The following is a 288,358-nucleotide window of genomic DNA, read 5'->3' as shown; positions in this document are numbered from 1 at the left end:
GCTACAGCAGACACAGGGACCTACGCATAAGTAATTCTGGCCACTGAGTCGTGTGGGTGAATTCATAAGATGGATTTGTGTGAACTTCAGGAGAAAATATGAGCACACAAATTGATAATTTATAGTGGGAGTTTAGCAGATGTTTTCAGAGACATCTAAGGCAGAAAAACAGCAGGGGACAAAAGTCCCCTGGTTCTTACACAAAGCCATCTCTGAGTCTGAGGGTCTGAGACATTTTAACCCTGCACTTCCCCCCTTCTCTGTGGTCAAACTGAGGAGCAATAATCTGGGAAATTAACTGGAGCCAAAGACTTCTCTGCTTGTCCAGCATCTCACCCTTCTTAAGGGAAGAATACTCACCCCACCCTTGTCTTCCAGAGAAATTCCTTCCCCCAATGGCTCAAGTTCCCAGAGGAGCTGCTCATCCTAAAACCACACCTCTGGCCACAGAGACAGCATGTGCCCAACATGAGCCAACCAGATTTTCAAAGCAGAGAGAAAGGAAGGAGGACAGTATCTGAGGAAGGTTTCAGGTGCCCCCATATCTCATCTGCTGAGCACAACAGTGGGGTGCAACTCAGCTCATCAACCATGAATTCACTGAAGGCCCATTTGCCAGAAATCAATGTGTGCTTTACCAAATGAATCAATTTACCAAAATGTTGTTTCCTGAAACTGTTTATAAGGTTGACCATCAACTAGTATTAGATGGTATGCTTTAAGAGCCTCTGAAGATTTCCACCAGGTTTTCAATGAAATTTGTTTGAAATGTGTTGTTCTGTTTGTTTATTCAGAGCAGCAGTTTGGAAACATTGGTTTTTAACCCAGCAGCTCTTACCCCCACCCAGTCACACACCATCAGCCACAGCCTCAGGAAATGCCACGAAGGCAACCCCAAAATGGAGACTCCCACACAGACCCACCATGACTTACATTTTATACCCTTTCTTAAACCAGTTACTAAGAGGCACCCAAGCAGCCTTCGTTTCAACCCCAGAAGGTCAGCACATCCCTAATCTGGTCCAATCTCCAACTTCCAAATCTCCCATAGGGCCTCTGGAGTTCATGATCTGTCATCAGGAAAACAATCAAACAAAAAATCCTTGACCATTTGACCTCTTCCCTGAATGTCCTCTTCTTCTGGCTCTAACTAAAGCTTGACTCTAAGTCCTCATGACTTTCCCTGCACACCTATGCCCACCAGACCTGCAAGTGAGGTACACGTATACCCTTCTGACTCCTCAAGCCCTCTCAAAACCATTTCTCCATCTCTTTGTTTTTTGTTTATTTGTTTTTTAGTTTAGAGAGAGAGTGTGTGTGTAAGCAAAGAAAAGGTACAAAGGGAGAGAGAGAGAATCTTAAGCAGTCTCCACATTCAGCGCACAGCCCAATGCAGGGCTTGATCCCACGACCCCAGGATCATGACCTGAGCTGAAGAGTTGGATGCTCAACCAACAGAGCCACCAAGGCACCCCATCACCTTCTGCTTTGAAGTGTAGGCCATCTAACTGATGACACCTCATAGTGGTCCTTGTTGCCATCTCCTGGAAATGTATGACCACTCCTCATTACTCAGTGGACGTTGTGGCCTCTAGTTTGCATCTTAATTTCCTCCATCGATTCCCTTGACACCTTCAACAAATACCTAGGCGTTCTATACCACCCACTTGCCTTCCCATCCAATGACCTGAATGCACATGAGACACAGCAGTGTCTCTGCCCCCCGCCCCCTTCAGTCATGCATGGTATAGTCACATGCTTAACTTTGTATCACCAACAACTGCACCATCTTGAAAATAATCTTAATCCCCTGGGCCCCATTTTCTGACCATCTCCACCAGTCTTTCCAGCCCTGTTTCTCTAGTACTGCCACTACAACAATTCCCCAACCTACTGGGACGTCAGCCCACCCACTCTGTCACTTTTTCATCATCCACCTTCACGTTCTCACTTCTCTCTTTGTCTAGGTGAGCTTCAACTGCCCCTCCCATGGCCTGTGGTCACTCACTTACCACTTGCCAGACAAAGCCATACACAGGTTGGGATCCGCTCTGCACCTGAACCTGATCATTTAAGCAGGGCCACCACTCTGTGCCTCTCTCTCCTCACTCTGCACTCTGGCCGCCCCCATCCCTGGTCCTCTGAGAGTCACTCAAGTATCCCACGCTTGTCCAGATAAGAATCTTCACTCTTTCTGTTCCCTCTGCCTGGAGCATTCCAGCGTCCCAGCGGTCGTCCTCCTTTCCCTGGCTCAGCTTTGCATCCTTCAGGTCTCTGCTTTAACATCCTCCCTCTCTTTTAGTTCAACTTTATTGAGATGAAATTCACATAACATAAAACTAACCATTTTAAAGTGAATAATTCAGTGACACTTAGTTGACTGCATTCATAATGCTGTGCAACCACCACCTCTATGTAGTTGAAAAACATTTCCATCACTTCAAAAGGAAACCTTAATGTGCCCATTAAGCATTCCCTCCTCATTTCTCCCAACCCCCTAGTCCCTGGCAAACCACCAATCTGTTCTCTGTCTCTGTGGGTTTGCCTATTCTGGAACACCTTTCCTTCTGATAGACTTTCTCTAAAGATCTTTAGAAAACCACCCTCATACTTCTAGTCTCTGACATTCACTGTTTATCCTCAATAGAATATATCATTGTACAAAACTCTATTATTTACATACATGGCTGTCGTCCTCTCTAGGATGTGAGTTTCATGAAACAAACATTCTGCTTTGTTTACTTCTCTGTTCTCAATGCCTGTAACAGTGCTTAGCACATAGTAGGCTCTCAATAAATATTTGTCAAGTGAATAAAGACAATCCTATGAGGTAGTCTAGTAGTAACATTCTTTAGGCAGCAAATGGCAAAATTAAATTCAAACTAATTCAGGCCAAAAATAATTAAATAAATGAGTTAGTTATTGGCTCATTTACCAATTGTGAGAGTGTCTCATATAGGAGCAGATCATCCAGCAGAATAAAAGACTGAATACCCCCAGGAGTTTATCAGTGTCTCTGTTTCTCTGTCTCTGTCTCTGCCTCTCTCACTTATCATCTCATCATCTCAGACAACTCTCTTCCCATGGATGGCATCCCAATGAATAGGGTATGCATTACCATTTACCATTATTATCCATCCATCCATCCATCCATCCATCCATCCATCCATCCATCCAACTATTCACCCATTTATCATCCCATCAACTTATCCATCCACCCATCCATCCATCCATCCATCCATCATCCATCCATCTTTCTATCCACTCAACAATTTGTCAAAACCCACATCTATCTTTCAACACTATTTTAAGTAATGTATGTGAAGCAATGACCAAGACTAAATCAGATGAGATGTTTTTCCTCCTATCACTAACATAAAATATGACAAACAAGGGGGTGTGTGTGTGGGGGGAGTGGATTCTGGGAAGGGGAGATAATGAAAACAAAGGACCCAGGGAAAAGCTTTTTTGTGTGTTTAAGGAACAGTGAGAAGGCAAGTGTGCCTAAAGTAACATCAGTAAGAGGGAGCCGGGTAGAGCATGTAGCCAGAGAAAAGGCATGGCGTAAGGTCACATAGGGCCATATTGGCTACTGTAAATATGCTGGATTTTATTTGGACTGAAATAAGAAGCCGGGGTAGGGTTTTAAGCAGAATTATGACATTACCGGATTCACGTGTCAGGAGTTTTGTTTCAGCTGCTTTGATGAGAATGACACCACAGGTGGGCAAGAGTAGAAGTGAGAAGATCCACTAGGGGATGAAGGGAATGGTCCAGGGCAGATACAATGCCGCCTGGATGGATGCAGTACAAGCCACTAGTTGTGGATTTTTAACTCATTCAGACTGTACGGCCCATGAGATAGGTTGATGGACTGTCTACAAGGAATGGGATGGGGTCTGGGGCTAGAATAAAGAATTCCCTCAAGGTTTGTGCCTATGCAATGGAAAGCAGAAAAAATGTCACTTACTAAGAAGGGGTATCTGGGGAAGGAGGCTATTTGGTGGGGAATCCAGAGTTTAGATTCAGCCCCATTAAGTCTGAGATGCCTGATAATATCTAGAAGGCAGCTGAGGTCTAAATCTGGAACTCTGAGGACAGGCCAGGCCCTGGGACAGAAATTGGCTTTTTCAATAAAATGAAACAATATGTAGGGTAATTTTATACATGTAGGTCAGATCCTCTCATGTTTCAGCTCAACTTTGCAGTAGTTTCCCCTCTGACAGGGAATCCTGAGTCCTTAGAATGGCCTCCAGAGCCTGGCCCTTCTGAGACCCCATCTCCTCCACTCTCCCTCCACCCGAGCACCCAGACCTTCTGGATGTGTCAGAACCCCGCCAGCCATGTTCCTGGCTCAGGCCTTCCCCTGGCCTCTTCCACCTGCCAAGTTCTCTCCTAGATAGCCTCTTGTTTCACCTCAGCAACACCTTTAAGTCTTTACCCTTTTCAGTGAGGTCTATCAAGATCATTCTACCCCAGTTTGCAAACCACCCACTCCACCCACTCCAAAGCACTTACCATACCCTTCGTTGCTAGCCTCCATCATTATTTATCAACCACCTATCTCTCCCCTTATATATTTCTTAACTCCACCCAGACAGAGACTTAGTTGGTTATTCCACTGACCACTGTGTTGCCAATGCCTAGAATCAGGAACACTGGATGAATGTTTGGTGAATGAATGAGTGAAAGCACTGCTCTCTGAGTGTGACCTAGTTTGGCAAGGGCCTCATTTCCCTAAAGTTTTGGCCTCTTTCTAACTTGAGACGTCAGACTAAATAGTCCCTCCCAACTTGGACTTCCAAACTTAAGATTCAGAAGAGCAATAGGGGAAAGGGAGTTTGGTGCTGGAGGCAAACCACCTTAGTTCAAACATGGTCTCCATCCATTAGCTATGTCTCCCTTTCTGAGCATGCATCTTTACCTGAAAGGTGGGGGAAATAATAATACCCAATTACATCAGGCAGGAACCAGTCAGAAAGACAGAAGCCATTCCAGGTACTTCCGTTGTGGGGATTTATCACAGGGAGTTGGTTATACTCTGGATCCACTAGGTCTTTTTGATGATAACACAATTGTCAAGGTCCCGACACATAGTCAGCACTCAAAAAACATAAGCTATGAATGCAAAAGTAAAAATAACACATTGTCCCTTTCAGTTGGGGGGGTCTTTTGGTCATTTCTATTGTTGGATGCCTAAAAGAGCGTTCTTTATAAAGTAAGGAAAGGGGAATAATAAGAATCCAATTAGAAATTGAAAGGACTTATATTTGTAAGAAGAAAGTTGAGGTGTGGAGTGGGGTAACAGTTGGTTGACTCATCCATTCTTTGTTTCCAAAAGAACACTAGTGAGAATTTCTACTTAAGACAGAAGAAAAAGAAAAGCCAATTTATGCTGTCAGAGTTAGCCATTATTTTAGTCCCACAGCCCCCCGGTGAGCATACGGTATTTTTATTGCTGGAGTTCATCACTAGTGCTTACTCAATAATTAGATAATCCCTATAGCAATCTATTGTAGTCATGTCTGAAAAGGGTTCCTTATTGCATCTCCACATATGTCAATAGCTTTCATAACCCATAAATCAGTAAGATATTGCTGGCATTAGAATTTTAAGCAATTAATGTTAATCAATATGAAAGCCCGAAAGATGGATGTGGTTGGGTTTTTTCTTTCTCCATACAATGAAGATGCTGAAACTCTATTTATTTGAATTAGTTCATCAGCCTTTGAGATTTGTCATTAGCTGAAATGACAATTACTATCAAATCATCATCATCATTATCTGATCATTTTTCTACAAACCTAACTTTGCATAGCACTGTGAGAGACTCTGAGCATACCTGACATTAGAGTTCATGTTCATGTTAAATGCTAGTACAGAATGAAGTCTCAAGGGTGGGGATGGTTCCAAAACACCTTTTGGTATGCCAGTGTGGGAGACATTTGAAAGCACAGTGATTAAAGAGGCACCTGGGTGGCTCCGTTGGTTAAGCATCTGACTTCAGATCAGGTCATGATCTCACAGTTGGTAGGTTCGAGCCCCACATTGGTCTCCACGCTGATGGTGCAGAGCCTGCAAGGGGATTCTCTCTTCCTCTCTCTCTCTGCTCCTTCCCTACGTACACTCATGCTCTCTCCCTCTCAAAATAAATAAATAAACTTAAAAAAAATAAAAGCACAGTAGTTAGCATTACTGCTTTGCACAGTCCTTTGTATTAAAATATAGATAAGAGTATAGAGAGACACCTTAGGCAGCGACTTGGTCCTGATCATGGAGGTGGGGAAAAGAAAATATAACCTGCTACCGTTAAGTGATCTTGCAGATGGCAGTACCCTCTTACACAGATCTTCTGGAACAGGCATTGTGGTTTGCCTCCTGAGCATCTCCTGCATATTCTCCCTTCCTGTTAGGATCCTGACTTTGTTCAGATGTCCACCTCTCCTCCACGCAGGCCCTGTGCTCTGGGGCCAGATGATAACACTCAGCCTTCCAGGTGGACTTGATTGGTATAAGAGTTCCTCACTGGGGACTGGCTTAGATATTGGCATGTGACCCAAATCTGGCCAATAAGACATGGAGTAGCATCTCTTGAGAGGCTTCTGTGTAGGGTTTTCTTGTTCCTAAGAAGTCGTCAGAAGGGAGGAGAAAAGGTTCTCCTCTCCTAGATACTGTTTGTCTGGATGTAATGCCTAAAGTTTGTGCAGCCACTTGCTGACAGTCTGCGCATAAATTCAGAAGGGAAGATGGCGAAAATGGAGCAATGGCAAGAAATGAGTTAACAAGCCATTTCTTTATTGTTTAAGCTGATTGGAGTTGGAGTTTATTTGCAACCAGAGTGTCATTAGCCAAACTCTAAACTTCAGGGACAACTGTCACTTTATTAACCAGCATACCTTCTTGCTTTGTTTCTCCTATACTCGTTTTAGCCTCCCAATGAGAGCATGACTTGATTTATTCAACTGAAAATATTAAAGCCAATGCAAACTTCGGGTCTTCCTTGAAAATGTCTTCAGATCTGCAAAACAATTGGCTTCTTCTGTGTTTTTAGAATAATAGTGCCCACTTCAACCATAGCATAGTACGAATCACTATGTACTGAAATTATCCATCACCTGCCCCCAATACCAAAATACATTATATTTTGACATTTTTTGGAGGTCAGACATTGTCTCCCAGTCTCTGTTAGGCTATCAGGTATTCTCACGGTCCCCATCACTTAGAAGGTTTTCAATAATCATTCATTAATGAGTAAATGAATGACAAACTTCTCACAGATATCTATAACTCTCTACAGACTCTCCCTCATCCTTGCTTTTCTTCTTACTTTACCTAGCACAACACCTACTATTTCTAATTATGCTTCCCTTCTCTACATAAAAAAGAGTTATTTTTACTTACATTTATTTAAATTTCCCTAAAACATCATGAAATGACACCCAAAATGTATGTGCTTCATTAAGTAAGCATCATTAGACCTCAAAAAACCCAGCGAAGGCCACCAATGTGCCCCCCAAAATTAAAACTGAGATGACTTAGGTCAGCATTTCTAATATTGCATCCCTCAGAAGTATTATCCTTTACGATGTGAACAGGAGCTTACAGAGCTCTGTGGTCAGGTAATTTAGAAAATACTGTTTAAAAAATGTAAATAGTTTCTTAAATGCAGAATTGCTCAGAGCTTCCTGTTTGCCAACATGCTCTGTGAATCTCTAAGACAGAGCTACGGTATGAGACTTCCCCAAAATGTATTTGAATACAGAATCAATGTTCCAAGCTACAGTTATTAAGATATCACCATGATTGTTAAAAACACACTTTGACATACATTGTTCTAGATTGAGTGAGCCTTGAATATGACATTCAGTCATTTTGTTATTTGAAGGAAGGTGAAAAATAAAAAAGAAATTGGAGGTAAGGTATATCTTTACACACAAAAACATCTTATATATTTTACATAGCTTCTTACTGTTATATTATTAAGCTTTAGTTGCACCTTTGAGAGAATCACAGAATCTTAGATCTGGGAGGGCATCTTAACGATTGAACAGAAGACCGACTATGACTATGTTGCATTCATGAACCCCTTTGAGAATCTAATGAAAACAGCAAGCTTCATCCCAGAGAGATGTATCTACACACAAATAGTCACATAGAGTTCACAAACCTCTCGTGGACCCAAGTACTGAACACCCTACCACCTAATCTACCATGACCACTGTACATATTGAAGAAACTATGGCCCCAAAGTCATATAGCTTTTGAGGTCAAAGCCAAAGTAAGAATTTAGGAATTCCAACAACCTCTTTGCCCGTTTTTTAATTCTATCAGGCCCCAAGTCATTTTTATATCATCATTGTTAGACTCTATCAGGCATACCTGATCTTCAAAACCTACTAATGGAGTTGACTAAATCTAGGTCAGGCGACACTGAAAACAGTGGGGCCGACTAGTGTTTTCCAAATATTTTGGACAGTTGCTCCCAGACTAATGTTCTATGAGTGCCATACTATGATTATGCCACCATTGCCATAATTCAAGTATTTTATACTCATTTCCAGCTAGCAAAGTAAATTAACAAGCATGTTCTGGACCTCCTATGGAATGCAAAGTACAAATGCATAAGGATTCAGAAACCTGACTTGGCTCGTAAATTCCAGAAAAGAAAAAACAGAAAATGTTCTTAGCATGCTTCTTTTTAAACAACTTCGATGACTTTCACTGAAAAGAAATGCCTAATAAGCAGAAAATATTGCTGGTGATAACTACTACCAAAACTTTATTTATGTATATATAAAATAAATATATTTATATATATATTTATATATTTATATAATTATCATGTGTAGACATTAAGTGCTTTGATGTTTTGAAATGTTAGAGCTATGGACAATGTTATGAATGCAAATGAATGAAAATTGCATGCATTTACTCAAAATTTAGACCACAAAATTAATTTATTGAGCAGAACATAAGATGGCATTTTCCCATCATGGGCCAATATTCTGGTATTATCCTGGAATCCCAGCGCAGGGGGGAACTTCCCATGTAAATGCAATACCCTTTAAATGGAACTCAGTCCTGAGCTCACCTTGGCTGTGGCAACCTACATTTGCCTGTATACTGTGAACATCTATTAATGACTAACCATATGCCAGGCACCCAACTAACCACTGTACATTGAACCTTTCCACTGAATCTTCCAAACACCCAAAGGAAGTAGATATTTACCCGTCTGCTCTTACAGATATGAAAATGGAGATTCAGAAGGGTTCAACAACTTGCTTATGGCCACATGGCTCGTAAGTGTTGGAGCTGGGATTTGAACCCTTAGATGGCTCTAGATCCTAAGCTCCCAGCCATTATATACCTTGCTCTTTGGTAACCACTGGCAGTTCTATAACCAATGTTGCTAGGGCCAAATGCAAACCTTTGCTTCACATTTTTATTCCTCCTATCTTTGTTAGTATAATCAGGCATTTTAGCTGAAAGATTCTTTTCAAAAGCCAGCTATTACTGAATCTCCACTTTATTCAAATTCTTCATCCAATATTCATCAACCTCCGGGTTTTCTTCTATCATCCTCCCCTTCACCATACATTCGCATATATTATGAAGGACACCAAGCAAAGCAAAGTTGAGTAACATATGGCCCCTGCCCTCTAGAAACTTGGAATTCAGAGGAGAAAAAACAATTAGACTAATTAGGACAGCACAGCCTAAGATATCAGCACGTGGGCGCCGGATCACAGACGAGACTTAGCCACATCACACTGGTCTGTAGGACTGGGATCCTGGAGAGAGCGCTGCTGCCTGAGCAGAACTCTGAAAGATTCTGGGGATTTTCTGGATCAAGAACGGGTTGGGCTTGGGGGGGGGGGGGGACAGGCACTGTAGGCAGAGGGACCAGTATATGTGGAGTTTAAACTAGCATGATGATTTCTCAAATTTTCAATAGTTCAGAATCTAGAGCAAACTGTTCTGTGACGCTTGGGGACCCTGGAAGTGTGGCTTGTATGCATGAATAAGCCATCACCAAAGCCCTAAGGTGCTGCCCAGAAGTTCATGCTGAGTTCCAGCTTCCTTGGGAATGTCCTCTCTTTCTCTCTCTGTCTGTCTCTCTCTCTCTGTCTCTCTGACTTCTCTTTGTGTGTATGTGTGTGTGTGTTGTGAGTGTGTGTGTGTGTGTGTGTGTGTGTGTGTGTGTGTTGTATGGGCTGGGAGGGAGGCGGTATATGTGTTGCTAAAAACTCTCCTGACCTTGTATCTTGCAGAGGACTCTGCACCATCCCATAAACTTCTGACATTTTCCTCCTTGTTAAGGAAAACCCAGGAAACCACCTTCATGGCACTCCACCCTTTCAGCCATCACCTGTTCTCTTCTCCCTTCTGAAGAGAAACAGAAGGGATGAATGGAGCTTGACTATTACCAAATAAAGTATCCTAGGATCCAGAGGTCCCTTCCCGGACAGTACACGGAAAAGATTTCTCTAACATCCCTGTTCAAAATCCCTCTTTGTTGAGAAAGTATCTTCCCTTCTTTAATTTCAAATTTCTCCCAAAGGTCAGATGGAAGCTGGTTCTTCAATGTCCCCAGTGAGACAAATGACTTGAAATTAGAAGTCACTTGAAATTAGAAGGTGTGCTACCAAAATAACACGAGCAGGTACAACACTCTGCCCACCCCCGTCCCCTTGGCTCCAACAGTTGTGACCCATCCCCAGGAATTTGGACACGCACGTTGGGTCCACTCCCATGGACAAGCCGGCCACCCGCCCTGTGGGCAAGATCCAACAGACCACTGAAGAAACTCACACTCTGAAGGGCATTGTGGCACGTGTGTGTAACTTGCATGTATGAAAATGTACATGTGGCACCTTCCATGTTCTGTCTCCATGTAGTCGACAATTTCTCTCTGTAGCTCTAACAAGATTGAGTTGGGCAAGCCCTAACCGGTCTGTCCCTCTTCCTACACATTCAGCCTTCTGGAAATGAAGCCTTCTATGGGGATAGAACAAAACACAGTTGCCTGCTTGAATGATTAAAAAAAAAAAAAAGTCAGGGCGCCTGAGTGGCTCCTTCAGTTAAGTGTTGGGCTCTTGGTTTCAGCTCAGGTCATGATCACACATTTTGTAAGTTCAAGCCCCACATAGGGCTCTATGCTGACAGCACGGAGCCTGCTTGAAATTCTTTCTCTCCCTCTCTCTCTGTCCCACCCTCAAAAATAAATAAATAAACTTAAAAAAAAAAAAAAGGCCAAAAGGAAGGGAGGGTAGTCAAAATCTCATTCAGTCACACATGCCTATGGAAATTCTTCCGAGCATGGGCTCCCACTTTTCATGAGAATCTCAAAGGATTTGGTGTTCTCTAAAAGGTTTAGAATCCCTGATTAAGAGATCTCTTTAGAGATGGGGAAAAAAAATTCTGCTACTTCAGAATAAAGTGGATGTGCATATGTCCTCTCCCCTCAGACAGGCTCGTTGCTAATTGCTCATTCAGGTATGAATCCCTTCCATCTGACACCACCGCTGCTTTCTGATGTACCTGCAACTTTTGTGATTTTACTACCCATGCAAAGTGGCACTTGCTGCCTCCAGCAAAAGACACGAGCTATTTATTGCCTCATTTTACAGATGCTTCTGGAGATCACATTTACCAATACAAATATCACAGAATTGTCTTTGGGTGTCACAAGCTGCCAAAGTGTAGCTCAAGCCAGAGCCTGATAACTCCATGCTAATGATGTGACACGCATTCTGGGCTTAATTAGATGGGCCGAAGTGGAAGCTTGCTTGTAGCGGCCACGCCCTTATTGTCAATCTCTAAACAGGAATGTTTTAACTCCTGGTTTGCGATTTACGTCGTAGTGTAGATAAGTGCAGCATTTTATTGCTGGAAACAAACTTCAACATCTACCCCTACAGTATGCAAAAAATAGCATAAGCAATTCTCTTTGGGATGGTGATGCACCCCAGAATAAACGTAATTTAGTCTTACCTGGGCATTCATCTCTCATTCCTTGGCAAAACGCGCGCGCGTGCGCACACACACACGCACACACACACGCACACACTTCTAACTCTTGCTTTGTGCTGAGTTAGCTCTAGAAATACCTAACACTTTCCAGGGTTGCATGGCGCAGTCTGCCAGATGGGAGAATTAATGTAGATTAAAGCAGATATGCCGGGACCAGGCTACCTGGGAAATTGTGGCAAGCTACCTCACCTCTCTGTGCCTCAGTGTCCTCAGCTTTAAAATGGGGTAATCATGACTTCAGAGCGTTACATGAGGATTAAATTGAATTAATAGGTGTAGCTTCCTCAGACCAGAGCTTGCCACTTTTATGGCTGTTTACAGGAAATCTCATAATTCTCTCTAAAATGAACAAAGACCAGTACATACGTGACAGAGTGGCTGTGCAGGTAGGTGAGTTACTACAAGCACAGCATCTAGAAGGCTGTCCACACATGGGGAACACTGTGCAGCTCTGTGCTTTTACCATTGCACCTCCCCCAGGAGAGACACTGCTGTAAAACCCGTGTTGAGGGGCGCCTGGGTGGCTCAGGATGTTGAGCGTCCGACCCTTGATTTTGGCTCAGGTCGTGATCTCACAGCTCATGAGACTGAGCCCTGCACCGGGCTCTGCGCTGACAGTAAAAAGCCCGCTTGGGATTCTCTCTCTGCCCTCCTCTCTCTTTCTCTCCCTGAAAATAAATAAGTAAACTTAAAAAACAGTGTTGAAACTCATGTGTCGTATGCACTCATCTTAGATGCTGATGTTGTGGACTTATGTGCATTTTGGACTTTCATTTGCAGGGCGAAATATTATGCAGAGTGAAGGGGGAAAAGACGAAAGCTACGGAAAAGGGGTGAGAAAGAGGAAATATCAATAGAAGGGATGCTTTCTGAACTATCTTATGACTCATTAGTAAAAGTACTTTTTTCTGCTTTTCTGTTTTCTCCCTTCAGGGAGCTTTCTGTCCCTTAAGGCTGGTTTAAACTGTGCCCATAACCAAGCTTAATAACTATAACCAAGCTTAATAAAGAGATAGGAGATTCTCTTTTTATTATTTCTGGCCAGTGATGCCCAGGTTTAAACTAATTACCAGGAGGCCCAAGGTGCTCGTTCACTCACTTTTAAATAAAACTGCAACACTTCTATGTTCAGTTGGGAAGAAGTTTAAGGCATCTGGATTTGAAGAAGTCCTTCTAGCTAGGACCTGTCTTCGTCCATAATTGTGCCAAAGTCTTATAATAATGATGATGGCAACAGCAACAGTGCAGCCAAGAGTCACTTGGAGTCCCCATCCCTCCAGGCTTAGGCAGGATTGTCAGATCCCAATCACAGCACAGGGAAGCCCTAGGGAGCCTTGGTCTCCCCGATATGACTGCTAATGCCCATGGGATTTTGCTGTCCCGACCAGACTCCTGAGTCCATATGAGCCACCTCTAGTGAACCCAGTAGTCTATGAAGCATGTGGCCTCCACCACCGGGCTCCTCCCTCTTCCTCAACCCTCCCAGACTCATACTCTCCTCTCTCTCTTTCAGGACCTCATGTTTTCCATATCTCCTGCTAAGTGATATTGACCCCTTCTTAGCAGATTTGGTACTAGCTAAAACCCACCTTGAGCCGATGGCTACAACTTAGAGAATAAAAATACCCCTGATTTATTACAACACTGATAGATCTTATTCTTACTACTCAGGTTTTCAGGTCTTTGTCTAACCATCTGGTTTAAAGCTTCCAACGAACCCACGGAATAGGTATTATTACTATTATCATCCCCACTAACCTTTAGACCAACGGTTCTCAAGTGGGGGCAATTTTGCCCCTGACCAGGGGACATTTGGCAATGTCTGGATACATTTTTAGTTGTCACAAATGGGGGAGGGTGTTACTGGCATCGAATGGGTAGAGACCAGGGAATCTTGAACATTCTACAGTGCATACAATGGCCTCCCAGCTCCAAATGTCAAGTGCGAAGGCTGAGAAACCTTGCTTTATTCCAGCTACAAAACCAAGCCTTAGGTTAGCTAATTTGCCCAAAGACACGAGCATCAAAGGGCAAAGGCGGGGCTCTACCAGTCCAAAAGGTGTGTCAAAACTAGGCTTTCGTCTATGACACAAGCTTCCTCTTTTAGTTATCTATTGCTAAGTAACAATATCAGCAGAAACCTAACAGCTTAAAACAACACACATTTATTATTTCACAGTTTCTGTGGGCCAAGGGTGTGTACACAGCTTAGCTGGGTCCTCTGCTTTGGGTCTCAAGACTGTAATTCAGGTATCACCTAGGGCTGTGGTCCCATCTGAGGCTCGCCTGGGGAAAGATCAGCCTCCACAGTCACTCAGTTTCTTATCAAAATTTATTTCCTTGCAGTTGTAGGACTGAAGGCTACAGTTTATTGCCAGCCTTCAGGTGGAAGCCACCTTCAGTGTCCAGAGGCCACCTAAGTTCCTTGTCACATAGGGTCCCCCAACATGACCTCTTACTTTCTCAAAGCTAGCAAGGGAGAGACCCCAGCATGACAAACACTATAACCTTATATAATAGAATCGTGAGCATTTCCAACCATGAACCACCTTTGCTGCTCTCTGTTAGCTAGAAGCAACTCACAGGTCCCACACATACTAAAGGGGAGGAGCAGGAGGTGAGTATAGACCATATTAAGAGTCTGACATTCATACCACTAATGGAATCATTACCTGGAAGGTAGTTTCTTTCAAGGGTAGTAATTTCATGGGCCATATCCCTGCAAATATCTCTATATCCATCTCATCCTTACATATGTGAACAAATATTTACACAGGCCTACTATGAGTGTGAGGGTCCAGCACTGGGGGCAGTGAGCATTCCTGATATCAGGTTAAGGCAAACACTACAAAGGTATTTCTGAAAGTCAACCTGATATGGCTTTTGGAGCACATCACTGAAATCCATACCCCCCCCCCCCCACATTATGAAGGAGGTCAATAGACTCTACTCTAAAAGGTGGCGGGGAGGCGGGGAGGAGAATTCAGACTATTCCATGATAGAAAAACTAATTGTGGTATCTCCTTAACTTTGAATGGCACTCAACTGTTCTCTCCTTTCAACCCTATTCTTCTGTCTTTCCTCCAAAACTTATCCCTCCATTCTACCTCTGACTTTTCCCACCCAGACCCTTGCTGCACACCTATGCTGGGTTTCAGATACAGAGAGATCAGAAAATTCAAAACTAAAATTATTCCAATATTTGTCATATATATTAGAGCGTTTGGTTGCCAGCAGGAGAAATGCATTCTGGAAAAGCTTAACAAATAAGGAACGAAGGAAAAGAAGGCATCATCCCCAGCTCTGAGCAATACAGCAATATAAGAAAAAAATCCTAGCACAATATAGGGTTTCGAAAGCTTCCCTTAGCCAATGTGGGGTAGGGTGGCAGTGAAGGGTTATCCAAGATCTATCTCAGACTACCGTTTAACATGTTGGATTAACAACAAATCTTCACATCCCTTTGCTAGAGAGGTTACAGGCAAAATGTGTTTTGGTTCATTGTTTGTTTTATACCATACGGTTTTGTTTTGTTTCCCAATTTAGTTCTGGCTTTCTTATTAATGCTACTTGATCAAGACCTGTGGTAATTAACCTACCCTTTGGATCGGGTTTAATTTTAATTAAACAATCCTCTAACTCTCAACAGGCTAAATGTTTGTTTCTTCTGCAATTCTTATCACAAGGCAATTTTGTAGAACTTTATAGATTTTCTGAGAAATTGCTTTATCAATTTTTCCCTGCAGCCGTACACCCAAGCTGACTTGTATTGCTAGCTGTTGCTTTAAATTAATTTTCTGTTTTTTTCCACTTCTTTCTGTTGGGCTACTTAATCCCTACATTAATTTCTTCACCTTCTGATTAACAATTAACAATGGTTATGGTCGCTTCCACAACTATAAAATTGGCCTTGTTGGAGTCCGCATTTATCTTGCCTTAATGATCACATGGGTTCTGTGTAAGATGTCTTATGATTTTTTTTCTACACATCAGCTTTTCTATATTCAACCTGGGATCTAAAACTCAAGCTGTGCTCTCTTGCCTCTTACATCATCACCAGTAATAAAGATTTTACTGTCAGAACTTGGCTGACAAATTTGCAGGCTCTTTATTACTAGCAATGATGGACTATAAGAAGCAGAAAAAACACAGCTTGAATTTCATTCCCAGCTCAAATCTGCAAGGCTGGCATTTAGAAAAATTATCCTGTGATTTCATAAACCAAGAAAATTTGTGGGTGAAAGAGAATTAATATAAAACTTCCCCCCTAATCTCCTTCCTAGATGGCTCTGGTAAAGTCATTGCACAGTGTGGATTTGGTCAAGCCTGCACTGAGAAAATAATACGTAGATAATGTGTGTGACTCCCTTTTATTTCAGTTACCTAGATAATTTAAGCTAGAGGAATTGGAAGGACAGAGCTATTGTCCTCTATGACAAGAATCGGTGCTGTTGTGTTCTAAGAGTACACATTACAGTGGAACATTGGTGCTTCAGTGTAAACCCTTGCATTCTCTAGGCTAGAGGGTTCTATAGGAGTCATTTTCCATCTCTTTAAATTATAGGTAACTAATAGCAAAGCAGAACAACGCTTGTCTATATACATCACAATTCTGCCCTGTCCAGTAGAAGTTCGATTGACTTCCCTCCATTATGGAAGAAGCTCGTTTTGCCTCCCTTTACACATTCATTTCAACATTACTTTATTCCATTTGAATGCGTGCCTTTTAGACTACTCCACTGTGCCAATGATAAGATCCACCTGGTTTCCTCATTGATTGAGTTAAAAAGTTGCTAACGCATGTTCATCTTATATCTGACAATTGTGGTTTACTTTAATAGCTTTTTTTTAATGTTTATTTTTGAGAGAGAGAGTACATGCAGGGGAGGGCCAGAGAGGGGGGACAGAGGATCTGAAGCAGGCTCTGTGCTGATAACAGCACACCCAAAATAGGGCTCGAACTCATGAGCCCCAAGGTCATTACCCAAGCCAAATTCAGACGCTCACCTGACTGAGCCATCCAGGTGCCCCGTTTTTTAACCTCATTGAATCTCCATTGATAAACTCCCAAATTAGGGTGTATTCAAGTGGTAGGGTGAAGTACTTCTGTGAAATACTGTTGTAAAATAACATTGTGAAGGACTACTGTGAAATACTGTAAAACCTTGGATTGAGAATAACTTGTTCTGTAAGTGTCCCACAAGACAAGCAAACATTTCTAATAAATTTTAACTTGATAAATGAGCCATGTCTCACAATACGCATAGTACAGGACACCAAAGGTCACATGATCCCAACTGAGCCAATGGTTCTTCTCTCTCTCGCTCGCTGCAGGATTGTGGGTGACCATCAATGCCAGGTCACATTTCCATGAAATCTTCAAAAGGAGGCAAAAGCAAGGGTCATCAGATAGGTTCCTTGTCAAAGTTGCACGAAAAGAGAAAGATTCCATTGAGCCAACAGATCGCCGCGATTGGGTTAGTGATCGTGAAAGTCGTCCCACACAATAGCCCTCCTCTCTCTCGTCTCCTTCACACCAGCAGCAAAGATTTTCAAAGGTAAGTGCAGGTTAATTTGTTTATTTTTTTCGCTATGGTTTATATTTTCTTTATTATCTTGCAGGATTCTGAAGTAGCACCATGAAGTGGTCCCTTGAGATAGTACTGTGATCTAATGCTATCAAGTAGTACCATTATGTAGCCCCGTAAAGTAGTCTTGTGAAGTAAGGCCAGATGTGAGAGTCACATACACATGGTTTCTAATTCCAGATTTGTTCTTTGCTCTTTGCATAGTTTCTTAGGTGGATTATTTCCATTCTTCTAGTTTCATTACCTTGTGTGGAAAACGTGACTAATAATGATACCCACTTTGTGGGTTCTCCTGGAGAATGATACAAATTATTACATATTTTGAGTGGTATTATTTATTGTGTTTATAATATCGATTATTCCCATATAGGCTTTCAAATATATTGACGTATTGCTTACACATAATCCCCAAAAATTGGCACATTGCTTGAAAGTTCCAGTTGGACTTCTTGGACCCCATTCTTGAGTTTCTAATTTAGGGCATCTGTCCCTTCAAAATAGTAACAACAACCTCCAGGAGTGATTTTTTTTTCATGAATGTGATGTCATAAAGACATAAATTTGTTGGCCTGTTTTAATTGTTTACCTACATAAAATAAAATGTGTATATATGTAAAATTCTAGAATCAGACCAAGTTTTCTTCATCCTGTTTCTGAGAAAGTAACAAGAACCCAAATATATTTTGTCAGCAAACTTAGAAGATATGACTGGAATCTTCACAGGAGGGAAAAACACAGAGGAAGGCTGCTCCAACGACACTTACTCAGCTCCCCCCTGGGGTAACACTTTCTGACGATGCAGCATAACCCACATCAAAAAGGCAAAAGAAAAGGGGGGTACCAAAATATACCCCACAGTGTGGACATTGTTGCATTCTGGCAATCCATATCTAGAGCCTCAAGGTTGTTTCTATGCTTTGAAGTTGGCATTCCTCTTTCAGGAAAATATCCTTAAAAAAAAATAGTCGGATACACAGACTTAGGTATAAGGGTATTTACCACAGAACAGTTTCTGGATGAAAAATCAGAGACAACCTTAATACCCAATATTATCCAGCTACCATAAGCCATTTTTTTCAAGAACTCTTTTTAATTTGGAAAATGCTCACAATATAATACTACATTTAAAAAGAATATCAACTCCTATGTGCTCTATGCTGCCAATTCGGTAACATTTCACACGGATACACACCCCGAGCGTATGCACACGCATGTGTACATAAGCAGACAGAATGAAAAACTGGAAGAAACTGTCCAAAATATTTTTATAACGCTTATCTCTCAGTGGTGAGATCATGGGTGACGCTTCCATTTTTCCTTAAGCTATGACAGACTTCCCAAATTTTCAACGATGAGAATGTGCTACGATTACAGTCGGTAAAATAAACGTTACAACAACAACAACAAGCTGCGGATGGTACCCGCAGTTATACTTCTAAATTGCAGAAGTTTCCGTTGATAGCTGAGGACATCAGCTAAAAAGAGCAAGGAGAAGGTGGTCGCTATCATTATTGTGGCCGCTGGCATCACTGGGAGAGCCCCCATGGGCCATGGCACCAATGAGAGTTCACTTTTTGACTTTCGTTGGCCCGGGACTGACTTCAGGCAGGAGATTGGAATTAGGTAAAAACCGATTGTGACCCACTATTATTTTATTTGAATAGCCAGTACTCTGCCTTGTTCCCGCCATGACGATACTGCTCTTTCAACCTTGAGCCACCTTTAAAGGTGTACAGGTGCAAAACAGTCATTCTGCAACCATCAAAATGGTGTTAGAGGGGCGCCTGGGTGGCTCAGTCGGTTGAGCGTCCGACTTCGGCTCAGGTCATGATCTCACGGTCCATGAGTTCGAGCCCCACGTCGGGCTCTGTGCTGTCAGCTCAGACCCTGGAGCCTGCTTCAGATTTTGTGTCTCCCTCTCTCTGCCCCTTCCCTGCTCATGCTCTGTCTCTCTCTATCTCTCAAAAATGAATACACGTTAAAAAAATTTTTTTAATGGTATTAGATTTTTGCATTCATATTTTCGTCTTACTTCTGATTTCTGACAAGACTGATGTTGACAGCTTTTAGGAGTTCATGTGCCTTGTCTCTCTCTCTCTCTCTCTCTCTCTCTCTCCACACACACACACACACACACACACACACACACTACTACTACTACTACTACCAAGAATCCATTCTCAGAAAGCTAAAGTTTGCACATTTTAGGGGATTAATACAGTAAACTTGAAATTTTTATTAAACATCCTTCCTGCTAAAATGTACATTTATGTACAAAATAATTTTAATTGAGAAACTAATATTTTTTGCTGTGATAATAAAAATCATTTGGAAATAGAGATTTTCTTATGCCTATCACCACTACCAAGTAGAGCTATTATGTGTTCAGAAAGAAACAGAGCTTATTTGAAATATATACATATATATTCATAGACATGTGTATATATATGTGTATATATATATATTCATAAACACATGTATATGTGTGTATATATATATATATACATATATATTTCCTTTTAGAAAGTCATTACTTTATTTACATAAATGAAAATATCCTTGTCATTGATAACTGTGATTAAGGATCCTTTCTCGCTAGCTTTCAGAGAAATAGTCTAACTCTTCCCACAAAGTGGTTCATCCAGTTCGACACACCTAATTGAACCTGACGTTTCCCACGTTCTGCAAGATGATGTTAATCTAGTAGCTTCCTTCATCTCCTAGCTTGGTTTAAGGCAAAGAGTTTATTGACAGAGGCTGTGATTGGCATGCCTTTTGCTGACCAATTGCAATTTCCTCTCCTTGTAAACTCCATTTAGTGTTACAAAAACAATTCGAAGGCAGATTGTAGGTGCCAGCCTTTTCCTCTGACCTTTAAATCAAATTTAGAATTTCACAGGGTAGTATGCCTTCAAGAAAAATCTGTCAGCTTAATAAAGTGGAAATTTTCTGCAATGAATCTGCAATAAATTTCCACCACTCACAAAGAAAGGCAAGCTTTACTTACTGTTCTACAGTTCTGAACCACGTTAGGACAACTCTGAATAATGCAAGAAAGAAGGGGAGTGGCAGAAATCTAATGAGGGAAGAAAGACACACAGAGGGGAATAAGCGATAAAAGAAAAAAGAAGTATAAAGAGGCAAGACCAAAGAATGAATGAAAAGGGGGGGGGAAAGGGGGGTGTAAGGAAAAGCATTATTACTGTTTGTCTAGCTCTACCAAGGAGTACGAAATCATTAAAATCCTAAGACCTCCTGCTGGACATATGGAGAATTACAACTGCTCTAATCCCGGCTGAGTCTCTTTGTGTGTTTGTTACAGCACACAATGACCTGATGGCTTATTCCACTTTCCAAACAAGTAAAGTTTCAAGCATTTGCTAAGCAAATCGAGACTATATAGTGTCTCTGTTATCAGAGGAAATCCTGGTGATTCCCATCAAAGAGGGTAATTACTTCTGGAGACATAAAGGCACTAAGAAGTATTCCCTGATGTCAAAGTCTGGCTCATTCCGTTTTACCAAACCAATTGTCCCCTAGAACATGTTTCAACAAAGTGTTTTCTTCAGACTGAAGCATTCTTCCACTCTGAGAACAAGTTTCTAGACCAAATCATTTACCTAACTATTAATGGAAGACGCATGAAAATCATGCCTGATACCCCTTCTCTTTTTCATTTTCCACCACTGTTAATGATCATAATAATTAACCTTTTAGTGGACACTGATGATGACTTAAGTGCTGTCCACTTGACAGGAAGCATCTCATCTAATCTTCCAAGATGGGAGTTTCATTTACAGATGAAAGGCCCCCAAACTATTAATGGACTTGCCCAGACTCACACAGTAATTAAACTCATCTGTGGCTTGACCTGAGCTACTCTTTGCCACCCATTTATAACATCTGATTTATGATACCAACTTCTCATGTTTTGATCAACTACCCTAATATTTTCATTTGAAAATGTCTGTACTGGATACAAAAGTTAAATGAAAAATTAAGAGAAGGAACGAGAATTTCTTAAATTGTTCACAAAAAATAGTAAAACCGTAAAATCAACTTCCTCCTAACTACTTGGACAATAACCTGAGAGTGCTGCTTTGGAAAAAGGAAATAGCTTGAGTATAGGGCTTTGGAGAAAGGGGAGACATATATTTCACTTAAGGCAGGACTTTAAATCAAATCCATTTGAGGTTATGAAGGAGAATGAATTAAAGAACGTGACAGTGAGATGTTTATAGTGCTGGTCGGTGACAGGTGAAAGGTGATTCCTTGATATACTTTTGCCAGTCTGTTTGCATTTTCCTTGACCATATTCTCTCCATGACCTTGAGCCGGCCACGTGGCCTCCAGTGTTGATGTTTTTGGTTATGCATCTGTCAAATAAAAATTATTGCTCTATCCCTCTTTGCCCTATGTGGGGGCTAGAGTAATAATCTGAAAATAGCTCATAAATGAAAATCTTGATCTAAGAAAGCATTTGGAAAATCATTCCAAGTATATCTCTGCTCCTCGCCTACATCACCACCTCCTTAATCAAACCTGTCATCACCTCTCACTTGCTCTGTGCTGTAGCCTCCCAAATGCTCTTGGTGACTCCATTCTTGTCCCCACCAAATGTGCTCTCCGTACTGTCACCGTGGTAATCTTTTTAAAGCACACCCACTGGACCCTCCAACTTAAAACACTCCTAGTAGCAGGGCGCCTGGGTTGCTCAGTCAGTTGAGCATCCGACTTCAGCTCAGGTCATGATCTCGCAGTTCGTGAGTTCGAGCCCCGCGTTGGGCTCTGTGCTGACAGCTCGGAGCCTGGAGCCTGCTTTGGATTTTTGTCTCCCTCTCTCTCTGCCCCCCACCCCTGCCCTGCTCACACTCAGTCTATCTCTCTCAAAAATAAATAAACATTTTAAAAAAAAGAGCCAGAGTAACAGAACACACAGGTTGATCCAGCCCCTCCTTGCCCCCTCTGATTTCTCTCCTGCTATCTTGGGGGCCTCCTGGGTTTCTTTCCTTCTCCAACCTTCTCAGAGGCATTTGTCTCGGGGATGCTCTTCATCAGCCTTAGCACCTGGACAAACTGCCACTCATTCTTCAATACTGGGATGTTCACACATGAGGCTTAAAAAGAAATCCTGGCAGCGCACCGGGGTGGCTCAGTTAAGCATCTGACTTCAGATCATGTCGTGATCTCACGGTTCATGAATCCGAGCCCCACATTGGGTTCCATGAGGACAGCTTAGAACCTGGAGCCTGCTTCAGATTCTATGTCTTCCTCTCTCTCTGCCCCTCCCCTGCTCATTCTCTCTCTCTCTCTCTCTCAAAAGTAAATAAACATTTTTTAAAAATCATTAAAATAAAAAAGAAATCCTGACAAAGAAACATCACCTTAGGCTTTCTACACTAGCCCAATACTTAACCTTCCACAGCACTTGGCAAATAACCCTTAGTCATTTCCATTTATCCAACCTCGAACTCTGGACCATGAATGTATTTATGTAAATGAAAGAGTCTCAACCTTGGGTGCAATCACTTGGGGGACATTATTAAAAACCAACAATAACCAAAAGCTCTACTCCCAAGGATTCTGATCCAATTAGCCTAGGATGGTGTCTAGATGTTTGCCTGAAGTTCACAGGTGAATGTACTGTGAAATCAGGACTGAGATCTCCTGACCAATAAGGAGAAAAAAAATCCAGGAAGAAACTGAATAGTTACACAAGTTGTTCTCTCCGAGAGGTCATCATTTCATGAGGTTGAGTTATCAGCAAACATGGGATATATATATATTTGGTTCTACTGGGTACTTAGTCATATAATGGTCTACACTTAATTGTATACCTTGTCTTATAAGATGAACTTAGAATAGATGAAGGAGTACAGTCCAGACCAAACCGTAATCATCGGGTATCTCAGCCCACACAATTATAAGTTCATAGACACTGTAATTACAGTACTCCTGGAGAGCCAGGTTGATGAAGGAGTCCTGCTTAAAGGCAGTAGAGCAGGTGGGTGAGGCAAGCACAATGCTACAAATAGTAAAAAGTTCACTTATGCCCCAGGAAGATGGTGGTAAGACCACCTTGCCCTGCAGGGTCAACTAAAAGGCTCTGTATCCCATTTCTCTGACAAAGACAGCTCTGCTCTGTTTTAAGTAATGCTCTTCGTGAAAATGCCAGCTTGTATATTTACATGGAAAGCCATCCTTTTGAAGGCAGAAAAATTAGAAATATAGACAAATAGGAAGTTGGTAAAAGAAAGTATTGGTGCAACGTGGCTACTGCAGTTAATTCCCTTCTATGTGTAAATGCACGCTGTATGAATTTGAGTTAACACAGTACATAAAGCTTTATACCCTTTTGGAAAAATAAATCTAAATTGTATCAGGAGTATCTTCTTATCTCATCATATATTTTAAGTAATATGGTTCTGTTAGATATATAATATCTGTTACATACACCTACACTTTTTATTGAACTATACTGATCATTGCCCATTTTGGTGGATTTCAATTTTTCACTTTTATAAGAATATAAAAATATAAAAATGTATGTAATTATTATTACACAGAATGACTGGGTTTGGGGAAACTAGTCATTCCAACATGATTTTCTGTAAACTTCATTTTTGTGTTCTCGATGTACCTACAAACGACAGATCCACCTGTCACTCCAGGTGTTTTAATACATTAGGTCTGAGGTGGGGCCAGATAATCCGTATTTTTTTGGTTAAGCACCACAGGCAATTCTTATGCAGGTGACTCATAGCTTCTACTTGAGAAACATGTATCAGCCTTTTTAAAATTCTCACACATGTTGGCAAACGGTCTGTCAGAAAGATAACAACTTTTATTTCCTTGAGCAACGTATAATCTTTTAAAATTTCTGTGCTGATTTGATAAGCAATAAATGTATGTGTTACTCTTTAATTTCCAGTGTCTTTGAATGCTAGCGAAGATAAAGGTTTTTATTTATTTTCTGGTCATTGTGTATATTCTTTTGTGAAATTCTATTTCTTTTCATCACCTTTGCCCGTTTTTTTCATTAAGATTTTCTTTACTTGTTTGTAAGAACTCTTTCCATATTAAAACCACTCCTTGGCTGAAAATATATTTTCTAGTTTCTCGTCTGAGCTTTAACTTTATGGTGTTTATTTCTTGCCCTACAGAAGTTCCAGGAGTCTACATAGGTATACTTCTGTACCTTTTGCTAAGCATTCATCAAATCTTCCTTCTGGTTTTCAATGTCATTGTTTTCACATGTTTTTATGTTGCTTTTTTGTTTTCACTGTTATTATTGTTTGGGTTTTTTTTACTTAAAAAATTTTTTTTTATTTTAAAGAGAGAGAGAGCGTGCATGCATGAGCAGGGGAGAGGGACAGGGGAGACAGAGAGAGATCATCTTAAGCAGTCTCCACCCTCAATGCAGGGCTCAATCCCCTGACCCTGGGAGCATGACCTGAGCTGAAGTCAAGAGTTGGACACTCAAGTGACTGAGCCACCCAGGCACCCCTTACTTTAACTTTTTACATCATCTGGAATTTATTTTCATATAGAATATAAGGAAATAAACTTATTTTTCAAGAGTTTCTGTTTTTTGCTAAGTATCCTTTTCATTTCTTGACATTGTAGGAGCCAAGGACAGGCCACCTCAAAATGTGCCACTCTGGAAGACTGATTATTCGAAATAAAAGTTACAGCCTGTGTCATAAAAGAGACACCCTATGCAAGTAGAACACTCAGACTCTCCTCTGTCCCCCTGAAAGCAGGAAATAAATGTCCCATATGAAAAGTACCCTCCCCGTACCAGTAGGTAAGGAGATATCCTTATCACCAAAAATAGGAAATTTAGAGCCAGGAAGGCTATCTAAACCATCTTTGTTACTTTTTACTAATTTACTATCCCCAGCCCAAGTTCAATCTGGAATTTCTTACTAATTGAAGCTCCCAAGTAGAAAAGTAGAAAAGCTGCCTGCCTGGGTCATTTCTGTAGGTCTCAGTTTCATTATTGGGCCACAGGGCACATGGAATGAAACTTGCTGACTTTTATTCCTGTTAATCTGTCTCCTGTCAATTTAACTCTTAGTCCAGCTGGAAGAGTCTGAAGGGTGGAGGAAGAATTTTTCCTTCCCCGCACTAGCATATGGCACAGTCTTCTCTAACCAATACACCTTGTCATGTTCTTAGATGGGATGCAGTCAAAAGTAATCATACGATATTCAGAGGGAAGTCATGCTAATTCTCTTATCACAATTTTCCCCATCAGCACTAGGAAGGGATGACTCTTTACCTAATTCTGTCTCATGTCCCGTTAACATTCATGAAAATACATCTTTAATTTTAGAAGAACAACACATTTTCTTAGGGGAAAAAAAAGCCTTCTTCCCAAATATGTGTCTGACAGCAGAAAACCGAAACTTGCCAAATTAAAAGGAACTCACTACTGTCTGATGTAAAACATAGTCACTCTCTTGACACAGCACTGACTGCACAAGGAGGAAGCCACTCTCTTGACACAGCACTGACTGCACACGGAGGAAGCCAGTGGTGGACCCAGTGGTGACAAGCCACAATGTGGAAGCTCAGCAGGCTGAGGAGAGTCCTGACAGAGACCACATGCCCCTCCCCAATGGCCAGGGTGGCACATAACTAAACACTGATGTCCCCTCTACACACCCAGAGCTCAGGTCATCCAAGAGAGAAGGTGTGGATCACACACATGCTGACAGTGACTAAGCTTTACATCACACAGAGAAATAAGAAATTAAGAGTTGAGAAAGCATCGTTTACGAAAAAATTAAGGAAGTTACATGTTTCAACACCTGAATTGTATGATAGGTGAACATTCCCAACAACCAGAGATATATGCTTCAGGTTGTTTTTCTACTTTCAAGCAAAAATAACTTAAAAAAAAATCCCACTTGTAAGAGCACTTGAAATGGCCCCTTCATCACATATCTAATAATTGAGTCTATTTCTCTGATTTCCTTTCTTATCCATTGATCTCTGTGTATCTTCTTGGTTCACAATCGCACTGTGTTAATTGCTATCATTTTATAAACACTTAAATAACTGGTAATGAATCTCCACCTAATTATGCTTCTTTTTTTAAGAAAATTTTTAAAATTTATTTATTTTGAGAGAGAATGAGTGGGGGAAGGGCAGAGAGAGAGAGAATCCCAAGTAGGCTCCGTGCTGTCAGCTTAGAGTCCAATTCAGGGCTCAAACTCATGAACCATGAGATCATGACCTGAGCCGAAACTAAGAGTCAGAAACTTAACTGACTGAGCCACCCACGCACCCCTAACTTTGTTTATTTTTAAAAATCTCATCAATCTTCTGTATCACTTATTTTTTCAAGTGAACATTAGATTCTACTTTGTCAACTACAGAGGAAAAAGAGACATGAATTCCTCTGAGACTTTGATTAAAATTCTTTTAAAGCTACAAATTAATTTGGGAAGACTTCACATCTTTAGAAGACCGATATTTACCATCAAAAATATGGTTTGTTATGTGATAGTTAACTATATATGTCTCCATAAGGTTTTTCTTTATCTTTATTTTAAAAGTACACATTTCTTTGAGGTGCTTTTTTTGGGGGGGGAGGGGAGTTGTAGTTTATTGCTAATGCAATTTAGTAAATTTTATTCTACATTTTACTGTTATATACAAAGATATTGACTTACATGTAATTACTTTATATTTAATCCTTTTTACTAAACACTCCTAATTCTTCTAATAATTTTTACATAGTTCTCAGAAGTTGTTTCTGTAGGCAAACAATAATACTTCATTTTCTTGTTGTTGTACTAAGAGTCAAAAGTACATAGTTCATTGAAAAGAATGCAAACGACCATTAAACAGATGAGGAATAAAAGGTTAACTTTGCTCGTGATAATGAGCTTACGTGTTAGGCTACCATCCGCTCTTCACCTATCAGATAGGCAGAAAGTCAACCACTGACAACACAGGCTGTTGGTGAGGCTGTGGGAAGGAGGCTCTTTGAAAGGTAGATAGTGAGATTATAAATGATTCGATCCCTCCAGCAAGGAATGTGGCAATATCTAGGAAGGGTGTGATTTTATCCTATAACACAGAAATCCCACTTCTTAGAATCTATCTCAATTCATTGCCAAAACTGTGAAAAGAGTATGCAAAACTATATATCTAGATAGATAGATAGACACATACATACATATGCACACACAAGACTATTCATTACTTTTGTTCTTAGAAGCTTTCTAAAAATTACTTTTCAATTTGGTCAACAATTTCTTTTCTTCTCTCTTAATAATAAAAGCATGTAGAGAAAGAGATTGTTCTTGAAGAACAGCATTAGTTGTATCCCCCTAAATGTTTATCTCTTGTTTTATTGTTATTTTGTTCAGAGTCTTCAATTTCTTTACAGGATCTTTCTTCATTTTTGCTAACCTGTGTATTTGAAATTCTTCACATGTGAAATGTTATTTCTTCATTTTTGAAATTCACATATTTTATTACCATTTGTCTAAATGACTTCATTTGATTTGGCATAATTGTAGATCCTTTTTTGATTTGGAAATTTTATAATTTTTTAGCTTAGTGAAGTTTCTGTCTTTTGTGTCTGACATTTATATGCACCATGTTTGCGCTCTCTCTTCCCATGGGGGGCTCAGGGCAGGCTGCCCCAGAATGTGCCATTTTGCCACTCAGATTATGTCTAAGCTGAAGATAATCAAGGTCCAACAGACTCAAGAAGAGATTTTTATCTCCCCCTTAACTGCCTAAAAAAAATTTAGATACAGAGTCTATACCAGGAGGAGAGCTATTACCAAACATAACCATTTTTTACATAAGAAAATAACTTTTTTTACATGGTGTGGCAAACACTGGTTCACCAAGCACTTCCTTTTTCCAACTTCCTATGATTTGTCTTCATCTCTCTGAGACCCAGATCACTCCCTCCTTCTTCTTAGCTCCGACGACAGCTTCTCAGCTTCAATTCCTGGCTGTGGGGAGCCTCTCGTGAATTTGCAGGGCTCCCCGTTGGTATGTAATTAACTTCATTTTTTCCCCTGCTAATCTGTCTTATGTCAATTTAATTAGAAGGCCAGCCAAAGAATCTGAAAGGGAAGAAGGAAAAGTTTCCGTCTCCTCTACCTACAACTCTTGGTTCACAAATTTCCCCAAACTACCCTCCATACCTTGTTGTTTTGCTCACCCTTTTTAAGTCTTGTTCTTTCTATTCAGAATGATGGGTGGATTTCTTGATTTGCTTTCTATGGGACAAATTCTCCTTTTGCAGTACACTGTCTCCATCTGAGTGCAATCTTTTTTTTTTTTTTTTTTTTTTAATTTTAGAGAGCAAGAGAGTGCACACAAGCAGGGGAGAAGAGCAGAGACAGAGAGAGAGAATCTTAAGCAGGCTCCACACTCAGCACAGAGCCCACTGCGGGGCTCGATCCCATGACCTAGAGATTATAACCCGAGCCAAAATCCAGAGTTGGACTCTCTCAACTGACTGAGCCACCCAGACGCCCAAACCTCGGTCATTATTTAAATGTCCAGGCAGACTTTTCCGGGGCAGATCAGTCCTTCTACCTGCTTATTATAACAGTGTAAATGTACTATTCTAGTGAATCTTCTTGAGAATGCAGCATTTTTCCCCAAAACTTCCTCCATTCTTATAGCCAATCTAGGTCTTAAAGGGGCTTTTCCTCTGATGCTTCAGGGCTGTTCGTTGCTTAAAACTGGGAGATCTCATGTCCTTTTGAAAGACAAAGCTGTACCAGCTCTTAGTTTCCCCTAAAGGCCTTTTTCTGGCTCACCTACACCTTCTGAAGCATAAGCCTGTAGTTCTGTGTGACTGTCAGCTATTTATTTCCTGGAAACTGTATGAGAGTTCTCTCAAGTATTTAAGTTCATTTCACCTGCACACTGTGCGGCTAAACGTATTCAAAATGTCTGACACACGTAGGGCCCTTTTCCAAGTTACCACACTGTTCCTATTTCTATCTTCAGTCAGTCAGATCCAGGGGACTCTAGAAGGACTGGAATTAAATTTCTTTTGTCATATGCTACCCAGAAGTTGACGGATGATGGATAGTAATTTTGTATTTCAGAATCCACCACTGTATGTATATCCAATAAACGTATCAGCAATCACAAATTAAGAAAGAAGCAAACCCTTTGGGGACACAAGGACTGAGGAAGGAAGAGCACCCCGGCAGTCTCAGAACACACACCATCACAGAATTTTTAGGGTGATTTTAAAAGGAAGACTTTAGGCGCACAGGTGGCTCAGTCAGTTAAGCACTCGACTCTTGGTTTCAGCTTGGGTCATGATCTCACAGCTTGTGAGTCTGAGCCCCACATTAGGCTCTGTGCTGATAGCTCGGAGCCTGCTTCAAATTCTCTGTATCTCTCTTGTGCTGCCCCTGCCCCCCCCCCTTAAAATAAATAAAATAAAACATTTTTTAACTTAAAATAAAAGGAAGTTTCTATCATGGAGGTGGACTTTTCCCAATATGGAGCTTATTAAAATTTTTTCTTGCTACAGTCCATGAGAAAGAGGGAGAGAGAGAAGAGAAAAAGGAGAGGAAAGGAAAAGTCTGAAGAGGGTCTTTTTCAGAGCAGGTGCAGAAGCAAGCCTCATCCTGTAAAGTGCTACAATTGTATGGATCCTAACAGCAGCCTGTGTTCATGGTAAAATTAACACAGTGGTATCATAATGATCGTTAACATTGCTAAGTTAGCCTCACCATGTGCCAACACCTGCTTTTAGATATCATAAAATGCCTATAAGAATTTGTGTTCTTTGGGGCACCTGGGTGGCTCATCTGGTTAAGCCTGCCAACTCTTTCGGCTCAGGTCATGATCTTGTGGTCTGTAGGACTGACCCCTGAGTCAGGCTCTGCACTGTCAGCACAGAGCCTGCTTGGGATTCTCTCTCTCCCTCTCTCTCTGCCCCTCCCCTGCGCTCTCTCTCTCAAAATAAATGAATAAACTTAAAAAAAAATAATTTGTGTTCTTTGTCAATCCTTGAAATTCTCAGCTATCATCACTACTCTTCACATCCTCCCTTTGCTTTATAGTCTATGCATTTTTTCAAAATCCTGTGTCTTAAACCCTCTCTCTCCTTTTTCTCTCCCTCCTTACTATCATTATCAACGTCATCACCTGATCTTCTTTTTCTGGTCATCTTGTTTTTACCTCAGGTTTTTAAAATTTTTTTCTTTAATGTCTTTAAATATTTTAAGTGCTGTTTCCTCATCTTTTTCCAATAATTCCATTATCTGAATGTATCAAGGCTATCATTTTGCTGATTCCTGCTGATGATGGCTTATTTCCTCATATATATTATAATTTTGGATTGTGAGGTAATGTGTGGTAGGACTTTATCTAGGGTAGTGACTCTCAGCTGGGAACTTCTGCCCCCCACCCAGGGCATTTGGCATTTCTAGAGACATTCTTGCTTATCAAAACTGGGTGCTAACAGGGGTGCCTAAGTGGCTCAGTCAGTTAACCATCCAACTTCGGCTCAGGTCATGATTTCATGGTTCGTGGGTTCGAGTCCCACATTGGGCTTTGTGCTGACAGCTCAGAACCTGGAGCCTGCTTTGGATTCTGTGTCTCCCTCTCTCTGCCCCTCCCCTCCCCTGTTCTCTCTCTCCCTCTCTCTCAAAAATAAAAAAAAAATATTTAAAAAATGAGTGCTAATAGCATCTAGTAGGGGTAAAGACCAAGAATGCTGCTAAACACACTGTTTACCTAAGTCATGGAAGAGGAGGAGAGACAAACAGGGGAAACAATCCAGAGGTTTTCAACAGCAGGAAGTTGCTGGCACACAAAGGATAGACCCTTGGAGGAGGTAGTGTTACCACAACCCAGAAGCTAGAACCATTAGGTAAAGTCCAGAACCACAAGAGGCACTGTTCTGGGGGAACTCAGGCAACAGAGAGAGGGCTTCCCAGCCAGAAGCTGAAGTCATGGAAAATGGGAAAACTATCGTCTGAAAATGCCCCCTTGAGCAGGAGAGGGAGAGAAACACACTGGTTTCTCCTTTCTGCCCTCCAATTTTCTTTTAACTTTAAAAAAAAAAAATTAATGCTTTTTTAACTTATGTTTGAGGGAGAGAAAGACAGAGTGGGAGCAGGGGAGGGGCAGAAATAGAGGGAGACACAGAATCCAAAGCAGGCTCCAGGCTCTGAGCTGTCAGCACAGAGCCCAACGCGGGGCTTGAACTCATAAACTGCAAGATCATGACCTACCGGAAGTCAGATGCTTAACTGACTGAGCCACCCAGGCACCCCATCTGCCCTCCAATTTTCTATAGATGCCTCTCATTGGTCAGACTAGCCACAAACCAGCTTTTAAGGGATCCCAAAGAAATGATTTTGAAGAGAAGCTCGGAGGAAATAGAGCCCAGAGCAACAGGTGATACCTACACAGTTGCCATAGCAACAGGGCCTGTGTCCATCTCTGTGGGGAACCCGCCTCTGGTTTTCAGATCCCTCTTTAGGGATTTCCTTTCTTCTTTTTTTTTTTTCTAGTTCAGCCCAACATTAATAAGATGCTTGTTGCATATGTTTATCTACCTTTTCCAGTTGTCTCATAATAGGAGATTTTTTAAAATATCTTTTCTGCACTATTGTTAGAAGTTAAAATATTTTTTTTTGACCTTTTAAGGGCAAAAGGTTTGCTAATATCTTAGGGAAAGACAGCTGATAGTTTAGAACAAAACTAAACTCTAGTCATTCCGGTATATAGTCAACAAATATTTATGTTATGCCTACCAGGTACCAGTCACTTTTCTAAGTTCTACTGAAATAATGAGGAACAAGATCCAATGTCTGACATCTATATGATAGATATAGATAGATAGATCCACAGATACGTGTATTTTTAGAATTGAATCAGTGTGCACTATCTCCTTACTTAGATGCAGCTAGGTATACAATATTCATTAACATACAGATATTCTAGTTGTTACATGTTGAAATGAATGTGTGAATCTGTATGTGGGTCTATATATGTGTGTATGTGGAAGTAAATAAGCAACTTGGTAGTAAATCGGAAGTATACGGGTAGTAAATGATATAGAGCACATTGCCTATGGCAACACATCCTTTGTTTCTTCTCAAAACATTTTTTTATCATTTCATAAAGTCCTAGGTTTAATAAAAATTAGATATCATTAAGGGAATAGAGCTGAATTTCAGGAGTCGAGCGTTGGTTTACCAAACATCAGCTCTTACAAGACAAAAGCAAGTTTACATTTGTACGAAAATAAAAAGTAGCAACAAGCACATCAACAAACAACAAGACTAGGTTCTCTAGAGTTTTCCATGACTTCTGCCTGTTGACTGCCTTCCTGCCTTTCTACAATGGGTAACATTTCAGATTTCAAGTGACAAAGAAGTGATGGTTCAGGCCCTGGAGAATTTTAGGTTTAAAAAAAAGTCTAGGTTATTCACATTTGTATCTGTGTTTTTGTTTTTTTTTGGGGGGGGGTGTCTATTTTTAATCTCCTAACCAATCTCTAGAGAAAGGAGAAATGTCCAGAGATGAGGCTTCAAGGAGCAAGAAAAACAAAGTGAGAAAACACCAAGGTAATTACCAATTGTGATTATCCAAATCTAAGCTTAGAACCTTATTTCAAGTCATTTTTATCTTTAGCCATTACAGTAAATGTGTTGTTGATATCAAAATAGCCTTTGAACCTCTAGCTAAGGTGTCCTAAGATGAGTAAGAACTCATCTCAAAGAAAAGGCATTGGTTCTCTCTTCATGGAAAGGGGAGGGCAGCTCAGGCTTCAGGCTTTAATCAAGACCCATTATATTTATATTGAAGTCAATTTATTTCCTAACTAAGATGCAGACACACAAATAAACTCCCACTATTCTCATTCTTACGAACTTGGATTATGTTAAAGTTTTGCCAATGGGAGTGCGTGACCTACTTTGCAATTCAGTTACATACTTTTTATTCTCTCATAATGGGTATAGTTTTGGGGGGCTCAATTTAGGTGAAATGCAGTAACTCATCCTTCAATTGTAAGACACAGGTAAAAATACACACAAAGCATTTTTAGATATCATTATGGATATTAGACAAAGTAACAAGTTAAAAGTGGAATTATTTTATGGTGGTGTTTGGATGAGGTCTTGACAAGTATTCAATAGCTCAGATATCTTCAAAATCTTCCCTACATACTAAACAAATGTGAAGTCTTTGGTTATTTAATAGCTCACCATGGGATATTTTTTTCTTGTTATTTACCAGGTCTGGGGGAGACAGATAGTGACGGCAGAGATTTTGTCTTCATCTAAAACATTATCCATCAAAGACCAACATACTCTCTGAGAAAAGATGGAATTTCACACTGGCCCTGTATTTTAATAGAAAATGAGCTGGCATTTGCTCCTGTCAGCTAATGAAACAACTGGGGGCTTTTGGAGAATGAAAAATGGGTGATTAACAACTTCATCTGGAGACAAAGAAGATCTGCTCATCTCTTAAAGACGAGTTGACAATTCCTTATTTGGGAACTTTGTTCTGAATGCTCTGGGAGGAGCAGCGAGGAGAACTGCAAGTTTGTATGTCAGGGTGTTGTTATTGCTACTAGTAATTTTACTTCGATAGATGGGAAAGACTAATGCCAGAGTCATGGAGAAATCGCTTTCATTCTCTTTCATATCATCATAAGAGTATTTCTATAAAATTCTTAGGGAGGGGAAAAAAAAAAAAAGAAAGTTTAAAGCCTGGCAATTCTGAAATGAAGCAGAGGAATTGGACTCGAAGGGGTAGACCAGTCGTCTTTCTGGATGGTATCCTGTCTCCAGAGTTAGATAATTGAATGTGATAAAGATTTTACCAGCCATGCTAAATAAATTATGAGACATAACACAACAGATTGTAAACCAGTCTTTAAAAATCATCACATAGACAGTAAAATATAATGTTTAAGGTCACAGACAATGGTATCAGATAAACCAGGGTTCAAGTCCCCATCCTACTATTTAGCAGCTGCATTACCTTGAACAAGTTCACCTCTCCAGAAGTAATCATCTCAGAGTTGTTGTAGAAATTACATGAGATAATGCACTTAAAAAGCTTGTCATAAGCCTGATAGTTGCTCAAAAATATTTATCACATGAATGAATGAATACTTAATAGATGTTTGTTCTTTTCATAATATTTTGAGCTAGAAATATATCCATGATATTGCTGAATTTTGTTTAAAAAATCATTTGCAGAACCACATATAATCTATAATTTCATATACACGAGTTCCCTGCATGTTTCTCTACATGTCTGTGTGCACATGAGCTAAATGGAAGGATGTTAATGAAAACAACTGTTATTTTCATGCAATGATATTTCCAGTGCTTATCACTCACCACTTTGTATTTTTCTCCATATGCCATCTTATAGAAACTATTAAGCTGTATGTAAAAAATCAATATGCACCAGACAGGTTTAAACATTTATCTAAATATTCAGTAGATGAGGCTGAAGTCTTACTGGAGAAAGAGATTAGGAAGAAAAGAACATCGGGAGCAATTTATCTTTAGAGACCTCTTCCAAAGGTGAAAGATACAAAGGAGTGATCTCCCTGCTCATTGGGGCACAAAAGAAATTGTTTCACCACTCCTTTGCTGCCATACAACTGTCTTTTGAAGAGTGTCTCAGAGACTCCCATGTAATAAAGAAACATTTATTACCCATTTCAAATGACCTCTTAGAAAATCTCTGCTACTAGATAGCTGGGAAAATTTAAACAAGAAAAATGAAGAGAGATCAGTTCCTCTTTGGCTTCTTATCAAACTGCGCCCTATCACTAACCAGCTTACTCACAAAGGCAATTCACAAGGGATAACCTGACATGCAATTCTGTGATGTAGGAAAAATCCACTGCCTGGACTGACATCCAGGTGAAACGGCTGTATGTTATATTCATGCATGTGAAGTCATTCGTTGCCATTCACGTGATGATGAAACGTCCCCAGAGAGCCTTTCTGCTTTGAATTTTGTTGAATAAATTTCTTGGGATAAATCCAGGAAGGCATTAGAGGGAAAAGACTGACCAAGGAGGCTGGCATTTCCTGGTCTGGGACAGTGAGGGAGTTGGCCACCACCCAGGAATCCATGTCCCTTACTGTGTGTCCATGATTCTCTACAAGCCTAAGTTTGTGGGCTCAATCAGAGAGGCAGGATCCTCCCCAGCAGACCCATATTGACTTAGCTTCCATGCATCAGGATCACACCATGGGGGGGGAGGGCAAAGAAAAACAATTTTCATAAAATAAGCATACATGTGTACAAGCGTGTAGAGTACCCATGCAAGAATATATAAAACCTGGAAACAGAACTAGCTTGGCAAATGAAAGTCTTAACGGCAAGAATTTTGTCCAATATTACAGCTACAGGAAGTTTTAAAATTAAAATTAATTAAAATTAAGAATTCAGTTCTTTAGTTGTACTAGCCACATTCCGAGTGTTCAGTTGTCTCATGTGGCTAGTGGTGACTGTATTAAACAGCACCGAAATAGAACATTTCCATCACTCTGGAAAGTTCTATTAAACAGTACTGGGCAAGAGCCTACAGCATACTCTTTGACCTTTTAAATTATGTACTATGTGCATGTATTACTTATTCAAAAATTAAAATTATTACATATTTCAAAATTTTGAAGTAATAATGTTTTAATTGTTTTACATAATTTGTATTGAAAAGTTCAGAAGGACTTCTCCATTTTTCATTAGGGGCTACTAGGATTGCAAACACATAACACCCTTAAATGGCCAAATTCAAAAATCCTATTATAGGTTGTTTTCCCTAGAGCAAATATAACAACTAAAAAAGAATTTAAGGCAAGAGTTAATTAAAATCATGAAGTACAAAGCCCTAGTTTTATTTCCAAGACTAATAATAAGTTGCTCTTTTAAAATTGATTTTTTTTTTCTCCCAGGTACAGGAATCATATCACAGATGGAGGGTATAATGAGACAAGTGTCAGATGGTCTATGTTGAAGCTTCAGGTCCAACTGCGCACAGCATGGCTGCGGCAGTGACACTCACAGGTATGTGACACCCAGCTCTCTCCTCCCTGTTGTCTATATTAAGCAGAAAAGCCAAGTATTGGGTGAATAATGGCATTTGAAGTTTTGGTCTTTGTCAGCATTTACAGAAGCCCCAAATAGAAACCCTGTGAAATCATCTTTGATGCTGCTTATGTTTGGGGGGGATGACATACTGATGAACAAAATTACTTTAAAAAAATATATTGAATGCTTAATACCTGGGAGCTTCTGTTCCAGGCCCCAGAGATCTAGCAGATAAAATCCCAGGCCTCAAGTTGCTTACTTTCTAAGCTACTCGACAGTCGATAAGCAAATAAGTAAAATAATAATAATAAACAAAAAAGAAAAGCATGACAGATGGAAGGGACTGAGTGTGTTCTCAGAAGCATGCTAATTTACATAGGGTGGCTGTGGTGGGCAGAATACTGGTCTCCCAGAAACGGCTCACATCCTAATCCCAGAAATCTGTGAGTATGTGACCTGATACAGTAAAAGAAACTTTGCAGGTGTGATTCAGTTAAGGATCTTGCGGCTGAGGAGATTATCCTGGATGATCTGGGCTGACCTAATGTAATCACAGATGTCCAAAGAAGACGTGGAGAGACAGGATGTTGAGCTGATGTGATCGCGGGAAGGAACCATGACAAAGGAATGTGAACAGTCTCTAGAAGCTGGAAAAAGGCAAGGCAACTAATTCTCCACCAGAGCCTCCTGAGGAAACAAAGGACTCTGCTGACACTTTGACTTGAGCCCAGTGAAAACCATTCTGCACTTTGACCTCCAGAAAGGGAAGATAATACACTTGTGTAGTTTTAGGTCACAAAACACTAATTTAGTGGCGATTTTCTAGGGCAGAAGAGGAAAGTAACACGGTGGCCATGGATGGCCTCACTGAAAAGTTGACCTTTGGAAGAAGATCTAAGGAGGGTAGGGAGAGTCACGCAGAGGTCTGAGCACAAAGCATTCCAGGCAGAGGGTCAGGAAGTGAAAATTCCCTGAGGCAAGGGCACATCTGGCATGTTGGAGGAGACTGGACTGTAGGGGGCAAGGGCAGAAGCAAGTTGGCCAGTTAGGGGGCTGCTTTAATAGTGCAAATGAGAGATGATGATGGCTTGGACAGGGGCAATGCAGAGTGGTGGGTCTCTAGGTGTGTTTTACAAAGATCATTCCATTTATAAGGTTGAGAAGAGATTGTAAAGGGGACAAGTGAAGGGACCATGAGACAGTCAGGAAATTACTGCAATAATTTAGGCAAGACGTTAGAGTCCCTTGGACTTCCATCCAAGAGTTGATGGTTGACACTGGAATCTATTTTCGAGGGGCGGGGGGGGGGGGGGACAGAGTTTTCTGACACCTGTTAAGAATGAAAGTTATCCAGAGAGAAGTCTCACTCACAGTTTTGCCTTTTTCTTTATCACTTTCTGTAATCCTACACCCCAGGCAGCCTAAATATTCTCTCTGGGAGACTCACTTTCAGGATCCATGTAAACAATCTACTAGATTACTTACAAAAAGGAAAGAGAAAGCTTGGATCAGTAAAATCAAGTCAGGTCCTCACGTGGTATCCACAACCTCCTTTTCTTGTCACCTTTTGTCAGAACAATGGAAGAATAGAATTACAAGAGCCTGGGGGGTCAGCAGCTACAACAGAAAGGCCCCAAAACATACAAGTTATCTAGACCAGGCATGTCAAGCATGGGTTCCAGATACCTAAGAGATCATTGGGTTACAGGAACTGCCTTCAATATTTTAAAAATTCTTTTAGGAACTTTAAATAGAAGTCACATCTTGCACTGGTTGTCTGGTTTAGGTGATGTTATAGCCACTCTGTGTGGTCCAAATTATACGAGTCAGTAAACAATTAACAAAAATAGGAAAATCAACTATTACTTAAGAAATTCAATGTGTTTTGAAAATTTTCTTTAAAACCATTGGGACTATAGGGAAATTAATACAGAGGGTACCCAGAGGGAATCTTTGGGACGTACAGAGTTAGTTATTTTTGGCCCAGGTGATTATCCTGGCCCCCCACCCCCATAGCTTTTTTTCAGATGATAATTTCATACCCTTATCTCCTACCCACTGATCTAGCATAGTGGGCAATTGTGATTTGCCTTACCAGAATTCTCTCTAATTTTTTGAGGCTCCTCCATACTGTTTCTCACAGGGGCTGTAGATATACACAATGAAATATTATGCAGCCATAAAAAGGATGAGATCTTATCATTTGCAACAACATGGATGGATCAAGAGGGTGTTATACTAAGTGAAATGCATAGACTGAGAAAGGTAAACACCATATGATTTCACTCATGTGTAAAATCTAAAGATCAAAAACAGTGAATAAATAAACAACGAAAAGCAGAATCAGATAAATACAGAGAACAAAATGATGGTTGCCCGAGAAAAGGGGGTCGGGGATGAGCAAAACAGGTGAAGCAGAGTGGGAGACACAGGCCTCCAATTATAGAATAAACAAGTCACAGGAATAAGAGGCACAGCATAGGGAACACCATCAACGATATTGTAATAGCGTTGTACAATGACAGATGGAGGCTACACTTATGGTGAGTAGAGCATAAGTAAATAGAAGTTGAATAACTGCTGCACACGTGAAACTAATGTAACATTGTCAACTATGCTCAAATAAAAGTTTGAGTATATAAAATACATACCTTATATAGACTAGTATATATAAAAATACTAGTATGAACTAGTACTAGGAATTACATGACCAGTTTTGGGTCCTTTTTCTTTAACTTACTTGCTGTGGAGTAAGCCACTTAGTGTTGGCAATTACATAAAAACTAATTTACTATCAAGGCTGTTAAGAGAAACAATTATATAAAGTCTCTGAGAACAATTTGAAATGTATAATCACACTATACAGAAACAAAGGAGCAAACTGAAATTATTATTGTTGGCTATTTTCCTGGTCCACTCTCTAATGAAAGCAAGTAGTGAAATTGAGTGCAAGAATCAGCAAGGCAAGGTCCTTAAATAATTGAGAATTGTTGACTATAAATAATTATTTTGCTATTAAACCTTTAGACTATGATTGGTGCATATACTCTAAGAGATGTGTGTCTTCCACCAACACCTTTTACCTCTGTGTACTGTGACCAACCCCAAAGAAATTCTGGGTGTGTGTGTGTATGTGTGTTTCTCCTCCATTAAATTTGAACAGGACACAAGTCATTATAGACTCTCATCCATTATAGGACTATGTGAGCCTTTCAACATTTGCATATGAATAACTAAAAGAGATTTATGGCTTTATCTTTGAACATAAAAAAGGTTTTGTTGCATAAATTACACTATTTCTAAGCCCATTCGGCTTTCTGTACTGCCTATCCATCTGGTATGCATGACTTGGTCCTGTGTTCCCATTGGGAAGGTGTTAAGTGAGTTACGTGCTTTTTGGGGTGTTTGAATTACTGTATTCCTCAACTGGAGTTTGCTGACACAGTATGAACAGGCAGGGCTCCCAAGAGAGCAAGAGGAGCCTTGCTGAGTTCAGCATAACTTGGTTCCTTAAAAGCTGTAACCCAGGCCAATGATCCCCAACCACATAGTTGTAGTTCAAATGAAACGCAAATCACAAACATGCTTCCTGAACAACATGGGATATTATGTATCACAGAGAGCTAGAGTAAAGTGTTATACTACATAAGGAGTTATGGTTATTATCTCCATTTGTAAAAGTCACACCGAGTCCAACATACCAATCTAGTTGTATGTGCCTCCAAAGCCCACACGTTAAGCCATGTTGTATGTTGCAAACTGCCCAAACTCTGAGACCTAATATTTGAAATAATTCTGTCCACAAGTACCCATCTTTCCCCCTATCTCATTCATTCATATCTATTGGCACTGTTCTTTTTTTTTTAATGTTGATTTAAATGTTTATCTTTTGAGAGAGACAGAGAGAGAGAGACAGACAGACAGAATGTGAGCAAGGCAGGGGCAGAAAGAGAGGGAAGACACTGAATCTGAAGCAGGCTCCAGGCTCTGCGCTGTCAGCACAGAGCCCGATGTGGGGCTTGAACTTGTGAACACAAAACCATAACCTGAACTGAAGTTGGATGCTTAACCAACTGAGTCATGCAGCTGCCCTAATGTTGATTTATTTATTTTAAGAGGGGGTGGGGGGAGAGAGAGAATCCCAAGCAGGTTCCATGTTATCAATGCAGAGCTCCTGGCTTGATCTCACAAACCATGAGATCATGATCTGAGCCGAAATCAAGAGTCAGACGCTCAGCTAACTGAGCGATCCAGGAGCCCCTGACACTGTTCCTTAAACACATCTTGATATCTAGAACCTTGAAAACTTGCCAGGTGTTCTGGTCCCTCTCCCTGTTATGACTTACCTGCTTCTTCCCTAAGCCTGGATCCAATGGTCCTGGTGAACTGCTTCCAATGCAGATACCACTCTATAGCTCTCCAGGTCCTTGAACCCCTGCCAATCCTCCTGAGTCCAGCCCCAGCTGTGAGTAACATCATGTATGTGCTTGCGTCTCATTTCTGAGCTAGCAAATATGGGCAAAGAATATGAAAAAATTGGGCTGAGCAGGTCCCCTACAAATCTGTTTTCTCAGCAAGACCCACACAGGGCCACGGAAGTGGTGAAATACAATCCAGGTAATGACTAGAATGACCAGTCATTTTCAAACAAAATGACATCGTCTGAAACAAATGGCAAGTGTCATGGGACACTAGAACTGGCCTGGGCAAACAAACTATATGGTCACTGTAATTCTAACACCCTCAGCCATAGAGATTGGAGGTTGAAAACAAAGATTTTGGACTCTGATCTCAGGTTAGATCCCAGCAAAGCCATAGTATAAGTATGTGACCTTGACCATCTTGCTTACCCATTCTAAGACTCAATTTCCTTAACCATAAACTCTGGATAAAACAATACCAAGTCCTAGTATTGCAGTAAGGATTTTAAAAATTAAAGAATATTTTATCATCCTATTTTATTTAACTGGCCTCCCTAACATTGTTCAGGATAGTAACAAGTGAATCTATGTGCTGTTTCTTACCCTGGACATACACAGAGTTCCACATGGTCTTATGTAAAGTGTCTCTGTTATAAACCAAACCTTGCATTGTTCTGAAGGGTAACTGCCCTTGTCCTGGTCTTATCTCCCAGAGTCCTGTGAAAGTGATCCCCCATCCCATGACACACAGCCTATAAGAAAAGTACAACCGGGGCGCCTGAGTGGCGCAGTCGGTTAGGCGTCCGACTTCAGCCAGGTCACGATCTCCCGGTCCATGATTTCGAGCCCCGCATCAGGCTCTGGGCTGATGGCTCAGAGCCTGGAGCCTGTTTCCGATTCTGTGTCTCCCTCTCTCTCTGCCCCTCCCCCATTCATGCTCTGTCTCTCTCTGTCCCAAAAATGAATAAACGTTGAAAAAAAAAAATTAAAAAAAAAAAAAAAAAAGTACAACCATCCCTAAGACACTTCCAAATTTCTTTTTTTTTAAGTTAAAGTATAGTGTTATATCAGCTAACATATAGTGTTATATCAGTTTCAGGCGTACAATATAATGATTCAACAATTCTATTATTACTCAGGGCTCATCAAGGTAAGTGTATTCTTAATGTTCTTTATCTATTTCACCCATCCCCCCACTTCCCTCCCCTCTAACAACACCGGTTTGTCCTCTGTATTTAAGAATGTTTTGTTTCGGGGCACCTGGGCTTCTCAGTCGGTTAAGTGTCCAACTTCAACTCAGATCTCACGGTTCATGGGTTTGAGCCCCGCGTCGGGCTCTGTGCTGATAGCTCAGAGCCTGGAGCCTGTGTCTGATTCTGTGTCTCCCTCTCTCTCTACTCCTCCCCTGCTCACGCTGTCTCTCTCTGTCTCTCAAAAATAAATAAATGCAAAAAAAAATTTAAGTGTTTTTGTTTCTTTTTATCTTTGCTCATTTGCTTTGATTCTTAAATTCCCTCTGTGAGTGAAATCATATAGTATTTGTCTTTCTCTGACTGACTTCTTTCATTTAGCATAATACCCTCTAGATCCACCCATGTTATTGCAAATGGCAAGATCTCATCCTTTTTATGGCTGAGTAATATTTCGCTGTGTGTGTGTGTGTGTGTGTGTGTGTGTGTGTGTGTATGTGTCACACCTTCCTCATCCATTCACCTATCAATGAACATTTGGGTTGCTTCCATATCTTGGTTATTATAAATAATTCTGCAATAAACATAGGGATGCATACTATATATCTTTTTGAATTAGTGTTTGTTTTCTTTGAGTAAATACCCAGTACCAGAATTGCTGGATCATATGGTAATTGTATTTTTAATTTTTTGAGGAAACTCCAAACTGTTTTGCCCAGTTGCTGCGCCAATTTGCATTCCCACCAACAGTGTACAAGAATTCCTTTTTCTCCACATCGTCACCAACACTTGTTACTTCTAGTCTGTTTGATTCTAGCCGTTCTGACTGCCAAATCTTAGGCAAATTCATCCAGTCATTGTTATATAATACTGTAAAAGATAACAGGGATAAGAAACTGTATATTAATGGAATAACTTATGAAGAAAAGCTAACATGACTCTCAGCATACCATAAACGCTTAATACATAGTCACTTATCCAAGCATCACTCTGGTCACCTAACTTACAGAATGCACCAAGCTAAGAACTCGAGCTAAATATCTCTCTAAGATTTGGAAATATTGGCCACACCAAAAAGGGTCAAGTTTACTAGAAATAAATGTAAATTCCTTGAATAGTGTTCAAAAATTATCTATACCAGTATAAGATCTAGAGATTCAGCTTAGCAATGATACACGGGAAGAAATCTTAAGCATCCTTATAGACCAACAGGGGAGGCAGGAAGCATGGTTGAATACAATGCATCACTGGTACGTTCCTGCACATCTGTAGATTTCAACAGAGCAAAAAAAGTAGTGTGGTCCATGAGCCATCAAAGCATACGGAATTTCATTCACTAGGTACAACACACCTTTGCAACAATTGAAGGTTTATTCATGCAACTACAAAGAAATCTATGACATAGAAACACATTTGGTGGGTCATCTGGATGGTGTAGAGTAAGGTATAGTTTGCTGAAAGTAGAGAAGTAAGAGAGACACTACCTTAATGTCATGCACAAATAAAAAATAAAAGATCATCTGGAAATGCAAAAAGCACTCCGCTTCTCAATTATGTAAGAGTATTTTTAGATTAGCAACAATTTCTATTCAGTCTGAGAAACAAAGAATAGGTCCCCTACAAATCTTTCCATGTGCAAGACCCATGTAGTAGAGTGGCTGCTGATGGTATGAGGCATCTTTCTGGGGTGATGAAATGTTCTGGAATCAGTTAGTGGTGGTGATTGCACAACCTTGTAAATACCATAAAAACCACTGAACCGTCCATGTCAAAGGGTGAGTTTCATGGTGTGTGGATTATATGTCAATAAAATGATAATAATAATAATAATTAGTGGACAAAGAATGATCAGGAGCAGGATACTTACAGGAGACTTCATAGGATCTCACCACAAGATGACCATTTGCAAAAGAAAATTAGTAACAACAGTGGAGAAACCTACAGGAAACTATCTTAACTAAGTAATCAAAGTGCATATGACCAGTAATGGGAAGAAGTGATGCCATGTACCTCCGATTCAAAGCTCTTGAGCCATAAGATGATTTATGTTGTTTTTCCAAACACGCATAACCTGAGCCATCATGAGGAAATGTCAGAATGTCCCAAGTTGAGGGACATTCTACAAATAGCTTGTCAGCACACTTCAAAAACATCAAGATCAGGGTGCCTAGTGGCTCAGTCAGTTGAGCTTCTGACTCTTGGTTTTGGCTCAGGTCATGATCTCACGGTTCGTGAGTTCAAGCCCCACATTGGATTCTGTGCTGACAGTAGGGGGCCTGCTTGGGATTCTCTTTCTCTCCCTCACTCTGCACCTCCCTGGCCCGCTCTCTCTCTCTCTCTCTCTCTTTCGCTCCCTCCATTTGCCACCTCCCATTTGCACGTGTGCACACTCTCTCTCTCTCAAAATAATAAATAAACTGAAAAAAAAAAAGAAGTTAAAAATAATTGAAATTGTACAGCCAACCCCAAATATAAGAATTACTACTATGGGGTTAAGTTCTGAGAGAATCCTGGGCACACTGTATTTTTTTAAGCAGATTCTGGACAACTAAATTTTGTTGCGATGACTCAAAGTAGAAGGATCCGAGGTCACATGAGATCCCTATTTACTTATATATGTGTTCTTGAACACATTTCTTAATCTTTATTGGTCTCAGTGTCTTCATGTATAAATTGGGAATGAGCAGACTATTTACCACTTAGAGTCGTTTTGAGGGTAATTTAGGTAACCTATACAGAATGCTTAGCACAACAATAAGAGTTTGTAACCATTAGCTACCTCTACTATATCGATCAGTGAATACATCCAGCCTTATGCTAGTCACACAGAATTAAGAAAAAAATAATGCGGCTTTCTCTTTTAAGAAACACTCATGTATTGAGGCATTCATAAAACCCAGTAGAGGGGATGGGTAGTGCCAGACCCATGAGGGAAGTACTCATTGGCGTGCAGTTTCTTCTCCAGAAGATTATGGTCCTGGCTGCAAGTCAGGGGAAACCCCTACAGGGGAAAAGAGTATTTGCAAGAAAGAGAAGCTCAGTGAACGTTGCTGAACACAACCGGTGACCGGCTCACAACTGGACGTGGTGTCGCAAAGACTAAGCTTGGGATCAGTAAAAGTACTCAAGCCACGGGTACTGTGCTCTTAGGGTTACAAACTGGGAATTCCTGCAGTAAGCAGGAGATCTGAAAATAGGACTGCTGAAAGTCTGTGTCTTGGGCAGCTTGAACAAAATATCTCAGACTGGGTGGCTTGTAAATAACAGAAATTTATTTCTCACGGTTGTGAAGGCTGGAGTCCCAGATCAGGGTACCAGCCAGGGTCCAGTGAAGGTCCTCTTCTCAGCTTACAGCCAATGCCTTCTCACGGTGTCCTGGCGTGGTGGAAGGACCCAGGGAGCTCCAAGCCTGTGCACGAGGGCTCCACTCTCATGACCTAAGCACCTCCCAGAGGCTCCACCCGCAAATACCCTCAGACTGGGGGTTAGGATTTCAACATAAGAACTGGGGGATGCAGACATTCAGACAGTCGCAGTCTGGAAGTGTACATCCTCTGTTCTTCTTCCGTCCTCGTGGCCCCTCCCCATGTCTTTCCATTCCTCCCTCCGCGTGGGCTGGAAAGACATACTCATCTCTAAGAATGAAATCTGATTAAATGTTCGTTGGGATCATCAGTGGAAACCAAGCAACATGGCCAAGACTGAGGCCCTACGTCCTCTCTCTGTTCTTGCCAACTTCATCCAGAGACCATCACTGTCTCTTTCAAGTGACTTTGGGCCCTGCAGGGGCTGGGTACATTACCCTATTCCCTGCCAGCTCTGCAGAGGGCCGGCGCTGTGCCTCCCTTCCGCCAACCATGCAGTTTGCCAGCAAATCCCCAAGCTGGCAAACAGCAAACACATCAAAAGACCCGCTGGGAGGTTTAGGAGCCAGACACAGACCAGAGGCACGATTGTAATTCAAGTCAAGACCACCAGCTCTATGCAAAGCTTTTGTGAGTGGCAACTGGCACACTCCTCAGGAGCATTTTGTGGTCTCTCCAAATGACACAGCCGCCAAGAGGTACCAAAGGCACTTCTGTGGACTTTCCCTTCACAGCAACCAGGAGGAGGGAACGTATTTCACTTACCCCCAAACCCAAACAGGTTTCCCCTCATTCTACACTTCCTTTAGGGTTTCCTCCTACCCTAAGAAGCAGCAGGAGAATCCTGTCTGCTGGCATCTCCCCAAGGAGGGCACACACAATTAACAGTCTTGAGAAAACCCTCACTTCAAAGGCCTCATCCTCAAAAGGACCAGAGATGGAATTGCTTATTAGCAGAAACTGGAACCGGGTGCCAGGGGCACTTGTTCCACAAATGGTTCCTTCTCCTGCAAGCGTGCCACCTGACTCCAAGGAGCCCATGGAGAGGACAGGCTGCAAAGAAAATTAACCCCTGAGTTCCCGGCTCCCCACCTAACTCCCCCCAACAAAGAGAGAGGATTCCGTGGACAAAGAGGAAACTACTTCAATGCCTTTTAGCTTCTTTAAAGGTTTTGTTTGCTTCTTTGTTTTTTAGTCAAGGAACCAGCTGGCCTCCAATTTGTGGAGATTTTATTTGCCATTTTGGCATGTAATTTCTCCATTTATACTGATCTTTTGCCTATCCAAAAGGCAGGAACAGCTCAAGACACTCACTGGACCATTCTGGGTTATTCCTTTACAAGAAGAAGTGGCTTCACTAGAATGTGGATGATCTGCCAGCACGATACTGCGTGGGGCACTTGAGTTACAGCAGATAGTACCTTTTTTCTCTCATTCTTGGGCAGGATGAGTTAGTATTTGTTCATATAAACTAGGTAGCCTCCCTTACATACAAGACATAAATCTTGGGTGAAGTATAATGCTATCCTTAAGCAGTTGGGAGGGTAGGAAAATACACATGTCATAAATCAATAATAACTCACTTAATTCTAATAACTCATTAAGTGAGTCATCATCTCTCTTATACTGCAGAAACTCTGTAAGGTGCCTATTATTCCCAAATGATGGGTGAAGAAGCTGGGGTTAAAAGATATTAAGCAAGCTACCTACAAGGTGACACCAAGAATATGCAAAGAAAGCAGTCATCTAATTTTTTTAAAAAAAATTTTAAATGTCTATTTACTTTTGAAAGAGAGACAGAGCACAAGTGGGAGAGGGGCAGAGAAAGAGGGAGACACAGAATCCGAAGCAGGCCGCAGGCTCTGAGCTGTCAGCACAGAGCCTGACGTGGGGCTCAAACTCACAGACTGCAAGATCACGACCTGAGCCGATCGGACACTTAACCAACTGAGCCACCTAGGTGCCCCAAGGTCCTCTAATTTTTAAGCCAAAGAGAAAATACTCCCCAGATTAATACAGTTGACCCTTAAACAACATGGGTTTGAACTGCACAGATCCACTTATATGTGGATTTTTTTGCATAGATACAGTGTAGTACTGAAATGTTTTTTCTCCTTATTTTCTTAGTAATATTTTATTTTCTCTACCTTGCCTTATCATAAGAAATATTAATACACATAGCATACAAAATATGTGTCAATTGACTATTTATGTTATCGGTAAGACTTCCAGTCAACACTAGGCTATTAGTAGTAAAGTTTTGGGGGAGTCAAAAGTTTTACTTGGGTTTTCAACGGCATGGGGGGTTGGCATTGTTCAAGGGTCATTGTTGCATTGTTCAAGGGTCAAGTGTAAAGTACAGTAAGAACCACAAAGAATAGAACCCAGAAACATGACTTTTCTAAAGTTTACAAGAGACCATTCTAGCCACTGAGACGTGGGAGATTTGCTGCACAACATCATCCCATCGTTTCCACACCCACACTCAGTGTCCTAAGCTTCACAGAACCTGGTGTCAATTCACATTTTCTTTTCAAACATCCAAACGCTTTTTCTCCCCCCTCTTAGACCGTGAACCTCGGCCACAAAGGTTATCCTTCGACCCTGGAGGCGATCATCAAAGTCCACATCGACGAATGTGACGATGATTGTGCCACCTCTGTTATCTCTTTAAATGGACTTCCCAGCTTTCCTAAAAATAAGTATTTGTGCAAATGCCTAGCAAATATATGTATTTGGCCATGGTGATTATTTCCAAGACGGTGTGATTTGGAGAAGAGAGAGACACAGGATGGTGAAGAACAAGGAGGTAAAGAGAGATTTTAACATTTTACTCTGAACACTTTTTTTTTGAGCCTCCTTTCTCATAAAAAATATTCCTATGATTTTGGGGTGCCCAGGTGGCTCAGTCGGTTGAGCACCCAACTTTTGATTTCGGCTCAGGTCATGATCTCACGGTTCATGGGATCAGACGCCACATCGGGCTCTGTGCTGTCAGCTTGAAGCCTGCTTGAGATTCTCTCTCCCCCCCCCCACCCCCGCTTCTCTGCCTCTCCCAGTTCTCTTGCTCTCTCCCTCTCTCAAAATAAATAAATAAACATTTAAAACATATTCCTATGTTTTAATGTCACTTTTCAAATAAAGTAGAATAATTAATGGTAATCAGCAGTATAGAGAATAAGAATTTGTTGGGAGGGATTTGATTGAATATGCTCCAAATTCTGTCATAGGAAAAACTGTCTTCAGGAAGACAATGAATCTCAGTAGTCCAGGTGTCAAAGGGTTTTTACCCCTGCAGTCGGTGTCACTGATCCAGAGTCCCTCCACTAGGCCTGGACACCTAACCTCCAGAGGCTTAGAGTGTTGGCTGCTAAATTATAGTTATTCCCTTTTCCGGAGAATTGCTCCCTGCCCAGTGGGAGCCTCTTGCCTTTCCAAGGAGGTTATTTTTAGACCCACGTCCCAGTCCCTGAAAGAGTAGGAGCTGCTTAAAGCAGCAGAGAGCAGCCAATGCTTGAGTGACATGGGGGTTTGAATGTCCAGCTGCCTAGTCTCAAGAAGACTAAGCCTGTGATGTGGTTCATCCTCCAAGCTGGGATCAGGTCGAGGCTCCAGTCCAGTTGTGACCAGCAGGGGAAATCCTTCCCCTGCTCCATCCTGCTTCCCTTGTTCCCCTTCTCCTTTGAGCACTCCCTCAAAAAGCCTTTCATGAGAATCCTTGTCTCAGGCTCTGCTTCTAAGGAATACAACCCAAGATGTCCCCATTCCCCCCACCAAATGGGGCCACACAGGCCAGAGACTTTCACAAATGAATTCAATACACCTCAATGAACAGATAACTCCAAACCTACTTAAATTGTTCTAGAATGTACAGAAGGGGAAAAAACTACACCTTCAAATCATTTTGTGAGGCCTTGACATCATTGATACCTACCTTTGACAAAGCACAATAAAACAACCAATTGTTCTGACATATCAATATTAATGCCAAAGTTTTAAATGTAATTTTAACTACAAAGACAAAATTACCTATTGAAAGAATGTCTCACTATGCTCAAGTGGGATCATAACCTATTTCATTACCCCATTAGGTGGTCGGTGGCCACAAAACCTATGATATTCTAAACATTATAAAAAGATATTTGAGGAGCACCTGGGTGCCTCAGTGGTTAAGCAACCAACTCTTGGTTTTGGCTCAGGTCATGATCTCATGGTCTGAGACTGAGCCCCACATGGGGCTCTGTGCTGACAGCACGGAGCCTGCTTGGGATTCTCTCTCAATCCCTCTCTCTCTGCCCCTCCCCTACTTGCTCTCTCTTTCAAAATAAATAAATAAACATTAAAAAAAAGATACGTGAGTTCCATATTTATTCATTGTTTTAGGAATAGTGGACACTTAATAGAGATATGTAATGTAGATATAATAAAAACATCTAGAAAATATAAAGGAAAAATAGACTTCATTTTAAAAGCCAAAAAAAAAAAAAAGAAAGAAAAGATTTTTAAATACCAGCAAATAAATTTAATAAGAAATATATAGGATCTTTATAGAATATAGAAGGCATTAACTAATATAGAAGGTACTAATAAATAGAAAGATATTTGCTACTCTTTTCTAAAATAGTTCAATCTTATTTTAAAAAGTGAAATCTCCCTAAATTAAAGTATGAAAGTAATGTGGTCTCTATTAGAATCCCAAGAAGTCTATTTCACTGGCTGTTTGAGGTTTTTTTAGGAAGGGAACAAGGTCTCAGGGAAAAATAATGATACAAAAATAACCAGAAAAGCCCTGAAAAGCAGAGAAAGTAGGTTGGCAGTATAAGACTCAAAAGACGAAACATTATAAAGTTAGAGTAGTTTAATGAGATAATGAATGCAAATTGCTTAACACAATGCCTGACACAAGAATGGAGAGAAAGATTAATGGAACAAAATTGAATAAAAAAAAAAAGAAACAAATACAGATGGAGATTTGGTTTACCATAAAGTTTGCATTTTAAATCAGTGGGAGAAGATGAATTATTCGATGAACAGATTTAGGATTCTTGCAAAGTTTTCTAAATATAAAATAAAATAAAACTGAATCTCTACATCATTTCTTTTATCAAAAGTCATCTCAGGGATATGAATAGTAAGAAATGAAATCTTAAAAGCGCTAGAAGAAAACACAGGAGTTTAAGAAATGAATTTTAGTTTCTAAGCAAGATCTTTCTAGTCTTGAAATAAGGACGCTCTCCCTAATAAGTGGGTTTAGATGTGACTATTTAATTTCTTTCCTGTATTATCAAAAAGCAAATGACCAACAGAGTAGAAGTGTTTAAAATCCATATGACAAAATATTAGTTTCCCTACTATAAAAAGAACGCAACTTAATTCATCATCCCAATGTACAAAAAGGGAGACAAAGTGGTAAACTGTTGTTTATGTGGGGGACAATATGACTTTTGAACACATATAAAGATACCCACATTCGTAATTTTAAAGATAATAGAAAGGACCAATACATGCTGCCTGGGGAGCATACCAAATTAACAGACATTTTCAAAGCCTACTGTGCGAGTGAAGATCAGGGCAATCTCTCTGGAGGGAAACTTTTGGCAACATTGATAAAAATATCGAATGCATTTACTGATGGTTCCAGAAATCCTACTGCTGCGTATTTATCCTATAGACACAGCCCCTTTTTTGGCCAAAACACTTATGTACAAGGATGCTTGTTTGTGGCACTGATTATAAAAGACTGTGAATGATCTAAATGCCTCCTGGTAAGAAAACAGTTAAAACAACAACAATCCATGTAAAGTTTACTTATTTAATCCACGCAGACAAAGGTTAAATAATTAAATAAATAAACCATACACCATATAAGGGTTGTCAAAAAAGTTGCTGCAAAAGGTCCGGGAGTAAATATTTTAGGCTTTTCATGCAACATAGGCTCTGTCACAACTACTCCACTCTGCCATCACGTGAACAAATAGATGTGTCTGTGTGCGAATAAAACTTTATTCACAAAACTAGGTAGGAGACTGAATTTGGCCCTGGGGCCATAGTTTTCCTATTCCTGACTTAATGGATTTGTAGGTAAATACATTATCTGTATTTTATGGATTTATTTATAAATCAATAAATCATCTATATTTGTTTATGGATATATGGATACAAATATATAGATTACGTGTACATTTATTTCTGAAAAGATATTCTGGAATTGTTTAAGTATACAAAATATATTATGTTGTATAGAGATGTTATGTATATATGCCACATCACATATTTATTATATAATATACATATATGATTAAATAAGTAAATTATCCGTGCACGATAACACTTCGTAGCTGTGGGAAAGAATGAGGAAATCTATGTACTGTGGTATAGAAAATCGCAAACATCAATTAAGGAGAAAAGGCAAGTGGCAGACTCATGAGAATAGTACGGTCCCATTTGTATTTAACGATTTATTTGTTTCATGCGATGTTCTGCAAATGATACAGAAGAAGCTGTGATTGTCTCTAGGGAGGGGACTGAGGGACTGGCTTTCTGGGGAAATAGAGAAAAACTCACTTCCCTTTTATATTCTTTCACACTGTTGATTTTTTTTCACCATATGTATATACAATTTTTGAACATAGAAAGGTATTTTTAAAAAAGAAAATACAATTTATGGAGTGAGGCAGCAGAGTTTAGTAACATCACCTGGTTTGAAAGTTGGGCAGCTGGTATCCTTGCCAGGATGGCCAGGACAGTTATTTAAGTGTTGAAATATATCTAGGGGCGCCTGGGTGGCTCAGTCAGTTGAGCATCAACTCTTGATTTTGGCTCGTCATGACCTCACAGTTTGTGAAATGGAGCCCTGTATCAGGCTCTGTGCTGATAGCAAAGAGCCTGCTTGACATTCTCTCTCCCCCCTCTCTCTGCCCCTCCTCAGCTCACACTCTCTTGCTCTTTCAAAATAAACAAATAAACTTCCAAAGGAGTGGGGGGTGGGGGGGTGGGATATATCTAGACCAGTTGATAAGTAACCATTGCTCTGAACACAAAGTTTCCCCTGCCAGCCAGGCCATCCTGGCCCTTCCTCAGGAACCACTCCTCCTAAACTCCCCATGATTCAGCAACTGTAAGTTCTTAGCAAAACTCATAACTTCCCCACATTTCTTTTCATTCATCAGTGAAATGTCTCCAGTAATACTTGGCCTACCGGGCCCTGGAGTATGAAATGAAGTAACATATCTAAAAGCACAGTACAAAATACAGAGCTCTAAGCTAACATAAGATAACTAACATCATTTTTTTGCACTTAGAGCCTGTCGGCAAAGATAATGTAAAGTATTTGTTCTAGGGACACAATCATTTTCTGCCATCCTGGCTCAAAACATCACCTTTCATTCATGCCTCTATTACAACGAGAATAATACCATTGTCTAGTTTTTTGAATATGTGTCAATTTCTTTTGCTATCTAGAATTCTGTGAGGACAGAAAATATGGCTCCTTTATTTGCACATGCTCAGGACCCAATACAATGGCTGATGTAGACTCAAGGTATGTTTGATGAATAAATACATAGAACGGGAGCAAAGGAGCAAAATGAGAGAAACCTACAAAAAAGAAATTTGGTTTAGGTGTTAGGACTCTACTTCCCAATTGGTTCCTGAGTAACTCAGTGACTTCATTCATAACAGCACTCTCAGGGTAAGAACGTGATGGGTGAAGCATTGTCTGAATCCATTGATGGGATTCTAACGCATTTTTTTTTATTTGACAAATAATTTAGTGGCTACAGGAATCGAGGTGGGTACCAGGAATTCGATATGAGCAAAGCAGGCATTTCCCCATCGATGTTTTGGAACTTGTGGTCTACGGGGTAAGTAGAATTTATGAAAACTATGGCACACGTGAGGGCATTTTTTTTTAATGGAAATAAGTGGTGTAAAGGAAATGAACACGTTTCTGTAAATGCATATAACAAAGAAGAGTCTTGTCAATGGCAGTGTATCTGGGGGGATTGTCAGGGAAGTCTCCCCTGGGGAAATCACACATGGGCTGAAGGCTGAAAAGAAGTAGTAACTAGGTCAGGAGAGGGTACCATCTCTCTGTCCACAGGAAGTCCATGCAAAGGCCCTGTGGAGAAATAACAGTGCCTTTAAAGATACAGTGGGGCAGCATGGCCATAGCACATAGAGAGAAGATAAAGTAATGATGGGTTGATTTAGTAAGACACACCAAAGTCCACATCTTCCTGTTCTGGAGGCACACAGCCAGACTACATTCTCCAGCTTCCCTTGCAGTTGGGTGTGGCCAATGGGATGTGAAGGAAATGAGGTATCCCTAACCCTAAAGGAGCTGCTGTCCTTCTTCCACATTTTTTCTCTCAACTGACCTGAGGGATGAAGATGATGAAGAAGCCCCACAGGAACAAGGAGCCTACCTTGGGTCCTCTAGGAAAACCATGAACCACCCTGTAATGTTTGCTTGGGCTTCTGTGTGGGTGAGAAACACACTTCTTTTGTGTTTGAACCATTATATATTTTTGAATCGATTTATTTCTTCAGCCCAGCCTACACTGCAAGAGAGAAGGCTATGGACAAGATCATGCAGGGCTTTGTGGGTCACATTTAAGATGTCAGATCCCCCAAGAAATGAGGAGTCACTGAAGAGTTTTATCCAAGATGGCGAGCCTTGATGAAATGTATGTTTGAAAAAGATGGTTCTGGTCACGCTATGAAGTGATGCATTTCTCCAGTTTTCCATTTTACTTTGCCTGGCCAGCCCTGTGGTATATTGGGCATGGAGGTGGAAAATAATCAGATACTTCAGAGCAAGACAGCATGTTGGAAATAATGGAATAAAAGTCATGAGTATGAGAAGACAGGTAGTATTGACAAAGGTCAGAACTGGCAAAAAAAAAAAAAAAAAAAAAAAAAAAAAAAACCCTGGCATTTTCCAAGACAAAAAATTGAAACAAGAATGGTCACAACAGGCAAACAAGGCATAAAGTACTGAGAGTAGGCTGTGGGGTTTGGAGGCAGGACACAGCTGGAACGTTCACGGCTTTATGATCTCAGGCATATTACCTCTACTGGGCCTTCAAGTTCCCCCATCTATGGAACAGGATGACAGAATTTGTGTTGCAGAATCGCCATGACAACACAATGAGGCAGTGATGTGGGTCGTTCTGTCCAGGTCCTGGCGTGGGGTTAGTGCTCATTCCTGCTGGCTGTCAGCAACATCCAGAGCCAGGTTGGGAGTGAAAGAGTTAAAGGCCCAAACATTCAGATGGATTCCGAAGATTGAAATTGGAGGCAGATGATTAAATATTTTAGAAAACTGTCATCAAGAAGTTGGTATCCATGGAAACGAGAAGGATCATGATAGGGAAGTAGGAGAAAAGTCCATCCCACTCAGAAGTAAAGATCCTCTAACTTAGAAGCTCTTCACTTCAGCACTACTGACTTTTTCCACCAGATAATCCTTGGCTGTGTGTGTTGAGAGGGTGGGTGTACTGTGCATTGTGGGGTGTTCAGCAGCATCCCTGGCCTCTACCTGCCAGACACGAGGAGCACCTCCCTCCGATGTGGCAACCAAAAGTGGCTCCAGACATTGACATGCACCCCCCCACCCTTTTGCTCATTCATTCGGTGAACGCTTTTCACTGAGGATATAAGAGGAATTACATGGATACATCCCACCGTCGTAGAACTCACATCCAAGAGTTTACATTTTCTTTTCCCCGCAACTCAGCCACTGAGCTCGTAGATATAGTGTCACTGAAATATTTAGAGATAGGTGAGACAGTCTACTTGAACAGAGTACTATTAGGTTTTGATTTTTCTTTCACCTCCTCATTGAAAAAAATACATTTTAAAAACTATTGCTGCACAAGTACCCAGACATATGTGATGTCAATTGCATTCCGGTTTTGTGTACATTTAAGACTGATCTCAAAATCAGAGATCTATGTCTGAGTCTTGGTGTCCAATTACTTCTGTGTGGCCTGATGTATCTGTCTTTTAAACTCCTGAATTTGTTTTCTATCCTGTATAACAAATTGCCACAAACTCAGCTGATTAAAACAACACCCACTTATTATCTTGTGGCTTTGTAGGTGCATGAGTCAGAAGTCTGGGCAAGTTCTACTGGGTTCTCTGCTTAGGGTCTTACCAGGGTGAGTTCCAGGTATTGACTGCCTGGGTTGTGCTCCCAGCTGGAGGCTCTGGGGGAGAATGTGCTTTTGGCTCATTCAGGTGGTTGGTGGAACTCAGTTCCTTGTGGTTTAAGGACCTGAGATTCCATCAAACAGTTAGTAAGGGCTAAGTGTTGGCCAGGAGCTGTTCTCAGCTTCCAGCTGGTGCTTTCTGGTCATTACATGTGGTCCCTCCATCTCCAAAACAGGGTTGTGGTGGTGCCTTGAATCCTCTTGGAGACTCTTGAGTATCTCTGACTTCCGCCATCAGCCAATGAAAACACTCTTAATTTTAGAGAACACACCTGATTGGCCAGACCTACCTGAACAATCTCATTATCTGCAGGGCAGCTGACTTGGGACCTTAATTCCGTCTGCAAAATCTCTTCACAGCAGCATCTAGATTCATATTTGACCAGAGAACCTGGACATCGACTCCGGAAGCATCTTTGGAATTCTGCCTTCCACAGCCCTCTATAAAGTGGAGAGCGGGGCCCAGAAGAAGGCCCTGGGATTTCATAGTTTTCTTTTATGCCATCCCTTGCTTGAGGCTGGGGACCTGCCTGTTTCACTTCTGTGGGGACCTGCAGGCCACAAGAAGGGAGTGAGTGCTGTGCCAGGTAAAGACAACGTATTTTTTTTATTTTTTATTTCAGAGAGAAACAGAGTGCCCAAGCGGAGGGGAGGGACAGAGGGAGAGAGAGAGAATCCCAAGCAGGCTCCACACTCAGCACAGGGCCCAACCCAGGGCTCAATCTCGTGACCATAAGATCATGACCTGAGCCGAAATCAAGAGTTGGGATACTCAACCCACTGAGCCACCCAGGCGCCCTGGTAAAGAAAATTTAATCCTGACACCCATTTGTCCGGGAATCCTGAAAAGACTAAAGGTGTTGAATGGGGAGGGGAATTTACATATAATCAAATTTCATCATTCTTGTTACATGATTTAATATTCGTTTCCTCTTACTGGGGTTTGAATTTAGTTGCAACAGATAGTGAAGTCTCCATGCTCTGCATTTGATTGTGACATCCCAGTTGTCACCAGGAGTTGGATTACAGGCTTCACAAAAGTGAGGGGGCAGAGATATTCTAATTTCATTTTTAATTATACAATAACAAAAGCTATTATGAACCAGGAAAGAATACCTTAAAATTAATTATCAGCCAAAATAAGATCCTCAGGAAGGCCTTTCAAAGCTTAATCAAGATAAAATGAAACGAACATAAAATTAAATTAAAAAAAAAAAATCCTCTAAAAGATGAAGGAATTCAGAGAAGAACACGAAAAAAATAATTTATGGGAGACTAAGGGCTCTAAATTAGATACCTCTCTTGAAACATTGTCAAGGACATGTCTTACTTGAATTATGATCAAAAACCCATATCAATCTCCCTCCACTAGAAAAATAGGAAAGAATGACTCGAGTTCTCATCTACCTTCCAGGTATGACTCAATTCCCAATTCTATGACAATTTTCATGCTGTTTTTATAGAACACCAGAACAAACGAATGTCAACTTAGAAACAGAGAGCATAGCTCTCTTCACTCCAATCTTAGGAAGAGTCAAACATTTGAAGATTCTCTAGCTTTTAGGAAACACCACCAATCTCAAGGATAAAAATGCAGATGGGTTGTTCCATACAGAAGAGTCCCTTCGTGTCTTTAAAATGAAACTGGCATATGTCCCAAGGTGACATCACAACTCGTTTCTTTTGAATCAAGAGGGCATCTCTTAAGATGAAGGGACTTCTCCCAGGCTCACCAAATTACTCATTTTAGCACATGATATAGTAAACATGTGTATTATTTGTTTGGTAATTCAGCTTTTAAGTGTATGTTTTGTCTTCTTCTCATAACAGCATTCTCCTTTCCAGTGGAGAAAATTTCCTCCTTTCTCTCAATCGTTTGGCTTGGGGGAGGGGACAGTGGACCCATCCCCAGCTAAAAAAAAAAAAAAAAAGGAAAAAGAAAAAAATACATATATAAAATCCACAATCAGAGCATTGGATGTCCTGGCCTCAGTGATTGGTTCAAGGATGAGTATGTGACATCAGTTAGGCCAATAAGACAGATATCTCCAACCTTTGCTAAAACTGTTTGTTCTACCATCTAGGTTTCTAATTGGCAGGTAAGTCTAGATCAGCTGGTATCATCCTTCCTCCAGGAAGAAGCATTTTTGGGAATGAAATCAATAAAAAAAAAAAAAAAGGCAGAGTCAAGAGCTAGAAGGAGAAAAGGTCTTGGCACTATTATTTGGGCACCTGGATCCGGCTTTACCTGAAGCTATTCACACGTGTAATTTTCATTTACATCAGCAAGTAAATTTACTTTTTGCATTGGGCCAGTTTGAGCTGGTTTTCTGCCATGAAATCAAGAGTCATGACTAATCACTTTGTCTGGAAAGACTATCACAGCTGCTGTGTACTCTCAGCATTTTTTTGTTGTTATTTTGCCGCCTCTGCTTCCTCTATACTATGCAAATTCCCTTCCCGATGACTTTGTTTACTTTCTCCCACCAATCTGAAATGTCCTGTGCATTTCTCCTTTCTTACCTCTTTCATGGCCCAAATGAAGTCCCAACCTCAACAAGCCATCCTGATCTGCTCCTAACTCCTATTTCAAAAGTCTTCTACATTCTGTTGAAACCATCTTCTGTTGTTTACATGCCAATTTGTCTGTTCTGTCCCCAGCTACCTTACAGGATCCTAGAATAAAACATTTCTCCATCAATCTTCACAGTTTTAACACAATGTTCACTGCAAGCCCGCAGCATCTTTCATTTGGGTTGCTGATAAAGCCTCTGGACTGAAGTCTCCATACCCTCTCCATATTGCCCCTTTACCCTGTGCTCCCCCACAGCTGACAGACGCCCCCACTGAAAACCTTTTGGTGTATTTTGAATGCTCTGAGAGTCATATCCAAAGTCCTGAAAGTGATCTGCAAAGCTCTACAGGGTCTGGCCTCTGCCTAGCTCTCCACTTGCCCTCCCCACCTCCTCCTACCTTCTCTCTGCTCCAGTCATACTCAAAGTGTTCAGTGTCACCTCCCCACCATTGCTCCCCCATCACAGGGCAGTGCACGCTGTCCCCTTTTCCCTGAACACACACACCTCCCTTCTTTCCTAATTAACTCTTACTTATTCTTTAGACCTCAGCGCAATCTCCATTCCCTTGGGAAGAATGTCTATGACCCTGCTGATTAAATTACCTTTCACCATTACCATTATAAGCTCTCGTGACTCCGTGGCCTTTCCTTCACTGCATTTATCAAATTTGTCATTATCACATTAATATGTATATTCACATATATGACCACTTTGTCTGTGTCTTTCTCCTGCTCAAACATGAGCCCTATGAGATTAGGAACAATCTCACCATTATATCGTCAGCACCTGGCAAATACAACATCCTAACAGGCGCTTAATAAACACTGGCTTAATGAATGGAAGAATCACATGGTTGAGGCACAATAAATATTGCTGGCTGGATGGAAGGATAGACGGAAGGACACAGGAGGGGTGGACGCATGAAATTACTGTTAAAAGCACTTTTCTCCTCCAACTGTGACTGTTGTTTACATTTGGAAAGCTTAATAAAAATAAATAAAGCTCTTAAGAAATGATTGCTGACTTGTCTGGAAATACGAGCTCTTGGATGAGGCATGGCAGTCACAGAGCCCTAAACTGAGAGCAGGCCAACCTCTAAGACAATAGAAAACGTGCGAACCATGGAGAAGCTTTGAACCGTTGATAATTTTGCCCTGTGAGTGGCAGGCACCAAACGTGTAATTTCGATGCCTTAGCACCCCGATTCTGTAATTGAGGTCCATGTTTGCTTAGCGCCAAAAGAACAGCTAGGCGGAGACTATTTATATAATCACAGAGCCTTTTTTTGATGTAGATTTCTAAGGCACTAGAGTCATATTTTATTAATACAGGTTTCCTTTGTGTGAAGACTGGGAGAGTTTCACAGACCCAAGGTATTTAAAAACTTTTTTATCATGCCTGTCTCTACCCAGGTGAGTCGGGCTATTGAAAAAAATAAAAGAAATAAGTAAAAGTAAAGCAAATTTCATTCTTAATGTCATATCACCTGCTGACGGGTTTATGTGTATTAAAACATGCATCGATGATACCGATTTTGATGTCTTCAAATAAGTTTTTAGTTTCCCAGACAAAATGAAATGTAAGAAGGATGATAAGGAAAATAATTTAGCCGTTAAGAACTGTGGCAGGTACTTTCTGAGAGCTTTGTATGTATGGCTATATCATGGAATCTGCAAAACACCCCCAGAAGCCAGGTATTATGTTCTCAATTTAAGAGATAAGGGAAAAAAAAAAAGGGTTAGAGAGGTTTAGAGATCTGTTCAAGGGCATTCAATAAGCAAGATGCAGAACCGGTATTTGAACCCATTTTTGTGTGTTTGAGCAAATCTCTGAGTATCTTGCCCTACTACATTGCCTCTCCGTCAAAGAGAGCCCCAGGGGATCTCTGCCTGCCCTATCTAGGAGTCTAGAGTTTTATGGTTTCTGGAGAAATATTCACCAAACTAAAGGAAGCTATGAATTGCTGTTTCCCTGATGATAATAACCAGCTCTATGCTAACTGCTGTGGATAAATATATAGGACAAATCTTTGCCTTTGAGAAGCTCATAATCTAGAAGGTTCTGTTCCTAATGCAAGAGGAAGAATAACTTTGGGTTCATCGGATGGGGAGGGGGTGAAGGGGTAATCTAGAAGGTGACATAGGGCAGGCAGTATTGGGAAGTCTTGGGGACCCCTCAGGAAATGGTGGTCCCAACACAAAACACTCTGAGAGCCACAGGGAGAAAATGCACCCTCCAAGTGAAAATTAACTGTGTGCATCCACTTTCCAGATGAGGTTACCATGCACAAGGTCTGTTGTAAAAACCATATCCTAGGTCACTGCAAGCTTTCCCTGCCCATAAACATACAACCACTATGGTTCCCACCTATGGACTACACCAGAATCAACCAGGCACAACATCAAAAATAGATTCCTGGGGCTCCTCCCCCATAGGATTTTGTTGGTTAGATCTGAAGTGAAATCCTCGAACCTACACTTTTAACAAATATTCCCAAAAGGTGGCCATACTAATGGACTGAATTTGGAATAAACGTTAAATTGGTAGAAGCTGACCATTATAAACCATCGTAATATTTTGATTTAATTTTAAAAATCTCTTTGATTCTGGTCTTCCTAGCTTTCATTGATTTCATGTTATAGGTGTTATGTGGCTTCATGGAAGATTCTGGTCTCAAACAAACTGGACTGCACCACTTACTATCACAACTTTAGGGCAGGATACTTATCCTCTGGTTCTTTGTTTCATAGAAAGTGAGGGTAATAATGCCAGCCTCAAAGGGTTGCTTTGGAGTATTTAGTAAAACAAAGTTTATAAAGTGCCTAGAGCCCAGAAAATGTTCAATGAGAGCTTGCCAGATTTCAGACACTGTGCTTGGCATTGGGAAAACGGGAACAATAAGACATGGCCTTCATCTCAAAATATGCTCACAAGTCTACAGTGTGGATTCTTGGGATGTAATCCTCATAAATCCACTGTGGGTGACAAGCAAGAGAAAGATTCTATTAGGAGGATAAAGCAGGAGCTAAACGAAAGCAAAAGCTTAACAACCAGACCTCAGACAGGAGGGAAAACAGAGAAACCTTGGGACTCTGAGAGCAGGAACCAATGGCCACTCATTTGGAGGATGCCAAACTCAACTTCTGTCCCGGTCCTTGCTTAAGGACTTGCTTAAGATTCAAGTTTCAGAGAGACACTGATTGGCTGGGTTTGGGTAACCTGCATGTTAAGCGACAGTACCACCAAGAACGCGTCGGTGGCAGAGAAAGACAGAGAGGCAGTTACCAGGAGAACGAGATCTAGCTTCCAGGCAGACAAACCCACGTGTCCACCACAGACAGAGAGGGGGAGCATGTACCCGTTGTTTTTGAATGAATTCTTTTCTCCAAACCCAGTGAAATCTTTTCTTTCAGCCACGTGCGTGCAAAGCATGGAGGATTCACCTCATCAAAGAAGATCTACAGATGGCAAATAAACATATGAAAAACCACTCCACATCAGATGCCATCGGAATTGCATATGAAATCAACGAGATACCACCACATACCTATTAGAACAGCCAAAATCCAAAGCAGTGACACCACTAAAGGCTGGCGAGGCTGAGCAAACAGGAACTCTTGGTGGGCTGGTGGGAATGCAAAATGGCAGCCGCTTTGGAAGACAGTTGGCAGTTTGTTACGGAGCTCACCACAGTCTCATCACGGGGTGTGGCAGTTGTGTTCCTTGGTACTTACCCAGATGAGCTGAAAAGCTATCTCCCTACAAAATTCTGCACATAAATGTTTACTGCAACTTTATCCATCATGGTCAAAACTTGGAAGCAACCAAGAAGTCCTTCAGTAGGCGAATGGAGGCACAAACCGTGATATAGTCGCACAATGCGGTATTATTCAGACACAAAAAAAGGAATGAGGTAAAGCCATGGAAGGAAGCTTAAATGCATATTTCTAGGTAAGGAAGTCAGAGTGCTATATGATTCCAAGTCTATGACATTTGAGAAAAGCAAAACTGTAGAGCCAGTGCAAAGATCGGTGGTTGCCAGTGGTTAGAGGAGAAGGGAAAAAGAGAGGGATAATGAGCACAGCTCAGAGGATTTTTAGGGCAGTGAAACTATTCTGTGATACTGTAATGGTGGATAGATGTCATTATACATTTGTCAAAATAGAATGTACAACTCTAAAAGTGAATCCTAACGTAAGCTATGGACTTGAGTTAATAGTGATGTATCGATATTGGCTCATTGGTTTTAACAAATGCACCACATTAATGCAAGAGGATAATAATAAAAGGGAAACTGAGGCAGGGAGAGGCAATCTATGGAACTCACTTTCTGCTCAATTTTTTTTGTAACCCTAAAACTGCCTTACAAAATTCATTAATGTTTTAAAGAAGAGTAATACTTAAAATCTGTTCCATCAGGGTCTGGGTGGCTCAGTCAGTTGGGCGTCGGACTTTGGCTTAGATCATGATCTCATGATCTCATGAGCCCACGATCATGATCTCATGATCTCATGAGCCCACGTCGGGCTCTGTGCTGACAGCTCAGGTCCTGGAGCCTGCTTCAGATTCTGTGTCTCCCTTTCCCTCTGCCCTTTCCCTGCTCGTGCTCTGTCTCTCTCTCTCTCTTTCAAAAATAAAACATTAAACATTAAAAAAATAAAATAAAATAAACTCTGTTATAGCAGACTATATGCTACATAAAACAAAATATGCATCACTGTTGTAGTGCTGTGGCCTAGAACACTACTCGGCTCACAGTAGGTGTTCAATGACTAAATGCATGGCATATAAATGAATACATGAGTCGAGGAATACATTCACTCATTTGGCATTTCTGATAAGACCATTCTCAAAACTATAGATCCCCAATTCCTTAATATCCAGGAACAGGTTACAAAATTGCACAATAGAAATACAGAAACTCAGCAAACTGTGAAAAAGTTGCCTCAAAACAAAACATGTCAAGCGAATATAGTGATGAGTTTTAACTACATTTGAAAATTATGCACAAATAAATATCTATGATCTAATTCTATTAAACTGTATCTATAGAGATTGTATAGAAAATTGGAAATATGTGTAAATTATTTTCTGAAATTCCTTTTCTCTTTGGCACACTTTATAGCAATACATTTAATATACGTTGAGTAAATAGAGAAACCACAAACAGATTTTTGCCACTATAGCAGGTTAATATTATGTTAGAAAGCAGCTAATATAATATTAACTTGCATAGAGGCAAACATCTTTATTTTTGCTGAGCACTTAGTATGAGAGATACAAAAGTGACAAAGACCAAGTCCTTTGTAGTGGGCAAGACTGGCCAGTGACATGGGTGGCTCAGATTCAGGGAGAAGAGAGACTCCAGGATAGGTTCTAGAAAATTCTTCAAGTGGTGACCATGGGTTTTGCTGATGGTCTGGCTGACAGCAGTGAGGGGAAGTGTTTTAGTTCCCTACTTGGACCAAGAGAACTCTTTTTGAACAGGTGCAGTTCACCTGGGGACATCGGACTGTGGCTCACAGAAAATTATCATCATACAACTTTTACCTACCATAATATTTTCAACTCCTGAAAACTACTGTCTCCTAAAAACAGGGATGTGCATCTATTGAGCACCTACTATACGCCAGGCACTCAGCTGAACACGTTACATGTGAAACCAAACAAAAGGCTTCTGAAGGAGCTCCCAACTGGACAATGGTCAGCAAAAATGTAACAGTTATAAAGTAAACCAACCTAGTTCAAGTGTGAGCTGCCTATGCGATGGTATACCTTGGAGCCATTTTGAAAATAATGTGAAAGCTGTATGTAGGTTGATGTGCACAGAAGCTGCCACAGTGGCTGAATAAAAAAAGATGACAATATGTAATGATTTCACTTTTGTTAGACGTTTTACACAATATAAATATATGCGTATATACGTACTCCTTGCATGTGTAGAAAAGCACTGGGAAGCGGGGTGTGACAATACAAGTGGGGTATTAACGGCAGCTATCTCTAGAGAGGCTTTTTATTCTTTAATTTTTTGCTTGACGACAGTTTCTGAGTTTTAGATAATGAGCATGATGGTGTTATAATAAGGGGGTAAGTAAATGTGAAGAAACCCCTTACGGGAGAAATCAGTCAATCCAATCAAACTGTTAGCCAATTCATCATGGGGGAAAATTAAAGCAGCCAAATCAATGGGCATCATTTAGAGATAATGGGCCGCTCACCGATTTGACCAAATATTTTAAAGGTATTCCTTTGACATTTCATTCCAGTTGTGATGGATTATTTTTGTCACATTTTAACAAGCGCATATTTATTTATTTTTTTTTTTAATTTTTTTTTCAACGTTTATTTATTTTTGGGACAGAGAGAGACAGAGCATGAACGGGGGAGGGGCAGAGAGAGAGGGAGACACAGAATCGGAAACAGGCTCCAGGCTCTGAGCCATCAGCCCAGAGCCTGATGCGGGGCTCGAACTCCCGGACCGCGAGATCGTGACCTGGCTGAAGTCGGACGCTTAACCGACTGCGCCACCCAGGCGCCCCAAGCGCATATTTATTTATTCAGCTTGTGTGCCAAGTACCATGCTAGAAAACAAGGGGACATGGCCTCCAGAATTCACGTGCTAGAGCGGACGAGTGCGTGTGTCCCCTCCCACTACTCGAATAGATAGGCAAACAGACCCATCTCCCACAGATGGCAACCAAATCACATATGAGAAATGAATGATGTGTTTAACATGCCTACATTTTCGTGAATGTGTCAGCAGAGATTCCTTTTTAATGAAAATGTTTTTTCTCAAATGTAAAATTATTTAATAAAATGCAAATAATACTTCAAAAATCCTAACAAAATCCGTAACAAAGAAAGTTGAGCTGACTTGAAATCTACCATCCCGAGGCAACTCTTGTTAATTAACTTTTTGGTGACAGTCTTGTTAGCTGGTTTTCGATATGGATTTGTTAACAACCAACCATCTGTATTCACCTGGGACTGAGAGGTTTCCCTGGACGCGACAGGGCTTTCGGTACAAAAACAGGGACTATCCCAGGTAAAGTGGGACAGTCAGTCACCCTAGATGAGTGGGTGGATTTATAGTGTCATCTCCACGTCAGCATAATAAAGCGTTTCATCTCATGGATTTGCCATGACTCATCTAAACAGTGCGTCACTAATGGAGATTTAGATTGTTTCTAATTATAAGCCATTGTTTCTATTATAAACCATCTGTGATGAACATCCTTACACATCTATCTTTGCATCCTTGACAATGATCTGTTTGGGATTAATTTCTGGAAATGAAGTTGGTGAGTCAAAGAGGATATACCTTTCCAAAGTGATCCATACTACTAAACCCTTCTATTGAACATTTTACTAACTCCTACTTTTAACAGTTGAACATGAGACTATTTCCCCCATATCCTTGTCAAATGTTGTTTTGCCCATCTTAAATCCTTTCCAATTTGATGGGCGACTTAGTTCAAATTCTTTTTTTTTTATGTTTATTTATTGATTTTTGAGAAAGAGGGGGAGAGAGCACAAGCAGGGGAGGGGCAGAGAGAGAGGGAGACACAGAATCTGAAGCAGGCTCCGGGCTCTGAGCTGTCAGCACAGAGTCTGAAGCGGGGCTCGAACCCACACACCGTGAGATCATGACCTGAGCCGAAGTTGGAAGCTTAACCCACTGAGCCAGCCTGGCGCCCCTCCGCTCAAATTTTTCATGCACGCATTCATCATATGACGAAAGTATATTTTTCCATCAAAATAATCAAATGCTTTATTATGAAATATAATTTCACATTTGGTTTAAAAAAGGTCTATGGTGATATAATTTACATAGCACAAAAGTCACCTGTTTCACGAGTCCAAGTTGGTGAATTTTAGTACACTTAGAGTTGTCAGCCATCACCACGACCTCCTTTTAGGGCATTTCCATCACCCTAAAAAGAAACCGTGTGCCGGTTTAACAGTCACTCCCCATTCCCTGTGTAACCAGAATCAGTCTCCGACTGCCTGTCTCAGAATTAGAATTGCCTAGTATAGCGTAGGGTGACCTGCCCTGGTTTACCCAGGACTGATGGATTCCCAGGGTCACAGGCTGTGCAGCTAAAGCCAGGACAGTCCCACCCAAACCTGAAGTCGGTCACCCAACCACAGTGTTTTCCATAAACCCAATGTTCTGGCCTCCCTTCTCCTTCCCACGTTTCATCTGACCTCTGCCAACTGGAGTGGCATGATTTGGTGAGTCAGGGCAAAAACATCACCCAAAGGGAGAACCCAGGGAAATCAAGTTCTCTGAAACACTCCGAGCCGAAGGGAATACAGCAACGAAGCACTCCGCGAAGAGCTCCTTCTGACTCAGAAACAACCGGCCGTCCCGGTGAAATCACTAGGACACAATGGTGATGCTTGTTACTGGATGCCCCTCACACGCAACCCATTCGATCGATGCAGCCATAATGTTGGGAAAGACATTATGGTTGCAGCCGTACCAAGAACCGTGGAGAGGCGAGACGGGTATTGCAGGACTCTGGGACAAGTAACTGCTGCATAAGAGGTGCCACAGGACTGCCCCACATCCTCTCGTCTCCTCCTTTACCACCCCCAGCGGGTGGGTACCATTACTCCCATTTTACCAATAAGGAAACTCAGACCCGGGCAGATGAAATCCCCTGTCCAGGGCACAAAGCTGGGATCAGAGGCAGGATTCCACCCAAGTCCCCGCCCAACACCAAAGCCTAGCTTCCCACCGTTACCCCACGGTCTCCCGGAAGCAGGGAGGACTAAAAAACCTAATTCGGAATGTAGGTAGGAGTAACTCTCTCTGAATTTACATCCGTTTCTCAACAAAGACAGAAACATAAAACCACGGTGATTTTTTTACCCCCAAATGTCTTCCCTCCATGAAAGAGTATTAAGTTGAAGTGGGGGACGTGGGGGTGGGGGCTCAGGGATTTGCAAGTAATAGGGACGCCGATATAATTCAAAGTACAACTGATTTAAAATTTTGCTAACATTTTTTATGTTTGCATATTTCACACTTACAGCATACCTTTAGTCTTATTTACAGTTTTGATTAAACCTATACTTTGGTACTTTACATAGTATATAAAAATATAGTTTTATGTAAATATTTCTCAGGGAGATCTGTAAAAGTGTCTCCTATAATTGTATGACATTTCAAAATACAGTCGGTGTTCCAGAATCAGATACATTTCCTGGGCCTAATGCTAGAAGGCACCTCACATTTATATTTACTAGTTTTTAATTACCTCATTATCCATAGTTGTGAGTATCTCTGATTTACCCAGACAAGAGATCTGGGGAGTAATATATTTGAAGTTACTGGATAATTTCCATTTATCTTTGCCTAAAACTTTTCTCCTTCTTAGAATAATGGGAGGGGAGAGAGAGAAAATCTCAGCCTTGTTCTGGTACCTCCTCCAGTGGAGACAGATCCCTGTGAAACCTACAAAACCTGGCTTGGCTGCAAAGTTGAAAACTATAGTTAATGTTAGGACTTACGGATTTAAAACCTACACCACTGAAAATAAATGCAAAGACATCCAATGTGTCCAATGTAGCATTAGTAGATTTCACTGGTAACTATCACCATTTAAATGGTGGTGTGGGAGAACCACTTGAACATGGCTTACGTCTACTTTACCAGTGTCTGAGAATGAGGAGGTGAGTCTCCTGGCCATAAACAATCTGTGTTTCCTGGCATCGTATGTTGTTGTCTTCTGAATGCTCTGGATTGCGGGCGGATAACTAGCAAATCATACGTTTCCGTTTTTTAAAGCCACGAAGTTTGTAGTGAGCTGTTACAGCAGATGATCAGATTTGTGAAAGCAGAGAGACTGCTCGGGGACTACTGAAGTGGCTTGGCTGGAGATGCGATTAGTTTGGGCCAGGAAGTTGGTAGTGGGTTTACAGTAGGGCTTCTCAACCTTGGCACGTTGACATTTTGAGCCAGAATGCTGTTGTTGTAGGGAACTAACTGTCCTGTATCCTGCCAATCTTAAATCTTTTCCAATATGAGGGGCAGTTTGGCTCAAATTCTCAATGCATGCACTCATCTTGTGGACAACGGATTCTTTTTCCTGGTTCCCACCTATTATAGCACCTCCCCACGGGGGTGAGAACCTAAAATGTCTCTAGACATTGCTCAATATCCTCTGGTGGGCAAAACTGCCCTGGTTGAAGACTTCTGAGTTAGAACTGGATGGAACACAGAAGGATAGAATGGTGGAATTAACAGGATGCGTTTTGTTTAACGCCATGTTTTCAAAAATAAACAAATTGTAGGGGCACCTGAGTGGCTCAGTGGGTTGAGCTCTGGACCTCAACTCAGGGCACGATCTCAGGGTTTGTGAGTTTGAGCCCCACATCCTCTCGCTGTCAGCACAGAGCCTGCTTCGGATCTTCTGTCCCCCTCTGTTTGGCCCTCCCCCACTTGTGTTCTCCCCAAAATAAATAAATATCAAAAATAAACAAAAGCAACTCTGTAATCAAGTTCTATTTTTTTTAAGTTCTAGAATCATTCTCCAAGACATAATCAAGAGCCGTCTTCCTCTAACCTGCCCCATTCCTCATCTGCCCTTTCCCTCAGTCATAGCAACCGTTCTCGCTGTCAGTTCTGCAACTACAGGGCAGCTTGTGTCCAGGGCACGCATGTCTTCACAGAGCACTTGCATGGGTCTCTCTAGGACCGAGAATGAAGAGTCCCGGAATGTGGGAAACAAAAAGAAAATTTCACAGGCTCAGATCAACTGTGATCTTCCCTTTGGTTCTCCTTTTATTTTTTCCTAAATAAGAGCTTTATTGAGATGTAATTCACATATCATAAAATTCATCCTTTTAAAATATACAGCTGAGCAGTTTTTAGTACATCCACAAGGCCGTGCATCTATCACCACGATCTAATTCCAGAACATTTTTATCACCCCACAAAGAAATCTCATACGCGTTAGCAATCATATCCCCGTGCTCCTCTCCCTCCAGCCCTTGGAAGCCACAAGTCTATTTTCTGTCTCTATAGATTTTCCAGTTCTGGACATTTCACATAAATGGAAACATACAATAGGCAGTGTTCTGTGTGCGGCTTCTTTCATTTAGCATAAGGTGTTCAAGGTTCACCCACGTGGTAGCAAGTATCAGTACCTCATTCCCCTTTTGCAGCTGAATTGTTCTCTGCTGTCTGGACAGACCATATTGCTTATCCATTCATCAGTTGATGGACATCTGGGTCGTATCCATTTCCCTTTGGTTCTTATTGGTGAGTTTGTCCCCTGACGTGATCGCGTGGACTGAGCCCTTTCGAGGTATAAACAAATTAAAACTTCCCAGCCTGACCTCTGTCTGAAGTAAAGGAAACATTGATTCTTTGATTCAACATGTATTATTAAGCACCTAATGTATGCCAGCTTTAGCGCTCTGCATTAGATCCTGGAAATACGATGCTAAAAAAGCAAAACCTAGCCTTTGCTCTCAGATGTTCCATCCTAGCAGGAGGAAACATGCCTGAGCAAACAGGGCAAGATGGAAACTCATTGATTCAACCTGCTGTTGAAGACCTTCCACCTGCAGGCACCTCGCCCAGGCTGTGTAAATGTGAACGGAGAAGAAACAGAACGTGCATTTCCTACACTCACGTTTCCCCGGGGGAAGCTCACACACAATTATGGGAGTGGAGAGGCTTAGGGCAGGCCACCGCAAGCTATGACAAAGTAGCATATTGGTTATTGTAAATTCTTTTTCTTTTTTAAGTAGGCTTCAGCATGGACCCTAACCCACAGCCTGAACCAACGACCCTGAGATCAAAATCCCATGCTCGAGGTACCTGGGAGGCTCAGTTGTTTAAGCATCTTACTCTTGATTTCGGCTCAGGTCATGATCTCACGGTTTGTGAGTTTGAGCCCCGCGTCGGGCTCTCTGCTGTCAGCACAGAGCCCAATTTCGATCCTCTGTCTGCCCCCCACCCCAAAATAAATAAACATTTAAAAAAGAAGAAGAAAGAATTTGACATTCATCCAACTGAGACACTCAGATACCCTGCACATTGATTATTTTAAATTAAGGTTACTTGAGAAACAGCTGGTGGAAGAAGAACACGCTGACCCTCCTCTCTGTCCCCCTAAAAACAGGAAATAAATCTCCCATGTGAGAGGGACCCTCCCTGCACCAGGGGGTAAAGGGACATCCTTATTGCCAGAGGTAGAGAATTCAGGGCCAAGAAGGCTATCTAAAGAAACCCTGCTCAGTTTCTGCACTAATTAGTACCCAAGCCTAAGTGTCTCTGTCTTGTCAGTTCTTCACAAACTTATTATTTCTATGTCTAAAACAGCCTGCTTTGGTTACTTCTTAGGCTCCATATCTATGAGCCTTCCATGCGTGCAAAATTAAATTTGTGTTACTTTTTCTCCTGTGAATCTTTGTGCGAATTTAATCACTAGCCCAGCCAAAAGAACCATGAGAGCAGAGAAGACTTTTCTCCTCCCAGACAGCAGGTTGTGCTGAGGGCTATAATAAGCGTCTGAGCTGCAATCTTTGGGAGAAGGCAGTAGGGAGAATAAAGAAAGGGAGAAAAGCCTTCAGAGAGGAGGAGCACTTTGAATTGGCCCCTGCAGAGCACTCACATCTGTGGAAGGAAGAGGGTCGGAGCCCTTGTGTTGAAGAGCACAGGCCTCACCTCAACCCCACCAGCCTTAGTCTGGATCTAGGACTCCTTCCACATGGCTCATAGTCTTGCTTCTGTCCTGTGTCCCCTTTGGTGTCTGTCCCCTCCTACCCGTCACCACCAAGTCTTCTGGCTCTCACGACTTGTCTCCTCTTCGATCTATCTGGACGTAGAAGGCTGCCATGCTCACCAGACCTTAACCCTTCTCTTGTAACTGTCCCAGAATTGAACAGCCCGGGTGTTCCTTTGTTTGGGCGTAGCCTCACCTGGGTCCTTGGTGGACAAGAAGGAGGCAGCCCTCACATCTCAGAGAGGAGGGGACCCAGGGGGCCACCCTAATCAAAGCCCTCGCACCCTCCACTTCTCCAGTACTGCCTAGGAAGCATGCTCTGGAGGCAGACATCCTGGGCCAGGATCCCAGCTCCATCAATGAGTTGGGCAAGTTAGTTAAGGCTCAGTGTTCTCACATGAAAAATGGAAATAAAATTTAATCCCTGGATACGTGTTCTAAATCAGATCATCTTAGGTAAACACCCCTCATGAGGCTGGCATACAGCAGGCACTTGATAAATGTTAGTGCTTAGTTCCTATTAAGCTTCCATAGCTTTTATGGGGTTATCTTTTTCAGTGTTTTTTGTTTGTTTGTTTGTTTGTATTTGCTTTTTTGTTTTTGAGAGAGAGAGAAAGAGACAGAGCATGCACAGGGGAGGGGCAGAAAGAGACAGACAGAGTCTGAAGCAGGCTCCAGGCTCTGAGCTGTCAGCACAGAGCCTGACATAGGGCCCAAAACCACGAACCGTGAGATCGTGACCTGAGCCCATCGGACACTTAGCCAACTGAGCCACCCAGGTGCCTCTGTTCCCATGGCTTTGAAACCCAGCACCAAGAAGCTACAGAGACGACATGGGCCTGAACATACTGAAAATAGTATCCCTTTCTTTTAGAACTCAAGACACAATCACTATTTACAGGATAATATTTAGATGTTGTGGCAGCATTTAATCTTAATGATCTGTGGACACGAATAAATGAAGCTTAATAATCAAAGCAAGTTGAGCCCCAGTGTGTATTCTATACTTGGGCATACTGTCGATTCAGAAAAGCAGTGCATACAAACGCGGCCAGCACCAACACCATTGCCCCCCACGTTCTCCTACAGCATTTCGGGTTTACAAAACACAGCCCGCCTCCTGCCTGATTTCCCAGGAGAGGAGACCCAGGACCCCAGGGCCTGGATATTCTTTAACATTCTCCTCCCCTGCCTGACCACAGTCCCTTTTGGAATATAGGTAACTAAAGAGCCATCCACGTGCCAAGGTGGAGCACTTCTCTAAGACACTCAGTGCCTTCTGCTCCCCTGCCGTGGCCCCTGTGGTGACCCTTTGGCCAATGAAGTACAGCTGGGCAGATGTGTGGTCCCTGAAGTCACACTGCATAGGTCCAGATTCTGGTTTGGCTTCGCCCAGCCAGGCAACTTTGTACAAGCTACCAACCTCTCTGTGCCTCAATTTCCTTACCTGCAAAATGGGGCAGTTTCAGAATATACTTTGTTTTAAGTTTATTCATTTTGAGAGAGATAAAAAGCACAAGCTGGGGTGGGGCAGAGAAAGAGGAAAAAGCAAGAATCCCAAGCAGGCTCTGCACTGACCACACAGAGCCCAATGCAGGGCTTGAACTTGCAAACTGTGAGGTTATGACCCGAACCAATAACAATAAACAGCAATAACCACAGCGCATAACCAATAAACAGCACACCACAATAGACTTTGTTATTACATTCCTTCAGCGTTGACAGGGGGGTCGAACTAGACAACAGTGTGTAAGGACAGTGCTCAAATGTTAGCACTTCCTCTTTTCCCCACCCAAATTCCATCAGAGCCTAGAATAAGCCTTACAATGACACAGTCGACTCTCAATCACATATTCACAGCCTCTCTTTCCCTGATGATGAAGGGTCTGGGGCACTATCTGAAGCAGGATTTTCATATCTCTCTAGAAATGTCTCAAGAGGAGCAATAAAGAAAGAAATGAATTCTTAGGAAGGAAGGAAGGAAGGAAGGAAGGAAGGAAGGAAGGAAGGAAGGAAGGAAGAAAAAATGAAGGAAAGAAAGAAAGAAGGAAAGAAAGAAAGAAAGAAAGAAAGAAAGAAAGAAAGAAAGAAAGAAAGAAAGAAAAAGAAAGAAAGAAAGAACATCTTTTGGGTTTCTGGAAATAATCTTCACCAATATTAGCAAAACAAGGCAGAGTTCATCCACACTCCATTCTTTAGGATGGTCAGGTTCCAAGCGGCTATGCAGTAATGGGGGGGAGCCCTAAATGCCATTCAAATTATCTGTCTTATTTTATTTCAAGTCATACTGAAGTGAAAAATATTTTTACACAAAGCACAGTAATTTATGCAGCAACCGCCACATAATGATCAGGTTCAATAACAGATAATTATATAGAAAGTACTTAAGTGCTAACTATGTACTTTTAAAATGTTGCAAAAGTAGGTTCATAATTAAATTATAATTACAAGTAAAAATCAAGACAATGATTATTCCCTGAGAAATTTGCACATTTTTATTTCCAGGATTGCAGGCAGCTTCTCTCACACTCTGATTCATTTCTTTTGTTGGTAGTTCCTCTCCGATCCAACTCGTTTTGCATGATGGATTTCAAATTTAAAATTAACTAAAATTATCTTGCAGATTACTAATTACCATATACAGTGATTTCAATAGAATAGCTGGGTTGCCATTAAAAAGCAGTTTGTGAACATATGAGTTTGAAATTGTCTAAGATTTATAGTGAGGAGAGGGAGATTACTGGCTGATCATCTAATAGAAATTTAGCCACTGGCGGAAATTGAGAAAGTCCTAATACAAGTTATGAACTACTTATGGGGGTTGGGGGCACATAGCCGTGAAAATGGCAAAGCTACAAACTTTCTAGAATTGTGTATCACTGAGAACTCGCCCATTTGCAAGTGAAAGAAACATACCCAATTGGCCAAAGGAAAGAGAGAGTGTGAGAGACAGAGAAACAGAGATAGAGACAGAAAGGAGGAGGGGGAAGGCAAGGAGGAGATGACCTACAGTAAGGGAGGGAGAGGGGAAGAGATTCATTGATTCATAAGTTCAAAAAGTTTAACTATAACTTCACCCTAGGACTGCCTAGATCCAGAGTCTGAAATAATATCATTAGGGTTTAGCTTCTTGCTCCGTGCAGCCCTCAACCCAGCATCCCTCTGCAGTCACTTTTCTCTCAGCCACACACTCTCCACATGGTGGAAAACGGCTGCCAGCAGCACTAGACTCACATCCTCAAAGCAGAAGAAGCCCATTGGAAGATGAAGGCTTCTTTCCCAAGAGTTTCAGCAAAAGTCTCAGGTCTTAATCTCATTGGTTCAAAGGAAGTAAGTCCCTTCCCTGGACCAATCTCTGCAGTAATCAGGGCAATGCTGTACTCTGATTGGCCAAATCTGGAGCTAAGGGGGAGTCATGCATTTATATGGTCATGAACTTACTAATATTTAGGGGGTGAGATTCCTGAAGGAAAACTGAGCTGTTGCTTCCAGAGGTAACAGGAAGAGATGACTGGATGCCTAATGCTCTCTGGATGAACAACCAACTGACCAGACTTTGTCCCCCTTCTCTACTCTGGCCCTGCATCTTAATTAGATAAAGCAACTTCCATCTCTGCTCATCTATTCCTTGCCCTAGAATGAGGACTCCCGTCATTCAGTCAAATCTAGGCATTTGATTTGACTCCTGTCAATCAGCCAACATATGCTTTACAACATGGGCCAGAGAAATTCGATCTGATCATGGTAGCATCTCTCCATCACCACCTCTAACCCTAACTTTTTACTATTTGAACATATGAAAAGTAGAAGAAATAAAACAGTGAGTTTCCATAAATCATTACTTAGCTTCAGAAATTATAGCTATTTGCCAACTTGGTCTATAACCTCCATCCTCTGCATTTATTTATTTATTTTTTAACCAGAGAATTTTAAAGCAAATTCCCAGTATTCCCATTCTAGGTTCTGTGGCTGGCCTAATAGTTAAATTGACACACAATAGATTAACAGGGAAAAAAAACATATTTAATTTTGTATGTAGGGAAGCCCCACGAAGACATGAGAGGTTCCCTGAAGGTCAGGTAATTGAGGCTTATACACTATCCTGAACTAAGGAGGAGGGGGCAGGGGTCTGGAGGCTCAGGGGGAAGGGAAGACATTTCACAAGAAGATGAGAAGAGCAGATATTTGGTAAACAAATGTTTGCCAGGCCATGCAGATAAGCCTTCCTGATATAAAAAGTTAGTTTTGGTGATAGCTCTCTTCGTGATACAGGTCCCCTGTGTCAATTCTTTGAGGCAGTAAGGGGGAAGTCTGAGTCGGCCTGGCCTTGATTGTCTTGAGCTCTGAGTAATCCACATGCCAAAGTGGGACATTCTGGGCCTGTGTAGCCTGAACCGCCTCCAAAGCTTCTCTAAAACGTGAGCTCTTGACCAGCACGCTGATTAGGCATTGAATCTTTTGTTCCGGAGAAGAAATACAAAGAGGGGGGTGGTGGTGGTGATTTTTCCTAAGTTTTCACTTTGAACTTAAAAAGATTTTGGTATTTCTTTTCAACAGACGACGATCTCCTTTCGTGTGATTCTCAGCCCCCCTTCTTCGGGGCCAGTGGCACGACACTCTGTTGTGTTCTCGTTAGACAGCAAATATTGCCAATGTAGATTAGTCACAATAAATTACCAAACTGAAATGTAATTAAATATATGCGGGGCACCCAGTCACCCTCAACTGCTTCCCCACATGTTGATGTGGTGTAAAATGACTCTAGAGCAAGTTTTCTTGTAACAATTAACTAATCTGTTCATTTGTTTCCAGTTTATCCTAATTACAAAGCAGCATTACATGCCTTAGCCCAAACAGCAAACAACAGTATTAATGAGAGGATAATTCCTACAATTTGGGGAAGATTGTACAAACAAGTTGGAATGCCTGCTAAATCTCTACTCGTGTTCAAACACACTTCATCAGACTTATCAAAACAGCAAATCAAGCTACCACTTAAAAATAGTTCAGTTCAAGCAGCCATACTCATCAGAATATTCATTCGCTTTGAAGAATAACGCTCAGTGCAATAGCTTTTAATCAGTTCTAGGACACTCTAACCTCGGGGGTTCGGGGCAAGCAATGTCTTTATTATGCTTCCATGAGATCACTGGGCTTCCCAATTGAATTTGAAATCCATTTGCTGCACAAAGATGTGTAAAGATCAAATGCCAGGTAATGTCCTCGGCCAAGAACAATTAGCAAACTCAGTTCTTCGCCACTTCTTTTATCAAGGGGAATCATTGGTCTGCTTTAAGGGATATGTTCAGTCTCTATGAAGATCGCTTGAACGCTTTGGTGGGCACGAGCAGATTCTACATGTTCAGAAATCCCTAAGAATGAGTGACCTACACAGAGTTCATGACAAGGAATCAAACCCAACCACCATTTCCGTGAGCAGATATATTAAATAGGTTCATAAAGAATAATTTCAGGGATCATAGCAAAATTGATTTACATTTATTAAACATCAAAATTAAGGAAATAGAAAAAAAAAAACAAAGCTATCTTCCAAGCAACGAACTAAGTTGTTTTACCTGTGTGTTCTCACTCTACCTTTAAACCAACGGAGATCGGTACTATTGTTATCTACACTTAACAAATCAGACCAGGGGTCAGAAAACCACAGCCCATGGTCTGAATCTGGCCCACCAACTATTTTTCTTTATATTTTAAATAAAACTTTATTGTAATACAGCCACGTTCATTCCCTTACGTATTGCCCAGGACAGCTTTCTCCGTCTGAGGGCAGACCTGAATAGCCGAGGGAGAGCCCATCTGGCTCACAAAGCCTAAGATATTTATTACCTGGCCCTTTACAGAAAAGTGTGCCAAATCCTAGACTATGCGTAGGAGGCTCAGAAGAGAAGACATAAATTACAAACTGGCTTCAGGTCTACAGAGACATGATGCGCGGTAATTTTGTTTGCTTAATGCAGAGATCTGTGTTTTTAAGGCCAGGGAGGGCAGGGAGACTTCAGATTCCCAAAAGCTATTTTGAAATCTCTGACTCTTCTCTCCCCACTGCACTGGGGAGCTTCATCCACACGAATTTGTCCGAACCCCCCGGCACCTTTCCCAACTTCTTGCCAGGCTTTCTCACCAAACTCTGGAGCTGGTGATTTGATGATTTGCTCTCTGACTCTTATTTCCTCACTTGGCTTCTTCAACTTGGCGTCTTTTCTGCTACTGACTCAGTCTCTCATCTCCCAGCGGGACTGTGACTGCAGTTTCAGTCTGCGCACCAGATTTTGGCCACCAGCCAGCCTGAGAACGCTCTCGTTACTGCCCTTGGCCTGCCCTTGGCTTCTTCCTCCCCATCTTGGTGCTGACGGCTCAGATGGCTACCACCGCACCACGAGAGTCCACGTCAAATACCAATTACATAGACATGTTTTTCAGTGTATTTTTTAAAAAGAAGCTTAAATTTTATAAGTGCCTTCCCTGGCTGACCATGTCCTGATGGCAATCACATCGATTTTGTCCCACCTAGATGCTTGCACACCATGCCCTTCTGCATGGTACTCAACAACCACATAATACTCAAAAGGAGATGGGAGTTGGCTAAGGGACAGAGACCAGCCATGTGTAGTAACCTTGAAACTCACTGCTTAAACATGACTCAATGACAAATCCTCCTGTTCGAGACCTGCTGTGACTTTATAGACATTATGCTGTTGTTGTCCCAACTTCCTCTTTTAGCCAGCCCTCCACTTACAACTCTCAGAACCTTTAGTCTGGGGATTACATCCTCCTCCCTTGCCCTAACACTTCCACATCTTGGTGTTCTCTCGAAGTGTAAATTGTTGACCTCCTAAATCATCTACTCACAGAAGCCCTAACTTCCTCACCATACATCTTGAGAGAACAGGTCTTCTCTTTTCAGCCACTGGTATATTAGGAAAGGAGAAAATCATGGGTTCAAATCCTTCTGGAATAAAAAGGCCATGTCTCCCTTCATCTTTTATCACAGAGGACCGCATACAGAAACCTTGAACAACTCCACTTTACGAACAACGCAAGAAATTTTCAAGGACGAGTCTGATATTACGTGATTTTTTGCCACTTATGCTTAATGGCTTCACAACCCACCCAGTGGAAGGGGAAACACCACTAGTCCTGTCCTGGGACAGGACACTTGCTCCCTGAATCCGTTGCCCATGAGAGTGATGAGTTGGTGATAGCAGGGTGGTAGTCTGCCCCCAACAGCTACCATAGTGCCTGGCACCTAACAGGTGTTCAAAAACTACATATACAACAAATGAGTGAATGTAGTAGGAATCCAAATGGAAGCTTTGGCTTCAGAGCTAAGACACAGAAAGAACATGGATCAACTCTAATGCCCATTGCTACGGCAATGACTACAGAAACTGCGGCATTGCTCACAGTCTAGAATGTGGAGCTGTTTAAAGAAATGGGAGATATATAATAGGTCTACATAATAATAGACCATACAGAAGAGGTAACTCACATATACACATATATTATTACTTTTCCTAGGTCTATAATTGAGTGGGGGAATAGAACATAAGTTCTAGGACATGAACGGCATGATGACATATATATAAACACAAAATTTTTAATTCTATATAATTTTCTAGGTAACGTATATGTACACAGATAACATCTAGAGGTGTATTCCTAACAACAGTTACCTCTTAAGGAGGGGGAGAGTGGGTCAAAGGAGACAAGCTTTATATGCCATGTTTTATTTGTTATATAGAGAACATTTGTCTTCCTTAGGCAATTAAAATCACTTTTTAAAGAGCAGTAAATGGCGGGCACCTGGGTGGCTCAGTAGGTTAAGCGTCCAACTCTTGGTTCCAGCTCAGGTCTTGATCTCACGTTTCGTGAGCCTGAGCCCTACATCTGGCTCCGCACTGTCAGTGCTTGGGATTCTCTGCCTCCCTCCCCCCCCCAAACAAACAAACAAACAAACAAACAAACAAACTTTAAAAAGCAGTCAATGGGAGATGATCACACAGGCCTCTCTGGTTCAGCTCCATTATCAGAAGCCCTGCTATCAATAGGCAAAGACAGGGCTGCCCCATACAAAGCCCCTATCTGTGCTCAGCCTTCCCAGAGCCTCTCTGATCTTTCCCTCCAGCTTACTCACTCCTCCCAAGCCTCTTGCTCTGTCGAGTGTCTCTCATTTCTATCCCACCGACTCATGCCAGCTCCCACTCGCCCTCTCTGCCCACCCCTGTCTGTCTACACACACCCCCAGGATCCCAGTACCCAACCCCGCAAAGCTTCCGGAAGCCATTAATCCAAGGGGAGGGTATGTGGTTCTAACAACACCATGCACATGGCGAGACCAAAATGTGAGCAACGGTGATTTGCTAAAACATAAAAAGCACTGAGTTCCTTTTCTAGGTATTTATTTTCATGCATTATCCCACTTAATCTTGACGACGACCTCTTGAGTCATTCCTATTAGCACCACCGCTTTGTAGAGGAGGAAATTGATCACAACGTGACAGGATCTGTAACTAGCAAAGTAGGCTTTCAAATCCACGCAATCTCACTCCAGCGTCTTTGCCCTTAACCGTCACCATTTCGCACTGTGCCGGTCCCAAGAAGAAGCAGAAGCTAAGGCAGGAACCCGCAGGACAGGTGTGCGGGGCAGAGGTCAGATGCGTCACGTTGAGCCACAGTAAAAGAGACGATTTGGAAGCTAGATTGAGAAAGAGCAAAAAAAAAAAAAAAAAAAAAAAAAAAAAAAAAAAAAAAAAAAAAAAAAAAAAAGAGCTACACTAAGGTGTTTGGATGATGTTTATTAGCAAGGTGAAGCCACGAAAGGCTTATGAATCAGGTGGTATTATAAATCCTGTGCTTCAGGAAGATTAACCTCGTACAACGGATTGGAGAAGAGACACAGAAAGAGACCATTTGGAAGTCCTCTATTAAAGTAGCCCAAGCATGACGTGATAAAGGCTTAAACTTGCTGGCAGAAAGAAAAGATGAGTTTGAGATTACTTAAAAAGAGCACCTTTCCTCGGTATTTTGTCCATTCAGTCTTTATGTTGCAAGTTTGTATTTTTCCTCCAACGGTACACAAAACTACCCACCTACCCCCTCCCCCCGCCCCCCTCCTCCACTGCTTTTGGAATTTGCTCCAATCCTAAATCCCTTCCACTATATTCAAACTTTGCTGTGCTTAACATTAAGCTGTGGTGCAGTCATATATTACGATGCCTGAGAAATATTCTCAAGGGCTCCAGTGCAAAAGGAAGTTGGTGATTCAGAGCAGGGAGCATTAAGGTTAATTACCTAATAATTTACTACAGTGAGTGCATCTGGAGACATTTTGATTTTCACTAATTGTGGTGTTAAACAAAGCAAACAACACTTTGTTCATCTTCCAGCTGTGGAAATGTGTCAAGGGGAACCTTTCCTGTGATTTATAACCCCTTGGTTTACCCTTGAGCACAGGCCACTTGATGGGAAGTTGGAAAGACCAATGGTTTTGCAGGCTCCATGGATTGGTTTAGTAAAGATTTCCCTTAATGTGACTGTAAGCTGACCAGCCTTTTCTCCACCGCTGGCTGTGACATTCAGAGAAACCAGGCACGAGCAATGCTAATGTGATTTGATGAGACTTGGAGCAGCTGTTGTTAGTACATCACCCTCTGTGCATGGGGGAAGGGTTAAGAAGGAGGGTGGGATGGGAACGCTAGAACAGGAACAGTTAGAATAAAATGGTCCAAGCGTCCTCCTCTCCATCTAACAAGAGATGATCAGTACTACTCTAGGAATTATTGTGTGACTTAAATGTGATACCTCATTTCTATGAGGGCATCTGAGAGTTTTGCAAACCCGACATCCTTCCTACTTCCCTCGATTTTCTCTTACTAAATTCACTTTTCTTCTTCTCTCAGCCTGAATAATTTGAATGGGGACTGACTCCCCATCTCTGGCTTCAAAGACAGACATTTGACCTCAGCTTGGCCACAATGAGTCAGTTTAAGGGTGCACACGTCACCCGATCCAGACAAATTGAGCCAAATAAGGCCCAACTTAAGTTACCTTATTTTACTTTTCAGCAAAAGAGGAATGTTCAGTCTAAATTACTAAAAGAATTGGACACCAGATCAGAACAGACAGCAGCCACATCACCACCACAAGAGGAAACCCCAGTTAAGGAAGTCAACCAGACGAACGCCCGATTAAGGAGGCCAACCGGAGGAACCCAGACCGAGGCCCTGAAAGGAGGAAGATTGGGTTCTTACGACAGAGTTTCTGGATCCAACCATACCTGAATAGACTGAAACTCTGTGTTTCATAAACCAATAAATTACCTTCTGTGCTCATGAAAGTCAAAGCAAGGCTTTTGGAACTCGTAGCCTGCAGAGTTCTGGTACTTTAAGCAAAGCTTTGACGTAGTTTGTGATACATTAGATGGCACATAAAACTACTTCTTACCACTGAAGGCTCCAATACTCAGCCCAATTCTGAAGCCATGTTTATTTTCCAGATTAAAATAGCAGAGGTCCATGGAAAGGGGATCCATTTCCTAGTTTCTGATGTGGTTCAAAATCAAACAAATGCTCCTAATTTAGATCACCTCTTTGAAATAATAGAAAGGCCCAGAGGTGTTTAAAGTAGCAGTAATCTGGGGAGAGAGGAGTAGATTAAAAGCAACAAAGGATCTTGGCCTTTGGTCAGATGCCTGGTGATCTAGAGGCCATTCTGTCCTGGCAATGTCAGCCTAGCCATTGCTAGTACAGAATTTAATCTCCTCGAGGATGGGTACTTTGTTCATTTATGCCGTCATAGTGTAAAGTTTCACACGTTCCATTTCTTACCTTTCAGAGCTCATTCCTGTCGTCAGCTCTGTACAATAACCCATAAGACACACATCCTCTGACCACGGTAGTATTTGGAGCTCCACTTTCCAGATGAGGAAGCCAAAGCCGTAAGAGATGAAGTGAACAACAAAGTTTCATGCCATGCCCCAATCATTTGCTCAACCATTTGCTTACTTACCACCACCCGGGACAACTATTTAGCCTTTTGGAATCTCTCGTCCCTCATCCCTGATATTACCATGACAACATTCCCCACCTCACTAGCTCCTGCAGTTTTAAAGATGATGATGGATATAAGCACATCTAACACCAAGTCCAGATACAAAGGAAGAGTCTAGCAATGCTTGTTAACTTGGAATCTGTGGGCATGAATCAAACACCTGAGATGAAAAAAGTGTTGACTGGAAAGTTCTTCCTGGAAGACCTCATGTGATACACACTAGAAGTGTGTCAAGAATATTTTAGGTGGCCTGTTGGCATCAGCAAAAAATCAGAAGTGATCAAAAGATCTGCCCATAGACAGACACAGCAAAGTAAGCACACCCCCACGCTATAGAATTCTACCAAGCAACTAAATAAAAAGTTAGGCAATGCAGGGGTGCCTGGGTGGCTCAGTTGGTTAAGCATCTGACTTTGGCTCGGGTCGTGATATTGGGGTTATAAGCTCGAGCCCCACATCAGGCTCTGTGCTGGCAGCTCAGAGCCTGGAGCCTGCTTCAGATTCTGTGTCTCCCTCTCTCTCTCTCTCTCTCTCCCTCTCTCTCTGCCCCTCCCTTGCTCATGCTCTGTCTCTCCCTCTCTCTCAAAAATGAATAAATTAAAACAAAATTTAAAAAACGTTAGGCAATGCAGTACACCCTGATACAGCAAGATCTAGAAGACATATTTTTGAGCAAGAAAAAAACAGTGACAATTATATGCATAAAAGAATAAGCAACACAGATTTGCAAAAGACATGCCTGTCTCCTTCCAAAGAATATACATGGAAATGCACTTGAAGAAAGGTTTGCAAGAACACACACAACACCAATGTTTCAAGTACTAAATTGAGTGCAAGGGTCAAAAAAAAGAAGCCAGTGCTATCTACTATATTTTAATTCTTAACAAAGAAAATCTGACCGTGAATTACTGATGCAACTAAAAATTAACAACAAGGAAACACTTGAGGCGGTGGAAAGTAACCTCAGGTTGTTTCTAGCTAAAGATCACCTCCTTGATCTACACGTCGCTAAAATAACTAAGAATAAATAGGAAAAAGACACATCCAACCACTTGCTGAGATCAAAAACAAAAGGGTGAGAAACAAGCTGATTGACTGAATTCTTTTTGCTTTAAAATTTTCATTTTATTTTATTATTATTATTGTTGTTGCTTTGAGCTGGCTGTGTCCCATATACACAGTGCAATTATCTTTCCTCAAAATATCATCACTCAGTGGAATGATCTCACCACGTGAAAAACAGGTTTGGCACAATCGTTGCATATTGTTGGGAAATTATCATCAACTTTCTTTTCTCTCGAAAAAAATTTTTTCACAATGACACTGATGAGTTCTGTTGTTTTCCATATAATACTTTAACCCAGTTTAAATCCATAGTCTGTATGAAGTCCTTGAAGAGTGACATTAATGGAGGAAATATCCTTGTAAGACAGAGCGCTGAATCCAAAATACGATTCTGCAGGACTTACCCCACGTAAACAAGTGCAGATTCCCCCAGCGCACCCCAAGCAACTTGCTCTTAGCTGCCCCGCACATACCCCTGCTGTGCGGTATATGAGTTTCTACTCTCATAAACCCTGCTTCTGGAGCCCCAAATCACATGGGCCACTTTGCAGAAGGGGCTCCAAACCCACATGGCAGTTTATTCTCTCCCCTTGCCTGACTCTGCCCATTCTACTGGCTTTGGATACCATGTTTTGGCTACACAAATGTATTTCTTTAGTCCAAATCCCCTTTCCTGAGTCTTCCGTTCATATGCCCATGGCTTCTTTGGCATCTTTACCTGGATGACACGTGTGTATCTCAAACTTAACATGTTCAGAATGTAAACTGTGATTTTTTTCTCTCCTAAATCTCTCCTTGTTTCCCTTATATTAGTAAGTGGCCCCAATATCCAAAAGGTGAGAGTCATCTCTGACTCCACGGTGTCCCCTATGTATTGCCCATATTCACAGGCCCTACTGGGTTGACCTCCAAAGTGTCTCTCAACTCCATCTGCTTTCCTTCTTCTGCACTATCACCAGGAGGGAGTGAGCCACCACTGCCTCTCACCTGGTCTAGGGCCATCCCTCCCCACCTTCTTCCCATTCATCCTTGCCCCCCTCTTTCATACGATGTCACTCCTCAGGAGCTCCCCTCTACTTGCTAGATGGGATGCTACCTGATTCATGAATCATTTAATACAGCCAATTAGATCTTCAAGCGAAAAGAAAAAACAGAACAAAACACAGTATCACTCCTCTGCTTCTAATCTCCTCGAAGACTTTCCACTACACCTACCTTAAAACCCCAGCTCCTCACTGGAGGCAGCAGGACGAGAGCCTGTATAAATCCCAGACCGCAACATACATCCTGGTCCCTGACGTCAGCACACTGTAATCTATAATGTTCTCGAAACAATCTCTTTCCCCTGGATTTTTACATCCCTGGTTCTTTTTTGCCCTTCCCCATCACCTCCACACAGAGCCTTCCACAATGCCCTTTAAAATTTTTTTTTAATTTTGTTAATCTTTATTTTTGAGAGAGAGAGACAGCGTGTGAGCGGGGGGAGGAACAGAGAGAGAGGGAGACTCAGAATCCGAAGCAGGCTCCAGGCTCTGAGCTGTCAGCACAGAGCCCGACGCGGGGCTTGAACCCACGGACTGCGAGATCATGACCTGAGCCAAAGTCAGACACGCAACTGACTGAGCCCCCCAGGTGCCCCACAACCACACCCTTTACACTAGGCTCCACCTGTTGGAAAAACCACTTTGTTTCCTTAGTACCACCAGTCACAAACTTTATTTACACTACCCTCGTGTTTATTTCCTCATTATCCATCGCTCCCACAAGAGCAGGAATCTTCTCTAGTTTATTTATGGCCGTAGACCCACGGCCAACCTGACCCAGAGTTAAGATGCAAATAATAGTTTGTGGAATAAATGACTCAGAAACCCATTTATGGAGTCCGGGGGCTATGTGTTCTACACTTTGATGGGGGGCGGGGGGGGGGGGAGGAAGTACTTTAGAAAAAGCGTAGAGTTAAAAGCCTCATCTCTGCCCTTAAGTATGGTGTATTCTATTGACGAGACAGACTCTACACAGTGAAAAGGTGAAGCCAACAACATAAGCCAGCAAATGCTTGAATATTCAATATAAGTCTTAAATTTTATGCTTTTACTCATGTGGAGTTGGCCAGAGGAACTTCTGGCAGAGGAGGACATACAAACACTATACTTACAAATAAAAGGGGTAAAGTCACAAAAGTTGGAGAGGTGAGAAATAATGAGCTCTGGGGTACTGAGGAACAGTTTTATGGAGGAGGCTGAATTTATACCAACCTAAGACATGTCAGAATTAGTGGGAACTACTCAAAACCACCTAGAGCTATAGCCTGATGGTCCTGGAGTAATGTAAAAAATAAAGAGCCCCTTCGCCTACCAAATAGCAAGACATTTTATTCTCTCTCCGGTATCTCCCGTACCGCGGAGTTCTGGCAACTTCCCAAATCAACTCAGAACTGGAATGCTGTCTAAGACTTCTTTAGCTCTCCCAAACTCCCCAAGTCCCTCCCCGCCACCCACCATGCCTGCATGGTCCCCTGCTCCCCAACCCAGTGGCTGACTCACTTGTACTATTTTCTTTTCTTTTTTTTAATTTTTTTGCATTTATTTATTTTTGAGATAGAGACAGAGCACAAGCAGGGGAGGGGCAGAGAGAGAGAGAGAGAGAGAGAGAGAGAGAGAGAGAGACAGAATCCAAAGCAGGTTCCAGGCTCTGAGGTGTCAGCACAGAGCCCGACACAGGGCTTGAACCCACAAACTGTGAGATCATGTCCTGAACTGAAGTCGGACACTCAACCAAACTGAGCTGCCCAGGCGCCCCTATTTTCTTGAGGCTGAAGAGAGGGAAGGAAACCCTCTCCTGAGAAACAGTCGGCTGCCATGTCTGCCTTTTGTCTGGAGGGTTCTCCTCTCTCATCTTGCCCCTGCCAGCTCTAGCCAGTTTTGGATCATTGGCCTCTTTCCATAAGCAGTGACGAGTTGGGACTTGGCAAGACAGCGAGGGCCCTACACTAAACCTCAGGAATCTTCCCAGCTAGAGGCAAACACATGTTCTCCATCTTCCCCACCTCGTTCACCTCGGGCTGTGACTGGTCCAAGATCCAAGGTCTTGCCTAACAGATGGATCCTGATGCAAAGTAACTTGGAAGGAATGGGAAAACATAAACAAATAAGAAATGCACATGTTTCACCACTCAACTATTTCTCTTAATAATAATTCCAGGAACCAATGGGGGAGGGAGCAAAGTTCAAACGTCCTCTATCTCTTCTGAGTCCACAGCTAAAATTCTTTCCATACTAGACCCTCATGTGATTAATAAGAATACAGATCAAGAAATCAAGGCGTATTCCAAATGAAGAGAGGGAGAAAGCTTGGATTGAGGGAGAAAGCTCTACATTTGGTGTGCTCAAAAGACAGTAAGGGGCAAAGCCGGCTCCAAAATGTCCATCCAGGAAAAGTGCAAGAGTGGCAATTTGGTTGGAAGGGTGTACAAGGGGAACGGACGTCAGCCGTATCTGCATGGAAAGCACACGGCTGTGACGCAGACCACTTGCTTCTTTAGGCTGGCGGGACTGTGGGAAATTACAGAAGGGACTGAATTTCCCTCCAGCCACCTCATGGCACTACCACTGACGAAGAGACAAGAGACAGGTGTAACCAAACTGAGGATGCCCACTGGAGTAGTGCGAAGGGAGGGCTGGAGACCCCAGGCAGAGGACAAGACAAGAACAGGTGAAGGCCTGGAATATGGTGGGAACAGTGGGAAGGAGAGGGAAGATCCAGGATGCCTTCCAGGGGGCAATTCAATAAGATGCAGTGACTGGATGCATTTTGGAGATGACGGAGATGAGCGAGTCAGAAATTCTCCAAGGCTGCGGGCTTGGCAGGCTGAGTGTATGTCAGGGAAGTCAAGAGGAGATACGAGGTTTGGGGAGCAGACTGGTGAATTTGTTTCTCCACCTGCTAAATTTGAGGTAACAGCAGGATATACAGGTGAAAATGTCCAGTATATTATTGGAGATATAGGAGCCAGGTCCAAACAGAGTGCCTGGGATTTGTTAAAACAACACAGGCTGAAAAACACCCCCTAAAACACACAGACACTGCAGTGCTTGGCTGAAGCCTCTGAAGCTTGCAAATTGTTCTCGGTTCTTTGCGATGCCCTGAATTATAGATATATAGCCCCCAAGGCTTGTGACACCCAGGTCTTTCTAAACAAATAGCTATGAGTGCAAAGATTCAAAGGGTCAAGAAGGGTCCAGTTCAGTCTGAGTTTGGGGCATCTGCCTCCTACCTATATGATTCTTACCATATCTGGCTACTGCTATATATCTATCCATAGCAACACAGCACCTGTTTACTGTTATTAATTTTTCATCTTTTTGTAAATCAGTAGTGGATTTTTTTTTACCTAAATAAATTTAATTTACAAAGCAGTACTACTGTGAGTGAAAAAAATTGCATCATTTTTTTATTAATAGAATACAATTGTAAAAATAGAACTAATGGGAAGGAAGACATTTGATTTAGCTGCTTGCTAACTGTTGTGGTGGGCATTTGCCATTTTTTGCATACATGGCCTCTGAAAGTTCTTCCTTTATGGGGAAGTCCAAACTATAGGGCCTTGACTTCCAAAATGGGTGAAGAAGCTCATAGCGTCCTCTCCCCATCCCCAGGCAAGTGACTTAGACTTAGCCAGTCAGATGCTCTCGCTCATGACCTTGAAACTTAAAAGGAAGGAATCAAGGACGAAGGGATAGTCATAATGAATTCACACTGAGGGATCCAAACAAGGGTGCAAGGTTCAGTGCAAATATCACCCACATGCCCATGTAGCACATTTCCATTGTGTTTTCTTCCTTAATTTCTCAGATTTCTTAGACTTCTTTTGGTTGCAGATACGGTGAGTTGGAAAGCGTCACCCCCAAAAAATCACGTCCACTCAGAACCTCAGAATGTTTTGTTATTTGCGAACATGACCTTGCAGGTGAATTTGCCTAAAGGTCATTAGAGGAAATCCTGGGTTTGGGGTGGGCTCTAAATCCAGTGCTTGTCATCTCTATAAGAGAGAGGACACCCAGAGACACGCAGAGAAGACAACGGGAAGGTAGTGGCAAAGACTGATGTGTTGACAAAGCTAAGGAATGTCAGAAGCCACTAGAAGCTGGACGAGGCAAGAAATGGTTCTCCCTAAGAGGCTTTGGAGGGAGTGTGACCCTGCTGTCACCTTGATTTCAGATTTCTGGCATCCAGAACTCTAAGAGAATAAATCTCTGCTGTTTTAAGCCACCAAGTTTACGGCAGGCCTGGGAAACTAATCGACTGGGTTTGGGGATGTCTCTTCTGATTATATGGATTTCCATATATCTGAACTATGCCTTGGATGAAAACATACATTCATCCTGTTGGTAATTAGCATTTTTCTGCCCTTTGGGCCCTCACCTTCTGGGAGCCACCCAATTTATTTGTGGAAGTGGCTTCTGTTGTCTGCAACCAAGGACCAGGTTGAAATGCCTTCCAAAGTGAATAAGCCTGGGATCCATTTCTTGCTAAAATGAAAGAAGCAACAGTTAAAGGGTAGTTGTAGTATAACAGCACCAAATTTGACTTTCTCCTTGGGGCAACTGGAAAGACTGAAAGAATTTGAAAAGCAAATCTGTGATTTGGTATTATTTGGTGCCCCATCTCTTTTCTGCTCCAAGTCACCTAATACAACATTGGTGATCCGTCTCACAACTTGGGAAATGCCAATTGAGTAAATGCCCCAACTTCACAAATAGCGTGAATCTTGGCAAGGCAAAATAAAAGGACTTGTCTATAATCCTACCGATAAGCCAGGAGGAGAGCCAAGCCCTTGACCCTGTCCTATATTTTCTCATTCAACACCCCACCCCACACTTTTACTACACTACGCATATCTTCTTAGGGTTTCTATTAACTATATTTTCAGCTTTGGTAAACTTCATGCTCTTCATGCATCTGCCCTTCGTGCAAATAGAGTGAGGATACACCTTGCTCTAGAAAACTCTAGAATATGTCCGAGCTACCTTGCCTTGGCCTCCAGCTGCCCTCCATCAACTAGGGTGCTTTTCAAATGCAAGCCAACCAACCTAGAGTCTCTTACCTCCGTGCTCATTAGGCTCTCATACTCCGGACCAGTATCCACCTGCCCTGATCATCCCAGGGCCAGTACCAAACAACCCCATTCCGCAGGGCCCACCAAGATCATTCAGACCAGCCAGTCCTAACACATTTATCCTGCCCGGCCTGTTCGTTCCCTCAGAAACCACAGGAAAGGCTCTTGCCACCCTTCCCCCTTTTTCCTTCCGCGTCTGACCAGCCTCAGTGTTTTCCAGTGTGGCTCCCTCCTCCTGGGGACTGCGAGTAACAAACTATCTTTTCAAGGGTAGTCATGTCCCCATCTGTTGGTGTCGACTCCATCTCAAATTTTCTATTAGTACACTATATTTTAAGACAAGACTCTCAAGAAGGAAGTGTATGCCTTCAGCTGCCATTAACTGGGACAATTCTGATAACCTTGAACAGCATCAGGGTCGAGCACGATGACATTTACTGCTTTTACTATTGCCCCATTCTCACAGGAGATAAAGAATATCCGGTGCATTCTTCAACACCACGCATTAGTGCTAAAGTAAAAGCTTGTGAGGGAGGCAGCATAGCTCTGGAGGTGGCCTGCATGGTTTCAATCCAACCTTCACAAACAACTGGTTGTGGCAACTTGATCAACAGTTAACCCCTCTAGTTCTGATTTTTCCCCTCTGTAAAATATCAGTACCACCCTCACAGGGTTCTTATGAGGATTGTAGGACCCCATGAAATTAAAGTGCATAGGACACGTCAGGGAAAGAGTAAAGAAGGGCTCGCTAGAAACTCCTAACTAGACCAATCAGTAACTTCAACTAATGCACATCAGAAAAGATGTCCCCAAATCCCACAATTATGGTGGCTTGCACTTGGTGGGAACTGAAAAGCTATTTGTCTATTGCCCAAAAAGAACTCATCTACTGCATTGACCATTTATTGAGTACCTTCAATATACCTTCCGATATACCTATGCCTGGCATAGACAATGAACATATAAAAATAATTAAGTTCATTCTACGCCTTCTAAAGTATTCCAAACCTAGCCTACTTCCAATGTAGGAGCCAAGAAAAGAATTCCCTTGACTGGAAGAGAATCTCACCTTTTGAAAAGGAAAAAAAAATAACTGATTTCATTGAGTTTTATCTTTTGTACTCACCCAGAAATCATGATTTGTTAATGGCTCATGAGAAAGCACTCCAGCCCATGTCACCGGACCATAGAAATCACGGTGACCTAGCAACAGCACAACTACCTTATGTCCAGTCAAAGGTTCCAATAACTCATGATAACTCTGTAATGGCTTAACATCCAGGTCTGAAAAGAAAGGCTATTTTCCTGGAACCATTTACAGAAGCATTCTTCAAAAGTGATTCATTCTTGGTTGGAACTCTTTGGCATGTTTGGGGATCATTTATCAAGTGTGTTTACAACAAAGGTCTCTCTCCACACTTACGATGTGGGGAAACAGCCCCTAACACAATAAAAATAATTCTAACCACCAAAGCAAGCAGACAGAGACTCTGGACAGTCAGCTATAGGTCAAAGCAGACAAAGTGAACATGAAGCGGGGCTTACGCCGGGGCTCCAGGGATGATCTTGTTCTTCAAAGAAGCACATTGCCTAGTTGCTCACTGCTGCTGAAAATCCCACCATTACAGCCCCATGAGAGTTCTGTTAGCTCTCTGCTTTGATCCTAATTAAAATGCAAAATCTGAAGGCTGCTGTTGAGAGACAACGCCCCATGAGTCTCTTGCATTTATTCATGTCTTGTGACTGTTGTTGTAACAGGCTATTCTTTCAAGAATTGTGTACAGCCAACAGCCTTGGAAGAGAGGGATGGTGTCTCCTTGTAGAGCAATAGGCAAGTGTGCTGTTCAAAATAATAAAGCTAATGGATCTCTCTGGGGCAAAGATTTGGGTTTCCTAAACTTAAGATTTCTCCCTTGTAACCCAGCCCATAATCCGTGGCACGTGCAGGCATCACCTGGCCCTCTTTGTGGTACCCTGTGGGAACTTACACTCGGAGAGCAAGCACAAATCCTGAGACTCTGGCTACTGCTATTGCTGTGAGTAGTAAATGGTCCTTTGTCTCTGACCCAGGACTCTTGCGTCTTCAACAACATCTGTAAACTGTAAAGTCCTTAACACCTGCTGTATCATTCATGTTTCTTTATCAGTTGGAAGCTGGCTTTCAGGGGCATCTCTGTCAGCCTCTCCTCACATTTATAATATAAATAAAATGATATGCTTGCTATCTAGATAAGGTTCAGGACAAGTTACCTCAAGTCCTTTTTCAGGCAAGCTTCCTAAGTCCCTCTCACATAGAAACTCATAGGGCCACCATTTCACGTAACTCAGCTACCCCAAACTGGGAGAAAGTTGAGACTGCTAAAGACCTAGCGATCAGGAGAGAAGGAGCAGAGAATGAGAAGTGACAGAAATTCTTCCAATTCTTGGCAGTTTTGTCAAAAGCCAACCCTGCCAAATATTTTTATTTAATTCAAAGTCGTGATCGGTTCCAACACTCAGTTTATGAATGCATCTTTAGTAAGAGTGAAGAATAAAGAAAAACTCAAAATCTTTTGTATCCTGTATGTGTTTATTTCAGACCAATCTAATTATCATAATTAATTATCATGCTTAAATATTCTACTGGGATGCCAGGGGCTGCCAAACTACAGTGCACTGGTGAGATCCAGCCCACTGCCAGTTTTCATAAAGATTTATTGGGACGCAGCACACTCACTCATTTATCATCGGCTATGGCTGCTTTCGTGCTACAATGGCAGAAGCGAGTAGTCGAAGCAGGAACCAGATGGCCCGCAAAGCCTAAAGTATTTGCTGTCTGATCCTTTATAAAAGAAGTTTACTGACCCCTGGTAAACCCAAACTTTCTTCAGGTGCCCCTTCTAGCTGAGTTACTTTCACAAATAACAAAGCTGGCCCCCAACACCCCAATCTTTCCCCCTCTCCTGGAGTATTCCAGGTCCTCCCCCAGCTCTGTACGTTTGCAGATAATATTCCTTCTGCCTAGAATTTTCCTTTAGTTTTAAATGTTTATTTATTTTGAGAGAGAAAGAGAGCACAGGAGGGGCCGAGAGAGAATTCCAAGCAGGCTCCACACTGACAGTGCAGAGTCCAACATGGGACTCAATCCCACAAACTGTGAGACCATGATCTGAGCAGAAATCAAGAGTAGGATGCTTAATTGACTGGGCCACTCAGGCGCCCCACTGCCTAGAATTTTCTTTATCAGAGCAGACTTCTCACCCCACTCCCTTTTCACCATCTACAGAAGCCCACCCTCCTCAGGACTCAGGCAGAGTGTGGTGCTGGGTCCTGTGTCCCACTAGCATCTCTGCTCTGCAGGAGCCCCAGGGTGGCATCCAGGCTGAGCGCAGGCCTCTCCCTGCCACCGTGAGGTCAGGCCAGAGCTCGCCTCCAGCATCGCCGCCTCCTCGTGCGCAGCCCCGACTCACTCCAGTTCTCCAGCTGTCCCTCGTGTCCCGCCTCATGGCGACTGCACACGCCTCCTGCTTTCCTGCTTGTACACACCGCCCCTCCAGAAAGGCCTTTTCTCACCACCTTTCTGACCTCCCCCACTGCCCAACTGCATTCCATCAAAAGACTCTATTTCCTTCTCGGGAACGATCATCAGGCCCAATTGTCTTGTTCCTCTTTTCATCTGCCTGATTTTGCTGTCTCTTTTCACTAAAATATAAGATCTGCAGGAGGCAAGAGCCCTACCTGTGTGTGGACATTTTCCCGGTGCCTAGAACACCGTCTGGACTCAATACACAGTAAAACTTTGGATTGCAAGTAACTCGTTCTGTGAGGCTTCTGCAAGACGAGCGAACAGTTGTAATAAATTTCACCTTGATAAACGAGTGATGTCTGGCAATACGAGTAGTACGTGATGCTGAATGTCACATGATCACAACTGAGCCAATGGTTCCTCCCTCTCCCTCCCTCCCTCCCTCCCCCCCCCCCCCCCCACTCTCCCTCTCTCACTGCGGGATTGTGGGTGACCATCTCCCATGCTCGGATGTTCAGTCTCAGGTCATGGTGTTTGGCAGAAATCAGTGATTTTTCAGAACTTTGGAAGGTGCCCACAACTGGCACTAAGGTATTTTTTGTCACTTCCAAGCACCTGTGAACTGTCCTCTGCTTTTCCAGACAAGAGTCAGCCCAGGAATGCTTTGCTTCATTCTAGGTCAGGCTGCCTGCAGACCTAGACCCTTTCCTCTGCTGCCTTACTGCCAGTCACATTGCATACAGTACATGACAAGAGTTTATTAATAATACTGTACTATAGTCAACATCCGTGTGAGTGTATACAGTGGCCCCCATGCAGAAAAAGGTTCCATCGAGCCGATGGACAGCAGTGACTCCATTAGTGATCGTGAAAATCGTCCTACACAATAACCCTCCTCTCTCGTCTCCCTCGCACCAGCCATGAAGGTTTTCAAGGGAGGCGCAGGTTAATTTGTTTATTTTTCTTTATATTTTGTATTTGTTAAATTATTTTGCATTATATTACAGCATTGTAATCATTTTTATATGAATAGTTGTGGGCTGTGGAACGAATCATCTGAGTTTCCATTATCCCTTTACGGGGAAATTCGTTTTGAGATACAAAGGCTTTGGATTACAAGCGTGTTTCCGGAACGAATTATGCTCGCAAACCAAGGTTTTACTGTGTATCTGTTGGTGGAGTAGGCAAATGTCTCTCAGTGCGTGGATCCAAGTTTGAAGGGAGGCCCAGAGCTGCTGGTCAGGGAGGCAGGACCTAATCTATGGCGCTGACAAGATTCACTTTCACGCCTGGATGGCATCGAGCTGGCATAATGCTGTGCCTCCCAACCTTGGCTGCACATTGTAATCAAATGAGCAACTAATAAATAAACAAACAAACAAGACCTGAGCCCCTCCCTCTCCCCCTAGAGATCAGAATTAAATTGACATTGAATTTTAGCAAGGGTTCCTGCAATTATAATGCACTGCAGAGGGTCAGCACCACTCGACCTCACTTGGTACGCAGGAAGGAGAACAGACCCCCCAACGCGGGGATTAGAGAGGCTTGTGTTACACAAATGAGAAAATGAGCAAGGCAGGAGGGAGGGAGGAAAAACAAGGACATGTGTGGCCCCGTGATGACGGTGTACCTGGAGTCAAAGGCCTGTGACTAGCCCATCTCGGGGCACCTGTAGCCAGAGACAGGCAGAAAGACCCACGGGCACAGAGGTCGGCAAACACACCAACGTATGCTCAACATCACAGCGATCACAAAGTCAGCCGCCAGATGCCTTCTTTTTTTTCCTATCAAGTTGGAAATTTAACAGACAATTAAATTTTTTTAATTGTAAAATCTTGAACATTGCCGCATAATACTGGCAGTACCCAGGGCTGGTGGAGAGGTAAAGAGATAGACACCCGCAATCCGTGACCTTCCTGAGGGAGGTTTAGAGGGCGGCCTCCGAGACCCCAGGTCACAGTGACAGGGCGTAACCCCCAAGGTCCCTTCATGGCACAAATTCCATGGCTCCAGCCACACCGGCTGCCGTGCTGTTTTGCGAAGCGTCAAGGTCCTTGGGGCTCACACCTTGGGTCTCTGTATCAGCTGTTCCCTCCACCTGCAATATCCCACAAAGAATGGCATAACGGTCCTGCTAAAATGCCCTTCCTTTAGAGAGGCGTCCCTGACCAGGCCACCTAAAGGGAGCCACTCCCATCGCTGGCCCTTGACTGGCCCTTATTTTGCTTTGCCCCACTTATCACCATTCCTGTTAAGTCCCACCTACTGTCCACCCACATAATATTTGCAGCCTCGTAGATGGAGGCTGGGGGCAGGGCTCACCCGGTAGGTATGCTGAAGGCTCAGAACGCAGCTTCCAACTTCACAGGGAGTCAGACGGTCAGATGAATGAGGGACTGTTTTGTTCAGAGCTGCATCCCTAATATTGAGAAAACTGTGTGGCACAAAATAGAAACTCCCTAAATACATTTGGAAGGAAGGAGGGAAAAGGGGAAGGAAGAAAGGGAGGGAAGGAAATAGACTCGGGACACTTCTCTGAGCGTGACACTCAGCAGGAGGGAAAACGAAAAGGCATCTGTGCAAGATGAAACGGGGAAAGAAGCACCAGGAGAGAAACACACGACACAGGGCAGGGGCGCGGGGGGCGACGTGACATCATGGCCACCGTTCCATCAGGGTCCCTCATCTCTGGGCGCGAGCCTTTGACCACCAGCCACGTACAGCTGACCCTACTCAGGGTCACTCAGTGAGTGAACAAACATCCGTGTGAGGACCTCCAAAGGGCCCCGTGCCTCAAGGTCTCCCTTATGAGTAGAACGCATAGGACTGACGGAGCAAGGCTCCCCAGTCACCATGTTTAACTGACGACTGCCACCCGGAAACTGCCAGCCCAAATACCAGCGATCCCAGCAGGGCGTTTCATAGCAGAGCGGTAAAAAGCATGAACGCCAAGGTTCCCTCTCACCAGGCGTGACAGCTTGGGCGGGTCTCTACATTCAGAGCCTCAGTTTCCTCATCTATAAAATGGGATGATAATAATTATTATTGTATCTCCCTCGTGGGAGTGATAACAGGGGTGAATGAGTGCTTATTTGTAAAACACATAGAATCGTGCCTGAGACACAGGAACCACCAAGCATGGCGACTTGGGGATGGAACCGCCACAGGTCACCTGTCCCCTCTCCCATGACACCGTGTAATAATTATAGCTAATCTCTAGTATGTCCTCCCTATTAGCCAGACATGGCCCTAAGCCCTTTACATGCATTATTTTAGTTAAGCCTGATAAGCCTCAGCGGGTAGTTATTGCCATTTCGAACTAATAAGTGAGGAATAACAAAGAAAGACTTGTCTAAGATCACACGGCGGACAAGTCTCAAAGCCAGTGTTTAAACTCACTCGGTTCTGGCTTTAGATCCATGTACCAGTAAGTCAGTGAATGAACAGACCCAAATAAAGCAGCGCATCGGGAAACTGCCAGGCCAACCCTGAGCGGGGAGGGAAACATTGATGGCCCCGGTGCACCCCTCCCTTAGGACAGCTGGTTTTATGTAACAACCTCGAACATGGTTACACACTTTTAAAAAATTGAAATTATTCCCCAGGGCACTTCAGCTGAACCTTCTCTTCAACTCCTTTATTAAGACATAATAAAACACCCAACCTAGATATTAAAGCCTCGCAGAAACGCCTCCCTCAGTCCGCCACTTGGGTGCACGCTGTCCCTGGCAGGCTCTCGGATTTCTGTGCCCGATGTTACGGGGGAGATGCTAACAAAGGCAGGCCCAACCCAGCCGATGTTCATCAATGAAAGGTGATTTATTAGAAAAAAAAAAAAAAAGAGAGAGAGAGAGAGAGAGAGACAACAACCAGCTTCCAAGAGATGGCCCTGGCAACCGAATTTGCAATCAAAGCTGAACTGTGCAATCTTTGCATTTAAAGGGAAATCGATAGCATTGATTGAGTCCAATAAGGCAGCCACATATGAACGCATTACAGATCTGCCGGCTGCGAAACCTGGTTTTGAAATAAAACATATAAAAACCGCTGTGAGCATTTTATGGCCAAACATGATAACTGGGTTACCCGATGGGGAAGCTAAAAAGTGCTCATTTTATCAGGGGAATGGGGTGCAAACACTTTGAATGCGGCCTTTGCTGGTGTTCTTTGCTCTGTAGTCGCCTCTGCTGCCAGTAATTTGCTGGAGGGTTTATTTAACAGGGAGGATTTGAATGGATTCTCACTCCCTTTCCTGGGGTTGCACGCAGCGGTGGATTAAGTTAGTGCCAAAACCTTAAAAGACTCCAACCAAGGTAATCAGTTTAGGGGGATTTAGGCCACATGGGCTCCAGATCTGGTTTTGCAAGGCAATTGTAAGTCTCCAGTCAGCTGGGTTTGAGAATTACACCTCTTTTCACTGGGAGGAAATTTAGTAGTGACAGGAAGGCTGGCAGACTGGGGAATTATCTTCCAACGTTAGCAGCATCGTTGCGGGCGGCACTGAATTTCAGTCTTAATAGTTTTATCAGTCTTCGGGAGGTGGAATCTCAGTAATTAAAGGGCCATCCAGCTCCCCAGCCCCAGCATACACGGGGATATTTACACGTGTCAGTTGCTATAAATTATGCAGAAAGAAAGTGCTGAGGCCACGTTGAATATGTTGCAAGAACATCTATTCAAAGAAACTGGTTTTTTACAAGTAATGCGTCAACCCAGACACCAGCAAAAAGCTGCTTGGAAAATAGTTATTCTCGACCGGCACAGGTTTTTTTTTTGTTTGTTTTTTTGTTTTTTGGGGTTTTTTTGTTGGTTTTTTTAAGGGAGCCCCTGGAAAGCCTCAGAGAAGAAGGGATTTTCCATGCGACACACCAGGATGGGATTTCAGGTTTAACTTAGTCACGTGAGGCTGTGGGGCTTTTATGTTGCTTATGGCTTCATAATATACCTGGCGATATTTTCATCCCATTACTAAGGTTTCCATTAAATCTGATGCAGGGAAAAAGAGAAGCCTCAAAAGAACTGAAGAAAACACAGGTAATTTTCATATCTCTAAGCGAAAGTGATGTGGGATGAAAACCATAAGCTGCAAATAATTCCCAGGGATCCTGGTGAATTGATCTCTAGAGTTGAGCCAAACTACAAATACGAACTAAACTAAATAATGAGAAAGACGTCTATAAACCCAGGAGCTAAAGCTTCGCTTTGATTTCGTTGCTTTTTAAAACACGGAAGCCCATTTATTCATTCCACAAATATTTGGGGGGCGCCTACTATGTGTCAGATACAACCCATAATACTGAGGGTAGAGCAGTGGACAAAACGGACACAAATCTCTGATATCCTGAAGCTTACGCGCTGCAGGAAAAGCTGATATGCAACTAACAGGGATGGCATGTCAGTATTTAGATAAGCCACAGGCCGCAGCCAGCACAGATCTGTGAATTACACGAAGGTGCCCCGTTCTGGGTGAAGCAATTAGAAAAAGATGTCCCTCCCTCCCCCGCCAGACACCAGAAGTGCACGAAAGGCAGAGTGCAGGCTGGATTCCAACCTCCCTCAGGCGTCCTCTTTTATGGAGCACATAGCTAGTACCTGGCATCACAGCGGTTACAGGTGGTCAGGAAAAGCTTTTGAAATGATATCTGACATGGATGAGGAAGCAAGTCATTCTGATATCTGAGGGAAGAGTGTTATAGGCAGAAGGAACAGCAGGTGCAAAGGTCCTGAGGCAGCATGCCCCACGGGTTCATGGTAGAACAAAGAGGCAGAGGGGCTAAGTGGACCAGTCATATTTCCTTCATCAAGAACTCTAAATAAGACCCAGGTACTTTCCTTTTAGGAGGTAGGAGACCTAGCTGGCTGCTGCAGACCGGCTTTGAAGAGACGTCTTGTTCTTTGATGATCGGATATTAAGTAAAAAAAAAAAAAAAAAAATTTTTAAACTTGTGTGGTCTTGTTTCTACACGACACACCAGGAATCCTGACCTGATCTTGAACATTCATTCGACAAACACATACTGAATATTTACTACGAACAAAGTTCTCTGCCAGGCGATGAGTAAAAACCTGAACACTGCTCTCATGACACCTGTAGGCCAGCACGTGGGGGAAATGTAAACAAGCAGAAATTGTAAACTATAGACACTGTTAAAGGCTAGAAGAGAAGCAGCATGTGTGGGTTGCAGAAAGCAGTGAGGCACGGAGGGGGGCACCCACTTGATACAGGAAAGGCTACACTGATGACGCATTCTTGAGAAAGTGGGGTGAGGGAGGCGATCCCGGACATACAGAGGAGCAAAGGTGCTGAAGTGGGAAAAACCTTGATCTGTTGGAAGAACAGAGAGAAATCCAGCAGGGCCAGAAATACGCATGCAGAGGAGAGACCCTGGAACAGAGGCAGATCTCGGTGGCCCTTGCAACTTCTGGGAAGGATCCTGTAGCACTGTGCTGTGTGCAGTGGGTCATAGGAAGCCACGGGGGGTAGTAAGCAAGGGAGGAGGGCAATCTGATCTTTTCATGCTGCCACACTGGATCCTCCCTGGGGAAGAGCTTCCCAAGTACTTTAGCCCGTTCAGGCTGCTATAACAACAACAACAAAAACCCCACAAAGTGGCTTAAACGAGACACTGATTTCTCCTAATCCTGAGAGAAAGTCCCTGAGCAATGTGCCCGCAGATTCGGCCCTTAGCCAAGACCCTCTTCTAGTAGTAGACAATCATCTTCTCATTGTGTCTTCACATGGCAGGGGGCAGAGAGAGAAGCCCCAGTCTGACTGGGACCGTCCAACTTCATGCCTTTTGCCCCTACCTAATCATGTAAAGTATCCTCTTTCCCTGCCCAGAGTTTGGACACAGAAAATAACATGGTTCCCCACATACAAAGGACAGGTCTCATCAAGTCCAATGCAGAGTTTCCCTCCAGCCTTGGAATAAGTTACTGTTTCTTTAGTTGAGCCCCGGATAACGTAGCGGCTCACATTCAGTGGCCAGGCTGTATGAAATACATAGAGTATTAAGTTCTAGAATGATTGTATGAGATACTTGAAGATGATAAAACAGACTGGGAGTAAAGGAGATGAAGTTCTTCCATTGCATGCTGATTCCAGGCAGAAATGCATTCGTTAGAATTTCTGGCTATATCAGCTGCGCGATTTAAATCGTTTCTCTCTCTCTCTCTCTCTCTCTCTCTCTCTCTCTCTCTCTCTCTCTTGCTGTGTCTATCTCTCTCTCCCCTCCTCTCACCACCCGCCCCCAAGGAGAGCTCATAGTTGAATTCTGGAAGGCTAACTGTTAATACGAGGAGACCAAACCACAGCTGTCTCATGAGGCTGTGAGATTATTCATGAGAAACGCTTGGTACAGTTTCTGGCATATAGGAAGATTTCGGGGGAAACTATTGTTTTTGTCATCATTGTAGGTTTGAATTATTTTCCTGGCTTAAATAGGAACCAATTTCTCATCACAGTTGGCACCTCTCACTCTATTTAGATATGGGTATATGTAATTTTTTTCCAAACAGGATTCTTTTGGGTAAGAGCAGAGTAAAGATAGAATGACTGAGACTAATCTCAAAAGAATGATAATTTACAAGGATAGGGGTTTGGGGGTTGTTGTTTGGTTTTTTTGTTGGTTTTAGTTTGTTTTGGTTGGAAATGGCATTCCAAGCAAAAGAAACAGCAAGAGCAGAGAGAGAAGAATGAAAGTTTGTGCACTGCAGGAAATGGCTGGTATTTCTAGCGTGGCAAGGGCATGTGAATCATGGAGAAGGCTGGCTGGAGACAGGATCAGAAAGAGTGACAGGGGGGCGCCTGGGTGGCGCAGTCGGTTGGGCGTCCGACTTCAGCCAGGTCACGATCTCGCGGTCCGTGAGTTCGAGCCCCGCGTCGGGCTCTGGGCTGATGGCTCAGAGCCTGGAGCCTGTTTCCGATTCTGTGTCTCCCTCTCTCTCCGCCCCTCCCCCGTTCATGCTCTGTCTCTCTCTGTCCCAAAAATAAATAAACGTTGAAAAAAAAAATTAAAAAAAAAAAAAGAAAGAGTGACAGGGAGCATCTTGCAAAGATCATTGAATGCCAGGCGACAGAGTTTGAATTTCAACCAATGGGCACTGGGGAAACTTCGAAGGTTTTCAATGCAATGGAGCAACATAGTTGCATTGTTCGATAAATCAAGTTATAAGAGAAAGTTAAGAGATGTCGGCAGAGGGTAAGACTGGAAGCGGGGAGACTTGGCCGGGTGGCCACTGCCATACGCTGGGAGAGAGGTAACTGGCCAAACCATAAAGGTAGAGACCCGGAAAGAGAGAAACTCACTCATTTCTCATGCACATAATGTTCGCCTGTGCCTTCCATTCGCTCCTGCCTCAATTTGACCCCCTTTCCCAACTCATCTTGCATTTGAAGAGATGGCCAAGTCTGATCCAAAGTGAAAAGTGGCAAAGTCTAAACGCGTTTCCTCTTATCACATGTATTGATATGATAATAACGGCCATTATGCAATAGTGTTCTCTGTGTGTCTAGTGCTATTGTGAGTGCTTTTTTTTTTTTTTTTTTTTACATCTTGATGATCACATTTGTTGAAACAGTCGGGGAAAAAATGAAAATGCCCTTTAGCTTAAGAATTGTTGAGTTATCTGCGAATCAACTCATTTCAGGAGTGGAAGAATCCTGGATCATTTCTTAATGTCAAAATGTATGCAGGGTTCTCTTCTGTGTCTTCTGCATTTGAAGAGGCAACCACAGTCTCCTACCTTCCATCCACGATAAACTCTTTGTTTCAGCCAACTCTTCATGGGGGCGGCTAGTATGACACCATCTCCCCAGAGAGCATTGGAATATTCCATTTTGTTGATTTGTATATCTCTTCATATGTTTCCTCATCAATTTCTCTAGTAGTCACAATTTCTTCCACGTCTCCCAGTATCATATTTAAACACTGATCATAAGCATGGAATCTGCCTCGAAACGCTCTGTCATTTCTCGTTTTCACATAAATTCGCTCATCCCGGCTGGGCCTGATGAGATCCAAGGGCTCTCCTACGGTGTCGGTGGTTTGTTACTGGTCCACTCCATGTTTCAAACCCCATAAGTGCTTTATTTTTATTATCTGATTCAATCCTTATGATGATTCTATGACATATGCATTATTACTATTCCCGTTTTGCAGATAAGAGCACTGAGGCACAAGATCATGCACTGAGTAAGAGGGGGAGCAGGGTTCAACTCTAACTCCAGAACCTGCCCTCTTAATGTTCCCCCTCCCACTTTCTGATGTAAAGAGCTCAGTCTGGACAGCTTATTGTTGAGCACATACACGGTAGTGGTGAGGGACAGGCATGATACGGTATTCCACATCTCCAAGCAGGAAAAAAAGCTACTTTTAAGACAATGTTATTTTCAAGGGCACAAATCAGTCTCTGCAATTTCTTTTTAAGGAATTATCTCTAGTAAATCCATTTAAAAGTGGTTTGTCTTCTGCCTTGAAACTGGTTTATTCTATCGAGAACACAACAAGGAGCAAAGACGGGGAGAAGGTATCAATGCTTTGTTGTCATTTTTTTATTTGGGGGATGATCGGTCCAGGTCCTCTGATGGAGACGTCTCTCTCAACATCCCTTGGACAAGAACTCAGATTTTCCCACACCAAAATCTTTCCCGTGCCAAGAGCAGACTTTTCCTCCAAACCCCAGCTCTTTTCGCCACCTTTCCTTCTCCATGCCCTTGAGCCCATCAGGTCTCCAGGACTACACTGACAGTCCAGCTTTTGTGCTGTTAACAATGGCTGCCCCCCTTCCCAAAACGTATAGTATGTGCACATCACAGTGGACATAGTAAACGAGAGTCAGGCTGGGTCGCCTGGCTGGCTCGGTCGGGATCTCAGGGTTGTGAGTTCAAACCCCACATGGGGTGTAGAGATTACTTAAATGAATAAAAAACTCAAAAACAAACAAAACAAAAAACAAGACCAGGCTGAAAGGAACAGATGAAAAACTAACTCTGTTTTTTGCCCCCAGGTGGTTCTACAAAAAGCCTCCACACCACTCATGTCTTCTTGGGCATAGCTGAGCGTGTGTATGCATAGATCCACGAATCCCAGTGGTTTCAGGACATACATTTTGCATGTCTTGGGACCTGTCATGCCGGGGTGCCTGGGTGACTCAGTTGGTTAAGCATCCGATTCTTATTTTTGGCTCAAGCCATGGTGAGGTCAAGCCCCTCATCGGGCTCCTCACTGACAGTGGGTAGCTTGCTTGGGATTCTCTGTCTCTCCCTCTCTCTCTCTCTCTCTCTCTCTCTCTGCCCCTCCCCACTCGTGTGCACTCTGTCTCTCAAAAGAAATAAATAAACTTAAAAAAAAAAGCTGTAATACCAAGATGAAGACAGAGGTGTACTTTCTGCCAAAGCTAAAAGATTCTTGAATGGCCATATATAAACCTCATCCTAGTATAGTGCTCTAACCTTTATCATCATAAACATAATTTTCTCCTTGCTTGCCATTCAGAACCTGAGTTAACTCACTGAGTTTAACTATGTTCTACCTTAGTTTTGTCCCAACAGTCTAGAAGCTTCATTTAGTCATTCAAGAAATGTTTATTTGTCTCCTAGTATGTCCCAGCTGGTATAGGACTCCAGAAACCTAGAGGTGAGCAAAACAGGTGCACGTTCTGCCCTTCCTGGAGCCTGTGGTCTATTGGGGGGGGGGGGAGGGGACAATTATAACAAAGGGAAACACGTAAGTTGTTACACAATTAATCTGCAATGTTCTGCTCTATGGATTTCCGTTGGTTTTGCATCTCTAGTGGCCATTCTCTCTTTGCTAAAGCAGCACTTCCTCTTTTGTCCACCCCCTCATAGGTGACGTGGTGTGGTAGGCTGAGCCCACCCTGCCCAGGCTCTTGGGTGACACACACATTCTAGGCGTTGCCATGAGCCCCTGTGGTCAGCTCCCAAATGAGCAGGTGGCACATGTCTGTCCAGTGACAAGACTATTGTGGGGACCACTGGAGCAGAGCTGCTCCACTCAAGGCCTCCCTGAAATTTGGACCAGGCTGAGGCTGATAAACATCTAGAAGAAGGAAGCTGGGACACTGGACACAGATGGAGTCTTTGCGACACCTGAATCCAGCTGTGCCTGTCATGCTCCCTTATCTCCTCAGTTGGGTGGGTCAAGAAGACATCTTTCTTTTCTTTTCTTTCTCTTCTTTCTTTTTCCTTTCCTTTCTTCCTTCCTTCCTTTCTTTCTTTTGTTCTTTCCTTCTTTCTTTCCTTCCTTTCTTTTCTTCCCTTCTTTCTTTTTCTTTCTTCCCTTCTTTCTTTCTGTTTTCTTTCTTTCCTTCATTCCTTCACTCCTTCCTTCCTTCCTTCCTTCCTTTCCTTCCTTTCCTTCTTTCTTTCCTTCTTTTTGCTGAAGTCAATTTGATTGGGTTTCCTGCACTTGCAATAAAAACACACCCTGATTGGGGAGCCTGGGTGGCTCAGCTGGTTGAGCATCCCACACTTGATTTCAGCTCAGGTCCTGATCTCAAGGTCATGAGATCAAGCCCCACATGGGGCTCCACACTGAGCATGGAACCTGCTTGAGATTCTCTCTCTCTCTCTCTCTCTCTCTCTCTCTCTCTCAGCCCCCTACTAGAGCTCTCTCTCTACAAAAAAAAAAAAATAAAAAAAATAAAAAATAAAACAGCAACAACAACAAAAACCCACCCTGATTAAACACAGCCACAGGAGATGGTGCAGGATAACAATGAGATCATATAACACAAAACTGGGTCTCATCCACAGCTGTGTGAAACTCTTCCATGTGAGTGGCAGCGAGCCAGCTGCGGAGGGGACAGACCGGAGGTTTGGGGACCACGACTTGACTAATTCACGACTCTCTCCCCAGTGCCTTCCACAGAGCATGTATTTAATACCTATCAGTGGAGTGAACAGGAGAATAAAGTATGAAATATCAGTTAGTCTCTTATTCCCACTTAGACCAGTTTACTACAGCCACAGCAATTCTGCATAACAAACCCCTGACCATTTATTCTCACAGGGTTGTGGGTCAGGGCTCTGCAAGGTGACTCTGCCAACTGCTGACCTCAGCTGAGCTCACTCACACATGTACAACCAGCAGAACAAAACTGGAATCGGTGAATTGGAATCGACGACCAGCTTGGCTCCCTTCTAATGCCCCTCCTCCTCCACCTGGACCAGCAGGCCAGCCCGGGGACATCAAGTTCATGCTGATGGCTGAGGCACAAAATGGCCAGTCAAGCATTTCTTAGGACTTTGATCACACCGTGACCACTATTAGCCAAAGCAGATAACACAAACCAACCCAAGGTCCAGGGACAGAGAAATGTATTTTATCCCTTTTAGAGAAAAGGATGGCGAGGTTGTTGCAAAATGCATGAATACAGGGGTGAAATGAAGCATTGGAGCCCTTCGTGCAATTGACCACAGCAGCTTAACCTTCTCAGTTCTCTCCACTTGACTCCAAGCTCAGACAAGTTAGACGTATAATCCAGATATTAACATTTTAGAGTTTACTGTCAAGGAAATAGTGCCTCCAAAAACAATCGGAGAAGCTCCCGGGTGAGAGGTTGCTCAACAGCAATCTTCCGGCAAGAAAAACGAGATGTGAGACTGAGTAGGCAGTGGTTTCCAGCCAGTTTTCCGGGACGTCTATAGTATGATCATTTGCTGGTAGCTCCACATAACTTTACAGCAAATCGCATGCCTGAAATCCAACCACAGAAAACAGAGCGTCTGTTATCTTTCTGCTGTTGCCAGAAAGCAACAAGTCTGAGTTATCAGGATTCTGGCAGAGAACAGCCCATTCAAAGGAGTAATGGAAGACAGAACAGGAGGGAGACTATTTACAAAACCGTGGGCAGAGTTTTCAGAAACGACAAAAGATAGTGATCGCACGCAGGCACTGGCCCGGGGGGTGGGGCTGTACCACCTTACGGTGCAAATAAAGGAAGCTGTCAGCAGACCCACCAAAACCTTTAGTTGTGAGGGGAAAGGCCACCTGACAGAAGCTGGAAGAAAAAGATGAAAAGATGGAAGAGAAAGAAAACAAAGAAACAGTCCCATTTTTCTTTTCTTTTTGACCCCCCAATCTCCTACAAGCACATCTTTTAGCTGTACCCACCCAGACGCCAGAGCTTAAAGGGAGTCCAGGTGATGGATTCTGTGGAGGTTATCATCCTGGGGCACAGGGCCAAAGGAGAAGGGGGGGATTAATCTGGAATGTCAGAGAATATCCAAGCCGCTTATGTATAGTTCTAATAGAACCATTGTTCTTTGATTTATCTGTACGTTATTCATCTGAAGTGGTCAATAGCAACAGTTACCAAATATCCCTGGCTTTCTGCCTCCTAAGTGCATGACATGAGTGCACTGTTTTGTCTCCTGATATGAGTGGGCCCAAGGGATTATTCTTTGGCCACAGAACAGAGATGGAAGTAATGTGAGGCCCTTTGGAACCAATTACTTATTTACTAGGTGAAGACCCTTCAAAACTCTCCTTTTCCTTTGCTATAGTTACCAACATTCCAGATAATGGCTGTTGCACAGGAGGGAGTCCCCAGGAAAGACGATAATCCAGTCACACATCAATGGATACGTAGAATAAATAAGAAAGAGACCAGTACAGGGGTGCCTGGGTGGCTCAGTCGGTTGAGCATCCAACTCTTGATTTTGGCTCAGGTCATGATCCCAGGGTGGTGGGATCAAGCTCTGCACTGACACCACCCTGAGCGTGGGACCTGCTTACGATTCTCTCTCTCTCTCTTTCCCTCTGCTCCTCTCCCCTGCTCACACTCCTTCTCTCTCAGATAAAATTTTTAAATTTTTTAAAAAAGAAGCAATAAGCTGGTATGATTTAAGCCACTGAGATTTGGGGGTTGTTTTGTTAATACGGCGTGATGTGGCCCCATCTGACTGCTATGACCCCATCTAGAACCACACAACCCTAGTTGTTGGGTGAAGAAAGCATTCTGGGAAATTTACATTTGACATTTAGGCAGATAGTAGTTAATGAGAAGCCCCCGTATGCAAAGCACTGTGCTTTGAGGTGCAAAGATAAAATGAGTTAGCTCCTATCTTGCAGATGCTTTCTGATTGCCAGATTCATTTCTTAAAGTAAGAACGTACAAGGCATTTATTATGCATGTGGTGGTAAGACTCTATGGTGGCTGCCATAAGCCAGACCTGCCGTCCACATCCTTATGTGATCCTTGTCTTAGCATGCAGGCAAGACCTGTGAATTGCTTTTCACCAAGAGAATGTGACAATAGTGACAAGATGGTGTGATGACATGGACAAAATTACATTGTTGAAGATTGCAATGCCCATTCTGGGAAGAGACCATCTCCTCTGCTGACGTCCATGAAGCGTACGTTCATTTCTAGGGGTGTCCGTGTGTCAAGGCACTACGTAAGGGTGGCCTCCGGTCAACAACTAGCCGGGAGCTGAGGTTAGTGTCCAGCTGATGGCCAGAAAGAAGCTGAATTCTGCTAACAACCAGAAACCTAAATTTGTAGGTGTATCCTTCCCCGGTCAAACCTTCAGATGAAAATGCAGTCCTGCCTGATACCTTGACTGCAGCCTTGCAGAGGACCTAGCTAGGCAGTACCTACAGAAACTGTGAGATGAGAACTGTGAGCTGTTTTAAGCGACAACGTTTGAGGTGATTTGTGACACAGCAGTAGATAGCTAACAGTCTCACCACAGACCATGTAGACACTTCACATGCATCATCTCATTAGTCCTCACATGCAGACTATGGAGTGTGTGCTATTATCACTGTATTCGTTGTATAGATAAGGAAGGGACCTGAGGACTACAGAATTTATTCTACTCAGCCAAGGTCGCAAGGCCAGTGAGTGGAAGTCAGGATCCAAACAGGATCCAAACAAGATCCAAACAGATCCAAACAGGATCTGCAACGATGCAGAGCCCATACTCTTGATCTGCTCTGTGCTGCTTGCCCATTCTGTACTTTTGATCTTGCCATCGTCCTGCTCAAAATCCCTCCGCTGAGAGCAATGGTTTCCGCCACCCGCGAGGTGTCAGGGACTCACAAGATGTAATAGCCAACACTTTCATAGCACTCACTGTATGCCCTGCATGTCATGTGCCATACTTCACTTAATCCTCTCTGCAACCTTGTGATGAAGGTAATGTCCCCCCCCCCCCCCCCGCCACATTTGTCAGATAAGGACAGAGAGGTTCAGAGGAACTAAGTGATATACCGAGCATCACCAGGTGGTAAACAGAAGAGTTGGGAACCAAACCCAAGCAACCTGGCCCCTGAGACCATCTCTCAACCACTATGTATAATCTACTACCTCTAAGTTGTAATTAGAATCCCAAAGTTAGGGAATGATTAATTTGTTCAAAAGAAATCAGATGGGTCCATCCCTATGAAAAGTCATCCTCACTCACTCGCCTTCCGATATGCTCCCTTGAATGGAAGAGAAAGGTGTGCAGTTACATCAGATCATGCAAAAGCCTGGCTCTTCCCATAGGGAAGAGTTGCATAGATGAATACCATCCATCAACTATGTCAGGACAGAAGAAGTTTATGAACCACTGATCCAGAAATCCCGTATCTTTCAGCCTTGCATTCAAGGCGCTCCGTGGCTCAGCCATGGTCAGTAACCCCCACTTTAATGCTTACAATTCCCTCTTCATGGAATCCACACTCCCACTAAGCCACACTTGTGACACAGGCCCCATGAAACCCCTGTTCATACTTGGTTCTTCCTCCCTCCTCTTGTCATCACATGTTCAAAACTTCCCAGCATTCAAGGGCCATCTGAAATTCCCATCCTCTTGGAATCATTTTTAATGTCCTTGCCTCAAAGCCTTTGCCGTCCATGTTCAATTTGGAAGGAAATCTTTTCTTCTCTAAATTCCCATCCCATCTTGTTTGTACTTTCATGCTATGCTTGCTGTCCTCTGCCTTGTGTTATAGTTATCTATACACAAGCCATGATGACAATGACAATTACAACAACTAATTCTTTCTGCATGAGTAGTCCACATTAAGCACAGTGCTGAGTGCTTTCACACATCTTTTTACTTAAAGACACTCCTCTAATGAGTAATGTTATTACCCCCCAATTGCCAAGCAACCCTCACACTTGGACATAAAAGGGATGATGCTTGAAGAAAGAAAAAGAAACTTTTCCCTCAAGTTTACTGTTCAATAGATTTCTAGAACTTTCAGCCCTGATGGCATCACTCCATCCTTTGCACAACAAAGGCACAGAATGAGGCTCTTCCATTTACTGCCTGAGCTGACCCTTCCCCCTGAAGGAAAGGGGAGCCTGTTAGGATGCTGTGGGAGTGGGGCTGACCCTCTCCTCTCTCATATCACTATGAGTTCAAGCACAGATTTCAGTCAAGAGTGAACAAGTGGGTCCTGATTTTTCAGTCTGACAGTACTATTTGTGGGAATTGAACCTCAACATCTTTGGGGAACTTAATGATCTTTCATCCCGAACTAGGGGGCATCTGTGCTTTCTGGATACAACACGGTTATATATTAAGTATATGGTAATACTTATAGCTACCATATTTTGAGTTGAACATATTATAGGTACCTTTTAACCCCTTAAAAAAATGACACAGCTAGTGCACAGAGATAGGGGCTCCAGAATCCAAAACGCGCAACCAGAACGTTACAGGACAACCAGTTATAAAGTAAAGTAAACCTCCATAGAGCGTGTATGTTGTCTCACCACCAGGATAAAGATTGATATCCTTCCCTGCAAAATCCATTTGATTTTCACATGAGTTGGATGCTCATTCTGTTCATTTTACAGGAAGGAAGAAGGTACAAATCAAAGAAGTTAAAGATTTTGCCCAAGGTCAGACAATCAAGACCAAGTGGGAGAGGTATTTGAACCCAGCATCATCTAACACCAAATCCCGTGTTCTTAACCGCAGTATTGAGGGCAGTGGGATACATGCAGGTGGGCGGCTGGATCACTGCATTTGATGCCTTAGTAAATTGCTTTCGGAAAAAAGAACCAAAGAAACAACAAGCACTCCGTGTCCCTTTTAAAACAATTAAATATTTTTAAAAAGTTTTTTAGGGGCGCCTGGGTGGCGCAGTCGGTTAAGCGTCCGACTTCAGCCAGGTCACGATCTCGCGGTCTGGGAGTTCGAGCCCCGCGTCAGGCTCTGGGCTGATGGCTCAGAGCCTGGAGCCTGTTTCCGATTCTGTGTCTCCCTCTCTCTTTGCCCCTCCCCCGTTCATGCTCTGTCTCTCTCTGTCCCAAAAAAATAAATAAACGTTGAAAAAAAAAATTTTTTTTTAAAAAAAAAGTTTTTTAATTCCAGCAAAATTAATATACACTGTTATTTTAGTTTCAAGTGTACAATACAGTGATTCGTCAATTCTGTACATGGCTCAGTGCTCATCATGGTAAAAAAAAGTTTTAAGCAAATAGTAGAACGACATACATATATGATAAAAAGTAAAATGATTAACTGTACTATTGTCACACTGAAAAGATTACATTTTGCAAACAAATCCTTACCTTACAGAAAGCCATCCCAGAATATGTATAAACAAAATGGAATTTGCTTCAGAAGATTATGGGCGGGGGAGATTTAGCGGGAACAGAGATGAGACGAGATTGGTAATGAACGAATATTGCCGAGGCAGAGCAATTGCTACATTGGGATTCATTACATGGTCCTTTTTGCATGTGTTTAATATTTTTCCATACTAAACAATTCTCCTGAAATAAAATAAAGAGACCTATAGAAGAAGAAGGTAAACTTTCCTCCTCTGACCCCAAATCAGATCCCTAGCTCCTTTTCCCAAAACAATCCCTGTTGTTTCTGGTCTATTCATCCAGAAATTTCCGTTTGTATACAAATGAATATATCCATTTGCAAATGGAACCAGCTAACTCTCAGTTCTTCCTTTGCTTTTCTCCCTGACCAGGCATCTCCCTGAAACCGGGCACCCCAATTTCAGTAGGCTCCCTGCTTCCCCATCCTTCTTGCCACACTGTCTTCTTCTGTCTTCTTCATTTCCTTCATGGCAAACAACATCTACACTTGAGGGCACAATGATTTACTTAGATTTTTTTTTTTTAATTGCGGTCAACTTCACATAACATATAATTTGCCATTTTAAAGCGTACAAGTTCCATTTAGGGCATTCAGTGCTGTGAATGTAGCTCTGTCTAGTTCCGAAACATTTTCATCACCCCAAAAGGAAGCCCTGTACCCATTAAGCAGATGCTGCCCATTCTCCCCTCCACCCCCTGGCAACCCCCAGTCTCCTTTATGTGCCTGCGGATTTACCTATTCTGGATACGAATGGGGTCACACAACATGTGCCCTTTTGTGTCTGGCTTCTTTCACGCAGCATCACGTTTTCAACGTTCACCCACGTGGTAGCGTGGTATTCCATGGTGTGGACAGACCATGCTTTATTTAGCCATTCATCAACTGATGGGCTGGGTTGCTCCCACCTTTTGGCTATTGCGAATACTGCTGCTAGGAACATTCACGTACGAGTTTTTGTATGAATCCCGTTTTCAGCTATTTGGGGGGCATATACCAAGGAAAGGAATTCTCTCGTTTATCTGCTTTTATAGCCTACTTATCTTATATGTGGTTCCCCTACCAGACTGTAAGCCCCAGGAGATCAGGGCTTTCATGGGCTTCGGTGACCTTGTCCCCCTCAGCGAGCAGCACAAGCTCTTATTCACAGGGCAGCACACAAATATTTGCTCAAAGAAACGAATGAATCGGTCCAGGAAGCCAACCAGAGCACGATACACAAATCTACCATATTTACTCCAGAGCTGCATGGTGTGCTCCCTTGCACAGACTCGCCATGATTCCTTCCAGTGTGGACTTGATCGGGTGTCTGCAGGGCCCCACATCCTTCAGTGGGTCCCCCCGCCTTACTCAGAGTTAGAGCCACATCCCTAACAACGGCCTGCACGGGGGTTATGTGGCCGGTCCCCTCCACACCCTCCCCCGCCAATACTGCGGGCCCATCTCCTGCCCTTCTCCACTCTGGCCATACTGATATCATTACTGGTCTTCAATGCTAAGCGTGTTCCTACCTCGGGGCCTTCCCTCTGTCTGGAGAGCCCTGCTACCAGAACCCACGGTTCCCTCTGTGACCCCCTTCAAGCATTCGCTCATGCTTTATCTTCTGAGACAGCCACACTCACTACGACTGTCCACACACACACACACACACACACACACACACACAGGCACTCAGTTCCCCTCCTCACTGTTTCCATAGCACTTAGCCTCAGGAAACCATCGTTTTGGTTTAATGTCCGTATCAACCCACCTGAACAGAAGCCGCGTGACGGCACAAACTTTTGTCTGTTTTGACCATTTCCGCCTTGCACGTAGTAGGTCCTTGGCACGTACCCGTTGCGTGAACAAAGAAACAAATGAACAATGCCCTTCTGACAGCACCCCATATTCGAACCGGTGTGGAGGATTCCTCTCACCTGCACTGACCTGGGCATCCGACCTAAGGCCAATTCGCCTTCTGAATTCCAGACCAGGCTGTCACCTAGCGGGGCCCAGCACAGACTAACTCCCCTGTCTGTGAGATGCTGAAATTAACCTTGGACCTTTGATGGCCCTCTGGCTTGTCTGCCCCAGCCCGTGCAGCCTTCTCCACCATCAGTGGGGCAATTTCCAAAACGTTCCTCCTAGGCAGAGTTAAGGGTAGGTCACTGACAGACCCACATGAAAGCTGGGGAGTGACTGTGGCTGGAGTGTTCTACACACACACACACACACACACACACACACACACACACACATTCCATGCGTGTAGACAGCAGCAACATAAAATGCACGGATAATGCCTCTCTCCATAGTGATCTGAGCTCTCAGACAACTTAAATTACAACGTTAACCACAGGGCTTTCTGTTAAGTGTTCTCTGGGTCCTGGAGTCAGAAGCGCATGGTTCAAATCCAAATCGGGTGGCCACAAATACATCATTAACCTCGCTAAGCCTCACTTGCCACATCTACAACACAGGGATGATAACTGTATCCACCTCACAGGGATAAAATGGGGCTCGAGTGAGATAATTCATGTGAGATACACAGCCCTGACCCTGGCTCACATCTGGGGCTCATTCACCGCCCTCGTATTTATTAAGCACCACACATGTACCAAGCAGTGTGCTGTTTTATCCGCTCAGTGTCGTGGCACATGTAGACGGTCCCAACGTTCCTGGAGCATCCCCTTACTGGGGGAGACAGTCTTAATTTTACAAGTATTTGTGTGACCATGAGATTAAAAAGTCAAATAAATACTTTGAAGAGAAGCACTCACGTTCTGGCAGACTGCATATTCTAATCGAGTGCAAGTGATCAGAGAAGGCTTCCTGGAGGAGGTGACTAGTTAGTTAACTGAGCAGAGAGGGATGGGAAAGCAGCGGGAAGCATGGTGCACTTGTCCTACTTTCCCCAGGGCTTTCCTGCTTTTAGCACTGAGGGTCCCAGAGCCTGGGAAACCCTTCGGTCCCAGAAAACTGAGACATCTGGTGGCTCCGGGTCAGCAGAATGGCAGGTGGAAAGCCCCTGAGTCAGAACGGAGTGTGTCCCATTTCAGGAACTAATTGAGAGCAAGCGTGGCTGGAACACAGGGATACGTGAAGGTGACACAGGAAAGTTGTCTTCAGATGCTCTTGTGCCATGTTGAGGAATTTATTCTTGATCCAGTGAAGCGACTGGGAACTTTGACAAGTTTTAAGCAGGGAGACGATGTGAGCCAAGGTGGGATTTTGTAAAGCTGACCCCGCTGCTGTGTGGAGAATGCATTGGAAGATACTGGAGGCAAGAGAGCGGGTTATCGACTCCATAGACTCTGGTTCTTGTTCAAGCCATTATTGTTATTTCAGAGTGGGGAGAGCCACCCCTCACAAATGCAGTTGTCCAGTTTGGATTTTGGGTGTTTGGAGGCTGATGGGTGTATCTGAGGAGTAGCCACGGCAGCCACGGAAGTAAGGCTCTGTGTTTCCACCACGTGAACTTCCGAAGAATGAGGAGCAAAGACTGAATTATGCTTAGAGTCAGGTCAGCAATAATAGAGTTCCCCGTTGTGAAGGACTGAATTCAGTCGAAAATTTAATTTTTTAAATAAATAGAACAGAAAGGTCAAAATACTGCTAGCAGAAATGGGGATCTGAAATTGGAAATTGCTCAGAAATGTCTTTTACTTCCTCCCTGCTCTATTAATGACTTTTCCAAACTCTCTCCCAAAGGAATTTCTTAGATATGCTAATGTCATTCCATTTCTCTAAAACATCAGGTCAAATAGTGCTATTGAAAAGGCCCTGGTAGAAGATACACTTGGAAATCACCTGTGATTAGCAGTTTTATTTAAAGTAAAATGAAAATGAACCGTCCCTCTGTCCCCACAGATTCCAGTGGCAAAAAACAAGACTGTTTGCCACCTAGGTTCTGATCTAGCTTGTCCCTTCTGCCTGGACCGTCCCCGCCTCCTGCCTCTCCCCTCCCAAGTCCCTACTCCTGGCTGGCTGACCTACGCTTCCTTTAGGAAGCAGATTAAACACCACTTCCTCCAGGAAGCTGTCCCCAACCCCCCAGGCCAGATTGGGGACCCTTCCTAGACCACCTGGACATCCACATTTCCCCTCACAGAACACGTCTCCAGCTCGAGTCTCGTTAGCTTCATCCTCCCTCTTCCCCCATCAGACTAGAGGCGGGGACTATGTGCACATTTGCACCAACTATGAAGCAAGAGCACGGAACAAAGCCTGCCGTGGAAGGACACACAGCGAGTATGTGCTGTGTGTTGAACGACCATCCGTTGGTGCCTTGTCCTCAAGGTACTGTAGTATCTGACATGCTCTATGAACACCACCGAATTCCATCTGATCCCCTCGACAGCTCCACGAGGTGGATATATAACCAGTTAACGGACCGAGAAACTGAGAGTCAGGAGGTCAACACATTTATGCGAGCGGCGCTGCTAATGAATGGCTGGGCTGGGATTCAAATCGAGCGTGCGACTCCAAATCCTGCGTGTTCAACCATTTCACCAGCGACTCACAGCACGAGAACAGGAGGATATAAATGCACAACATGTTTTGATTTAAGGAAAACTTTTTTGTTGTTGTTTCCTCTTTTTTTTTTTTTTTTTAATTTTTTTTTTTCAACGTTTATTTATTTTTGGGACAGAGAGAGACAGAGCGTGAACGGGGGAGGGGCAGAGAGAGAGGGAGACACAGAATCGGAAACAGGCTCCAGGCTCTGAGCCATCAGCCCAGAGCCTGACGCGGGGCTCGAACTCATGGACCGCGAGATCGTGACCTGGCCGAAGTCGGACGCTCAACCGACTGCGCCACCCAGGCGCCCCAGTTGTTTCCTCTTTTTAACCGCATTGAACTCTTCCAGCCTATGGTGCCGTCCTCCCCCCCGCCCCCTGTCCCGGGGGGGGGGGGGGACGACCCAGGACAGAACCAAACCTGAAAGGGAAGCCAGAGATCAAGCCGTGCTGTTTTCTTAAGACCGGGCTCTACCTGCCCTCACAGAAAAAGCTATTTGTAGTTACGGATTTGAAACCCAGGTTACAATCGCGGATAACCGATGCCCTCCCTGATCGGCTGCGCAGAACAATGATGGGAGAAGGGAAGACACCGTGTGGGTCTGGGGGGAAGTGAGGCGAGTCAGGCACCTGGGTGCAGCCGGAAGGTAAGACTTGCCCTCGGGGCTCTCGGCGAGGGCAGGGGGGCAGCTCTGGGAGTCAAAGCACCTTCACGTGCGCGCCCCAGGCACCTGGCTGCTTGTTGCACACTCCCTCCAGTCCTCGCAGAGAGCTGGGATCCTTGATGTGGATCTTAAAAAGGGTGGCGCCAGCAGAGAGAGGCCGAGAGAGGATGCGGAGGAAACCAGCACACCTGTCCAAGGGGGGAGCCGCCACCAGGAAACGCTGGAGAGGCCGGCGATGGACAGAAGTGATGGGAGCTGGCGGGCCGGCCGGCCCAGGCAGCTAGCTTCTCACCACCTCGTGGCGGGCGGGCGGGGCCCAGCTGACCATCCAGCCTGCAACCAGGAGACGTGAACGCGTTCTCAGCAGCCGGGCACTCCCAGACAGCACTGCCCTCCCTCGTGCCACAGTGCCACACCCCAGCAACGCCTCACCCACAGCACTGAGACCAAAGGAAATCCCGGACCGCTAGCGGGATGGGGGGGGGGGGGGCGTCAGGCACCGGGAGGAGGAGGCCAGGTTTCAATGGTACCCTCTAGCGCCTGACACTGGGGCCACCGACAGGCACCGCTCCACACGACCCTAGTCCCATAGGACGCTGAAGACGTACAGTGGGGCCCGTGGTTTAAATGTTTAGTAGGAGATGCAAAGTTACATCAGACTAAAGGTGAGTCTCCAGGTCATTTCACAGGCGAGCGAATTTTGTCAATCTGCCGAGGGTGGGGGGAGGAATATGTTGTGTCCCTAATTTATGTGGCTGCAGAACGCTAAGACGTTTCTGGTCCAGAAATCTCATAACGGCAGCTGCACGCAATGTGTTAAATCTGTCCACAGGAGCTTTGAACACTTGTGAACGGGGTACCGGTATTTACAAATCAAGAGGCTTCATCAAACAATAAATCCAGGGGCGCCTGGGTGGCTCAGTTGGTTGAGTGTCCAACTTCAGCTCAGGTCGCCTCACTACTTGTGGGTTCGAGCCCCATATTCCGGCTCTGTGCTGACAGCTCAGAGCCTGGAGCCTGCTTCGGATTCTGTGTCTCCCTCTCTCTCTCTCTGCCCCTCCCCTGCTTGTGCAGTCATTCTCTCAAAAATAAACGTTTTAAATAAAATAAAGTTAAATAAATAAATCCAGATGTCTAACACTTCTTGAAAAAAATCAGAGGATCTGAACAGAAATTCAACATTCCTAGAAGGCAGCCTCTCCCTTCGATGGCACGAAGGCCCAGGTAGCCCGGCCACCGCGGTCCTAACGCTCCCCATCGCTAACCACAGTCAAAGGTCCTCTTCCCTTTGTCACTGTGCGTGTTCTGCTGCTTTTATTATAGTGAGAGATTTTTCTCTGCAGCCGTGCTTCTAGCAGGGGGCAGAAAATGAAAGAGGCTGAGTGAGCCCTATTTTTCTTATGTCCAGGCTTTGCCTTCCATATTTGTGTCACCTGCCTGGCCCCAGGACCCCAGATTGGCCTTGGTCTGTTCTGCTGGGATTGGCACTCCGTGGGCCACACTTTGGAAGGGATGGACTGCTCACTGCTGTAACATCAAGGCTGCATAATGTGACGGTGACATCTTAACCTAACCCCACTGAAGCCGGTCAAGGGGTTCTCCACCCAGCATGCTCTGTGTTATAGACTGAATTAGGTCCCTCCCCCGGAAATTCATATCCCCAGGGTGCCTGTATTTGGATACATGGCCTTTAAAGTGGTAGTTAAGATCAAATGAGGTCAGAGCGTGGGGCTCTAATCCAAAAAAGACTGGTGTCCTTATAAGACTAGGAAGGGGCTGGGGGAGGGGGGGGTGGCACATGCACAGAGAAATGGCCGGGAGGAGAGGCGCGTGTGCAGAGAAAAGGCCCTGCGAGGGCACAGCAAGATGGGAGCCATCTGCAAGGTAAGGAGAGAGCCCTCAGGCACCCACATCTTCAGCATCCAGCCTCCGGACTGTGAGAACATCAATGGTTTAAGCCACCCAGTGTGTGCTACTTTGTTGTGACAGCCCCAGACGACGCGGGCAGCATCCTTTCTCAGGAACATGCTATGTCACCAAGTCTCTCAGACGACCTCTGGCTTCTCGGTAACCTCTTCACACTCCTAGGATCTGACCCCGGCAACCCCCCTCCTTTCCAGAAGTCACACCGTTCAGGGTCCTCCACTCCGCCTGGGCCGTACAGCCCCAGAGCTGGGCTCCAGGGAGCCAAGGTCGTTGCAAACCACTTGCGGGATCCCTGCTCCAAGGCAATGCTGGGAAAAACCGCTCCCTCAGATGAAATCTCTAAGAACGACCTCCTTTCCTTGGCTTACTGCGGGCCCAACGTTTCACGAAGACGAGTCTGTCACTCCCTGGGGCCGTCTTTCTCCAGGGGAGGGTGCTGGGTCTCCTCCCACCCTCGATCTTGAACTGCTCTGCCCTGCTCCGGGGACCCCAAGTGGCTGGTTCGGTGCTTACACACAAGCAGTGGCCAATAAGTAGACAAGACCATGCCCCTCGTTTTCACCGCCGCGTCCCTGTGCCCAGCAGATTTTGGTATCTGGTGCAATGTAACACATGTATGTTGAACTCACAAATGTTGCTCATTCAGCAAGAATTATTGAAGCAGAACAACAAAAAGCTGCTTGAATGATAGTAGAGTGGCTTTTAAGAGTAGTCGTATCCAGGGCTCTATGACTTCCCAGCTGGGGAAATCTGGGCGTCACTTATGCTCCGCGAGCCTCAGCCTCCTCATCTGAGAAATGGGCGTAGTAACAGTGGACATTTCACAGGGCCGCATGATGATTAAGATAGCACACACAAGCGCTTAGCACAGGTCTGGTTTGTAATAAGCATGCAAATGGCATTTATTACATAATCCCTGTTTTCTTCCCCGGGGGCCAAATTTGGGTGATTCTTTCCCCTCCTTCTTCTCTTCCTTCCTGCCTGATCCTGGGCTCAGCCCAAAAGGTGATTACTGGACATGTGGGTGCAGAGCCCATACTCTCTAAACGTGTATTCAGTTAGCAAATAACTGAGGGAGTAAAAACATCCGCTTCAAAAGTAGTGTGTTATATTTCTAGTGTGGACATGGGAACTTTCAGATAGTCACTGAATAAATAAACAAATTCCATTCCCAGAATTTACTGCTGCCACTGAAATTGACCTCTGTTGTCTTTGTCCCTCTTTTGGGGGTAATCACACCCCTTCGCCCTGGGGAGCCACCCCTACCGCACTCCCAGCCCATGGAGTCGGGCAGGGCTGACCCCTCCCCTCCACAGCTGGGAGAAGGGTGGCTCGTGCCAGTCAGAATAATCCCATCCCACTGGCCATAATGATTAGCTCACTGTATTTCTGAGCTCAGCTAATCCAAAGGAAGTGAATCCCTAAAGCCTAAGGATGTCCTTTAAAAGAGAAACTCTCTTTCCCTGCTGGAGATGAGCCATAGGTGGCAGACAGGTGGAGGATGGAACCTAACACTGGGGCCACCATAAGAGAGCCTTACACTAAAAGCAAGAATATGCAGCTAGAACCAAGAGGTGGAGAAAAGAGTCCTGGATCCAGCCTCACCTGAGGCTATCGCCCCATAAGCTTTTTAGCTTCTCTTTTTAAGCTTTTTAAATTTTTTAAAGTTTTTTTGAGCTGGCTTTTCTTTAAATGTTTATTGGCTTAGTTTTGAGAGAGCACAAGTGGAAGAGGGACAGAGAGAGAGAGAGAGAGAGAGAGAGAGAGAGAGAGAGGAGGGGGGAAACAGAGAATTCAAAGCAGGCTCCGAGCTCTCAGTGCAGAGCCCGATGTGAGGCTCAGACTCACAAACCTGGAGATCACGACCTGAGCCAAAGTCGGACGCTCAACCGGCTGAGCCACACAGGGCCCCAATGTAGCTTTTTTCCCCCTTTTTTTTTTCTTTTTTAAATTAAACCAGTTTGATTAGGATTTCTATCGCCAGGAATTCAAATGGTCCTAATAGGGCAGTCTTAAGTTACCTTTGGTTCAGGCAGTCTACAAAACAAAATAAAAGTCAAAACATTGATGTAAACGCTTAGTCACACAAAACGGCTACCATTTTGAACACCTACTATGTGACAACCTCTAAGCCAGGCCCTTCACACACCTTGGCATCATTTCCTGAAACAGCTCTGTAATACCCGTACCATAAAAACCTTTAGCTCTCTGATAAACCCTACGATCCTTCTTTTTTTAAGTCAGATAAATAAAACACCCAAATTCCCAATATCCAACTCTTTCCCTTGGTCTCTTAAAATGAATCTTGTGTCTCAGTTACCGTTTTTTTGTGTCAGGAGGGAAGAAAAACACACATACAAGAGAACCTCCACACAAATCAATCTTTATTCCATTTCACAGCCTGCAAGATTTTCCAGATATTCCAAAGGTCTCCTTCCCTGAGTGAAATATTACATTTATTTAATAAAGCAGGTAGAATTTACTATCTGGGCACGGGTAAGCACTTTTTACTTTTCACAAAATAGATGACAGCTGCTGGCAGGCTTTTTTCTCCTTCCATTTTTGCTCCCCCCCCCCCCTCACTTTTGCTACGGCTGCACCACTTTACCGATCACAACTGAATTACCAAACTGAGCCAGAGAAAGATTGTCCCTATGGGGGTACTGTGTAGGTTGCAGGCTTTATTTTCTTTTAAAGACGACTTTGAAGAATTAGAAATAAATGTTAGCAACTGTGGTTTTCAGTGACGCTGACTTATTGCTTTGGGGAGGCTTAACAACCCCCCCACACACAACACACACACACACACCCCACCACCACCACACTTGTAAGCTGAATCTGCCAGGGACAGGAGGTGGGAAACGGGGTGGGGCCAGAGGGGCGGGGAGCACAAGGTAAGTACTCTAAGCATTGCCAGCCAAAATTGGCCACAGAAAAACAAAGGCTAAGCCGGTAGATTTCTATCCCTTGGCTTAAAACTGGGAAAGAGTCAGCGCTTTAAATAGAGTTTGCCTGTGGAGGAGAGAAAGCAGCTGGGAAAGAGAGAAAAGTGGTTTGTTTTCATTTGCTGCCAACAGGACAGAAGGTGAGGGTTTCTCTCTCGACATTTTCACCCACAAGTTGGGCAGCCGCCAGTTTACTCTTTGGCTGAAAAACTCCAATTAAAAATGCATGACTTTGGTCTTCTGGAGAGGAGGGGCAAAAAGTCAATGCTCGGTTGTACAAACACTCCAGGCAGCAGGAGTGAACTGAGGAATCTCATTACCTCCCCTACCAACCATGGCTTGGGAACGAACACCCACAAATGCTGGCAGGGAATGGGGCAGATCAGAGTGGACTTCCACAGCCCTTACACCTCGTATGATTTCATCGTGGGCCCCCAAACGACGATTTCAGAAGAGGCCACTTCAGGTGCCTGATAAGCCATTTTCCAGCCCAAATAATTCTCCTGGGTACTCATCTGCACACACACATGTACGCAAACATGCGCACGCATCTTGCCCCTGGTCATGGCTGAGAATATCTGGAGGCATTTGCTTCATCTCAAATCTATTCACGCTTTTATCAACCCTGGGCAACAGCGGTATTGGTCTTTGTTCATCTCTGTATCCCCAGGGCTCAGTGGTTTGGTGAATATTTTATTTGTTGGGTTAAAGGGTAGATGAGTAAAGAAGCAGCAAAACACTCAATTTCCTCTACTTTCCATCTTACGAGTATCTAACGTTCCTCAGAAGCAACCTCCTTGTCCTCCTCTTTACATCCCCCATAAGATTCCTTCCGCAAAGCTGTAGCGATCAGTGGAGACTGCTTGCTGATTTTATAAAAGGAACAGATATTGGAAATAAATCTCCCCAGACCCCTTTTGCACAGCACAGCCCTCCTGAGATGGCTGCCCCCTCCAGAAAGCAATCACGCTGACCCCCCCCCCATGTTCTTATCCTGAACAATTCCACTCTGCACCCAAACTTGCATTTCTGCTTTCATCCAAAGTAACCTGGACCCAGAGGCTATGAACCATTGACTACCCTGTGAGTCTAACCCCTCATGCCAGTGGCGTATCAAAATATTTCTTCTGTCCATCCAGAATTCTGTTCCTGGGTGATGATTTCGTAAATGAAATTTCACTTTAAGTTTTAAGTTTTAATGCTCAAACTCAAACTCAATGCCCACAAAGTGTAAGGATGCTTCGGATTACCTTTGTTGACCTGGAGTCTCAGATCAGCTTTATTATGCCAGTTACCACTACCCTGGAATCCATCAGAATTCCCTTTTGCTGGTGTACCTTGGATGCGGACAGTTTCCTAAAATCTCTGATTGTTATTTATTTTCTTTGTGAATCAATTATTTTTCTTTATTAGTATCTCCCAATAACCCCCCACCTGCTGGCATTCTCTCATGTCATCCCATCTTTTGAGGGAGGGCCAGATCAATCACTTGCCTTTGATGAATGGCAAAAATGATGGGATGTCACTCCTGAGATCAGATTTCAAAACCTGTGACTCTCCTCTTCTGGACAGTCTGTCTGCTCCCATCTCAGATTGTACACTTTGATGACGCTGCCTCGTCGGCAGGCCCACACAACAGAGAATGGAAGGCAGCCTTCTGCCAACCGCCTGCAAGGAACTGAGGCTTGTAGCCCGCCAGTCCTCGAGGAAAGGAATCCTTCCAACAAGCACATGAATGAGTTCAGACAGGGGTTCTTCCACAGTGGAGCCTTCAGATGTGACCATGGACTCAGGTGACACCCGCGGGCAGCCAGCTGAGCTACTCTGAGCCAGAGGCACCTAGTGAGGCTGTGTTCACCCTCCTGACCTGCAGAAACTGTCAGATAAAGTATGTGTGTCGTTCTAAGCCACTGGTGGAGAGTCTGAACCACTGACAGGTGGAGGTTGAGTCCCATGAGACAAATCACAGGTAACTGCTCACCAGGCCTAGACTACCTTACTGAAACTCTAAGAAACCCTAAACACCCGGGTGGCTCAGTCGATTAAGCGTCCAACTTCAGATCAGATCATCATCTCCTGGTTCACGGGTTCCGGCCTCGCGTCGGGCGCTGTGCCGACGGCTCGGAGCCTGGAGGCTGCTTCGGATTCCGAGTCTCCCTCTCTCTCTGCCCCTCCTTTGTTCATGCTCTTAAAAATGAATAAACGTTAAACAAAAAGAAAAAGAAACCCTAAGCAACCAAGATGACAATCTCTGGATTATCTTTCTGTGACTGCCTTAGGTACACCCTGATTTTTCTGGATTTTATTTAAGCCGCTAGCCTTTCGTAGCTGTGGAGCTGCAGCCATGACAATGGCCACTGCTCCCCCTGCCAGATGGACCCTCACCTCCAAGTGGCCGAGCTGCCTGGGTCACTTCGCCACTTCCTACAAATAAGCGGAAGCCTTCATCCTCCAAGAGTTCTGCACAACTAATGTTCTGAGTGGCCGCGTCTTGTGGGAAAACCCCATTTGGGAAATTCACTTGTCAGTCACTATACCCACCAGCTCCAAAGCAGCCGTACAAAGCTAGCCCCTAAATATTTCAGTTTCTCATCATGAGAGAGGAGGTCTGCCTGAACTCTTCGGAAAGCAGCATTCAGACCCCTCCTGCGGGGAAGGGTTTGCTTCAGGAGATGCACAGGCAACAGACTTCCGCTCTCAACCCCTTCAGGCCCTGCCTCAACTGCAGAGAGTAGCCTTGCTGAGGCCACGCGCATCCTCCCCTCCGAGCAAGGACATGTGGGTGTGTGGAGGGCCTGGCCGTTTGGCCCAGTGCGGGACTCCGATGGGCAGTGTTTGCTCCGACGCTGCCCCCTGGCCTGCCCAAAGCTTTGTTAGTCCGCACCTCAGTTTGACTTCTCCCTCTGCTCGTTCCTGCTTCCTCTCCCTTCCTTTCCATATGTTGACCTCTCTATAGCATTTTCTGTCTCAGCACCCACTTCCTGTGAACCCCAGGGGTGACATCACTGTGAGAGACCCTGCTGGAAACCTGGCCCTCAGGATAGTGTGTAAACAAGCCCAGCATCGCATCTCCGTCCATCTCTGTGTCCACGTGTGTGGTTCTCTCCCCTATTTTCTGGCTTCCCTTTGTCTTCTCGAGATGGTGACCTCCACCAGAGCAGGAACTGTCTCCCCGCCATGCCTTGTACTCCAAGTGTCGCCCAAGGACCAGCGACATCAACCGTCAATTAGCAGATCTTACCCGCAGGGTGAAACCTCAGACTCCACCCTAGACCCACGGGGTAGGAGATGACACATGAAGACGACCCGAAGGTGACGAGCGCTGTTCTCTTAACAGAGAACCTACCCACAGCTGCTAGCACCTGCCTGAGCTCATGGGACGCGTGCAGACCTAGTCCTGCTGACTGAGTTTGCCTGAGGTGTGGGGTGAGAAAGGCTGAGGAGGGGAATGGGGGTCTCCGGGTTCTGACGCTATTGGTGAGGAAATGGGAATCTTTCATTTTGGAGAAAAGGCACGGGGTCCTCAAAGGATGAAGGTGACGGAACCACCCAGCTGTGAGGGAGTGTTCCTGGAGCACTTTCTCCCTCAGCTGCAACCTTGCCGCCCTCACACCTACACGGAGCATTTCTACCGTCACACAGGCCTTGTCGCATTCATCCGTACTCCCCCCACCCCCATCCCCGCCCCGTCCAGGCCCTTGAAACGTCAGATACGTAAATAAGCGAATCAATCAAAGAAACCTGAGAAGATTCAAAGCCAGAGAGGTGGCCCAACAGGCCACTTGCATGAGGTGTGGCCACGTGGCCTGTGACCCAAGGCAGGTGAAGGATGACCTAGGAAGTCCTCACTTGGACACAGCATGGAGACAGAGATGTGTGGGGAGCTGCGGGTCAGCCTTCCAACAGGGATTTTAGTGAGCCGGCTGTACTCTGCCATTTTGATAATCACAGAAATTCGGGGAGGAAATGAGAGGCTTGGTCATCCAGCCCATCGCCTGCCTGTTCTGAACGCGTCTCTGGTGCATGTTCGGGACACTTCGGTGGCACTGCCGGTTGACGTGCTCGTTTCACGGCTACAGAAAAGTGGGGGTCAGTTCACGCTTGCTCCTTTGCTCCCCTCTCCTCCAAAGGTCATAATCCACATTCTGCTCTGCTCGTTTGCGAACTATTTCTTGCAAGCGGAGAGTGTTATTACGAAGAAAAACGTCGTGGGTTTTTCTTCTTGTTGTTGTTTAAACACTGCTTCGCTGGGATCGTCTAGGGCACGCAACAGCAACAAAACAGGAATCTCAAACGAGTACACATCAGGTGTTCCCTGCTGCTCATGCTCCATGCCCAACACAGGTCAGTAGGGGGGACTGTGTTTATCACGACTGAAGTCCTGGACTGAGGAAGACAGTTCCACATGTTCTTCTCACGGCCACCAGAGGAAAGAGACAGGAACAAAGCACATTGCACGTGGGCTTTGAAAGCGTCGTCGTGGAAGTGACACCATCACTTCTGCTCCCATTTCACTGGCAGGTCGCCTGGCCGTATACTCACCATGTGGTCTCCCCATGTGCCTGGAAGGGGGGCGAACCAGAAATATTTTGTGCAGCAAGAGTGATTGCCACAGGGAAGAAATCTACTGCAAATGCCAAATGGCCAACCTCATTCTCAAAGGCCACCTGACAATTAGAACCTGACCCCATGAAAGTGGACAAATACCTCTAGCATTTGATAACGTCAAGCAATGATAGAGAGTCCCTACTACGCCAAGACTTGAAGTGACAAAAGAAACAAAGTCAATGATGGTAGTTACATTGAAAACAGGGAGACAGGCAAAGAAAAAGCACATAAATAAACCATATGGCAACAGTGTTGCAAAACAAATATACAAGACAGGTTGTAGGCGTGCTTGTGTGTGTGTGTGTGTGTGTGTGTGTGTGTGTGTGTGTGTGTGTGATGGGCCAGGGCATTACTGATCCCCAAGCAGAGTGGAAAAGACATCCACATGGACGGGTGACCTGCTTTGGGATGTTGTACGCCCAAGTGGATGAGGAGAGAATTCACACAGGGGAAGCAACCCTATGGCAGGTGTGCAGGTGGGGTGAGGAAGGTTTCCACACTGGTGCCAGGAGGGGAGGCAGGAGATGCTGGATCCCCCAGGGAGGAAACAACAGCATCCACCCAGGGGAAGGGACAATGGTAGAAAACGGAGATCAGTTACATTCAGAGGGATGGATCAGCAAGTAAATTAAGAACCACCTGAGCCGGGTTCTTCGCTTTCAGAGAAGTGATGTTCAAATGTGGAACCTCCAATTTCTGAATGAAACCCGTGTGTTGGACAGGAATCGGAGATTCTTGGGATACACTCACATCTTTGACGGATGGACAGATGATGGATGGATGGATAGATTTGTGTTTGTGTGTGTGTTCCACACATATTCCCTAGCTTGTCCGTTGAGAATGTGTGGGAACACAGGCACCAGCGGTAAGCACACCCAGCTCCCAGATCTTGGCTTCTAAGTACCAATATCCACCAAAAGGAACCAGAGCCTTGGAGAAAGTGCTGGGGAAGAAAAAGTACAAGAGTCTGCAACATCTTTTTGTGCAAGAACGTGCTCAAAGATTGATAGAAACATGTTCTAAAAGAAAAGAATCTGAAACCAAACTGAAGGAGCTCCCTCTGACCAAACTGAAGATGATTTGAGCATCTAAGTAACTAATGGTAGTAATGGATTATAACCCAATGAATAAAGTAGGAAACCAGGAGTCCACCCAAGTAGAGACTAACAGTTCGGTGCTAAGCGGGATACTTACACAGTCTCAAAGCTCCTCCCCATCAAATCCCTCTTACTTCCAAAGCGGAAAAGAGCAACTACAGTGGACAAGTCTGGCAGACAGCACCGTAATGTGACAATCAGAACGACATTATCAATGAGAAGAAGAAATTCAATTGTGTGATGCAGGGCAGAAACGCTTCTGGAATAACCCTGGTGAAGATGTGTAACCTGAATCCAATCGTGAGGAGGCATCAGACAAACCCAAAGTGAGGGACACGCGACAAAATAAAGCATTGGCCGGTCGACCTCAAAAGCGTGCAGGCTGCAAAGAGCCAGCCACAGACTCAAGAGACATTCTGGACCAACGGCGTCTGAAGGGACATGGTGACAGAATGCAACACAGGCTTTTGACCTGGAACCTCTTGCTATGGAGGACATTATGGGGACCGCTGGTGACACTTGAACAGGATCTGAGGATGGCAGTAATGCATCAGTATTAATTTCCTGACTTTTACGGTAGTATGATAGCCACACAGAAGAATTTCCTCATTTGTAAGAAATAAACACTAACGTGTTTGGGGATAAGGGGGCATACTCTCAAATGACTCAGGAAAAAGAATTCAGCACCGTATGTACAACTTGTTAACATTTTTATTGCTTCAACAGAACAAAAAAAAAATTCGAGGTGATACTAAAAAGAAAAGATATTAACGATATATATATTAAGAGAACAAGAAAGTTGCAGAGCTGAATGGTACGGCCCTATTTTTTTTTTTTTTTTTTTTTTGAAATGAATGCATACACAAATGTCTGCGATGTTAACAGTGATCATCTCTGGGCAGTAAGATTAGGTCTAGAATTCTTGTTGCTTCTCTGAACCACCTGAAATTCGCTACCACGAGGAGGTGTTCCCTCTGTGCAGAGCTAGTGCTGCAGGAAGTGATGGGCTTAGTTGTTCTCGGTGCTTGTCTGGGTTCTCCCAGCACCTCGATTCTTCAGCAACCGCCTCGCAGAGCTCGTGGCTTTGCACAGACAGCAGGAGGAGGCCAGAGGGGGACTCTCCACATCTGGCAGTGCTCCAGGTACCCCCCCAGGGGAAGCCCCTGAACGCGGAACCTCACAATTAATAAAATGCTGCGGGCACCACCAGCATTAGTCCCCGGCAGCCCAGAGCGACATTCTTGGCTCCCCTCAGAGCAATTGAGAGCTTGTACACACTGAACAAGAATCTCCAGGGCCTGGGGAGCCAGGAGGTTGGGTGCTCTCTTGGGGCCTCCCTTCAGCCCGTTCCCCACGGCTGAAGGCGGAGAACTGCTAACGAGCTTCCTTCCCCTCCCCTCCTACCGCTCGCCCTGAGAGGCCTGGGGAGAAAGGCATTGGGCTGCTGTCCCCAGACTGCAGCCCCAGCCTTGCACCCTGCTGCCCACACATCACACTCCACCAGCACCAAGAGGCTTCGGCAAGTTTGTAACGATTCTGACCCAAAATGTGGAGCAGATATATTTATGATTTTTATTTTTTTTAATTTAATATTTTTGAGAGAGAGAGAGAGAGAGAGAGCAAGCGCGCATGAGGGGGGGAGGGGCAGAGAGAGAGGGAGACACGGAATCCGAAGCAGGCTCCAGGCCCCGAGCTGTCAGCACAGAGCCCGACCCGGGGCTCGAACCCACAGACCGTGAGAACGTGACCTGAGCGGAGGTTGGATGCTTAACCGAGTGAGCCACCCAGGCGCCCCTATTTTTATGAATTTTAAATAAAAAGATGGGTGAAAGCAGAGTTCTTGTTTGGCACTGAATGATGGCAATATTCGAAAAGTCGCTCCAGGGCATCTCTAAAAGCTAGCGGGTCGCTGGAGTCACCTGGAGAAACTGATAAACGGGACAGATTTGTGGGCTCCAACCCCTATCCCACGGGCCCCAATAAATCAGAGATGCTAGTGGGGTCAGCAGGAAGCCCTAGAATAGTTTGCTGGGGGTCTTAGGGGTTTGTTTGGCTGGTTTTGGTTTTTTGTTTTTTCAGGAGGCTCCACGCCCAGCACGGAGCCCAACACGGGGCTCGAACTCACGACACTAATGTCAAGACCTGAACGAGACCAAGAGGCAGATGCTCAACCGACTGAGCCATCCAGGTGCCCTGACCTTTCTGTTTTTACCCATCACCTGCAGCATCGTCTGAAAATTTGTTAAGCAAACAGGCATTAATTGGATAATTGAGGGAACACGAGGGAAAATGAAGCTGCCATTAAAATTACGGAGAGCAGACTCTTCAGGTTGGGAATTTAAAAAGCAACTTCTCACTTTGAGACTCCCCCATTTGGGGCAAACTTAGCGGCTGCATCTAAAACACAACGCTTATGTGGATCCTGAGAAACTTAACAGAAACCCATGGGGGAGGGGAAGGAAAAAAAAAAAAAAGAGGTTAGAGTGGGAGAGAGCCAAAGCATAAGAGACTCTTAAAAACTGAAAACAGGGGCGCCTGGGTGGCGCAGTCGGTTAAGCGTCCGACTTCAGCCAGGTCATGATCTTGCGGTCCGTGAGTTCGAGCCCCATGTCAGGCTCTGTGCTGACGGCTCAGAGCCTGGAGCCTGCGTCTGATTCTGTGTCTCCCTTTCTCTCTGCCCCTCCCCCATGCACACTCTATCTCTCTCTCGAAAAATAAACATTCTTTTAAGAATTTTAATTAAAAAAAAAAAAAAACAAATAGACCATAAGACTCTGGGCCACCTCAGCCAAATCAACACGGCCCTCGGGCCAAGTAGGCCTCTCCCCACCCACAATCCATAAGGCCCTGAACTATTACCCAAATCCACGGCCAATGAGTTGAGCAAGAAAAAAATGAGAAATTTTCTACTAGCCACTCTAAACTGGGGGGGAGGGGAGTTCTTGGAGGCAGAAATAAAGTTGAGTTATAGAAGATTTTCAAAGATTTTTGTTTTCCTTGCAAACCTAAATTTATAGATTCGTATTTAACCTGCGACACTTTCAAGGAAGCTGGGCTTATTGGCTCCCAAGAGGAAGGCTGGTTCTGGGTGTCAGTGGGGATTTCCCATGGGCTGCAGTGGACCAGAGCCTGAGTTCCAAACTGACAGGTAAGCAGGGACAGGTACCGGGTCATCTAACCCAGACGCTGTGGTTTGGAGGCCTGATGCCCTGACTTCTCAGAACCAAAGACAGTCTTTAGAAATAAGTTACGATGGACAGATTTAGGAAAGAAAGCCGCTTCCTTCTCTCCAGGCTACCACTAACCAGGTACTTTCATGCAAATTCAGTAAAGGACCTCCTCGTTAAAGATATTTTCATGTGTCAGAAGATTGTTGTAATGTGCTTATTTTGTTAGAATAACAGGATAGAAGTGACACACGCCTGAGATAGTGCAGTGTACAACTCCCACAACTGTACAGGGCACCTCTGTATCATTCTTCATTTTAAGCAAGGTCTGACTCTGAAAGTACATTAGGGTGAAAGCAGTAATGAGGTCACCCAGATCATTTCAAAACACACATCGTTAGTGTTTATGGAGCCTAGCACCACGTTCTGATTTCCAGATTGCAGGATTTCCACCCTGAAAGTGAAGAACCATTTAGAAAGAGGTTTGGAACTTGTAGGATTCTAAGTTTACAGAATGTGGGGCACACAGTAGGTACCCAATGTGTATGTGATTGTTTAATCAACTTAAAAAAAAATGGAGGGGCACTTGGGTGGCTCAGTTGGCTAAGCATCCGACTTCAGCTTAGGTCATGATCTCTCGGCCCGGGAGTTTGAGCCCCACGTTGGCCTCTGTGCTAACAGCTCAGAGCCTGGAACCTGCTTTGGATTCTGTGTCTCCCTCTCTCTCTGCCCCTCCCCCACTCGCTCTGCCCCTCCCCCTCTCGCGCGCGCTCTCTCTCTCCCAAAAATGAATAAATGTTAAAAAAAAAATTTTTTTTTTTTAAATGGAGGTGTCCAAACTCTGAGAGAAGGTTCTTGCCTTATTTCCTTTCTAACAGACGGGGCCTCTCACTCTCAGAAAGTCACGGATGACTTTGTGATTCTTGCCAACTTCAACTCATGACATTGTGCCAATCTCTGACAGTAAAGGAGGACCTGATATTTTTGCCTTTAATCTTTAACAACCAAGTCAGCCAAAGAAAAGAAAATCTTGCAAAACAGGACTTTTTAAATGGCTTTTGGGCTCCACGGTTCCCTGTACAGATGCCTGTAAAATATTGTCTTGTCTTCTTGGGAGAGGGGACACGGGCAAAGTCCTACATCCCCAGAGACAGACCCCAGGCGCTTCTGGTGCTGAGGCTAAATCTTGAAGCCTCCCGTCCTGAGACTCTGTCCTCAGGCAGGGAGATGGACGTGGCTTCCTTCCAAGCTCAGAAACAGCTTCCCTGAATTACTGAAATGTGGGGCGTTCCTCTCCCTGGAGAGAAGTTACCAGACTCCTTCGACAGCACTTTTTCCTTCCAATCAGGCTGGCCAAGAAATGGAAGGGCAGAATCTAGTACTTTCGGAGCCCGCGGATCACAATGTCACCCTAATGAAGAGAAGCGGGTATCTTTGCCGGTGAGACAGCATCCTTTTACCTGCCGAGAACTGACCTCAGCACTCGGAGAGAAAAAGCAAGAAAAAGAAACAAAACAAAACTTGAACAGAAACCGGAACCAACGTTACTCCTTTTTACTCAGCTGTCATTCATGTTAGATATCAATGAAATTTTAGCATTCTTTTTTCCTAGCTTTTTATTGAATTGGTTTTTATCCCAGTGTATTAGTTCTTTGATGGAATGCTTCTTATGTCAGCAGTTGTTCCATTTTTTTTTTTTTTTTAGGTGGGGGGGAGGCATGACACTTTTTCCACTGTGATGTTAACAACGCTAACACTCAAAGGAAAAGCCAAGCTATTTGAGAAGAAACACTCGTGACTGTTTATTTCTAAATAGCTAAGGAGCTTGGAAGGAAAACAGCTTACAAAGGGAGCTGGGTCCATTTGTGTAGACATAGAAAAGGCTCAAAGCCCCCCCCCCCCCCCCCAGCCCCATCCTGAACGCTGAATTGTGCAGACTGGCCACCGTTCTTGGCCAAATGGGATAACTGCCCGGTCAAAACAGTGGGCTACAGGCTATATATACCACGACGAAACAAAACAAACCACAACACGACAGCAGTGGGGCGTTCCTCTATCACCTCTAATCTGCCAGCACAGAGCCCTTCTTTGGGAGTCCCTCAACCTTCCCCAGGAACAGGCACACCGATGCCCTCTAGGGCTTCCTGGAAAGTCACAGGGTCAAACTTTATGTTCTCCAGGAAACCCCAGGGGGAAATAAAGACTTCCTTAGTTCGTATAATGTGTTTCTCATCGTAAATACCACCAATTGGTCCTAAAAATTGTTAAGGGAGACTTCTGCCCTTGGATGCATTTTCAGTGTACTGAATGGCCTACTAGAAATTACTGTTGTCGTTGAGGCTTCTGAGCACATTCTCCCTCTCTCTCTCTCTCTCTCCCTCTCTCTCTGACACACACACACACACACACACACACACACACACACACATCCTTTACTCAACTGAGCAGTGTCCTCTGAAGTCAAATGCCAACTGTACTCAGATAAAGGCATTGCAATCCTGGAGAAGGCTCACTTCAATTACAACGAAAAGCACGATGTAACTACATCTTTATTTCAGGACAAATGCTCACAAAATGAGGAATGTCACTAAGGATTTTCCGTCTTCACGAGACAGCCACTCTCTGTGGGCGACTTACCTTCGTTTGCACGCGAGGGTCTCCCACATCTTGGCTCCAGGTAAAGTCTTCCTGTAGGTCCTTCCTCTGCGCAAACGGGCAGCAATCCTGGGAGCCTTTGCCCCACCCCAGAACGAGAGTCCCATGTTCACCCGCATGAAAGCGTCTGGCGAGCTGCCTTCAGCTCACTGCGTTGTAAGTAGGAGGATGACAGGAGCGTTTGTACTTCCGGGTCACTGCAAGGAACTACCCTGCACCCAGGACGCACCGAGGTTAGGGAATCACCTGAGGACTTCGTTCAGCTGCAGCTGCCTGAGGCCCAGCCCACGAGAATCTGGTGCAGGTGGCCCTGGGGTTTCCTCCAAGAACGAGCTTCATAAACTCTACTGCGCCTAAAAGCCACGGGGCAGGGCAAGAAGGACCTTTTTAAAAATGCACATTCCAACTCGGGAGGTCTGGGGTGAGTCTAAACCCCACCTGGGGCTTCTAACAAGCCCCCAGGTGATGTGGATGCCACTGGGCCACAGACCACACTTTGAGTAACAAGGCTTTAAGAAACAGCCGTGGAAGGTCTCACCATTCGGCGTCTGGTACCCGAGCCGGGACCATCAGCATCATCTGAGAGCTTGCTGGAAAGGCAGTTTCAGGCCCCACCCCAGACCCACTGTGTCGGAATCGACATTTCTATCAACATTCCCAGATGATTCTTATGTACATTAGTTTGAAAAGCTGACTGAAAAGAACTTCAAGATCAAATTCACAAAGGAGTTGTCTGTGGAGAGGTCAGGGTGGGGAGGGGCAAAAAAAAAAAAACAAAACACATCTTTTTTATTCTAAGGCATGTGAAACCCACATTAAAGGTAGGCCTGCAATAGACAGGACAGTGAAACCTATTTAATTTTTTTAATGTTTTTAAAATTTTTTTTCTTTTTTTTTAATGTTTATTTACCTTTGAGATATATAGAGAGGGAGACACACACAGAGTGTGAGTGCGGGAGGGGCAGAGAGGGAGGGAGACACAGAATCCAAAGCAGGTTCCAGACTCGGCACGGGCAGCACAGAGCTTGACGCGGGGCTCGAACCCACAAGCCGCGAGATCGTGACCTGAGCTGAAGTCGGACGCTTAACCAACTGAGCCACCCAAGTGCCCCCAAGAAACCTATTTTAGAAAGCAACTTCTTAAATCCCGCGCCCCCCCCCCCAAAGAAAACCACTTAGCCCAAGAATTCCACTTAAGCTCCACCTCTCTGAACGTGAACTGTTATCAGATGCTGTCACCTTTCTCTTCTGCTCATCACTTTGCCATGGTCATTAGGTCAACCAACTTGAGGACCTTGCTATAACCAGTGGATTACCATTGTTCTGGGGACAGGTGGTTTAAACAGGAAAGGTGGGTTGACAAAGCCAAGTCCCCTCAGTCAGAAGGTGAGATGGAACCATGTTGACACCACTGTGGCTCCTTGTGGGGATTCTGTATCTGATGTTTAGGGAGCTCTGAAAAGGACAGGTGCCATCACTTCTACAAATCCAGCACCTACCAAAGCGTGTGACGCATTAGAAGGATAACTTTGGGGCACTTGGGTGCCTCAGTCCGTTAAGCGTCCGACTTTGGCTCAGGTTATGATCTCGCGATTCGTAAGTTTGAGCCCCACGTCGGGCTCTGAGCTGACAGCTCAGAGCCTGGAGCCTGCTTCCGATTCTGTGTCTCCCACTCTCTGTCTCTGCCCCTGCCCCGTTCGCACTGTCTCTTTCTCTCTCTCAAAAGTAAATACACATTAAAATAATTTTTTTAAATAAAAAAAAGAGGGATAAGCTCAACATTAGTTGAAGAGATGTATTTCAAGATACAAAGCAGGAACTTGCTAAAAGGGAGAGGCCAAAAGAAAAAACACAGCTATGTTGATTTCCAGAAACCAAAGGAAAGGGGAAAACAGACTTACTTCAAAAACAGAGAAAGAAAGGAAGAAAGAAAGATTTTAATTACATAATCATGTCCCAACAGAATCTGTGGTCACGGGGAGTACCCTAAAAGAAGCTGGAATCAGTGAGATCCCACACACTAGCTCCTTATTTCCTCCAGTTTTGTTTTCTTGGGATTCTGTTAGGGAGAAAACGCTGGCTGCAGACAATTGCTTGCGTTTGTCGATCAATAGATCAAGGAACAGTCAAAGGAGATCGGGAGGAACAGTGCTGGCATTGATGAATGTGGACAGGGCCAATGCAAATCCTGTGTTCAATTAGCATTTTTGTGGACCGAGCAATTTCTGAAAACTGTTTTCAAGTCACAGGATATGCAGGGAAGCATCTGGTGCCATTTCTGGAAGTACTTCTGACGCCTTCAACCCATCCCACTCGTGCTCAATCTTTGACCCTTCACCATGCCAACGGTAACATCCGCCTTCTGGCCTACTTGCTTCTTGGCTGTGTTAGGGCTTAAAGCGTTAGTAGTAACAGTCAGCCCTTACTTGAGCTTCCTTACAGAGTACCAGGCACTGCACAAGTCTCAGTAAATTCCCACAACAATGTGTTGTTTACAAATGAAATAACGAAAGCTCAGAGAGGTGAGGAAACTTGCCCAAGGTCACACAGCTGGTAAGTGCAAGTTTAGAATTCCATCCAATGTCTGTCCAAAATCTAAATCATTCTGTCCCTTCTGTTCCCTCACTTCAATCTTACCTTTCCAGCCATGATGTCTGGGTAGCTCTAATTAGCTCGACCCACTTTGGAATAAGAACCTAAGGCTTTCATTCTGACCACGTTAATCAGATGTCTGATCTCCCCACTGGGGCTCCTGCCTGTTACAGGTGCCTTCCCACATTTGATGGCCACAGCTTCAGTGCCTTTTTTTTTTTTTTTTTAATGTTTACTTATTTGTGAGAGAGAGAAAGACTGTGAAAAGCGGGGGAGGGGTGGAGAGAGAGAGAGAGAGAGAGAGAGAGAGAGAGCAAACTCCAAAGCAGACTCCAGGCTCTGAGCTGTTAGCACACAGCCCAATGTGGGGCTCGAACCCATGAACCGCAAGATCATGACCTCAGCTGAAGTGGGATGCTTAACCAACTGAGCCACCCAGGTGCCCCTGTGTGCCTTTTTATATTAATTTTTTTCTGGGAGGTTTTGAATGGATTTTGCATTCCAAAATATCTACACTGGAGCTTAGGAATTACAGTCAAGCCCTTTGCCGATGTTCTTTTCTGTTCAGAAAACTCAAGAAAAATCAGAGCAAGCCCCAAAGGATGGCCACAAGCATGTTTATAAAGACACTTACACGTTGGTCTATTTTGTTTAAGCACCACCTTTTCTCTGGTCCATCACAGGCGTCTATTACTAATGCAAATACCCTTGAGCCATTTTGCCAAAACAATGACTAATAGCATATTTATTCAAGTATAAACCAGTCCGTTGCAAGGTATGGACGCGAGCCCTGAATACAGAGAGCCAGGGGGAAGGTTATGTTAGAGCAGGTGTATTTCAGAGGATGCCACACGTCCCCAGATGGAAGTCCCCTGTGCAGTATTGTTTCCTTACACAGCACAGTCACAAAGGAGGAAAGCTTCTGACTGGAAGCCAGCTGAAGAGTAACTTGCCAAGCAAAACACTGAGGATCCAATTCCAACATCTCCAGTTAATGCTTCTTGAGGAAGGAGGAGAGTCTCCCTGGGATGAATGAATATTTTGACTTGGTGATTAATCACAATTATGCTGGAAAACCTGCCCGTGTGTTTTCTCTCACAGGGTCCTCGAACACCTTCCTCGCTGCCACCGTCTACAAAAGGGGCCCTTTTAATTGCTTTAATTGAGAAAAGACCAGGAAATGGAGCCAGATCTCCAGATGAGACATCTATAATAATCGTCCCTCCGCAAAAGACACCGTAATATTCCATCTGTCTCTTAGTGTTGTGAAAGGGGCGGAACTTTCCCCCAAGTCTTCCCGTTGAGTGGTCTTCAGCCTCCTCACCACGCACTCACTCACTGAGCACTCTGACGAGATTTTAGCAAATGTTCTCAACTTGACCACCTAACGGTAAGTCCATTCCGAAAGAAGAGTTTACTAAGTCCATCGACTCTCTTTTGGCAGGCTGACAACTCCTGGATTTGAATGGATTAAACCCAGGAAAGATTTCCTGTGCCAATTCAGAGGACACTCCCCCCAGATTCAGAAAGCTTTTCTTAAAAACGCCCAGAAAAGGGGCGCCTGGGGGGCTCAGTCGGTTAAGCGTCCGACTTCGGCTCAGGTCATGATCTCGTGGTCTGTGAGTTCGAGCCCCACGTCGGGCTCTGTGCTGACAGCTCGGAGCCTGGAGCCTGCTTCGGATTCTGTGTCTCCCTCTCTCTCTGCCCCTCCCCTCCTCATGCTTTGGGTCTCTCTGTCTCTCAATAATAAATAAACGTTAAAAAAAAAAAACTCCCAGGAAAAGAAATGATAGGGGGGAAGGAAACAAGGGTTGGTGAGAAAGAGGAAGCAAACCACATAGAATACATATTTCCCGAGCCAAAAGGACAAAACAATTCGGCTAACGTGTATTAACCTTTATTCTATGACAGAGACATAAGTAATTTTGTGAGTTCATATAACCTGTACAAAAGACAAAATAAGATATTGCACTAAGTTTAGATATGGGATATTTGGATGTGATATTAGCTAAACAGATAAATATATACAATTTAAGGAATTAAGGCAAAACCAGATGATACTTCCAAACACAACAGAAGGCTTGAAAAATAGGTATAATTAAAAACAGGGGCATCCCATCTCCAGTTAATAAAGCGGTCAGGTCTAAGGGAAAAAAAATCCCTCAGGTTTTTAATAAAGTGGTTATTATCAATCATGGTAATTCAAGCTGAGCAAGAAAGTATACGATTTCCCAGGGAGGAGGGCGATCTGGTGGAGGTTCTGGGGGCTGAGCAACTTAGAACTCGGGGAAGCAACTTTTTTCCTTGTCAGATTTATGATCTATTCTTCCTATTAGAAAATATAATTTGGAAAATATGACTCTTTCACATATATAATTAAAATACAACTATGAAGCATTCTTTTTTGTTAAGGGAAGTCATGTTGGTGATCTCACAGGGTAAATTTGCGGGCAAGCCATTCGTTACCCTATTGGTAGAGAAGACACAAAGCCAGTCACTGAAAAAAGCAATTCCCAGTTACCTTAAGAGAACAACAGAGACGAGTTCCAAAGGAATAAAAACAAGTGTAATCAATATATCAACACAGCATACAATTCTTTGGCAGTATCATACTAACCGTTGATTGCAGTCAGAACTTGAGAGTTTTCTAATTCTTAAGACCCGGTCGCCAGTCTTTTAGAAACAAAGAAAGAAAACGCCACATCTGCAACGAATTCAGTGATTCCAGGAAATGAAATTCAGAATGAACCTTGCAGACAGCTTTTAAACTGTTAACACTTGAGCACAGATAGGTATTGTCTGCTGTGAGTCCCCATCCAAGTATACTGAAACACACACACACACAAATCATCTGCGAGACTGTGTATCAGTTCGGACAGGCCTAGGATCCTTAAAGAGAATCCATATTCACCCATGAGAAACCAATAAAAGACGTCAATCCGATGATGAGGAAATGATCTTCCAACAACTCAGGGGTGGGCCTCCCCTCCCCTGGATCAACATCGCAGAGAGATCAAATCCTATAGGGGAAACACCAGAAAGCCAGAGAACGTGGAATACTGCCAGCCTCCAACCAAGTTACCTTTCTCCAGTTTTAGGTAAACTTTATCCTCCTTATCCAGGTAGAGGAGCACCCCATTAGTGGCAGCTTCGCGGGTAACATCTTTGTCCCCAGCAAAGGCAGATATTACCGGCTTTCCATTTAACATCAGGTTAACCTACGAGAAGAAAAAAAAAAAAAACCAAATCACTGAAAACATCTGCTGGGGGCTAATGAAAAATGCCTAAGATGAAAGACCTGGTAAAATAGCTGATGTTCAGTAAATTCATCCTGGCCGTGGCGGCTACGCACTTAGTAGGTCCACTGAGCTGATTTTTTTTTTTTAATTAAAATAACTTTTGACTTCTCCCATAGAAATTTCCTGAGATGCCTACAAAAGGATACCACCCATGGAGAGCAGCCTAGCCTCGCGGAAACTGGTCTCCCTTCAACACATAACTTAAGCTTGTGGTCTTATTTACTTGTCATGTTCGATAAGAACCTTCCGGTAACGAAGCAAGCCTGAGGCTTCCCAGTATATTAGTAAAAAGAAGCCCAGTGTCCTTGGCTCTGATGAATCCAGATACAGCAAGATTCTACCAGCCACAGTTCATTTAAAATTATGGAATGTGTGTGTGTGTGTGTGGGGGGGGGGGGGGCTCTTTTTCTGTTTGCCCTGATAATATGTATTAAAAAATCGTGATCGGGGAGCCCGAGTGGCTCAGCTGGCTAAGCGTCTGACTCTTGATTTCGGCTCAGGTCATGATCTCACAGTTCTTGAGTTCAAGCCCACGTTGGGCTCTGTTTTGACAACAGCGAGCCTGCTTGGGATTCTCTCCCTCCCTCTCTCTGCCCCTCTCCTGCTCACTCTCACTCTCTCTCTCAAAATAAATAAATAAACGTAAAAACGATAGTGATCACCACTACCACTGAAGATTTTAATGATGGGTAATTAGCAAAGAATCAATAATTCATAAACTCATAATTATTATCAAATAATAAACTCAAAATGTGTTCACTTTTCTCCCCACTACAATTTTTATTATGCTGTGTTAAATATTACATACATTTCTAAATATTGGGGCTTGGGAAAAGCTTTTCCACGCTAGTAAATTTGTTTACTAAATATTCGTTCCTTTTGTGTTAAAAAAAAAAAAGCACTTTAATTAAATCTGTGGATGATAAATCCACTCACTAGGATATGTAAAAGTGGGAGAAGAATTTGTAATCTATCATTCACCTGGTGACAGTATACAACACAAACATTGAGTGTATGATAAAAAGAATACTAGAATTCCACAGACATGCATCGGTGCCATTGAGTGTTAGTATATTTGGGTATCATAGGCTAGGCTTTGCGTGTAAGGTCAAGCCTATATCCCGAGAAAGCACAACACAAAATATGTTGCTCACTGTGGAAGTGAAATCTGTAACAATTTCCTAGCATCAGAGTAAGTGAGGATAACCTCTAAAACATACGCAGAGAACACCCTTTGTAAAAAGTATATTGAGTAGTTTGCTGCTTCACAGATTTGTTTTCAATGGTTAACTGTATCTCACGCAGTTTAACAATAAAAGCGAATTTGTTTCCTGTAATAGATACTTGTAAAGCTCTGCTAGTCTTACAACTTTCTTCAGATTCATTTTTGCATATGGGTTAACTGAAGTCGGGATCTCAGAAAGTGATCTGTGTCACTGAGTTTTTACTAAGCCACGTTTTTTAAATGGTTGGTTGTTAGGACGGTAATAAATTCAATTGTTTATTTTTCTATATGTTTCTTGTCATAGCCTTAATGGATGCTATAAAGAAGAAAACTGGAAATTAACTGTTTTGAAAATAAACTATAAAGATGGTTGTTTATTTTTACAATGAAAACACATCTTGAGATAAACGCTTAAATACATAACCACTGCCAATAAACACTGTTGCTTGGGGGGAAGAGAGGGAACAGGTCAAAACACATACCTGGATTGTTTGGCTCTGGTAGACTTTAATTACATGAAAGCTGAAACTGTAAATTCCTTTTCTTGGTGCTACAAAGACAGACTCCAGGGTGAAAAAGTTACCCACATTTACTAGGATCTACAAATAAAAAATAATAACAGTAAATTATTACAATATTCTCTTCCGTAACTAAGACAAGCTTCCTTCCTTCCTTCCTCCCTCCCTTTCTCTCTCCCTCTTCCTCTCTCTCTCTCTCTCTCTCCTTTTTTTCTTTCACAAGTAGCTTAAGAAACCATATAGAATAAAACACTGTCTTCTACTTCTTTCCTCTTTAGTGACTTGGAAAATAGATTTGTGTAATGGAAAGTTCTTCTGTCTTTTAAATGGCAGAGGAAAAAATAAATAAATAAAGTAACTGCTTTGCATTCATGCCTCAATTTCCAGCGAGGCCTGATGGCTCTGGAAACATCTAGATAACATGTGAGGGCTTATAAATATTAGCTTTACCTTGAGAGTCAGAGAAAAGGCATCTGCCCTGTATTTATATTCCCATCCTCTACAAGCCTTTGCAATGTCCAGAGATGACGTTTTCAAGACAGCCAATCGGCATCCATGGGCTCTCTGCAGTCATTCCTGGACACATCACACAGAGGCCTGGGCACTCCCTCCACCATGTGACATAATCCATGATACTGAGTAGTGCACAGACTGATCTGAATGCCTGGCCCTCCCCTGAGCCTCTGCCAAACCTCTCCCAAGATCCATGGCCATTTTTTCATTGCTGTGCCATCTAGGCCTTAATTACAATATTTTGGCAATGACTCAGCCTTTGCAGGCTGCCAAAAAGTGGAGCAGGAATAAAGACAGGCTGTGAAATAGGCGGCCTTCTTCTGTTCCTGCCAGTGTTATCCATTATCCTCTTATCAATCACCTGGTCTCTGCTTAAACTTCAAGGGTCAAAAATGAAAAGTAACATAAGGCGCTGTTTCCTAAGAAAGCAACGATGCACTTTGTATTCCAAGACATGCAGCCTGTTTCCACTGGTTATGAAATTAACTCTGAATCTCAAGAAGTGACCTCTTTACACCAAATTTGCAAATGTCACATAAGGAAGTCCCTTCCTATGGGAAAGCGAGTGGGAATGTTTGGGGCTGGGAAGTCGTATAATACCTGGAGTTTAATCTAATTCTCTCCAAGAAATAAATCTATAACTGGCATCCCCAAAATCAGACGTCCCTACAAAGAGACACTTCTACTGTATCAGTGGCCACCAGCAATGCTATATTCCTGCCAATATTAAGCCTTCTGCATAACTCCCTAAAAATATACTATCCCCTCTAAGCAATGCACCAGAATGTAGTAACAGGTCAAGCAGATGCGCCAGGCTCAACCCTTGGCTTAAAACACATGTATGTGTGTAATTTTATTCTGAGATTTCACTTTCTTCCAAGTAACCATCAGATTTCTTCCTCTGACCTGACGATCAATGAGCTTTCAATAACCAATCGCCACTGTGCCACACTCCCCAACAGAGATGTTGCAAAGACTTTTTTCAAGCACATTGAAAATAATTTGAGGTACTTAGTGGGGACTTCCTGAATCAGATACAAGTAGCATAATTCATTAGCAGTAATGGAAATGGCTGATTAGTGTTGACTACACATAAGGCTGGATGTTGACTCTACGTTGTAATTAGAGCATCCAGGCACATAGAGATCCATAACTAAATGTGTCTTGTGGTCTCTACGATGCATGGCTCTCCAAAAAGAAGAACAAACCATTCTCCTCTTCTAATTGACGGAAAGGTCACGGAAAAGAATGCACCGTTCAGTGTATTATACGGTGCCCTGTCCGCAATCGTCCAACATTTAATTAAATGCATTGAAATATAACCCAGGGCTGTGCTAGACTTTATTTCCATCAAGATGGAAAATACTGCACCAAAACCCCAAAGGGACTGCTTAATTCTTTAAAAATTATAGCTATCTGAGAGTAAGCCCCAGAGAAGCATTCTCTGTCTGGCCAGCTGGAGAGTGCATTACTTAGGAACAATTAAGTAAGGAATGGAAATGTCACCTCATCCCTTCCCAGACGCATGTTGCAGCATCATTTAACCTGTGCTCCTACACATGTGACTTCGCTTACAACTGTGAACTACACAAGTGCCTCTGGAACTAAAAAGACTCTGGGTGCTGTTAGGGTTGAAACTACAACCCCGGAGTCAGTTTTCAGTTTTAGGATTCCTTGCGGAACCTAGGCTGATGTCCGGTGGGGGAGGGGGGGGGTTCTCATCAGCCAAACCCCAGAGCTCCCGGTGGCTAAACAGAGGCCACAGATTTCATCAGTTCCTCCCCACCTCCTGCCCTCAACCCCACAGTCTGTCTTTCCCTGGGAATTTGCAATTCTCAGAAAGGACAGGAGCAGAGGCAGGAGCAGCGGTTTCCCAGCGCTTCCCAATGGGAGCTCCCCGCAGCCGCCCTTCCTTCCTCTCCTTCCCTCCACAACTTTTCTCCAAGTACCACAGGAAGGCTTTCGGCTGCAGAGGCGCCTGCAACGTGTGTGTGTGTGTGGTGGTGGGGGGGGGGGGGGGGAATCCTGCCCGCAGAAAGGTGGGTGAGATCTGACCCACGCCAGCGCTGCCCACCCTCTCCGGCCACGTGCGAGATCCCTGCAGAGAATGTGGACCCGCGAAGCTCTCTTTGGGGAGAAGCTTCTTCAGCTGCGGGGAAACCAATCATTCATCCGGAGACCGCGAGGGTACCGCGGGAACCGCCTCGGCGGCACCTGCAGAGGAGTCTGAGCGGGGGTCGGGGGGTGGGGGTGGGGGGGCGGCAGGCTCTGGCCAAGAGATTGCGAGGTCCGCGGACCAGGCTCCCGCCGGCTCCTATGGACCTGTTGCTGTGAAAACTCGTCCTGAGCTCTGTCTCTCCTTGCTGGGCTCAGCGCTCCCAGCCTCTCTCCCGCTGTCCCAGCCGCCTCCTCCAGAGGCCAGGAGGGAATGCGGGGCGGGGGCGGTGGTGGGAGAGACAGAAGTTTCAGACCCAGGCGCATTTGGAGAGCCGGGTGCCGAAATGATCTCCCACATCCCGGTCAGATCGACTTGAGCCTGAGCAGGCAGCCCCCGGTCCGGGCTGCCGGGAGCTCGCCCCCCGCCCCGCCCCGCCCCGTCCTCCGCCACCATGCAAACACACACCCGGCACCCTGCCTCCCTCGGGGTCTGACCTGATCGAAGTAAATGATGCGCGTCTTGTTGCTCATCTCGGACGGCTCATGGTTGGTGCTCCGCACCGCCGAGAAGGCGACCTTGGAGTTGGCCGCCCGGACCGAGATCCCCAGAGGCGAGGAAGAGGAGCCCTTGGAGTCCGTGGCCGGGTTCGAGTCGCACACCACCAGACACTTGCCCTCCAGCACGATAGGCTCCGTGTCGTTCTGCGCCCAGACGGGCAGCCCCGGCAGGGTGAGGGCAAGCAGCACGGCCGGTACCACGGACAGCGCCCGGCGCCCGGAGCCCATGGTGAGCCGCTTGAGCCGGCCGCAGCCCGCCGGCGCCTCTGCTCGCCCGCTTCGCCTCCTACCCCGGGACCCCGGCGCTCGGGAAGACGCCCGCGGCTAGACCGACAGCGCTGCAGGGACGGCGGCGGCGGCGGCGCGCACACTTCCCCCAATTCTGTGGTTTGAAGTCAAAGTCTCCGCTCGCGCTCTCTCGCTGGCTCTGTTACCTTTGTCCTTTAAGGAGCTCATGCAGAACCCCCTACCCCACCCTCCTCCGCCCAAGAATCAGCCCTACCTGGGGCCCCCGCACCCACCCTGGCTCCTGGACATCTAAAAGTCACCGGCCCCCCACACTCACACCTCAAGGAGGAAAACGGTAATAAATTCTCACCCCAAACCTGGGGAGAATAAATTCTCACCCCAAACCACCCCACCGGGGGGTGGACGACGGAGCAGGAAAAACAAAGGAGGCTCCAAAACAACGCAAAACAAAACAAAAGCCTCGGGGGTTGGTGGGCGCCGAGCGATGCGGATGTCGGTCCTGGACGCGTCGGGCTTGCGGCACGGACGAATTACACAGGCAGAAGGTGTTTCCCGGACTGAGAAGAACGCGAGGCTGCGATCATGACCAGGACCCTAGCGACTCCCACTTTCGCCTGCACAAAAATTCCCCGCACCTCGGCGCCTCTCGGACGTCGGCAGGTAGGCGGCAGCCAGCGGGGTCCCGGGCACGGAGAGCACAAATTCGCGGGATCAGCTCCAGGGCGCAGGGCGGCTCGGCGGCGGGGTGCTCTCCCAGCCGCTGCCGCGCGCCCGGAGTCCCTGCGCACAACTTTGTCTGTCCTCGCGCAGCCGGGAGGGCGCCAGGCGGGCACACGCGCGCTATTTATAGGAGCGCGGCGTCCGGCCGGGTCGGCCTCCAGCTCACCCCGCGGGCTCCCGGGAAAGGGGGAGAAGGGGGCGGGTGACCCCGGCGAACGGCTGTCGCCCGGCGCTGAACGCGGAGCACGCCGCCGCTGTCTGCCAAGGTCCGAGGCCGCCCAGCCGGGGGAGCGCGCGGCGCGGAGAGTGTGTGCCCGGAGAGAGGCGCGCACAGCCCCGCGCTCGCCCGGCTCCGCGCCTGCTCGCCCCTCCTCGGTCTGGGCGGGCGGAGGGGGCTGCGGCTCTCCTCGCCCCTCCCCGGCGCGGCACTCCGCCGCCGAGCGCTCTCCGAGCCGAGCGCGGGGCTGCCAGCCCGGGGTGTGGAGCCGGGTGCGCGGCGGCGCGCTGCCGGGGACCCGGGGACCCGCCGGCGTCCCGACCGCGGCTGGCCCAGAGCCGGCCCCAATGCGCCCTGGCGCCGGGCGAGCCCTGGGGAGCCTCGGGGCGGACGCAAGCCGGGGGGGCGGGGAGCGGGGGGGGAAGACTGGGGGCGCCAGGAGGAGGTGCTGGATGCCTTCGGCTCCGGGAAGAGGAGCCTTGGAAGCTGTAGGGGCGCGCGCCTTCCCGCCCACCCCGCGAATCCACCCCAGGCCAGGCCAGAGAAAGAGTGTGAGAGAGTTAACAAGGGAAGAGTAAGTCCTCCGAAACCGGATCCCCACAAAAAGGCCAACTCCACTGCTGAGAACACAGCACCTTTCTCCCCTCCAGATGCGCCGCCCTCCCTCCTGGGCCACCCCACTGCCATCTTGGCCTCTGATTGGCAAGATTTATCTTTCCGCAGCCACCACTGGGAAGGAAGGGCTTGTCTTGGTCTGGCTGTGAGAACTTGGCCAAGTCACTTACCCTATCTGAGAGGGCAGGACTCCACTAGGCAAGGTCCTGTGCTGTTTGTTAGTATTAATCTAAGCTCCAACCTAAAAGGCCTTCTGAAGAATGGCACCACTTCCCCAAGCACTGATGTCCACCCTAAGCCTGGCATGGCTTTCCACATAAACCCTTGCTACACTGGGTGAATCTCTTCAGGCTCTTAGCACAGTGGGCTGGGGTAGCAGCTGCAATGTCCTCTCATTTGATGCTGTCTTTTGAGAGCAGAGGCAGGATCCAATTTCTGGCTCCTCTTTCTCTCCTGTAGGGATAGGCACCGCGCCTTCCTTTTCCAGGATATCTGCTTAGGAACTGGGACTTGGGTTGTTCAATTCCAGGCTGGAAAGGGTTTGAGAAGAAAAGGTCCGCTGGCGACGGAATTGTTAAATCCTCAATAAGCTATGTTCCCCACCAACCCCAATATCCTCTCTGTGTCTTTTGCTTCTCTGGGCATCTTCCTTCCTGCAAGAACTCAGATTGAAAGAAACTTTTTCCCTCCTACCTCTTTTCCTCGCCGGGAGTATTTATTCAGATGTAGCAGATTGACCATAGCAGGGACTCAGTTGATTACGGAATGACTAGATGCTTCCAAATAGAATGTAATTCTTCTTCATTCACCTGATAGTATAAAGGAATCTCTCTCGGTAAGATTCAAAGTCAAAGCCTCCTAGGTAACTGGAGATGAAAATCTTGGTTCCCTATAAAAGACATCCCACCATTCAGGATGTTGTAAAGATGAGGAACACTGCATTTTCTGTTGACTCCTACTAAGAGAAGTGAAATGATCTGACCGGGATGTGGGAGATCATTTCCCACCACAGCGGACTGAACAGGGGTAGCCTGTGGGTTCTACTGCTGTGGATCCATTTTATACCAGAAGCCCATGACTTGTACATCCTGACTGAGCACATGAGTTGGGGCTACCAAACTTTCTCTTTTTGGGATCTGAATGACATGCTGAGATGGCTTCCAGTAAGCACTGGGTCCTGCAGAGGAGAGGTCTGTAATCTCCTGAACTGGCCACGGAAGAGCCACATTCAGGTTGACACAGAGGAGCGTGTTGGAAGAAACAGGACTGACCACACTTCTAGACAGAAGCCAGTTCTGGAGACCATGCACTTCTGAGAGATGGCGGGGGGGGGGGGGGGGGGGGGGGGGGGGAATGAATAGTGAATCTCCAGTCCTGATTCCTGCTCACAAGAAGTCCAGCAACACTCTCGTCTAACTTTGCGTTCCTGGAAAACCTCCTGTGTCCTTGCAGTAAAACCCATTTCATGCGAGCTCATTTTAGTAACCTACTCCTGTTCCTTGCTGGCCCGAAGCCTCATTAGAACAAAATCCCAGAAATCAGACCACATATGGACACACATCACCTGCCAGAAGACATGAACAATCCAACCCCCTGCCCATGGGAAATGTTGTCCTCGCATTTGGGGAAGGGAAGCATCACCTGCTCCCCACCCTCGCCTCCAGCCCCAGCATCCCCAGGAGAAAAGAAGCAGGATCAAGCCCAAGTTCAGCCACTGCACAGATCTGTTTCTTTCTTTTCCTTTTTTTTTTTTTTTTTTTTCATTTGAAAGTGTTAGAAAACCTCCTATTAGAAAACCTCCTTCTGACTCAAATGTTTCCCTGCTCTGAGATTCCCAGATTATAACTGATGCCCAGGAATTTTGTTCTTAGACCTTTAATGATTTCATTTCTCTGCAGTTGGGCTAAACTTGAAGTATATTAGTAAAGTATGTTAGAATATGAACTGGTCTTGCCTAGGAAAGACTACTCCTGATGTCAGTAAATTCCATGACTCATTGTGTGACAATCCCTTAGAGGAACCAAGTTCCAAACAAGCCCAGGATAATAAGGATCATGAGCGATTTTCTGTTTCCGAAGAAAATGTCTTGAAGAAGGCAAAGATGGACACGTGGTATTGACCTCAAAGGACCTCACCTGAAAAATAACCCCATGGTTGAATGCAAGAAGAGTCTGTGCATCAGCACCCCAGGTCAGTCATGCCAAAGGTGGAAAGTTGAGAGAGAGGGAGACAGGGAGGGAGGGAGGGAGGGAGGGAGAGAGCGAGCGAGTGCAGTGGGAGAAAGTCACATCACCAGACTACAGTCCACTGGGACACTGAATTACCCTTTGCCCTCTTCGGTGATACTGACCAGCCCATGCAAACGCTCTTCTTCAAGGGAGAATAAGGAGCTTGTGGATAAAAAGGCTCTGTGAACAACCTATACTACGTGACCCCTGAAAGTTTCAGAGCGGTGCCGAGTAAATCCCCAGGACCCCCTCTGGAGACACCGACTTGCTTTGCATGAAGAGGGTATTCTGGGGAAAAGTAGATGGATGAGTTAAAACCCATTTCTAACCGATGTTATGATTTAAAAATTGCTTGAGACACTTCACCTCTACAGTCCCTTCCAAGTGTCACGTTGGACAAGGTCCGTGTCTAAGGTGCCAGCAAGCCAGTAGGCTTCTGGGTTACAGGTGCAGACAGATTCCAATGCCTCTCTTTGGCCTTCCCATGATACCCCACACTCCTGTCATTCATTGTATCTTTCACAGTTTTCTGAAGTTGCTGATTTATTTGTTGTGTTTTCCATGCATGGTCAACTCCTCAGGAGCCCAGGCTTTAGCAGAGAGCCCGTAAACGGGGAAAAAATTAAAAAGTTTATTGAAAACAGCAACGTATCATTGCACGTATTTCTCATAGAAGAAATAATATGCCACTTATTCCCTGTGATACAAGTATGAGAGGAAAAGTAAAATTCTTTCCAAAATTGGGGGGGGAGGGGGGCGGGCTTGAAATGTTTAGTCTACCTGTAACTACCAAGAATGGAAGGCCAATGAAGCTCAAAAGGGATTTATTGGAAGGACCCCGTGTCAGAGTCCAAGGGCAGAAGTGAGCCTTGAGAATGAAAGGAAGCCTCGTAGATTACCCAAAACATTGCCTGCCTCTCTCTCTTCCTTCCTCTCCCTCTCCCTCTCCTCCACCCCCTCCCCGTCCACCTCCCTCTCCCCCTCTCCTCCTCCTCTTCCTCCTCCTCCTCCTCCTCCTCCTCCTCTCTCTCCCCACTCCCTCTCCATCTCTCCATCCTCATCTTTCCCTCCCCCGCCTCCGCACATTTGTGTTGCTCTTTCGCTCACTGCCATCTAGCTTCCTCTGGAGCCTACCTGATGCACAATGGCAACAGACACTCCCAACTTTACACACCGCAGATCCATCCACCCAGAGGACACCCCAGGATCCCCGGGAAGAGACCCACTGCCCCATCTGATACCAAATGCCCACCCCCTTGGCCAGGGAAGCAGAATTTGAGTGCACACAACTGATTCCCAGCAAGCAGGTATTGCCAGAGCAGGGGTCAAGGGGCGATTCCTACAAGAGTGACACAAGTAGCAGGTGGTGGCATGGGAAGGAAAAGATACGGATTCACCTATATTGTGCGATTCCACGTTAATGGTCTGGAAGTCCCTACACATACAGATATGTTTGAGTAAGCAGAGAGGAAAAAAAAACATGAAAAGTTAGACAGCAAACTGTCAGCATTGGAGGAATGACAAAGGAAAGAAACCCCCTATCCACGGGGCTCAGACGTTTATTACTGGAATGGCCACAGCAAACATACAGGATATTGTGGTTCACGTTTAAAATATTTTTTTTTTTTTACTTTTTAAAATTTAATTAAAGTTTGGAGACAAAAGGAACTGACAGTCTTTCTCATATGCAGCATTGGTTGAACTGCAATTTTCTTTATTTTGTTATATTGATCCAACTCTAAGGAATCATTCACTCAATGTCTAGGCAGATGCCCATACATAGAAGGCCTCGCAGCATATGTTTCAGAAATAAAATTACACCGCAACTAGTAAAGCTCTGATCAGATTTTAGAGTCAACCGGGCTCTTTATGTAACATGTAGGGAAAGCCCCAGCTCAACGCATGATTTGTACATGGCCACCGTCGGTTTCTGCTGCGTACATAAGGAGGGTCTGAATGTACAGTCCAAACCAAGGGGCCCCAGTTGTAAGAATCTGCTGGAAGGCTTATCATCAAGGCAGACTCTCTGTCCCTGTGCCGAGATGATGGTTTTGCCCATGAACTGGGGAATACGTTTATTAACTAGCACCCGGGTGACTGTGAAGCAGATGGTGCTTTGACTCTGTAGATGCTGCTGGTGGGGTACAACCACCAAGGGTCCATCTGCAGTCAGGCTGATTAGCCTTTTGGTTGAAAACAGGGTATTTAGAATCATCTTTGTCTCCTATTAGCTTCATGTCCATGGGGAAAGTTAGAAACCTTCCTTTAGCCAGGAAAATGGCAATCATAAAAACAATGCCTAGCCCATAGCTCCCCATGGGGACTGAACAGGGAAATGTACGCAGGGCACCTAGCACAGTATCAGGAACCCAGGAGGCATTTAATTACATGTAGTGATTATTACCATGAATTTCCGGAATCTATTAATGACTAAAGGGGAGAGGTACACGGCAGCACTCTGGACCAAGGCCCATCAGTGGTTGGCGAGCACTGGCCAGAAGTCAACCCCACAGACGTTATAAGGGGGAAGAATACAGCATGCCCAACATGTGACAGAGACTCAAGGTTCAGACACCCTGTGCAGAGAGAGGAATCACAGCCACATGTTCAGAGCAGGCCCTGCCATAGGATAAGTGCCCGAGTGCTACAGCTATGAGACCACAATGCATGCCTAAAGCTCTTATGTGACACTAAGGCACTAGGCAGGTTTGTGAGTTCCCTGCCAGGGACAAAAAGCTCGATTTTCCTTTTATTTCTTTCTGCCTCGCTCTCTTAATCATCGGGTCTCAAAACTCGAAGTATCTGCGAGAAGCATTTAGCAGAAACAGATGCTCCAAAGGGAAAACTGTACAGGAAGTCAAGAACAGCTGGCCTGAAACGGTCATCACAGCGAGGAAGGAATCAGAAAGACACTGCAGTTGTCAAATACCCTGGTGTCCTTAGAGCCAGACAGGGGGATCTCATGGAGCTGGCAGTCCAAGTATTTATCTAGCAGTGGGAGGGTCAAGTTGGACTTGATCTGTCCTGAGTTTGAGAGTGTGAGTTTCTCTTAAGGGGGTACGAGCAACAGTTTCACTCCAAAAGGTGACTGTCTTCACCATAAGCACCTGCCAGAGCGAGTATGAGGCGAGACACGCGTCTCTGGAGGCGGCCGCCTCTGATATGAACACCTTGCACCACAGAGAGTGATTCTAGGGTCTATGGAGAAGTATTTTCCCACAATATGGCCACGAAAAGCCAGCCAACCCCGTTATCCGATGCTCAGCTCAAGGAACAGCAACCCGTTTCCACTTTGAAGGAAAAGCTGGAGTGTCCGCTCCCTCGGAGCTGGTGCGCAGACACCACGGGGAGAATTCCGAGGGTCCTCAAGGGGAAGCTGGACTCCAAGCAGTCTCTCTCTTGTGCACTAACTTTAGAATCTACTCGAATATAATGCGACTCCACTGTTTGTTTGTTTGTTTTTTTTTTCCTTTTGTTTGGAGAAACTTCAACTGCTGATAATGTCTCCCAATTAACTGAAAGATAGATCTAATTACCCCCAGTTCACAGATGGAGAAATAGAGGGTCTTGCCAGCAGGTGCTTTGCAAGAGTAAATGATCGGGCTGGATTTGATCACAGGACACCTGCCTTCACGCCCAAAGCTCCTTCCCCTACATCACAGGAGAGAGGTGGAATCAAAAATACAAGGGGGGGATGGAGTGCCTGGGTGGCTCAGTTGGTGAGCAGCCCACTTCGGCTCAGGTCGTGATCTCATGGTGTGTGAGTTTGAGCCCCGGCATCAGGCTCTCTGCTCTCAGCACAGAGCCTGCTTCGGATCCTCTGCCCCTCCCCTCCTTGCACTTTCTCCCTCTCTCTCTCTTAAAAATAAATCAACGTTTTTTAAAAATGCAAGGGGATTCCAGTAGGTTCAGAACCATTTTTTTGTCAGTTGCATGACACCAAATTCAGAAGAGAAATTGCTTGTGTTCCTAGAATTATTAATATCAGTAGAGGGCATGTGGGAGTGAAACTTACAGCAGAGGAAGAAGATAGGCTGTAAATCACAGAATGTTTAATAAAAGCTGCTGACCATAAACCCAAGGTGGGGGGTGGTATGTATGTATATGTACACACACACACACACACACACACACACACTAAATATGTACTGAATATAATTGATTAGATCATCTTATGACCTTCTCATAGCTTTCCATACTTCCCGTTTAAAGTACTTACTGGAATGGCAGTTTTACATTCACTGGTCTTGTTATGTGGCTCCGAGTATCATATACTTCCCCTACTACACCAGAGGCACCACGAGAGCGAGGTGGGCTGCCTTTTCTCATCATCGATGCCCCCAGAGCAGTCCCTGGCACACGGCACAGGTGTGTTAGATGTTCGCTGCAGTTCCCGGATAAAGATTGTAACTTCAGCTACCTTCCCTGAGTGGACTGCCAATTATAACCCTAGAGGGCTGCAAAAACAACTTCTGTTTCCCCTCTGATTCTCACTAATTATCAGTGATGTGTAAGGGAGCCCTCCTTCCATACTTGGAATGGAATATGTGTCTGGAGAGAGTGTTATGAAGTTGCCCTTCCTTTCCTGGACGCCCGTTCCCACGGCTGTTCCTTGATTCCCACTCCCCCAGCTGGGCTAGGAGTCCCTTCCTTCTGGCCGCACTCCCAGCTCAGCCTCTTTCTTATCTATGACAGGGGTTGTGAGGATGCCTCCTTTGCTAGGTCGTGGGCGCAGTGAAGCAAACTCTCCCCTGCTCTGTCCTTTGCCTGCTAATTGGGTACCTGCAAGGTTCCAGGAACACGCCCAAGGCGTCGGGCCACGGCTTCTGAATCCGCTGGCTTCTGCCTATTTCAGCTGGCTGCGAGCGTCCCACATGACAAACAGTACACCAAGTAACTTGACTTTCTTGGCCATCTGTCTGTTGGCTAAATAACCACCTCTTGGATAGACCAACTCATCACTTAGGCAGCTGGTGTTTTGGTGATTGACTGAGCTGGGTCCAATATTTCCTGACCACACACACACCCAAAATGAATTTCACAGAGCTTTACATGGGCTTTGTAGAGTCTTTATAAAGCAAAACTAGATAAGAAAAGCCAAATGAGTGAGGAAATAGATGGGCTGTGCTTTAGAGCAAAGCTTTCTAAGGCATGAGTCACTTTAAATTTCTCCCCTTTTGTGGCTGTGTCTTATTCTCTCCTCCTTTGCCTTTCCACACTTCCTCTGCTTTTCTATAACCATCTTTCTATAATTTTTCCCCCTGAAGTTCCTAATCTTATACTCGCTTCAACCAACATTTAATTAGGGCTTGGTGTGTACAAGGCGAGGGTCGCAGACCTGCTTTCTGGGGCTGCGGTGCATACACACTGTTCTTCTGGGTTGTTCAGTGTCAGAAACCCTCTCCCCACGTCTAGAGATTCTTCCTTCTTGACGAAGCAGAGCCCCTCGCCCAGCACAGAACCTGAAAATGCCAGGTCCTCGTTTTCCAGCTTCCCCTGCAGTGAGTGTGCAAGTTGTGACCCACACACTGCAAATCAGACACACATACCCCCAGACATTGAATTTGAAGTCTGTGGGAGGGAGCAGGGACCTCATGGAACCCCTTCCGGGGAAAGTGGCAGCAGAGGCAGTGGTGCTGGGACGGTCATCAGCATCACTATCCAGGGCAGGTGGTAACGTGGAGCAGACTAGGGGGTCTACAGTCAGGGGTCTCCACCCTGTCTGGGCGTTCACAGTTCTGCAGCAGGAGCCAGGCCAAGGTGTCATTCCTGCCCGTGTCGCCTCCAACCCGCCTCTCTAATCCTCTACTGAAAGAACCACTCAATGTATTTTACTAAATTCCCTTCCTACTGAAATTGGTCAACGAGTCAGCATTGGTTGTTTGAAAAGCTAGATGCTGGATACTGAAGCTAACCAGGGACCGTACATGGGCGACCCCGGCAGGAGATAACCGGAAAAGGCTGGGGCACCCGTGCCTCATCTCCAGCAGGCAGCCACTAGTAAACCCTATACAAGATGAACCTAGTAATGCTTTTTCAACAGAAAGATAAATTCAGATATCCTGGTGAAACCCTCACTTTTGGATGTGAGCAACCGGTTCAAAAATGTTTGTCAGTTACCCAAAGCATGGCTGTGGGCTATACACAGAGCTCTGGGATTGCCAGTTTGTAACTTCTTTACTTTCACTTTCAACTTTTTGCTTCTATAAAGCATTCAGAATACCCGTAATGGAGAGGCTCCCTATTTCCCCTCTGAGCTCTATATTTTACAGGAACTCAGTTAAGTCGCAGAACACTGTCCAGGACTAGGATGGTGAGAATGCGAACAGCATATGCTAATGTCAAAGTACCACAATGGCTCACACCATCACAGTCAAAGCCACCAGCCAATCAAAATGTTTGAACCTTGGGAAATGTGCAGCCTCAGATAGTGCCTTCTGTCTCAGAGAGGCACCCATGTTACCTCCTGACATCCCTGCTTCCATAACTTGGTGCCTTGGTCTCAGCTTAACAACAAGGTCTGTTTACTGTCCCAACCCCACAAGCTGAGGTCTTAGGGTGGTGCAATGGTGGGACCTACATCTAAGCATAGCTGCAAGGGAGGCAGACATGTATGTTCCAGGCATTTTCAGCTCCAAAAATGGCGGGCGGGGCGGGGGGGTGGTAATCCTTCCTTTTGCCAAGATTCGTAAGATGTGCAATTTCCCAGACACATGGGTTCAGATGCTGGTGGCCAAAAATACCCACAAGCCTGACTCCCCTCCTGCAACTTCTATGAGCACAGGAAGAATCAGACAAGGGCTAAAAATGGAATATGGTTTCTGAAGAATTACAGTGAAATTATATATTGGATTCTGTAAGTACTCTTGGCTAAATTTACGCTTTCTTTTAGGATTCCATACTTTGTCATTGTGCTGTGGTTATACTCACTAACTTTCCCCAAAGTAGGATCTTTATCAGGATAATCAAGAAAGCATTAAAGATGTTATAGATTCAGGGGCACCTGTCTGCCTGGCTCAGTCAGTAGAGCACGTGATTCTTGATCTCGGGGTCATGAGTTCAAGCCCCATGTTGGGTGTAGAGATTACTTAAAAATAAAATCTTTTAAAAAATGTTATAGATTCAAAGGGTAAGTCTAGACCCACTGTATCAAATACTCTAAGGATGGGGTCCTGGAAATCTATATTTTAAAACTTCCTTTTTGGAAATCTTAATGTGACAATTAGTGATTAATGTGTAATGATTTTAATGTTTAATGTTGAATTCACCTGGTGCAGATATCTTTCAATTCTGAAGATGGGGGAGGTAACCTGGATTAAATTGAGGTCACTCAGCATGGTGGGCATCTTATTTTTACATGCAAGCAGATGTCTTTCCATGGGAAATCTGCTCCCACTCCACGTCAATGCTGCAATTGACAGGGGTAATGCTGATCGTTGCCAGGAATGTTCCCAGGAATGGATCTGTGACCCTGGCCTAGCCCATCATCCTACCCCATGTTCTTGGCCGGCGTGCTTGACCCAGAGATGACCACGTGACCCAAGCACAACCAAGCAGTTACCCCGTGAGCATTTTACATGTGGAAGGAGAAGAGAAGGGACCCTGCCTTTGCCTCCAGAGTTGGGCACCTGGGCGGCCAGGAGTCATGGCCAACTAGTGGCAGCTTTCTTTCACAGCAGGGTTAGAGCATGATGCCAAGATGAGGAAGCTTGGACAAGAAACAGAGAGATGGAGATGATAATGTTCTTACGACGTCTCTGCCCGCTGAGCCCCTCCATACCACTCATACACGAGGACGTGGCCAAAGGGAGCCCGTTGCGAAAGGCACGGTCTCATTAGTGCAGTCTTTGGACCTCTCAACCTCACAAGGACCAGCCAAGGGTCCAAAACACCTCCTTCCCAAGACACAAGAGTCCTCACAGCCTGTGCTGGGCTCATCTCCTTGAGCAGGAATATCTTCCTGTTTCAGACTCAGTGAGCATCCTTTGTTCTGCTGGCGTGCGTCACATGGCGTGCGGCCCACCCCACTGCTCTGTCCCCTGCAGGGAGAAGACAGGGTCCTTCTGCTGAACACCAGAGGGCTGTGCACAGGCCAACAGCCCTGTGTCGCCCTCTGGCAGGGACTTGCCCGACGCTGATCTTGCTGTCTCTTCTCTATGCAAGGAAAGCGTGCTCCATCCAGTCCTTGACTGCACTGTGGTTCTCCTTAGCCACTCTGATCGCAAGGTGCAGGGCGCCTCTCCCCCTGGTGACAGGGAACAGATGCCACTCGCTTCACATCCCATTAATATTTCAAGTGGGTCAAGTTGGGTTTCTGCTCCCGGCAACCCAAATCCCTGGAGTAACAGGGTTGTAGTTGGCTTTCAATAGGAAACAGCAAAAGGACGGAGGGGCAAATAAATTACCATGAAATGAACATCTGCCTACTAGCGTTTTCGTATTCTTAGCTCCAACCAAGAAGCTGGTGTGATTAAGTCTACAAGAAAAGTGTTACTAAGGAAGCCAGTCTGACTGGATGCAGTGACAAGACAGGACTGTGAGGGTCATAAAGTGAGGACTTCAGCCCCAGTGAGCCGGTGGGGGAGGAGGGGAATGTCCTTAAGAAGGACAATTAACATGATGAAACGTAATCAGTAACAGGTCCAGCAAGAACCTTTGCTTCTCAGATCTCGGACTAAAGAAGCCAATACGTGCCATGTGTGCCTCCAGTCGTCCCGTGGCCTGGCATGGACAGGCATATAGCGTCCCGTGGACGCCACACAGCGAAGGAAAAGATGAGTGTTGTTCCCCTCACAGATGGACGTGGCACCTAAAGATGTCCAGTCTCTCCGGAGCTTCCTTAATAACAAGCTGCTGCCAAAAAAGAGCAATTAATGATTTTACATGGTTTGCCAAAGCTCCATCAGAACAGCCTCTCGACAACTCTGAGTTCACATTGCTATGGAAACACCGTCATGCCAGACAGAAAACACACACACGCATCACACACAGGAGTTATTCTCAAGTTCTGTACGAACTCTTGCGTGTGCGTGCGTGAGCGTGCGTGTGCGCATGTGTGCACACGCGGTGACACGCACGGACCACGTATGTTCTAGAAAAAGCCCGCATACGCTCGGCCCCTGGACTGCAGATTTATGTAGCTTTTTTTTCAAAAGGAAACGGTTGACGACACCTTCACAAAGGGGATCGACAGAAGTCATTTTGCTTTGGTCAGGTGTCGAGGGGGTCCTGTTCGACGGATGAAACGTGGACGAGAAAAGGCTCACGAAGCGTCCATCACTCTTGCAGACGCCCCTCCTCGTTCCCTTCCCCGGTTTTCAGTACTCGCTTCACTACCTTGCGTAATACCCCCTCCTTCTCAAGTGCTTGCAGCCCCCTTTTCTCTAGGTCTCTTCCAGTCAGAAGGTTCTGAAATTGTAACTTTCTTGAGAATAAATAAGGCATCGGTTATTATTGTTCTATAATTCTTAGATGAAGAGTCAGCAGGAACCGAGATCAGGTGCTTGGAAGTGGAAATGGGCACTTCCCTAATGGTCCCCTAGAACTTCTTCTGGAAGATGAGCCTCCACTCCCACTGCACTGTCCCCATCATTACTTGACGTTTGCCACCACCATCTCCTACCTGAGGCACAAAGGGCTTTCCAACTGGGCACCCTGATCCCAGGGAGATTCTCCCCTTCCATTCTCACTGAGGCCAGAGGGATTTTAAAAACTCAACTCTGGGGGCGCCTGGGTGGCGCAGTCGGTTAAGCATCCGACTTCAGCCAGGTCACGATCTCACGGTCCATGAGTTCGAGCCCCGCGTCAGGCTCTGGGCTGATGGCTCAGAGCCTGGAGCCTGTTTCCGATTCTGTGTCTCCCTCTCTCTCTGCCCCTCCCCCGTTCATGCTCTGTCTCTCTCTGTCCCAAAAATAAATAAACGTTGAAAAAAAAATTAAAAAAAAAAAAAAAAAAAACTCAACTCTGACCGTATCTGTCCCCTGACAAAAATGTTCCATCAGTTTCCCATTACCTGCAGATAAAACCCAAGTCCTCACCTCTCCCACCACGTCCGCTGACCCCCACCTGCCTCGGCACATTCTCTCGACTCTGCTCGCCACCCTCCAAGGGCAGCCACGGAAGTTGAGCGTGGCCCTTCACAGCCTACTTTGACCCCTCCTGTCTCCTACGTGCGCACAGGTCCCTCTGCCTGAGACGATTCTCCCCGTGCCTCTGCCCTTTTACTGAGTCACTCCTGCCTTTTCTCAAGGCTGCCTAAATGCTACCTCCTCGTGGAGCCCCACTCCCGTCTCGGACACCCTCACCTCCTATAACCACCCGGTTGGGTTTTCTTGCTGATTGTCACAATTACCATTAGTCAGTATGTTTTCTTTTCTGATAGTTTATAAACTCTACAAGACCTGTCACCTCTGTCTTGTTCCGAATCATTAATTCCTACACCCCACGTGGTGCCTAGTGCACAGTTGGAATTCAGTAAGTTTTTGTTAAGTGAATGGGTGAATTAATCGATTCTGAAAACTGGCACCTGTGCCATAAAACCCTTAAGGGATAACGGCTCAGTTTCAGCCTGCCGTGTTGTATAGCACAGTGTGCCTGACAATAAAGGACCCAGAGCCTGACCTCTACTTGCCCAAAACACATCTGTTAAGTCCCAACGTAAAGACTGTCCAGACCTCTGCCCTCAAGATGAAGGCAGGGAATAGCGGGCACAGGAATAAACAAGGAGCATAAGTTATCTTTGCAGATGGACTTAGGAGCCGAGAGTAAACGATTCCAGAAGCCACATCAAGACAAGAAGAAGCCCACTGGAGTTAGACAGCAGACTCGACCTTGGCAAAGGCAATCCAGGTCATAGCAGAAGGACCACAGGGCAGAACTCCAACCCGAGGTCAGGGATGCTTAGGGAGAACGGATGGCACATTGAGTCCCGCGGAGAATGGAAAAGAGCTTGCGATCAGCGATTCAGAACTGAATCCAGCAATGAAGAAGATTCAGACTGAGGCAGTGTTCACTTAATCCCCAAAATATGCTTTGAGGCCATGCAGGCGTTGGGGGCGCACCCACCCACATCTGGCTGGACTTCATTCCCTGTGGTTTTCTTGATTCCTTCATCTCTCCTCCAAAGACCAAGAGCAGCCTGCATGCACCTGTTCATTGCACTCAGCACACGCTCGCTCAGGTCAGAGCCACCCCTTGGGTGTTCCAGCTGGCGGAGAGCTCTGAGGCCATCCTGCTCCCGTCTGCTTTTCCTCCCGATCACAAGGAGGAGCATAGTGTTTGACGTGTGGAAAGTGAAATCCCCATCTCTTCCATTTTAGAGCACTGTGGGGTTCACTTCATGTGTCAACTTGACTGGGCTTTGGGATGCCCAGATAGCTGGTAAAACATTATTCCTATTGATTTGGTTTCTCAGGAGAACACGGACTAGAAGAGCTTTTCATACCAGGAGTCGTTCTAGAGGAATGGAATTTTGAAGATGAGTTTCCTGGGCTGCCTGGGTGGCGCACTTGGCTCAGCATCCAACTTCAGCTCAGGTCACGATCTCATGGTTCGTGGGTTCAAGCCCCACATCGGGTGAGCTAGAGTCCCACTCCAGGCTCTGAATTCTCTCTCTGCACCTTGTGGGACTGTCTCTCTCTCTCTGTCTCTCTCTCTCTCTCCCCACCCCCCCCCCCGCCACCACTCACTCATGCACTCTCTCAAAAATAAATTAAAATAAATTATAAATAAATTAGTTAAAAAAAAAAAAAAAGATGAGTATGCACCTGGGTGGCTCAGTTGGTTAAGCATCGTCCCACTTTGGTTCAGGTCATGATCTCACCCTCCATGAGTTTGAGCCCCGCATCAGGCTCTGTGCTGACAGCTCAAAGCCTGGATGGAGCCTACTTCAGATTCTGTGTCTCCCTCTCTCTCTGCCCCTCCCCTGCTCATGCTCTGTCTGTCTGTCTGTCTCTCTCTCTCTCTCTCAAAAATAAATGAACATTAAATAAAAGAATTTCTTTCCTTTAAAAAAAAAAGATGAGTTTTCTGAGTTGGTGTCAGGGTTTCTGGAATTGGCTTTCTATTATGATTAGATCTAAATACTCTATCTCCAATAGCAAGGAGAGAAAGATAGACCGTGGCATGAACTGTTTATAGAGACATGCAAAATATCTGCCCTGAATATGCTCAATCATCTCCCACAGAGGAAGCAAGGGGCTAAGTGATTCTGTATATGACACTTTTTTTTTTTTAATTTTTTTTTTCAACGTTTATTTATTTTTGGGACAGAGAGAGACAGAGCATGAACGGGGGAGGGGCAGAGAGAGAGGGAGACACAGAATCGGAAACAGGCTCCAGGCTCTGAGCCATCAGCCCAGAGCCCGACGCGGGGCTCGAACTCACGGACCGCGAGATCGTGACCTGGCTGAAGTCGGACACTTAACCGACTGCGCCACCCAGGCGCCCCGACACTTTTTTTTTTTTTAAAGAGAGAGACCATGCATGCAAGTGGGGAAGGGGGCAAAGGGAGAGAATCTCAAGCAGGCTCCACACTCAGCGCAAAGCCCAACAAGGGGCTCAAACCCACGACACTGGGATCGTGACTTGAGCAGAAATCAAGAGTCAGCCACTCAACCTGACTGAGTCACCTAGGCGCCCCTGGCACTTTCTAACATTCCCAGAAAACTAAGGAGTATAATGGCATTGGTTGGTTGCTCCTAATGTTTCTGGACAAAGTACTGAAAGAAAACAGTGAGTTCTGGGATTCAGTAATTGAATTCGACTGATTATTCTGATCATAATTACCTAACTGTTGTAATTAATACTGATCATAATTAAATCTGATTGATAGTGCTGATTAAAACAGCACTGTGAATGGTTTGGGTATGACATAATTCATTTTAGATCAGCTATTCATTCAATGACAGTCAACATTCACCCTATAATTTACTCTCAGCTATCAGGTACCATTCCTGCTGCACACTCTTGCTCCCTCCAATCCATTCTCTTTGCTGCACACAAAGTGATTGTTTAAAAAACCAAATACGCCCATGTCTAGAATAAGAAAGATCAAGCCTTGACCCCACTATGGCAAAGTTTTGCAGATTCCATCACCCGCCTTCCATCCTTGTGCTGAAATATCACAGCCTTCCCTCAGGTCCCCAAGTGGACCACACTCCTCACCTCTGGAACCACACACGAAAGTTCACTTGTCTAAATCACATTCATTTTGAAGCACCACTGTCCAACAAAATGTTCTGTGATAATGGGAATGTTCTAGATCTGCAATGTCCAATATGGCAGCTGACAGCAACCAGTAGCCATTAGCTCTTGAAATATGTGTAATGCAATGGAGGAACTGAATTTTATATTTTATTTCATTTAATTAATTTAAATGTAAATGGCCACACGTGTCTGGCTAGTGGCTGGACACTGCAGCTCTAGAATTCAGTTCAAATTGCCTTTCCTCACCCTCCAATTTTAGGAAGGTATATGTGTTAACTCTGTGCTTTTTATCCATAGGATTTACCACGGAAATTCCATATGTTTACGTGTGTGTGTGTGTGTGTGTGTGTGTGTGTGTGTGTGTATATATATATATATATATATATATATATATTTTAATGTTTCATTTTTTGAGAGAGGGAGAGACAGAGCACACATGGGGGAAGGGCAGAGAGGGAGGGAGACACAGAATATGAAGCAGGCTCCAGGCTCGGAGCTGTAAGCACAAAGCTTGACACAGAGCTTGAACCCACAAACAATGAGATCATGACCTGAGCTGAAGTCAGACGCTTAACTGACTTGAGCCACCCAGGTGCCCTAGAAATTCCATATGTTATTAGCATGATTCTTTGTTTATCTTCAATTTCCCCTGCTATTCAACAATTTCCATGAAGTCAAGGGTCTGGTCCATCTTATTCCATATTGATCCCTAAGGTCTACTACAAGTGCCTGGTACAGAGTGGACAATAGTATCTGTGAGTTAATGAATGAATAACTGAATCAATCAATCAATCAGTCAATCAATAAGATTCTGTGATGACATGATACTCTACATGGAAAACCTGAAAGACTCCACCAAAAGACTGCTAGAACTGATACACGAATTCAGCAAAGTCGCAGGGTACAAAATCAATGTACAACAATAGGTTGCATTTTTATATGACAATAATGAAGCAATGGAAAGAGAATTAAAGAAACTGATCCCATTTACAATTGCACCAAGAACCACAAAACACTGGCAATAAACCTAACCAAAGATGTAAAGGATCTGTATTCTGAAAACTATAGAAAGCTTATGAAGTTAAATTGAAGAAGACACAAAGAAATGAAAAAACATTCCATGCTCATGGACTGGAAGAATAAATATTGTTAAAATGTCAGTATTACCTAAAGCAATCTACACATTCAATGCAATCCCAATCAAAATTTCACTAGCATTCTTCTCAAAGCTAGAACAAACAATCCTAAAATTTGTATGGAACCACAAAAGACCCCCAGTAGCCAAAGTAATGTTGAAAAAGGAAACCAGGGGCGCCTGAGTGGCGCAGTCGGTTAAGCGTCCGACTTCAGCCAGGTCACGATCTCGCAGTCCGGGAGTTCGAGCCCCGCGTCAGGCTCTGGGCTGATGGCTCAGAGCCTGGAGCCTGTTTCCGATTCTGTGTCTCCCTCTCTCTCTGCCCCTCCCCCGTTCATGCTCTGTCTCTCTCTGTCCCAAAAATAAATAAACGTTGAAAAAAAAAAAAAAGAAAAAGGAAACCAAAGTGGGAGGCATCACAATTCCGGCCTTTGTCTCTACTACAAAGCTGTAATCATCAAGACAGTACGGTATTGGCCCAAAAACAGACACATAGACCAATGGAATTGAATACAGAACCCAGAATTGGACCCACAAATGTATGACCAACTAATCTTTAACAAAGCAGGAAAGAGTATCCAATGGAAAAAAGACAGTCTCTTTAGCAAATGGTGATGGGAGAACTGGACAGCAACATGCAGAAGAATGAAACTGGACCACTTTCTTACACCAGACACAAAAATAAACTCAAAATGGATGAAAGACCTAAATGTGAGACAGGAAGCCATCAAAACCCCTGAAGAGAAAGCAGGCAACAACCTCTTTGACCTCGGTCACAGCAACTTCTTACTCGACACATCTCCAAAGGAAAGGGAATTAAAAGCAAAAATGAACTATTGGGACTTTATCAAGATAAAAATTCTGCACTGCAAAGGAAACAACCAACAAAATTAAAAGGCAACCAATGGAATGGGAAAATATATTTGCAAATGACATATCAGATAAAGGGCTAGTATCTAAAATCTATAAAGAACTCACCAAACTCCACACTCAAAAAACAAATAATCCAGTAAAGAAATGGGCAGAAGATATGAATAGACAATTTTTCAAAGAAGATATCCAGATGGCCAACAGACACATGAAAAGATGCTCAACGTCACTCATCATCCTGGAGATACAAATCAAAACCACCAAGAGATACCATCTCACACTGCTCGGAGTGGCTAAAATGAACACATCAAGAAACTATAGATGCTGGCGAGGATGTGGTGAAATGGGAACCCTCTTGCACTGCTGGTGGGAAGGCAAACTGGTGCGGCCACTCTGGAAAACAGTGTGGAGGTTCCTCAGAAAATTAAAAATAGATCTACCCTCTGACCCAGCAATAGCACTGCTAGGAATTGACCCAAGGGATACAGGAGTGCTGATGCATAGGGGCACTTTACCCCAATGTTTATAGCAGCACTTTCAACAATAGCTAAATTATGGAAAGAGTCTAAATGTCCATCAACTGATGAATGGATAAAGAAGATTCGGTTTATATATACAATGGAATACTACTTGGCAGTGAGAAAGAGTGAAATCATGCCATTTGCAGCAACATGGATGGAATTGGAGGGTATTATGCTGAGTGAAATAAGTCAATCAGAGAAAGACACATATCATATGTTTTCACTCATATGTGGATCTTGAGAAACTTAACAGAAGACCAAGTGGGAAGGGAAGGGGGAAAAATAGTTACAAACAGAGAGGGAAGTTGGCAAACCATAAGAGACTCTTAAATACAGAGAACAAACTGAGGGTTGATGGGGGGGGGGGTGGGGAAGGGGAAAGTGGGTGATGGGCATTAAGGAGGGCACTTGTTAGGATGAGCACTGGGTGTTGTATGTAAGCCAATTGGACAATAAATTATATTAAAAAATTTTTAAAAATAAGATTCTGTGACTACGTGACTTCAGAAAATCAATGCACATTTCTAAGCCTTGATTCCTTCACCTACAAAGTCTGTGGGTCCCTTGAAGCTTCCGCACTGTGTTGGAATTATAGAAACGTGGCACTTGGTAGAAAGTTCTAGACATTACTTAACACCATTTTGTCACCAGAATGACTTTCCTTAAAGTATCTCAAAAAACGGCCTAAATGTTGAATTTACGGTTCAAAACCCGAATATGCTCTAAAACTTTATCAGAGCACATTTCTGCCACTTCATTAAGGCACGTACTATCTATACAACCCATCTTTGACCCCTGAAACAATTCACAGGGGTGACAGTTTATATTTTTCCAGGACTGGAAAGCTTTTCAGACTGTAAGTTAAAATGTTGGGCCTCAAAATGGCAGAGACGCTCCTGGTAATCACTTCCCCTCTGATTTATGCAACCTGACAACTAATAAAATATGGATCAGAGAGATTTAATATCAATTTATAATTACCTTTTACTTCTTATTACTTTTGGTAATAACTTTCATGGCTTTAGTATCGCACACTCTTCTTTCAGAACAAAATAAACCACCCAAAAGTGCACAAGGGTTCATTTGGCCGGGCTGTTAAATAAATTGTATAAAGGGTAGAATGATGGAGGGTCTACACTGAGGCTGAAAAGGTTATAATGAATTTAAACTTGGCAAGGGTCTTGTATACAATACTAAGCTAATTGCCTGTTGTTAAGATACAGAATTTAGATAAATCATAGTCATCCTCTAGAACTAGTTTAAAATCCATCCTTTTTCCAGATTGCCTTAGCGATGCTAAGGGGTCCTCTGTTCTCTTTGTCTGAGGCAAATGCCTAATAAATGATAATGGGGACATCACAGACAGCATAACACAATGGTCAAGTGCATAGGCAAGGAGGAAGACCGCTTTTGTGTTAACCTTGACCTCAGTTTCCTCATCTGCAAAACGGAGATAAATCAGAGTACCTACCTTTAGAATTGGCAGAGGGTTTAATGAGGTAACACACGTGAAGCTTGACACACCTTATATATGTCAAAGAATGTCAACTATCATGACAATAGTGACAGAGGAACAGCAGTGGATCTGGGTGTGAAGGTGTTGTATGCAGCAACGTTGTAAAATAGACAGTGTGGTCAATAAGCCTAATGTGCTGCCCTTTCTGGTGGCCTTTATGTTTAATTTAGTAACTACCATTTACCAAGCATGCACTGAATACCAGGCCTACATAATCTTATCAAATCGTCCCAGTCACCCTGAGAAGTAACAGTACTTGTACCAGTAGTAGTAATAATAATTGTTGTAGTGGTAAAATCAAGATGAAATTATACCTGCCAGTTTCTGAGTATTACTGTGCCTGGCACTGTGATAAGCTTGCTACCTACATGACCTCATGTAACCTGCTCATGTAATTCTGCATGTGGGAAAGCTGAGACTGGAACCAGGTTCCACGAATGCAGGTTCCACGACAGCTCAGGTCTACTGTCTTGGGAATTAGAACTTGAAAACAGAGTATGTTTTCATAGTAACATACTGTTACTTTTCACTAACAGTAAAAATATGAACTGGGTGATTACCTAAATGAGGGCTGGGGGTGGGATGAGGAAAACAAGGTGCCTAGGATACAAAATCCAATATGGCGCTGTCTCAGGAAGAACCCAGAAGAGCTGGGATGGAGGTGGAATCTCCTATGTGTGTCACCGGGAATCGCGGCGAATGGGGTCACCCATCCTTCTACCCTTGGCTTTCAAAACCTATGTTTTCTGCCCACTGGGGACACAACATCAAATAGTAGATCTGATTTAGGGTGTATGTTGAACCCTGGATGATGGCATCCCATCCTCTCAGGTTATCATCTCGAGCAGATCCTTCAGTTGCATCTTTAAAAGTCCATTCTTGGGGTGCCTGGGTGGCGCAGTCGGTTAAGCGTCCGACTTCAGCTCAGGTCACGATCTCGCGGTCCGGGAGTTCGAGCCCCGCGTCGGGCTCTGGGCTGATGGCTCGGAGCCTGGAGCCTGTTTCCGATTCTGTGTCTCCCTCTCTCTCTGCCCCTCCCCCGTTCATGCTCTGTCTCTCTCTGTCCCCAAAAAAATAAATAAACGTTGAAAAAAAAAAAAAGTCCGTTCTTTCCTCTATCAGTCTGGCAGCTTTAGTGGCTGCAGAAAGCAATGTGTCCACAGTCACACCTCTATTACTGGAAAGTGGTCCACCACCACGTCATGCAAGATTCTGTGCTCATGGATCAAATATTGTAAAGCCTTGGGACATGCTTCTGGCAGAGACCCTGTGAGCAAAGACAGGAAAAGCTATCCTGAAGTAGATACTGAAACCAATCGAGATGAAATGTTGTGCCTTCCATGTAGGAAGGGGACTAATGTAATCATTTTACCACCACGTGGCTGATTGGACTCCTCGTGGTATGGTACTCTATCAGGGGCTCAGCGTGCACGGATGCTGGAAGATATGACATCCAGTGGTAGCAAGAGCTGGTTCAGCCTTGTTGATCAAAGAGTCCTGGTTGTTGGGCCCATGCATACTTTCCATCCCTGCCACCATAGCTTCTACATCACACACTTGTGCCAGCACGGAAGGCCAGTGACAGATACTGGCTGACATCAACTAGCCGAGTCATTCTGTCTCCTTGATTATTTAGTGCTCCTCCCTGGTGGCTGCTCCTTGATGGGCATTAACATGCAATACAAGGATTTTTATACTTTGCACCTACTCCCATAATTGATCCACATGCCATTTTCCCAAATCATCTCAATCCCATTGTTCTAATCTTTCTCCTTCCAGTCCCCCAACCAACCATCCAAACCATCCAAACCAATCTTCACAATCCAAGAGTCTCTATTATATCCTTTCAACACAAAGTGCATAATGGAGTGCACTGTCCAAAGCTCTGCCATTAGGAGGATTTCTCTTCACTACTGTTTTCTGGAACACCCCAAAGCATGCAACAGCTTGCTCCCAAAAAATGGGCCAACTCATCCATGAAACAAATCTGTTCCCTTTTATTCTTTATCAGCTGGTCATAGGAGAACCTCCAAGTAGCCACAGGTGTGAGCTGATGGATGAGCAACGGTATAACCCTGGCGAATGACACGGGGGACTGGGCCACCTACTCATGGAGTTTACTTGCTTTGCCTCTGGCCTTGCTCCTCCCCAATCCCAGATATTCGATGCATAATCTTACAGTGCATTTCTGCTGAGCCTTATAGATCTTAGATCATTATGGGTAGCCTTGGCCACATGGTCCCTTCATATCCCAGGATCAGGAACCTCATCTCTACCAAGGTCAGTAGCATGCCAGGAGCTATTTTTTAATTGGTTAATAATGCTCTGCTGAAGATAGCCTGGCTGTCCTCCAGAAACCTAGGGCCCTGCATTATTATTTTCCTACTGGAGTTTTCCATAAACTCCATTTTGCATCCTTCCTCACAGCAAATACTTCCATTGCCATATGGGCTGTCAGATCATCTGACCCAAACAGTGGGACAACTACACTGAAGTCTGGATCTCTGCAGGGCCTTTTTCTGCTCTGGGCCCTACTCACGGCTGGAAGCTCTGAAATTATGATGCCCATTCAGCTTCCCATCTTGAGAAAAGGGAGCCAAGCCTTTATCCCTCCTTGACAACAGTCATTGGATACAGGCTCCCCCCCCCCCCCCCGGGACAAAGAAGCTCTCTTCAGCTAAAGGAAACCCAGAGAGCAACTCAACTGAGAGCCATCCACCACCAACACTTCCAGTTACTAAAGAAGAAAATGGTTCAGTCTTGAAAGGGGGACCTTGGTGACAAACCACCTCAGCCACTACAGGATCTGTTTGAAATGCCTAAAGGAAGTTGGCACAGACAGAAGAACTGGGCAGAGCATGGCAAAGGTAGAAGCCCATATACTCAAGTGAGAGAGAGAATCAGAGAGATAGACACACTGCCTGTTTTCTGAGTTCTTGACTAGAATTGGCTTCTGCAAGTATCCCCTGCCTTTAAAATACTCATTTTTTCACAAACTAACCTCATTGGGTTTCTATTCCTTTCCACTAAACATTCTATGAGCATCTGTAGAATTTTATACCTATTGGCTGTAAGTAATTTGGATGAAATAGTAGGAATTCAAACTTCATGGTTTGGGAATGCAGTTCAAATATGGGCACAGTACATTCATTGTTCTTTTAAAGGGTCCTTTTAGTTTTAGTTCGGTATAACATGAGATAGGAACTGAAAAGGGCACATGAAACCAAGAGTCTGACTAAATATTAAGACAACCTCAAAATTAACTCAAGTAACTTAAGGGTTTTATTTCATCAAAAACATGGCTCTAATAACATACATACAATATTTCCTAAAGACCACATAATACAAGATTTGAGGGGCACATGGGTGGTGCAGTTGGTTACATGCCCAACTCTTGATTTCAGCTCAGGTCATGATCTCATGGTTCGTGAGTTCGAGCCCCACATCAGGCTCTGTACTGACAATTCAGAGCCTGCTTGGGATTCTCTCTCTTTCCCTCTCTCCCCCTCCTCTGCTCTCTCTCTCTCTCTCAAAATAAACAAAATAAACTTGAAAAAAATACAAGATTTGTGTATTGTCAAAAAACTTTTTAGAGCACAAATCAGAGATATGGTCACTATAAGACCATCTACCTGTGATGATTTATGAAATTATCTTAAAAAACAAGATTTGTTTTACCTTTAGTCCCCATTAATTGATAACACTATTATTATTGGTATTGGTATTGTTGTATCAGTTAGCTATTGCTGTGTAACAAACCACTCCAAACCTCAGCTTAACAGAACAAGCATTTATTATTGCTCATGCATCTAAGGGTCAGCTGAACATTAAGTGGGTGGTGCTGCTTGGTCGGGCTCTCTCACACATTTCTAATCAAGGATGACTTCCACTGGAACCACTGGACTCTTCTATATTGATATTTATCTTCTAGGAGGCTAGGCTGGGCTTATTTTCATGGCAGAGGCATGGATCCAAGAGACTGGGTTGGAAGTATTTAATCCCTCCTGAAACCTAAGCTTGAGCTGGCATAGAGTCACGTCCATCACATTCCACTAGCCAAAACAAGGGGCAAAGCAAGCCCTTATTTAGACTGGAAAGTCACAATTCAAGGGGCATGAATACAGAAAGGAGAATTTTTGTAGAGTCATTCTTATCATCTATCACAGCTATAAAGCCTATCTCCTATTTAACCACTTGCTAACTGTGTGACTGTAAATAATTTAATTACCCTGCCTGCTCCTTATTTTCTCAGGTATAAAATAGATAATAATATAAACCCTACCTCAATGTTGTAAGTACTAAATGAGGCAACACATAAAGTGCACATCACAACGTCTGGAACATATTCAAGAGATACTAGCTATTATTTCTTCTTGATATTATTTATAAACTCCCTCATGCCTAAATTAACACTTTCTTTGTAGATCCATGAGTGGGGATGGGCATGGATGAAGGGGAGATGACAGTGTGCTCAGAACTGGGGAATAAATGCCTTGACAATATAAGCCAAATTCTCTCTGGCCTAAGCTATTTCTTGGTGAGCAGATAATTCTATCAATTATTTCATGCCAAAATAAAAACTCCACAAATGGTTATGTAAGATGGGAAGACAGAGTTCAAAGTGCAGCTACAAAGATGTCAAAAACAAAAGCTGGATGGATTTGAAAATAAGTGCACTGCTTTTGCACTTGGCTTTATTTGCATATTTCATTGGTATTCTGTATTAGTACAGAACAGTAGCTAACCTAATCTAAATTTACAGCTTGTAGAACAACTAGGTTACTAACAGGGCACAGGCACTTTAAAAAATATTCTAAATGAAGGGAAACTCTTCGGGCCACTTGGTGGCTCAGTCAGTTAAGCATCGGACTTCAGCTCAGGTCATGATCTCACAGTTCCTGCATTCAAGCCCCACGTTGGGCTCTGTGCTGATGGCTTGGAGCCTGGATCCTGCTTCAGATTCTGTGTCTCCCTCTCTCTCTGCCCCTCCCCTGCTCATCCTCTCTGTCTCAAAAATAAATTAAAAAAAAAAAAAACTGTTAAAAAAATTCTAAATGAAGGGAAACTCTTCTATCCTAATTGAGAACAGAGTCAGAGAAGGTTATGGGCAAAAACAGACTAATTTCCAAATACAGCATTTTATCCTCACAGAGAGTCCCTTTAGCAAGCTCACATCACTTTGGACTTTGAATTCTTTGCTCAGTAGTTTCTTTCACCTCCACTAGTAGATCAGCATTTATTCTTCAAGTTCTCTTCCTTTTCATGATGACTAATTGAACTAATATTTTAAAAACAAAAGGTATGCATGTATACTAGAAAATGTGTTTGAACATCAACATAAAGTTAAATCTAGTAAAAATATGATTTCCTATTATGAACAACTAGTTGCCCACCAATTTGCTAACATAGATAAAATGGACCAAATCCTTGAAAGGTAGAAACCGTAAACTTCAGAAGGAGACATTCATAAACTGGAAACACCTACATCTATTAACTGAATCAAAAACTAATAACCTTCCAAGAAAGAAAGCACCAAGCCCAGATGGTTTCACTGGTGAATTGTACCAAAGACTGAAGAAAGAAATGACACCAAGCTTGCACAATCTACTCAAGAAAAGAGAAGCAGAAAGAACACTAACTCATTCCATGAAAACAGAATTTCCCTAATACAAAAACTAGGTGAAGAAATTATAGGAAAGGAAAACTACAGACCAACATCTCTCATGCACAGAGATGCAAAAATCCTCAACAAATATTAGCAAATCAAATGCAAATATAAAAAGAATGCCACAACTGAGTGAGATTTATTCCAGATACAGAAGTCTGGTTAATATTTGAAAATCAATCAGTGTAATTCACTACATCAGTAGCTAAAGAAGAAAACTCACATAATCACATCAACTGATATAGATAAAGCACTTGACAAAGTCCAACACCCATTCACGATAAAAACTCTCAGCAAAGAAAGGATAGAGAGGAAATTTCTCAATTTCTCAATCAAATTAAAGCATAACTATAATATATATATATATATATATATATATATATATATATACTGCTAACATCATACTTAATGATGAAAAAGTAGATATTCCCCCCTAATACTGAGAATAAAGCAATTTGTCCTCCCTTGCTACTCCCATTCAACACCATACTACAAGTCCTTGCAATACGACAAGAAAAGGAAATAAACTGTATATAGATGGAAAGAAAGAAATAAAACTGTCTTTATTCACAAATGACAGGATTATCTATGTAGAAAATCTGAAAGGACTGACAAAACAAAAAAACGACACTGAAACTAATAAGCAAGTATAGAAAAAGAAAGATTTCAGGATACCAGATTAATAGACAATGGCCACTTTCAGTCTTATATAACAGCAATTGGAATTTAAAACTATGAAACAATATCATTTACAAAAGTACCCAAAATAAGTGAAATACTTGAGGATAAATGTAACCATATATAAGCAGGATCCATATGTAAAGAACAAAAACTCTGATGAAAGAAATCAAGGAAAAGCTACATAAATGGAGACATATTCCATATTCCTGAATTGGAAGATTCAGTATTCTTAAGATGTTAATTCTCTACAATCTGATCTATAGACTCAGTGTAATTCTAACCAATATCACAGCAAGCTATTCTATAAATAAAAACAAAGTGATTCTAAAGTTTATATGGAAAGATCAAAGTAAGACCATCACACTACTGAAGATGAAGAACAAATTTGGAAGAAACTCTACCCAGTTTCAAGACTTACTATAAAGCTACAGTAATCAAGACAGCGTAGTATTGGTGGAAGAACAGATACATAGATCAATGCAACAGAACAGACTACCCAGAAATAGACCCACATAAACAGACTCAACCAATGTTTAATAAAAACAAACTCAATTCTTAGTGTGACTAAGAAGGTTGTGGTCAGCCTTACTACAGAACTCACGGTATGTCCTTAGACACAACCCATGGCCTGAAACACAGTATTTAGCCACAGCCCTCAGTAAATCAAACACAGAAACAAGACTTGAGAGAACCTCTTGAGGTGCTAACTGACCTGACATGCCTTTTCTACAATCAGTCTACTGAGGTGAGGCTTCCTTGACTATGAGACTCATTCCAGTCAAATAAAAATAATACATTCACTCTCTTTTGATAAGGGAACTCTAGCAATGGAAAGTTTCAGAATAATCAGAGATCTTTCATTTGTTGTCTTTTTTTTCTTGTGGCCATTTGAGTTTTTACGTTCAAGTGGCCAAATAAGAAATCAAGCTATATCCAAATCATAATGCTACCAGGTATCTAAGAGAATATTAAAAGAGATGCATCAGAGCCCAAGAATCGTTGGGACCAATGGCATGAACACAGACGTGGTCGCTTGGGAGAACCTTAAGATGACCCTGTTCTCTGACAAAGTTAATGGGGCCAATGTAGAACTGGAGATATCTGCTTTGGTTTTAGCCTTCTTTTGTCCTTTTTTGGAAGCCATGACACAACCTGCTTACGCCATCATTACGTTGGCATCGATGATGTGTCATTCCAAGAGCAGAAGAAAGAACGTCTGAAAGAGAAGACTCAAAGGATGTTTATAATGAGAAAATTATATATTGAAGAGGAAGGCAGCACTTCTTGACAATATTACAAGAAAACTCAGAATAGCAGCAATTTTTCTTGTTAACAGCACTGGAAATAAGAGAGCAGCAGCATTTTGGTGAGCCTGATATTTTTGTTTAGGAAGAAGTTGCCAAGAAGGTAACAGGAAAATTTCAGACTTCAGGAATTAGGCTCATCGGTCACGTGTAACATCCTCCCCAGGAAGAGAGACAGAGAGTTGTCTGAACTTTTCAAAAGAGCGAAAGGAACTGACCTAATCCATGCTTTTTATTTGTTCAGATTCTGAAACCTAACTGATGCAAATGTCTTTATAGGAAGTGAAGTCTCCTTGGGGACTTCCGGTCTCATTCTGGCTTCACCCCTTCCAAGCGCTGGGTCCTGAGACCAAGTCCAAAAGGTCTCCGAGCCTCAACGTCCTCATTTATAAAACAGAGAAAACACTAATTCTTACTTCGCAGGGGTGGTGGAAAGATCAGGAAGAGCACCTAATACAGTGCCCACCACACAGCCAGCATTTTACCCTCATGGCAGCTGCCGTTCGCCAGGCCTCATAGACCCTCTTCTGTGCCACCACACGGGTCCCATCTCAGGTTTCCCGTTTTACATCCCTTTTCAAACGATGAGTGTCGAGGAGCACCTGGGTGGCTCAGTCGGTTAAGCGTCCGACTTCGGCTCAGGTCACGATAGTGCAGTTTGTGAGTTCGAGCCCCACACCGGGCTCTGTGTTGACAGCTCAGATTCTGTGTCTCCCTCTCTCTCTGCCCCTTCCCCATTTGCGCTCTCTCTCTCTCTCTCTCTCTCTCTCTCAAAAAGTGAAAAAACATTAAAAAAATTTATCAAACAGGGGTGCCTGGGTGGCTCAGTCGGTTGAGCGTCTAACTTTGGCTCAGGTCATGATCTCGTGGTTCATGGGTTCAAGCCCCACATCGGGCTCTGTGCTGACAGCTGGGAGCCGGGAGCCTGCTTTGGATTCTGTGTCTCCTTCTCTCTCTGCCCCTCCCCTGCTCATGCTCTGTCTCTCTGTCTCTCAATAATAAATAAATGTTAAAAAAAATTTTTTTAATTAATCAAACGATGAATGTTGGGATTTCCACAGAGACATGGAAATGGGTTTTTAACACACACCAAAACCCGTCTCCCCACTAGCATGTCTGTTGGATTATTTTCTTCTTCCACGCAGTCACATGGGTAGGCTGTGCCCTTCCTCCAAATGGCAGAACCATTTGTCAGATCATTCTTGAAACTTTACTCGAGGGGTCGCCTTCAGTTCAAACTTTCACCCAGACGAACCTCTCATTGTGTTATAGGAACCCCCTGTTTTTGACCAATATGGCCACATGCAGTTTGTTAAATCCCTTCTTTACTCAATATTTAACTGAACACTTCCTAGGTGTGGAGAGCTAAGCTCCACTGAGTATTTATTCAAATAAAACAGATAAGGTCCCAGCATCTTGGCGCTTACAGCATAGTAGAGAGACAAACACGAAATAAGTATCAAGTGAATAAAATAAATATATATAGCAGTCCTCTCTTATCCACAGGGGAGATGTTCCAAGACCCCCACTGGATGCCTAAAACTGCAGATAATACCAAACCCTACACATGTTATGTCTTCTCCTGTACACACATATGGTAAAGTTTAATTTATAAATTAGGCACAGTAAGGGATGAACAAAAATAACGAATAATAAACTAGAACAATTACAACAATCTACTGTAACACAAGTCATGTGAATGTGATCTCTTTCTCTCAAAATATTTTATTGCCCTGCACTCACTCCTCTGATGCCGGGAGATGATACGGAGCCTACGTGATGAGGTGAAGGGAGGTGAACGATGTAGGTGTTGTGACAGAGCGTTAGGCTGCCACTGATGTATCTGACACGTCATCAGAAGGAGGGTCATCTGCTTCCAGATGGCGGTTGACTGCACATAGCCGAAACCATGGAAAGAAAAACCACAGCTAAGAGGCGGGAGTGGGGGCAACTACTGTAATTCTACATGGTGACAAATGCTATAAAGAAAATGAATATAAGGAGCACCCGGGTGGCTCAGTCGGTTAAGCGTCTGACTTCCGTTCAGGTCATGATTTCAAAGTTCGCGAGTTCGAGCCCCACATCAGGCTCTGTGCTGAGAGCGCACAGCCTGCTTCGGATCCTCTGTCTCCGTCTCTCTCTGCCCCTCTCCCCTGCTCACTCACTCTCAAAATTAAACATTAAAAAAAAAGAGAAAGAAAATGAATAGGACACAGTAGTAGAGAATAATTATAGAGGAAGCTCCTATTTAGATCACAGTGAATGGAAATCTCTTTTTTTGTTTGTTTGTTTTTAATGTTTATTTATTTTTGAGAGAGAGGGAGACAGAGTGTGAGCAGGGGAGGGGCAGAGAAAGAGGGAGACACAGAATCTGAAGCAGGCTCCAGGCTCTGAGCTGTCGGCACACAGCCCAGCATGGGGCTCAAAACTCACGAACCATATGATTTGACCTGAGCCAAAGTCAGACACTTAACCGACTGAGCCACCCAGGCGCCCCGGGAATCTCTTAAATGCAGGGGGGAAATGACTTCAGTGTTTTAAGCTGGGGACTGACAAACCTGGATTTACATTTTCCAACAGGCACTCAGGCTGCTCTGTGGACCAATGAACAATGTGCCAATGTGTGTGTGGACATCAGGAAGGAACCTCTTACAGACAGCCAGGCAAGAAACCATCTGAACTCGAACGAGGGAATCCCACTAGGAGCTATAGAGAGAAGTATATGCATTTGAGAGGTATTTTTGAAATAAAAAAGGCAGAATGAGATGTTGAAAGGGGGGAGTAGAAAAGAGAGAATCCAGGATAACTCCCGGCACAGGTGGATCTGTCTTAAGGGAGCTTAAACTTCAGGTTCCTTAGGACCCCACCCAAGGCTTCGGCGAGGGTCCTAGCAGAAAGTTCATATGGCCATATTGTTGTCAACATTTGCCTAAGTAAGATACCTGTGCTCACTTTTTGAGATGAAATGTCTTCCGGTTACATAAGCCTTAAAACCTCTATCCATCTGTTTCCAGCTTTGAGCTTTAACCACCAGGTGGATAGGGCTCCCCCTTTTCGGAGATAAGGTGCAACTCGGCTGGGAGGGCTACAGCCCCGTCTGCACATGGGAGAGGGCGTGTCCACCAGGCATGCAGGTCAGCAGACCCCTAAATGGCTTCCGGATCTTTCCAAACATCGAATCCACTTTCAAAGAAAAAAAAAAAATACTCCACCATGGACAATATTCAGCTTCTAAATTAGTGATTCTTGCTATTTTAAAAGTATCCTTAATGATTTAGAAAACCTACAGCCTTATCCTCTCAGAAAATGCACTTACACCTGACAGTTTAATTCACCGTGAGCCGAGAGCCCATCTATTTTCCAAACGCAGTCACCGCTCCACGGGGGAGGCAGAGGGTAGATACTCCATTTTCTCAAGACTATCCTGACGGGCACAACTTTCTTTCAAGTGTGAGTTTTGGAATGTTTGCTCACAAGCAGCCACACTGCCCCACAGTTCCATCTTAGTCCTGAGACAGCTGTACATTTGAAGGCACTTGGAAGTGACACGGTTTCGCTGCGTCAACCTTCTGAGAGTGTTTACTTTCAAAGCACATTTCTCATCTCTGGCGTGTTCCCGGGCAGTGCTATTTTCAAGAATTGGATGTATTTCCTACCCTCAATAGCATGTGCTGTGTTTCAAGAGCAGCAGCCGGTCACTGGATGAAATTCCTGAATACTAAATACTGCTGTGCAGAACCTCGTTTGCTGGCTCCCTCCCCGGGTACCACTCACGCATCCCGTTGTTTATTCACTGGGAGGAGTACAATGCCTCTGCCTTTTTTGCCCGATTCCAGGATGAACCTGGGAACGGGAAGGCCTGGTAGATGCTCCTCCCCCACCCTGCTGGGAGGAAAAGGAAAGTGCCATTTATCAAATCATCAAACGAACCATCAATGCAAATCCCGTGAGGACCTAACTTCAGCTGCCTTTGACGACAGCAGTATCTGCAAGATTTGCCTGTGGGACTCCATCGTGATTTCCTGGGCAAGCCCCCCGTCCCTCCATCACCCCCACTGGACAGAACGCTTCTGGAGGACAACGGCGTCCATGAGCCTACGTTTGTGACATGCACTCTGCACACGGTAAATATGGAACAGACACAAAGGGACTGAATGATGAAATTGATTTGGCTATTCGACCTAAATACCTAAATGCTAAATCTGTGGTTTATCAATTTTGTTTTGTTTCTCCGCTACCATTTTTTTTAGGCACCGGCTACCCGCAGGAACTTTACCAGGCATGTTCCACAAACGGTCTTGCTGACTGATTGTGAGAATTATGCTGGTGACACTGTCCCCATTTGGCTGATGAAAAGACAGAGGTTTTGAGGAATTCTGTAACTTGCCCCACTTACTGAGCATCCAAGAAGGCTTGACCCCTGCCAAACTCATGCTCTTTCCACTGTCCACACTCACTCCTTCGCTCTCTCTGCTGCTGCTAACCTGACCTCTTGAATGTCTGCTAGACGCTCCAAGCTTCATCCTACCTCAGGGCCTTTGCATTTGTTCTCATGCCCAGAAGGCTATTCTCCCCACAGTGGTCTATACACTTACCTCTTCATCCACTTCTCTATGATTTCTTCATAGAGGCCATTCCTGACCACTCTATCCAAACTGCTTTTTCCCCTGGCCATTTCCCATTCCTCTGCCCTGTTTTGTATTTAGTTACAGCACTTCGCACTACCTGCCAGTATGTTACATTATGCAATACGTCTTGAGTTCAACTATTTCCTAAAATTTTAGAGTTTAAGACACTGGTTAACTGGCTTCAGATGACTTAATTTTGTAGCTATTGGGGTTTTTTTCTCCATTTGTTTTGTGTTTGTAAGTGACATCTTCCCATTTACCAGTTGATATGGTTTAAGTAGCTAATAGAAGATGCCAGAATGAAGGCGTGTGAACAGCATCACCACCCTTGTGGAACCCTTTACTGCATTCTTTTTGATTGGTGGACATTTATTATTTTCTGCTTCTTCTTTCATTGCTATCTGCACCACGTTCCACCTCAACGTTAACTAAAAACTAATCCACAAAAATATTAAAATGCGGTATGTTCCCTAAGCCTTGTTTTCATTTATCATCTTTATGTCCTTGCCAGTAAATTTTTTTGGCACTTGTGTTGACTTTGCATTCAATGAGAATTGATGGAGGGAAGGAGCACGAATCTGGCTGCAATCAAAATTTCACAAAGGGGTGTAATTAATACCAAAAACAGCAATCAGGGCGCTAGCTGGCATTTAATGGGTCTGTGCTACGTGCAAGGCAGGGTCACACGTGCTTTATGGGTGTTTGCAAACCATCCTTACAGCAGGCCTATCCTGTAAGTGCTGTTATTCCCCACACAGATGAAGACGTTGAGGCCCAAAAGTTGGAAAAACGTGGTACACGGCGGTGGCAGAATTTGAATCCTGGCACTCTGGCCTCACGTGTTCGTAGCCGTTCTGTAACCACACTGCTGCTTCTGGGGCCGCTACTGGTTTTCTGTCCCCTTGGAGTCATCCTTTAGGAACTCATAAACACGGGTACAGAGTTGAGCAGACAGACCCAGAGGCCCGATGCACAGCGAATCAGTGTTAGTTAGGTGAGTCCTGAGAGTTCCTACTTATCTGGTGCATCTCTAAATGTTTACACGTTTCATAAAGTCTTGTGACGTTCCCATCAACGCTGAGAGACAGGTGCCATTATTATGCTCATTTTCGTTTAAAAAAATTTTTTTTTAAAGTTTAGTTATTTATTTTGAGAGAGAGCAAGGGAAGGACAGAGAGAGGGGAAGAGAGAGGGAATCCCAAGCAAGCTCCACACTGTCAGCACAGAGCCCAATATGAGGCTCAATCCCACGAACCGTGAAATCAGGACCTGAGCCGAAACCAAGAGCCGGATGCTTAACTGACTGAGCCACTCAGGTGCCCTCCCCCCCATTTTAATGTTTATTTATTTTTGAGAGAGAGAGAGAGAGAGAGAGAGAGAGAGAGAGCCCGAGCTGGGGAGGGGCAGAGAGAGGGAGACTCAGAATCCAAAGCAGGCTCCAGGCTCCAAGCAGTCAGCACAGAGCCCGACGTGGGGCTCGAACCCACGGACCATGAGATCATGACCTGAGCTGAAGTGGGATGCCCAACCGACTGAGCCACCCAGGTGCCCTCCTATTTTAATTTTAAAGAGACAGAGGCAAGGAAAGAATAAATCATGTGTCCACATTTGCCCAGTCGGTAGAAGGGGAGTGAGGCATCAAACCCTGGATATTCGCTCCTAACCCCCTGCCTCCTCTTGGTCCTTCACAGACGGAAGCATCTTGTTAAGATGCAACACTTCATGGTGACTTTTTATTTATCTTTTTCCTTTTTTCATCTAGGAAGCTCGAGGGACAGACTGTGCAAGGAGCCTTTAAGCCATGAATGCTCTTTAAGACTTCCAACAGTAAAAAATAATAGGAGAGTAAGGAAAGAGAAACAGTTCTCATAAATCACGGTGGGTTTTTTTCCCCCTTTGTCTGAGCATTTCCAATTGGCGTGGAGTTTCAAGAACAACAAGTTTTTAAATTTGTGGGGGATTTAGATTCAATCAGTAGCCTCAATTTTCACATTATTAAAGTAATTCTGAACCTGTCAAGAATTCTGACCCATAAACCTTGTCTATGTGTTGGAGCGGGACCGGCCACAAAACAGTCAAAACTCTCGCTTTTCAATCCACTTCCATCAACCGGATAGGAATGGCCACCTGCCTCTGCCAGAGTAACTCAGCTCATTTGTGACAAGAATTAGAAGAGAAGCCTTTTGGGGATCAAGACCTGTTGGCCACAGAGGATGAACCATCACAGCCATGTCTTTAAATGTGTTTTTCAGCGCAGTCCTGTCGCCATGACAAAATAACTGGAACTTGGCGACAAACTCCCATGTCATGGTGAAAAAGAAAACTAAAATACTCCACAGTTTGTAGGCATTTTGACACAGAATTGAAAGGTCAGGTAGCAAAGCGCTTCACAAAATTAATGTGCGCAGGGAAGGTGGGGGGGGGGGGCTTGTTAAAATGCAAATTCTAATTCAGTAGGTCTGGGATGGAGAGATTTTATGTCCCTAATAATCTCCGAGGTGATGGGTCACATTTTGAATACAAAGCTCACATCGTGGGAAATGACAGGCTCTGAAATCAGACAGGTGAGGGTTTGAACCCCATCGCTGCCGACGCGGCTCGCACGACCTTGAGCGAACCTTCTGCCTCTCTGAGCCTCCACCTCCTCACTGATCGAATTTACCTGACAAGACAGAAGCTACAATTATTGTGCCGTGTCTGGGAAAGAGCAGGAATTCAATAAATACGAGCCGTCCCCATAATGATGCATATTATTAGGTTCATATTGATAATTATTATTATCTAAAAAGACTGAGGCAAAATGGGAGAAGATGTTCGAAATGAGGATATAAATGAGATCCCCAAATCCATCAGATAAAGTTCTTCTGTTCGTTTATTAAGCATTCTTCCGTGCCAGTCACAGCTTGAGAACTTTCCACGCATCATGCTTATGACCGAAAGGGTAAATCATTTCATTTCATTATCACCAGGACCCACGAAGTAGGTGCTTAATGCCATCTGCATTTTGCAGAGAGGGAAACTGAGGCTCAGAGCCTCTAAGTAACGTACCCAGGGTTTTATGGCCCATGAGTAACAAAAGGGGGACTTGAATTTGGTTCTTACAGCTCCCAAGCTCTTGCTCTTAAACACTGATGAAGGGTCTTGAGTATACAGCTGGTGCCAAGCGGAGCAAGGTGGACTCCCGACCTTAGAGGAGGCCCTACCCTGGCCCCCCGTGTGAGGCTAGCTGAGTACAAATTGAGACGTATTTCCAATCAACAAAACCATTCAATTACTCTGAAAGAATCGGAAAGCCCCCCAGTGAAGCATCCACTTACACAGATTGGCAATGAAAGTCCCTGCATTCGGGTGTCTTTGGGAAGAATCTGGGTATATGCCCAGCTCCCCAGTTGTTCTATAGAATCCTAGTTGCTCTGGAAGTAAGCAATTCACAGCACTCTGCCGGCATTCCCTTACCTATTAAATGGAGCCAGTTTCATGGAATTATTCCACTCCTTTTGTGTTAAATTGCTTTTCACATTTCCTCTAGTTCCTGCCTACGTAATCCTGAGTATTTCGTTCCCTGACTTACTGATGCTGCACACAGGTGAGAGACCCTAGCAAATAAAGCTCGGTTCTCTGATTGTTTGTATAACTCAGGGCTCTTTTTGCCACAAGTGACAGAAATTCAATTCAGACTAGTTTAAGAAAAAAACAAAAAAAAGCTATTTATTGACTCGCCTACCTGAGGAATCTATGGTGATGGCCTGGCTTCAGGAACAGCTAGACCCAGGGGCACAAACAATGTCACGAAGACCTAGTTTCTCCATCTGTCAGTTCGGCTTTCCTTTGCCTTGGCTTAGTTGTCACGGGTCTTCTGATGATGGCAAAATGACACACAGGAACTCTGCGCTTATGGTCCTATCACAGTGTGTGTTTTCCTTCCCAGTGGTTTCCGGAGACATCTGGACTTACTCCAATGGACTAACGTGGAACGTGACCTTGGGTCTCTCCTTGAACGGATCACCATGGCCAAGGGAATGAAATATGCTGACTGGCCAGGACTTGAGCATGTGACCGCCCCTAATGAGCAGGGCTGGGTCATCCAGTGGCTGTGCAGATTGGGCGTGGGAAGAGGAGGTCTACAAAAATGCTGTTGTCAAAACAAGCGAAAACAAATGCTAGGCAGATGAAACCATCAGAAAGCGGCCATGGTGCTTATGGACAGGGTCTCACGAGACACCAGGAAATCGTAAGAGGATTGGAAGGAGCCTCAGCATCACACTGTCAGAGACGCACCGGTAAGAGGAATTATCCCGTCTTCCACTGATGGCTGCTTCCGATCACCTAATACGGATGTGACCGTGGTGTGTGTGAAGGAGACTTACGATGGTAGAGGATGCAGGCTTGTGCTGGAGGACAGGGTTGTGTTGTTGTTGTTGCTGCTGCTGTTGCTTTTAGGAGCGCTGTAACTCCTGGTCTAGAAAAGTACAGCTTATGTGACCGATGCTGGGTGTGGTCCCACCCACCTTCCCTATGGCCCACTGAGTGCCGGAAGAGGACAAAATTTCCTAAATCAGTACAAAAGTGACTCACCTTGGGGCGCCTGGGAGGAGCAGTCAGTTGAGCGTCCGACTCTTGGTTTCTGCTCAGGTCAGGATGCCAGGGTATGGGATCGAGCCCAGAGTTGGGCTCCACACTGAGCGTGGAGCCTGCTTAAGATTCTCTCCCTTTCTCTCTTTCTGCCCCTCGCACTCTTTCTCTCTCTCTCTCTCTCTCAAAAGAAAAAGGCAATTCGTCTTTATCATCTATCTTTTCAGGTTTCTCCAAGACCCCAAACAGAGGTGATTTCTGTAAATGAGGTACCTCCTTGAGCAAGCTAGTGGAGTATCAGTGCAGACTCTGGTGCTGACAGCTCTTGGTGACAGAACCCTTTCTGACTGCCACCAAGTCAGTCTGAAATGGAACCAAAAAAAAAAAGGGAACACAAAGTATTTGGGTGTTTGCATGCGCATACACACATAGTTTCATAGAAATCATTAAGTTAAATGCAGTAGACCACCCAATGCTAAAGAGTTAAGCCAAAGGTAGAAACAGAAAAATTATTATGACCAGCACAAATTCTGCTTGGGGCCTCAGGGACCTGGGTACCATGGAAATAGTAATTGTATTCAAGGCTATTTTACATGATCCACATATCAATGAAGAAGTTTCATATTTGGGGAATTTAATGATCCACAGAAAATTGCCAGCAAGTTAAAATACTATATGGTGTTGATTACTGTATTAGATTTCCACCTCTTTTTCAGTTGGATCTCTTCACGAGGGACACCGAAGGACTGATGAACTTAACAAAAATTCTCTGGAAACCCCGCAGAGAGGGCAAGCCGAAGGTGAATGGCCCTGGAATGACTTTCCAGGACCATGACTTCTACCCAGTTAGCCCTCTTTGCTTAAGAACTCAGCACTGCTATTAATTGTCAGGGGTGAAAACCCCAGTCTGCTTGCTCAAGGAAAAAAGACAGTTTACTGCGTAACTGAAGAAGCCAGGGAAGGCTCTGGCTGTGTCAGGGACCCACGTCATGTCATCAGGAGACGGCGTCTCTCTCCCTTTCGGCTCAGCCTTCTACTGCACTCGTTTCATCCTTGGGTACATACGGCAGTCCCCAGAGGCTCCAGACTTACATCACTCCCGGCAAAGGACAGTAGGAAATAGATTCCATTGCTGGTAGTTCCCTCACAAGTCCTGTGAGACCCTCTGAACAGGCCAACGTGGATCATGGGTCTCTCCTGGACCAATCACTACGGCCAGAGGATCTTGAGTCCCTGATTGGCCAGTTCTGCTTCACCGGATCCACCCTTGGACGAAAGAACACAGCTCCTTTTAATGGAGGAAGGGCTGTTTCCTCAAAGGAAATGCAGGATACTATCAGCAGAAGAAAAGAAAACGCTTTCTTCATAGCCAAAGAAAAATCATGTCTATTAAAAAGAGTTTGGGGGCAATGAAATCTTCCATCAAGGTCAAGAACAAACGGCTACCCAGAGACAGACAAGGAGAGCAACTTTCTTACTTTTCCAGACTCCCGTCCTCTCCCTGTCGTTTTACTGCTTGCGACCCGGCCCGCTTCTCACCTGTCTGAAAATCAAACCGCAGAGCCCCCCATTAGATGGACCTCTTTACTTCAGAAAAAAAAATGACCCTGAATTTTGTAAATGATTTCTCCTCTCTGTCTTAGGCAACTAAACCAACCCCTCTGAGGCCATTTCAAGGAACTAGAAATCATACAGGTATTCGATGTTAGATCCAACGATAAGACTTCTGGAAGGCACAGTGAAGACAGCACGAATGGCGAATGCCCAGCACACAGAGCTGTAGGCTTCATGAGGAGCGTCGGAAAGGAACACAAGAAGAATGCTATAAATCAGAGTCGCTGTCCTTCTCACACAGAATGGAGAAAGTAATTTTTCTTCAGTAGGACACAGGCTACCATATTGTCTTCAATAGACATTCCCGTTCCTTAATCAAATTATCAGTGAGCAAGTGAACCATTAGTACAACTCACAGCAAAATTCAAAGACCTTTCATATCTTTTAGAAATCACGGCTTTTTGTTTAATGTTTATTTTTGAGAGAGAGAGAGAACAGTGTGAGCAGGGAGGGGCAGAGAGAGAGACACAGAATCTGAAGCGGGCTCCAGGCTCTGAGCTGTCAGCACAGAGCCAGACCCAAGGCTCAAACTCACGAACCATGAAATCATGACCAGAGCCAAGGTCGGAGGCTTAACCGTCTGAGCCACCCAGACACCCCATAGACTCTGACTCTTGATTTCAGCTCCAATCGTGATATCCTGGTTCATGGTTCAGCCCCACATCAGGCTCTGTGCTGATAGTGTGGAGCCTGCTTTGGATTCTCTCTCTCTCTCTCTCTCTCTCTCTCTCTCTCTCTCTCTTTCTCTGTCTCTGCCCCTCCCCCACTTGCTCTCTCTCTCTCAAAAATAAAAATAAACTTGAAAAAACTAAAGAAGAAGAATCGGTTTGTACTGTGAGTAACCACTCCCAAACCCAGGGATAACAAATAGGTATGTGCCAACTCTCCTTGATTCCGTGATCACCTAGACCAGGGGTCAGCAAACTCGTTCTGTGAACACCTGGATGGTATGCATTTTGGCTTTGTGGGCTACACAGTCTGTCACAACCACTCAACCTTGCCTTTGCAGCACAAAAGCAGCCGTAGACAATATGCAGCCTAATGAACGGGGCTGTGTTCCAATAAAACTTTGTCCATATAAAAATAGACGATGGGCCGGATTTCGCCCCACGGGGCATAATTTGCTGACCCCTGATCTAGAACGCCGTGTGGAGAAGGATTCTGAGGGTCTGTCTGAACTCAGGAGGAAGGACTGCCAAATCGGTCAGTGATGCCTGCCAAAGGCTTAGTAGAGAAAGGGCCGCGGCATATAACCACACGTCTGCTCTCCCTGCAAGGGCACGACGAGTTCCTTACTTCATCTACATGCCCGACATGTCCCCCGTGTCGGGAACTGTGAACCCGCAGCCCAGGGTGGAAGGTGTAGTGTGGGTTTTCTGTTGAGGTTAACTAACTGCCCCAGATAGGGATCAAGCCCATGACCTTGGCCTCATTAGCACCAGCCTTCACCGGCTGAAATAATCTTGCTACCGATCGGGCTACTGGAAAAGCAGGAAAAAATAATGCCCTTGTTCTTTTTAAAACGGTAGCGACTCACACTGGGAAAACGATCATTAGGGGAACCGAGAGTTAGCGTCTGTCCCGATTTAACTTCGTGTCATTAGCTATCCTTGGCTCTCTTAGTTCAGGGGCTGTGGACTAATGAAACTTATAATAAGCGTGATACACCTTCCATAAACACAGGCTGCCGTTACCTCCTCTGTGAGGCATGTAATGCACTATTTAGTAAGAAAACCAGAAATGATTTCCAAACTATATAATATGGGGAAGATGAAAAGCACAGGAATTCATAACGCTGTGGATTTTTTTTTTCTCTTCCAACCATGTCATCGACGGAGATTTAAAAAAAAAAAAAAACAACAACTTTTTTGGGGCGAAGAGATCTAAAATGAAAACGGAGAGCCAGGCATTTCAAATATTTTAATTATACCTGTTGCTTTGGAGGGGGTCTTTATACAGGTTACAAAGGAGTGTAGGAAGCATCCACAGAGTGGATGAACCAATGACTAGAAGTACAGGAAACGTAAGCAGGCCTGGCTTCTTCACGGGCATGTGGCCCACACATCACCCAGGGCACAGTGCATATTAGGACCCCTGCGTTCACAAGGGCCCCGTGCTTGGCTCAATGCTCACCGGTGGTCATCTGGAAATTCTTAATAATTTTTGAACACGGGCTCCACATTTTCATTTTGTACTGGGCCCCACAATTACGTAGCCAATACTGATGCATGAGTTACTAAATATAATCTCGTTCCAGTCTCTTCAATACCATTTGGTGAAAGGGATCCAGGGATCATGTCATTCTTGCATTCATTCCTTATTTCTTTCATTTTTTTTTTTTTATCATTTATTCACTCAATAGTGAATCTTTGAAGGCTTCCTCTGTGTCCCCCACTGCTGCAAGTTCTGTCTAATCTGATCATTGACACAACTCCGTACAAAGGAGAAACAGAGACTCAGGACATACGTACGGCCACATGGCTGCAAATGTCAGATCTGGCCCATAGCCTCTAGCCTGTGGAATTCTGGAGGCTGTTGTTTTGTTTTTTTTAATGACTTTTCAAACCTCACCCTAGAAAAGTCTCACATGTGGTTATATGCTTTCTCCACATTCTGTGTTCCCTAGATTCCTCAAAGTACTGCCCAAAGAGGGACCCTCAGCCTCTGTGGGGGCACCTCTCCAATTGAAGTTAGGTGAGAACAGCATCACAGGACGATCACCTACGTCACTTCAAAAGTCCACTTCAAGGAAGCTGTGTAACAAACACACAAGTTAATGGTACACTTAAAGTGCCAAGCCCCAGGAACCAGAGGCGATTGGAAAACAGCATTGCCTGCCTGGACCACCCTACTCACAGATAAAAGCTGAAATCCGGCTAAAGAGCCCTTGGGACTCCCCGTCACACTGTTCCCAAATTGTCCCTAAGAATGGGAAAAACAAAACCCCTCATTTTACTGTTTTACTGAGGTAGATATTTTCAAGCTTATAAATTGAAAAAAAATTTAATGTTTATTTATTTTTGAGAGAGAGAGAGAGAGAGACAGAGTGTGAGCAGGGTAGGAGCAGAGAGGGAGACACAAATCTGAAGCAGGTTCCAGGCTCTGAGCTGTCAGCACAGAGCCCGACGTGGGGCTCGAACCCACGAACCGTGAGGTCATGACCTGAGCCGAAGTCAGACACTTAACCAACTGAGCCACCCAGGAGCCCCTCAAGCTAATAGATTTTTGAAGCATGAGGTATGTCCTGTTCAGAATTTTAGACCCTTACGCTATTAACATAAACAACAAAGTAAAATGGCCTCTTCAGAAATCTCTACTGAAAAACCTGAGGAGCTGGGGCAAGCCTGCCCCCCGCCAGCACGACCATTAGACTCAATGCCTTCTGGCAGGGGCCAGACATTTTAACAGGGCCGCGTTTCCAAGAACATTTCTTTTTTTTTTTTTTTTTTTAATTGTTTATTTATTTTTGAAAGACAGAGTGTGAATGGGGGAGGAGCAGAGAGCGAGGGAGACACAGAATCTGAAGCAGGCTCCAGGCTCCGAGCTGTCAGCACAGAGCCCAATGCGGGGCTCGAACCCATGGACCGTGAGATCGTGACCTGAGCTGAAGTCGGACGCTCAACCGACTGAGCCACCCAGGCGCCCCAAGACAATTTCTTCCAACAGGGCGAGAGAAATAGGATTGGGCTCTCCCACACTAGTTTCCTCACAGCTTTTACCCTCGAAGAGTTAACACTGAACATACTTCCTGCCGGCACTGTGCCACCCGTGTGTTTCCTTGGTGGGGCAGGAGGTTTCCTGAATCTGGTCAAAAGAGAACTTCGGGGTCAATTAGAGATATTCTGAATAACTCAAAGCGTCCCCTGGCCCTAAATGGCCTGGAAGTGAGTCACCTAGGGCTGTCCGGAGTCCCCACACCCGACCCCAGCAACAGATCACTATGCATTTGGCCAAAGGAGTCGGAGCTGGCAACACTTCCCCAAAACAGAGCGTCTTGGTGTCGTTTGTGCAAGACGCTTTGCTTTCCTACCGTAGCCTCAGGACACAGCAGAGCGTCCAGTATATAAGGTGCTCAATAAATACGGAGTGGATCAATGGCTGAATATATTAATTAACTAGTTAATTAGTTAATTAACTAATTAAAGCACTTTTTGTTTTCTTAGCTAAAAGTGATCATGTCCCGAATTGCTGGAAGGTCTTCCTAGTAACTCGGCCAAGCTTGGCAGATGGGAGGAAGCGGTCTCACAACACGGTGAACAAATAGTGAAAATGACCATTCCTTGAACGCCTACTCTCTCCTCCATGCTTTCCAGGTACCATCTTATTTCATGCTTATGGCAATCTGTGACATAGGTCTGATTTTTACCCCTATTTTACAGCAGAGGCAAATGAGACCGGACACACCAATTAGGAAAAACCAGACTCCCGGAGAGGAGACAAATTTTGTGGGAAATATATTCGGCTGGGGACTCTTTTTATCAAAAAGAAGACATTATTGCCAATACAAAATTGGAGTATTTAATGTTGCTTGAGAAAAATAATCACAATGATTTGCTGGAGACTTAGAGAGTCACGACCCTTTCTTCTAAGATCTCTTCAGCAGTATCAGGACTGCAGCACAGAAATACTTCCTGATTGCACCACGACTTCCCCTTCTCCCTAGAACATTCCACAAACTCCTAGAAACACAGTGGCCCATGCAAGAGAGGAGCCTTGATGCCTGAGCTTCAGTAGCCTCAGGGTAAATACGTCTCTGCCTAGATCTAATCGCTCTGAACTCTTGTTTCCTCATCCATAAAATGGGGTTACAACAGTGCCTATCTCACAGGGTTGTTGGGAGAAGTAAGATTTTAGTACACATAAAAGTACTTAGAATAGTGTTGGACCCTAGAGAGCATTCAGAAAGGAAGAAAGAAAGAAAAGAAAGAAAGAGAGAGAGAGAGAGAGAGAGAAAGAAAGAATAAAGAAAGGATGGAAGGAAGGAAGGAAGGAAGGAAGGAAGGAAGAGGTGGGGGGACAGACGCAGGGACAAACAGTCTTGGCAAATGTGTGATGCTTTGATAAGTCCTTCAAACCTGTTTCCAGAGTACCTGGTTGACAGTGTTCAGTGAAAGACCCAAGTAAGAAACGGGAATCTGTGCAGAAGAGCCTGAGCCTGAATCTCGCAACATGTCAGTGACACAGGGGTGACGACGACGATGAATGATTGCCATCTGTTGACCGTTTACAATGTCCACTTATAGATCAGCTCTGTAACCCTTGCCCTGGTTCACCCACAGATGTCTGGGCTGGTTAACACATCGTTAGAAAAAATTACGAGGCAGATGCTCTGCCTCGCTTCTCAACTTCAGACTTTTGAAACAACTCCACCACTGGCTCATGAGGGAAGATGAGGGAGTGGCTCTTAGAAGCAGAGGCTGGTGGGAAACTGAGTTAAGCGCACGGACACCAGCCCTTGTGAACCTCCACGTAGGTCCCTCTTCCGCGTACAGATCATGACTACGGGACAATTACTCCCCCTCCCCCACATCTGTCAAGTAAGGGTGACTTTACCTGTCTTCCAAGTTTGTTGTGAAGATTATACGAGATGTTGCGTGCAAAGTACCTGCTGGGGTCTGCACGGAGTAATGCTTAATTATTAACACTTCTGCAAAGGCAAAGAAATATACCTTCCCTCTTGCCCAGTAATTGAACTCTAGAGAATTTTTCCTAAGAAAAATTAACCAAAGAATAAAACTATAGGAACAAAGATATTCCTTGTGGGATAATCTGCATTTATGCTATTTTTTAGAAAAGGATTAAAGATGCTTGTTATCTATAATAGCAAATAACTGGAGACAACCTAATTACTCAATAGCAAGGTAATATTGAAGGTAATTATGGCACATCGATATGATAGAATATTATGAGGACATTAAAAATGATAATTATGACAACAGCATAGTGACATGGAAACATGTTATGTTTGCATAACATACATGTTTGTTATGCATAACAATGTTATGCAAGAGAAATGGAAAATGACACATCTGTTCCGAACTAACTGGGACGACATTGGTCTCGTTCACCAAAGTGCAGCTGGTACGTAGTACGGGGTTAGGCACTAGGCAAACGTACTGACCGTGGACCCGGACTTGGAAAGTCAGGTGCCACAAAATTAAAACGGTAACGGGGCGCCTGGGTGGCACAGTCGGTTAAGCGTCCGACTTCAGCCAGGTCACGATCTCGCGGTCCGTGAGTTCGAGCCCCGCGTCAGGCTCTGGGCTGATGGCTCAGAGCCTGGAGCCTGTTTCCGATTCTGTGTCTCCCTCTCTCTCCGCCCCTCCCCCGTTCATGCTCTGTCTCTCTCTGTCCCAAAAATAAATTAAAAAACGTTGAAAAAAAAAATTTTTTTAAATTAAAACGGTAACATGGTAGTAAAGGGTGTTTTCATTATTTCTACAGTCAAAAAGAAAGAAGTAAAGAAGAAAGGTACGGAGGAAGCAGAGAAAGGAAAGAAGGGAGGGAGAACGGGCTTCAGCCTCTCTGTGACACTGAAAGCCACTAGGACATGATGTTAGGAGCTGAGACCTTGGGGTCACACGGACTTACATGTGAATCTCAGCCCCCACCCCTGGCGTCTGCCTGCCTGAACAAGTTGGACAAGTTATACAATTTCTTTTAAATCAAGCACACACAGGTGTAAAATAGGTCAACAAAAGCACCATCTCTTGGGAATACCATGAAGATTAGATAATTCATTAGATAAGCCCCGACGATGGTACATATTAGACGCCAATAATGGTAACCGCTTTTGATATGACCACTGGCATCATTTTACCAACTTACGAAAGAAATCTTCTAAGCCTCTAACATACAGCAAAGGAAACAAATAATGCTAAAACTCCCCAGGCAGACCCCAGGAAGGACCCATCCAACACCACTAAGGGACCCATCCAACACCACTAAGGGACACTAAGGGACTACCCACCTGTCTGGAACCCCTTTGTGGTATCAGAGAGGGAGGGACAGAGAAATCTTCCAGTTTAAGGAAGTGTCTTCTCACAGATTCACTAAACCCACGTATTTTCTCATCAAACACTTACTTTCACAGACCAGCTGCAATGGCTCCATCCACAGAAATAATTAACATGCCCCTGGCAGCCTTTATTGATATTCGGTTTATAAAGCAGTGACCTAGAGACAGGGCATCTCTTGCAGATTAATGGCTCACAAGGGTCATTACTGGTGCAAAGGCACTTCCAGGGACCACGGATTCCTTTCGACTGGTTGTTAGCCCACAGTTTCAACTACCAAATGCTTCGTGCACACAAGGGTCTCCATTAGCAGTTGGAATGTGCATGCGGTAACAGGATTTGCTTTCATACGCTCCACTTTGCATTTTTCAAAGCAAGGAGAGAGGGGCTTCGTATTGGAATCAAATATTTATTCATGCTGGAAATCTTTGCACGAAACAACCCCGTTCTGCTTATACCCAGTACAACGTCTCCATCCCCACAGTTGAGATGGCTTATGCTTGGCCCAAATCCATTCTCCTTTCTTCTTTGCTAACAGAACACCGATTATATTCTGAGTGAAACTGCTCAGCCAAATGACCACATTTCCCAGCCCTCCCGGCACCTGGGCTAGGTACTGTGATATAAGCAGAAGTCACTTTGTGGGACATCTGGGAAAACTCTGGTGCTGTCTTTTTCCAGATTCCTACCCGGAGCACCAGCAGGCAGCTCGTGGCCTTAGGAGATGTTAAAGACAGCGGAGCCAAAAGCTGAAGGAGCCAGGGCACCTGCTGACTTTCTGCAGCTGCTACCCAACAACCCTCATCGGCCTACCTGCGGCCTTCTTTTATGTGTGGGAGGAAAAAAAAAAAAGTCAAGAAATGTGAAGGGTCCAATATTTCACCCTTCTCACAAGACAACCAGTGAGCCTGCCCGTTTCAAGGATCCTGGCAGAAGAAATGAGACTCCTAGGTCAGAGACAAAGGAATTTACTGCTCACAGTGAGGCTCATGGTCACCTCTGTTTCCCTGCCCCGCCCCCAAGTCCACAGACGGGGAACGGCCCCGGCGGATTTCATGCAGGCAGTGGCTTTGCATCACAGCTGGGGAACCCCAGACTCAGGAAACCTGATTATTTTTTTATTACTGGCTGTAAACAAATCTGTCCAACCTTTACCTTATAAAGGGACATTATCTTTATTCTACTGCACAGCAAAACACATCTTCCCCTTGCCCCAGAAGGAGACACTATCTTTCAAAGCTGTTTGCAGCAAATATTCTGGAGAAGACACTCCAGAACAAAAGCGGTCAGTGCCCCTGCTCACAAAACACAAGAAAGACCCGTGGAGAACCACCTCCCACAGTCAGCATCTATTTGTTCAAGCCATCATTATTTCCAGTCTGTGTTACCAGCCACTGAATGGAAACCCTCACCAATTCTTTAGTGGCTGCACGGTCTTGTCGTTTTCCCTTGCACATAATAGAATGCTGGTCACATGAATCTCTTCTAGATCCAGAGGCCACGTAAGGCAGAAGAACGCATATGGGCTAACTCTGGAACCAGACCGCCTGGGTTCGGATCCCAGTGACACTGTTCATTAGCTGTGTGGCTTAGGCAAGTTACTTAACCCCTCCGTGCTCGGTTTGCTCATCTAAACAGCAGGGATAATAAGAGCGGGTGCCTCACAGTCTTTCTGAGAATTAAGTATTAACATAAATAAAGCACTAGATAGCGCCTGGCAGCGTGAAGTGTGGGCTGTGAATGGAGAACATAGCAGGCGCAAACAACAGTTTGGGAATCACACACACAGGAGAGTGGTGTTGTGTTGGCGTCTCAAGCAGTTCAAAATGGCTTTATCCTGCAAAGTAGCAGGCTTGCCTCCGGAGGGCTCCCGGGACACAGAAGGAGAAGGCTTGCGAATTGCACAGCACAATGCCTGGGACTGGTGAACGCTCCTAACAAAACAGCTGTTGTTGCTATTACCGTGCATTTTGTGTTAGACTTCAGATCTACCCTTTAATCATTTAGCGACATCAGAAGACCTTTGTACTTCTTACTTTATCACATGAATATTTTTAGTCGAACATTATTAAATTTCTCTGATTGCAGACCCTTTTAATCATCCAGCTTCGTTCTGACAGAGGTCACCTGGGGTCGCCCCAAACTCATCAAATTCTCCCATCAATTCAATTGCATCATAGAAAGACACAGGTTCTCAGAGCTAACCATTTTCATGCTTCCGAATCGGTGAAAAAGATTTGGTCTTTCTTTTTAAAAGGTCTCTGAACTCCATTTGTTCTACATAATACTTTATGAGAAGGATCCAAGTGCTAATTGAAAGCATTTCATTCCCCATATATTAAATAAAAATGAGCTCTGAACCGCTCATCTACACTAAAATCCTCCAATGCTACTCACATTTTAATATGAATCTAACATACTGAAACAATTCCAAAAATTTGAAAGTTGAAAGATTTTTATAGATTTTCTTAAAGTAAGATTGATTCGAATTATTTTCTAAATACAACATTTACTAGAATGTCACTGTAGAATTTCTTCATTTCATCACACCTTTCTGACAGCCGAGAAAGGTCTCCTTCATACCTCTAAAATCTGTAATAAATGTGCAGTCTTGACTTGAGCCACCTTATTACATGACCAAACCCCAACCCCCCCCCCCTCCCCCAGCAGCAAGCTCATCATTAAGCGGTGATATGAGTAGACGGTGAGCTTGGGCATGTGTTTCAATAATATGCAAAGATTTGAAAAGAGCTAGATGTGGGGCAATCGAAGGATTTTTCCATTTATTAAAGTGTTAGGGATAATATTTCATCCTAGCAAGTTCCTACAGGTGCATCTGTATCCTTCATCATTTTTTTTTCCTGACATCACCCAGCTGAATTCTCAAATTCACCAAAATAAATCCTGGGTTCCTTCTGCTAATATATTTTTCAGCTACAGGGCTGTAAAAAAAAACAAACACTCTGAAAAATAGTCTCAAGAATTTTGGGGGTTGCCATTAGTGAGCCAGGAAGTCCAAATAACAAAAATCACCAGAGTCAGACACAATTCAACAAGTATTTATTGAGGAACTATGATGTATAACACATGAGGGGTTCTCCCTTAATCGACTGGCAAACTCCTATTCATCCTCCTTGGAAGTCTAGATGTCCTCCCCTCTAGGAAGCCCTAGAGGGAATACGCATAGGTATCCCTCCTGTGTCATCTCAAAGTGCCCTAAGCACATCTCAATCATTGCATGTATCCCATTAGGTATAATTTTTTTTAATGTTTTTGTATCATTCACTTGTATCCTAGGTATTAACATCTGGCTTAGAGCACAGCAGGTGCTCTTGTAGGTGTTATTACAGACATGAAAAATCTTCAAAAAGTTTAGTGTGACTAGAAGCCAAAACAAGTTTGAGGTAAGGCAGGGGGGAAACTGCAGCTCTAGAGGTGAGGCTGGAGTAGGTAATGAACGTGCTGCACGCCACACGATGGACCAGAATGCAAAGAGCAGTCAAATGTCTGCAAGACACAAAAGGGCAACATAAAAGAGGAGAGTGGGCCGGGCGGCACTCCCCGGACTAGTGGGGGCTTTGGCAAAATGAACAGCAAAAAATGCCAGAAGGCAAAACGTTCTAATTTCCAAACAAAGCCCATCTTCAAACACAACGGATCTGGCCACCTGTTTGAAACCTCTGAGAAAGTTCAGTTCCCAGTCCTAGTTACCAAGCGCGGCCTCTCCACTTACATGCTAGCAACAAAAGAAAACGATCGCTCATAAGCCTGTAGGCCAAAAGAGCAGGCATTTCTTCTTTCTATTTAAGAAAAGAAAAATGATAATAAGGACTTCTGTCTCCAGCCGAGAGGGAATCAGAGGGACCATATTTCCCTCCGACATGAAAGATCTAGAAAGCCAGCCAAAATATATGAAAAATTCATTTACAGACCTTGGACAACAGGCAGCAGAGGACTAAGGAGAGAAACAGACAAAGCAACAAAAAAGAAGAAGAGAAAAAACAAGCTGAGCCCCACGCGGCACCAGCTGACTACCTGAAAGTGGCTTCCAGGCAGGATGAGGAGAGCAAGCCCAAACAAATGCCGGTCGATCCCACAGAAATGAGGAAGGAAAAGCAAAGTCGCAGAGGTCAGGGCGGCTAGAATTTAGGTATCCCACTATCACAATATGCACAGAAAGACAGCTGCAGAGATCTGCAGAAGCGTCTTCGGCCAAACACGGAGACGCAATGTACATGAGAGGAACCTATGTAAGGCCAAAGAAAGAGCCACTGGAAAGATGAAGAAAGACTGTTTCCGGAGTTTACACAGGGCTATGAGGAGTTTGCGTTCCCAAAAACCAGAGAGAAAAGATTTCATAGTACAGAGGGTACTGGGTAGAATCTTCAGAAAAGTATCACATTAGTAATTACACTTAAGTTAGCCTGAGACTAACAGACACTCTGGTCCTGACTTAACAAAGCCTGAAAGCAGATCTCCAAAGAATTCAGCTGGTTGCAAGTCATGTAATAGCATTCTGGAACAAAAATCCAATGCTATCTAAAGAAATATAATAAAATCAACTCCAGCAACCAACAAGAGAAACTTTGCAATGTCCAGCATCCAACAGATAATTACAAGGCAGGAACAGAAGCAGGTAACTAAGACATAAAGATATAAAAAAATATCAATTAACAGAAATAGAAGAGACGATAGAACCAGCAGAAAATGAAGTGAAAGCAGCTATCATAAACAATGTCCCATATGTTCAAGAAAGTGAAGTAAAGCATGATCGCAAAATAAATAAAAGAGATGTAAAATATCTAAAAGATGCAAATGGAATATCGAGAGATAAAAATTACAATACCTGAAATGAAATATACGCCAGATGGAATTAACCTTTTGAACACACAAGAGAAACAATCCAAAATGAAGGATAGAAAGAAAAGAATATACAGAAAACACAAAGGATATATAGGAAAAAAAAAGAAGGGAAAATGAATAGTAGGACAATATTTAGCAGATATGTATATATATATATATATGTATATATATATATATCATATACATAAATACATATATGCATACATATATATGATATATATATATGAAAAAATATTCCGCAGAGTTTCAAAATATGTGAAGCAAAAAACTTTCAAATCTGCAAAGATAAATAGACATATACACAATTACAGGTAGATACTTCAATAGTCATGTTTCAGTAGTTGGTAAAACAGACAGAAAATCAATAAACATACAGAAGAGTTGAACAAGTTGTCATAATTTACATTTATTGAACACTCTTCCTCACAAAAGAGAAAAACAAGGACTTGGAAAACAAGAACTTAAATCCCCCCAGAAAATATTTGGTAATTGAACCACACACTACTGGGGCCCCTGAGTGGCTCAGTCAGTTAAGCATCCGACTCTCAATTTCAGCTCGGGTCATAAATTGAGTCTGTTAAGCACTGAGCCTGCTTGGGATTCTGTCTCTCTGCCCCTCGCCTGCTTGTGAGCATGCATGCACACTCTCTGTCTCTCTCTCTCAAAATAAATAAATTAATTAAAAAAAATTTTTAATCAACCACACACTTCTAAATACCCCATATGTTTAGGGAAAAAAATCACAAAGGAAACTGGGAAATCTTTTAAGTTGAATATGAATGAAAGCAGAATACATGAAAAAATTGTGGGATGCAGCTAAAGCAGCAAGTACAGAGAAATTTATAGCATTAAGTTGCCAATATCGGAAAAGAAGGTCTGAAATTCATCATGTAAATTTCCTCCTTTAAAATATTTGAAGAACAATATTAACTCCAAAAAAGGCAGAAGGAAAAAAGAATAAAGGGCAGAAAGCCCTTTAAATGGAAAAGGGCAGAAATCTCATGAAATGGAAAAGAGAAAAAGAGAAAATCAATGGAACAAAATGTGGTTCTTTGGGAAGATTTTTCAAAATTGAAAGTTTTCTGACTCAACTTAGCAAGAAAAAGAGAGAAAACACAAATCCCTGAGACCAGGAATGCAACAGGTGGCATCTCTACAGTTCCTAAAGAGAAGGATAATAAGGGAATATTATGAGCAACATTATGCCATTAAATTTGACAACTTAGATGAAATGGAAAAACACTTGCAAGATACAAACACAAAATATTACTCAAGAAGACACTCATAATCCAAATATCCCTACATCTACTAATGGAGTTGAATTCATACTTTAAAACCTCTCCACAAGGAAAACTCCAGGCCAGGCTGCTTCACTGGTGAATTCTATACAGTCTTAAAAAAAAAAAAAAATATATATATATATATATATATGAATGAGGCGGTCACACATCCTAAGTCATTCCAGGAAACCAGCATTAGCCCATTAACAAAGCCAATAAAGACACTATTTTAAAAAGAAAACTACCACGCACACGCATACCTTGTGTATGGATGCCAAAAATCCTTAACGAAATCTTAGAACATTGAATCTAATATGTGAGCCAAATGAGATTCATCTCAATAATATAAGGTTGTTATAACTTTTGAAAAGCAATCAATGTAGTTGATTTAGCCGACTGAAGATGAAAAACCTGGTCATGTCAAAAGATACAGAAAAACATTTCACAAAATTCCACAGCTAATTCATAATACAAAAAATAACACAAACACAAAACTCTCAGCAACCTGGGAATCAAAAGGAATCTCTTCAACCTGATAAAAGGCACGTGTGGAAAACCCAGAGCCAACAACACACTGAAATGGCAAAAAACTAAACCTTTACCCTTAATATCAGGAACAAAACAAAGGGGCCTGTCCTCATATATTATAATTGGAGGTTCTCCCCACTGTAATGTAACATAAACAAGTAGTATGTATATGGATTGCAAAAGAAGAAAAGGTTTACTGATAGACAACATGGTAGAAAATCCCAAAGAATCTACTAAAAATAACCAACAGAACGAATAATTGAGCTTAGAAAGGTTTCAAGATTCAGGGTCAATGTATAAAAATCACTTATATTTCTAAATACTAGAAGTGAACAACTGGAAATTGAAATCTTAAAAATACTAATTAGAGGGGCGCCTGTATGGCTCAGTCAGTTAAGCATCCAACTTCGGCTGAGGTCATAATCTCACCTTTTGTGAGTTCGAGCCCCACGTCAGGCTCTGTGCTGACAGCTCAGAGCCTGGAGCCTGCTTCGCATTCTACGTCTTCCTCTCTCTCTCTCCCCCTCCCCCACTCGCACTCTGTCTCTCTCTCGTTCAAAAATAAATAAACATTTAAAAAATGCTAATTAGAATAACACCAAAATTATAAAATGCTTTGGAATAAACTTTAAAATGAAATAGTGCTAAGATAAAGAATGCCTAAATAAACAGAAGGATATACCACGGTCAAGGATTAGAAGATTCTCTACCTTCAAGATGTCAGTTATCACCAAACTGATCTATACATTCAGCATTCCCAATCACACTCCTTGAAGGAATTTTTATATAAATGAACCGAACGATTCTAAAATTCATATGGAAATGCAAAGGACCTAGACTAGCCAAAATATTTTTTAAAGAACAATATTAGAGGATTTATAGAAATTATTATAAATCTACAGTCATCAAAACAGTGTAATATGGGTTTCATAGCAGACATATAGATCACTGAAGGAAAAAAGATATTCCAGGAGTATACTAACACAGATGTTATCATTGATTATCAGCAAATGTTCATTTCAGTGGAGAAAACACATTCCTTTCAACAAATGGTGCAGGAACAATCAGATATCCATATTTAAAAAAAAAAAAAAAAAACACTTCATCCATTATCCCACAACACACACAAAAATTAACTCAAAATGGATCACAGACCTAAAGAGAAGAGAATATTATAAAAACTACGAGTAGGAAATATAGAAACAATCTTTTTGACATTGACTTGGACGACAATGTCTTAATTGGAACACAGAAGTATCAACTAGAAAAGAAAAACACTGATAAACTGGACTTTATCAAAATTTAAAACTTGTGTTCTGCATGTGATATTATTAATAAAATGAAAAGCCAAGCCACAAATTAAGAGCAAATACTAATAAATACATATCTGATGAAGGATTTATGTCTGGAATATATAAAGAATATATATTTATTATTATATCCATAATATATAAACAGCTCAATTTAAGACCAATAATAATATTAATAATAATAAAAGGGCGGGGTGCCTGGGTGGCTCAGTCAGTTAAGCACCAGACTTCAGCTCAGGTCATGATCTCACGGTTCATGGGTTTGAGCCCCACGTCAGGCTCTGGGCTGACAGCTCGGAGCCTGGAGCCTGCTTCAGATTTTGTGTCTCTCTCTCTCTCTTTCTGCCCCTCCCCCACTCACGCTCTGTCTCTCTCAAATAAATAAATGTTAAAAAAAAATTTTTTTTAAGAAAATGTATGAATGAAAAATGTGAACCTAAAAAGATGTTAAATATCATTACTCATTAAGGAAATGTGTTAAAATTCTTCAAATTGGACACTGGAAAAAGTTAATACTACTAAAAAAATGTAATACTCCCATACATACATTAAAAATAAAGAATTACAATGAGATATTACCATACACCAGTTAAGATTTGGGGCTATAATCAATAAGACTAACAATACCGAGGCACCGGGGTGGCTCAGTCAGTTAAACGTCTAACTATTGATTTCGGCTCAGGTCACGATCTCACAGTTTGGGGGATTAAGCCCCGCATTGGGCTCTGTGCTGACAGTGCAGAGCCTGCTTGGGATTCTCTCTCCCTCTCTCTGCCCCACCCCAGCACTTGTGCACGCGCTCACTCTCTCTCCCTCTCTCTCTCTCTCTCTCTCCCAAAATAAATATAAATAAACATTAAGGAAAAAGACAGACTAACAATACCAAGCGCTAATATAATAAGGATACGGAGCAACTAAAATTCTCACATAGCAGTCATAGGTATGTAAACCATTACAGACGCCTTGATAAACAGCATGATGGTATTTCATAAACAAACTACCCATGTGACTCAGCAATCTGTTGGCATTTACCCAAGGTAAATAGAAACACACATTCACATAGAGAAATGTACCCAAATGTTTACAGCAGCCTTATTAATAATCACTAGAAACTGAAAACAACTCAAGTGTCTGTCCGTCAGTGGGCAAATGGATAAACAAATTAGGAGCCAACCATTCAAAAGAATATTGCCGAGTAACAGAAATCTTGCATGCTGACACCCACACCCCCAGGTCAGCCCCAGAAGCACAAAGCCAAGTCAGAGCAGCCAGATGCCAAAGGCTGCAGTCTGCACGATTTTCTTGATACCAAATTCTAGAAAAGACAAGACTAGGGTGACAGAAAGCAAATCAGGGATCGCCTGGGCTGGGGCTGAGGGAGGGGAACTTTGAGTTAAGAGTATTTTCTCATAACTGGGGAAGGCCTCATGACTCCGTCCGTTTGCAATCTTGCGAACCCTTTTTTAGTGTATGTCCTTCTCATGTCTCTTCTTTTTTCTAAACTTCCTGAATTTTGTCCTAAAGAAATATTTTTTTTCAAAATATTAATTTGTTGAAAGGATTTAACCAACAAAATGAGAAACAACCAAAATAGCCAACAATGCAGAAATAAACAAATGATGGCCCCTCCCTTTAAGGGACTATTATGAATGTAGCCAATAAAAATCACATTTTCATAGGGGCGCCTGGGTGGCTCAGTCAGTTCAGTGTCGGACTTCGGCTCAGGTCATGATCTCACGGTCAGTGAGTCTGAGCCCCGGGTCGGGCTCTGTGCCGACAGCTCAGAGCCTGGAGCCTGCTTTGGATTCTGGGTCTCCCTCTCTCTCTGTCCCTCCCTAGCTCATGCTCTGTTCTCTCTCTCAAAAATGAATAAACGTTAAAAAAAAATTTTAATCACGTTTTAATACACTATTTAATGACATATGGAAATATTCATGACACAACCGGAAATACAAAAGCAGCAGAGAATACTTTGTAGTCATATAATCTTAACTTGGCTCACATACACAATATACGTATGGATACATGCATACAATTGTCTGATTTCTTTGTTCTACGACAGGGCGATGCTACCTGAACAATGTAAAAAAAAAAAAAAAAAAAATGCCAAAGATCTCCCCAGAACCAGCACTTGAAAGGAAATCATCACCTGAACCAAGGTCGTACATAGTAAACTGTCATCCAGGAGTGGGGATGTCGCTTCAACGGTTGTTACACATTGTTGTTACAGATGCAGGATAAGCCACACCTGTCAGCACTATTTACATTGCACTCAGATGCAATACAACAAAACGTGCACGACAACAACTTGACAGTAAATTGAAACTAGACAAAATGCAAACATGCCTGAAGAAACCAGAAAGCATACCGGGAGGTGGTGTAGTTTCACCAGAAGGAGCGTGTCTGATTTACAGCTGCTTGAGCAAGACATGTAACCTGAGCTCATCCTCCTCTTCTGGAGAATGGGGAACACTACCCCCCATTATTCATGCCTCTCAAGGTTATGGCGAAAATCAAATGAATTGATATATGCAAGACGAAGTTTTAAACTGCAAACTGCAAATCCAACGTGAGGTAGTCTTGTCCCTGGGATTTGGGGGCTAGGAACGATTAGCAACCATTAACAAGTAGCAGCCTCTTGATTATACCTTTCATTTAAATTTAAATGCACTTAAATGCTCTGATGGGAAAGATAAAGGGAATCTTTGGAGCTCCAAGAGCAAACTAGCTACCAGTAGTGGCCATCCCCTGGAAACGGTCAAGAGAATTATAGCTACCGAAGTGGATGGACCGATTCCAGAACCCCTATTCCAAAACCTTGACCCCCATCAGGGCTGGCATACTGGAAAAGCCACATGGTATAGAACCAGACAGACAGAAGTTTCATTTCCAGCTATGTGGCAGATGATGCAGGATTCAATTTCCCCGAGCCCCGCCCAGTTTCAGCCAATGTGGAATTGGCTAAGAACTCCTCCCAGGGCGCTGCAATGAGGTACAAGATAAAATATATTGTATCCTTGACATGGCTTGATTGTATCTCCCTCTTGACGGTGACTTAGAGTTCCATAAACTTCTCTAATTAATGACACCCAGTGACAACCTTTTACACACACAGGCATCAGCACAGGACTGGGGACAGGAGACAGAGGGGCATGCCTCCGAATGTCCAGACCAAAAAAAAAAAAAAAAAAAAAAAAAAAAAAAATCCATTATCTGTCAGAAAGAGAACGTCCACAAGTTCATAGGTATGATGTATACCATTGTGAAATACGTTATGATCCTATTTGTTCCAAAGTTTTATTTAATAAATCAAAATTAAGTACTCAAAAAGAAAAAAAAACACCCCTAGTAACTTTCTCTGGGGATAAATTGTTTGGGGCTTCCTGGCGTCTGACACTAAGAGCAGCTTCCTGCTCTTGGTTCCGAGAAAACGTGGCTAACTCTGGCTGGTGCAAGAGACTTTGTTGAACTAGAGCGCAAATCAAGGTGAAGCTCTTCTCCTTTCCTTGAAGCAGAGATAACCACAAATAGAATACAGCAATAATAGGCAGGCGGGACTATTATATTCTTTTAAAAATTGGGAACAGCAGGAAGTTGATAGCTCCGAGGTAAATGGTAAATGTGACAAGAACTAGAAGCACAATGGGATCTAAATCCATCCGGCTGCCAAACTCGGTAATATCCCGATGAAATTATTTTTTTTTATAAAAGAATACATTTTCTCACCGCCTCCTCGACCCTCCTAACTCTTCTCTGGAAGAGTCTCATCAACAACACCTTAATTGATGGCGACTGACTGAGATTTTAGTGGCTCCGATGGCCACACTTGGGCCCCGCCCCTGAGGGCCATTCTAAAGCAATGTATTTCAGCAACATTCGGTGTTCACGTAGATAGCAAGTTCTTAATAGAATCGGGGAAGATGTTCTTTGGCAGAAAATGATTTCGTAGACATTTTTCATTATGATAGATGTGGTATTACAGCCGTTATAAAAAATTTCAAGCTGTGTGCTGCTTTGTCACCAGCGTTATAAATCACTCACTCGTATATTAAAGTCTGTGGAAGGCAACTGAAGAGAAGGGGAAAAAAAAAGCCCTCATCTCCTATTTACAGACTGGGTATAATTTGGTATTATTCTTAAAGGTTCAAGGCAGCTTAGAGAATCTGTATTCGGTGCTTACCTTAGGATCAGGAGATCACATTCCATTACTGCTGAAGCCAGGGAAGGAACGGCCACGCAGTTGAGTTAACATTTTCTGCCGTAAATCCTGATGTGAAAGGTAAAGGCTGTGCTTCCAAGAGATGGAGGGAGAAGCCCACTGCCATTTGCAAGATAAGCTAGTAATGGAATTAATTAGGAATTAATAAATTACATGCATTAGAAGCAACTCCGTGCCACTGATGCAATTTATTTTAGACACGTGGAAGTCTATGTGTATGTTGGTCTATGTTTGTCTGCCTTTATAGGCGACTGGGATATCTGAGTGCTTGGATTTCAGTTGGACTGAGAAGGTCCTAACATCCTAAAATTTAAGGATGCCCTCTTTCTTGAAACCTTATTGATTCTGGACGTTTTAAACACAATACCATAGGAATGGCAGGGAAAGGCAAAGACCAACGATGGACTTAACGACCACCCTTTTTTCTGGATCAAAAGCACATGTCTAAATTCAATGCACGCTGCTTTTAGCTCTCCTCACAAATTTAGCTTTATGATCACAATGGTCCGACCCCCAGTTTGGCTCACTGTTGGTGGGGAGGTGGGGGTAATAACTGAGGAAATGTCCCCTACAACCTGTGGCCGAGCTTCTCAACTAGTGGTTCTCGGCCAGGTATGATTCTGCCCCCGCCCCCCTCTAGGAGGCACGTGGCTGTCTGGAGACATTTTTGGTTGTCATACTGGGGCAGGGTATATTACTGGTTTCCGGTGGATACAGACCAGGGGCACTGCTGAACGCCCTTCAGGGCACGTGGCGGTTCCCACCAGAGAGAATGACCAAGCCCACAGTGTCAACAGTGCCGAGTTGGAGCCATCCTGGTCTAGGGGTAACCAGGCCAATCCTCCAACCAAAAAAGCAATGATCTGATCTTTTTTAATTACCACATGGAGAGAAGAATTATGAGCCCTGGGTGAATTCTGATACTGGCTTCATTTTCATTACTTGGGACTCGCCTATTATTTACAGAGACTGAAGATCTTTGCATCTCTAAAAAAGAGGGCTCTCATCAGAGGAATGTGGGCATCCCCTATCTTTCTCAATGAGGCCCTTCAGATATCCCATAGGAAACTCCAGTGACTAATGCGAGCTTCAGGACAGCGGTCATAATCTATTCCAAGATGGTCCCTCCCATCTTCTAATAAGGAAAGCCAGCAGCCAGAGGGTTCTCTATAACTGTGTTACCAACACAATTACTAAAGGGAAAAGACTGGAAAGGGAATACAGGGGAGGGAGGAACGAAGAACAGCGAGCACTAAAACCCTCAACCCCGTTAATTTTCACACTTCTGAAATGGGTTGTGTTTTGTGTGATTTGTACCACGAAAAACATGAGGCTCAACGCTGTCGGGTAACTTGACTCAAGCTCTACTCCTAGTAAGTAAAAAGGCAAGATGTGAACCCAGGAGGTGTGACTGCAAACTTCATTATTTTTCCAATGCTTTGTCATACCATGGAATACCCATTAGAGATTCATTCCTATGCGTAAGCCACTCTTGATTGCAGGAGCCAGCATGGGAAAGTGGTGACGGACTGATTCACGGGTTTGAAATACAAATTTGGTAGGATGCAAACCTGGTTATGAAACCCAAAGGGACTTGTTGATTATTAGGAAATCTTCATTAATTCTGGATTGCACTTGAATTAAACGCCCAACAGGGAGAACATAAAGCCAGTGAGGGAACAATGGCTCCTCCTGACTCCTCCCCAACTAGCTCCTCCTGCCAGTGTTTCCACTGAACACAGAGGCTGATCTGCACCAAGTGGGATATTTTCTTTGTGATTTTGCCCCCAGAAGGAAGACTTGGTGGTTGTTTACAACTTACCATCCTGCTCCCCAGCTAGAGTAGGAAAACGTACAATTTGAACCTCTCCTACGCTGCTTAAATCACAGCCCCACCGACAATTTCCTAGGAGTATTCTGACACATTAGATCAGGAGTTCTAAATCCTGAATATGCATTGCATCTAAGTTGTGAGGCGCCTTCTAAAACATTGCTGCCAGGGGCTCCTCACATCATTTAAAAGAATAAAGTCTTTCACTCAAAGACCACTACTGTCTGATCTCAAACCACACGCCTCACCCCAAACTTCCCTTCCATCGTCCAACTAAACTACTAGCTGTCCTTCAAATCCACCCACACATGCTCCCCTCCTCACCTGGCTGCCTCCATTTATCCTGTTTAGGATGGGTGCCTCCCCCGCCCCCAGCACTTAACCCGAAACCCACCTTCCCATGGAAGCCCACCCCAGTGGAGCCAATCACTGAATCCGCGTAACATTGATTTGGCCCATTCATGGAGCCATCGTTCACTCAACGGACACTGATGAAGTTCCCTCTGTGATGGTGATCTTTTTGCACACATATAATGTGTCCGCCCCAGTATCTCCCTCCAGGGCAAACGTCAGGCAGGCTTATGGCCATTAGAAAATACTCAAATTCCCTAAGTTGAGGGTTCCTATCCTGTAACCGATCCATGGCACATGCAGCTGTCCCCTGGGCCTTCGGTGCGTTACCCTGTGGGAACTGAGGCTCAGGGGACCCACACACGTGCTGATACCCTGGCTACTACTACTGCACTGAGTAATCATCGGTTCTCTTGCTGCTGACCCGAGAGTCTCTCACATTCTGCCAGCACCTATGAAACCACGGCCGGCCATTCATTCGCTCGCACAAAGGGTGAAATGTTAGGTCCTTCACAGATCTTAAGAGGGCGTGATATCAGCCCTCCCTTAAATCCATCCTATGAGATCTTCAGTGAAGTCTGGGTTATTTACCAAGGTTTCTTCACAAATAGATTGTTCGGGGGGAACACAGAGAAGTTCCCGAGTCAGTGCCTACACTGGTAGAGGATGAAAACAGGAACATCGCCATGAGGACAGCAGACCTCAAGAAGACATTTAAATATACCTCGGTCTTCCTTATTCTGAGCTTCTCGAAGGAAGGCATCATGGTCTAGTCACTGCAATAGCCCGGTGCCAGCCAACATCTGACTTGAAGTATCGTTACACTCAGTAAATGCTGAAAGGCTGGGTGACCTGACGGCATATGAGACTATGCTTATGATGTACTGTTGAGAATCGGTGCCCCAAGTTTCCTTCTAAAATGTGAACCTGATCAGGGCATCTGGGTGGCTCAGTCTAAGCATCCAACTCTTGATTTCGGCTCAGGCCATGATCTCACCGTTTATGAGTTTGAGCCCCGCAGCAGTGCAGAGCCTCCTTGGGATTCTCTCTCTCTCTCTCTCTCTCTCTCTCTCTCTCTCCCTCTCCCCCTCTTTCTCTCTGCCCCTCTATCCTCACGCTCTTTCTTTCTAAAATAAAATAGACTAAAAGAAAATAGTAAAAGAACCTGATCATTTCACGCCTTTCACTTCTTCCACAACTCTCCATCATGCGGAGAATAGAATCCAAAGTTCTTACTAAGGTCGACAAGGACCCGGGTGACCTGAGTGCTGGCTCCTCCTGGACCCGTCTCGTACCACTGAGGCTTCCCCTCACCCCACAGCCCCACACACCTCCTCGCCCTTCCCAGACCTTCCCCTCAGCCCGCAGCCCCCACACCTCCTCGCCCTTCCCAGACCTTCCCAGACGCCCCATCTCAGGCCTTTGGCATTCACGTCTCATCCTCCTAAATACTCTTCCCTAAGACATCGAGATGGATCACTCCCTTCATTTTACCCAAATTTCACCTCCTCAGGGATGCCTTCTCCAAGTGCCAGTAGAAAACAGCATCTCTTTATCGAGCTTTTTAAAAAAATAACACCTTCACTCTTGTGTCCCGGAAACCACAGGTGTCCCGGAAGAAGTCTGAGTCAGCCTCCCCAGTCTGGAGTTTCTGGAACCTCCGCAGGCTCTCAGGGCCGCTGACCCAGCGCACACCAGGTGCATGTGCTCCGAGAGTCCCCGCAGCCTCCCTCCCCGCCGCCCCCCCCCACCCCAGTGCAAGGCAGGGTGGCCCAGCTCGCTCTGCAAAGGGGAGATAATGGGAATCCTTTGCTGTTCCCTTTCCTCTGCTTCGCATTTAAGGAGCTACTGATGGCCACAAGATAGTCTAAAACCAGCACAGATGCCCAGCCGGGCTTTGGCTGTTTGCATGCTTGAAATTTTCCGCTTTAATGGCTGGAACACAGAAATCTTAGTGAAGTTTCAGTCATAAGCCGCGAATAAAATGAATCCTTTAATCATGGAGAAAATTCCCCAGCTGAAGTAAACAAGCAGGTTTTAAACAGTTCTATATATCTGGGGTTTCACAATATTCTCGAAGGAGATGTTTATAGAAATTCTAAATATCAAAAATAACCCTGCATCTTTGGGGCTTAGAGAGCCTCAACTCTAGTAAATGAAAGTCAAGTGTAAAAAGAAATGAGCCTTAATTGCATTAGAACAGATGCATGGTTTCGACACGACAGTGGCTGAAATCGGGATGGCGGAGGCTGTCGAACCGCCTTGTGGCAAACAGGGTGAAGCTGTTTGGGTCAGATCCAGCCAGACGGGTATTTCTGCCCATTTTCCTGTTTGCTTGGCTTTTGGTTGGGCGGCTGCTCTATCTGTAGGCTTTCTGCCTCCTCCTTGTGGCTGACAGCTTCACAGTGAATCTCATTTAGGAGAGTTGCAAGGCAGGTTGGGGTACCCAGTACTTCTGCTTGGCGGTAACAGAAAGGGAGGGAAGGTGGCAATACTCCCAGACGCCCCTAACTGAGGTCCTGTGTGATAAGAATACACAAGTTCCACCTCAGGGCAAATTCTGAATCCAGGAGCAGAGAAGACAGGCATTTTCCAATCAGTCCATCTCTAAGTTAGTTTCAGCTACTTAGGATTCCCTTGGCTTTAAGAACTGTAAGCCAGAGATCAAAACCCTTTTGTAAACTGCCTCTGAATAATGTAGCAAATGGCATCTTGAAGCTAAGGCTGGATCATTACAGTCCGAAAAAGCAATATTGAAGTTGGAGCCTTCCCCTCACCCCCCACCCTGCAGGGAAAAGCTCATTTCCTATAGAGAATTTTTACAATATGCATTGGGCTCCTTAATTGTATCTAATTGATGGATTTCAATTACAAAGGAACAAAAAAAGTAAGTGTGGCCGCTACTTACAGGATGGAAATCATTCTTCTATCTTGGAAATCTTATCATTACAGGAGGTCCAACCTTTGGCCCAAGTGAGGAATTTTACTCATCTACCCAGAACATGATTAAAAAGAAACCCAGAATATAATGAGCGAATTACTGCCGGGGCCAGCATGCCCAGAGTGGGTTTTAAATAAAGCATGAATTATTCTCAGCTATAGAGCCCCTATTCAGGAGAAGCAGAGAGCCAGGGGGACAGTACAAGAAGAGTTAAAACCTCTACCCGAAGACCCCACGTCTGCTCTGAACCCCAACCCTTCTATTGTGAGTGTTCATCAATATTTAATTTCCTTTTTCTCTTATCTTTCCGTTCCTGCAGCCCTGTGCTCTATTCAACTGAATGATGCTGGTATCATATTTTAGATGCCAATAAACACTGCCAGGCTCACACTAATAAGCGCCTTATTACTCTGGGTATTCCGCCCAGCTCAACAAGTATTCAATGGGTGGCTACTATGTGCCACGTTCTGAGAATACGAAGATGGGAGAGGACACAATTCCCCGCGATTATTAGGAACCCCATTCTGGAGCCAGACGGTCAAGGTCTTGCCTGCTATCCTACTTTGTGACATCACGTAACTTTTTCTCATTTGCAAAATACAGACGAGGACCCTCCACCTCACACAGAATCAGGCAAACACTCTGAGTGTTAGCATACATAAGCAGTGGCTGACACATGCAGTCAGCACTCTATAATGGTAGCTGTACTACTATTTTTCTGGGAGGCCTCAGACGATGAAAAGAAGCAACAATGATTATTCCAACGCCATGTGATAAATGTGATATTGATCAGCACGGGAGCTTTGGCAGCGCAGAGGATGGCCTGGGTGGGAGGGAGAGAAATTGGGCTGCGATAAGGACAGATTTTCAATAAGAGATGAAACCCAATTGAAATTTTTTAAAAAGAAAGAAAGAAAAAACCCAACCAGTAGCCTATACCTCTCTACAAATTTCCACTTCTTCCTGAAAAATGAGGGTTTTCTCTACTGCCCAATCCTTTTCTCAAGACAAAATGCCTGATATTTGCTAAGAGAGCTGATCTTAACTGATCTTAAGTGTCCTTATCCACCCCCCCCCCACCCCGCCCCACCACACACACAAAATGATAACCTTGGGAGGTGAGGGCTGTGCTGATTAACCTGACAAACATCTCATGATGTATACGTACATTAAGTCATCACATCACCTTTAAAAGATGACACTGTGCAACGTAATCATATACAATTTTGGTCAATCATCCTCAGTAAAGCTAAAAAAAAAAAAAAAAAAAAAAAGAACGAGGCTTACAATCATATTTACGAGATAAGCATATGACGTGTCTTCAGGTCTCCGCCCTAGTTCGGCCCCAGCTAAAACCCCCAGTGGTTAAGGGCATGGAAGTGGAGGCCAGATATTCAAGTCCAATTGTGCCACTTACTGGTTCTGAAACCTTGGTTAAGTTACTTAACCTTGTGGGGGCCCGGTTTCCTCATGGGTGAAACAGGGGCCATAACAGTGCCTACCTACAGGGTGGTTGCAGGGGGCATTTCGAGCAGTGTCGCACAGAGTATAAACCCCATATAAACAGTGATGGGAAAAATAACAGTGTCCCCAGGATCAGAAGTGGAAGTTTGGTTTCTAGAGTCCTGTGGACCATCCCAACTAATTTTTTTTTAACAGTTTCAGGAGTTGCAAGTGACATACGATCAATTCCGTATGTTTAAGGTGTAAATTTTATTTAAGTGTAAAATCATAAAAACTTGACATATATGTACCCATAAATCCATCGCCACCATGAAAATGAGAGTTGCTTTTGAAAACTCTCTCCAAGTCACTCCCTTCCCTCCCCATCCCCAACCCTGCCTTGTCACTACATATTCATTTGTATTTTAGAGAATTAGATAAAAGTGGAACCGTACTCTTTTTAAGCATCTTTCACTCGGCATAACTATTTTGAGATTCATCCATGTGTTACAGGTGATTCGTTCCTTTTTATTAATGAGGAATATTTCACAGATGTCTGTCCATTTACCTACTGATAGACATTTGGTGTTGTTTCCCGCTTGGGGCTATTACAAATAAAGCTGCTATAAACAGTCATTTACATGTTTTCTCACGGACCATACTTTCGCTTGAGTAAATAACTTCATATGGCTCAATTACATAGTATGTATATTTTTAAATTTTAAGAAACTCCCGGGGTGCCTGGGTGGCTCCGTCAGTTACGCGTCCGACTTCAGCCCGGGTCATGATCTCACGGTTCATGGGTTCAAGTCCCACGTCAGGCTCTGTGCTGACAGCTCGGAGCGTGGAGCCTGCTTCAGATTCTGTGTCTCCTCTCTCTCTGTGCCTCCCCAACTCACGCTCTGTCTCTGTCTCTGTCTCTGTCTCTGTCGCTCAAAAATAAACATTAAAAAAAAATTTTAAGAAACCCCCAAACTGTTTTCCAAAGTGTGCCATTTTACACCCCCTCCAGTAGTGAATAATAGTTCCTGTTTCTCCACATCCTCACCAACCCTTTGCTTTCTTGGTCTTTTTAGATTTAGCCATCAGTATTCTTTTGCCCATTTTTTTAAATTGGGTTGTTTGATTTGATTTCTCATTAGTAAGTTTTGAGGGTTCTTTATATGTAATCTGGACACAAATTCTTATCTAGATATGTGACTGGCAAATATGTGCCTCCAGTGTGTTGCCTGACCCCTCCTTATTCTCTTAATAGTGTCTTTCATTGTTTTTTTAATTTATATTTTAGTTGACATACAGTGCAATATTCGTTTCAGGAGTAGAATTCAGCGATTCATCACTTACATACAACACCCAGTGCTCATCACAAGTGCCCTCCTTGGGGGGCCTGGGGGGCTCAGTCAGTTAAGCGTCCGGCTTCGGCTCAGGTCATCATCTCATGGCTCGTAAGTTCAAGCCCCATGTCAGGATCTGTGCTGACAGCTCAGAGCCTGGAGCCTGTTTCAGATTCTGTGTCTCCCTCTCTCTCTGTATCTCCTCCACTTACACTCTCTCTCCCAAAAATAAATAAACATTATTCTAAAATTTACACAAAAGGTGCCCTCCTTAGTACCCACCTGTCTAATCCATCTCCCATCTACCTCCGTCAACCCTCAATGTTTTTTCTCTCGTTAAGAGTCTCTTGTGGTTTGTTTCCCTTTATTCTTTTTCCCCCTTCCCATATGTTCATCCATTTTGTTTGTTTACTAAATCCCACATATGACTGAAATCATATGGTATTTGTCTTTTTCTGATTGGTTTATTTCGCTGAGCATACTATATTCTAGCTCCTTCCATGTCATTGCAAATGGCAAAATTCCATTCTTTTTGATGGCTGAGAAATATTCCAGTGTGTGTGTGTGTGTGTGTGTGCGTGCACCACATCTTCTTTATCCATCCATCAGTCAATGAACATTTGGGTTCTCTCCATAGTTCGACTATTGTTGATAGTACGGCTACAAACATTGCAATACCCCTTTGACTCTGTGTTTTTGTATCCTTTGGGTAAATACCTACTAGTGCAATTGCTGTGTCGCAGGGTAGTTCTATTTTTAGTTTTTTAAGAAAACTCCACAATGTTCTCCAGAGTGGCTGCCCAGGTTGCATTCCCACCAACAGTACAAGAGGGTTCCCCTTTGTCCATATCCTCACCAACACCGGTTGTTTCTTGTGTTGTTGATTTTAGCCATTCTGACAGGTATGATGTGGTATCTCATTGTGGTTCTGATTTGTGTTTCTCTGAAGATGAGTCACGTTGAGCACCTTTCCATATGTCTGTTAGCCATCTGGATGTCTTCTTCAGAAAAGTGTCTATGCATGTCTTCAGCCTATTTCTTAATTGGGTTATTTGTTTTGTGGTTGTTGAGTTTGGTAAGTTCTTTATCGATTTTGGATACTAACCCTTTAAGATATGTCATTTGCAAATATCTTCTCCCATTCTGTAGGCTGCCTTTTAGTTTTGTTAATGTTTCCTTTTCCTTCACTGTGCAGAAGTGTTTTATCTTGATGAAGTCCCAATAGTTCATGTTTGCTTTTGTTTCCCTTGCCTTGTTCTCTTAATGGTGTCTTTTAAAAAGGATATATTATATTTTTCATTTTGATGAAATTCAATATAGCAATTTGTTTTTTTTAAGGATAATGCTTTTGGTTTGTTATCTAAGAATTTCTGCCCAACCAAGGTTTCAGAGAATTTCTCCAATTTTTTTTTTCCTAGAATGTTTAGCATTTTAAGTTTTTCATTTAGATCCATGATCCAATGTAAGTTCATTTTTGGATATAATCAGAGATGTGGACCAAAGTTCATTTATTTTCATATGGATATCCAACTAGTTCAATACCATTTGTTGAAAAAAATCTATCCTTTCTCCACTGAATTGGCTTTGTACCTTTGTCAAAAATTAGTTGCCCATATATTTGGGGTCTATTTCTGGACTGTCTGTTCTCTTCCATTGATATACTTATCCACCTTTCTGTCATCTTAATGATCTTTTCACACTTTGTTGATTACTACAGGTTTGGAAAAAGCCTTCAAATCAAGTAATACTAGTCTGCCAACTTTGGTCTTTTTCAAAGTTGTTTTAGCTATTCTAGGTCTTTTGCACTTCCATATGAATTTTAGAATCAGCTTATTAATTTCTACAAAAATTCCTGAGATTTTGATCAGAATTAGATTGACTATTTAGATAAATTTGGGGAGAATTTGTGTCTTAACAAAATGGAGTCTTCCAACCCATCAACATGGTATATTTCTCCATTTATTTAGATCTATAATTTTTCCTAGCAATGTTCTATATAGTTATGCATAGGTCTTTCATGCATGTATTTTCAATTCTGACTTTTACATTTTGTCGGATTTATCCCTATTTCATATTTGTGATACTATTGTAAATTGTACTGTTTTTTAATTTCAATTTCCACTTGTATGTAGCAAGGATATAAGAATACAATTAACTTCTGTATATTGATTTCAAACCTGCAAACTTGCTAAATTCACTTATTAGTTCTAGCTTCCTTTTTGTAGATTCTGTAGGTTTCTGCATGGAAGATCATGTCATCGGCAAACAAAGGCAGTTTTACTCCTTCCTTTCCAATCTGGATGGTTTTATGGGGTTTTCTTCCCACCTTTTCTTGCCTTATCCCACTGGCTACAATCTCTATACAGTGTTCTTTGGAAGTAGTGGGAACATACATCTTTGTCCTGTTTCTCATCTTAAGAAAAATCATTCAGTCTTTCACCATTAAGTATGATGTGAACTATAGGTTTTTAGTTGGTGTCCTATATCAGACTGAGCAATTTTCCTTCTATTCTGAATCCATATGTTCTAGTCAGTATTCAACTGGACATTCAAAGGGGCCCTTCTGCAGGTGGTTCTCTCCACGTAGCTCTCTGCCCTCTGGCACCTGATCTTGCAAGTTCTGCCTACCTGGTTTCCCTGAACTCTTACTCCCATCTCCCCAGCTCTGGGATCTGCTGGGTTCCACCTGGATTCCCTCTCTCTGTGCCATAGTCTGGAAACTTCCTCAAGGTAGAAAACTAAGGCAAATGGGGCACTCACCTTTGTTATTTTTCATTTCCCAGGGATCACTGTCTTTCATGATCTCACCCCCAAAATCCATTGTTTTATATATTTTGCCTCTTATTGTTTCAGGAAGGAGAATAAAATGTTCATCTTAGTTGAAAGTGGAGGAGTCTATCTCAATTTCTACCTTTTATTCTTGTTTCTAATAAGGGACTCCCATTGTTTTCCCCACTAACTGAGCTCCATGCCTAGCACTTTCTAGCACCTTTTCTCCCTCTAGATTGGCTCAAAGAAAAATTAGCCTTGGAATTGGGAATACCTAGGTTCAAGTGCTGGCTGTTGCACTTACTAACCATATTAGCTTATTTTCCCATCTGTAAATTGAAGTAACCAAACCTACTTTGCAGAATTGTAAAGATTCAATGTTATCACCATTAAAACAACTTCTCCAGTGACTGGCAAATGGCAGGGACTCGATAAATGATGGGTGTCATTACTATTACTAGACTTCTTGTCCTTGCTTATTCTCTCTCCTTCTCTTCTTCCCTGCCTCCACCTTCCTTTCTCCGGATCTGTTCAGCCCTAATATTTGATGACTGTGGGCTGCAGTGACAAATTATGCTTTAAGTTAAGAATGGGCCCCATGACAGCTGAGTCATGCCATTAAGAGTCTGTAGAGTGGGAATGAATCCCAGCCCTGAAATATCAGAGTGTGTGGGTGGTTTCTGCAGGAATCACTGATGAGCACCTGTTAAATATTTTACTTTTCTTAGACAATCCTCCGTCATTCACTTTTAAGTTTTAAAATAAAGTCTCTCTACACTTGACAAAAGACCAGAGACACCTGGGCCACCACCCATGATTGTTCTAGTTGTTCTCTGCACAACTCTATGAGGTACTTATCCCTCTACAGACACTGTGAATTTGTAGAGTTGTGACAAGTGCCCCCCAAAATAGCAGCAAAGTATTTTGAGAAGGGACACCTATTGCTAATTTTCATAAGTAGACCTTTGGTTAGAGAAAAGTTGAAAGTGGTTGAAATAGGTCAATGGAGTATCCCAACAGTTTCATAATGGAATAAAGATTCATCTCCCCACTGGAAGTCTTCTTGGCTGTCCCCTTCTAGGGATTTTTTTTCGGCACTGGGAATATTCCATGGATCAAATAAACAGTACAATGTAGTAGCAAAGAACATGAATATTCATATCAGCCAAGATGGCGTTCCAATTCCACCATTCACTAGTAGTACTATCTTGGGTTACTTATTTGAACCTTCTATGAATTTTCATTTGTAAAATGAGAGTAAATACACCTGCCTAATCAAAGTTCACGTGAGGCTGGGATGAGATAATATATGTAAAATGCCCCATATATAGTGCATACCCTGTAAATGGTAAATAGTATCATTACCATTAACCCTGCTCTTATTATTATAATTATAATTATTGTTGTTGTTTTTGTTATTGTTGTTAGCAATAGTTCATCTAACCACTGTCCAACACTGTCCGACAGAAGTTTCTACAACGACAGGAGATTCTATATCTTCGTTGTCCAATACGGTAACCACCTAGGCACGCGTGGGTACTGAGCACCTGCACTGGATTACAAAGCTCTGTGGAATCCACCTGTCCTAGTCTGCTCGAGCTGATACAACAGAATACCATGAACTGGGTTACTTACAAACAACAGAAATTTACTTCTCACCGGTCTAAACAGTGGTCCAAGATCAACCGTCAGATTTGGTGTCTGGTGAAGACTTCTTGGTTCACAGAAGGCTGTCCTCTCATCCTCTCAGAGCCCTTACATGGCAGAGGTGGGGAGGGAGCTGACTGGGGCCTCTTTTGTAAGGGCTCTAATTCCACTCATGAGGGTGGACCCTAGTGATCACTTCCTGAGGGCTCATCTCCAAATATCTTCACGCTGGGGATTAAGCTTCTAATATAGGAGTTGGGGGTCAGCAGGAGGAGGGCACAGATATTCAATGTGTAGCACCATCCATGGTAATCACTGATTGGCGAATCTCACAAAAATTCTGCATCCTCACAAAGGGAAGACGTTCCCAGGGGTCAAGTGCATGGCGAAAGTGTTACCAGGAAAGCTAAGCTTGCACTTGGGCTTAAACTGATGTTCTTCCCAAAGACATTTGCCTGGTGTACTCCCTCACCTTTTTTTTTACATCCCTACTCAACAGCCTCTGGAAAGGCCCTTTCCCTGGCCACTCACCATCCCACCCCTCTCTACCACTCACCTCTACTCATTTTATTGGTCAGCACAGCACCTGCCACGGACACTGCACCTTTATTCGTCACTTTGTTGATGTTCTGTCTCCCGCCACTAAAGTGTAAGCTTCAGGAAGGTAAATTCTTTTTCTGCTTTGACCACTTCTCGATCTCAGTACCAAGAAGGTACCTGGCATATTGTAGGGTTCCGGTAACTATGTGTTGAACTTCATACAACCAGGTTATTTGAAAGAGGCCAGAGCCCGACATCTTATAAGAAACAAAATACTTTTGTGAAATTAAAAACACTCCTCTCACCTGCCAGCTTCCTGCCCGCGCCCTCTCCCCCCGCCCCTGCGCGTTAAGACAAGGGCCTGGGGATTCTCCGGTGACCACCACCAAGAGCTCTAGAAGTCTCAACCCACAGTTGGTCAGGCAAGGAGCTTCATTTCCAGTATGGGGAAAGTGCTTTGAATTCTAAACAAGACCCGACATTTAACATCCCGTTTTTCTCTCTCAATAGTTTACTCCCCTCACAGCTCATGTGATTAAGCATTCAAAGCAACGGGTGTACATTTTTATTAGGACTATGACAAGTGATTCAGAGGTAATTAAGCAATGGAATGTTTCACACAATGCCCACTCCACTTAAGGAATAAACTCTACATTTTTGGGGATTAACTGACAAAAAGAAAACAAAAAAGGGCATTTGGAGAGTGTCAACTGTATAACGAACAACTATCAGACCTATGGTTGGGCCTTGGGTCGTCAAAAGAAAGTGAAATTTTTCATTTATACAGAAGGATAAGAAAGATAAGAAAAATCAATATAAAGATATATATTACATGGTCAGTTATTAAAACCCTATTTTTCTTTTTTATAAGAGGCAGCGTCTTAAACATACATCAATAGAAGGATGAGTGAATAAATTGGAGAATGCACAGAATTTTATGTAGCACTTCAAAGAATGAGGTACAATGATAGATACGTACGTGGAAAGATGGCTGCGCTATATTGATAAGGAAAAAAAGAGTTGTGGTATAGTTCTCTTCTTATAAAAAGGAATTTAATCGGTAAGTGTACATTTTCTATGTGTGTTGAAAAAGTTTCTCAAGGACACGTGTCAAACTGTTGGAAGTGGCAACTTGTAGGAAGTGAATTTGGACCTGAAATGACAACAGGTACGTATCATTTTTGCAATTATAGAAGATATTAAAACATGCGAATGTTCTAAAAATTAAGCTAAACCAAAAAAAGGAAAAAAAAAAAGCCAGAAAACAAAACCACCAGCAACACCAGGAGCCAGAGAATCACAGGAACAAACACCTGACTGCTTCGGGGAAGCAGGGCCCCCTCGACGAGAAGCTTCCCCCCAGCCCCCTCCTATCCCAACCCCCACCCACAGCTGAACACAAGTCAACCGATTCGTCTGGCACTCAAAGAAACGGCGACCTGTGCAAACACAAGAGGAGAAACTGGCCACGACCGACAGACTAAGGAACATTTGTCGTCTCTGGCAAATCCCAAGATCACTGTTGCCGTCAGGGGTGATTTTTACTCTGTGCTAATTTTACCCTCTGCTTTCATGCCAGACTCTAACTCTCCCTAAGATCCAATTCCATTAAGGCCTGAACGAATGCACTGCCAAGTTTTTCAAGGGCCCTTTACATATAATCGATATTAATAATAATGACGGCTATGCTTCACGGGTCTACCACGTGCCAAGCCACGTGCTAAGGTGCCATGGTGCCACTGAACCCTTCTAACAATCCTGCTCATAGGTACCGTCATCTGTGTTACATAAAAGGAAACGGGGTCTCTCCAAACTCAAGTGACTTGGGGTACCTGGGTGGCTCTGTCGGTCGAGCGTCCGACTTCGGCTCAGGTTATGATCTCGCGGTCCGTGAGTTCGAGCCCCGCATCGGGCTCTGTGCTGACAGCTCAGAGCCCAGAGCCTGCTTCGGATTCTGTGTCTCCCTCTCTCTCTGCCCCTCCCCCGCTCATGCTCTGTCTCTCTCTGTCTCAAAAGTAAATAGACGTTAAAAAAATAAAAATTAAAAAATTAAATTAAAATGTTAAAAAAAATTAAGAACTTAAGTGACTTGTCCAAAGCCACACAACAAGTAAGTGGTGAAGAGGGGAGAAAGGGAAAATTGAAGTCCTATCCAGTTGAGACAAGGATTTACCTTGCTAGGACCTGCTACCTCATGTGCCGGGCCCAGTGCAAAATGAAAATGCTGGGAAGTCTAGTTCAAAAAGTATGAAGAATTTCAACATGGTGACAGCAGAGCATGGAAACGAGTGTGAGACCCTTGTGGGACACGGGCTCCCGGGAGGCCGTCTGCCCCTGAAGCCAGCCCCATATCTTGCCCCCTGCATCTGCAGACAAGACATAGATGTTCCATTCTGGAGTCTAGAAAAGCTGCCGCAAGGCTCTGCTCTAGGGGAATGAACAGGTGACAGCTTCTGGCACCTGAGAGCAGTCGGCCTGGGGCTTTGAGGAAAGCAAGCCGGGCAACGGGATGTGTCCCGAACTCCTACCCCACGAAGAACCTCCTTCGGGAAGGCTTCCTCCTCTCCTCCACCTCTTAACATCAAAAGCAGATTCTTGGCCTCACTCCCTTGTCCCAAAGGGACATCTGCTCTGTCACTGGCATCCCCACCACGCAAGGCAAACTGGACGATGATTTTTCCATAGATGAGTGTAAGTCAGTTACCCCCAGACTCAGCGCCCCCCCCCCACCCCACTGCTCCCAGCCTGTCACAGCGCCTTTGTGGCATAAGCAATGATTTGGCCACTCCACTCACTACAGGAACTAATGTTATTTTTAGGAGGAAAACAATGTCACCCCCATATACTGAAATACGTTTCAAAACTTCGAGGGAATGAAGACCACATATAAACCGAATGTTAGCTCTCCTTGAATTCAGCGTTTGCCATTAGCTAGACACCAAGGCTTTAGGTGCATTTTCCCGTTCTTTACGGAAGCTCTTGGAGGGAAGTACCGTCTCCATCCCATTTTGCTTGTAAGGAAGTGGACGTTCAGGAAGGTTTAAGTAACCGACCCAAAGTCACGCAGCTAGCAGGCGGGGGACGGTAGCGACCGGAAAGCAAACCTAGCACACGCCCACGCGCTCCACGATGGCCAATATCTAGTGTTACCTGTTCTGGACAAGGGCTGTCAAAGCGCGATACCAAGTATGACCACATACGGGCAATGTGGTAGATGGGACCAGGTAAAAACTGCAGACATTCACATGCCGAAAAACCCAGTGAACGAGATGGAAAGGCAAACCACACCCATTAAAGAACATACCCTGAAACATGAATCCCTTACACTACGTAGAAGCCACTCACAAGCGAGTAAGAAAAAGGCATATACCCCACTGGAGAAAAAATAAAATGGACAAAAGATGTGAATAGGCATTTCACAACAGTCCGTAAAGAAAATGGAAAAAAGTACTCAGCCACACTAGTAATCCAAGAGATGTAAAGTACAATATGATGCCATTTTTCACCAGCAGCAGTGAGATTTTTTTTTAATGGTATAAAGGAGATAATTTTTTGAAGTATGTTAATGAGATATTCTATTATTACTTTTCCCCATCTACCCCGCCCATACCCATTCTGCTGAAGTCCTCCATTTGCTTCCTGGAAGATTAGGAATCTGACAAATGAATTGGCAAAGAAAAAATTCCTATTTAGCCTTTGACTGCCAGATAGGTTTTGAGCCTCTAGTCTCAAGGAAATGCTCCCAAAGTACGGTAAGGTAAGAATGATAGAAAGAGCAAATTGGATGCGGTTGCCAGTGTTGCAGAGTGGTCAGAGACGGTTTCTCTGGTGAGCTGACATTTCAGCCGACACCTGAAGGCAGTGAGAAAGTCAGACATGCAGATGTGTGGAGAGGCAGCATGCCAGGCTGAGCCCATGGAGGCTCTGGGGTGGGAATATACTGGTCTTATCCAGAGAGAAGCCAGGAGGCTGGTCTAGTGTTGATCCAAGAAGAGAGTGGCAGGAGAGGAGGTCAGAAAGTCAGCTCAGGACTGTGTCCTGTAGAACTTTATTATGACTTGGCAATGAACTTGGATGCTCTTCTGCAGGAGATGTCAAGTTAGAGTACGAGGTGACCACATGACTAGTCCTGGCCCAAGAAATGTGAGCAGTAACTCACCTCCCTGAGACATTTAAGAACCAGCCACCTCCACGTTCACTCTACCGTCAAGGCCATATGCAGAGATGGCGGAATACACAGTGGAGGGAGGCAGGAGCCGTGAGTCACTACGCCGAGAAGTTTTGCAGTGCACTTGCCAGATCTGTGCGGGAATGTGCTTAAGAGAGAAATAGACGGGGCACCTGGGTGGCTCAGTGGGTTAAGCGTCCGACTTCAGCTCAGGTCATGATCTCGCGGTTCGTGAGTTCGAGCCCCGCGTCGGGCTGTGTGCTGACAGCTCAGAGCCTGGAGCCTGTTTCGGATTCTGTGTCTCCCTCTCTCTCTGACCCTCCCCTGTTCATGCTCTGTCTCTCTCTGTCTCAAAAATAAATAAATGTTAAAAAAAATTAAAAAAAAAAAAAAAAGAGAGAGAAATAGACTTTGTTGGGTTAAGCTTCTGGGATTCTGAGTTCACGTCTTATTGTGGCATTGCCTCATGTAAAGTTACAGAGTATTTTCATTTCTTGCAGCTCACTTCCCAATTAGTGTGAGTGGTGGTTTCCAACAGGGGCTGGCAAACGATGGTCCATGGGACACATCTGGTCCACTCTCTCTGTTTGTAAATAAAGTTTTATTGGGACATAGCCATGCTTATTTATGTACGTACAGCTTAAGGCTGCTTTTTCCCTGTGATGGCAGAATTGAGTATTGGCAATAGACAGGCAGAGTTGAGTAGGTCCAATCTACGCAACATAACCCACAAACCTCAAAATGTTTTCTATTTCATCTTTTACAGAAAAAAAAATTTGCTACCATCTGGTTTTGTGCAAAAGTTTTTAAGTGAGACTGACTTGGTCTGAATCCTTGGCAAGTTATTTGAGTCTCTGAGTTTCAGTTCCTTCCCCTGGTGATTGGAAGGATGAAACGGGCTAACCTATCTAACAACTTTAACCCCATGCCAACTCCAAATGAACACTCATCGTTGTGATAATTGCCCTTGGCGTTAAACATTCAGGTCACTTCTCGTTTTTCATAGGATTCTACGCACATAATGAAATCACTTGGTTCCTTAGAATACATTCATAGAAGGAGGATCCCTAGGTTGAAAAGCATACCCACCTTAAGGATTTTGTGACAATTTGGTAAATCTCTGGAAGGTTTGTACCAGTAAGACTCCCCTCCCCCAGTCCACACTAGGAATTATCATGGTAATAGATAATGGACTTGCCTACAAGGCAGGCAGGCTGGGAAGTTTAAGCTTCCGGTATGCCTACAAAGAATAAGAAGATGTGACTGAGCCCAGAAAGAAGCCTTTACAACAGCAAATAAGAGAGCGAATCGGAGACTTTTCACATTATTGCCTAGATAATTAAGCTGTACATATAATGAACAAAAACTGAAAGCAAAACCATCATGCATATTGGCATTTCTCATTTGAAAGACATTGACACAGGGTATACTTAATTAAGAGAATACACTGTATTCGCCTAAATACATAATGTATTTATCTGGGCTCAGGCTAAACCCAGCTAAGGACCCCCGGATAATCTTCTGGGTGGTTTATCTGGCTTTTAATCATCACAAACCAAATGTAACAAGAGCCAGTTTCAGCAGGAAAGAAGGCAAGGGAGTAGAGGGGCTGCAGGGTTTCGGGTTTCTTTGATCCAGCAGGACACAGATCGTTTTGGTGGGAAGGCAGGAGGCAGCAGAGGGGAACAGTCCCCTTCTTATTTCATCGCTAGCCTTGAAAAACACACTTAAACAGTCCGTGTGTGTTTGAGAGTTCCCATGACAACCAAATCACCCTCTCTTCTCCTTCAACAAACTGTAAAGTCATCTCCTACCTATTGACAACTAGATTACAAACTGCGTGCAGGCAGAGCCTGAGTCTGTTGTCCTATTACAGCTTGGAGCAGTGCCTGCCTGATAAAAGACATCAGTGCCTACGCTAAGTAGATGCCAACTGCCTGAACAGACTGAAAGAGCAGACAGGCAGGAGGGCAGGTCTCAGGGTATACAGGATTGCTTCTAGAGCGTGTGAGGCTGGACCCTTCTTCAGGTAAGTGAGAAGCTCTGGGAAAACCGCCTATAGGGGTATTTCTCACACCCCTCTCTAAATGGCATCCTCCTCTTCTTCTGACAACAGGGGGCCCCAGGCCCTTGTCCTCACGCTCAGTGGACCCCAGGGAGGAGCATGGGACCTCACCCTAGCCCATCAGCGCATCACATTCCCCTGGCCAGTGGTTCAGAGTGGGCACATAGCCTAAGTCAGTCCAGAGAGAATGAATCTCAGGAGTTTTTCTTTTTTTTTTTTTTTCAACGTTTATTTATTTATTTATTTTTTTTGGGACAGAGAGAGACAGAGCATGAACGGGGGAGGGGCAGAGAGAGAGGGAGACACAGAATCGGAAACAGGCTCCAGGCTCTGAGCCATCAGCCCAGAGCCCGACGCGGGGCTCGAACTCACGGACCGCGAGATCGTGACCTGGCTGAAGTCGGACTGTGCCACCCAGGTGCCCCAGGAGTTTTTCAAATACTATGGGAAAGACACTTCTTCTTTCGCCCTGGACTTGAATGTGGCCAGATGTGAAGGTGCAGTCGTGGGAGCTTTCCTGATACCCTGGGGAGCATCAGAACGAAGCCAAGATGCAGGGAACGTCCAGTTTCTGCTGAAATAGCTTCGGCCAGGGAGCCAGTCCTCCCCCTGGATGTTTCCTTTGCACCGAGCAGCAACTCTCCTGTTTGGGTGTCACTGACGGAGCATGTGTCACTAAGAAGACCAGCAAGGCCTGGCCCCTTTCCTCGTGGTGACTCTTCAGGATGAAAGCAAGCCTGGAGACTGGAATTCCAAACCCCAGGGTCCATGTCTAGCTCCCAGCCAGCATGACCCCCTGGGTCCCTGAAAACGACTTCCCTCCCCCCTGCAAGGACCTAAGAAGGAACATGATGAGTCACACATAAACTCTCTGGAGTCCACAACTTATCATTGTAATCAGGTTTGGGTCCAAAGGCAAGTTTCTCCCTCATGTTTTGATTTTCCTGTTTACTCCTCCACATCTCCCATCTCACTGGCGAGTGGCCATATACCTACCAAGTGACAGCTGCCAAAATGCGAGCAGAAGTGATGTGTTGTCATTTCCGGCTGAGGCAGTGAAAAGTCCAGGCTCCGTTCTCCAGGATGCTTCTTCCCCTCTGTGGCTGCAGGGAAAGGGACACCATCCACACGGTGCAGCCTACGGCAGCCGAATGGATGACGGCAAAGTCATCAGCATGGGGCCCTGGCACCCCACAAGAGACGTGAGGCCTGAGGGACAGAAAGAGAACCACTTCTGTTGAGTTAAGCCACGGAGATGTGGGGGCTGTGTGTAACGACCAGCCCTCCTCTGCTGATCTAAGGCGGTCTGGGTCTGTATTCCTCCACACGTGCGTTCCCCACGAACTCAGAAAACATCTTCCTTCACGACTGAAGGGGATATTAAAACCATCAAAGAGCGAAGACGAGCACTTCCAGAAGTGTTGGGCACCAACCGAGGGATGAAGTCGATCTGAAGGACTACTCACGCGGGGTAATTCCAAAATCAAAAGGTACTTGTCTGGGGGACACGTGTGGAAAAATACAAAAACGGAACCCAAACCCTTGGCATTGACAACAAAGGATGTTCCCTTCTCCTAGAAAACAGAACAGACGATTGCACAAACATCATGACTCTTAAGCAAGTTGTAAAGTAAGGCCTTTCTACCTGCACATTATCAGTTGCTGAGTTCACTCTCTCTCCACGCCTTTTGTGTGTGTGTCTATCTCCCCATAATGACCAAGGAGAAACCCAGCTGGTTATGCAAAATGGAACTCTCATCGGATTTTTCGGATGTTGATGAAAATGAGCTTTACGACGCCCTACAACCAATGCATAAGAAGTGCAAATGGTTTTAAACATTTTTCCAGGTTTTCTGGCCACTAGCAGTACAGCCAGAGCCGACATCTACGGTGTTCGTGTGAAAATTTTCGAGTCCTTGTTAATAGATTGCTCTTTCTTATGCATTTATAAGTTGCATGTTTCTAATTGACTTCAAAACACTAATAGCCCTGCAAAAAGAAAAAAAAAGGTTATTTTAAGCCAGGCCTGCGTTGTATGGCAAGTTGAGGCACGCAGCTGAACAAAACGTGCTGTCAGTGTGTGCTCATCAGAAACAAATCCTTAGGGTAGCCGTATTTATGAAAAAGGAGCACAGAACAATAATTTAGGTAATAAAAATGTACTCGCGAGAAAAATCATTTTTAAAGTGCGAACAAAGTACAGTTTCCTGCGATGTTGATACCTTTTCTATCCATTATTTTCATCAATACTTAAGAAAGTTTAGCTGGGTAGTTCCTAACTACTTAAAAATATAAATGCTAACCAACATCAAATTTCTTTCCTCCTATTTCCCAGAGCTAGGTTCAGAGCCTCGTGGAAGGGAAAGGGGAGAAAAGAACCAGACGGTTTAAACTTTGAAAACAAGATTTTCATCTGAGCTGGAGACATTCGCTTTAACTTTTCATTTTTGTTAAAAGAAGGAAAATCTTCAAAGTTTGCAGGATGTCTAGGACCTGGCCTTTTTTGCCAACATTCCAGAACGGGTCCTCCAGTAAGAATGGGGCCTTTTTTTTTCGAGTCTCTCCGGGAGCTGGTGCTCCCACGCAGGTGGCCTGATGTGAGTCCATCACAGCCAGTATTCCGTCTCATGCGCCCTGGGACCGGGACCCTGGCAGAGGCGGGTGGACGCTGACATAGTGTCAGAGAGTGAGGCACATCAAGGGAGGCTGCGGGTACATACACGCACTTTCAAGTTTGGTTTGTGAGACCACCCCTCCCCCCATAAACAGGCCAACTGCACTGGAGTACGGCTAGGGGCAGAGCCTGGAGGGTGGTGTCAGGCCAGGAAGGTCACCAGGTAGGCAGCAGAGGCTTTGACTAAAGATGTCCTGCAACACAGACCCCACACGTACCAAGTTCTGGCACACTCTGCCGTTGGGAGCTCATGAGCCACCAGCAGATAAGCCGGTGTTTGCACGGACCTTTTCCTTGGTCTCACCTGCCCCAGGGGAAGTAATCTGTCATCCTTTCTTACTTGCTAGAAGGGTAACCTGGTAGGACTACCAATAGGCTAGAAGAGCACAAGCAAGGTCTCCGTTGCAGACCCACAGCACAGGGAGCACAGGACCACTGAGCGCCCCCCCTACCGCCCAGAGGGAGGGCCGAAGGCAGAGAGGGCAGGGTTCGAACAGTGCTGGGCATTCATTTAGCAAGAATGAAGAGATCCCTGAACCCACCCAAACCCTTCCTGTCTCATGCCAGTTTAAAAAAAAAAAAAAAAAAAAAATCTCATTGGTAATTCCCTTCAACTTAAAAAAAAAAAAAAAAATCAAAATATGGTCTAGCCTTCAACAGGGAAATAGCCTCAAGTTTGGAAAATCAAACGCTGTGCTTCAGTGGAAAAAGCCAGTGGGTCAACTTAACAAGAGAGAGGAAACTGGAACATGATAAGAAAAGTCAAATCGGACATTCAGAAGAATGAGACAAAAGGAGGGGAGATCTTTTCTCTCCTTTCCCCCAGATTTCCAGAGTTGAGTTTGAGGGAGACCTGTATACACACACACATGTGCGTGTATGCACCTGCTACCAAATGCTGTCTCCGCAGGGCCATCGGCAGGAGAGCCAAGGCATCGGTTCAAATTGCTCCCCAGACTCCCCCACGGTGGTCTCCACGAGGGTGGCCACACGGACCCCAGAACAGCTCCTGGAACCCTGGACCCCCTCCCCCCTTCCGCCTAGCAGCCCCCTAGTCCGGGTTTTGCTCAAGTTTGGGTTTGCTTTTAGGGACTTTACTCTTTACGACACGTCTTGGGGTATCTCAGCCTTTTGGCCGACGGCATGACTCTGCTTCTTGTGGAAGAATTTTTATTCCCTTCTTGTTCATTTCTTGCACTGAATTTTTTTTTAAGAAAGTGAAAATACCAGAGAACTTTGTGATTACATAACTGTCCTGGATTATTTTGGGAACCATTCTATTTGCTACTGCAATGTTACTCTCATTGACGCTCGCTTTATTTTGAGAGAGCATGCCTCCTTTTGACAAAATTAAGAAGTAAAAAATAAATGGAGTTTTTTGTTTTTTTTTTTTTTTGGTTAAACAATGCATCGCACTTAAAAGATAAATCCCTGCCTTAGAAATAGTTGCAGCAGGAATAGCACCAATTTTCATCCAAAGTAAAATGATCTCCTCACAATGATCTTCATTCAAGAGGAAAGACGGGGTGTGGCTATGTGACCTTGGCAAGGTGAGCTGGGTCTTTGTTTCCTCATCTGTACAATGGGAATAATACCAGGAAAGAAGCACTTTCTTCTGAGGAGCCTCCCCCCACCCACAGGGCCTCCCCAACCCCCAGGATGTTCACCTTTTCCTGTCAGGCTCTCCCTCTCAGGAGTCTGGGACTGGCAGTCAGACACAGCCAGGCCGTGGGGGATTCCAGGTGAACTGGTATAAGCTTGCAAACTCTAGAACAGCCTTCTCGTGCCATGTTTGTGGAGTGACCAAGAAAGCTGGACGGGACGCCTGAAAGAGCCAGGCAGGTAGGCAGAGAAATGAGGGAGAGATAAGAGGCGCGGAGCCAGAGTTCCGGATCATCTTCTACCTTGGCCTCCCAGCTTCGCTTCCAGCCAGGTCTGACTGCGTTCAGCATTTGCCTTCCTTAAGACATCACCGTATTTAAATACAGATGTAGCAGGCTCCTGTGAAAATTCTAGACTCATTTAAAACAAGAATAAACTTGGGGCGGCCTGGGTGGCTCAGCTGGTTAAGTGGCCAACTCTTGGTTTCTGCTCAGGTCACGATCATTGCAGTTCATGGGTTCGAGCCCCGCATCAGGTCTGGCACTGATTGATGGGACCTGCTTAGGATTCTCTCTCTCCCTCTCTCTCTGCCCATTCTCTGCTCGCTCGCTCGCTCTCTCTCTCTCTCAAAATAAATAAATGAATTTTTAAAAAATAGGGGCACCTGGGTGGCTCAGTCGATTAGGCATCCCACTTCGGCTCAGGTCCTGATCTCGCGGTCGGTGAGTTCGAGCCCCGCGTCGGGCTCTGTGCTGACAGCTCGGAGCCTGGAGCCTGCTTCGGATTCTGTGTCTCCCTCTCTGTCTGCCCCTCCCCCACTGTGCTCTATCAAAAATAAATAAATGTATAAAAAGAAATAAAATCACCTCTCCCTCCCTTTTTGTGTATGTGACATAAAACAGTACTCACTTATTATCTGTCAGGATCCAGGCAGGGCAGTTCTTCTGGTCGGGGCCCTAGAGCTGGGCTTCACCGGCCCCACAGGATGGCTGCCCTTACGTGTTTTTATCTTTATTCAAGTAGAATTAACACAGCGGTCTATCCGTTTCCAGTGCACAACGTGAGCTTCGACAACTCCGTCCATTTCTCAGGGCTCATCCCGACCCCCTTGGCCTGTGTCCCCCATCCCTCTACCCCACCTCCCCTCTGGCAACCACCAGTCTATCCTCTGTATTTAAGAGTCTGTTTTTTGGTTTGTCTCTTTTTTTCTTTGTTTGTTCTGCGTCTTAACTTCCACGCACACGAGTGAAATCACATGGTATTTCTCTCTCTCTGCCTGACTTACTTCACTCCACATAACCCCCCCCCCGCCACCCCAGGTTCATCCGTGTTACAACCTCAAGAATTTTAACTAGAACACAGCAGGGGGAAAAAAAATGCCAAAGACACATCTTTCTTTATCCAGTCTGGCTCTTCAAAGAGAACTCTGCTGCCAGCCGGGGTGCACGTCGGCCCCTCCCGTGCGCGGATCCCAATTAAAGTAAAACAAGGTCTTTATGCCCACGTGACCATGATATGCATAAAGGTGGCACCAAACCAACATCAAGTGCCCAATTACCCAAATGTCTTGCTCACCTAACAGCCTTTAAATAGTCAAAGGCTCTCTGGCAAATCATTCTCTTTAGAAATACTAAAGGCAACGCTGAACGCAGATGATTTCACATGGCCTTCACAGCCACTCTTGGAATAATTGAAAGCGCTTCCCGTCGTAGACAGCGCCGGGTCAACACGGTCCCCTGGAGCCATTTCACTTAGCTGGGGGGAGGCCATCCCAGCTCGGGCCCCCTTGGGGTTTTCACGTGTCCGACAAGCAGCTCGGCACTTACGAGGAGCCTGAAGGCAAGACCTCTTCCAGTGAGCTATCTGACAGGAATCAAGCCCGGGGTCCCCCTCCTGTCGCAGCCTGAAGGTGCATTGTGCCCAGATGTGTTGTAGCAGTGGGAAGGTGCATAAGGGCAGGGCCATCTGGGGGCTGGCTGGGGGGACAGGGAGATAGCTGAGAGTTCCTGACTCTGCCACTTGAAGTTCAGAGAACTTCGCGAATGATTTCCGGGACCACGGAGGAGGCCGGCGTGTAGCTGACGGGACAAATGTGATGTGTCACTGCGGATGTGAGTGCACAGAATTCTCTTCATTTCCCTACACCCGCAGGATCCTGCTGTATGTGTCCAAGCGAACCCATTTACCGATGAGCTAGCTCTTAGTTTAGCAAGGAGAAATTCACACTCACTCCGCAGCGGAAGGATAAGCAAACTTAAGAAGGTCTGATTGGGGTGCAAATCAACTTCCTCTCCATTGTGTTTCTCACTGATATTTTCTCTGGACCCCTGTCACCGGGGGACACAAAGTCCCCCACCTCCCAAACACTGGAACAAAATCTAAGGACTCGCATAACCTGGCTAAGCCCGGGCTCAGAGTATGAGATTATGCTTGAGAAGACAAGCTTCTTACCATCTAGTCAACACCCCCCACATTTCTAGGAACATCTAGGAATTCCCAGGGGCAAAGAGGTCTATTCAGTGGTGGAGGAGAAGCAAAATCAGACTCTGTCTTTATTTGCTTCACGTGTATCACCGGTGTGTTGACTTCCGGTTTCAACCCCCCCCCCCCCCCCAAGTAAAGAGTTTGGAAGCTGTCCCTCCCATCCTCATAACAAGAAAAAGCTCAACGAACTGAGAATCAATGTCTGGTCTGGGACCCAGGGGAGCACCAAGGCCAGAGAACAGACTGCCACCCTGAAACCTGAAGAGGGGACAATTCAGAGGGCCGCGGTCAGGATCCGCTCACGCGGAACAGAAGCCACTGGACCTATGACAGGTAGGAATAGTTAGGCGGTAATTCTGATGAGCCGCTGGGGGCTGAGAACAGGCTAGCATGTGGCTGAAATCTTAGGGGGACCCCACAACCTCATGGGCTTTACCTCTAGAAACCCCACCAGCTTCTCCCAGTGAAGATTCAGGGAGGATCCCCTGATGGCTCTGCCTGGGGGAGAAACGTAATCCTTGTGAATTACACACGGAGCGTTCCTCAAAACTCAGGTACTGCTGTCCTTTGTCCCAGACAAATCACAGGCATCATGGGATTTTTGTTGGTGGTGATGCTGGACGGTTGCACGGATGGGTAAATGAGCGGAAGATAAGTCACCCGAGCCCTCATGGAAATTGTCATACGGAAATTCCTACATTTGTCCCTCACACAACGCCCTCACTAACAGCTTCTGGTGTTAATGGCTGTGCCATGGTGTTAAAAAGTTCTTGTGTGTTCAAAAAAAAAAAATTGGTGGGAAGGGCTCAATTTAGGAAGTTAACCAGATTTCTTTACTACAGGAGACTGGATCCCAGGCAACTTTCTCTTCCTAGAATTTAGCACAGCTCTTATTGGACACTTGGTAAATTAATCAAGAGTGAAAACATCACAGAGTAATTCAGTCATATTCACTCCACAGATACTCACGGAACACCCACTGCTCTGCAGGCACCAAACCAGCGTCTAGCGAGCAAAATGGGACAAACGTGAGCAGAATCCACCCTCACGGAGTGGAGAGTGCAGCAGAAGAAACAGACGTTTCACAAGTAAGCTCACAGGTAAGTGCAAAATCACCACCATGACGCTCATTACCGTAGAGAAGCAGATGGAAAAGATACAGTAAAGCGAACAGCCTGGTCAGGGAGGTTGGGAGAGGCTAACAAAGGAGATGAGAATTTAAGCATTAGGAAAAATCAACGTGACAAAATGGAATATGGGGGAAGGATTACTGGGAATCCAGTAGAGACAACGTGTTGTCAATGCCCTTTTTATTTCTTTTTAAAGTTTATGTATTTATTTTGAGAGAGAGAGAACCAGCAGAGAAGGGGCAGAGAGAGGGAGACGGAGAGGAGAGGAGAGGCAGAGAGACAGGATCCGAAGCGGGCTCCGTGCTGACAGCAGAGAGTCCGATGCGGGGCTCGAACTCACGAACCGCGAGATCATGACCTGAGCTGAAGTCAGACACCTAACTGACTGAGTCACCCAGGCACCCCTCCTAATGCCCCTTTTAAGCCCTACAGCCAGAAGGAGCGTGGCACCTACAAAGAATGGAAATGAGGTCAAAGTGGCTTGGAGAGGGGATTCCACACAGTTGTTTATTGGTGAAGCCTCCAAGTGTTGTAGAGATTTGTTACGCGGCATTAGATGCCTAATACAGGTATAACTCAGAGAGGCCAAGGTTTCTGTGCTGGATATGCTCCCTTGACCCTTCCAGATTCAATCCCCACCACTGTCTACCCTGCTGTTTGCCCTGAAAGTCACTTGGACGAGCTGCATCAACCAGGCTCCCTTGTCCTCTGGATTCCACTTGGGTTTGGCCAAGGGGTGGCACCAGGAGAAAGTCGGAGGGTGGGAGGCAGGAGAGGTCAGCCTATCTCTCCTCTGCTCTCCCAGCTGAGGTGCACTTTGACACTCACTGTATTCTCTACCCAAGGCCAAGAGCTCTTAGGGAGTGGTCCTTCCTATAGCTCCAGTCCTCCCTGGGTTCCAGGACCCACTCTCCCCTTGCTCCTTCAAGCTTAGAGGCATAAGTGGCCTCCTGCTGTTTCTATCCCTGGGTGGCTTCACCAACCCCCACTGTTCCCTTGATTAACCCCACCTACGCCCTTGCAAGCAATCCTTTCCATTGACTCTCTCTTTATTCATCCCCTTTGGATGTTCTATCAGATTCTGGCGGACACAACTCAGCTAGAATGTAGTAGAGCTGGGACATTAAGTTTCAGAAACTCAAAATTATTTCTTTTTTGAAACTAGAGTATCTATACCTTCCCTCAGCAGGCATAAGCCCAAAGACTGAAAATACACCAACATGGGTCCAGAGCTTCTGTGGAAATTGAATTGGCCTCTTTGGGCCTCAGTTTCTTCATCAGCAAACAAGGAACAATACCTACCAGTCAACTGGTCACTACATAAAATTGTCGTGAGAATTGAAGGCAAAAACTTACGTGAAACACATGGTACACAACACGGGCCAGTAAATGACCACTACTGAGACGCCATCAGCGGGGCGCCTGGGTGGCTCAGTCGGCTAAGCAAGCCCAACTCTTGACTTTGGTTCAGGTCATGATCTCACAGCTCATGAGTTCGAGCCACACACCGGGCTCTGTGCTCACAACGTGGAGCCTGCTTTGGATCCTCTGTCTCCCTCTCTCTGCCCCTCCCCAACTGGCTCGCTCTCTCTCTCTCTGTCTCTCTCTCTGCCTTTCAAAAATAAATAAATGTTAAAAAAAAATTTTAATGCCATCAGCAAAATATCTCATTTTGTTAAACCAGCCTGACCCTTTTTGTATTGTCAGTAGCCGCAGGGGCTACGGTAATCACCAGTTCAATCGGCCGACCCACAGGAAGATACTAGAAGGAGGCGCAGAGATATTATCTGACCCGTTTTGTATGTACCTTAGCCCTGCAGAGCTGCGCTAGTCAGAATCGCTTACCAACGTCGTGTGCAACTCCTAGTTCAAAAGAAGCGCTTGGCTTGTTCAGGCGCCACCACTCTTCGCCATCTCAGTGGTATTCAGAGAATGGAACTGGTCCTGGAGTCCTGTCACATCGAATCTTCTCCTCCCGGGGTCACACGTTACCCAGACAGGTTTTTGAATGTGCAAAAGCATGAGGGAGGGATAGAAGAAAACAGGAATCTGCACTCGGTGACATTACCAGAAACATGTTTTGACTTCCAATCGCGGTTCTGAGAAAGGGCAGCACTGTATGCCACGTTTACAGCCGTTCCAACTATGTTTTAATGAGTCCCTGAATGCTGACAGGAGGGCCACGTAGACTTGAGTAATTGGGTCACCGCAGTTTCCCAAGGACAGGGGGCAGGCTGCGGGGTCTGATCGTTGGCAGAGAGGTGGCTGGTGGACCCGATTCAAAGTCACCGGAAAGTGACGGTGTGCTGGAAACGGGGCCAGGAGCCGGAGGGTCCCCAGATGAGTGGCACAACCCCGCCAGGAGTGTGGCCCCACTTGGCAGTCCGCTGTCCCTGCAATTAGACGTGCTGTGACTGCTTCCCAGCGTCCGCTCGTGCTCCCCAGCGAGGTCTCTACAGGCTCACACCCCACTCGTCCATTATTTATACTTAGGTCTCTTTAAGTCGACCCAAAGTCTTACTGAAGTAAATTTACTGTCGTTGAAATTTTGTATCGTGACCACCAGCAGAAGCCACCATCACTTGCGATCAAGAGAAACCAACAATTAAAATAAACACCATGAGGGGCGCCTGGGTGGCGCAGTCGGTTAAGCGTCCGACTTCAGCCAGGTCACGATCTCGCGGTCCGTGAGTTCGAGCCCCGCGTCGGGCTCTGGGCTGATGGCTCAGAGCCTGGAGCCTGTTTCCGATTCTGTGTCTCCCTCTCTCTCTGCCCCTCCCCTGTTCATGCTCTGTCTCTCTCTGTCCCAAAAATAAATAAAAATAAAAATTAAAAAAAAAATAAAATAAACACCATGAAAACAAGCATCATTACCAGATTCCCACTGGAGACGGTTTTCTATGGAATGGTCTGAGTCTGCTACTAACTGTCTCCTCGATTTAAAAAAATAAAAATAAATTAAAAAAAAAAAAGGAGGTTGGCACGTGCTCAAGCACCAAGCGAGATTTTTTTTTCTCCTATAATCGGAATCATTAAAAGAGAATGGGAAAGAGAACAACTTTCGGACTGTGTTATTCAATTTTACTTTATGCTGAAATCACCGAGGAACGCATCCACAATCATCTTGTTACGTAACCCGGGGTTAGCCATCTGGGATTTGGCGTCTCCTCTGCACGGCTGAAGCCTGGCCCTAAGCGATACCAGCCATAAATCACGGTCTGTGGGGCTGGTGCACATTAAAGAAAGTAACTATTGCAATTAATCTTCTTCCAAGTACCATCTAAATGCGTCTTGTCTGCTCCCCAGGGTACGGATGCCACCCTTGGCAAAATGCCGAGATACACTGAACTTCAAGCTCCACGGGCGAGAGACCCGTGTAGATCACCACCTTGCAGTGCGAGAACTACATCCCAGTGAAAGGAGCCACCTTCTCTGCCGCAGAAGGGGTCTCTGTGGCCAGAAAGATGTCAGGGAGAGATTCTGCACAAAGGAAGTTGGAGGACATCAGGGGTCTCATCCCGATGAAGACCCCCAGCCCCCAGGCCTTGGAGACAGAGTTGCAAATGGAAAGCGCTCTTGATGGGTCCTCGGAGGACCCGCAGTCCACAGGCCAACACCTCCTCCTCGGAGGTCAGGACCCTTCTCTGGAGCCCCGGGTTTGGCTCAGGCAAGCTTCTGCCCTACGTGCTTCCTACAGCTGGATGGTTAGGCAGAGCCCACAGGACTGACCTGTGAGGCCAGCCATCCAGCTGATCCGGCCGGAATGTGGCAAATCCACAGTCCGCTGGAGTGACCAGTGTGATGCGATTCACTCACAAGTTCGTCTCATGCATGTTCGTTAGGTCCCTACCACGTGCCAGGTACTATTCCGTGTACTAATGGTACAACGGGAGGAAACGGGCAAATTCTCTACTCCTGTGGAGTTTGTGCTATGGCTGGAGAGACAGATAATGAGCAAAGGCAGGAAATGTCAGGTGATCATCCGTGATCCGTGAGGAAGACGGTCAGGAGTGAGGCGGGAGGGGCTGCGTTACAGGGAGTCCAGGAGGGCCTTTATTTTTCCTTAAGCTTATTTATTTATTTTGAGAGACACAGAGACAGTGTGAATGGAGAAGGGCAGAGAGGGAGGGAGACAGAGAATCCCAAGCAGGCTCTGAGCCAGGCTTGACCCCATGAAACCGCGAGATCACGACCTGAGTCAGGTGCTCAACTGACTGAGCCACCAAGGCGCCCCCAGGGGGACCTTTAGACAGTGGGCAGTTGAGGAAAGGCCTCAATGGGATGAGAGAGTGAGCCCCGTTTGTCTGTTGGGAAGGGAAAAACGTGCCAAAGGCGGGACCCGTGACGGCAAAGGGCAAGCACCCGACCGGCGTGTCTGGGCAGCAGCAGGGGAGGTGGCAGGAGACGTGGTCGGCGGGAGGCCACACGGTGGGGGCGTCGGCATTGACTCCGGCAGAGGCGGTCGGCCCCTGGAGAGGTCGGAGCAGAAGAGCGGACACCGTGTGACTCGCGCTGTGGAAACACGACCGCGGCTGGCAGGCAGAGAGAGCATCACGGGGGCCGGGGACCAGGCAGGGTTCCATCGGGAAAGGGTCTGGAGACGATGCGGGGCACCCTGGTGCAGGGCGGAGGCGGCGGAAGTGGCAAGAAAGGGACCCATCTGGAAGGCGTGGGTGACGGCACTTACAGAGGAGGGAGCGGAGTCAGGGGTGATGCCGAGACTTCTTGCGAAAACGGAGCTGCCGTTTGTGGAGACGCAGCGACCTGGGCAGGAGGCTGAGAACGGGGCTCCGGGCCGGTTCGGTTCCAGACCCTTCAGGGCTACACGAGCAGAGACGTGCGCCAGGCGGCGGGAGGTTAATAATCACATTTACCGCTTCTTGCCAGCCTGGCCTCCGAGTCTTCACGCTGCTCTGGTCTCCTTCTCACCTCAGGTCCCGCCTAGTCTGTCCTCAGGCGTCTCCCGCCCCCCACGCTCACATCCTCAGTCGGGGTTAGGGACCCCTTCTCCGTGCTCTTCCCCCCATGATCTGGTGTCTCTCCTGCCGACTGCACGAGACAGAGTTTTAATATTTTAATGTTACTTATTTATTTGTTTATTCATGTATTTTGTGAGAGACGGAATGAGTGGAAGAGGGGCAGAGAGAGGGGGAGCAGAAAGAGAATCCCAAGTGGGATCCACGCTCAGCACCTGAGCCCGACTCCGGGCTGGATCTCACACCCGTGAGATCGTGACCTGAGCCGAAATCAGAGCCGGGCGCTAAACCGACTGAGCCACCCAGGCGCCCCGAGTTTTAATATTGATACAGAACTTCCCTACAGTTACGTCCGCCAAAGGGCTTTCCATTCCCACCCCTCAATGCCCCCAAGGTCCTGTGACGGTCTCTTTGGCCCAGACTGGCTATTTGGGGACTGCTTTTTCCCCAAGCCATGAATGCGCAGAAAATTAAGGGAAAAGTACCAAGGAAAGAAGCCTAGTGTCGGGAGGGGGTGGGAGAAGTGCAGGCCATTCCGATAGGTTTATTTTCCCATCCACGTTGTTGTCCATTCCCAGCCCCCCCCCCCCCCCCCCCAGCCCACAGCTTCCTTGCAGACCACTTGGAGCTTCTGAAATTAAAAACATCACTGCCTGTCTAGCAGACAAGCAAGGGTGGGACCCGGGGAGGTAAGGAGAAACATAATCATGACATGTCAAATGGTCCAGCTTTCCCTCTAGAACCCAAGGTCCGTTTTCCTCATCCCAGAATTTGAGGGATTGTGGGTAGAGGAACCAGACATTCCAAATTTTATCAGGAAAAGATGCCATCTCTTACTGTGTGACTTCAGACAAGCGGCTTAACTTCTCTGAGCTGTTTCATCTGCCCGAAATGACAGTATTCGTGATATGAATCTCACAAGTGATGGAAAGTTTGGAGGAAATGTGTTAAGGGACCTACAGTGACTGGCCCAGAGCAGACACTCAAAAAAACAAAAAACAAAAAACAAAAACAAAAATCTGGTAGGCTCTTTGCCAGGTGATGGCAGGACCCCCACGTTATCTTCAGAATGACAAAAGACAACTCTAACTGCTCCTCAGAGAAGCTTGGAGTCCTGAAGCTGCTCCTCCCCTTCAGGATGTCACTATCAACAAGGTTCTGATTAACTTTGCCAAAGATCTTTCTAATTTAAACTGAGTTCTGTTGGACAGTTTAAGCTGTCAGAGGAGGAAGAGGCACAACCATCGCTGACCTTTTCAAACAAAGCTAATTGCTTGGGGTTTTAAGGTTATGGCGCTGAAATTTTGCCATATATTGATCCAGGGGTGCAAATTTCCCTCCTAATTCCTCATTTCCTCTGGAGGAGAAAAGCAGGAATTTGTCATGATACCACCCATCTTCTGCAGGAGGAGCATGAATATTCAGGAACTTTCCACTTGCAAATCGAGTTGGCCAATCGTGCAAAGCGATTTCTCAGGCGAACGCTCTGACCTGACCATTTAGTTTTTCATTTGGCCAGTAAATACTTCTCGAGCGCGTCTGGTGGGCCAGGCAGTGTGCTGGGCTCAGAAGTCACAGTGGCGGGCACGCCTGACGGGACAGGGGGAGGTCGCTGTGAATCAGGGGATTACACAAATCAACATGGCGTCGGGGGAGAGCTAGGGTGGGCCAAGAGGGGCTGGGGCAGTGGGGTCCCCCCAGGTGCTGGCGGAAGTGGGGGCTTAGTCTGTGGGGGACGTGAAGGCAAGTCAGTGTGCTTTTCAGGGTCATCACATGTCAGAAAGTTTAAACGCTACTGGTCCGGGGCGCCTGGGTGGCGCAGTCGGTTAAGCGTCCGACTTCAGCCAGGTCACGATCTCGCGGTCTGTGAGTTCGAGCCCCGCGTCGGGCTCTGGGCTGATGGCTCAGAGCCTGGAGCCTGTTTCCGATTCTGTGTCTCCCTCTCTCTCTGCCCCTCCCCTGTTCATGCTCTGTCTCTCTCTGTCCCAAAAATAAATAAACGTTGAAAAAAAAAAAAAAATTTAAACGCTACTGGTCCTAAATGCTCCTCCCTCTCCAGGTAGACCTCCCTCCACCACTTTCATCTTGGGTGCTCCAAGAGGAGGAAGAACGAGAGGGACTGGTCAAGTTCACGGCAGCAAGGCTTTCCAGGAAGACGGGTCACCCACGCCAGGATGGGAAGGAGGGCCTCGGTGCTCCAGGCAAAGCCATGAGGGCAGGGCGTTCCCCCGAGGGCACACAGAGCAGTGATCCTGGGCCACTGGAGGGAGTGGACCAACCAGAGCAGGGGCCGGGCAGGTAGCACACACGAGGGGAGTGGGCTGGAGGGGGTGGGGGAAGGGGCACAGACACAGGAGTGTGTGTCCCAGAGAAAGGGCAACAGCTACTCAGCGGCAGCTGATCTATTCTCAAGAGAAGCCAGAATTCGGATTTTTAAGTAAAACATGCTCTTTTTGTTAAGTACTGACAACCAATTTAACAATCAGAACACCAGGGGCTCCTGGGTGGCTCAGTCAGTTGAGCGTCCGTGTCTCATTCTTGATTTAGGCTCAGGTCATGATCCCAAGGTCATGGGATCGAGCCCTGTGTCAGGCTCTGTGCTGAGTGTGGAATCTGCTTGGGATTCTCTTTCTCTCTCTCAAAAAAAAAAAAAAAAAAATCAGAACACCATATGAAAAGCAAAGTACATCCATTGGACAAACTGACCTTATAACCTCTCCACTAGGGTAATCAGAAGAAATGGGAACCAAGGAAGAAGAAGCCAGATGAGAAGGAGCCATCTTCCCGGGGAGAATTAACCACAGCTCCCTCCCCTGAGCCCCTGGGCATAGACCTGGTCCACTCATGGGCTCGCTCTATCATGGGGACAATTCTGTTAGGCTTGGCCACTCCTCTCTCTCCCCCAGGACTCCGTAAGGGCCTCGAAATGGACCTTCATCCACTTTGCATCCACTCTGGGCAGGAGGCAGTGTTGGGCACTTGGCAGTGATCAGCAAACGTTCCTTTGGTAGAATGTATCAGCTGCCCCCCCATCTTCCAGCCCCCCATCTTTCAGTCCCCCCATCTTCCAGCCCTTTAGCATACTCGGATGGCTTAATGCTCACTCTGAGAGAATACCTACCACCCCCTGAGCACCTGCCCTACCTCCTGGAATGACCCTGACCCCTTCGCCCACATCATCTCCATTTATCCTCCCAACCCTACCGTCAGGTCTGGACTATTCTCCTGCCCGCTTCACAGAGGAAGAGACAAAGGCTTGGAGAGAGAAGTCAAGTTTCTGAAAGTCACGAAAGGAGTAAGTGGCAAAAGCTAAGCCCCAACTCCAGGGCATACCTACTCCACAGTGCGAAACCATAACCACTGTGCTGCACCGAGATACAAGCAACGGAATAGCACCGAACAAAAAAGCTACCGCTCCCGGAGAGGGCACAAAAGCTCTGCACACAGTGGCCACCATCCGTGGTTTGGACAAACCGCTGTAGGTGCCATTTGCTCCTGGCCGCACACTCGCTTGCCAGCTACGACCCACGCTCCAGATGGGAGAGAAGCTCAGTTCAACGGTCTGTCACCTGACCGACACCTGGGACAAACCCGCACCAACCCACCCAGGCCTACAAAGGAAACGGCATCCCCCAGCCCTCTTATTCCAGTTTCTTGGCTTGAACAGTGTGTCCTGTACTGTAGAGCGGAGGCAGATACCCAGGATCTAGGGTCGATGGATGAAAGCAGCTTGCAGCAACATACGTAATATGATCCCACTTTAAAATAATAAAAATCAGGGTGCCTGGGTGGCTCAGTCAGTTAAGCCGTCAGACTTTGGCTCAGGCCATGATCTCACTGCTTGTGGGTTCGAGCCCCACGTCGGGCTCTGTGCTGTCAGCTCAGAGCCTGAAGCCTGTTTCGGGTTCCATGTCTCCGTCTCTCTCTGGACCTCCCCCACTCACACGCTGTCTCTCTCTCTCTCTCTCTCTCTCTCTCTCTCTCTCTCAAAAATAAGTAAACATTAAAAAAAATTTGACAATAAAAATAATAATTTCTTAAAAATTTTACTTAAATAAATACAGGTGACTTCAATGAGTCTGTGCGTGTGGAGAAGGGTCTGCAAGGAGCTCACCCACCTGCTGACAGTGGGGTGTCTGGGGCTGGGGGCTGAGAGAACGGTCAAGGGTGAGCTGTTTGCTTTTCGGTTCCAATATTGTTGAATATTTTGCTAGAAGCGTATGTTACTTTGCATTTGGAGAGAAGACGTCCAAATGGGAGGCCACTCGTGCCTTTGGAATTTGTCCCCTTTGAGGAGAGCGTGGCCGCCATGGGTTGAACCCACACGGTGTGGCTAAGCCCTCCCTTGCTCCACGATGAGTCCCTCCGTCACTGGAAACACAGAACCACTACCAAAGCCCCCAACGTTCCAACGTGGATGGGAAGACAGGGCACACTCACACATTACATGTGGCTAATAAGAATCATAAATAATAATAGCGACTGCCACGCCATTTACCGAGTCCTCCTTCTGTGCCCGACACTCAGCTATGACTGTTTATATTAACCCACTTCATCCTCACAAAGACCCACGATGAGGCTTCTGCGGTTATCCTCTGGTGTTCAGACAAGAGAAGACGGAGAGTAAGTAATGCGCACACCATCACATCACTACATGGCACACCCGGGATTCAAACCCAAGTCTATGCTGAACCATCCTGCCACTGCCCCTAGATATTCGTAAGGGCATATCTGGAAGAATGGGTGCTGGTATATGCCATCATCCCCCCCATCACCATCGGCATCATCACCACCATCGTCAGAGGTGAACAGGCACCGCGCACCAGGTATGGTGATAAATGTTCTACAGAAGATCATTTACTCAACAATCTGGCCAACACCATCCTTCTGTTAAATAGGCAGCATTGGGGTGCCTGGGTGGCTCAGTCAGTTAAGCGTTCGACCTCTGATTCGGCTCAGGTCATGATCTCACAGTTCGTGGGATCGAGCCCCGCATCAGACTCTGCGCTATCGGCATGGAGCCTGCGTGGGATTCTCTCTCCTCCTCTCTCTCTGCCCCTCCCCTGCTCTCTCTCTCTCTCTCTCAAAATAAATAAATAAACTTTAAAAAAAATAAAAATAAGTAGGCAGCAAGAGTACTGCTACTCTTTACAAATGAAGAACATGAAGTTTAGAATGGTTAAATCAGTGACCAAAGTGGCCAGAGACTACCCACAAACTACAAAATAATAACCCTCAAGCTTGAGCCTATCAGAACAAAGATAATTCACTATTCGATTTTTTGCCTTAAGCTGGTCTCAATGGTTCCCCCACTTTACCTCGGTCGTTTACCATTTTTTGCTCTATAGTTCAAACTGCCAGAGTGGTCCGGTTTTCTCTTCTATTATTATTATTATTATTATTATTATTATTATTATTAATATGCATCAGATTGAGTCAAGAGAATGTTGGAATATCTGACAGAGATGTGTCCTTACATCTCACGATAGTAAAGAAGGAAATTCAAAATTTCCCCCAACACATCTACCGTCCTGACTAGATGAATAAAATGTCAGTGGAAACGTAAATTGTTATGAGATCTATAAATACAAAAACATGCTCTACGGACGGTAATATTAGATACACCAACTACATCCCGTGTCAGAACCTTAGCCGGTGGATAGAGCTAATGGGACATAAAGAGTCTACAGTGTTCCCTTTCCTGCCACGAATCTCAGGAAATTTTACACCTGTCAGTAAAAGGAATCTTCTCTATTATAAGATCATGACATTTCTAGGCTAAAAAAGACCTCGAAGGTCATCCAGCCTAACCCAGACCAAGATGTGTTAAGGCTTCTTCCCCTTGATCAAACGGACACCACAGACTCCAACAGAAACCGGACTCTAACAGGGCTGGTGTCCGGGAGCCTCGCGGGGGGAAGAGCCTCTTCCTACCTCCTACCTGACCCTCTGGAAAGCATCCTGCTCCAGTTCCAGCAAATCTTTTTTTTTTTTTTCAATTTTTAAAAAATGTTTATTTGTGAGAGAGAGAGAATGCGCAAGCTGGGGAGGAGCAGAGAGAGAGGGAGACACAGAATCTGAGCTGTCAGCACAGAGCCCGACGCGGGGCTCGAACTCGTGAACCATGAGATCATGACCTGAGCCAAAGCCAGGCGCTTAACCGACTGAGCCATCCAGGTGCCCCTCTCTCTTTTTTTTTTAAACTTATTTATTTATTTTGAGAGAGAGACAGACAGAGCATGAGAAGGGGAGGGGCAGAGAGAGAGGGAGACACGGAATCCGAAGCAGGTTCCAGGCTCTGAGCTGTCAGCACAGAGCCCGACACGGGGCTTGAACCCACAGACCGTGAGATCGTGACCTGGGCCGAAGTCGGACGCTTAACCGACTGAGCCACCAGGCGCCCCCAGTTCCAGCAAATCTTGACACACCACTCCCTGACTGGGAATCGGAACCAAAAATCTCCCAGTTTGCTCCCTGCTTCCTCTTACTCAGAAGATAAATCAGCTGTAGGACAGGAGAGAGTTCTGAGGGGTCCTGGAAGGCCTGGGTATCACCTAAAGTTACATAATTGATGATCCTCTTTAAAAACAACTACAGGTCTAGGAACTCAAGGCCTTTTAACACTTCACACACAAGACACCGAGAACAGCTAAATAGACCAAAAAGATGAATGAATGAATGAATGAATGAATGAATGAATGAATGAATATGTGGACATAACAAGAGGCCCACGTGGTCTTGGCTGATACTCTGTGTCCCCATCTATTCCAAAAAATAATAAAGCATAACAAAACATGTAACCAATAGGAATCCAAATCTTTACTCATTCCCACGAGTCTTGATAAAACATAGGATATTATTCACATACATTAAACATTTCTTTTCAATGCATGGCACCCAGTTCTGCTACTCCCCGTCCTCCACATGGAAAAGTACTGACCCCCAGACTCGCTGCTGAAACATTTCCTGGAAACACCGTCTGTATGGTTCTTCTGACCCTTTATCACCCTCCTCTTTGCCCCAATTTATGCTTGTTTATTTGCTGATTTACTTCTTTTACTATGTCATTCCCTTGCGCCTCTCTGACATCGTTCCTTGAGGCCTTCCCTTCCCATCACCCAGATCCTGCTCAACAAAGGAAAGCTGGGGCACGGGGCGCCTGGGTGGCTCAGTCGGTTAAGCACCTGACTCTTGATTTCGGCTCAGGTCATGGTCTCACGGTGGTGAGATCCAGCCCGGCGTCAGGCTGCGTGCCGACAGCGTGGAGCCTGGTTAGTGCTCTCTCTCCCTCTGCGCCTTCCCTGCTCACGTGCATTCTCTCTCTCTCTCTCTCTCTCTCTCTCTCTCTCAAAATAAACATACATACATTAATTAGTTAACTAAGGAAAGCTGAGACTTGATGCCTGAAGCAAAAGTCACTTCCTTTTATAAGGCAAGGGCAAGACTGAAAAAATTGTAAATTAATCTCTTTCAGCTCATTTATACACAAATGTACATGTATTTTCAAGATGTATTTCTGTATGTAGACCGAAAAACGTGTCCTTGCCTTTTGATCACAGCGGCTTGTGGCAAAACTGTCGGTTTATACTCAACCGAATGCCAAGAGCCGGTACAGAAGTTCACAGCACCAAGAACTCTGTCATGGAAAATTTTGAGAAGGCAGGTACTACAATCAAGTGGGAAACCGCACCCAGCCTCTCGGAGTCCAGGCAGGAATAAACAAAAGTCGCACAGCGGGTCACTGAGCGGACACTCAAGAGAGCCCCGGCTGAATTCAGGGCTGCTAAGGAAAGAGTGAGGTCCCTGAAAGAGTGGGGGGGGGGGGGGGGTTTGTTTTTAAAAACGACCGTTGGGTGGGTTGCTATTTAATCGCATCACTGGGGGGAAAAGGTTCAATTTAATTTTTCATTATCGAAGCCAATTTTTATTTCCTTTAGTTAAAATGTGCATTAAATACCCTTTTCTCCAGCCCCGTTAATGAGACTAAGGAGAGGCACGTGGCCTCACCCCAGAACACCAACAGCCGATTGTTCTGGGCTAGTTTCTGCTGATGGAGCCTCACGGATGGGCCTCTGCTGACCTCACACTTAGGTCCCCAGCACACAGGGTGGAAAGGTCTATTTGGAGGAGGCTGGGAAAGAAAGGAGAATAAATTATTCCGTTTGTTCATCTGACACCCACATAGATCAGACGGGAAAACAACAGTCACCACAGATTTCCCAAACTTTTTCTTTTGTTCCCCAAGGACATTACCTTTATTTCATAATCTTAGTGACCACAAACCCCAGTCCCGCCTCACAGCCCGTCTCCACTACCACAATATTTAATTGGGAGAAAATGCAAACTGCTCTTTGATGATCCCTCGCTTGGTGTTAAAAAACTGGCTTTACGTCCAGATCGATCGGAAAGAAACCATTGTAGGAGCTTGTCCTTGCACATCGCAAATGCCTGTCGGGACACCCTGGTGTATTTCACCATTGTTAAAACAGCAACCCAAAATAAATAAATAAAATAAAACAAAGAGGGAGCCCATGTGGGGCCTGAGTAACGCAACGACTGGAAAATCATCTCTGCTTTGGCAGAAGATTAGAATCAAGAAATGCAACCATTTTCATCGCGGGTGTGACTCTCTGTAACGGATTTCAGCGATGGCCCCAAATGGATGGTGCCCTGCTCTTTTGTTGATAAATGTGCATCAATTTTTCATTTTGAAGCGTTATTTCCTTTTGCAATTTGCCAAGTGCCTTTTCATGCCCCATTTGAAGACTGTCCCTCGAACAAACCTCCTTCAGGGAAGACAAGTTAATTATCTGACCGCCACTCTGATTGTTGGCTGCTGGAAATAAAATCCTTCGCCAGCCCCGATGGTGAAATGCCAACTCTGCCGTTTGAAAATGGTGTCAAATTCCCGCAGGTCCAGTCGTGAGCAAGTAGGAGAGCAATGGCCAAGAACCCAGACCTGGAGTCCGTCAGACCTGGGCCCAACCGCTGCACTTACTTTGGGCAAGTTATTTAACCTCGATGAGCCTCAGTTTCCCCCTCTGTAAAATGGAGGTAAGACTAGTTCCTGGGCTCTGAGATTATTATAAAGATTAGACACCATGCGTACTTAGCTGTTGGCACGTAGTAAGCATTGAACAAATATTTCTGTTCTGATAACCAACAGTTATCAGAACAACCAACTGTAACAACCAAACAGTCCCCTGCCGCTCACCATGAGAGACTGTTGATTTCATGATGCTTCTCTAGACATCACTGCAGAAACACTTCCACACTAGACATATTTTCTCACTTCCCCTATGTTTAGTGGTGTTATTGATGACTTCGGGAAGGACGGTGCCAATGTGCTTTGTGTGTGTGCTCTGTAGCACATCGCTGCTTGTTGGGGACGTTTTTCCAAAGGCAAATCAACATTCCTAGGTGCTTCTTCTCCACTCTCCTCTACAAGTATATCCTTCGTAGTCATCTAGTTTTTAAGAGTCCAAACAGAAGGAATCTGGGACAATGCCATTCCTGAGTTAAAATAATTAGTTTACCCCAAGAAAAGAGAAAGGAGGGAGCAGAAAAGTCCCTTTGGTTTAGTGTTTAAACATTCAAGCTGTGGGATGCATATTCTAATCTGAGTTTCAGAAGAGGAAAATAAACAGTACAAGACCCAAATATGTATTAATTATGGTTTATTTATTTAGCGTCACTGATGCGTATCAAGCTATGCAGACGGTAAATTGAAGGGGGGAATAAGGTCCCAGTTCAAGGGAGCAAATCATCTCAGAATACCTCCACATCTGAATGTTTTACATAGAGCTCAGTGGCCGATGATGACGACGGGAAAATGGGAGTTAAATCCACAGAAGAGGTGTGAGGGGGACAAGGCAGAGGGTAAAAAAAAAAGAGAGCTAAAGGAAACAATTCCAACACTGTTTAAGATCCCGGCCATGCGGGGGATGTCAAGGGAAAATTCCTGCTGCCTGCTCCCAACTCCTCTGAATCCTTCACGGACCAAGAGAGACAAGATTGCAAATCCAAGGCAGTCGTTTGGACCACCTTCCTGCAGATCTCACCACTAATTTCTAATCATGCAGACAGAAGGCTCAGGATGCTCCTAGAAAGACATTTCCCCCTTGATGAGTTAACATGAGGAGACTCCCCAGTCCTGACAGCAATATGTGACTGTGAGTCATGCAGGTGCTGCTTGAGAAATGCCTGCCGGAAGATTCTAGAATCCTGAACCTGCAGGCCGCTGTGAATCATTTTGACAAGAGCAGGAATCATGACCCATTCCTCTGTTTTGATTTCCCAAAAAGACCTTATTTTTTATAAAAGTCTCCTTTACTGGGGAGACATATCCTAATGTATATAGGCTACAATTTACTCATTTTAAAGGCATGGTCGGATGAACTCTGAGAAAGGCATACAGCCACATAGCCACTAGCAGAATCACGGTGGAGAAAATGTTCACAACCCCAAAGGGATCCCTCATGCCCCTCTGCAGTCAATCCCCACCCCAACCCCAGGCCCTCGCGACCACGGATCTACTGGCCATCAACATGATTCTTGCCTCTTGGAGAATTTGCTACGAGGGCTCTTGTCCCTGGCTTATTTCACTTTCAATAATGCCTCCCAGGTCCGTTTGTGTCTGCAGTATGTATTTGCTGTCCAGCCTTTTTCTTGCTGTATAGTACTCCACTGTGTGAACGCACCCCAGTTTATTTATCCACAGACATTTGGGGTGTTTCCAGCTTGCTGCTAGTATGAATACAGCTGCTGCAGATTTCAACTACAAGTCTTTGTGTGAACATATTTTACTTCTGGGGGGAAATGCCTAGGAATGAAACCGCTTGGCCATACGGGGAGTGTGGCTGACATTTAAAAGAACTGCCTCTATGTTTTCTAAAGAGGCTGTATCATTCTGCTTTCCCATCCTTGCCAACACTTGCTAGTGTCAGTGTTTAATTTTAGCCATTCTGGTGGATGTGAAATGGTATCCGCTGTGATTTTAATTCCTATTTCCCGAATGACCAATCATGTTAAGCAACTTTTCACGTGCTTGTTCACCGTTCATATATATTCTTGGGTGAAATGTCTACTCAAAGATTTTGCCAATATTTCAGTGGACTGTCCTTTTTTATCCAACTTATCGATTATTTCTTTCATGATTCATTGTTTTTATGTCTTAACAAATCTTTGCCTAACCCAAGGTCAAAAAGATTTTCTATGTTTTTCTATAAATTTTATATTGACAGATCTTGACATTTAGATATATGATCTACTGCACTTTAACTTCTGCATGTGAAATGGGATAAGGACTGAAGTTCACTTCTACATATAAATATACAGTTGTGGGGCACCTGGGTGGCTCAGTTGGTAGAGCGTCTCACTCTTGATTTCAGCTCCCATCATGACCTCGTGGTTCGTGGGATTGAGCCCCACATTGGGCTCTGCGCTGTCAGCACGTAGCCTGCTTGGGGTTCTCTCTCTCTCTCTCTCTCTCTCTCTCTCTCTCCTCTTCCTCCCTCTCCTCTCAAAATAAATAAATAAACATTAAAAAAGAAAGTTATTTTAAAAAACACCCAGTCATCCCAACACCATCTGTGGAAAGACAATCATTTCCCGCTGAGCTGCCTCTGAGCAAAGCTGGTGAACGCCACCAGGTAAATGGACTCAACAGCAGGAGCTCCAAGTGAGAGGTGGTGATGGGATGATTCCAAAACAGTGATAGAAGTGTTTAATAAACACATTAGAGAATCCTACTCCACAGCCATTTAAAGTGATGATAAAGATCTGTATTTATCAATGATGAAGATACTTAATAAAGTACCACTTAACAAAGCAATGAAAAATTTATCACTCGATAAAGTGATGAAAAATGTATCACTCGATAAAGTGATGAAAAAACCATATTACAAAACAGATAGATAGGATGATTTCATGTTTCTAAATAGAGTAGGAGACAATATGAAACACAAAGACAGGGGCACCTGGTTGGCTCGGTTGGAGGAGGGTGCGACTCTTAATCTCAAGTCTGAGTCCCATGTTGGGTGTAGAGATTACTTAAAACACGCGCGCACACACACACACACACACACACACACAAAGACAGACAGACCGACAAAAGGTCTACTCCAAAAGTACGTGGTCATCTCTCCACCAACGTGAGTTAAAGATGATTTATATTTATATTTTTGGCAATTTCCTAAAGTTTCTCAATGTGTGTAAGGGGTGTTTTCATGATAAAAAAGACTTTCCTATTTTGAAAGAGTGTCACAGGTGGAAAGCCAGAAATGAGGGTGAGCAGTGAGTTCCTGTTCCAGATCCGAAGGGCTAAGCCATCCCATTTGTCACTAGTAAGTCTTGATGAGTCTCAATGCCATGTGAACAGCACGGAGAGAACCTCAAGTATAGTTCCAGACAAGGCACCCACTCTCTGTAAGATGCATGCTAACGTGTGTAATTCTTAGATCCGAGGATGCTAAGGTCGAACGCGTGGCAAGAGAAACTGCTGGGAAACGTACGAATAATGGGAGAAATCCGTAGTCAAGCTATTTCTGATTAGTTCTCATTCAGCGTCAGTTGTTCATGGCCGTAAGGCAGCATCACGCCACTGTCTACAGAATCTTGGAGTGACTCCGAATTAACTATAATTGGATTTCCTGCCTTGCAGATTATCTGCAGTGGCTCTCGAATTGGCCCACTCAGCCCAGCAGCTCTCCAGCTGAGTGCCATCACGGAGCCCAGTAGCCCAGCATCTATCCAGAAGAGTTGAACGCGGACGCAAAAACAGAACAAGGTCAAGGAATCAGGGATGGACTAACACAGAAACAAGATGCCGAAGAGATTTCTACATCCACCTGCAGGTTTTTGATAGTAAAGTTATTAACCAGCCAGGCAACAAAGGGGAATAAGTAAACCTAAGTTAAAATTAGAAAGATTTTCACTTTGGCCGCAGGATACGCTTTCCTGAGAACATGGTTACGTTCGTTCACTACGAACACTGTGGCTCAGACCACGTCCATGGTTTTTCAACGATGACCAGTTGGGGCTCAGATCCTAAGGGGGCCCCGTGGGGCCAGTTCCTTGGATTCTTGAAAAAAATAGCCAGACTTTGGCAATCAGCCTCCAAAATTTTAACCACACATCAGTGATCAAAATCATCATTGATTCCGTCAATTAATAGTTCCTGATAATTAAATATAACCTGGCCACTGCCCATTTTCCCTCAATCCCTTCTATTCATTCTGTAGAGTGCTTTAGGAAATAAATACGTCTGAATGAACATCTCCCATGGCAAGTGTGATACTCCCTTGAGATTTCTTTCAGCGGGAGGAACAGTACTCCCGGCCTCCACAGCTCTGGCAGTCACAGAAATGTCTGCCCCACACCCTCTGGTCACCATCACCTTTTCCTACAGGTGCTTGTGCTGCTGGGCACGGGGAGCAACAGAGAGAGAGGAGGGAGGAGAGGAAGAAGGTGCAGGCTTGGCTCTGTGGGGTTTCAATTCCTGAAAACTATTCACAAGTCTGACTTAAGAAAGTAATTTCACATAGAGTCAGGGGTTCTCAGAAGGAGAACCCCCTTTTCTCCCCTTCAGATACTAGCTACTTTGAGGTTTCTTGGATGAGGACTCCTTTGGGGTGACAAATTTCTGCCTTCAAAGACTGTCAGGGAAGCAAACTGAGTGACCCATTGTACCGCATTACTCAGCTTCCCTTAACGCCGGAAACAGGGATAAATTTCTGGAGTTGCTATACAAAGAGGAAAATAGGTAATGTCAGCCCATCACAATAGTAACAGCAATGATTATGGAAATTCTCTATGAACTGATACTACGCCGGGTGCTTCCACACATATCACTTCACTTAAAAAAATTTTTTTAATGTTTATTTATTTTTGAGAGAGAGAGACAGACAGACACAGAGAGTGAGTGCGGGAGGGGCAGAGAAAGGGAGACACAGAATCCAAAGCAGGGTCCAGGCTCTGTGCTGTCAGCCCAGAGCCTGACACGGGGTTCGAACCCACGAACTGTGAGATCACCACCTGAGCCGAAGTCGGTCGCTTAACCGACTGAGCCACCCAGGCATCCCGATAGCACCTCATTTTATTCTCACCCCAACCCATGAAGTAGGTTACTACCATCACTTCTTTAATGGTCCGGGAACTGGAGCTCAGAGAGGTTAGGCAAGCAGTTCAAGGTAACACAGCAGTAGAATCAGGGTTTGGACTCTCATCAGCCTATCCCTAACCTGGGCTTTAAGTCACCAGCTGTCCTGCACGTTCTACACCCAAGAGAAGCAGACTGAACTCCAAGAGCAGTTACTGGCCTCATCACAACGTGTGCTCTTTGAGGTTTTGGGTCTTTTTTTTTTTTTTTTTTTGCATCTAAATAAGATTAACCTAATCTTATTTAACCTAATTAACCTAATCAGAGCTCTTCCTGAAACCGTGTTGATCAGGATGAAGCAGTGAAGCCACCCAGACAAAGCCTGGTGCAGCCTCACCGCAGAGCAGCGCCCTCTACCCCGTTCCCAGCCACCACCAATGCCTTCCCATGGGAAGACGTTCAGATTTTTCTGTGAACACACTGTGGGAGTTTGACGTGGGCCCACCTGACAGCTGAGAGGAGACTTGTGTCTTGTGCTTCCAGAAAAGGGGAAAAAAGGAAGAAACAAGAAGAAAAACCAGAACAACAAAACCAGGGAGAAGCCTGCTTGTCTTTTCAGCACCCGTTCAATCAGTTCGGAGTGGCGGCTGGCAGAGTTTCCCAAACCATCGAGCAATGACCCTACTCAGGAAAGACTTTCCAGTTAGACGAGAAACCAGCCCAACGACCCCTCCAGCATCTAGCAGGGCAGTGTTATGACCTTAACCAACAAAGTGGTGTTAGCATTAATTCCTATAACAAGAGCTTTTTTTTTTTTTTTTTTTTTTTGCTCAGGGGGATTAAGTGATTTACCCAGTTCATCAGCAACACAGCAGGGATTTGAACCCAGGCCTGTCTGAGTGCACAACCCCGGCTGCTGACCACTCTTCTGGACCAAGCGTCAGCACGTGCTTTCCGTAAAAGGCCACGTCCGTAATAGTCTCAGCTTTATGAGCCACGAGGTCTCCGTTGCAACTTCTCAGCTCTGCTTCTGTGAACAAATGGGCGTGGCTGGGTGCGAAGAAAACTTTATTACAAAAACAGGTCGCCAGCCAGATTTGGCCCAAGGCCACAGTCTGCCAACCCCCATTCTAGTCTTTCACAGAGGAGAAAAGAGCTGAGCTGCATCTGTTAAGGACTGTGCATTTGTTTGCGAAGGCTGCCGGGACAAAGTGCCACGAACTGGGTGGCTTAAACAACAGAGATTTATCTTCTCACAGTTTGGAGGCTGGTAATCTGAGATCCAGGTGTCAGCAGGATTGAGATGGGTTGAGAGAGTCCAAGCCCTCTCTCCTTGGCTTGTAGATGGCCATCTTTTCCCTGTGTCTTCCCATGGTCCTCTGTGTGTGTGTCTCTGTCCCTTAATCACCTCTTTTTATAGAGACACCAGTCATATTAATCTACCAGCCTCCTTTTAACTGAATTACCTCTTTAAAGACCTTGTCTCAAATACAGTCACCTTCTGAGGTAACGAGGCACTTAGGACTTCAATATATGGATGGCGGGGGGGGGGGGGGGGGGGGGGGGGGGGGAGGGGGGGGAGAGACACACAATTCAGCCCATCACAAAGGGAAGATCTCAACGAAGAGAGGAAGGGAAGAAAAGTAAGGAAAAGTATAGGGTTTTATGAGTGTCTGTACAAGTCAGTCAGACCTTAAATTGGGTGGTTAGGGATCTTTCCCTGAAGAAGTGATATTCTAGTTGAAGTTGCCTAAGAATAGCATCAAGCAATCAAACCAACAAAACAAAGAATATTTATTGGCTCGTGGAATTGAAAAGTTCAGGCCTAGGTCTAGCTTCAGGTATGGTTTGATCTAGGGGCTCAATCAGTGTCACCCACAGAAGGTTGTGTAAGGAGAAGAATGCCTTTAGTTGTTCAACAAACATATACCGAATTCCCTTTTCACACCAGCCCTCTCTTAGCACTAAGGCTTACCCAATGAATGAGGCCTTCAAGAAGGTTCCAGTCCCATGGATGCCACCATAGCAGAGACCTTGAATGAGGGTAAAACCCACACAGAAGAAAACAGTGCTGAGAAGTGGAGAAGAGGACAGATCTAACGGCATTGATGAAACACCCGCATCAGGGCGCCTGGGTGGCACAGTCAGTTAAGCATCTGACTTTGGCTCAGGTCGTGATCTCACGGTTTGTAGGTTCAAGCCCCTTGTCGGGCTCTGTGCTGACAGCTCAGAGCCTGGAGCTGCTTCAGATTCTGTGTCTCCCTCTCTCTAACCTTTCCCCACTCACTGGCTCTCTCTCTCTCTCAAAAATAAACATTAAAAATTTTAAACAAAAAAACACCTGCCTGAAGCCACACCTGAAGTTACCATACCCCTAAATATCTCAGTCCATAGCCAGTAACTTCCATTGATTTCATTTGCTGCATTTTGCTGTGTACTTGGACCATTCCAACTCAAACATCCCTTCTTCGTAGGAAGTGATGCTGACCATCCATAAGACCGGGTCTTCTTTATACCCACCCATAACCCCCAGCACTTTTTCATGCCACTTATCACACCTGCAGTTAAGTTCTGTAACTAATTTCCTTAACAGCTACCTCCCCTGAGAGCCCTATGCTGGCACACGGTGGGTGCTCGCTCCACCAAGCTATTTTTTTTTAATACGCCTCCAGAGCAGTTTTAGGTTCCCAGCAAAATTGAGCAGAAAGTAGAAGTTCCTGGGGCCCCTGGGTGGCTCCGTCGGTTAAGCGTCCGACTTCAGCTCAGGTCATGATCCCGCGGTTCGTGGGTTCGAGCCCCGCGTCGGGCTCTGTGCTGACAGCTCAGAGCCTGGAGCCTGCTTCGGATTCTGTGTCTCCCTCTCTCTCTGCCCCTCCCCTGCTCATGCTCTGTCTCAAAAATAATAAATAAACATAAAAATTAGTTTTAAAAAAGTACAGGAAGTTCCCATTTACCTCCTGCCCCTCCCCCCCACACGCAGCATCCCCAATTATCAATATCCCGCACCAAAGTGGTCCCCACCAAAGTGGTCCATTTGTTACAACCAATGAACCAACTGTTGATAGATCATTGTTGCCAAAAGTCCCTAAGTTACGTTAAGGTTCACCCCTGGCGTTGTACGTCCTGTGGGTTTTGACAAATGTATAATGACATGCATGCACCATTAGTGTCACACAGAGTAGTTCCACTGTCCTGACCCTCCTCTGAGCTCCACCTCTGCATTCTTCCTCCTGTCCCCAAGCCCTGGTAAAATTTAAACAAACAAGAAACGAACAAGCCCTTTTAAACAAACAAGAAAACTGTATTTTTTATGCCCCTGCTACTCTGGGATGCTGCTTTCTGTCCTGGCCCCTTCTTCCAGCCTCCAGGGCGGTTCCCTCCAGGTTACCAGTCTGTGCCCAGGATAGGACAGGAGCACAGGGCACTCAGTAGCATCTCAGAAAGGGGGCCTCGAAACTTCCAGGCTTATGCCCTCTGCAGCCTCCATTCCACTTGGCAACCGGCAGCCCGGCCACTTTTTGTCCTGAGATGTGCCAGAATGCATCTGGAGCGAGGCATGAGATTCACTTAGTGTAATGTCACAGGTAAATGTATCCAAACCCCAGAGATGTTCTATTTATGGTAATTGCTCTGAAATGTTACCAACGCGTGTCTCAAAATATAGGTGTTGTCTTGAGCATGTGATGAGAGGGTGAGGTGTGCCTCTTTTCCCTTCTTCATCTTGGACCCCCTCCCGGAACAAAAGGCTTCTGACAATTAACGATTTCCTGTTTTCTTGGTTTATTTCAAGCCTTCCGGAAGGTACTGTGAGCCTCAAGGCTCAGCCTCCCCGTCTGATCTCACTAATGCAACTTACGTAGTATGTGCCATTGCCAATGTTAAAGAAAGGGATCCAGGATGCCCCCAAAGTGTCTTTCATACTCTCATCTGCCTGCTGGGTTTTCGGACAAGGACAGATTGAGAGGGCGGGGGGTGGTTCACTGCCCAGTCCTCTTCCGCTTGAAGGTAGGAAGTATGCTTCAACACCATGGATTCGCGGGTGTGGTGCTGATTTCCCAACATCCACCTCCTGGAAAAGTCATGAAGCCTCATCCATGGCTCTGCTTGGCCTTTCCTTCATGCCCGGTCCTCACCATATCTCCCACCTCAGGCATCCTCCTCCCTATCTCATGACCCAAAGCCCAGAAGGATGGGATGCTCAGAGGGGGACCGGTACCTTGGGCTCTGCAACCTGACAGAACATGCCCTCCAAGGATGCGGTGAGGAAGGGAGCTGCCAGGACTTGGGACTCCCCTCACAGAAAGCATCATCCGCTCAAATTCTGTGTCCCCCCCTCTCTCTCTCTGCGCCCCCTTCCCCCGCTCACACTCTTTCTCTCTCTTTCTCAAAAATAAACATTTAAAAAAAATTTTTGTAAAGGGGCGCCTGGGTGGCTCAGTCAGTTGAGCGTCCGACTTCGGCTCAGGTCATGATCTCACAGTTCGTGGGTTCAATCCTTACATCAGGCTCTGTGCTGACAGCCCGGAGCCTGGAGCTTGCTTCAAATTCTGTGTCCCCCCTCCCGCTCTGCCCCTCCCCCACTCACATTCTGTGTCCCTCTCTAAAATAAACATTAAAAAATAAAAAAGTAAAAAGATAGAAACCATCATTCACTTCACATGTGCTACCTGAGCATGCCCGGCATGACGGGGCCTCTGGGGACGAGGCCGTGTGAAGGAAAGAGGAAAAGAGGACAGTCCATGCCCTCATGGAGCTAAAATTCAATTCAAGACACAAATGTCGACCACACAAATCACACAAGTACGTGTAGAATGTCCAATGGTGACCGAGAATACAGAAAAGTACGTGGTCCTGTCTGTGGATGACAGCAGGGATGCGTCCCGTCAGGGCAGGCTTCCCTGGGGACTTAGGACTCCCGGCAGTCACTTCCTCAACTCACTCAGGTCTTGCTCGAAAGTCGTGTCCTCAGAAAAGAGGTCCTGGACCCCCTGAAGTAGCCCTCTCCCTACTCCCTGCCCTCACTCTGCCTCAGTCTCTCACTCTACTCACCACCCCCTGAAATTACACTGCACGTCCACTGGCCTCTCTTTGCTGAGAGAATATAAGCCCCACTGTCTTCTTTTTGTCCCACCAGCAGTACCTACAACAGCGCCCGGCACATAGTAGGCGCTCAATAAACGTCTGTTAAATGAACGAGTCCGTCGTGCAGATCTCTGAATGACCACTAGGTGGAAACACTAGGGACCCGTGAGGGGAACCAGACCTTGGGCGGTGCAACCAGTGTCACGGATGCCCGAGGGACCAGCGTCCGAGGGGCGAACGAGACGGGACCACCAAGGATGAGGAGGCAGGGGGCCGAGTGGCCGAGGCAGATGTCATGGTGTCTGGTGTTGCTCCAAACAAAACTGCGACCGGCCAGCATTTTCACCTTTACCCTAAAAGGAAGAGAGGGCTAAAGAATCATTCCAAGCTGGGAGGGAGATTGCGAGGGTGGTTAAAATATAACCAGATTCGGGGCACCTTGTGGGCTCAGTCGGTGGAGCCTCTGACCTCACAGTTCATGGGTTCGAGCCCCGAGTCGGGCTCTGTGCTGACAGCTCAGAGCCTGGAGCCTGCTTCACACTCTCTGTGTGTCTCTCTCTCTGCCCCTCCCCTCCCCGACCTGTGCTCTCTATCTCTGTCTCTCTCTCTCCAAAATAAATAAATACACACTTTTAAAACTTAAAAAAAAAAAAAAAAAAGAGTTGGAGGGGAAGGCTGGGAAGGTTCCCCGAGTTCCACGCGGTGACCCACGAGACCCAATGCGGTAGCCACGGCCCCCACCCCCTAACAGTCAAGAACAAAGGGGCTTCTTGGAAACCCGGGTTTAACCCCGAACCCACTGCCTCACGAAGACGTCCTCCCGTGCCCATCCACCTGAGGGTGGTGTTCTTTTCCCACCTAATGTAAGCCTCCGACTCTCTGGGTTTTCTTTTTCACTCGACTCGAAATTCTCTCGCTTTCCCCCTCACGGACCTAAGACAGACACTAGAAGTGCAGGAAGGGGCCCCCCCTCGACGCACCCAGGGAGAGGGAGGTTGCCTACAACACAGTTACACCTCCAGGACCCACCACAAAATTACAATCTCTTGCATATTTTAATGTCTATCGACCACCTTGTTGGTGAATTTAATCCACCTCTGAAACCCACCGAGAGCCCGCGTGGTATCGAATATACGGGGCTTTTGTACAATTTCGAAATACAGGGTGCCTCTGGTTAGAAGTGAAATTGCCAGGAGAAAATCGTTGCTACTTCGCAAGCTTAGCGTGAGGGGAGAATATCAATCAACAGCATGTGTACATGCACAAGCGTGTGTGTGTGTGTGTGTGTGTGTGTGTGTGTGCACACGTGTGCGTGTATGTGTGGCACAATGGGAGAGAGAAATTGCCGATTAAGTGGGGGAGTCGCCTGCTCTCTCTCTCACGCACACACGCACGTGTCTGTACTCTTGACCCTAAAGTGGAGGCGGCTTGAACCCTTTGTGGGTTGCCATCACCACCCGTCAACGCGTGTTAACGACAGAGCCCTGCACGTCTCTGAGACACATGAACGAAGCCCGGAACTGTTAACAGGCTTGCAATGGCCTCCTGGATGGCTCAAACCGAAACTGTGACTGTTCCAGAGTCAGAACACAAGGGAAAGAAAGCGCGGCGTGGATACGACTGCCCACGGCCTCTCTGACGCGGGGACGCGGCAGCTGTGCACTTATAGGAAATCTGAGCGTGAAGAGGCTGCTGTCACGTCGCTGCATCTCGAAACCAGCTCCCTTTATGCCCCTCCCCATGTGGCATCACCGTGCTGGAGTCCGGGACCGAGGACGGATTCCAGACCCGGCTCTGGCCGCCGCCTCTAAAGCGTTTATCCAGCCCCACTCTGCTTCATTGCCACCACCTGCAGGCAGCTGGCTGCTTCCCGATCCTAAGACGGGCCCGCAGAAAACTGTGCCAGCCCTCGCGTGTCTGCTGGTTAGAGGGTGTTGCCACCTCTCTGATCTCAGGTTGGGGTCCACTCTGGGCTCTGCCGGTTACGGTGTGATGTCAGGAAAGTGACCCAACCTCTCTGAGCTTCAGCGATTTCCTCTGCGAAACAGGAATGGAAGGTCATCACCCCACCCCCCACCCCCGTTCTAACACACACACTGATGTCAGAACTGTCCGTGTGGACTAAATGCAGTAATACACGTGACCTGGTTAGCGAAGGAAGCGTCTCATGTTTTGTTGATGTACCACGTCTTTCATACAGCTCACTTTTAGATATTTTTCTAAGCTACGGCAAATATCAACTGATTCCATGTTCAAATGACCTTAGGAGGCAGATACTGTTGCTTCCTCTGCTCTACGGATAAGGAAACTGAGGCATCGGGACAATGCGGGATGTGGCCACGATGCCAGCCAGTCAACGGCGGCGCATCGCTCAAACCCACGCCTGGCTCCGGAGCCCATGTGCTTCGCCGCTGCACTTAGCAATCAAGAAATGTTCGTGGGGCACCTGGGTGGCTCAGTCACTTAAGCGCCTGACTCTTAGTCTCCGCTCAGGTCACGGTCTCCCAGTTTATAGGTTTGGGCTCACATTGGGCTCTGCACGCAGCGTGGAGCCTGCTTGGGATCCTGTCTCTGCCTGCCTCTCTCTCTCTCGCTCGCTCTCTCTCTCTCTCAAAAAAAAAAAAAGACTAAATAAACTTAAAAAAAAGAAATGTTCATTATTCTCGTTGTTTTAATCCCTCATTCTAAGCATCTCCAAAGTCAGCAACCAGCCGACTGTCCTTCCTTTTACACATTTCGCTCAGCTCCACTTTTCCAGTCCACTCACCATCACCTTAGAAAATTCTGTTTCCAGGGCACCTGCGTGGCTCAGTCGGTTAAGCGTCCGACTTCAGCTCAGGTCATGATCTCATGGTTCGTGAGTTCAAGCCCTGCACCGGGCTCTCTGCTGTCAGTGCAGAGCCCGCTTCGGATTCCATATCTCCCTCTCTCTCTCTCCTCCCCTTCCCCATGCGCTCTCTCTCTCTCTTTCTCAAAAATAAATACACATGTTTCAAAAAGAAAATGCTGGTTGCCCTGTTCTAATCTACCCTGCACATCACTACAGAATCAGCTCTCCTCAGTGTTGCATTCTGCTTCTGCCTACCCCACCTGCTCAAACCCTTCGATGCCTCCACTTTGCTTCCAGGGCAAAGCCCAAACCCCTGAGAGCCCTTCGTCAGCTGGACCAACCCAGCGCAAACCCTCCGGTCACCTGGTCCACCCGGGCCACGGAGGCCCTTCTCCACTCTTCCTGCCTCCCCAGTGCTCACGCTGGCACTTGCCCAGAAATGCCTTCACTGCACCTTTCCAGACTCTGCACATCCTGTACCCACCCTTTACCGGGCACAGCTCAAACCTGTGGGGGTGGGAGGGAGTGTCAGGAGCCCAGGGACGGCGTGAACTAGAGGGCAAAGAGGGCCATAGAAGAGGTGTCCTCAGAAGGATCCATCTGGAAGCAAATTTCTGAAGAGACTCAGAGAGACAGAGACGCAGAGAGAAGAAACAAGGAAGCCAGCGATCCCAATGCTGAACTTCCTTAACAGCATCTCCTTCTCTGATTAATAACAACATCAACACGGAAGTCTCAAGCTGATGTTGAACAAATCAAAAACAACCCATAGACGTGTTTTTCTTTCTTTTGTAATTTTTTTAAATACAGAGAATTCACAGGAAAATTCAGATTGCTAGCTTCTCTTTATTTTTTTAGTTTATTTATTTATTTTGATGGAGAGAGAGAGACTGTGTGTGGGCGTGTGCACGTGCACACTAGTGGTGGAGGGGCAGAGAGAGAGAGAGAGAGAGAGAGAGAGAGAGAATCCCAAGCAGGCTCCACACTGTCAGCACAGAACCTGACATGGGTCTCAATCCCACAATCTTGAACCTGAGCCGAAATAAAGAATCGTATGCCCAACCGACTGGGACACCCAGGCACCCCTCCAGCTTCTTTTTAGAAGGTTTAGCCACTTTGGACCCACATTCTCCCTGCGACAACATGTGTCAGATCTGACTGGTTCCACAGCTGCTCCCTTTACACAGGGCATTCACCTTCTAGTTTGCCACAGTCCCCACCACTCTCTATTATTCAACACTGAAGTCAAGTTGCCATTTACCATTGGGCTTACACTCTTTCTTTCTTTGCAGTAGAAAGCCACGTTTTTTTTAAGTTTATTTATTAATTTTGAAAGAGACAAAGATAGCATGAGTTGAGGGAGGAGCAAAGAGAGAGAGAGAGAGAGAGAGAGAGAGAGAGAGAGAGAAGCCCAAACAGGCTCTGCACTGCCAGCACAGAGCCCCACGCAGGGCTCAATCCCACAAACCACAAGATCACGACCTGAGCCAAAATTCAGAGTTCGACACTGAACCAACTGAGCCACCCAGGCACCCCAAAAGCCACTTAGTTATAACTAAGGTCTGTCATAGAAGAAAGATCAAATACAGACTAAGAGGAACACGTATTTCCAGGCAAAAAAAAAGAGGCAAATACTTTTGGTACCTGAAAATGAAGAATATTCTTACATCTTTAATATGCAAACCCACTATCTGATTTGACTCTTTGTGTGTTTACCTGCCGTCGTGGCCATTAGAAGTTGTGACCCCAGCTTTACATCCTTCCTGGAGCTTCCTGCCAAGCCTTACTCTGCTCTGACTCTGGAAGATGGGGAAAGGCCATCTTGGAAGCCATCACAAACCAGGACGGCCCCCAAAGGCCGGTCCAGTGCCCTGAACCTTCTCCTAACATTGCTTCTGCTTCCAAAACTTCTCCTCACCTTTGGAGAAATCATATGAACTCATTCCAAATAAGGTATGAATGCCTGATGATGGTTTCACGTACTCTCCCTCCAGGTTACAATTTAACAGGTGCCCACAGTGCTTCATAAGCCGTGGTTATAAATGGGCTTCCTGAGTCCTTAAGTTCCTCTCGCGGGGCTGGTGTGGGAAATCAGTTACGGGGAACAAGGTGAAGGGAAGATCACATCATTCGCCAGACCAGCTCCAATTTCCCCTGCCTTCTAGAATGAAGGTCCCTGTAAGATGCCATTGGAAGGGAGAAAGGAGAGGGGCGGTGCCACCACTTTTAAGAAAAAAAAATGTGTAAGTTTTAAAAGCAACGACGTCACAGCTACGGTTTTGATTGTGAGTAAGCAAAGAAAACCAATTCAGACTGCGTTTACAGTAAGTATAACAGCCCAAGGAAGGGGGGGGGCGGGCACTCCCAGAATCTGCGGGAGCTCAGATGGGTCAGACTTGAGCGCAGGCACCAACGGGCAAGCGGGCAGCAGGAAGCAAAGTATCCGTACTGGAGCAGAGTAGCTCGGATGCTACCCTGTGGCCACCGCCGTTAGAATGAGTGGCTTCCCATGAGGCCTCTCCTTACTCGATCAACCTGGAAATTCCAAGTCCCAGGAAAGCGCGTCCACTTAGCCCAAGATTTCTCAGCTGTAGCACTGTCGACATTCGACATTCGGGGCTGGAGAACTGTTGAGGGGCGGAGCTGCGCACCGTGGGGTGTCCAGCAGCACCCCTGGCCTCCGCCTGCTAGACGCCAGTAGCACTCCCCACTGCTCATGACAACCAAAAATGTCTCCAGACATCGTCAAAGGTCCCCTGGGGCAGAACTGTCCCCAGTTAAGAATTATCAAGTTAGGGGGCGCCTGGGTGGCTCAGTTAAGTGTCCGACTTTGGCTCAGGTCATGATCTCATGGTTCATGAGTTCCAGCCCCTTGTCGGGCTCTGTGCTGACACCTCGGAGCCTGGAACCTGCTTCGGATTCTGTGTCTCCCTCTCTCTCTGCCCCTCCCCTGCTCACGCGCGGTCTTTCTCAAAAGTAAACAAACATTTAAAACAAACAAACAGGGGCGCCTGGGTGGCGCAGTCGGTTAAGCGTCCGACTTCAGCCAGGTCACGATCTCGCGGTCCGTGAGTTCGAGCCCCGCGTCGGGCTCTGGGCTGATGGCTCAGAGCCTGGAGCCTGTTTCTGATTCTGTGTCTCCCTCTCTCTGCCCCTCCCCCGTTCATGCTCTGTCTCTCTCTCTGTCCCAAAAATAAATAAAAACGTTGAAAAAAAAAAAAATTTTAAAACAAACAAACAAACAAAAAGAATTATCAAGTTAGCCTAACTTCGGAGACACCCTGGCTGTCTTGGGATGGGGCTGGGGGGTCTGAGCCCTCAGCGTCCATAACAAAAGGCAGGTGCCTAAAATTATCCTCAATACTCAAGATGATAATTAATCAACAAGGAAATCTGGGACTATTAGGGTAATGAGCAACTGAAAGCTAAAATTCTGCAAATGATTAGTTCCATCACCTCAAGCTTCAAACAGAAGGGTGTGTGCGCGCTCTCTCTCTCTCTCTCTCTCTCTCTCGGCCACTGTAAACAGCCAGCAGAAGTAATGAGATGGGAAACATCAACTTTCCCAGAGCACCTCATATCTGCCATTATCTGCCTGCCCACCTGCCCATCTCATCAGCTACTCAGCAACTAAAATTCTCCAAATCCAGCGCAGAGAGAAACGGCTGGTTCCACGAGAGACCCTCCAGTCTGCATTCCCCAGTCTGGACTTCTCTGGGGCGCCTGACAGGATGTGCCAATCCTTTTAATGGGGGTGGGGTGAGATCACAGGTTAGTTCTCTATCAACCAAGACAGCAGATTTGTTCCCCCTGACCCCTCATTCCACAGTCCCACTGAATCTTCACTGTGCAACCCTTGCAGGTTCGGGATCATGTGAATTCGTGCCAACAAATCATCTCTGCCGCCATGTGCTTGGAATTTTTCTCCCCCTCCCCGCCCCGGACACAGCTGAAGTTGCTAACTGCAAGCCTCATATCTTGGAAGCCCTTCAAAACTTTTGAACTTAGTTCCACCACAACGAATGGCTTTAAGATCATCCAAACAATGAGAGAAGAAGGAAGGCCGAAAAGCGAACAGAAATACACAAAGAAGCAAAAGAATAAGTCTCTGAAGAACTTGAATAACCCCCCCCCCCCCCCCCCCCCCGCCGTGATGCCTGAATTTAAGTCTGCTCTATATTTGCAATTCATTCTTGGTGCACAATTACATCTTAAGTAGATAATCCTCGGTAGAACAGTTCTTCTGTAAACAGCCAGTAATTTTGATATATTAGAATTAAAGGAAGTTTCCTAAGGCCAAATTCTGCCATGTTTTAAAAATACGTACCTTGGTTATTCCGAGAATAATTTTGCTTCAGGGACCCAATTAAAGTTATCAAAACTGTAGGTTCTCCTGGATGCTAAAGATGCAATATATTTTGCACATACCTCTACGGTTATTATTTTTCAGGGATTTCATTTCACAGATTCAAAAAAATAAAATCTTCAACTAAGGGGAAGGGTTTTAGAAGATCACATAATTCTAAATCGCGAGCAAAAAGCACAAAGCCCCGTAATCACGAAGGCTTGTAATGAAAGAAGGACCAGGTTTGCTCACGGACAGTTGAAAAGGCAATTGCTGAATAGGTCTGTTTATGAGACGCTGTGATTTTCAACGCTCTGAAGTTTAAGATGTGGTGAGCACGGCTCATAAGAGGCATAAGCAAAAAGCAGAGGTTTCTGCTGCTGCAAAATTATGGGGTGTCCCATATGGGCTGGCATCTTGTGCGATTGTAGATATGGTAATTACCCTGCAAGAATCCTGACGTTCCATGCTTTCCCGGGGAAGAGAGGGAAACAATGATACAGACAGGTGATGACAGCCTTTGAGTGTCTCAATCCTCCCGGCTGCAATTGTTAAGGTCTGAGCAAAGGAGCGGCCAAAGAGAGCCGGAGAGAAGGTGTTATGTGTGGAGAACAGGTAAATCAAAACAGTTCTATTTGTGAGATCTGTCAAATTCTCTGTCAGCCTGATAACTGGGTGAGGTTTCCGACACGTTTCAGTTAACTGGGTATTATACTTGCAAAGAAGATTTGATCAGCTTGACCTTTATCATTTCATAACCAGCAAAGGATTTGCCTGTCATACCAGGATTTCTGTTATATGGCTTCAAAAAGCAGGAGCCAGAAAGCAAAAAAAAAGAAAAAGAAAAAAAAAAAAAAAGGAAAACCGCATTGGTCCATTTCGCTGCTGAAATATCACCAAGTCAACCTATAGGATGTGGTCCAAGAGACAGGACGCCAATCTGGCCTCCAGAAGTAACAGTTGGCTGGGAGGCTTGGTGGGCAGAGGAGGGACCTCCTAGGTCTAGGATTTCAGAAGCTGAAATTTCCAGATTTTTTTTTTCAAAAATAAGTTGGATCTGATTCCTCGCCCCCCCCCCCCCGCCATTTTCTAGAGAAGGGGCCAGCAAACGTTTTCCGTAAAGGGCCAGGCAGTAAATATTTTAGGCTCTGCAAACCACACAATCTCTACTTACAGCAACCCGATTTTCAAGCCGCCATAGCATACTGCGAATGGATGCACACGGCTGTGTTCCAAGAATGCCGAGTCTTACAAGACAGCTAGCAGGCCGCACTTGGCCTGTGGGCTGTGGTTTGCTGACCCCTGGTGTAGTAGTTGGACGGGCTCCATACACCCTCACAGCTTCAGAGGTGCTACGGGATCTCCAAGGTTTGGGGTAAATCTCTCCATGTAGCAGCTATGACGTTTTGCTTCAAACGAGGAGGAAAAAAAAAAACCTGTCACATCGACAGAGCTTTATTCATTTACTGTTTTTACCTTGTGGATCCCATCCTCCTCTCTCACGCAAACCCTCAACAGGTATTTTCAGGTCCATTTCACGCAGCCTTGTGAAAGCCTGCCCGGGTGAGAAGGACAGGAGTCCCCGATCTCCATCACAGCTTTGGCAGGTGCAGCCGGAGACCAAGGGGACGTGTGGCTGCTGCTCGCCACCAGATCCCTTTCCAATCCCGGGGAACACTTGCAACTTCTCACTCAGGCTGGAGTGACCCCAAATAGCCACACCGCCCAAAGTCCTGGCAGAATCACCCAAGTAGAATCCGGACGCCTTGTCGCAGGCTCATAATGCTTTCTTTTCAGTTCAAGGTGCTGGGATTTTTTTTTTTTTTTTTTCAAAGCATCATTTTCCTTGAAAACTAAAGCCCTGGAAACATTCGATGCTTTTGAGGAAAGCTGGCTCTTTTTGTCTGCTACAAAAAGCCACCTTCCCTCTACTCTTATTGATTAAAACAAAATTGCTGGTTTCACATTTCATTCATTTTTGTTTCTCGAAGTTCTTGAGTAACGTGATTCTTCCCAACGCTATGCTTTAAAAACAATGTGTGGATGTAAACTCTCATTAATACCAGTTTGGAAAATGTGAGTGTTACAAAAACGTTGCAATAATGAAACTGGCGTACCTGTAACCCCGGACCTCAGAATTCTTTCGCTTAATCTATCCTGCCAGTTACTAGGAAGGACATCCACGTACTTGGATACTTGGTTTCATCTCTTTGGGGCTCCTTCCTCCCTCTCTGAGACCACTAATGGAACAGCCCAGAGCCTCTCACTTTCAAGGTGAATGAGCTCTGGCCTGGCCTTGTTTAAGACCCAAGACTTGTCATTCAGGGTCTGAAAGTTCCCACCCCATCCTCCCGCCAGCCAGCCACTTTCAAGAGGAGCAATGAATAGAAAGAGCTTTGCTGGCTTTTTAAGAGGCTGAGGGCGGCTTTTCTACCCCTGGTAGAGCAATTTAAATAACAAGGGTCGGGATTAGTCCTTTATAGAATTCAGGTGGGAAAAAAAAAAAAATCCGCAGTGGCAGTGAAATGAGAAAGGTGGACAGGATTCATTCTCCTACAATAGATCCTTCCCATCTTGCTAAGCACACACGGCCGTAATTATATTGCCCGCCGCTGACTTGTATATACTCTACCTCCCTGCCATAAACACACATGCGCTTCTATAGATGAGAACCGATTTTAATATAGAAACCTCGGTATCTATAATTCATGCTCTTTAGCCTTTACATATTTATTCTGCATTTTAATTAAGGCCAAAATCTGAATACTTTAGATGGATGGTTTCTTTCTTCTATGCATAGCTTATAGGCAAATTACCTGGCAGAAGCCCAAATGTTAAGCAAACATAATACAGCCGGAGACTGGAGTAAGCCATTATCTGGACACAACCAGCCCCGAGAGCTTACAAAGCTCTCTCCTCTCAAAGGTAACCATCTTACGACTGGCAGCATTCACCCTCCCTGCAGTCATGACAAAAATGCCAGGACAAAATGCCAAAGTGTGGGGCTTACCAGGACATCACACGTCTCCAAAGCAAAGCAGCAACGGGTCACATCTGGTGACCTCCAAGAAGGGAGGGTTCAAGGGGTTGGGGAGATGAGAAGGGGCTTGGAAGGCCCTGAAGTGTGCCCAGAATTCGCCATCAGGACCTAGGACAGAAGTTCCCCCAAACTAACACTGGAATAACCCACTGACACTAAACACAGGCCTGAAATCAGAAAAGCCAGAAGCTCACGCTTGAGTGTGGTTGGAACGACCAGATTTTTCCACAAAATGTTTGATGCCATGAAACCCTAAGAGGTTTCCTCATCAATAATTTATCAAGACAGAGAGAATCCCAAACAGGCTCTGCTCTGCCAGCACAGAGCCCAACGCAGGGCTCGAACTCCTGAAACCATGAGATCATGACCTGCGCCAAAACCAAGAGTCAGATGCTTCACTGACGGAGCCACCCGGGCACCCCTCTTTTTCAATTTCTAAAGCAGGTCAAATCTGAACCAGTATCTGTTTTGTAAATACAGTTTTACTGGAACACAGCCACGCTCACTTGTTTACAAATTACCAATGGCTGCATTCTCTCCGGCATGTCAGGGTACAATACTTGGGACACAGACTGTCCAGCCCGCAAGAACTAAAGTATTCACTCTCTTACGTAACCTCTACAGAAAAAGTCTGCCAACCCTGCTCCCAACAGTGGCCCCTCGGCTTTCTGCCTTTTATTTTCTTCCTTCTGGAAAAGAAGGGGCAAACAAATCAAAGAGACATTTGGAATTCCCAAATTGTCTCCACTGTACTGTTTCTTCTAGTCTTTAGAGAGCGATGAAGAAGCTACAGAAAATTCTCCCCAAGCATCTTCTCTGGAAGTAAAACAGCCCATATTAAATTTTCAGTCCTCATAACACTGTACTGTTAAACTTCCACACTAACTAAGAGCAATGAAAACAATGCAAAACCACCATGGACAGCGCCTTTGGGCCAGGCACTGGGCTAGTGTTTTTACCCCGTTATCTCATGTTAAGATCCATACCGCCACAAAGTACGTTCTGCCAGAACACCAATTTCACACTCTTGATAAGAAGCAGTTTTGAAAAGCAGATGTGTCTGATTTCAAATCCTGTCATCTTAACTACTATATGCTATAAGCTGCCTGAGCTCTGACCCCACCTTCACTGCTGATATTGATACACTTCTGCCAGGCACTGCTCCATTACCCCTCAAAATAGACCCATAGTGAGAAAAGTGACAGTATCATACCTATTTCGCTGATCAGGAACTCGAGGCTCAGGTAGGTGACATGACTTACCTAAGGTTACCCAGCTCGTGTGAGGTGGTGCTGGGGAGCTGACTGCAGAGCAGACTGGTAGGTTCTTCACCTCTGGGGCTCAGCCTTCTAGCTATAAAATAAGGGGTGTAACTTCTCAGGACGTTGAAGATGTAGCAAAAAACTGATTTGCTAAAAAAAAAGACAAAAATGTTTGCGGGCCACTGAATAGACTTCCAGTCCTCCCCAAACCTCAGAAGCAGCTGCCCAGAGGCCACTGTGGACGTCAAAACTCTGCCCCCAGGTCACGTCAGAACAGACATTCAATTCCACATAGATGAAGGTCTCCAGAGAGGACTCTACAAGGACATGTGTTTTTCTCCTTCCACTTACGAATTTCCACAAGTGCTCAGGGTTCCCAGATCTCCAATTAAAATGCACACTAAGTAAGTAAATAAATAACTACTGAGAAGGCAGAAAGAGAATGTAGATGATGCCACGACATGAAAGTTGTCTGTGGATGCTTACAAATGGTTTTGTTTTTTGTTTTTTTTTTGCCTTCCAGAATTTATTCTGCTGTCTTTGAGAAAGTACCCCAGCTTCCTCTGCAGGAATCACCTTGCCCCTGTTGGATCAATTGGGTTAAATGGGATCTCAAATGTGCTCCACCCTTGCCTGGCCAAGAACAGGCCACACCCCAAGCTAGGTTTCTCAGAGCTGGTTTTGGAAACTCCAAAAAGAGGGTGTTCACATACAGGATTCTTCATGGATCCTGGTAGCAAGAGCCAATGCCTCAGCCTTGGCCAAGCCCAGCTCTAGCCTTCCCTCCGTTGTGGGAACCACCGGGCAGACTGCCAATAAACCCCTGTCTTCCTTAAGTTACCCAAACTGGTTTCTCTTGCTTATGACCAACACTAATGTTTTTTACAATTCCAGAAGCATAGTTCTTAAAGAACAAATTGCCTTCATTCAGTATCATTTTGGCCTCACCTGGGGTCTCCTTTCTAAGCATATGTTTCAACCAATTTTGTTTCTACTTTCTCCCTTAAAAAAAAAAAAAAAAAAAAAAAGATAGCTATTTTAAGATCCCAGGTAAGGTAGAAATTGACTAAATATGCACAGACCTACAAAGCGAAATTTAAAAAGCGACACTTCATAAATACTTTTCTGAATTGTCTTAAAGGGGAAATATGCATTTATTTTTACTTTATCATTCAGATCTGACCATCTAATTCATTAGCTTTCCTCTCCAGCATCAGCCCTCTAGAACTGAGATTCTCTGAACTCAGCTGGGTCTTGACCTCAATCTGTTGTCCAAACAGGTGCAAATTCGCTGCAAAACATTACAGCCCACTCAAGATTTTACTACCTATCACAAGTTATTTCATTAAATGCTTTCATGAACATAATCCACAATATCCACACAATGTCTTTACTTTCATAAATAGCACAAGAAAGGAAATAGAGTTACTCGGCACCCCCTTGTTCATAGGGAACCCTACAAACAATCGTTTTCTTCTCAGTGTGCTTATAGGCACACTGGGTAAATATCTGTCCCACAGTTTAGATCCTGCAAGAGTGTCCATAATATCTGGAATGAAATCCAAACTTCTGACCATGACAAACAAAGCCCCCCATCAAATGGCCACTGCCTGGAGCTCCAAATTCATCACAGACCTTCCCTCTCTTCTCCCCCCCCCTTCTCCTCCCCCTTCCCCCCTCCCCTCGCTCCTTCTCCCCTTCCTCCACCTTGTCAACCCTGTCCCTGCTCTCCCAGCTGCCACCTGTTGCTCACACAGGCCAAGGCCCCTCTCACCTCAAAACTTGCCCTTGCCCTTGCCCTGCCTGGAACACTTCTCCAATCTCCAGGACTGGCTCCTACTCACCATTCAGGTCTCCGCTGAAATATCACCACTTTAAAAAGGCTTCCACGGGTCACCTAACCTAAAATATCCCCCCCCCTCCGCCCCCAACTTGCTCCCGTATCTCCCTGTTCTGCTTTGCCATACGAAATACATTATTTATGCTTTGCTTCCTTATCTGTTGCCTCAACTACAGTACAAGATCCGTGAGGGCAGGGATTTGATAGTCCCAGCACATAGAACAACATTGTCTGGAACAGCAAGCTTGTGAAAGACACAGGAAGGAAGAATGGAGAGAGAGGGAGGAAGGATAGAGGGGAAAGAGCTTTGTCAAGCCCAGGCATCCCTTTGGCTGGCTATTAACTTCTGTAACCTAAGCTTTCAAAAACTAGGACACCAGGCACCTCTCCCTAAACCTTCTGATCATCATCATAATAGTGATTCCTCAGGTGCAAAGCTTAGTTTTGTGGGACTCTGTAAGTTTCAGAGACCCTCTTTTAGAAAAAGGATATAGAATTATGTACCTGATGGCAGGTATAGAAGGGTATATTTATTTAAAATGAGAAAAGAAATCAGGACAGATGATAAGAATTTTGGAAACTCGACTCCTCTGTCCCTGGATCTCTCTGGGTAATTTGCCAGAAATCTCAAATAGAAATGCTTCCTGACAGTGGTCTGGCCTCTGCCACATACCCGGAACACTGGACTACTCCTCACCACGCCCAGAACTCGGGGGTCCAGGCCTGTGAGAACCCCATAGGCTGTGCTTTTGGTTCCTGGCACGTGGATAAACCACGAGGCTTGGCCGTATTCTGTCTTCACTCTACCGTGTCATTTAACCCAGAACCCGCTCCAGAACCAAGCCTCACTGCACAGAGCGGGCAGCTGCTAAGGAGGCGGGGCTGGTTCTCAGCACCTGCAGGGTCAATTGGGTCCAGGCCCAAGGGCAGCATCCTGCCTTCTCAGGAAAACATGAGCTCTTCCCGGGAATGCCACCCTCTCCCCATCTTCCATTCTTATTCCAGCCTAACAATTTTCCTTATCAGTCATTTCTATTCCAAGCTGCGGCTCCCTTTAGTAAGTTTCCTGACCACACTCCTAGCATCTTTAAGTTGGCTTTCGTTATTTCCATGTTTGCACAAGTGTTGAATTCAGTGTCCTCCATGGGTTCCATTAGCAGGCTCTGTGCCCCTCTTGCAAGTCACAAAGGCAGCTACACAGAATGGTGATAGAGGGTGTCCTCACGAAGAGCTGGGAGGGGAAGGCAGACGGCCAGGGGCTGCTCTGCTTCTACCCAAGAGAAGTGGAAATACGACCGGCACTGCCGGGCGGTCTCTCGCCGACCAAGTGAGGCTCCGGGGACCCAAACTCGCACAACCTTTTTCCGGATGTCTTTGGCAATTTCTATCAAAATCACAAATGCACTGACCCTTGACTCAATAAGCCCACTTCCAGGAATTTTTTTTTTCATGTGTATATGTTTACTTACACACTCACACATGTGCAAAGAAATGAACGCCTAAGGTCATTCAGGACAGTGTTATTTCCAGTAACGGCAAGCTATAAGCAAGCTCTGTGTCCATCTTTAGGGGCCTAGTGAAATGAATCATGACACAGCCAGGCAACGGAGCATCGTAAAGCTGGAAAAAAGGAACAGATGAGCACTTTATCTTCAACTAGAAAAGGAACCATATTTATTGAAGTAGAAGCAGGCACAGTGCAGTATGTATAGTTGAACGGCGTTTTTCATTTAAAAAGGGGAAATAGGGGCGCCTGGGTGGCGCAGTCGGTTAAGTGTCCATCTCAGTTTCGGCTCAGGTCATGATTTCATGGTTACGTGAGTTCGAGACCTACATGAGGCTCTGCACTGACAGTGTAGAGGCTGCTTGCGATTCTCTCTCTAGTCCTCCCCCACTCATGCTGTCTCTGTCTCTCTCAAAATAAGTAAATAAAATAAAAATATGAAAAAGGGAAATAAATATTTTTAAATATTTTTTAATGTTTATTTTTGAGAGACAGAGAGAGACAGAGCATGAGCAGGGGAGGGGCAGAGAGAGAGGGAGACGCAAAATCCCAAGCAGGCTCCAGGTTCCGAGCTGTCCGCACAGAGCCCGAGGTGGGGCTCAAACTCACGAGCTGTGAGATCAGGACCTGAGCTGAAGTCAGACCCTTAACTGACTGAGCCACCAGGTGCCCCTGAAAATAAATATTTTTCTTATTTAGATGAATAAAAACAGCACATGAAGGATAAACAAGAAACTCATTAACTGCGGTTACAAGTTTTGTTTTCAGAGAGCATGGGAATCAGGACAGGAGAAATATTTTTCCACTACTGATGTTTTCATCATTTTTTGTTTGGCTACAAAGGACTGGATAACCTTGTCAAAAATTAAAATTAAAAATTAAATGGGTCACCTCACACTCATTAGGAGGGCTACTGTAAGGGAAAAAAAAGAAAGAAAATAACAAGTGTTAGCAAGGACGTGGAGAAATTGGAACCTTTAAGCTCTGTTGGTGGTAAAATGGTAAGCTGCTATGGGAAATAGTAAGGCATGTCCTCAAAAAATTAAAAACAGAATTACCAGGGGCACCTGGGTGGCTCAGCCGATTAAGTGTCCGACTTCAGCTCATGATCTTGCGGTTCACGAGTTCAAGCCCCACGTCAGGCTCTGTGCTGACAGTTCGGAGCGTGGAGCCTGCTTTGGATTCTGTGTCTCCCTCTCTCTCTGCCCCTCCCCCACTCGTGCTCTGTCTCTCTCTCTCTCAAAAATAAATTTTAAACAAAACGTAAAAAAAAAATAATTACCATATGATACAGCAATTCCACTTTTGGATACATTCCCAAAAGAATTGCAAACAAGGTCTCCAAAAGAGATCTGTGCACTCATGTTTATAGCAGCTTTTTCACAATAGCCAAAAGGTAAGAAGCAACCCAAGATTCCATTACAGATAAACAGATACACCAAATGGATGTATCCGTACAATGGAATATTGCTCAGCCTTAAAAAGGAAGCAAATTCTCACACATGCTACCAAGTCCACATGGATTGTCGAGAACATTATGCTAAGTGAAGCGAGCCAGTCACAAAAGAACAAATACCACTTACGTGAGGTATTTAGAGTACTCAAAATCATAGAAACAGAGGGGCACCTGGGTGGCTCTGTTGGTTAAGCATCTGACTCTTGATTTTGGCTCAGGTCATGATCTCACAGTTCTTGAGATTGAGCCTTGTGTAGCCTGCTTGGGATATTCTCTCTCTCTCTCTCTCTCTCTCTGTCCCTCCCCCTGCTCGTGCTCTCTCGCCCTCCCTCAAAATAGGTGAACAAACTTAAAAAAAAAAAAAAAAAATCATAGAGACAGAAAGGAAAATGGTGGGTCCCAGGGAGGGGGGATGGGAAGTTTTAACTTAATAGTTTCCATTTTACAACATGAAAAGGGTCCTGGAGATAGATGGTGGCAATGGTTACCCAACATTATGAATGTATTTAATGCCATTTAACTGTCCACTTACAAATAGTTAGGATGACAAATTTTATGTTATGTGTATTTTACTACAATAAAAAAAATGGAGAAAACAATTAAATGGGGAGACTGCAGACTGAATCATTAAACATCTCTCCAAAGAACAGTATCACTGGCCATTAGTCATCAGTTGAAGATACATATGGTATCCCAAGATCTTAAAATTCCTGTCATTGTGCCAAAACTTATCAAATCTAAAAGGGGAGGTTCTTTCAGTTACAAATTGGTGGACTGAACGTTCTAAACAAAGAATACCTTGAGGGAGACCGTGGTGCTGTGCTCAGCAGGTATCTCACTTTGTCTACCCAGAATCCTTCACTGCCTTCTCCCGGTGGCAAAGCCCTTTTACTTTCAACACCTGTTCCTCTACCACGTGGTGGACCCAGTCCAATCACAAGTTTACTTCCCTTTTCCGGGGTGGCATGTGACTCAGGCTGGCCAATAGGAGCCCTCTGATCGGAGCACAGTGATTGGCCCATGGTGACCCAACCGGGCCAACAGCAGTTCTTATTCCAGGAAAGGGAAGGAAAGGCTGTGGTCCCCGCTGAGGCTGCGGGCACTAAAGGCGCTGCAGCCCGGCCGCTGCTGCAGACAGCAGGAGGGTGAAGACGGTGGAGGGCGAAGACGGTGGAGGGCGACGCCCTACCGAGAAACGCAGAGCGAAAAGATGGAGAGAAATCGGCGCCTCGTGGCATGGATCCAGCTATGGCTGAAGGAGGACCAATCGCGGGTCTTTCCCATTTATTTGCACCAATATATTCCGCCATACTGCTGGGGGCATTGCAAATTCGTGTCTGTCACTTGCAAACGTGCACATCATTGATGCCCAGCATGGCAGCTGTGGCTCGAGTCTTGCCCTCGCTGGCTTCTATAAAGGCACTGTTCTGAGAGCAGTTAGTGCTGACAAATCTCCTTCAATGGTGACTGTCCGGGCGGTGAAGAGAAAGCACCAGCGTGGGCAGCAAAGTCACCACAACCACGGGCTGTGATGTTGTTCGCTCCACCCAACTCCTCCCAAGCCCCACTCACTCCAAGAGATGACTCACAGAAAACAGCTTAAGAGGAAATGACGTAAGCCAACACCCCATCCAGACTTCCTCGTAAGGAAGTTAGCAGGACTTGAAGTCCTGACATCCGGCAGAAACCAAAGTCAAGCTCCTGATGTGCTGTGGACCAGCCGTGTGTCTCTGGGCCAGTCACCTACGCCCTCTGTACCTCGTTTCTAATCTGTAAAACTAAGCCCATCATCCCCCTATCACAGGATTGCTGTAGGGACCAGTGACATAGCACAGGGGAGGAGTTTACCACTGCATAAGTGCTCAGTGAAAGTTAGCAATCAGTTATCATTGATTCGTTCAGTAACACTGACTTACCTCTCATCAGCAAAGTGCAGTGAAAGACGAAGCAGAGAATATAAAGTTCATCACACGTGGGTCCTAACTTCAAATAGCTTATGGTTTATTAAAGAGACAGTTAGGACAAGTATTCATATAACTGTTAATAAAATACTAATAGGTCACACTTCCTGTGCCAGGCCCTGGAGATTTGGCGATCAGTAGGACGATGGCCTGTGTCTTCATGGAGGGTTTCACGTGTTATTGGAGGGGACTCGATAAATAACTGAGTATCGGATTTAAAGTTCTGGTTAAGGGGGAGTCTGAGTGGCTCAGTTGGTTAGGCATCTATCCCCTGATCTCAACTCAGGTCATAACCTTACGGTTCGTGAGTTCAAGCCCCACACCAGGCTCTGCGCTGACAGCACCAAGTCTGCTCAGGATCCTTTCTCTCCCTCTGTCTGCACACCACCCCCCCCCCACCAAATAAATAAATAAACTTTAAAAAAATAGAATAAAGTTCTGGTAAGAACTACAGAGGAGGCGTCCACGCGGTAAGAGAACACTAGCAGAGACTTGGAGGTGGGGTGTCTTGACATGAAAGTGATGTATTTAAAAAAGCAGCCCCCAGAGAGGCTGGGAAGAAGCAGGAGAGGGAAGGGGAGGAGGCCAACCATAGGGTCCACCTCCTGCAAAGTCACCTGGCCCTGCAGGGGACCGGGAGTGTAAGTGAGGACTCAGATTTGTCCCAACCTGACCCCAGCGAGCCAGACTGTCATAATCCCACACCTGTCAGCCCTTGGCAAAGGGCCACGCTGGGAGACACAAACCCAGACCTGGTTCTCTCTGGTTGTGGCAAGATGGCCCCAGGAGCCCAAAGGAGGTCCTTCAGTGGAGATGTGCAGATGCAGACAGTGGGGGCAGAAGCCCAGGAGGCCAGTGAGGGGCCCCCAGAGCAGTGGAAGTAACCTTCCGGATGTGGGTGGAGCTCCGCAGTGTCCATTATCCTGGAGACCTTGACCTCCCGTTAGGATGTGGTATCCGAAAAGGCTTCCCTGAGGAAGTGACGTTTTGGCTGAGTAGGAGTAGCTAGACAAGGAGCAGGGATAGTTCGGTTTGAGATTAATTAAGGGGTTATTTAGATGTAACATTTTCATGGTAGGCAGCGGATCTGGGGAGCTTGGAGGATGCCATTCCCATCTGGGCTCTGTCTGCAGCCATGACTCTCTCTGCCGAAGCCGTTAGCGGCTGATGCCAGGTGGCCGGCTTGATGGCTGCCACTGGTGACAGGCACCGTAACTGGAGATCCGGGGATCTCAGCGGGAAGCCCTTGACAACCTCAGAGCTAAATGACTCAACCTTTCAGGGGCCAATTCGTTACTCCTCCAAATCCTCCCAAACACAGAGCACCTGGCGCTCTCTGGGTACCAATACTTAAGGCTCCCTCACTCCCAGAGTCCCTCGCCACTGATTATGTTTTCCTGGTGCAGAAGTTCTGAAAGATCTCCCTTCATTGTCAATCACGTCCCTAACTCTTACCCAAAAGGTGAGATCCAAGAAATATGGGGGGGGGGGGGGGGGGGGGGGGGGGGGGTGGTAATTTTTTTTATTGAAAATTAATATTTTAAATTATTTATTTTTGAGAGAGAGAGAGCGATGGGGGGGGGGGAGCAGAGAGAGAGAGGGACACACAGAATCTGAAGCAGCCTCCAGGCTCTGAGCTGTCAGCACAGAGCCCAATGCAGGGCTGGAAACCGTGAACCTCAAGATCATGACCTGAGCCCAAGTCGGACACTCAACCACCTGAGCCACCCAAGCATCCCGCCAGAAATACATTTTAAGAGAAACCAGATCTGGGTCTATCTATACCTGTGCGTCTCATCTGGGGATGGAGGTCTGTCCCTCAGAAGACATTGGCAATGTCTGCAAACATTTTTACTTTTCATAACTTGAGGTGGGGGTGGGGAGTGGCATCAGGGGGTAGAGGTCAGGAATGCTGTAACAGTGTCCAAAATGGCCACGCCAGCAAAGAACTGTCTGGCCCAACATGTCAACAAGTACCAAGGGTGAGAAACCATGAAATAAAACAATGGCCAAATGTGTGGCAAAGGTTGGATCTCCAATCTACAAACTCTCTCTTTTTTGCCAAGTTCAGTGATGTGGCGTGTGTAAGACCCAATTTTTTTCAGTGTCAAGCAGCAGAAACGATGTTCAACTATCTTAAGCATAAAGGATTTGTCATTCAAATAATTGATCGGTCCAGGCACAGACCAGTGTCCACATGACGCCATCAGGAATCATTCTCTCTCTCCCCCGGCCCCTCTCCCTCTCTCACTACTTCCTTTGCCCTCTTTCCTCCCTTCTGCTTTACCCTCAAGCAGACCCTCTGCACGTGACGCTCTCAGGAGCGCAGGCTTCCATCTTGCCAAAGTGACCCCCGGGGGCCGGAGAGCTTCTTTTTCCCGCTACCGTAGTTACATCAAGATCTAAGAATTGGTTTGACTTTCTAACTGGGGTGATGTGACCATCTCTCAACCAATCACTGTAGCCAGGGGGTGCAGAACGATCACGGGTTGGGCCCGAGTCCCATGTCTGCACCTGGAGGCAGAGAAAGTAAACCCACCCAGACTGGATCTCCAGGAAAACAGGCGTTCCATGTGTAACTGCGCGTTCAGTCCTCACACTGGTCCTGGAATGAGGAGGGCGTTTCACACCATTGTTCAGGCAGGGAGTCCACTGAGAAGGCACAAGGTGAAGTGGTCGGAATTGCACTGGCTGGAGCCAGATGGACCGGGTTCAGCTCCCGGCTCAACAATGACCTCTGGCCAATTCTTACCTTTTGTGTGTTGCTTTCCCTGTCTGCAAAGGGAAACGGATCGTCCCGGGAGTTAATGAGTCCACACGTATGAAGGGTTGGAAATCATGCCTGGGACAGATGAGCTAAGCACTCGACAAATGTCATCTGTCACTTTTGGGAACTAATCCAAGCTCCTCACCTTACAGAAAGGGAAACTGAGGTCAGAGAAAACTCGGACTCCTTCCAGACCCCGCAGAGGGTCTGTGGCAAATACAGGACCACAGGGCCCACCCGTTCTGACCCAGGGCTCTTTTCGCTACACCACGGACCCTTCTGAAGCCTTCTGTCCACTGTAAATTTCATCAGCCCCAGCAGGTGAAATGTACCACAGAACCCAGCACTTGTGGATTTTATAAACTCCCTCCGCTATGGCAAGACAGCCTTTCCCCAGGTGGAAAAGCCTCCCCAGCCATTCTGGGAACGCAGAGCCTGACCTTCCTCCCCTGGGTGCGCACCCCACCCCCCTTGGCCGCAGAAGAGGGACGGGTCCCAGTTTCGAAGCTCACTCACTCACTCACACTGCTCTGGCTTTCCCGGCAGCCTCCCTCTTGCTTTCTCAAGCTCCCTGGAAATCCATCAGCTTCATGATATTTATTACATGCTCCTTCCATTTATGAGTTTGCTACGGAAAAGGAGAAGCCGTGTGCTCCTTTCAGACGGCACGAGAGGCAGCGAGAAGAAAAGGTTATGGCTGTGTTTACTTTACTCAGTGCTGTTTTCCCGCTGCCTCACAATCGACGCGCCCCAGCAATCCAATAGCATATTATTAACCAAAGAGCTTTTTCCGATAAATACCAAACAGTCGCTCTAATAACACAGAGCCCAGGTAGAGAGGCAAAGATAAATGCTAATTTCAAAATTAAATTGCTATCCCCCTGCGTGTCTGAGAGAACGGGACAAGGATAAGGAGGGTAAGCGAGGGGACGCTATGACGGGGGATGCGCCGCATGGGGCATAGGAAAGGCAGCAGTGACCACGGTGAGCACGGACGCTGAATATCTGCCACGTGCCAGACACGATGCATTATTTCATTCATGCCCATGGTGACCCTCTATAGACACACGTGTTTTGGGGATCTTCCGTCCCACATGAGGAAACTGAGGCTAAGAAAGGTCGAGTAATCGGGACAAAGTCCTGCCGGGTATAAATGCAGAAGTTCAGATCAGAATCCAGGCGGCCTGGCTCCAGAGCCCATGAATTTAGACACTATTGTTCAATTACGTCTAGGACCTGTGCACAGGGATACAGTGTTTCTCAGATTGGAAGTACCTTTCAAGTTCATCAGTTACTCATGTAACAAATATTTACGAGCTCACAGTTGTTGGCCACTGTGAGCTGCCTACAGCAAAACCACCTAGAACCTTCTGTTGCTTCCTCACAAGAACAGGCTTATGCACGTCCTGGCAGAGGGAAGCAGGCTTATTTAGAAGGAAAGATGGCTAGGGGGCATCCGCTGGGGGCCCAGAGTTTCCTTTCCAGGAGGGAGCTCCTGTGGCCCAGTGTTTCAGCTATCAAGAGAGCTCGGTTCAAATCCCAGAGTCCTCTCTCGTACTAGGCGCCACCTGCAGAAAGGGACACGGTCCCTCCCAGCATTTTTCCTCTGTGTGCAAAATGGAGAAAATAATCCTGCGTACTGCTAGCGGTCCTTGTAAGGATTAAACAAAGATCTTTACCAATTCTGCTGAAGTTCCAAGTTTGCCTGCAGGAATTAGGCTGTCGACCGCTCCCCTGCCGTCTTAACTGTCAGACATCGTTTCTTCCATCACCAGAGTGCTCCTGGCCTCCAGAATCCCTGGGGCCACCCACTGGAATCTTCTCATTGCATCCTGTGCCCTCTGGTGGAACCGGAAGCCATCTGCACTAACAGCTCCAAAGGGCTGGCTCTGGGAAAATAGTCTGAAACTCTGTGCACAACGCCAGCTCATGACAAGCATCCGCTGGTATTATTTTCTCCACGAGACCCCAACGGATTTCCTTACTACAAGTTTGAACATGCGAATGGGGCAATGGAGGCGTAGTGATAGATCTTCCTCCTTACTAAAAACTCCTCACACTGATGAGCTGAGATCACCTGTGGTCGAATCACTTCTTCAGTCCCGATTCTCCATTAAATATGGTAGTTAGTGCAAAGCCTGCCCGTGACGGTAATAACCCACATGTTTAGCGCCTCACCAATGCCAACACCGAGTTAAGCACTCCCTAAACATGAGTCCATGAACTCTCACTACCTCATTATGAAACACAATTGGTAACTATTCCCGCTTTACATGTGGGGGCACTGCAGCTCAGGAAAGGCTGCTGATGTTACTCCAAGTCGACACTTTATTATATAATTGCTGAATTAGTCTCTCTTTTTTTCAATATTTATTTATTTTTGCGAGAAAGGAAGAGTATGAGCGGGGGAGGGGCAGAGAGAGAGGGAGACACAGAATCCGAATCGGGCTCTGGGCTCCGAGCTGTCAGCACAGAGCCTGATGCAGGCTTGAACTCATGAACCATGAGATCGTGACCCCGAGCTAAAGTTGGACACTTAACCAGCTGAGCCACCCAGGTGCCACTCAGACAGTTTCTTGGGTTGGAAAGGGCAGAGCCCAACCCAATGTGAGTTAAGAGGAAAAAGAAAGCCCATGAATATGTTGGCACATACAACTAGAAAATTCAGAGGTAGAGACTAATTCAGGCACGGAAGGATCCAGGCTCTCAGTGTCTCCTGTGACATCTCCTCCTTGACCCTGCTTCCTAGGTGTCGACTTCATCCTCGGTATGCTTCTCCTTCCCGATGACAACATGGGCACCAAGAAGTCTAGGCAACACAGCAGCAGAGGGACGGAGAAACTGAGCATCTGTCTGGTGTCTACAGTTCCAGCAGGAGACCTGACTGGGCTTCGGGGTCCATCTCGGGGGGTCACGTGCTAGCTCCCGCAGCCATCACTTCCGGTGACGAGGAAGCACCGCCCTGTGATTGGACACACCTGTCATGTGAGCGTCCCTGGAGCACGGGGATGGGAGAGCGGTGCCCAGAGGGCCTAGACAGAGAGTGCGAGGTGCAGGCCCCCCAAAGGGACGTCAAGGGACTGCCAGCACCAGGAGCAGCAGCACGAGACGCCAGACAAAGCAGAGTCCCGGAGCCCACTCTCTGATTCTCTTTTCCTCGCTCTCCTGATCAAAAGGCACGCCTTTGATGCTGGCTGGCTTGGCTCCTGCCTCTGGCCCATTTTCCCTGACCTTGCTCTGTGACCGAGCAGCAGTGTAGAATGGAGTGTAGGAAGCTGTATAACCATGAGGATTAGTCTAAGAGTGGCGGGGAGGCAGGGGGAGAGAGAGAATTGAGTCGATTCCTTTCCCAAAGTTTTGCGGCAGCCTAGAGGTCTCTGGTTTATGGATACACATTAAAGAACCTTTTCAAGAGGGCTGTTTCATGTGAGAAAGCCGTTTAGGCACGGAGGCACTTGGCTGCTCCTTCTTTAAATGAACATTTTCAATTAGTCTGAAGAAGTTAATTACACCATCCTTTAATAACTGCCCTGTGATTCTGCAAATCCTCCATTAATTGATTCAACCGTCTGCCCCCAAACCAAGAATCAGCAAACAGGTAGAAAAAGACCGAAAAGCAGCAGGAGTGGAGCGGGGGAGGCAAAGATGAAGACGTGCTATGTCGTCTACAGGGGCAGGTGAGACACAAAAGCCACGTCTGGGACGGTTGTGGGAAACTGCACAGGGTGAGAGGTTTGGGAAATTCATTCCACGGATCCAAGGGGCTTTCATAAGCGGATACACAATATACTGGCAGGATGCGCCCCTCCCTCTGCTGCGTGTCTCAAAGAGAAAGCGAGCCCGTGGAGCTTGGTCCAGACCACTAACAAAGAGCCCCTGGAGCCACATTCCCTGGCCCACGGTCGTTCGGGACACTGCTACAAACAACAGCTTTCCTGTGGGATAGAGAACATCACCAAAGCAGAAGTCAGAAACCAGGAAATCCAGTCCCAGCTTTGAAAAAAAAAGGGGCAGCTTCTGTCCTGAAGTGCACAGCACAGGTTCCCGTCATACAGGCACCGGACTGGCCTGGGTTCCGATGCTGGCTCTGCTCCTGGCTGGCCGCGTGGCCCCGCGTAAAACCTGATGGGCTCTCAGTTTCCCCATCTGTTAAATGGGGAAATACACCTATCTGTATCATAGGAGTCTTACAGCAATGAAATGAGATAATGTCATATAAACTGTTCAGGTCCTGGAATATGGTAAGAATTCAGTAAATCCTGGGGCACCTGGGTGGCTCAGTCGGTTAAACGTCTGATTCCTGGTTTCAGCTTGGGTCACAATCTCACGGTTTGTGGGTTCGAGCCCCTCACCGGGCTCCATGCCGACAGCTTGCAGCCTGCTTGGGATTCTTTCTCTCTCTCCCTCTCTCCCTTTATCCCTTCCCTGCTTGTGCTCTCTGTCTCCCTCAAAATAAGTAAATAAGGAAGTAAATAAATAAAAAATGTTTAAGAATTCAGTAAATCCTGGGCGGCTGGGTGGCGCAGTCGGTTAAGCGTCCGACTTCGGCCAGGTCACGATCTCGCGGTCCGTGAGTTCGAGCCCCGCGTCGGGCTCTGGGCTGACGGCTCGGAGCCTGGACCCTGTTTCCGATTCTGTGCCTCCCTCTCTCTCTGCCCCTCCCCCGTTCATGCTCTGTCTCTCTCTGTCCCAAAAATAAATAAACGTTGGAAAAAAAAAAAAAAAAAGAATTCAGTAAATCCTTACTGGTGTATCAGTCTGCCCTTACTCTAACAATGTTACATAACAAACCACTCTCAAAACTTAGGGGCATTCACCAACAGGCATTTATTTCTTGCACACGAGTCCGCAGGTTAGCTGCAGTGGAGCTGGGTCTGACTTCAGGATGCAGGCGGGACCCAGGCCCCTGCAGTGTTTCTCATCCTCCTCGGGCAGGTCGCTACTGAAGCATGTGCCACTCACACAGAAGAAATACAGTGGCTGAAGAGGGCACCGCTGGCCCCAGAAGTGCACTTCCAAGATCCTGCTCACATCTGCCAACTTCTGGTTTGCGAAAGCAGGTCACATAGCCAAAACCAAAGTCAAGGGCAGGGAAATGCACTCCCCCCATGGAGGTAAGAGAGAAGGAATTCTATTTGCCAAATAATTATCTGATTTAGCACAACCACCTTGGTCATATGCGATGAGCACACAAATGACTAAGATATGATTAAGTGTCAAGTGAGGGTTTATTTTAGACTGGATTGTGTTCCCCGAAATTTATATTTTGAAGGCCTAACCCCAGTGTGGCTGTATTTGGAGACAAGCCCTTAAAGAGATAATTGGGGTTAAATGAAGTCATAGGACCAGGGCCCTGATCTCACAGAACTGGTGTCCCCATAAGAAGAGGAAGAGTGTTCAGGGGTGTGTGCATCCAGAGAAAAGGCCACGTGAGCACACTGTGAGAATGCAGCTATCTGCAAACCAGGCAGAGGGGCCTCAGGAGAAACCGAACCCGGTGACATTTGATCTTGGACTTCCAGCCTCAAGAACTGTGAGAAATAAATTCCAATTGTACCCAAAGAAAAGACAACACTAATTCAAAAGGATACATGCGGCATTATTTACAACAGCCAAGATACGGAAGCAATGTAAGTGTCCACGGATGGATGAATGGATAAAGAGGATGTGGTGTCTGTGTGTGTGTGTGTGTGTGTGTGTGTGTGTGTGTTCATACAATGGATTATTACTCAGCAATAAGAAAGAAAAAGATCTCAGCATTTGCGATATGGATGGACCTCTACAGTATTCTAAGTGAAATAAGTCAGAGAGAAACAAATACCATATGATTTCACTTATATGTGGAATCTAAAAAACAAAACAAAACAAAAAATATGAGAAGCGCCTGGGTGGCTCAGTCAGTTGAGCCTCCGACTCTTGATTTCGGCTCAGGTCATAATCCCAGGGTCATGGGATCGAGCCCCATGTCGGGCTCTGTGCTAAGCATGGAAACTGCTTAAGATTGTCTCTGTCTCCATCTGCCCCTCTCCCCCGCGCTCGCTCTCAAAAAAAATAAACTAAAAAAATAAACAAAAATTTAAAAATAAAAATATAAAAAAACAAACAAAAAACCAAAAACAGACCCATAAATACAGAGAACGCACTGGCGGTTGCCAGAGTGGGGGCGCTGGGGGAAAGTGGGTGAGGGGCAGCGGGAGGCACAGGCTTCCAGCTATGGGATGAATACGTCAGGGGGACAAAGGTACAGCAGGGACCATAGTCAATGGTATCACAACGGCGCTGTATGGTGACAGATGGCAGTCACGCTTGTGAGCACAGCGTACCGTGCAGAGTCGTCGAAACGCTATGTCGTACGCTCAAAACTGACGCAGCCATGAGTGCCAACTCTACTTCCGATAAATTCATTCGTTCGTTCATTCATTCATTCATTCCAATCCACACAGCCTCTGGTATCTGGTTGTTAAAGCTGCATCAGACCAACAGGGCAATAGAGAGATTAAGTGCCAAGGGAGGAAGAGATTGCTTAGGGACAGAAGGAAGCAAACTCCACGGAGAAGACATCTTCTGGCGAAAACACAGCCAGGTGGGGTCCAACAGATGCCGGTGGACGTGAGTCAAGAGGACGGCATCCGAGGCACCAGAGATGGCCGCAGCCTGTTCTGCAGACGGACAGAAGGTCAAGAGCCAAGACCATTGAACCCCTGGCTGCAGGCACCGCATTAGGCGCTTCAAACGCATGCTCGTGTTTCAGCCTCAGAACGGCCCTAAGAGGTGGGTGCTACTGGCATCTTCCACTTGGAGGAGGACGAAACAGGTTTGCTAAGATAACGATTAGCATCCAAGGAGATCGCGCAACAGAACAGAAATATGTCGGCAATTTCTCCTCACTGGTGGTCATTAGCTGAGGTCTAGAAAACAAATCCTGTGGCCTAAGGATGGGGAAACAAAGCGCTTCTAAGAAATATCAGACAGTGCGAGGGAAACGGGGAGCACCTGGGGGGCTCAGTCGGTTAAGCATCCGACTTCGGCTCAGGTCACGATCTCACAGTCCATGAGTTCGAGCCCCGCGTCGGGCTCTGTGCTGACAGCTCGGATCCTGGAGCCTGCTTCAGAGTCTGTGCCTCCCTCTCTCTCTGCCCCTCCCCTCCACTTGCACTCTGAGTCTCTCTGTCTCTCAAAACTAAACATACATTAAAAAAAAAAAGAAAAGAAAAGAACCACACCTTCCCTGACATTCTCAACAGCAAAATGGTAAACCCTACAACAATGCACATTTTTTACATATGTCCTGTATCCCCAGGGAGCCCAGAAGCTCCCGGGAAGGGGATCTGCTTCACACCACACAGCCAGGCTCCTTACTGAAACCACTGCTCCCTACCCCAATAAATGCGCATCATCACATCTCGCCCGGCAGCTCCCGACCCCACCCGGCTCCCCAATCCTCCTCATTCCAGAGCTAACAACTCTGGTTTGTTTATTCCTTCCAGGCTCAGAGACACTTCTGGAATAATGAATCTTAATGTGGGGTGGCTGAACTGGGGGATGCCGCGTCAGGCGGTGCTCTCTGATTACAGTAAACCCTGGCCATGATGTGATGAGTGGGATCCCAAAACGTAGCCACATCAAAGGTGGGCTGGAGTTGTTACAAGGAGAACGCAGTCCTCCCAGGAGAGCTTCCCACCGCAACCCCACCCCCCATCCTGGCTGCCTCCCGGCGCCACCTGGTGGCAGGGGCCTGCTCTGGTTGAACTAACTCCAGGGATGATGCGGGGCTTTGGAGTCTGCTCTATCTGACAGGAATTAGGAATCTCGCTCTTAGCTGGCACGCACTTCCCCAGCCTGGTCCAGGAAAACAGAGCCAGGAAAATTCCAGGCACAGCGGGCCCCTCCCTCTGCCTCCCTGCTTCCTGGCGTAGAGATGGGGTCACACTGCCTTTTCCAGACTTGCCCACCCCATCCACGCCTCCCTCCTCCTCTGAAAAAGTCAAGCTCTTTAGCTCTAACCCCACTTGGCAATCAAGTAGAAGAGAGTCACTCGGCCATTGGGTTATATCAGCATTCGTATTTCAGGACACGTTTTCTAAAGGTCCTGTTGTACTACATTTGAAATTTTGTAATAGCCATGGGTCTGCCATGGGTCTTTTTTGTGATCAGGATAAAACGGCCATTATCATTTGGAAAATTAAGAAGGAAAGAAGGTCCACTGTGTTTCTTTTCTATTTTTAAATTAATGTGTACGGGGGGGGGGGGGTGATATCTTTAAAAATTTTTTTTACATTTATTTATTTCTGAGAGACAGAGAGAGACAGACACAAGCAGGGGAGGGGCCAAGAGAGAGGGAGACACAGAATCGGAAAGCAGGCTCCAGGCTCCGAGCTGTCAGCACAGAGCCTGACACGGGGCTAGAACTCACAAACCGTGAGATCATGACCTGAGCCAAAGTCAGACCCTTAAACCACTGAGCCGCCCAGGCACCCCTGACATCTTTAAAATACATGTCTTCCATCAAAGTAAAATTCACTTACAGTTTTTCCTGATTGGCAGTCCGTGAGCCAATACATGTTCTAAGCCCTCGCATTCCCTTTTTCCAACTGTGTTTTAACAAATATTATGTTCACTTGATTTCTCAGGTGGATAGAGAATTTAACCTTCCACATCCCCAAATTAGATAACTGACCTTAATAAGTTGACCTTACAGGGGTACCTGAGTCAGTTGAGCACCCGACTTTGGCTCAGGTCATGATCTCATGGTACGAGGGTTCAAGCTCCACATTGGGTTTGCTGCTGTCAGCACAGAGCCCGCTTCGGATCCTCTGACCCCCTCTCTCTGCCTCTCCCCTGCTCGTGTGCACTCACACTCCCTCTCTCTCTCTCTCTCTCAAAAATGAAAAAACAGAAAATACAAAGAAATGGAAAAACATTCCGTGCTCATGGATTGGAAAAAAAATACTGTTAAAATGTCAATACTACCCAAAGCAATCTACACATTCGATGCAATCCAAATCAAAATTCCACCAACATTCTTTTCAAAGCTAGAACAAGCAATCCTAAAATTTTTATGGAACCACAAAAGACCCCAAATAGCCAAAGTAGTATTGACAAAGAAGACCAAAGCAGGAGGCATCACAATCCCAGACCTTAGCCTCTACTACAAAGCTGTCATCATCAAGACAGCATGGTATTGGCACAAAAACAGACACATAGACCAATGGAATAGAATAGAGATTCCAGAATTGGACCCACAAAAGTACGGCCAACTGATCTTTGACAAAGCAGGAAAGAATATCCAATGGAAAAAAGACAGTCCCTTTAACTAATGGTGCTGGGAGAACTGCACAGCAACATGCAGAAGAATGAAACTAGACCACTTTCTTACACCATTCACAAAAATAAACTCAAAATGGATGAAGGACCTGAATGTGAGACAGGAAACCATCAAAACCCTAGAGGAGAAAGCAGGAAAAAACCTCTCTGAACTCAGCCGCAGCAATTTCTTACTTGACACATCCCCAAAGGCAAGGAAATTAAAAGCAAAAATGAACTATTGGGACCTCATGAGGATAAAAAGCTTCTGCACTGCAAAGGAAACAATCAAAACAAAAAGGCAACCGACGGAATGGGAAAAGATATTTGTAAATGACATATCGGACAAAGGGTTCATATCCAAAATCTATAAAGAACTCACCAAACTCCACACCCAAAAAAACAAATAATCCAGTAAAGAAATGGGCAGAAGACATGAATAGACACTTCCCTAAAGAAGACATCCAGATGGCCAACAGGCACATGAAAAGATGCTCAAATCACTCCTCATCAGGGACATACAAATCAAAACCACACTCAGATATCACCTCACGCCAGTCAGAGTGGCTAAAATGAACAAATCAGGAGACTATAGATGCTGGAGAGGATGTGGAGAAACGGGAACCCTCTCGCACTGTTGGTGGGAATGCAAATTGGTGCAGCCACTCTGGAAAACAGTGTGGAGGTTCCTCAAAAAATGAAAACTAGATCTACCCTATGACCCAGACATAGCACTGCTAGGAATTTACCCAAGGGATACAGGAGTGCTGATGCACAGGGGCACTTGTACCCCAATGTTTATAGCAGCACTTTCAACAATAGCCAAAGTATGGAAAGAGACTAAATGTCCATCAACTGGTGAATGGATAAAGAAGTTGTGGTTTATATACACAACGGAATACTACATGGCAATGAGAAAGAATGAAATCTGGCCATTTGCAGTAATGTGGATGGAACTGGAGAGTGTTATGCTAAGTGAAATAAGCCATACAGAGAAAGACAGATACCATATGTTTTCACTCTTATGTGGATCCCGAGAAAGTTAACAGAAGACCATGGGGGAGGGGAAGAAGAAAAAAAAGAAAAAAGAGAGGGAGGGAGCCAAACCATAAGAGACTCTTAAAAACTGAGAATAAACTGAGAGTTGATGGGGGGTGGGAGGGACAGGTGGGTGGGAGGGTGATGGGCATTGAGGAGGGCACCTATTGGGATGAGCACTGGGTGTTGTATGGAAACCAATTTGACAATAAATTTCATATTAAAAAATGAATAAACATTAAAATAATAATAATAATAATAATAATAATAAGTTGACCTCACAAGTTTCTCCCACCAGAATGGCTAAGATGAGAAAGACAGAAAATGCTAGTGCTGATGAGGATGTGAAGCATCAGGAAACTCCCAAACACACAAGTGGGTCACTTTGGAAAGCGGACTTTGGCCATACCCATCACGGCGGAGCAAATGCTGCCTTCCACCCCAGGAGTTCCACATATGTTCCCAAAGAACACGCACCACAGCAGTCACTGCCATTCATGATTCTATCGTACGGCAACATACGATATTGTAATATATGTTACATATGTTATATATCGTATATATACGTTATATGTTGTATATATACGTTATATCATATATATCGTGTGTATATATATATCATAATATACGTTATATCATATAACATACGCTATTGTAATATACGTTATTATTCATGATTCAGTCCTGCTCATAATAGCCAAAAACTAAACACCTCCCAAATGCTCATCGGTGATAGAATAAATCATTGCATATTCGCACAATGGAATATTCTACTGCAATGGAAAGACAGAACTACACTCGACAATACGGATCAGCCTCGCACACATGAAATCGAGAGAAAGAAGCCAGACTCAAAAAAGTGCATACTGTTCAAGTCCATTCGTAAAAGGCACAGAGACAGGCTAAACTAATTTTGAGGAGAGAAGTCAGAAAAGTGGTTACTCTTCGTAGGACCAGGGAAGGGGTGACCAGACAGAGGCAAGCAGGGAGTCTGGGGCGGGGTCACATTCCACTTCCCGATATTGATGCTCCCGACGTGGGTGTGTTCAGCATGTGAAAATCTAAGCTGTATGATTTGGGCACTTTTATACGCATCGTATAGTCAAAGAAGTTTTTAAAAATAGCCATCAATTCCCATAAAGGATTAGGTTTTGATCAATATAATTTACTTAGTGACCTTTTCTCCAATTAATACCAAAAGAGCAAAAAAGAAAGCCCTGCCCGTTAAAACCGACCAGCTGACAGATAAAAAGAAAACAAATCAGATGGCATGCCGTGACCACAATCTTACCAAAAACCAAATGCACATTTTCTCATCAACGGGTTTCTTATCAAGAGGAAAGAGCTCATCCTCCAAAAGGAAGAGTCTTAATCTATCTCTGTGCACATCTATTTGAAGGTGTTTAAACATGGCTGGTTTTCATTCCGCTGCCTGCCTTCAGTTTAAATGAAAGCCACATTTTCTGGAGACGTAAAAGGGCCGAGAGAGGGGCATACTGACATGTGACCTGATTTTGATCTAGGTTTCATCCGAAAACAGTATTTATGCACCAGACATTGAACTGCCTAGAGAATGCTCTTGAGTCTCTAATGTCCAAACAAGCAAAGCCAGGTGGCCACCGGCACTTTTTGACCAGGGACTTCCCAGTTACCAAGGAGGATTCTCTGTTCTCTACGCAGGCAAACAGTGACACCCAGTGGAAAAAATGGAGAATAACAAGCTATCTTTGGTAAGTGCTGCTGATGAAAATTCTATATATGGGTTTACTTTAAATGATCTAGGGGAAGTTTTTCAAAAACAGTTGAGAGAGGGGCACCTGGGTGGCTCAGTCGGTTGAGCGTCTGACTTCGCCTCAGGTCATGATCTCATGGTCTGTGAGTTCGAGCCCCGCGTCGGGCTCTACGCTGACAGCTCAGAGCCTGGAGCCTGCTTCAAATTCTGTGTCTCCCTCTCTCTCTGCCTCTCCCCTGCTTATGTGCACTCTCTCTCCCTCCCTCTCAAAAATAAATAAACTTAAAAAAAAATAATTGAAGTCACCCATTTAAATGAGTAAAGGAGTAAGGAGGCAAACAAAAGAATAAAAGTTCAAATGGTAAATAAATATATATTCAAATATGTTCCATAATACTAGTAATTGGAGAAAAAACATTAAAATAGCACCCAAAAAACCATTTTCACCTACCTGATTGGAAAAATCACTAAAGTTTGATCATCTCAAGAACCAACAAAAGTTAGGAGAGATTCGGTATCCCAGTACTCTCCTGGTGCAGGGGGAACAAATACATCAGTTCTGTACTTTGGAGATGCACTGGATGTTATTTTTACAAAATATTAAATGTGTACAATGCCATAATTCTGACTTCCACAATTAATCCTAGACCCTAATTTTCATTTCTGTGCCAGGACGTGAGGACTATCCAGGACATGTACTAGAAAGCAAGGAGTCATGAGTTCATGTCCATGAGCCGACCAGAAGGGGGCGCCTAATGGCCAAAGTCGAGATGAGCAGAACATCAAAAACAGCTATGACTGAAACAGAAGAATATATAAAAGTCCACAAATCCTTACTGATACACAAGAAGGTGTCAAAGAAAACACAACTTAAATTTATCCGCCACCACTGGAGATAACTATTATACCGTCTCCTTATTCTAATCACTGACAATTAATGGGAAAGCACTAAGCATTTACCCTACATTTCTAGCGGGGACTATAATTTAGGGTCACCCCACAATTCCAGGAAATGACAGAAATCTCTTCTTTACAGAAAAATGTCAATGTAGAAGACACGGTAGAATTTGCAAATCAGCATCCTACAACCCCAAGTGAAATCGGTGACTGACCCCAGGCCCAACACAGAGGGAAAATGATGGGGAGCTTGACATGTGCACAGTGCCGACATACCCTTCCACAGATTCGTTCCTGTTTGCAAGGGAGAAATGTGTGACTTCGCAGTGCAGAGATGTGACCGCCCCAATCTTAGGCCAGTCATCAATAACAGCATCCCCAGGGGCGCCTGGGTGGCTCACTTGGTTGGGCATCCGACTTCGGGGTTATGATCTCACGATTCGTGAGTTCGAGCCCCACATCAGGCTCTCCACTGTCAGCGCAGAGCCTGCTTCGGATCCTGTCTCCCTGTCTTTCTCTGCCCCTCCCCTGCTCATTCTCTCTCTCAAAAATAAACAAACATTAGAAATGATAATAATAGCATCTCCAGTAGTGGGACAGCCAGATGCTATATGTTTTCTGTTGTGACGTAATGTGGAATATACATTTGCTATACCTACCAAATATTCTTGCCAAAAAGTTCATCCTGAATCTATTCAAGCCTTTAGGTATAACTTCCTGTTTGCAGAAAATTTAGGTGATAGACGAACAAGTTAAGCACCATCATAAAGAAGCAATCCTCAAACCCAAAAGATAAGATGATGGTCTTAGGTCTTCAAGACAGTATCACTAAAAAAAAAAAAAAAAAAAAGTGGGTGGGGGGTGTTACCATCCTAGATTAAAAGAGTTGCTTAAGGACAAAGTAGAACAGTGGAATGTAATATACAATGAGTCGTCCTTGATTGGGTTTTGATTTGAAAAACATTTAGGAGACGACTAGGAAAAATGTAATGGGAACTGGACATCAGATGATGTCCAAGAGCTACTAGTAAGGTCATCTTCATTTTTTAGAATCCCATACTGAGATATTTAGGGGTGAATGCTATGATGCTAATCCACTTTAAATTTCCAACAAAACAGATGAAACAAATATGTCAAAATATTAACAACTGTTAATCATAGGAGATGTGAACATAGGCATTCATTATTCTATTCCCTCTCCTTTTCTGGGCTTCAAGTTTATTTTTTAAAAAACTAATGATATACAGGAAAAAAATATGATGACTTGTACAAGAATATTCAATGTAACACTGCTTATCAGGGCAAAAATTTGGAATCA

General features: G+C 44.9%; 1 protein-coding gene across 1 annotated transcript; it reads right to left on the bottom strand.

Annotated features, from left to right (window-relative positions):
- Positions 1-136,584: 136,584 nt before the first annotated feature.
- On the bottom strand, positions 136,585-143,573 carry CBLN4 (cerebellin 4 precursor). The gene is made up of 3 exons (XM_045444169.1): positions 142,911-143,573; positions 139,710-139,826; positions 136,585-137,921 (listed from the first exon to the last, which is right to left on the bottom strand). Exons 1-3 carry the CDS (start codon positions 143,199-143,201, stop codon positions 137,724-137,726), a joined length of 606 nt encoding a protein of 201 aa, XP_045300125.1. The 5' UTR covers positions 143,202-143,573; the 3' UTR covers positions 136,585-137,723.
- Positions 143,574-288,358: the final 144,785 nt, after the last annotated feature.

This window comes from Leopardus geoffroyi, chromosome A3 (assembly GCF_018350155.1).
Source record: "Leopardus geoffroyi isolate Oge1 chromosome A3, O.geoffroyi_Oge1_pat1.0, whole genome shotgun sequence".
NCBI classification, from domain to species: domain Eukaryota; kingdom Metazoa; phylum Chordata; class Mammalia; order Carnivora; family Felidae; genus Leopardus; species Leopardus geoffroyi.
The sequence above is the reverse complement of the archived record's forward strand: the minus strand, read 5'-3'. Positions and strand labels throughout refer to the sequence as shown.

Bases quoted from the DNA above. Each gene is read 5' to 3' on its own strand.
- CBLN4 (XM_045444169.1), bottom strand. From the start codon at position 143,201: ATGGGCTCCGGGCGCCGGGCGCTGTCCGTGGTACCGGCCGTGCTGCTT. The intron at 139,827-142,910 runs GTCAGACCCCGA...TTTTATTTGTAG, and splicing joins GCATCATTTACTTCGATCAG to ATCCTAGTAAATGTGGGTAA. The intron at 137,922-139,709 runs GTATGTGTTTTG...TTCTTCTCGTAG, and splicing joins ACCAGAGCCAAACAATCCAG to GTTAACCTGATGTTAAATGG.